Source organism: Mesocricetus auratus, unplaced genomic scaffold (assembly GCF_017639785.1).
Source record: "Mesocricetus auratus isolate SY011 unplaced genomic scaffold, BCM_Maur_2.0 Super-Scaffold_100014, whole genome shotgun sequence".
Taxonomy (NCBI): Eukaryota; Metazoa; Chordata; class Mammalia; order Rodentia; family Cricetidae; genus Mesocricetus; species Mesocricetus auratus.
In genome coordinates this window covers 49380523-49668880 of record NW_024429197.1, presented here as the reverse complement: position 1 = coordinate 49668880, position 288358 = coordinate 49380523, and the positions used below count along the sequence as shown (strand labels likewise).

General features: G+C 41.5%; 1 protein-coding gene and 2 long non-coding RNA genes across 5 annotated transcripts in view; 1 reads left to right on the top strand and 2 right to left on the bottom strand.

The window, feature by feature from the left end:
• LOC110341669 overlaps positions 1 to 7509 on the bottom strand; it is a 25532-nt gene extending 18023 nt beyond the window's left edge. Inside the window, exon 1 of the long non-coding RNA XR_005881365.1 lies at positions 7435 to 7509. This is a non-coding gene — a long non-coding RNA (uncharacterized LOC110341669). The remainder of the gene's footprint in view (positions 1 to 7434) is intronic.
• A 63543-nt stretch (positions 7510 to 71052) lies between these two features.
• LOC106021483 lies at positions 71053 to 224870 on the bottom strand. 3 transcript variants are annotated; one of them, XR_005881362.1, is made up of 7 exons: positions 224714 to 224870; positions 177991 to 178139; positions 172772 to 172931; positions 166686 to 166822; positions 88740 to 88801; positions 75482 to 75703; positions 71053 to 71560 (listed from the first exon to the last, which is right to left on the bottom strand). It is a non-coding gene; the product is annotated as an uncharacterized LOC106021483 (long non-coding RNA). The 3 variants fall into 3 exon arrangements; XR_005881363.1 differs by lacking the exon at positions 166686 to 166822; XR_005881364.1 differs by lacking the exon at positions 177991 to 178139.
• Positions 224871 to 225032: 162 nt separating this feature from the next.
• On the top strand, positions 225033 to 260418 carry LOC101837435 (methylthioadenosine phosphorylase). The gene is made up of 8 exons (XM_040757174.1): positions 225033 to 225207; positions 236791 to 236877; positions 237919 to 237977; positions 239898 to 240065; positions 250982 to 251084; positions 252085 to 252324; positions 256009 to 256131; positions 258604 to 260418. Exons 1-8 carry the CDS (start codon positions 225175 to 225177, stop codon positions 258640 to 258642), a joined length of 852 nt encoding a protein of 283 aa, XP_040613108.1. The 5' UTR covers positions 225033 to 225174; the 3' UTR covers positions 258643 to 260418.
• The last annotated feature ends 27940 nt before the right edge of the window (positions 260419 to 288358 follow it).

The following is a 288358-nucleotide window of genomic DNA, read 5'->3' as shown; positions in this document are numbered from 1 at the left end:
TTAATAAGTGAAACCTATTTCATCCAGTTTTTAAAAGGGATGTGACCAGTAAATTCTATGTAGAGCTTTGAAAAAAACACCCCAAAGAGAAGATGATGTGTTAGAAAGGCAAGACTACGAAGTTATAGATTCTTGAGTTGTCCATTTACCTTCTCAGGAGGCTTACCTTCCCTCACCTCGATAACCATTAACCCAAAAGAGAATAATGTGGGCCCCTCCAGATTTGAAAAAAATCTCTCTTTTTCTCTCTCTATCTCTCTGACTCTCTGTCTCTCTCTCTCTCTGACTCTCTGTCTCTCTCTCTCTGACTCTCTCTCTCTGTATCTCTTCTCCCTCTCTCTCCCTCTGTCTCTGTCTCTCTGTCTCTGTCTCTCTCTCCCTCTCTCTATCCCTCTCTCTCTCTCTGAGTGTGTGTGTGTGTATGCTCGAGCACACACACATGCCCATGCATGTATGGAGGCGGGTGATGCACATGTGTGTGCAGGCGCATGTGTTCAAGACCACATATGCACAGGGCAAAGGATATGTTAGGTATCTTATCTTCTTCTATTGTTCTAATATTATTATTATTTCTTAGACAGGGTCTCCCGCTGAACACGAAACCAGCCTTTAGATATCCTGGCTGACTGGATCCTACCCAGATCCTCCTGTCCCTGACACTGGAGTTCCAGTGCTCTGGGAATTCAATTCTGATAATAATATTGCTTATGTTAGTGTTTTCTTCCAGAGCTGTAAGTTTCTGAGTAGCCACTAATTTCCATAGGCAAACACAAAAAGAAACAGTGGCTTTCCATTAGCAAACCAGCCTAGAATAGTCTTTTGTGTTTGGTTTGGTTGTCCTTAGGGTGTTTTTTCCCCAAAACCCATGCTCTCAAACCCTCACCGAGGCATCACTTTCCTGAAATGGAGAGTATCAAACAGGTACTCAAATGAAAAACCTGAAAGCTCTAAGTATTTTTGCTGTCTAAATTTCACTTATAATTATGAGACTTAATCTACATTTTATTTTTTAATTTAAATTATCTAATCTTTCCTTTAACATTTTTTGTTTTGACCTCAAATTTATTTTGATCTCTAACTCCAGGCAAACATTAATATTCATATATATTAAAGCTCTCCCCTGCACTGCAATCAGTGTTTTATTTAGCCTGCAAGCTCTGTCCACTCTTTAGTCAGAGGTTTCTGTTTTACCACGTCCCTCCCACACTGAGTTTCAGACACAACAAAACATTAGCCTTGAGAGGGGTCTTTGCACTTGTACAAAAATTTTAAGCCACCACAAAATACAAACTCACTTGTACAACCACTGTTCTATGTCAGATAGATACCAGTGGGAAGAAATGGTAAGAACCTTAAGTCCAACTACTGCAGGACCTGAAGTCGTGTGTGTGTGTGTGTGTGTGTGTGTGTTGATGCACATATGCCATGATTCCATGTGACAGTCAAAGGACAACTTGTGAGAGTCAGTTCTCTCCAACACTCAGGTTCTGGGACAGCACTGAGAACACAGGCAGCAGGCACCTCTATATGTTGAGGATCTCACCAGCCCTGATACTCACTGTAACCCACACACCCATTAGAACTTTCAAAGACAAAAAAGTTATCCTTTTATTCACTTGTCAAGGTTCAGGGGGACATTTTCCCATATGTTTTTCATGGAGTAATCTCCACAGACAATTTACAATCCATTTAAAACAGTAGACTTGATTCCCTCACATACCACCTCACCTTTTTTTTTTTTTTTTTTTTGGTCATAAAAGCAAATACGTAAGCCTATTTCCTGCATCTTGATAGACGTGGACATGAGCTTGAGCCAGTTCTTATAGTCAAGAAAGAAAAGAATACGCACACTGTAATGATTCTCAAACCATTTTTTAAAAAGCTTCACAAATAATCTGCCTTAATTTCATGATATATAGAAAATCCAAAGCAGAGATGGGAGAGGAAACACCAGGGTCAAAAGAGGCGGCTGCACCATTTAGGAGATTGCTGGCATCTTTAATCTTGCCGGGCCAGTTTTCTAGTCCGTAACACAGAAACAATCATTTGAGCTAAGTCACCAGTGCTATGGAGATGGTCTCCCATGATGCAGACAATCGCAGCACACAGGAAATACTCACAGATGCAGGTAACTGCTGCAGTCAGTACTGCTTTGGCAACTAAGACAGGTGAGACACGTATTTTATTGGATGTTGACAAAAAGTTTTGGATGAAGTTGATTCATTCCCTGCCTAGTCAAGAAGGCAATTCTTAGTTAATATTTGGAGATGAGTTCTGAATTACAAATAAATAATAATGACTTAGCCCGTATTTACATTTTAATATTTTCAGCATGAATTATTTGTAGCTTAGCTAATCAGTGCTAAGCCTTGTCATCTTAACAGTGTTTTCTAAATACACAGATTTATTATTGCTTCTAATTTAGAAAAAAAAACAACTACTAACAGTTCTGCTTGGTAAAATGAATTCATCAAAACAAAGACTGGCTTTTAAACAAATTTGTTTCTTCCCTGAGACTCACTTTTCCATTTTGATTTATTGTTTTTATCAAGTGTTAAACAAAACAGGAAATTCTGGACAGTAGCTTTGAACAATTATCAAGCACATTTATTGTAAAGGAAAGTAGCTCTTTCAAATTCATTCTGTGCCATTACTTCAGAACTTGAAAACCCACAAACAGGAAAAAAATAATGAAAGACTTAATTCTTTAAAAATTAATCCAATTGATCTCTATTTTACATCTTTCTCATACTATTTTCATGTGTTTCTCTTTTTCATCAAAATATTTTCAGTTACTGCTGGTTGGAAATGATAAATCGCTGAAAGAAAACGTCTTAGGGCAAATTTGGCTTAATATCTAATAAGATCAAGAGGACTTAAGTGAAATTTTCCTTTTATATAAAACTACATATTTGTCTACAGAGTTAAAATGTTATAAAATTTTTAACTACTTAATGATTAGGAGCAATTAGAAGCCAGTCATCACACACCAATCTAGGTATAATTTTACTTTGGAATAATCCAAACTTTTTCTTTGCGTACACATGCTGCACCTAAAACATCACCCTAATCCCAGTTCCAAAGACAAAAAACAACGTAACAAAAAATAAAGCTAGTGGCTTTAATCTGTCACTACGGGCTAAGTACAAAGTGTTGCTTTGGAATTACTTGCCAGGCTCAAAACTGGGGTTTACTTCTTTTTTTCTTTTTTAAAGCTTAGTTAAGTTCCACACTCTATCCACAAAGAAAGGAAAACCATTGTGAGTTACAACACAGCACAGACTAGGATGGGAAACACCAGGCAACAGGATAACCAAACAGAATGTTAAAGTCCTGGTCTAAAGCTACAGGGATCCTAGTTTAAAAGACTCCACTTACAGTGTAGAGCGGAAGAATTGAGACTTCCACTCACCCACTGCTACTGGGTCTTATTTTTAATCTGGTTTGTTTTATTTCAGTGCTGGGGATTGGACCCAGGGCTTTGTGATGCAAAGCAAATTCACTGTTTTTATTTAAGACTCACAAAAAATGAAGTTAATGGAGTTGAGATAATCACTAAATGACCAGGCTCAAGAAAATCCTAACAAAATCCACAGGTGATTCAATAGTGACTTTATAAAAGGGGTGCACTGTAGTTTAACAATCTCAGACTTTGTTAAGTAGTAGATCTCATTAGTTTGACTTCTTGGCTATCAGTCCTGAGCCGTCACTAAAACCCTAGATTCTAAACAGTTTCCAACTTAGATGTATAACAATATAGGTCTTGACTGGATATTGCATGTCACATTTAAATCGGTTAGAACAAAATCACCCGGCCCACAAGTTCTGAAGCATGACTTTCTGGGCTGAACTCTCTAAGTTATTCAATACATATTCAATTTATTAACATGGCCAAAGTCCATCTGAAATTGACAGAGATGACTAAAGATATCTAGTGCAGGTTAGACTGGCTTTTAGACACAGTGAGGTTTTTTTCTCCCCTTTGCTGCCATCCTGGTTCAGAATCGGAATTACTTCCAAAGCACACCAACTTAAAACATAATGAAGACAAGTCATCACAGAATTACCTCAACAGAAGAAAACTTACACCGACCAACTTGAAAACTAAAATTTACAACTTTATTATAGTTTTCCAATCTTCCAAATTGTATAATATTAAATCACACACACACAGAGAGAGAGAGAGAGAGAGAGAGAGAGAGAGAGAGAGAGAGACTACAATGCAAGCTATAAACAACTCAGAATAAATGGAAAAAGTAAATTAACTAAATGTATTCTTGAACCACAGACTCCTACACACTTCCCACCCTGGAGGACTTAAAATTAAATCCCACTATGTCTTGATTTTTCTCCCCAATTAGTTTGAAAGCACTTTGAATAAGGCTACTGCCTATACACAAATGACACTAATTTTCCCATTTGGATCTAAGTCTTTTAACTCCAGTTGTTATGCCCAGGGAAAGGAAGTGGGGCTGAGATGGACAGGGCTACAGAGTCCAGGGCTTGATTTGCTGTATAGAACATGAAGTGCGCTTTGCAAATGCCAGAGCTGACTCCTGTCTCTACTGCCAGCTCTCAGAATCAGTCAAGGGCTGAGTTTAAACTCTAAGACCTCTTGTGGGCCAGAACTCATGTAGTTCGGGGCTATGAAAGAAAAAGGATCAATACGAGTTGCTTGTTTTTATTAATTTTCTCCAAAGTCTGTAGCACTGGACTGATCTGTCAAAGGCAGCACAAATACAGAAATATAAAGTGGGCCAAAAGTACTCATAGTAAGAGCACTGACAGTCAATATAAGTTGTATTTCCCCTGCTAAAAGCATATTTTTAAGGTACCAGAGCTGTTGTTTTGCTCAATAGAGTGGTGCTATTTAAATAAGAGTATTTCTCTTAAAATGGAAACCACTTAGTTAATTCTGTGGAATGTGTAAGTTGGCTCCAAGTGCTTAGTAGCTAGGAACAGCTAGAAAATACAAACCAGAGCATATTTGATAAAGTCATCATCAAAGTTTCAAGGATTTTAGATGAGATTTCCCCCACCCCCGCCAGGTCTGATATCATGCATGCAATAACTATATATTTGCTAAAATGTTGATTATACAATAATCAACACGTAAATCTAGAGCCTAAACTTCACCTTTTACCCTCCTTACTGCTAAAGCCGACACACATTTTTCCCATAGCCATGCTTAGAGTTTTCCAACTCATCTCAAACTTCCTCCCAGTTTTTTTTTTTTGATAACTCTCTAGGGTCTCCCTCATAGAAAAGCATGAAATGAAAAATAGCCGGAGACTCTGCCAGCCCAGCAAGCATCTTAGGGCGCTTACATGTACAAGTGAAGTAACTGATCTTTCTACACATGTATTGCCACTATTTAAAAAAAGCTCCCCAGTGAAGGTATAGCTCACAATTCAAAGATCCAATTTCACCATTTCTTCCTTAGGCTGCATCTACTCTAGACTCAACAGTTTTTCCCCCCTTACATTACAGAACTATGTTGTAACAAAGTTTCCTCTTTCATTAAAACTTTTGAAACTTTTAGAGGTGACTTTTAAGCACTCATCCTAGTTACATTAAGAAGATGTTAAAGATTTATTATGAGTCTTTTCTTATTTATGATTAGAGAATATCGGTCCTTAAATGTCTTCATTCTATATTATCTTTTAATATTATACTTTATCCTAAAATGTTAACAATCAGTGACTACATTTTAGCCTTTTTACAGTTTAGATTTAAGAACTTCCACAATGTTCAGAGGCTAAAAATACTTAGACACAAGGAATGAATAGAAATTGTGACAACTATGGAAAATTTAATGGTATTTAATCTCAATATCCCCAGCAAAATACATCCTACAAAACCTATCACTGAAGAAAAATATAATTAAAGTAAATCAATTAATGGTCTGTAATTACCCTAAATAGTTAACAACTGTTTTTAACTGTAGCTTCAACTCTGGGCCAAATTAAGAGAGTTGTTTCAAACTGAGAGAAAAATGATACACAGGAAAATTGTTTTTGCTTTCCATTTTTTCCACTTCTATTTTACAAACATATCCAAATATTAAACATTTCATAGCTCTGTTCTTATAATAACCTATTTAAAATCTGAAAACAAGCCAACCCCATGTCAGACAAGTATTTTGTCACTACTACTCGCTCTTCAGAACTTACAAAACTTCACCTAGATTCTACTTGATACTTTTCAAGTGCTTTCTGTCACATCTACCACAAAACCAATAAGCTACATATATAATAAAGACCTAATATGATGTAAAGAAAAAAAACTTCCATGAAGCCCCCCCAAAAAATCTATTAATCACAAACCAAAAATGCCGATTTGGGGCCCAACCTAGTTTGCAAGAGGCTCTGCACAAATTACGAAGGAAAAAGAAGAGTAACTATATTACTTCTTTGGTAGTAAGACGACTAAACATTATTATTTTGACCCCCTTTTTCATGATAAAAATCAAGATAAAGGTCTTGTCTACGGAACTGACTCTGAAGATACTGAAAAGTGACCAGAATAAGAGTGAAAAACCACTTTAAAAGTTAGCCCCCACTCCAACCAAACACAAACTCACTAAACCTAAAGTTGAGAGTCACTTTTAAATCACTTCAAACAAAACTTAAGTCAACCAAAACTTCCTCCAAACAAATTGTAAAACTGAGCCTTGTCGAAACTTCTGCCCACCAAGCATTTTAATCCACAGGTAATAATAAACTTCGCACAGAAAGCTTTCATTTCTTTTTCCTACCCTAATTCCACTTCTAAGGTGCCAAGACTTCAATGAGGAAGCTGAAAGGCCGGCGGAGTCGGATTCCACAAGGCGCCCCCAGGCAGGAGGTGTCAGGTCTGAGCCACAGACACTTGCTCCAACAGCGGGTGCAGGTTCTGAGCCCCCATTCCTAGTCCTATTGCCTTCCGGGGAGGGACAAAGCTGTCCCGGGGGGGGCATTTGTGCCTGTTTCGCTGCCTTCTGCGTTGCCACTGCCTAAGAGAGCCCTGCAACAGCTGTCTCCCTAGAGGAGCGGGGGCTTTCAGTAGGGTCACCGAGAGGAGGGTCGGGGGTATTGGGCACATCCTTTCCCCACTGTCGCCGCTCTAAAAGCAGACGATCCGTCCTAGTGAGGGTTTTCCTCGAGCGCCTGATTTGGGTTCACTCTTCCCCCACCTCCATCTCCCGGAGGATCCCTGGAAGTTTCCAAGCACCAGGAGTTTGAAGCGGTGCGTGGGGGCCGCCCCAGCGGAGAGTGCTAGTGGCCACCGCGCTCCGGCTCCCGCGTGCTCGAGGAGCGCGCACGGCGACCCGGGCTTGTGGCCGAGCGCGGGTGACTGTGCAGGACCGCGCTCCGCTCCCCACGCGCCCTGCGGGGGCCACCTCGTCCCTCGTCCCCCGGGTGCTCGCCCTCGCCCGCGCCCACGCCCGCTTACCTGTGGTCTCCCGGAGCCCCGCGTGCGCCTCTTCGTCCCGCGTTGTGCGCAGGTCGAGGACGCAGCGGGTTGTGCCACCTCCGCGCGCCCACACCTGCCGCACGGCCCGACGCCCCGCCCTGGCCCCGCCCCGAGGGGGACCCGGCCGCGCCTCCGCCCGGCCAGCCTTGGTAGCACTCGGCGCAGCTCCCCAGCGCCGCGGCTGGGCAAGGGACGCGATGTGATGCTCAACGTCCGTGCTGCAGCCTCCGCACCGCCACCTGCGTGAACCAGAGCACTCAGGACATACTGACGGCTATGCTGGCAGGGGTCCTCCGAAACCTTGTAGGGTGGCGCCCCCTGGGGGGTGTCTAAATGGCCTTCAAGCCACTCGGGGGTGGGGGTTCTCCCATCCCTAATATTCGGGAGCCTGGCAGCCTCGAGGACTTCCGGGACGGTTTTTTTTTCTCCCAGGTACCTATGCAGGCCCAGATCTTTTGCTCTTTTTAGAGCGGGCTGGGCGCTCTGAACCTCTCTAGTAGCCTTTCCTTTGGATGAACGTTCCCTTTGCACTGCCATGCCTCCAAGAACATCATTTTTACTGTCCCGGGAGATTCGTGTTTAATAGTAAAGCGTACAAGCAGAAGTGTGTGCTTCCCTAGTCCTTTCTAACTAAATTTCAATGACCTGAAGGTAGAGGCAAAATTGCCTATCCTGAAAATTTTCAAGTAAATACAGATGTATATATATATATTGTCTGTGGTCTCTGCAAGCGCAGCATGAGGCCTTTTATCCCGATGTAAGAGAGTGGAAATTGTCTTCGTGCAAGTAAATTCAATTACGTTTTAGCAAAGGCTCCATTACCCAACCCCAAAAAATTCTACAGGTGAGGTGCAGAAAGGATACAAGTGGGATTCACAGCGATATTTCACTAGTTATGTGATAACATCTCAGTGTAAAAATTATTTATTCAACCCAGGTGAAAATTAATCACCAGGGCCGGGCGGTGGTGGCGCATGCCTTTAATCCCAGCACTTGGGAGGCAGAGGCAGGCGGATCTCTGTGAGTTCGAGGCCGGGCTGGACCGAAAATTAATCACCAGATGTTCAGTAATGAAATGGTACTCATTGCTTAGCCAACTATAGAAAAGGTGAGTCAAGTAAGATTAGTTTATTACACAAACTGCACTAACGTGAGCATATATTTGGGTCCAAGACTTCTGTATGAGCTCAAGTTTAATTTTTCCTTACAAAGCAGGTGCATAAAATGTTTCTCTCTCTCCTACACTGAAGTTATATGTCAGGAGATAGGTGCTGCTTAATGGTTAATAGGAATCAGTACACAATAGTAGGAATCATTATGCTTCACTTAGAATGGCTCTGATTCAGGACCCCCACTTTAAAAACTGAAAACCCTCAAGCTATCTTGGCTACCTTGATCAAGAAATAGGAATCAACAATTAAACACATCGTCACTATTGAAATAGTCCTGGAATTTTTTGCAAGAAAATTAGTTTTCAAGTTTATAGTCATTGTGCACAAGAAAAATCAAATACTCCAAATGATGAAAAGCACACCTTAAAATGTGAACCCAGAAAGAGCTAAGTATTTGTTTGGGGAGAAACATGTAGTTAAATCTATTTATAGAAAACCCAAAAGCATTCTTAGAAGTGTAAAAGTATTTTTCTAAATTTATTTATTGAATCATGATACCACCAGATGTTGGTAGCCATTTAACATGATACTTTTGATGAAATAGAAAAAATCCTTTTATATGAATCCCACCAGTAAAGAGTGTCAGAATACCCAATAGATAAGTAAATGCAAGTACTTCATTTGTGGAACTTATTTTAAAGGTTTGAGACAGACACCTAAAATAGTAGCATAGATGAGATTCCCTAATTGCTTATGCAAAATTATGTATCATGATACTTTGAACAGAAAGTAGTCAAAGAAGAGATAATACATTTCAAATAACAAATACCAATGTAAAGGAAAGCACACATCTGCCTTTCAGACTTTGAGCCAGGCACACAAATTATTTGTCCCCAAACAAGTACAGATGATGGCACCATCGTTTTGAACACGGAAATGATGCACGAAGCATAGGAGAGACACACTCGTCTCTTCCATTAAAGTTCTGTTGAGCTTCTGACTGGAATGTGCCAAATATTTCAGTGTTGGCCATTCACCCAACTGCTGAGTAACGCTGCCAGTTTATTAGACTTTAAATGTGATTTTTAGGAAATATTTCTTTTTAGTGGATGAAACTAAAAGACAACATAAGAGATATCTATGCTTAGTGCTAACGTTTGTTAAAACTAGGTGGTGATGTAGGAATATCTGAGAGTATTTTCAAAATGTCTTAGAGAAGATAAGATTGAAGCAAATGAAAAAATATAAATGATGAATAAAACATCAAAGTCTTTCCAAAACAATTGCAGTTCCTCATTTGTCCTTATAAAACCTATAGAGCTGCAGACATTTAAAAGATTATTTTCCAGTGTTACATGTAAAAAGAGGGGTGGAAGGAATCCGTTTTGGGTTATGTGTGCAATGAGAAATGAAAAATCCTAATGGAGACCATGTCATGTTTTTCACATTAAATATCATAGGTAAACAGAAACAAGCTGAGGCTGTTATCTGGCATTGCGTCTTTTATTTCATTCCGAGTTTTAGAGTGTTTCTTCCCACAATTAGTGTTATTTTCTCTAAACAGTAACTCAAAAACACATTTTGTTTCATCCAATCTCCACACAGAACAGTAAAGGAATACATAAATTATTGAAGTAAACTGAGCGAGAAAGAAAAATAACTGCATCCAGTTTTGTTCCTTTTATGATTTTTTAATAGTAGCATGTTCAGAAAGTGTTAGTTTCATTCCATTACAAAGGAAATGGGCCATCTGGACTGTTCAGTAGGTAAGAGGACTTGCCTTAGACCCGCATGGTGGAAGGAGACACCAAGTTCTACAAATTGTCCTTTAGCCTTCACATGGCTCTCTCATTTGTGTGCACGTATGCGCACGCACACACACACAAACACACACACACGCACACACGCACACACACGCTCATACACACTTCACAGGCTAAGTAAATAAATATAGTAATAACTTTAAAAACTGAAATGACAATTTTGGATTACCTTTAGGTACACAAAATTTATTAAATGCTAAATCAGTTTCCAGACCTTTTCAGCATTGCTCAGTTGGCTCCCACTTTAGGAATTGTTACGAAACTTCTCTTTATTGGAAATGAGCAACACCAGCTGCTAACACACGCTGGCTAACATGTAGAAATCTCTGAATCTCTCTCACCAACAAATCCTTCTGATCCATGGTTTTGCTCATCTTTGAATCATCCCATACTTTGCTTCCACAAAGGATAATGAGAAGGAAGTGGTTCTCAACTCCAAACATTCAAGGAAGCTATGAGTAGGTCTACACAGGCTTGGCATCAATTATTGCCTGGGCTGTGATGGTGAAATTTTTAGTGTCTAACTCTGGTTTCATCTCTTGAAAGCAATGTTGTAATAGCTTTAGCCTGGCTCTAGGCTACAGATGCAAATCATCCATATTCATTACTTGTAATCCACTTCGCAACTTATAAACATCGAATGTTAAGCATCGCAAAAGCAAAGAAACATTAAAACCCGGCTGTAGTAAACCTAAGATCATTTCAAAGAATAAAGTTTTTCTTCTTACCCAAAATTGGTGGTGGATTGCAGTCTGTTAGTTTTAGGTTTAAGGGAGTGGGGCACGGAGTGGCTTATGGCTATATATGAGAGAAAATGGGAGGGGCCGTTGGGAAGCACTTTGAGCAATGGATGTAGAGAACTGGATCCGCAGCTAGAGACTTCTTGCTCACGAAAGAGTGTGACATAGGTGAGCAGCATTGGCATCACTGGCGAACTTGCTTGAAATGCCTGCTGAGCCAGAATCAGCCTTTCCAGACGATGGTCAGTCTGACTGCCCATTAGTGTTTGGGAAGTGCTGACTACTGAGATCACAGAACTGAGATAAATGTGGCCTGTCTGGTGTTTTGGCTGCTGGTATCTCTAACTGGAAAAGACAAAGAAATACTCCTGTTTGTTTTTAAATGAAAACCTCAAATATGGTAAAAGATTTCTCAAGGTAAGGATTTTAGAGGAGTCTTCTAAAATTCTGTCTTTAGGGTCACAAGCTAGTTACACGCGATGGCCTGGAGTATGCATGTGATCTTTGTTGCTTGTCCTGGACAATTTTCTATTTTACTTCAAGTGCATCAGAGTTATATGGAGAATCCTAGGATGAGTTTCTTCTCTTTTCAAGACTGAGAAAACCAACCGAATGCATAGTGTGACTCTGAATGCTACCTTTCCTAAAAAGGAATGACAGTGTCAGCTTTTCAAATGGACTGTTGCTAACTGTTTAGGAGCCATGCATCTCCTCCCTTTAACTCCACCATCAACTCCACCCTCAGACCACCGTTTGCTTTATTTATTTCCACTCAAAACCATGCCTGTTTAAATCGAGCTCTTGCTCAGGTTATTAGCAGCATATTTAGAACATTTAAAACCCCCCCAAAACTCAATGAACGAAGTATTAGCCATCAATAATTTTTTTCTTTTCCTTTTTTTTTTTTTTTTGGTCTTTACGAGACAGGGTTTCTCTGTATTGTTTTGGAGGCTATCGGTCCAACCTGGCCTCGAACTCACAGAGATCCGCCTGCCTCTGCCTCCCGAGTGCTGGGATTAAAGGTGTGCGCCACCACCGCCCGGCAAGAATTTTTTCTAAGAACTAGAAACACAGAATGGTCAAACTAAACTCACAAAAATGCTGGGATGCTCAGATGGATCTCTCATGCTGGATGCATGAGAACATAGTAAGCCAAGACAAATAACCAGGAACATGTGGGCTTCTTCCAATACTGTCAGGATAGCCACTGAAGACTTCTAAATATCACCCAAAATTCAACCCACTCATTTCTTATTGTAAAGAAACTGGCCAGTTGCTTAAAGAACATAGTTACTTGCAAAATAAAAAATGCAGAAGCAATGCATTGTGCTTTGAACCATTTTAAACAGGACAACTGATGGTCATTGCACAAACAGTCCTAGAAGTCATGTTTGAAGGAAATAATGTTTTTGTGATTGTAAACTAAACTAGGATATACCAATGAATTCTAGGCACCTTCTTATATTGTTGGTATAGGGTACAATGGAACATATACAAGTAGATGTCTTTTTTAGACCCACTATATCACTTATCATGGATAAATTCCCAAGATCCTTGTCCATTGGTTTGTCAAGCAGGAAAAAAATGGTGAAAATACTAAAATGCTGACATTCTGTATTCACTGCAAAAATTAAACAAAACAGTGTATGGGTTGCTTGGCAGAGCTTAAATTGCAGAGAAAGAGAGGGGGAGACTCTAAAATGTTGCTGCTGTGCAGCCCAAGTGTGCTGGACTATATGGAGCACATCAAAGCCTTCAGATGTCTTTGGGCTGTTGGTTTTAAGGCTAAAAAGCCAGCACCATTTGGAACCACATCAAGGGTTCTATTCAATTCCCACTCCCCATCCAGTGAATGACTAGTTAAAAGGCTACGCCAATATGCATGTTGGATACAAGAAAAAACAAGTTCATAGCCAAGGAAACCTGGCACATTCTTTAAATCCTTGTCCAGTCATGGGAAGAGAGCAAGAATCTAAGCAAGAATCTAATTATGACACAAATTTGTGTGTGTGTGTGTGTGTGTGTGTGTGTGTGTGTGTGTGTGTGTGTGTGTGTGTTAAATAAATGTTCAGGTTATCTTTCTTTATGGCCACTATCTATATACTCCAAGGAACTACCTCAATGAGAGCTGGCTGTCTTTATGGCTTGGAAATGCTTGGGGGGGACTGCTTTGAATACTCAGGTCCAGAGGCAGGTGAATATGTGTGCCTTAGAGGCCAACCTGGTCTACATAAAGAGTTTCAGGTCAGCCAGGGCAACATAGTGAGACCCTGCCTCAAGCAAACAAAATCATGAATGAATGAATGAATGAATTATAAATTAATAAGAACAATCTTTCCCCCTACACTGCCTGTTCAATCACTCTCTCTTTCCTGACAAGCATGGGTGTATTCTTGAAGCTGGACTTTTCCACATGTGGGCCTCACCCAATTCTGGATGTGTGCTCAGTAGGTCTGTCTCCTGTTATCTCACATTTGAGAAATGGACAACTCTTCCAGCTGCTCTGCCTGTCCTCAGCTCAGCTTTCACCAAAGACCACTCTTCCTTCCTTTGCTCTGCCTGATTAGTTTGCCCCATTTTCAAGCAGCTCTTCAATAAGTTCAGAAGTAAATAATCCTGCCCAGCCTCTAATTTTCAGACTTGGTGTTCTATGTTATGTGTTCCATGAAGATGAAGAGAATAAGACAGACATTCCAGATATCTTGTGTGTTTCTAATGTATTTAATACCGTAAGAGTTCCCAGAGTTTTTCATATCCTAACAAGCATTATAGTCCTTGCCTTTCCCTATTGGACACTCCCCCACATTTTCTGCTGTTTAGTAATGGGTACTTTGCAAAACTCAACCATAATGAAATGAATTCACACAATAGGTAGTTTTTTTTAATGAAAGATTTTTCCCTATAAATTGGAATGAGTAACTGTGAAGTATTTGGCTATAAATGGATCCTCCATGCGTGGTCCAGGAAACATTTTGGAGAGAAGGCTGAAAAATTATAAGTCACAGTTTGTGGAAGACTGTAATGAGACAGTGTCTCCAGGAGATGATGTTGCTATTGCGTTCCTGAACTCACAGCGACTGTGAGTACCTGCACAAGTTCAAACCAGTCTGCCCAAGATCAAGTCAACCCAAATTCCTGCATGGACTGGGGATGGGCTCCTACAACCCCATCACTAGCTAACACGTTTTGGCAGTAAGGGTACCGGGGGAGGGAGAGTCGGTTTTCTTCAGGGAAATGGCCTCTAGTAGGTTGCTCATGCTCCAGCAGATGGTCTACATCTATGCACATATGAACATCACTGGTGGCATTCAGGAGATGTCTGGAAGGAATTGTGTCAGGGTTGATCTGATCAAAATGCATTATATACATGCATAACTTTATCAAGAAATACATGAGATTTTTAAGAAAAGAAAATCTATTTCTATCATCTAAAATACACTTTGAAATCTCAATCTACCATCATCATGACAGCTTTGAAGAGAAAACCTGAATATTTCCAGGCAGAACTATTCACATATAATCTCAGGAAAATGCTACACATTGGTATCAAAATCCCCATTGTAGTGACGAGTTCAAAGCTAACGCAGCCTGGGCAGCCACCAAGGAAAAGACAACCAGTGAGTGGCAAAGTGGATATCGGAATCCTGATCAGAGGAAGCCAAATGAATTACTGATAAGTGGATCTTTGCTAACAAATTCACATTTCCCTAAAAATGTTTAAAAGAAATACTCAGTTCTATCTTATATCACTGGTATCTGAATAAACTACCCTGGCTTAAACTGAGGTGCCATACAATGTTAGTAATTTACTATGCAACTATTACAAGTTACCGTGTACCTGGGGTAAGTTTTAAAGTTGAAATGGCCTTCATTATATGTCGCATATACAATAGCAGAGTGAACTTTGATGGTCTCACGTGAATTGGAAGCGACTTAAGCCTTTTCAACTCAAACAATATAATACACAAATTCTCTCTCTCCCTCTACCCTGTGTGTGTGTGTGTGTGTGTGTGTGTGTGTGTGTGCTGTGTAAGAAAGAAAGATCAGAAGAGCTCCCTTGTTTGCCTGCTCTAGTTCCCCTTTTACAGGCAGCACTAAGTCTATGGAAATATGTGAATGGATATTGTTAGCTGTTGGTGGACTGTCATAGAGTAGGCTTCGGTTCATGTCACAGATGCTGTGTTTTCACATCATCTCCCTGCATTATATCACATTATATTATTTACTTAGCTGTGAAACTACACATGGGCTAAAAGAAAAATGGAAGTGAGGACTTTTTGAGGGCTAGAAAAAGATAAAACTATGTGTGAGCTGAGCGAGCACAGGGTTAGCACTTAGTATAAAAAGATAGATCTATGAAGATAATTAATGATCTCATTTGTGGTTGGCAGTTGTTACTAAAATAATAAAGAGGTTAGGCATACTCTATGATTTTCAGAATTCATGAAGGTTTGAGAAAGAATAACAACACAAAAGCCATTTATAGATAAAAATCAGGAATGATACACAAACAATCAATAGTTGGAAAGCCCTTCTGTTTTCAGAGAGTTATAGTCATTTATATTAACCATCAGTCTGGTCCCTTTAAATGCTAACATACCATAGAAACATCATTTTAATAATTGATATTTTGGTACCACAAAAATGCAATAGTGAGTTCTAGCTAAGAGAATGCTATGGTTGTGGATTCACTCTTACAAAACATCAAATAAAACAGCTTTTATCTAAGTTTTTAATAGAGATGGAGAATATTTTTCTTATACATTAGTGAACTTCTGTGTAAAAAAGAAAATACTTCAGTAGGTGCAGCCTGGAAACTGAAGCAGGTTGGATCCAGGTATTTAATGAACTTTAAGGGAACCTAAAAGTTTTAGGAGAGGGCATTTCTAGCTTTTCAAACACCAGAGGTCAAGAGTACCTACTTGTTCAACACATTTCTTTTTCTCTTGTAAGCTCTCAAAATTGCTACACACAAATATTGCTTTGCATAAATACTCACCATGTTTTCAAACTAATTAGAGAAGGAAACTGGATATAAATCCACAAAGTATATACATTTCCTCCAGGAATGATTTTTCTACCTTGGTCCATGTTAAAATTTGTGAAGAGAAAGAACTGCATGTTCTGAAATGAAAATAGCTCTAATTTCTCACCATGTTATTTAAATGTATCTGAGCAACCAAAATGCAATAGTTGGAACATTAGTATCAGTGATTTTTGGTCTTCTTTCAATATGCTGCAATTCATATGTTAAAGCTTTGCTTAAACCAGATTGAGTTACTGGTTTCATACTCTCCAACAAGTCTGCTTAATGTGTTCCTACTAAAAGGTTGCTTTCTCTGTCACTTAAGAAAAGCAGGACATGCTAAACTCATATGACATCATCCCCTTTTTCTGCTGGAATACAAACCCTGGTGTTTAAGTGCTTTCTTGGAAATGTGTTCTCCTCGCACTGCCTTGTCAGCTTATTTTCAACAAATCTTTTAAGATGCACTTACATTACAAGGTCATTGTTAAAGACTTTTAATTAGAGAATTGCAGAAAAATGGAGACAGGACAGCCCAGCCATCAGAAGACCCAACCCTTGCCAAATGGAATTACCTTGGTGTAGAATGGTGTCACTTGAGTTTATTTCCTTGTGTATTTAAGGACTTTCGAAATAACCCTAAGCACTAGCAGTTCTCACAATTACCTTTTCTGTTGTCCAGCATAATGTACAAATGTGATTAACTGGAACTTTGTTTTATACTGTGTGCATACTCCTTCTCGCTATTGTTGGGAGAAAGACATCTTTGCTGATATAAAACACAGAAAGGAAATTGGCTGTCTTTGTAATGACAAAGTGAGTAGACAGAACAGAAGTCCATTGAAACTGAGAGATGGAACTCACGAGCTAAGGGATCTGTGAATAGTGCGTCAGTATGCTCCACAGTTCTTTCAAGTACAAGAGCAATGCCCAGTAAAGGCAGACAGAGTCAATTTCCTGAAAGGGAAGATGGACTACAGCAACCGTACGCCTCTGGTGAAGGCATCTAGAGATGGACGACACCAGTGACGTCGAAGGAACCTCAGACATTTCATTCCAGGGAACTGTTTTTGAGCTTGCACAACAGGCTTGGCTGCTCTGTTCTCTTCATGGAGTGCCATTTTAAATTACCCTCAATATTGCATTTGTTGAAAATGTAGACAGCAGTTCACTGTGGCAAAGCACTTTCATAACAGAACAACCAAGAAAGGCTCAGAAATGGGTGTTGGGGGAAAAATAAGAGAAATAGTGAATTCTTACAGATATTCTGCGGAATTGGAGGCCAAATCTATAAGATAAAATTTCCCTCTGTGGGTTCTGAGCTACTTTGGTCAAGTAGTCTACCACACTGAGTTTGGTTTCCTTAAAAAGGGCCCAGAATTATTTTATGACATCTATAAGTATGCGTGCACTAAATAGAACTGTTTAAAATGTTGAGTTAATATGCAATTCAGTATAATTCCTCTAATGGTGATCACTCACATAGGTGCTGTAACAGAAACCTCTATAAAGCAAACATCAACCAAGTAAGGGGTCACCCACAAGCTAGTGTCTAGGTGGGATATGAGAGAATCTGGAAGATTGAAGCTGGGATCCATCATGTTCTGAGCTTCCCAGGTAAGGACATTACCTTATTCATTTCCATATTCCTAATGTGGGTCATAGCACATATTATAGAATAGTTTGTTTTTATGGGCTGTTGAATAGCTTGCTTCTGCTGAGACTCAGTAGGAATTCTGATAGTTAAAGGAGATTATTCGGCTTCAAAATAAGTGGATCTGCACTGGTGGATGGAGAAAAAGAAAACTAGGAAATAGTCTAGACAAGGTAGGAGAGTCATATGAGCAAGATGGCAGTGACTGAGAGCAGGAGGACCTTGGCTTGGATACAGCCATGAAGGTTCCTCCCCTACAGACATTAGTGGCAGTTGCTGTGTTAGGGAGTCCATGCTGCGTGGCTTCACAGTGTTCAAGACGCTGTGATTATTGGGTTGGGTACTTGTTTTCACTAGCCTTTAAAATAAAGTGCATTTACAATACCTTCCCACAGAACTAGTTCCATGACAACATAATAGAGAGCTTGGCAAAAAGAGTTGCATGAAGTAGATGATATCTGATTGTAATCCAACTCCTGATTCTCATGAGCCCAGAACTACAGGCCTGGTCTTTAACCTGGATCTGCTTTCTGACAGACTGTAATGATGATGGCACCGACGACATTGATAATGAAGAGGACCTGGAGACAAGAGCCACAACCTACTGATCACTTACTATGTGCCTAGTGCTATGCACAGGTTTAATAATTCTGCCACCATAACACTTTCCCAATTCTCAAATTAATAGAGAATACAGTTCACAGTGTACACTATCTATGAATAGCATTGTCCTTGCTGGACGTACTTCTGTCCACAATGAGTGAGGAAGGAAAGGGTTGCTGTGTTTGTGGTTGCGTATAATAATTGTGCGATGCTGAACTATACCCATGTGGTGTACAAATATAGATTCTCCCCTGATTCCTGCAGACTTGAAGTAAGCAGCACACCTGTTTTTAACCTTTACTGACAAAATGACTATGAGGGCATCTTCATCCAAACTGTTGTTGGAATTCAGATGATACACATCCAAATTACTCAGTTCATTGTCTGAACCACTGAGCTCCCTGTAAATATTAAATGTTCTGGGCAGTGATCAAAATCAGAAACTTGTGTGCTTTTTCACAAGCAGTCCCCATGCTGCAGTTAGAAAGAAAGTCTCTTGTTAACAAGATGAGGTTACAGAGTACACTCCGTTTTTATCTTCTGCACTCTAACAAAAGCACACGCTTCTTTGTCTCAAAGAAACATGGAAGTTGTTTTTCTTTCCACTGCTATATTAATTCCCTTGGTTAGAGAGTGAAAATGCCATTGGTCAATTTCTAAAGTGTGAATAAGCAAACACAAAGAGAGAGAGAGAGAGAGAGAGAGAGAGAGAGAGAGAGAGAGAGAGAGAGAGAAGCTGGGTTTGCTGAGCAGACGTTGTCCATTCCAGAATGATGACACAATTTTGAGTTAAGAATAGCGAAGATAGATAAGACAGTCACACAGAGTTCACCAGTCTTTTTGGTAACTCCCATATTCTGGATTCAGGGCCATGCCTTTGGAAGCTGAGGACAGTCATCTCAGAGGTGTGCCTTTAAACGAACTGGGGAAAAAATCCCTGAAGGGAAAGCTTGCCTTTAGTGTCCCCACCCCCACCTCTGTCGTCAGTGATTGTGGGCAAGGGACTATCATATCCCCATCTCTCAGCTTAGGTCTCCTCTCCCATGAAGCTGCTTTGTTTTTGGTGCCTCTGGGAAGCCTGCCAACTCTCGCCTCAAAGATCCCAAATGATGAGATAGAAAGTTCCGAGACAGTGTTACACTGGCTCTTCTTCTCCAAGGGCTTCTCGGCTGAGATCCCTGCCTTGTTACACATCATCCTTCTCGTAGGCAGGGCCTCTTCAGCCAGAGATATTGAAGTCACAGAATCGGATAGTTGGCAAGGTATCAAGAACCCTCAAACCCAATTTCCAATGTAGGAAGTCTCTCACAGCAACTTCAACTTATGGTTGCATGCACATTCATCAGAGGGGAGCATTTCATAGCTCACTGTGTGCCCGTTTCACTTTGTTTGTAGAAACTTCTTCCTCGTGATCGTATACTTCTAGCTACTGAAGGAGTGTCGCACACTTATGTGCTAAGCATACTCCTTTCCCTCCTCCATGACTCCTCTGTTTCAGGGTTAAACCCCTTTTTCTGAACATTAAGAAGAAGTCAAAGTGTGGGAGTGGACAGTGATTATGAAAATTTGCAGCTACGTAAGCTTTACTTGGTTCATTCATTCACCCAATAGCAAGATCACACTACGAGCCGAGGTTTTGCAGTGAATTTGGGGATATATGATAATACTCACAGTATTGTCCTTATAGAGTTTATAACCCAGCAAGAAATACAGATAAGAGAAAGATTACCCCCACCAAAAGTCAGGGTACAGTGGGGAGCAACTTCACGCACTGAAGAATTTAGACTTGGAGCAAGGCATGGGGAGTCTTTCAGAATGACTCAGCATCTTGCTGGGCCCTGAGCTTTATGCTGACAAAGTAAGATACCAGAGGAGAAACTTAAACTTTTGCCATCGTTGTCACACTGCTCTGGGCAGATTCTGGATCATTCTGCTTTAGGTGTGGTTGAAGCAGTAAGCACTGCTTCCAGATGGAACCCACCCTAGGCTGGGTCACCTCTGTATTTGCTCTGGACAACTGATGGTCACATCCCAATGATTCATTCGCCTGAATGGTCAGCCTGTCACTCTGAATTATGCTATGTAGACCTGTGGTCAGTGAAAAGCAATCCTTGATTTGATTTGGCATTTTGATCCTCATTGGCTACACGGAGCTTAGCTACAAAAGACACCCGGTCGAATGTAGACATTTAGAAATGATTAATTTTCTTTTCCATTTCTCCCCCATATGTAGCCTATTAGATCAGAGACTTTTGATGGCAGTGGGACTTTTCCTTTCTTCAATTCTATAATTTTTCTAAATGTGAACTTGGGAATAGTTTAAAATAAAGAAATTAAAATAATGAGATAACTGTAGCTTATATCACTTGCAAGGCTCCTCCCCCATGGTTGGGAACCACTGTCATATGCTTTTACAGCCCAAGTTGAAGCTTAGTATCGTTAGGTCATAAGAATCTATCTTCAAATGTCATCAAATGATCTTTTTATGTGCTCTTGTTTTGTGATATTAATATTCTCTGTTTTTTAACTTCATAAAGAAAATGACTGCCAGGCGTGATGGTATATGTCAATGATTTTGTCATTTAGGAAGTAAAAGCAGGGGAATGGCCAGCCTGAACTCCATGAGATGCTGTCTCAAACAACAACAAAAAAAGAAAGAAAGGAAAAAAATGAGCAAAGGCCACTACCTTTATTCTTAAATATTTGCTTGTATTTAAAAAGGTTTCCCCATATGGCCCTCTAAATATAATTAAAGCTTGATTTATTAACTTCCCTTACCAAACTGCCTGGCAAATTTAGACATTTGCCTATGCTTTGTGTGTATGCATTAAAGTGAAATAAAATCTCCCCATACTGCTTTGAGGCATTGTAAGCATATTACTATTTCAACTTTCATTTTAATTACTAAGAATGCCAAAATTTTGAAAATCTGCCTATTGAAACACTTTTATTCCTTTTATTTAAACATCCTGTTCTCCTCGCTTTCCATGCATGATGGTTTTATTAATTTGTTATTAATTCACACAATCATATCAAATACAAAGGCTTAAACTCTTAGGGTTTCATAGATCTCCGGTAGTCATTTCAATGCATCTGTAAGTTTTCATTCTGTTTACGATGCTTTAAAAAGTACACCCAGGTCTTTAAACAGTCCCAGCTGCACAGACACAGCTTGTCTGCAACTGCAGTAAAATGGGCAGAGATTCCTTCTCCTGATTTAGTTTTTCTTTCAGTCTGACATAAAAAAGCTTAAAAAGAAAAGTGAAATAAGATTCCTGAAATTTACTCTTAAAAAAAAAAGAAAAAGAAAAAACTAATTCAATCTTGCCAAGTGCGGTTATAAATAAGTCAAGAAGAGTCCTATTTCTCTGGTAAAAATATGAACTTTAAAATGTAATTCTTTGGGGGTATGAGTCGAGGCCTGCAAAGAGTGACTCTGAGACTTGCCTCAGTATTTTATAGTGTGTGTGTGTGTGTGTGTGTGTGTGTGTGATGAAGCAGAGCTCTGGAAAGGAATCTAATAAGGTTCAAATAATTTATTCCTTTCTGGGGGTGTGGTAATGTCTCAGCCACCATTAAAAATGTTAACTTGACTTTTATTACAATTTTTGCTTAAATTCTAATCTTAAATTCTCCAAACAGCTCTGAAGTTACTTGTTCATCTGTTTGTTAATGGGAGAATGCTGCAGTATTGCAATACTTTGTTCAAACTGAGTATCCTAGAGAATATTGGGTAATAACTAGCTGTAACTCACAGAGATCCTGTGATGCTGAATTCTGGTCCATTTCACCACCTCAACTCAAGCCAAAAAAGACTAATTTGTGTGGGGGAAGTATGTGTGTGTTTAAATGTTGTTATTATGGGTTCACATAAGTCCTGATAGTGTGCCAGGATATTTACATAGAAAACTATGTGATGTATGAATTTCACATATCATGCACCTTCCAGAAAATGTTTTTGGAGATCAACATGTGTCTGGTGTTGCAAAAGGTACTGCTCACACAGAATAAAACTCTCTTTGTGCATTAGTAAAATGATATGGAACTTTGGGAGTTAACCCTCTGAAAAGTATTTCATTGAATTTTCCCTCTAGGTCTAATCCTTCCTGCTGTACTGCTCAAATGCTAACTTCCCCAGAAACAGAGAACTGGACATTGGCAGCTGAAGTATGGGTGATATTTCCTCTACAAATGTGCTGTGGACAAATTGAAAGACTCAGAGAAAACAATGTACTCCTTGAGCCAACTGAGAGCAGAGGTAGGGGTTCTAACAGCATCATGGTCCATTGACAACAGGATACTCTGTGTGTTATCATGATGATGTAATTGAACAAGACAGTTCTGGTAACACAAATTGGTCATTTTTTCCTTGAAAGAATTGCTTACTTTACCTCAGACCATGCAGATCATTGACCATTTGCTTCTGTGGAAGTTAACATTCCTTGAATTAACCCTGCTTTCAATAGCAAGGTCAGCTCTCCTGGGCATGTTCCAACAATCTTATAATTCAGATATTTCTCTTACAGTTATTTTCCATCATCAAGATACATGTTCTAAAATTTTGGCAAGACCAAGAGACTTGATTTTAGGGAACCAAGATGAAAGAGGCACTAATCTCACAACTACTTGGCTTATGTTATTTACTAGAATAAGAACTTATGTTCTGTGATTAATACAATTCCAAATCACTCATCATGAGTACGACTGAACCCTCCTAAAATAATCATTTGTTTCATAATGCTTGGCGAAATCCTAATGTAAAAAGCACTTTTAGAGAAACAGTCATCATTTATCTCAACTGACGTGTTTCTAATCTTTCACCAAGATTCCCAGAATCGAAAATCAAATTTTCAATTATTTCTGCTCATTATTTCCCAAAGCAGACCTGACTCAGGCCAATCCCATAATTTCTTGGGAGACATTTTTTTCTTGAAGAACTACTGAAACATCTGGAATTTGGAGTTCCCCGGGGACGTTTCTACAATTTGATTAAGCAGTCATCTTAAGTGATATGTAGAAGATCACTTAAGCACACGCCCTGCATTCTCCATGAGGTCCCCTTTCTTCTCATTCATTTCCACACATGACTTTCTGGGAACTGTTTGCTGAGTCTGACTAGTAGATCACTGGTAAAGTCACCTTTCTAGACTCTAAGACATGTCTATTTAGGAAACCGAATAGAGCAGGAAAATTAGACAAGGAAGAAAAGCAAGAGTTGGGAAAGGAAATACAGCAGAGATGAATAACAGCAAAGAAAAGAGAAATTCTGGGTCAGCTAAAGTGTGTTTTAATTAATTCAATAATTTATGAGTCTTCTGAAAGGTATGCCGTCTTTGCACCAATATGTAGATTTAGTCTCAAGTCAAGGTATGGGAAGTTTTTAAAAGAAACCTGGGAAGTGACAGAAATCTGTCCTAGCTTCTGACCACAGCAATGTGACACATTTAATTGCTGGGTCCTTGTTAGTTTAGCAGTAGAAGCCAAAGCAAACACTCCCAGAAATGCTATCACCAGCGGCAGCATTCAATCTAAAGTAACAGCCAGACCTGAGACTGAGCCTCCAGCCAGAGCCGTTTCCACCATCATCTATCTCCTGCCTACCCCCATCACTACCTACGTAGAGCACATGTATCCAGAGGAACGCCCACCTCAAGTAACCTCCCACTGTAGGAGCAGGATTGGGTGGGACAGTCAGCCATCAACTTGGGTGTTCTGTCTGGAGTGGGGGAAGAATCCAAACCATCCAGAGAATGTAACCTGAAGTCTGAACCCGATTTAAACGTGTCCAAAGGGGCGGCGGACTTTCGACTCCTTACCTTTGCTGGGGCAGTTTGTAGACACCTTTAGTGTTGACCTTGCTTCAATGTTCCCTTAGCCTTCCTCTTATTTTGACCTACATAGAAAGGAATACCAACTACTCCCTCCTTAAGCAGACAGCTTCTCTCTCCTTCCCTGAACACGTAAAATCAAGGCACTCACAAGGCATCCAAACAGAGTGAACAGGAAGAGTTGCCAAGAGCTGGAGGAATGAAACTTCCCCAAATTAAACCAATTACAGCGTCTCCTGTGACCTCACAGAGGACGTTTCCTGCTTTCAGAACCTCTCACAGTGCTCAGAGCATTGTCTTGTGTTTCCTGCCTTTGCTTTGCCTCTGGAAGGGAACCAGAAGACGTCTTTAAGCTACTGACTATCCCCTCAGTTATTGTATCACTTTACTCTCTGTAGCTCACCCATCTCTGTAGCTCGCCGACTAACCCAGGATACGATTTATTGATTCATTTGGAGTGAGTGAGTGGAGAGCAGTGTGGAGAAAGAGGCTGGGGACATCAGAAAAGATTGTCTTTGTAGTGTTCTCATCATCCAGTAGTGAAAGCTTTGCTTGAACACAGCTGCTGCTGACTTACAAAAGCAGCTTTCTGGCAATGGAGGTTTGTAACAACTTGCCTGAGAGCGGAAGAACTGTGAGAAAATTACATCAGAACATATGCATGTGTACGTGCTTTTTATTTGCTACCGTTATTTTGGTTTTTAATATGTTTTCACCTCCATCGGTTCTCACTGTCACCATGCGTCGGACTGCATTTCCAGCTGGACACACAGGGAGACCTTCCAAACCTAACCATCCACAGCCTATCGGAAGATGATGTAAAATCAGATGTGTCCTCATAGACTTACTGCACATGGGTCTGGCTGTGCTCTTGTTTGCATTTCGAATTCCTGGATGTAATGTGTCTTCTCGGTTATGTGCGTAGGACACACACACACACACACACACACACTCACTCACAGAGCAGTTACTGCTATATTCAAAGGAGCTTAAACTACACACAAGGAATAAAAAATCCATTTTTAATTAGGAGCAAAGGTAGATCAATGACTGACTGCCCACTGTTAGTTCATTTTGAAAACTGGAATTTAGCACCCATGAACGATGGCCTTGAAAATACACAATACTATCCATAATTGTGAATAAAATTGAGTATAGTAACAGCAAGACAAACCATCAGAAGGCACTCTTCTGTGTCACTTCTAATTCAATTTGAAAGAAGCTCCATTTTATTTTAGTTTAACCACAGGCTTTATTGTTCAGCCAGACCTTTCTCCCTTCCCTATTCCTGTAACGTGCCTTGGAGCCTCAAACAGGAAAACAAGCTTTGGAAATATGAGATAAAGTGAAAATCTCATGCAAGAGCAAGTACACTAAAAAGAAACATTTGACAGGTACTCATGCATTCATACTGTACACATACACAATGGATGCACTTTGGTTACTTTATAACAATGAAAGTTGCAGAGTGATGAGCAAAGGGGTCATGACTAGGCAGGTGAAACCCACACATAGAGCTGACCTGAACAAGGGGGAGCTCATGGACCCCAGACTGATGGCTGAGAGGCCAGCATGGGACTGACCCAGACCCCCTGAACATGGGTATCAGTGAGGAGGCTCCGGCAATCTTTGGGGCCTCAGGCACTAGATCAATATCTATCCCTGGCATCCGAATGGACTTTGGGAGCCCATTCCACATGGAAGGATGCTCTCTCAGTCTGGACACATGTGGAAGGGCCTAGGAGCATCCCCAGATGATATGACAGACTTTGAAGATCCCCCATGAAGGGCCTCAACCTTCCTGGAGAATGGAGTGGGGATTGGGTGGGGGATTGGAGGGGCTTGGTGGGGTGGGTGGGAGAGGGGAGAGAGAGGGTGCTGGGATTGATGTGAAGCAAGCTTGTTTCTAATTTAAAAAAAGAAAAGCGCAATAATAGAGGGGAAAAGAAAATCATGCTGACATTCTGAAAACTCATCATACCACAGACTCAATATTTATGTTGACAAATGTTAACATTTGCACATAAGGCATTGGCTAAATTTGAAATAAAGTGCTTGGTGTTATATAGAGAATTTTCTGGTCCTATTTTGACAAATGTTATGACAGCATCAATCATGTTTCTTAAACTTTCATTGCAACTTAGTGTTGATATGTATATAAAAGCCATAGGCATATCTACTTTGTAGTTGATGGTACAAAATAGTGGTTAAGGTTTCTAACTTGGCCAGGGCTTATAGCTCAGTGGTAGGCCACTTGTGCGGCACACACAAGTCTCCGGGTTCTATTCCTGGCACTACACAGTAAAGAAGAAGGAAGGAGGAGAGGATGACAGCAATAATTCGGCTCTGAGTCGGCTGTGGTGATACATGCTTAGAATCTCAGCCTTTGAGAGGCTGAGGCAGGAAAGTTAGCATGAGAATGAAACTTGCCTTGTGCTGCATAATAAGTTTGTGGCCAGCGTAGGCAACATAATATGACCCTTCTTTTAAGGCCTCCCATCCCCATAAATTTCAGATTCTGGATCCAGATGGCTAGAGTTCAAGTATTGACTAAGCTACATGACTTTGAGAAAGGTGATCAAATTTTAGTTTTCTCATCTGAAAAACGGCCACATTAATAACTTCTATTTCACTGAGTGGCAAATGAGTGAATGCACACAAGATGCTTCAGACTTCTTGGTGCACAGAGGCATTGGACTAGCTTTAAGCATTCTTGTTGCTCAAGGCTTCCTGCAGCTCAAACTGGATATTGCATTAATGGCTAGAAATTATTGGGTTTTCTAATTGTCTAGTTCACTCATAATTGCCTGGAAGTCTCAAGTTAGCCCAGTTTAGGGACACGGTTCTTAGTATTGAAAAAAAATTTCTCAGAGTGTTGGCCTAGGAAAAATTCCACTGTGTATGTTCAGTTGGAGCTTACACATCGTTCTAGATCTAGTCGACCTCTTCTTTGCCCAGTCTGTTCTTCCATAGTTCTTGCAAATCTGTGTCTCGACCTTTAAGGTGGAGTTTTAACATCATATATTGACTAGCTGAGGCCTTCCTTCTACCTTCTCTCTTTGCCAACATCAGGATTTCCGGCAGGTTCTCGCTCCCATGTTCTGATCTCTGTAATCTCTGTAACTCCAACCTTTTTACATGCGAAGACCTTTGCTGCCTTCTCTGCCTCTCTCCATCTTTCCTCCCTCCCTCCATGTCCTCCAGCTCCTTCTTCTGTCCTGGCAGTGGAAATAGACTTAGACACAGACACAGGAAGAGGCACTCCAATCCAGAGAACTGCAGAATGTAGTGGTGAGTCTCTTCTGTTAGAGTTAGTCTAGAAAGCACTGTGCAGGGACAACTAATTACACCTAAAATTTAATTTATGGCCCAAAGAGGGATTTGTATGAAGGTAACATTTTCCTTGAGGGTAAAACCCTTTTCATTATTCTAATTTCTTACAGCAACAAGTTAGGTGGCTGGCGGTGTTTTTTTTTTCAATGTCTTACCTTCAAAGGACAGACAATTTCCCCAGACATTCCTAAATTTACTCTTCTGCATTAGTTTTTCAGATTGACTTGCAACATCATTTTACAAGTCTGTGCCATCAGAAGATTTAGGAGATACATTATTAAATTATTCTCCGACTTTATACTGTTGAGTCAGTTTTTCACTCTAGTTTTTTTTTCTTTTAGACGTCTACATGCCTGCATTTAAGCTTCATGTCACCACTAACCTCAAGCCAGAGGCTAGAGAGAATAATAGAGCTTTCTTCACTGATCAGGGCTGAGTAATGCAGTAGTTCACTTTCCCTGGGGCTCATTGTGTGCTGTATCCACACCATCTCTGGTCTGCTCTGGAACTGGTCCAGCTCCAGCCTCCTGCTACATGACCTGAATGTACTATTCTTGGCAGACCCTAAGACTGTACGGGATCTAGCATGCACTGAGAACAGTGAGTTCTTCCTTCCCGGTCTCTTGGTTTGGGGAAGTCTCCCATTCCCTAACACAGTTCTGTGTCAACTGTCTGTACTGTGCCGGAGCTTGACTTCGTGACAAAAAATGAAAGATGTGGTCTCTGCCCTACAGGAGGTGGCCAACTAACCAAGAAGTCAGAAAATAAATGGTGACAATGGAATGTGGGTCACTTCATAACCAAAGGTCAAGCGAGAACCGTCCTACACAGACCTGTGATTGACAGGGTCCTTGGCCTCTGGGGCACTCTGATAGGAAACACCCTTCTTGTGGTAGAGATCCCAGGTCAGCAGTATATCCCAGCCTAACAAGAGCGTCATTTGGATTCTTCCTTTACTATTTACTAAACATAAAAAGCCTTTCAAATTCTTCCGTTTACTATCAGTGAGAAGCAATTTTCCCTTCCTTAGCCACTCCTTAAGACTCAACAAGCCTGTGGTACTTACTAAAGTTTAACACACCCCGTAGTGTGTTCTTTCCCTTCCCGCAAAATTAGAGATTCCTAGAGAGCATGATCTCTGTTCACCTCAGTGTCTTGAGCATAACTGATGCCTAACAGACATTTTAACAATAAACCAACAAAAGAAGCACTTTCTGATGAAAGGTCCTGGGTGTGAAGTATCGGCATCTACCTGCTATGACTCATTTCCTGTTGATTTTAGATTCTGCTACCAGGATGATTTTAGCCCATACCTAAAGTTCTAATCCATGCATAATACGTAGAAGAGACTTATTATAAACTCTGATTGTTTGTCTTTATTTTTAGTAAATGCACCATTCTCAGAAAATACGTGGTCTATAATTTCATAGCTTGAGGGTAAAGACATAATAAAAACAATGGGGGTAGATCTGTTTCCAAAACTACTTTGTCAACATGTGTAACCTTGACCTTGAAGATCCAGTGAAACAAATTGTTAAAAAGTATGAATATACAATATTTATTGGATTCCTACAACAGTGATTCTTACTAACTGAAAAACAATGAGACAGAAAGCTAGTGCTTGTGTGGAACCGTGATAACCTGTTCAATTGCTTTCATGCAGACTGCTTAGCTCCTGCAGGCACTAGTGACTCTGTCATTTTTTTCTTTTCTTTTTTTTTTTTATGAGACAGGGTTTCTCTGTATTGTTTTGGAGGCTGTCAGTCCAGCCCGGCCTCGAACTCACAGAGATCCACCTGCCCCTGCCTCCGGAGTGCTGGGATTAAAGGCACCACCCGCCCGGCTAATTCTGTCATTTTTAACCTTATTTTATTGACCACAAGCTAGTGTTTAGGGTGCTGAAGTAACTTGTATAACATCCCTTGTTGAATGTGTAAGGGACCTAAGATACAAGTCCACTACTATCTAACCAAAAGTCCTGTCCTCTATGTTGTTTATGTATCAGAAATGTCTCCAAGCCCCCCAAAGTAGATGCTATGGACATCTCATGTTAATGCATTTTAATGTATTATAAGTAAAATTAATAATCTATTCACTGTAAAGAGGTAGTATTTTAGGCTGCATCACTATTTAAAGCTTTGATACATCATGATTTACAGGTTTGAAATGGAGGCTCATAACTGAGCTAAATGGCCTTGGAAACATAAGGTAAAAGATTAGACTTACAACCTGGGAAAATCCACAAAATGAATTATCATCCCATTTGAAAACATTAAAGTTGTGGCTTGGCAGGCTTCTGAAAGGAACATGCTAACCTACTGACACCCACCTTCTCCTTAGGGGTTGAGTCAATGCCATGGGAGAAGGAATTTAGATAATTTACTTAGTAACTTTTTGAGCATTCATTCACTTCTTTCTTAAAATAGTATACTTTTAATACTTCCTTGATAATTTTATACAATGTATATTGATCCTACTCACACTTCCTCCTCGTTCTTCCCAGATGTACCCCTACCCCTGCTAATTACCTGTCCCCTTTTCCTTTCTTTTTTTTTTTAAGTGACCCTCCAAGTCCAGTTTGTGCTGCCAATAAACTCCTGTGTCAGGAGCCATCCACTAGAGCATGGTTGAGCTACCACATCCTTAAAGAAAGCTGACTTCCTTTTCCTGAGCTTTCACCTGTCTATAGCTCCTCTGTTAGAGGTGGGGGCTGTGACCGCCACACCCATCCTAGAATGCTGACTGGCTTGATCATATGCAAGTCTTGTGCGAACAGTCACAGCTGCTGTGAGTTCATGAGTGTGATGGTCCATACAGAAGACACTGGGGTCCTTTGGTCCCAGACTCTCACAGCCTTTCTGCCATCTCTTCCATGATGATTCCTGAGGCCGTCCGTGGTGGTGGTGGTGGTGGTGGTGACATAAACACTACATCCGTGGTTGAATACTCTCAGACGCTTGTTCTCTGCACTTTGGCCAATTGTGTGTTTCTGCATTGATTGTTTCCACTGAGTTAATCAGTGAGTTAGAGGTACAGATTTAGAGGGGAGTTTGCTAGTGTGCCTATTGATCAGACCAACAGAAGTAGGCTTAAGGAACTGTAGATAGGGAGATGGAAGAAACATCTTAAGGGCGGGGCTGACAGTAGAACACAGGTGATATGAAGCGGGAGAGGAGATGGGAGAGTAGGGCATCTGAAGGGAAGGGGAAGAATTAACTGACACAAAAGGATGTTTTAAAAAGTTATATGGAAAAATATTTTTTGAAACAGGGTCTTACTCTGTTGCCTTGGATGGTCTTGAACTCACTCTATAGACAAGGCTAGCTATGAACTTACATGTTCAATTAAAATTATAGTTACTCTATATAAGGGAGGTTATTCCTCCCAGAAACCATAGGTTGCCAAATAAAAAGTCTAGTGCCAAGTATGTGATACCTCCTGTCAAATTGTTAGTCAGGGGTGTCCCTTAGACCCCCAAAATAATACAGTACATTGACAATGCTCTTAGTTAGCCCCAGAAACCTGATAGTAAGCTCCTACAGGTGAAGATGCCACATTTATTGGCCACAGAACATGGATAAATCAAGTCAGTACTGACTAGGGTTTTCTTCCCTGAAGTCTAGATTTCACAGTACTGGAAAGGACTATGTAGACTGCTGAGGGAAAAATCAAGAATCTTGTCCAGTTGTGAATCTTATGAACTACAGTAATGACCAGCGTGGACAGATAAGGCTGTGGATGCAATTAGTGGCATGAATGTTACAGAGGTAACCAACCACTTTCTAGCTACATAGAAATAAATGTCTGCCTGCTACAGTAAATATGACCGAGAACCCTATGATTGGGAAACTCACAGCCCCCCCACCCCGCACCCCTTCCTCGGGGGTGAGTACTGAGTTCTTTTAATTATGAAGTGAGTGAAATGATAGCATCTTCTTCGTGCAGATGTAAAATGGCATGACACATATAAAGTGCTTATCGGAGTGTCTGAGTAAATGTGATTTAATTATCCTTAAATACAAATAGTCATTAGTACAATATTGAATCAGTAAATATGTATTCACTGAAAGTGTCAGGTAATATTATAATACAATAAATACAATGAGCAACACATATAAGACTGCTGATCAATGAAAATGCAAATAACATGAGATTAATTATAACACCACTATAAAAGCATTTACTGAGTGAAAAATATGGTTAGGTGCTCGTCCTGTTAATCAAACAAGTTAGAATTTTTGACATCGATGATAAATGAAGAAACAACCTCAAAAATGACAAATTACTTGGCCAAATCCAGAGAGCTATTGACTAAGGGATCTAGGATTGATTCTTGGTTATTGATTCCAGGACCAATGCTCTTTTCACTGTAGCCCAGACTTCTCTTAAGTGATTTAACATAGAAATTTCCTCTTATTCTCTGTATTTTCTGAATGATGTTTTTAGAGCATAGGGATGATTGGTAAAAGCAGTGGATTAAGTAGCCAGATACAAATAGTGTTAAAATAAAAATATAGCATATCTGCTATCACACTCTCAATTCATTCATTGATTTCATCAATAGAAGGTTATGGAATTTTCATGTGTACACTATATTCAAGGGATGTAATAGGTATAGTTATTACAGATGTAGAAGGGTACAGTGTATAGTCTATAGTATATACAAAATGAAAAGAATTTATATGTTCAGTAGATAAGATCACTTGCTTCACAGCATAGGGGGTAAATTTGGATCCTTGGAGTCCATGTCAAAAGACTCCAGACTAGTTCCATGTTTAATGAGAGACCTTGTCACACAGAAATAAGATGAAGTGTGACAGAGCAGGACACCCAACATCCCCCGCTGACTTACACACACACACACACACACACACACACACACACACACACACACACACGTGCATAAACCTTCATTCAACCTAAACTTTAAAAACTTTTGGAAGGATCAGTTCTTGTGCTCGTCTTCCCCCTTCTTCCTTGGTGGTCATGGCTTTTGTTCTTGGTTGGATCATTAGGATCACAGTAGGAAACAGACTTCCTCTGAGATGTGCAAAGTAGTTTAAAGAATAGGTTGTTTGCAGTGTAACAAGCCTGGTTGGAGAATCTAATGCATGACATTGGTAAGCCCTTCCATGCCTCTGTCTGTAGCTTTACTAGAAATGAATACGAATGAGGGCAATGTAGGAGGGCCATTTCCCTGTATGTATAATCAGTGAGGAAGCTGGAAGCACACTACTAAAATGAGCAAACATGGAAGAAACCTCCTCTGTTTGGTATTCTGGTATCTCTCATGGGTTGAACTCACCAGTAAGGCAAAAGGCAAAAGGTACTGCATGCAAGAAGGAAAGCATACAGACATCAGTATTCTTAAGGTGAAAAAAGCTCTAAAAACAGCTGCAAAATGATTGCCCAGGAACCCCCAAAACACACCACCAAGGCAGAGAAAGAAATACCCTGGTTGTTCTTTCTCTTTCATCATTCCACTTCCAGCATCTTCTATTGGCTAAACCCAACCAAAAGCCTGATGCTTTTTATATATTAACCTTGGACACATAAGGAATCAGCACACTTGATGGAAAAGAGATTCCAAATGCCTAAGATGTAGCCATCCCATGTCTAACTGTCACAAGTTTTCCTAATCCTATTTTTGGAGATGCTCACACCCAAGTCCTCTACTGCTGCCTCTGCTGAAGAGATAATTTTATTCTCACTAACCCAGTACCCAGGGAGTAAAATGGTTGCTACTTAGCTGTTGCTGAGGTCTATTAGACACTCAGAGGAAATCTGCAATCAATTGTTCCTAGCTCTTTTTCTTTACTTAAAATACTTTCTTTTGGAAAAGATGAAGCCAGCCTGTAGCGTAGACCCATAGTAAGGAATGACTTTTCCTATTAGCTGCTCTTTGTTTAAGGTGGTGTCACACACCCTGTGTTTAATTAGATGATCTTTGACATTGAGAGTTTACTGAGCCAAATTGAACCTATCACACTGGGCAATACACAAAACTCAATGAAGAGCTATTCATGTTGAGCTATGCAAACTAATATGCCATAAAGATAAAAATGGCTTAAGAAGAGTGGAGCTACTCTTGGAACCTTTGAGCATCAATTAAGCTCAACATTTTTAGCATGGACTCTGGACCATGCTGGTATTCCTACAAGGTGAACCTTGAACTAACAAAGTAAGGACAGCCATTCAGATAATGATGGAGTACTAATGGGAAAAATGCTAAAGTAAATGCATAGGTCCCTGCTCTGCTGCTTAACTGTGGCATGTGAAGACCTTACTTTACTTATATGAGTCTCCACTTTCCTAAATTAGAAAGATACAGGAGTCCTGTAAGTCTTACCACATCGTGTTTCTCTGAGTTGGTACCATTTAAACAAAAAAGCTGGAGAATGGCATTAATAATGTGCAAACAAATGTTTAATTATTGCAAAAGTTTGCTGACAACTACCATGTAGGAGCACTTGGTATGTGTCAACTGCTCTGCCAAGGGTGTTTCACACAGTAGTTCCTGCACAGACCTATCTCTACAACGCTAGTGATTACTTCCCTTCCCTTCACAGATAAGAACAGGCTGCAGGGCCATTGTTACTGTTTATCTTTCTTTCATTGCTAAGGTTTTCCTCAGTGTAGTCTCTGCTCACTTCCTCCAAGTGCTCAGTCCTTACTTGCAACCCCAATTCTGCCCTTCACAAGAATACCATGCCCCTTGTTCCAGAAATCTCTCTTGCAGTCTTCTGGTTTGAGTATTTGACTGTTCTGATTCTATGGAGGTTGGTGCATTTTCACCTCATTTCAAATTGATTTAGTGAGTCTCACACCCACAAATAATGAAAATTTAAAAGTATCAAATCAGGCTTCCTGAAGTTCTTCTGGACAAAACACAAGTCTCTTCACCTCTCACTTCCTACGTTCGTTCTTTGACTGGACTGATCCTAGCACAGAGTGACTTACTTTGCTTCAGTTAGAAGACTTGCCCTAATTTCCTCTTAGTGACATGCTGTTCCCATGTCCTGAAAGAACACGGTGACTGCTTCTGGAAACTTCGTGGCATCCTTGCTGATTCACTCACTCCACCTTTGCCTGGCTAGCACTGCAATTCCTTCTGGCTTCGTCACATCCTTCAATCCCAGCCTCTGTTGGCTACCTTTAGCTTCTGCTGAAGCTCCACAGGATTCACTTTATTCTTTAATAACTGGTCATTTTGACCTGTCGTCTCTTGTGGAACCAACTTGTGGGAAAACAACCTCTTGACTCTTGGCTATTTCTGATGCTTTGTTAAGTACACAATAATGTATTGAGCTCTTAAACATTTCAAAGGAATCCAAGAGGGTTGAGAGATCAGTGAAAGAGCTGAGAAGAGGTTGTCTCAGTTCTTTCTCTGTTTAGACCTGCCCTGGTCACTATGTGTGGACAGGAGGTCCTTCTTCCAGATTACCTTCAACTTGAGTGCATCTTCTCTGGTGTCTACACTTTCCCCATACTGTCAATATTGAGATTAATTAAGACATTGTCAGAGAACAGCTTTTGTTGTTTGTTTTACTCAATATGTAAACGTAGCTCTGTTTCTGTAAATGTTTATTTCATTTGCTGGAAGAACAAATTTCTTCTAAGGGAAAGACACATAATTATTCATCATTTAAAGAGGTTCCAAAAGATTCTTAAATCTAGTAAGCATGGCACAGTGCATGCTATCACCTGAGTGCAGAGCTCATGTCTGCATTATTCATTGCTGCTGTCCCACAGCAGTGAAGAGTGACTGCCTCAGGTGTTGTCAGAAGCAATTCTTCAGATCAGCAAACTAGCTAACATCTCCTGTTCTTACCATTCCCCTGAATTCTAGCATGCTGTGCCCGAGGGCATCTCACTGTCCCATCACAGTCTTGAACTCAGCCTGCCCAGGCTAAAACCATTGCTCATTTTCATTGTTTTTATTTATTTTTTGGTTTTTTGAAACAGGGTTTCTCTGTATTGTTTCAGAGGCTGTCCTGGAACTCACTTTGTAGACTAGGCTGGCCTCGAACTCACAGAGATCCGCCTGCCTCTGCCTCCTGAGTGCTGGGATTAAAGGCGTGCGCCACCAAAGCCTGGCTTCATTGGTTTTATTCTAATAAAATACTTCTTAATTTTTTTCAAAATACTTTGATCATATTTATTTCTCTTCTCAATTCCTCTACCATGCTCCTCACCTCTCCATACTTTCTTTTTCTCAAAACCAAGAAACAAAAATAAAAAATAAAAACCCAGTGAGACACAAATATTAAAGCAAAATAGAAAAACACTGAGTCTGTTTGTGTTGGCCGATGACTCCAGGGCATGGAGCCTGCCCTGGAGTGTGACAGATACACCCAGTTGTAGGCGGAAACAGTGTTCTGCCATTAACCATGTGACTTATTAGAAGCGCATACAGATGAGGTAATAAAAGAAAAGAGAGCTAGACTTCCGCTGTTCAGTCTTTTATACTTTCCTCCGTAACGCCCTAGCCATGCCCAAAAGGGGGCCTGGCTAGTGACGTGGTTCACTGCCTACGTCTGTATACGTCTTTAGTCATGCCTAAAGTGGGTGTGGTTAGTGGTGCGGTAAACCACCCTTTTATTACCTCATCTGTATGTACCTCTAATAAGTCACATGGTTAATGGCAGAGTATTGTTTCCGCCTACACCCAGTGTCACTCTATTCAAGAAGACTGATTTTTCACAGTCCCAGCAGGTAGCAACTGCAAATAGCTTCTTGGGTAGGGGTGGGACTTTGTGTCTCCTTCCACTTCTCCATGCTGGGATTTTGTACAGATCTTGTGCTTGCTGTTACACAGTCTGTGGGTTCACATGGCTGTCAGTCTGATGGGGGATGTACTTCTATATATATATATATATGTTTCTCTTATTGGTTGATGGATAAAACACTGTTTGGCCAAAAGAGGCAAGAAGATAGATGGGACCAGGAGATGAGGAGAATTCTGGGAAAGGTCGGCAGAGAGGGACATCAAGGGAGGCGCCATGTAGTGGAGGAAGGAGTAACATGTCCAGACCCTTCTCCACTAAGATAAGACCATGTGGAAATACTTAGATTAATAGAAGTGGGTTAGTAAGTCAGAGAGAGCTAGCCAGTAAGAAGCCCTAGCCATCGTCCAAAAGGTTTATAATTAATGTAAGTCTTTGTGTGTTTCTTTGGGGCTGAAGCAGCTGTGGGACCAGGCTGGAAAGAAAACTACTGTGATATCAGCCCTCTTATGGTCCCTAGTTGTCACTGAGTGACTCCCAACTGTCTTTCATTCTCTCTCCTCTCAACAGCTTTTACCCTCACTCAAGCTTTTAAAGCCTGCAATTCTGTCTCCACAAAGTACTCACTTTCCTAGTCTTCCCCATCACCCGAGGAAGAAGATATTTTTGCTCAAATCAATCTTTCATTCATAGGATAGGTTTCAGGAGGCCATGTAAAAAGCACTACCCTCAAGTTCCTTGGTCAAAGCTGAATTAAACTGAATGAAGTCAAGGTGAAGGGATGTCACATTCTGCAAGGTCCCTGCTGTGAAAACATGTAGGCATAAGTTCAGATCCCCAGAATCCAGGTAAAAAGTCTGGCACACCGGCATACCAGCCTGTAACACCAGTGCTTGAGGACTGATGGGGAAAAATGCTTAGTGACTGGCCAACGTAGCTGAGTTGATGAGTTTCAGTTTTAGTGAGATAGCCTATCTGAAAAATAAATAAATAAATAAATAAATAAAGTCCCTGCAGGGCCCTCCTTGTTACCTAGCTTCTCTGGGGCTGTGGATTGTAGCATGGTTATCACAGCTAATGTAAACTTTCCCATGATTTTAAGTGCACAGACCAGGGGCACCAAACACATTCATAACGGCACAGCCTTTGGTGCAGTCCATCCTCATACCTCTCTTCATCTTGGAAAACTGAAACTCTAGAACCTTTATATAATAGTTCCTCTTATAACCTGACAACCACTATTCTAAGTACCTCATATAATCAGAGTATACAGTATTTCTCTTTTTTGTGACTACCTTATTTCACTTAACAAAATGTCCTGTGATTCATTCACACTGTATTCAATGACATAATTTCCTTTCTGTTTAAGCTTGAAAAATATTCCATTGTGTACCTTCACCATATCGGCCTACCCATTCACCAGTGAACACTTGAACTGCTTTCATCCATTGTGAATAATTCTGCTAAGAACATAGGCATATATATCTCTTTAAGATCTTTATCGCTTTACCTCTTTGGGTTTTATCTTGTAGCAAGGTGTGGAATCATTGAATCTCAAGGTAATCCTGTTCAGCTCCCTGAAGAACTACAATACTGTTTTACACAATGCTGTACCACTTTACTTACCAACAGTGTTCAAAGAGTCCCAGTGCTATTTTCTACCTTTCTTGGTGGTGGCCATCATAATTACTAAAAGGTAGTATCTCACCATAGTCCTAATTTGCGTTTCTAATAATTAGTGATGTTAGACATCTTTTCCTATACTTATCATCTACTTGTTTGTTGTTGAGTTTTAGAATTATTGTTTGTGCTGTAGTTATTGGTACCTTAGGAGATGTACAATTTGCAAATATTTTCTTCTATTTTGTGATTTCTTTTTTACCCTGTTGATTGTCTTTGGCTGTACATATTTACGATGTGTTGTTCTGGCCATTTTTCTCTCTTTTTCTTTATTTGCCTGTTCCTTTGCTGACACACACACAAGAAATCATTGCCACATTTAGTGTTGCAGGGCTTTTGTGTTGTAGTTTTAAACATGCTATATTTGGGTGTTTGATCCATCCTGAGTTCATTTCCACATTACAACTCCACTCTTGCATATGTGCTACTTGTTGAAAAGATTTTCTTTTCCCCATTGAGAGGTTTTTGGAATCCTTGTAAAACTTCATTCTTTTCCCTTGCTTTTAGTCCATTGTTCTGTTTTTTATACCACTAGTACATTGTTTGATCATTTCTTGCATATTTTCCTTTTGCAAATTGTTTCTGTTATTCAGAATTTGCTATTTTTAAAAATTTTTGTATACTTAAAAAACACTCTTCTGATTTATTTACTTGCTTTCCTTGCTTACTTGTGGGACCCTGTGTTGAAATGCTTTTGATCTTGTCTAAATTTCAGCTATGATAATAGATGCTATATTCTAATTTTAGCAGTTGAGAGATAGGCACATTATGCATGTAAACTATTGACACAACTTCTGAACTAACAGACATGAGCTTGTAAACAAAGAGTGAGTGTGAGGTTTAGGAGAGGTGAGATCAGGGAAAAGGGGGCCCTATTCATGATCTGTACAGTGCTGATGCAGCAATCAAGAATAAAAGGAGAAAACATACTGTAATATCAAGACTATACAGGTTAGATTCAGCTAAAACCCAAACCTTGTGCTTCAGAACCCTGACAACCACTGAGAACAAATTTGTTCTGATTTTTCTCCTCTTTCCCAGTTTAAGAAATTGTAGTTACTCCAAGCAGTACCCCAAGATATGAAGTCATTGCTTTTACTAATGAGTTATCGTCTACTATCTGACCAGGAATTGTTTCTGGGAAGTATGTAAGAAAAGTGTGGCACTCCTGTCAATCTCCCGTTGAAGTAGTCTAGTCAGAACTTGGTGATGTAGTCACACTTCTTAACAGTATTGAGTCCATTTGGCCTTCTAACTGATTCCAGAATTCTCTTTCTAATAAAGGAGGGGATAACAAATACCAAGGGCAACAGCCAACCGGGTCCATGGTTCTCTTACTAGTTCAACTGACCCTGCAAATTTCTGGGCTTATAGTTTCAGAGGTCCAGCCCATTATCATCATGGCAAGAAGTATGATTGCACACAGGTAGACTTGGGGCTGGAGAGGAGCTAAGAATTCTGCCTATGAATCTCTAGGCAGCAGGAAGAGGCTGTGACACTTTAGGCCTGGCTTAAGTATCTGAGATTTCAAAACCTGCCTCCAGTGACACACTTCCTTCAACAGGGCCACACCCACTCCAACAAGGCCACACTTCCCAATAGTGCCCATCCCTGTGAGCCTATGGGGCCATGTTCATTTAAACCACCATATGGTGGAGACATCTTTAATAGTTACAGCTACTTTCTCAGAACTCACTGTCAGCAATATTAGACTCCATCCTTTCTTCACTAGATGACACATTTTCTACATCACTTTCCATCCATGGTTGCTGTTTCTGACTGTAGACTTGGATACTATCAGTGAGCAGAAACCATCACACAGACATGGCATTCTCCACTCCCCCAAACACATTAGTCCATTACTTTCCAGTGTAGCTCAAGGACATGAGCAAAGTGTAGTCAACTTGGAATACAACATAAATTTCTGGGCAATTATTCTTAGCTAAAGAATAACTCTATCGATGGCTGTAGAATGTGGTGGCTCTGATGAACAGCAGCACTTGCATTCCAGAAACTACTAAGAGCATACATTTTCAGTGTTCTCACAACCAGAAAATAGGTGTGTAGGTACTGTGTATGTGAAGTAGCCTCATTTAGCCATTGTGCAACAACATACATGATAAATCCATTTTTGTTGATAAAAAAATAGAATAATAAAAGTAAATGTTAAAAAAAGAATAACTGTCATTCCACCTGTCTGGTCAAAATATTTCAATGATCTCCACTTACCTACTGAATAACATTCAAACTTAGTCTCTTAAAACTTTATGTTTTACTGTGAAATATAGTATTAATTTAATTTTTGACCATTCTTACCTATATTGTCACCTCTGAGCAGTGCTGCCTCAACATCTTTACAGTTGATATAACTGTATTAGAAACTTGCAAAAGAGTACTGAATTGTACTTATAAGCTCACACAGTACTCAACACAAAACACATGATATGTGTACTACAAAGTAGCTTCATGGCTAGTAAGGAGGGTATTCTGTAATGTAAACTTGAGTCATAAGCTTCAGGCTCGTGAAGTAACTTTCAATAAGTAAGTTCTTGGGTCCGAGAATTATTTTCAAATAATTAAATGAGTTCTCACAATTTTTTCACAAGGGTTTCTGATGTTTCTATTTAATTGGGCAAGGTATGTGAATTTGAAAGAAAAAAGTGATTAATATCTTCATAGAATAATACCCTTCTTTGTAGTGTAGGACATTTTGACAGCCCCCTTTTCATTTTGTCTGCTCCACTTTATCTTTTGAGTCACAATCTTTCTCTGAACCTGGCTGGGGCTTGCTGCTATTTCAGGTAGACTAACTGGCCAACAAATCGCTGGAATCCTCTGTCCCTGCACCCAACACTGGGACAACAGGCACATGCCTGGCTTTTAAGTGGATACTAGGGATCTGGACCCAGGTCTTTCTTCATCTCCCCAGCCCTCGGTGCTGGTCTTCGTGTTTGAAAAATGTTTGTGGAGGTGATAGGTTGGTAGTGACTATGCTGTCTTCAACACATGACTTCTGAGGTCACCTGGGCTCCTAATATGTAGTTGGTAGGAAAGAAGGCGCACCTGCTTTTTAATGACTATGGTCTAGAAATGACTACTTGCAATGCTCTATTTAAGCAGAGATGCTGGAACATGCAGAGCCTTGACATGCATCCTCTTTGCAGCAACAACCCTCCAAGGAAAGGGCACAAATCACTGGAAATCAGTCTTCTCCCCCACCCATGAGCATTTCATGAATAATGTTTAAATATCTTGATACAGCGGTAAGTCGATGGAAGGAAGAAGAAATGTCAGGGGACAAACTCGTCTTCATTGTCCTGCTTCTCTTTCCACAGAAATGATTCTGATACACTTTTTATTTTCATTGCAATGTTTTAAGGTTTTCAAAAGTAGCCCTATTTGCTACTACATGTTTATATTGGGTATTGGTTTAAGCTTTCTGAATTCAAAAGTCCTCACTGTAAAGTGGAAGCTATCATGTGGGTTCAATTGATGCAGATGTGTCTTAACCTTGGGGTAGCACACTGCTACCTACGTGTTTTGACAGAGATGGTTTAATTCCTGCCAGTCCCTCTCCCACCTCTGAACAAAGAAGAGCATTTAGCCAGCAGGAGACACGTATAAAACACTGGATTTTAGCCCATTTTGTTTTTTAAGGATTTGATCCCACCTTACTTAGTATTGATACATGCATTTTCCTGTATCTCTTTTCACATTCTTTCTCTAAATGGCCTCCTGTTTTATAATTTCATGTTCTAGCAACTCTCCCAAGCCATTTAGTTTTGTTTTAACTTTACTCTTTCTATTGATCTCCTGAGGCCAGTGCCTGGCCTAGAGTTCTCTGCTAGCAGAACCTCAGGTGGCTGTCTGAAATTCCTTTCATCTGCTTTTCTTCAAATGATGTCATGTTCTTTTCTGACCAGTTGTCCTCTTGATTTAACTCAGACCCTGTAATTCTTTTTTTTTCTTTTAGGCAGAGATGTTGGAACACAGAGTGCCTTGCCATTCATGAAAAGTCCGAGGCCTCAGCCAGCTTCCCTCCTCTCTGAATTCCTTGGTTCCTTGGTTACTTTCTATTTTTCAACTTGAGGGCTTCATGTATTCATATAAAATATGTTTTGATCAAATCTATTCTCCAGTCTCTCCCTTCAAATTCCTCCTCTACCCACCCCTGCATTCCCCACCCCAGCTCCCGGCACATTTTCGTCTGGAGAACATGAGCAATGCTGACCATATTCTGGGCTTGTTGGGCGCGTCCATCTCTTAGCAGCTTTACCTCAAACATATTTGCAATTAGATTGACAGGTTCCATCTGGAGCCACAAATAGAATGGGCAGGAAATGAGGTCAGCGCAGATAAAAAAAAATGTGTGTATCACACACTTGCTATATCTGGACAGCCCTGTTTTATTTAGCAAAACTTGGAAACATTAAAAGGACAACCACGGTGAAACAAACTGCTGGCCATGAAGTCTCAGAGGCCATTGTGCCGGAACCAGTTGCCTTAGCCAATTCTGGCTTCAGCTTGATCATGGCTATCTCTAGTGAACATGGTCAGCAGTGAGTTCTCCAACCTTCTTTTCTCTTCATGGAGTTCCCTGATAACCTTCTGATCCCTGCCTTTTCTGTCTGTGTGAGCCCAGGCATTTTCACTTCTAACAAAGATGCTAACTGACACGTTTTTTTTTCTCATTCAGCTCATGATTGCTCATGAGGCAACAAAAGGCCACTGACTTCCAGCTCTTCCATTTTAATGTGTATTTTAGGACAAGAGCTTTATTTTTTCTGGGCCTTCCTTTAAATCATATTAGCTTCTTACCAACCTTATAGTCCAATGGGTTTTCTTTAAAACCCTTTTTTCTGTGAATTCTGAATAACTAGGGCATTTTATGAGTTGTGTTCATAGACTTCATAATAAACAGTCACACCTTTCCCTCTCACAACTGAAATTTTTTTAATACAGTCTTGCTATGTAGCACAGGCTCATGTCAGATTTGAGATCCCCCTACTTCAGCCTCCTGGGTGCTAGGATTATAATCCTTTAGGCCAATATAATTGGACCTCTGTGTTCACAGATTCTACCTGTAACATGAAAAATAAAAGACCCAGGGACTGATATTAGGGTTCAAGCTTCAAGATAAAGATCAGAGAAGCAAAGCAGCCCAGCCACTAGCTCTTACCTGTACCTCAGGCTAAAAGGGTGATCCTGTCTCCATAAGCTCTCACCAATCCTCAGACTGCTGCCTCTCCTCAGCATGCCTAGAGAATCAATGCCTTCTTATCCTCAGTGTGGCTAGAGAATGAACGCCAGCTCTGAGACCCTGTTCCTGTCTTAAGTACCTCTTATGAGTCCTGGTATTAAAATTGTGAGCTCTATTACTCTTTTAGACTGATTCAATCCTTTGTAGCCCTGGGTGGCCTTGAAGTCATAGAAATCCATCTGCCTTTGTCTCCTGATTCCTGGAATAAAAGGTATGTGCCACCACTGCCTGGTTTCTATGGCTAACTAGTATAGCTGCTGCTATTTTGATCTCTAGTGGCTTTAATAAATCATAAACAATGTATCACCACACTACCTATGTGCACATTCAACCAATCATCAATCAAAAATACATGAATTATTCAATCTGCACTAAGCACATGCAGACTTCCTGAACTTGTCACTCTTCTCTAAATAACACAGCTGTTTTGACAGTTTTACAGTGTATCAATAGTCTAAGTAACCTATAGACAATTTAAAGTATTCAATAGGATGTATTGAGTTATAGGCAAATACTACACAATTTTACAGAAGAGATGAGCACTTGTAAATTTTAGTATTTTCAGAAAGGACATCTTGGAACTAGTTCCGCATGGGCATCGATGTGTTCTCTTTTTCCAAAGCTTTTCATGATCCTTGATTTACCTCCCCAATATTGTCCATGTCTGATGACCAACTATTTGCATCTTTTTGCTCTACACCTTGAGATGCTAACTATGATATATATCCTTCTAGGAAAATCACTCCCAAGTCTGGAGTTACCAGCAGAAAAAAAAAGCTCTTGGCTTTAAAGACTGTGCCACTCTCTTCTTCATGTTCTGTGGTAAGCACTCCCACACTCCACAATGTCACAGAATATAGCAAGGTTCAAATGAGATCACCCAAATGAAAAACAAGATTGATTGAGAAAATACTGCATGATAATTACTGTCCAATGATGTGTCTCAAAAAAAAACTTAACTGCTAATGTTACCCTTGCCAAGTAAAATTCACACAGGCCCCGTATAACTATACACTATTGGGTTGCTGGGAAGTAAGCCACCATGGAAACTATGACAGTATGGGATTGCCATACTGTAAAGAATCCCTGGCTAACCACATAAGTTATATGGAGAAGAGATGGGAGGAGAGGAGAGGAGAGGAGAGGAGAGGAGAGGAGAGGAGAGGAGAGGAGAGGAGAGGAGAGGAGAGGAGACTGTGGGGACAACAGACCTTGGCCAGAGACCCACTTCCCCATCAACCTGGGAGTAGGCAGCTGTAAGACAATGTTTACTAAAAACATGTTTACTAAAAACAATACAGTGCCCTGGGCAATAAGTTCCTGAAAAGGGCTAGCCCATGGGAATGCCCTGACCTCAACCTTTTCCAAAGACTAACCGCCTCTTTCTGACCCACCCACCGCCGCCTCTGGTGTCAGGCTATATAATAACCAGCCAGGGCAGGAATAAAAAAGAGCCTTCTTGAGGAGCCTTCTGGAAGCCACCAATGGGTCTCTGTGTTATCAATCCCGATACCCTCGCCACATTCTCAGATACAGGCTGCACAGCAGGCGTGGCAGGAGAGGAGAGGAAACCCATGGTTTCCTAATACCCAAACGCAAGAGCCAGAGGTGTTCATTTAGCCTCGGCAGACACATGAAAGATAAACTGAGAAACCCAACTGGAATTGTAAGCCAAGGCCCTGACTGAGTCCATCACTATCTCTAGTTGAGTAGCAACATACCATGGGGGCAGACATGAACTCTGCCTGGATATTTGATCCCCGACCCATGAACACAATAACACAGATAATGCTTTATGGAGTTACAGTTCGAGGTGACGTGTTTAGCGATCACTAACAGTAACTCGGTGTTTTCATTAGAGGAATGGATGGAACCGGAATTACTTTCTTTCCTCTTGCCGTAATAAAATAACATGACAAAAAGCAATTTCTAGAAGTTTATCTTGCTGTGGCTCCAGAGGGTGGAATATCCCAAAAGCAAACCTCACCTCTTCTCATTGGAAACAACTTGTGTGCACAGGTAATGGAGCCTTCGTAACCACTCTGCTTTGACAGTTCTATTCTCTCCTTCTTTAAAGGGCCTGAATCAAATGTGTTTGCAGGGTGAGAGTGGAAGTTTATGCCTGTAATCCCCACACATAAGACAACATTGCAAGTCCCAGGCCAGAGTAAGACCTATATCTTAGTTACTTTTCCATTGCTGTGAAAAGACACATGACAAGGCAACTTATGAAAGGAAGCATTTAGTTGGGGGCTTGCTGTTTAAAGGATGAGTCTATGACCATCATGGTGGGGAACATGGTAACACACACATGTGCAACACATATATACACACAGACAGATGCATATGTGCACATATGCACAACAACAATCAAAGTAAGAGGCTACCAGATTGACAGTGAGATCAGGGCAAGGGAATGGATTGGAGGGATGGGACACTGGAGGGACTGGAGGGAGAAAAGGAAAGGGGAAATGATAATAAAATTATATTTTATTAAGATATATTTTAAATATATATGAGACAATGTAGAATTCCAATAAGAAATGTATGGATCTTTTGCAATTAATATAATGTAACCAGAAATACTTTGCCGACCAAAAAATATCTGATGAGCCAGGTGGTGGTGGCACACACCTTTAATCTCAGCACTCAGGAGGCAGAGGCACGTGGATATCTGTGAGTTCAAAGCCAGCCTGGTCTTCAGAGTTCCAGGACAGCCTCCAAAGCTACACAGAGAAATCCTGTCTCAAAAAAACCAATATTGAATATATTGAATATATATATATTGAGAATAGAATAGTGACTAGCAGGTATGTATCTATGTATCTAGAGGGCATGGCCTTGTTCATGCCATCATAACTGCTTGTTACTAAAGTGAAATAGTGAAGGCAGGCTACTTTACTGGAAATTCAAAATCTGAGATTTTTGTGTCCCCATTGGTTCACATTCTGATTGCAGCCATGCTGGCAGAGTCATGAAGCAGTATAAATGTCAAGAGAAGTAATGTGTGTGTGGGGGATAGGACAAGGGGAGGCATGGGGTCTTTCCTCTTTATAAAGTCTGTAGGATTGAATCTTGGGAACAGTAGTCTAATAACCTTATCTAGCCCTAATGACTTCCAAAGGCAACACCTCTAAACACCATCCGATTCTGTTTCTAACTTATTAACACTGAAACCAAATCCGGTTTTAAAGATTAACCATGAGCCAACCAACTCTGGGCAAACAAATGGCTATATGCTGAAAACACAGTCTGTTTTCTACCTAATTCCTCTTCTGGGACTTAAGGTGCTATAAAGTCAAGATATTAATGAACCAAACTACATTTAACCAAAGGGAAAATAATACCCAGATTTATAGAATTTTGGAATTCCTTGAAGCATTCCAAACGTACCACTGTGAAGTTGGAATCCTACAAATGGGCTACCAAAGCAGTAGTGACTGATTTAGCCATGTTTTGAGAACCAGAAAGGCAATAAAAGGAAACTCTGTGATGTTAAGAAGGTGATAAATTCAAGAAGGAGGAGGTCACTAACCAGCAAGGTGTAGTAAATAAGAGACAGGTTGGAGTTATTAGAAGCTGGCAGCTGAGAATGACACCATCCTCTGAGAAGGAATTGCCTCCTGTGACCTGACAGCGCTGAGACCCGGGCCTCTGACATGGGAAGAGGAGCTGGCTTGCACTGGTACCCTTTGGGGGCTACTGACCAGGGTAGGAAGGAAAGAAATTTGTGTGCTGAAAGCAGTTAGTTATTCTAGGAACCAGCGGTTGATACATGTAAAATCACTGCTAGAAAAGCAGAAAGAGAACAGGCAGAAAATCCCATCTTTCTCTTGCAGGATTTCCTTCTGTCTCTTGCGTTCCCATGGACAGAGCTGAGGAAAAACACAGGACCATTTAAGCAGAATAAAAATAAAGTGGGTCTGTCTCCACAACAACCTGTTTCCGGTCACGTGGCTTTGAGTGCCCATTACAAAGACGCTATTTCCCAAAACAGTGTGCTGGCAATGTGCTCCCGACATCCCAGGACACATCATCTGACCCATATTGAAAATCATTTTGTGGGCATGCGGATGTAGTCCAGTGCTTAGAACACTCACTTAGAATGCACAAGGCCTTGGGTTCCATCCCCAGCACCATAAAATAAAATAAAAACAAGCCACATTTCTAATACTTACACCAGCCAACAGTGGAAACAAGCCCTTAAACAATACCTGGAGACTTCTAGAATTGGTCTACACTAAAAACACTGGAGTGAGTTGTTCTTACTAAGAAAAGATCAGAATTTTCCATTCTTGGCTTTTTAAAAATGCTTTTTTATTTTATTCTACTCTGAAAAACGGTAACTAATTTAGGGACTTCCACGGTTAACCTTAGTAAATTAGCCTGTAGTGGCATCTCATCAGTTTAAAGTGAAGTCCTTCAGAATCCTCTAATTTGAGCATGGCCATCAAGGATATATTTGGAGGTCGTCAAGATGGCTCAGCAGGAAAAAGTGCTTGCTTCGGCAAGCCTGATCGCCCGAGTTCAACCCATGGAACCCTGGAGATGAAGCGAACTGACTTCACAAAGCTGTTATCTAATCACACACACACACACACACACACACACACACACACACACACACACACACCTATAATAAGTAAATTTTAAGCATGTATTTTTTACATCACCCTTCAGCCTGCTTGTAGGAATCTTACGAGAAACTCTTGCCCACTTCCACTGCCACGACGTAGCTCTTTCAAAGCTGTGCGTCTGTTTTCCTCGCAGGGAATCTGAACTGTTTTACTGAGCAGGTTTCTTTCACTTGGGTGCCAAGAAACATACTACCAGACCTTACCTTCTTCTCGGCATGTTTGTGAGGTACAGTAACACACACTTCTATTTCTGCGCATTCTCTGTCCTTTTCATGTTTAACTGATGGTACTTTATCGCATTTTCCATGCCCACCACAAGTTTCCCGCGTCTGTGAGGCGAAAGGAAGTACATAGCAGAGCGTACACCGGAAGTAAACGAAAGAAGCCCAGAGACATCCCGGAGAAAGATAGCTGACAAGAGCCGCTGATGTAATTTTAATTAATAGGCTGTGTAAAATAATAAAATCATAGTTTTTAAAAATGAGGTGTTTTAAGACTGATGAAAAATTTATATTCCAATTGCTACTGCTACACAAAATGCAGTATGAAATAAAAGCTGTGAACTATGAAATTTTCATAACTTAAATACCATTGTTTATATTTTGTGGTTTCTAGAAATACCTCTGGCTTATTACTTATATACCAAGCATTATAGATTTTTTTAGGAAATTATTTCAAAGAAATTTCTTCAAAAATGAGATAAAAGCTAACATATCCTTTACTGTCCAGAATCTAATATTTTCTTCTATGAAGATATCTTCTTACACTAACTTGAAAGCCATTTTCTTGTAAAACCTCAGTTCTTGGAATAGGTGCATGATTAATAAGAGAAATAAACATTGACAAGGGCAAGATTAAGACAATGGATAATGGGGTGAAGAGATTTTCCTGCTTGTTGACGCTGCCAGCTCCCTTGGCCAAACCTCACACACCCCAGCACCTGGTAACTGAACCACAGAAGTTTCTCTGCAGACTTCAGCTCAGGAACTTGGGAATCCTAGCTTCCAGCCCCACAATATGCTAAGAAACTAGACACATCAACGTCATTTCAGATGAACCCTGAGTGGGCAAACATTTTAATGCCTTACTACTAGTTTCTTGCCATTTAGTCTTTGGGCCTCAGATTTCAAGGCAAGCAATACACTCCGTCTCAGTCAATTTCAAAAGATCTCATTATCTGAAGATGAGAGTGACTCAGATCAGAACTCCAAAGTCTATAATTGTCTTTATTAGTAACAAGCTGCTATCTGGGGGAGTAAACAAACTGTAACACATTCGTGACTCTGATTGGATGTCCAAAAACAGGCCATGACTGCTTAAAGAGTAAAGCCAGTCACTCTGTGAGCAGTTCATTGTTTTCAAGACTGTAGACTAAAGTCAACAGCTTGAGTTTGGACTAAAGAAACTAGTTGCCTTAAAAGGGATTAGCTTTCTGGCAATGCCTCAAGACGTTTGAAATCACATTAATGTAGTACTCTAACTTTGGCCTTTTAAAGAATTCACAATAACTCCAAGTTGTCGTTCCTTTGCCGTCGATGCTTGCCACCTCATCTGAGATACTGGCCTGTCTGGAATAACTCTGCTTGTCTCCGTGCTTCCTGGTGAGATAGACAGGAAGTAAGTCCAGAATAGACAAGGTAGGGACATGATAAATTCAACTTCTAGAGGGCTAGCCACCTGAGTAGCAGCATGTTTCAATGCCCAACTCCCACCAGAGAGCCCTTATCATCAAAAGGCCTGATTGATCTCTTTCAGATCAGTCGTGACAAGTTCATCCATCAGTTAGTACCACTGATAGCAAGCTGATCTAAATACTCAACAATCATCTTTTAAATTCTACTCAGATCACTAGCCAGAATCTTCTCTGATCCCAACACCACCCCTGCAGCAACTATCGCTGCATCTAATCCCAGTATTGTAAAAAATCTCAGGCCACTGTCACTTCCACCAGATGCAGAATTCTGAAGAATATGGATTCTCTTTCCATTTTCATGTGTGTATCACCTAGCATTAGTGTCAATTAACTGAAGCAAACATTCTGTCTAACATGAAGCCCAACATGTACAGGGTCAGAAATATTTTAATCACTAGTTTTCCCTTTGATTATTTTATGAGAATCTTTAAATACAGAGAAACTTAAAATGGAGATTAAAAAAAAACAAGTTGATCCAACAAACATTACAGTGGGTTGTGTTGCAAGGCAGAGAAATTAAACAAATTACCTAAATGGACAGCTCTAACCAATGGCAGATGTAGAACTGAGATCAACTTGAGTCTCCATTCAGCACTGTCAAATGATGTGTAATAAATCATCATCTTAAATGCAGAAAGCCCTTTCTATGTTGCTGTTTCTGTTGGGTGCCTATAGCAACTAAGGCTTCAGTGGGATTTCATCTCATTTGTGGGAACCCACAGGACTCACACCCTAATCTCCTCTCCATCACTCTCCCGAAAACCCTCCCTGAGATGTTCCAGAAAGAAAATATAAATTATCTCTGAGGTTCCTATTCTGGTTTTCCACTTGGACATTCATTTTCTCTTTGTAGAAGTCAATTAAAAGCAAAATGTAAACTAACATTTAAATAGTCTCTTTTGGGGGTAATTATTGCATCAAATTAAAGTCTATCCACAACTGCTTTAAAATGTTGAAACAAAACTATTAGAATACTGTTGTGCTATATATATTGGGAATGTTTGTCTGAAAATGCCTTAAAGTTCTTACAAGCTAAAGACAAATGCTATTGAAAGGGCTGTGTTGAATAATTAGGATCTGAATCTGTATACAAAAGTAACAAAATACCTCTGTTTCTATGGTATTATGTACAGAATTTCTACTTAGAAAAAAATTGTGAGGTATTAAAATTGAAAATGTGTTCTCATATATATATTATATATGTGCTATGACATTTAAGTAGAATTAGCTTATGAGAAAATAATCAGTCTGTATCTGTCATTTCAAGCATGGTTCAGGTAGCTTTGCTTGTATTAATTCACTTAATTCTTAAGCCATCTGATAAATTTAGTAGACATCAATGCTTCATTTCTTTTACACACCTCCTACCTTCTGAGTGACAGTTATGTATTATATATGAAATATAAGCACTTTATATGCCCAGTGTTATTGATCTTCAGTGTGTCCTTGAAAGATTAGAATCAACCCCACGTAAACAAGCTGAAGACCCACAGGGAGAAATTGCTCATAGTCATATAGTTGTTAAGTACCAACAGAGTTGATAGATAAAGCCACTTCCCTCAGCCCAAGTCCAGGCTCTGTCCACAGGACTCAACCCCTCTCTGATAACGGGCAGAGACCTGTCCTCCTGGCCTTCCTAGTGCCTAAGAGCTTATGAAATCACTTCATGCTGACCTTCCCACCATCTACAGCCTGAGCGTCACACATTGACTTTATTACATACGGGGATGAAGTTCACAAGTTTTGATGTCCAGAATTTCGGAGATACCAACCCATCAACCCTATCTGGGACCACAGGCTTGAAAGTCAATGTGACTCCAGCTTACCCCATTTTGCTTGACCTGGGTAGGATATGCAGTATGGATTGTATCCCACAGGTGAAAGCTGTGGACCTGAGTGATAGACATACTCATGAGTAACAGAATCATAGAAGAGTTTTAGAATTTCAAATTATGATCCAAGAGCTTGCTCTGAGTAGGTACCAAGGGAAATGGGCTCATGACAAAAACTGCAAATTGATCAAATATTGTAGAAAGAATAAAAGTTTGGTTAAAGGGAAGATTAAGGGTCAAAACAGCAAAGGTTGGAACATCAAGGGAGAGAAATAAGAGGGTTTGTAGCTGGATTTGAGATAACTAAGCCAAACAGGTAAGAGTTGGGTCTCTGGGCCAGTGACTGCAGGTTAGCCGTCCCCTCTACCAGAATCCCTTGGGAGGCATGTATAAGGATTCATTGTCCTTTCTTATATTCTTGCTTCTATTCTTGCAGCTAAGTGTAACAGATTCAACTACAAGTAAGCATGGATTCCAGTGAGAAGTTTCCAAGCGATATTAGGGAAGAACATTCCATAGGCAAAGAGTTAACTAAGAACAAATGCAGAGTCTTCATGGCCACTATGAGAATGGAGAGAGCTAAGTGTAACAAGCAGTTGGTGACTAATGGCATGCAGGGTCAGGATCTAATGTAGCACAGGCATAGACGGACAGAGGGGGGACTCAAACAAACTCCATGTGTGCGGGAAGTGTCCGAAGAGCTCATGATCCTTCATGGTCAGGCCAGGTGGCATGCGCAGAGGCTGTATGCCCTCCATCAGCTCACAGAAGCCCAGCAGTCAACCACCCCATAGCAGCCACCACAACCTTTGTTCAGTTTCTGACACTCCCCAACAAAACCCAGAGAAGCAAGCTCAATGGCGTTCTCCTCACCTGGAAACCTTGTCCTCTCTAAAACGTGTATCCCACTTTCCCTTAATTCTTGCTTTTGCCCCATTTCCTATTTTTCTGCAATTCTCTTCAATAGCGTTCACTTCTGCCTTACATACTCCCACTAAAGTCTATGTGAGACAGCAGACTCTGAGCTCCTGTGCCAAGTTCTTCTTTGGTAGCATGTCCAGCACATCAGGTGCTTAGATCACACACAACTGGGCTGTGACTGGTCCTGTTGTACTCAAAAACTGTGTTAGTAGTGATAGTAAGTAGTTAGGCAAATGCACAGTCACTGATAGATTTCACCAAAGACAGGAAATCCTGGCAAGACAAGTCAATGGCAGGAAGCCACAAGGATACAACAGAGAGGGGCTCCTTTTTGGAAATCAAGCTGCTTTTGAACATGTGACACAGACAAGTTACTTGGCTTCTGTGCCTCCCGCCACAGCACTCGACTTATAGGCTTCTAGTGCTGAGGTAATCGGAATAAATTAATAAATGAGTAAATAAGTGAGAAGTCTGCTCATACACCTTGCTATTTGGCATCATTCTTCAGCCATTTCTTCTGCACTGAAATATTCATTCTTGGAGAATGGAGGGAAGCTCATAAAAGCTAATGATAAGGTACAGACTACAAGGAAATTTACAAGACCTGCAAGGCCCTCCTTGGGATTGTAAAAGCAGTAAACATTTGACAGGAGGACTCTCTCCCACAGAGCTGACTTCAAGTTGGGCAAGGAGTTCAAGGGATGTGGCTTTCCTGAGCTGTCACTTATGCTGGAGTGGGTCTTAGATGATGTGGCTGCCTTGAGTCACCCAGCCGCCTGCAATTCCAAAAGCCTGACTGACTTACCTAGATAGGCTTGAGTAGAAAGATTGGCTGACTTACCTGGACAGGCTTGGGTAGAAAGACTGACTGGTTTACCTAGATAGGCTTGGGTAGGAGTTTCTCTAGTCTGTCACCTGTGCTCTGACTGGAGTGAATAGACATTTGTTCACATTTTCCCAGGAAAACTCACACAACAGACAGACATTATGCTATATGACAGCTAAAAGAGGCTTCTTAACGGGAGCTTGCTTAGAGACACATTTTTAACCTGAGAAACTTTTTTCTTTTTTCTTTAAATTAGAAACAAGCTTGTTTTACAGGTCAATCCCAGTTCCTTCACCTTCCCCTCCTCCCTTTCCCCCCACCGATCCCCTATCCCTTCCCTTTTCTGCTCCTCAGGGAGGGTGAAGCCTTCCATGGGGGATCTTCAAAGTCTATAACATCATTTGAAACAAGGTCTAGGCCCTGCACCGTGTCTCTCCATGTGGAAAGAGCTCCCCAATCCATTCATATACTACGGATAAATAGGGATCTATCACCAAAGGCTCCATAGACTTCCCACATTCTGACACCCACATAACTGACACCCACATTCAGGGGCATCTGGACCAGTCCTATGCTGATTTCTCAGCTATCAGTCTGGGGTCCATGATCTCCCCTCTTGTTCAGTTCAGCTGTTTCTGTGGGTTTCTCCAGCCTGGTCTTGACTCCTTGTTCATCACTCCTCCCTCTCTGCAACTGGAGTTTGGGTCAGTGTTTAGCTGTGGGTCTCTGCTTCTGCTTCCATCAGCTACTGGATGAAAGCTCTATAAGGCATATAAGGTAGTCATCAATCTCATTATCAGGGAAGGGCATTTAAGGTATCCTCTCGACTATTGCTTAGTTAGTTGGAATCATCCTTGTAGATCTCTGGACCTTTCCCTAGTGCCAGATTTCTCTTTAAACCTATAATTGCTCCCTCTATTGTGGTATCTCTTTTCTTGCTCTCCTCTGTTCTTCCCCTGACTCGATCTTCCTGCTCCATCATGTACTCCTCTCCTCCTCTCCTCTTCTCCCCATCTCTTTCTCTTAACTCCCTCTCCCCTCCTCCCATGCTCCCAATTAGCTCAGGAGATCTTGTCCCTTTCACCTTCTCCAGGGGACCTCCTTGTTTCCTAGCTTCTCTGGCAGTGTGGACTGTAGGCTGGTAATCCTTTGTTCTGTGTCTAAAATCCATATATGAGTGAGTACACACCATGTTTGTTTTTTTGTGACTGGTTTACCTCACTCAGGATGGTTTCTTCTAGTTTGGTAAGTGATTATCTATCCAGAAAATTGTCCATTTTCTTTAAATTTTCAAATTTTGTGGAGTACAGGTTTTCAAAGTATGACCTGATGATTCTCTGGATTTCGTCTGTGTCCATTGTTATGTCCACCTTTTCATTCCTGATTTTGTTAATTTGCATGTTCTTTCTCTGTCTGTTGGTTTGTTTGGATAAAGGTTTACCTATCTTGTTGATTTTCTCAAAGAACCAACTCTTTGTTACATTGATTCTTTGTATTATTTTCCTAGATTCTACTTTGTTGATTTCAGTCCTTAATTTGATTATTTCCTGGCATCTACTCCTCTGTTGTGAGTTTCCTTCATTTTGTTCTAGAGCATTCAGTTGTGCTGTTAATTCTCTAGTGTGACTATTCTCTAGTTTCTTCATGAGGGCACTTAGTGCTATGAACTTCCTCTTAGCATTGCTTTCAAAGTGTCCCATAAGTTTGGGTATGTTGTGTCTTCATTCTCATTAAATTCTAGGAAGTCTTTAATTTCTTTTTTTATTTCTTCCTTGACCCAGGAATGGTGAAATTGCACATTATTCAAATTCCATGAGTTTGTAGGATTTCTACAATTAGTGTTGTTGAATTCTAGCTTTAAAGCATGGAGGTCTGATAAGATACAGGGGGTTATTCCAATTTCTTGTACCTATTGAGGTTTGCTATATTACCTAGTATGTGGTTGATTTTAGATAAGGTTCTATGTGGGGCTGAGTAGAAGATATATTATTTTGTGTTTGGATGGATTGTTCTATAGATGTCTTTTAAACCCAATTGGGTCATAACTTCTGTTAGTTCCTTTGTTTCTTTGTTAAGTTTCTGTTTGGTGGTCCTGTCTAGCGGTGAGAGCGGGGTGTTGAAATCTCCCACTAAAAGTATGTGAGGTTTTATGTGTGATTTGAGTTTTAGTAATGTTTCTTTTATGAATGTGGATGCCTTTGAATTTGGGGTATACATGTTCAGAATTCAAACTTCATCTTGATGGATTTCTCCTGGGATGAATATGAAATGATCTTCTTCATCTCTTTTGATTGATTTTTGTTTAAAGTCTAATTTTTTAGATATTAGCATTGTTACACCTGCACGTTTCTTGGGTCCATTTGATTGGAAAATCTTTTCTCAACCCTTAAATCTGAGGTATCTTCTGTCTTTGAAGTTGAGGTATGTTTCATGTATGCAGCAGAAGGGTGGATTCTGTCTTCATATCCATTCTGTTAGCCTGTGTCATTGTATAGGTGAGTTAAGACCATTAATATTGGGAGATATTAATGACCATTGATTGTTAATTCTTGTTTGTTTTGGATCTGGTGGGGATGGTAGTATTGTGTGTGGATCCCCCCTTTTTTTTCTTTTGGCTTTTGGTAAAGTGTGATTGTGTATTGCCTATGTGTTTGTGAGTATAGTTCACTTCCTTGGGTTCGAGTTTTCCTACCAGAACTTTCTGTAGGGCTGGATGAGTGGATATGTATTGTTTAAAACTGGTGTTGTCATGGAATATCTTGTTTTCTCCATCTATAGTCTGGGCTGGCATCGTGATCTTTTAGTGTTGGTAGAATCTATCCAGGAACTTCTGGATTTCAGAGTTTCCATGGAGAAATCGGGTGTAATTCTGATAGGTTTGCCTTTATATGTTACTTGGCTTTTTCCTTTAGTACTCCTAATATTCTGTTACTTTTCTTTATTTTAAATATTTTTGAACAGTTTCTCTTTGGGTAAGAGAAAAGTTTTCATTCAATGGCTTTTCTGAAGAGCAATTTGGATTTTTGTCTTGTACAATATTTCAGTACATTTCCCCATATAGTCACAGGTTTTTTATTTTAAAAACAATTTTCCTTATTTAGTCTACAATTTTGAGCTTAGAAATTGATAACTAGAATAATTTTGTTTTTCAAAATGTCTCTTTACTTTTATCTTTTAAAATGTCAGTCACTATTTGTACTCAAAAGCTATAAAATGATGCTAATATTATATATTTGATACCCACATTATGTTTCCAGTACCCTGGTGACACATGGAAATATAATGCGATGGCTATGAAAAGGCTGAGAAAAAAAATCAGCTCGTTGAACAAGCACAACTATGTATTACACACTAAAGTCCCAGGGATGCAAAATGAATTCAAGACAGACTGATAGCTTTGGGAAACTTATAACCCAGTAAAACTAGGAGGCTAATGCAAGCTGATCAATAGTATCTACTAGAGAGAAAACAGCACATAGTTTTCCATGGTCCCTAGGAGGAGCAAGGATTTCTATGCTGGTGGGACTAATGTAAGTTTTGGCCAAGGCTAGTCTTGAACCTCTGGTAAAATCGTTAGTGCCACAATTAAGAGTGAGGTAATCAGGACAGAAGATGTACTGTGTAGTGGCATTTTGTCAGATATGGATCATAGTGACTCCATTGGATGATATCCCCAGCAGCAATCTATGATTCCCTTGCAATGCAGCAGTGTTTAAGTGCTGCATGTCTGGAGTCCAAGTCTGAGGTCAGTGTGAGCAGCAGTCATTCTGGAGGGTTCAGAGGAAGACCAGATGCTAGGAAGACACAGAACTGGAAAGATGCGCAAGAGTGAGTTCAGTCAGAAGCGGTGGTCAGTGTGTGAATGGGGGATGTCTTTCTTTATGTAGGATGTGAACAGGACCAGTCAACGGAGCCAAGAGATTGAAAGAAAGCTCCTGCAGTTTGCCTCTTCCAGAAGCATTAGCAGTCTTCCTCGCAAATAAAGTGGGGTGAATTCCTGAAGAACAGTCAGGAATTGGCCAAGGAATTGACTGTTGCAATGGCCTGGAGGTCTAGACAATTGCGGATCATGTGGCTGAAGCAGAGGCTGGCCAAGACTGTGGCAAGCAAGGCTGACAGCAAGGATCTGGAGGGAGTTCAGAGGCCATGGGGGTTCTTAGGTCAGAAGAGCACACGATTAGTTGTACATTAGATACAGGGAGACTCTCCGTAGGGAAGCTGGTAGGAAGTTATGAAAACAGTTCCCGAAAAAGGGAAACTCACAGGCAACAGGACAGGGAGGGATGGCTGGGGCACTGAGAAATGTCAGGATGCAGAGAAAAACAAAACAACAACAACAAAAAATATCAAAATCTTTCCTCTGCAGCCAGCAGGATGACCCAGCTGGAAAAGGGGCTTGCCACCAAGTCTGCCAACCTTGAGTTCAGTTCTCAAACCTTGTGCGGTAGAAGGAAGAAAATTACTCTTGCAAGGTGTCTCTGATGTCCACGTGCATGTCATGGTGTGGAAATCCTATGCACATACAAAAAATAAATCAGTGTAAAAACGACTATATTTTCCTGCTTTTCTTCAGAAGTAACTAACTGCAGAGAAAATGCCAGGATAAGGGAATAAATTGCTTCTTATTTCTCTTTGCACAATTTCTTTGTGTGCATGTGTGTGTGTGTGTGAATAATTTAACTGGATTGAAGAGTAAATTAGAAGGCAAGATGTATACAAGCACATAACACCACAAAAGAAATCTTCAAAGTTTTAATGGAGACATGGTGCCTGTCTGGATGTTTCCGATCAGATTAATTTCTAAGAAAACAGCATTGATTCCCAGTGAGTCCATAAGGAGAAATACATTCTATGAGAGAAACCCAGAATTGATTTGTATTCCCATCATCTCATACATATATTTCTACATTTATTACTCTACTGACAGATAAACAAAATGACTTTTCAATAAGAAAGAAAAGGAAGGCTGGAGAAACGACTAGAACGGTGAAGTGCTTGCAGTGGGAGCCTGAAGAAGGGAGTTCATATGGCAGCAAGGCATGTACCTGTAACACCAACACTGGCATGTAGAGACAGAAGGATCCCTGGGGCTTGCTGGCTGTTCACCTTAACCAAGTCAGTGAGCTCCAGGTTAAGTGTGAGACCCTGTCCCAAAACGTAAGGTCCAAAACATAAGGTGATAGCAACTGAGGAAGAACTCCAAGGTTAACCTCCGGTCTTCACATGCATGTGCATATATCTAAACACACACACACACACACACACACACACACACACACACACACACACACACACACAGCTCTAGTAACTTGGATTTTACTTTACTTTATTCTCTCTCTCTTTTTAGTGTATATGAGTGGTTTGCCTGTATGTCTGGAGGCCAGAAGAGGTGCACCCTGAAACTAGAGTCACAGGTGATTGTGAATCATCATGTGGGTGCTAGGACTCAAACCCAGGTCCTCTGGAAGAACAGTCAGCATTCTTAGTCACTGAGCCATCTCTCCAGCTCACGTTTTTATCCTCTTGAGACAGGGTTACATTATGTGGCCTGGGCTGGCCTGAAACTCACAATATAGAGCAAGGGTGTCCTTGAACTCTGAGATCTACCGGCCTCTGCTTCAAAGCTTAAAGTGTGTGACATGACAGCCTGGCTCATAACCTAAAGTTTAAATCCTAATCGGAAGCCACTTTTCCCCTACAAGAGAGACACGTGGTCCAATGTCTTCCGTTTGGAGCACAATTTGCAATGACTACTGAGGAATCTCTACTTCCAGAGTGTGTCCCTGGCCTTCAGAAGAAAATGACTCCCTTGGTCTCTCTGTGCCCGTTTCTAGCCCACCTCTCGCTGTTTTATTTTCCAAGATGTTCTGTTAAAACATGGAATGCCCCAGTGTGTTTCTTCTTTCCCACCAGTACTTATTTACATAATCAAAGGTGGGCTTCCCCGCCCGCCCCACCCCCTGGTGGGCGTCACTGCAGCCCTAAGGCCTCTCTGGGTGGCACTGATGAATTATCTGTAGGGTATCACCAGGGGAGCCTTGCTTGCCCCGCACTCGTTCTAAACCTATCGAGGAAGGATGTGGATGACATCAAGGGAGGATTTTACAAGACTCTGTCTAGACTGCCAAAACAATCTGTGGTGGAGAAAATTGCGTAAATATGGGCTACCAGGAAACAGGCATTTTCCTTCTCCCCTCCTTGTGGTCTTTTTTTTTTTTTTTTTTTTTTTTGGTGTGGGACACAGTGCAGCCTGGGCTGGCAATTCTGTAAATTATACTCTTTGAATCATGTAATAATAACTCAGGGACCAGAATGATTTAATGCCATATGGTAAGTCAGTGTGGAGATCATCACAGACCAAATAAATAAATAGAAGCAGCAAGTGACTTTGAGTGCATTTTAACTTCCAAATTTCTTAGATTTATCTGAGGTTTTGTGGATACTCTATAGACTCTCCAAATAAAAACAGAAGGACAAATGATGACCCATTTTTATTCTGTAGTTGAAGAACAGAGCCAGAACTAAAACATGGGCATTGCCTTAGCTGGGGTTTCTATTGCTGTGATAAAACACTGACTAAAAACTTGGGGAGGAAAGGGTTTATTTCACCTTATATTTTTACTCCAATTTGCAGGGAAGTCAGGGTGCAGGAACTCAAGATAGGACTTGGTGTAACATGATAAATAAAAGACCCAGAGACTGATATTGGGGTTCAAGCTTCAAGCTGAAGGTCAGAAAAGCAAAACAGCTGGTCACTAGCTCTTACTCTACCTGGGACTGGAAGGTGATCCTGGTTCCACCAAACCTTAGACTGTAACCTCTCCTCAGCAGGGCTGGAGAATCCTGAGACTTTATTGTCTTCCTATCCTCAATGTGGCTGGAGGGTGAATGCCTCATATTGACCACTGGAGACCCTGCTCATATCTTTTTATACCCCTCTAGTGCTGGAATTAAAGATGGTGTGATCCCAGGTGCTGAGATCATCTTTTTGTGAACTGCTTCTCTTTAGGACTGGATCAATCTTGTGTAGATCTGGGTGGCCTTGAACTCACAGGGATCCATCTACGTCTTAATCTTGAGTCCTACCTTCTGACTGCTGGGATGAAAGGTGTGTATCCCCACTGCCTAATCTCTATAGCTTGATGTTGACTTTGTTTCCTGAATCTTCAGGCAAGCTTTACTAAATTATAAATAATATATTACCACAATTTGGGGTCAGAAATTTCTGCAGAGAACATAGAGAAGTGTTGCATACTGCCTTGCTCCTCCTCAATAGACCAATTGGTTTTCTTTTTTTGCATCATGTTTTATTTTATTTATTTAATTTAAATTAGAAACAAGTTTACTTCCATGTCAATCCCAGCTCCCTCTCCTTCCCCTCCTCTCCTGCTCCCTCTCAACCCTTCCCCAGCCCGTCTCCCAATCCCCACTCCACTCTCCAAGGAGGGTGAGGCCCTTCATGGGGAATCTTGAAAGTCTGTCATCTGATCCGGGGCCCTTCCCCATGTGTCCAGTTTGTTTTCTTATATAACCCCAAGAACACTTACCCAGGGTTGGCACCACCCATCAAGAAGGGGCTGGCCCTCCTCACATTAATTATTAATCAAGGCTTGTCTTCAGGCCAATCTGATAAAGAATTATTTCAATTAATATTCCCTCTTTTGAGGTATGTCTAGGTTTGTGTCACATTGACAGAAACCAGCTATCACAGACATAAGTGAGATCCTCTCTCCCTGCACTTTAAAGTACTTTGACAGAGCGTCCTATGGTTAAAGTAGTGGAAAGGGCATAAATGGTTCCCTTGTGCCAAACAATGCACTCTAGCTAGGACAACAAAGACCCACTCACTTAAGAGATCACCTGTTTATTCCAATGCCCCCAAACCACAACTGAGAAAAGTTAGTAAGTTTTCATCATTGAGCTCTCATTCTCCATTCTCTCTCCTTCTTCTCTCCTCCCCATGTGCCTAAAATGATTTTCTTTCGTTTTGTATTTCAAGACAGTGTTTTGTGGTGATATATTATTTATGATTTAGTAAAGAATGCCTGAAAAGAACCAAAACCAGCCACGCTAGCTAGGCAGTGGTAGCATATACCTTTAATCCCATGACTCAGGAAACAGATGTAGATGGATCTCTGTTAGTTCAAGACCACACTGAGCTCCACAAAATTGATCTAGTCTAAAAGAGAAACAGCTCGAACAAAAGAGATCTCAGCACTTGGGATCCTGCACCTTTAACCCCAGGAATTGAGAGGTAATCCCAATATCTGTCTCTGGGTCATTTAACTATTCATGTTACAGGGTTTCTCGGTGTAACTTTGAAGCCTGTCCTAACACTCAGCATAAATCTGCCTGCCTTTGGCTCCCAAGTGCTGGGATTAAAGGCTTGCACACCACTGCCCTGCTTGGAATGACTTTTAGAAACAGGAAATGGGTGTTGAGAAACCAAGTCTATGTAAACCTGCATGGTATTTTCCTCTCTTTAAACAAGGCATGGAATTCAAACACGCAGTCACACAGAGTTTCAATTCCTACTTGATGTCGCTTTTTTCTGGGTTGTCACTCTGCTTCTGTCATTTCCCCTCCCACTGACAGTCATCATGCTGCTTCAACTCACCCAGATATGCTTGGTTTCATCCCACTGGGAGCCCAGACCACACAGGATCTTGCTGAAGATTACTAAACATTCACACACACATAGCAGGGTGAGCTAGTCATGCTGTGTAGTACGTCTAAAAAATTTAGTGAACTAGAACAGCAATGGGTTTATTTTACCTCACCATCTCCTGGCACGTCTTACAATATTACAGTCAGGTGGTCGTTCAGTTCCAGGTGGCCTGTGATGCTTCTCCACAGGCTTCTCTCCTGCTTTGTCATCTTCCAGGGTCTGTGTGGCCTTTCTACGAGTTGCCTGGAATCCTTCCATGATAACTCATGGTTTCAGTAGGAAGGAAGCCAAAGTTTTCAGGACCAACCTAGATTTTCTTAAAAAAGGAAGATTTGCTCTGATTTTGGATTGGAGCAATATTTAGAGAGTAACTACTGGGATAAAAGAGGGGAACGAGGGCACGAGGAAGGGGAGAGAAAACACAAAGATTTTCAGAAGGTATGCCTTCAAATTATAGATCTGTGCTATTAGGTATTTAAGGTAGCATGCCTACCTTGTGTGATGATCTGAAATGTCCCATTGCATTAGCTCAAACTGCAGCAGATGAGAACATACTTCATTGACTGAAGTCAACTCATTGCAGTTACTGCAATATTTCTCCTGAGAGACACATACCTTTTCTCTCTCTCTATTTTAACCCACCTGCATTCTGCCATGCCTTGCAGGGAATTGAAGTAGACCAGCTCTCCCCATCATACAGCACAGTCCCTTCCACAGCATATAGGCAGCTGGAGAATTTGTGAGTTCAATAGGAAATACAAACTAGGCAAGGATGAACCATACTAATGCATATAAAGGCTTAGACATAGAAAAGAGTGAGACATGAATTCATATGTATAGTAGTTTGAATAAGACTGGCTCCTGTAAATTCCCATATTTGAATTCTTGGTTAGCAGGGAGTGATAGTATTTGAAAGGATCAAGAGATGTGGCTTTGTTTGAAGATGCAAATTTGGCCTTGATAGTAGAAGTTTGTCCCTGGAGGTGGACTTTGTAGTTTCTAAAGCTCAAACCAGCTCCATCTAGCATTTCTCTCCTTCCTGCTGCCTGACAATCAGGATGTAGAACTCCCAGCTCCTCCAGCTCCCTGTCTGCCTGCATTTTGTCATGCTGCTCACCATGATGATAATGGACTAAACTTCTGGAATGTAAACCAGTCCCAGTTAAATGCTTTCCTTCATAAGATTTGCTGTGGTCATGGTTATCTCTTCACAGCCATAAAATGTTGACTAACACAGTATGAATGTACATTGGGATTAAAAAGAAGTTTTGCATCAGAAACCCAAGATTCCAGTCAAAATTCTGTACTTTGACAACTCACTGACACAATCTTCCACTCTTCTCAACTGGAAAATAGGGATTTCCTAACCTACAGGCCATTTGTGAAAAAATGAGAGGAGAAAGGAGATATATATGCATATGTCCACTGAATGTAAACTCAAGAGTTCTGTATGTTAAAGATCATAGGTAATGCCTGGCAAGAGATAAACTAGAGCAGCAGTTTGGAATAGGATATAAGATGAAGAGAATAGGAGAAAACACTGGAGCAAAACTGGAAGATGTTCAAAGACACAAAGACTACACATATGACCCAGTTATGAAACTACTCAGTCTGGAGACACATATCACACTGCATCACAGTTCAAGGTACAGCCTGATTTAGTATGGAAGCCAGCATACATACATAGAGCAGAAATAAAAAGGGGTGCACATAGGAAATAAAGAAATCAAGGTCCCTTGGTTATAGAAGATGAGATTCTGTTCATAAAATACTGTCCTGATTCTACTAGAAAACTAGTAGAAGGTTTTATTAGCCAGTTGTATATGCATTGCCTCTAGCATTGTATGTAAAGCAGAGATGCTCTATGAAGAGCAGAAATTATTCTATTAAAGCCCCATAGAGGCTTGCCATTGATAATTTAGAATGATCATCAAACTTGAACCAATTTAAAACTTATACTAATGATACAGTTGACATGCATAAGACCTCATCAAAAACAAATGAGTCATGTAGAAAATTGTTTCCCATAGAGCAGTTAACTCATTGTTTCTGACTCACATCAGTTCACTGTAGTTTTAAACAAACATAATGAGGATGTGCAGTAGGGGAACAAAAGGGAAAAGGTTTCTCCACTGCCATTAGTGTGAAGGGTGTGATGGGTGTGTCTGTACAGAACTCAAAGGAGAGATGACATGAATTTTCACATTTATGTAGATGGAATAAGATGGAATAAGAAGTTGCTGGAAGGTATGCCTACTTCCTCAAGTGGGATTTTTCTTGCTTCCTTGGTGAAACATGAAATGTTTCATTCAATAATAGAGAATGACTCTATTATTGAGGCTGGTCCTTTATCTATTATCTTCCATGTTTGTAAACCTAGAATATGTCTTCAACAGAAGAGAGGCAATAAGGACCTAAATAACCACAAAGATCAGGATTCATGAGGTACATGATAGATAGCTTCTTGGAGAAAGAGAGATGCCTAGGAAAATCTGATTCAGGAGTACTGCATTTAAATTTGATGCAAACCTAATTTTGTCTATTAACAGAGCCCTCAAATGTGTTGTTTTGGATTTAAAGAACAGATAAAAGAACTTGCAAAATAATACTTTAAAAGCCCACTCAACTTTATTTACATAATTAAGGTCCCGGAGTGGAAATGTATTCAACTGTGCTCTTTATACAAGGGTTTATTTACTGTTACCTCCTACATCGTTTTTTGGTTATTAACTAAAAATCAAAGAGGAGCTCTTGAAAGAAAAAGGGATGTAGCTATTTGGAGACATGGCTTTTTTTCACCTCTAAGCATAGATTATAATAAAGTTAAATTAAATTGGTGGATAATAAGGAAAAATTGATACAATAGATGGTAGAAGAAGAGGGGAATGGTTCCTACATCAGTGATTTATCCTGACCTCCACTAAATAGACAGCATTCTTGTTTCCATAGAAGCAGAACTGCCCAGTTTTCCATGAGTCCATGGTTCTCTATGATATCTTCCTATAAGTGTATGCTCAACATTGAGCATATCTCCTCACTTCCTCCAGTCTTTCTTTCTCCTCCATTGTCCTGTCACCAATCCCCTTTGTTTTCTGAGACAATTATGTATACCTGCTGGTTATGTTAAATAAATGATTTTGTGTATCTATATTAAATCTAGGAACCACAAATAAGAAAACACCTGCATTAGTCTTTCTGAGACTGACCTGTCACTTTGTTGAAAATATTTATTAGATTTGAGTTTTCTAGTAGAATCAGGACAGTATTTTATGAACAGAATCTCATCTTCTATAACCAAGGGACCTTGATTTCTTTATTTCCTATGTGCACCCCTTTTTATTTCTGCTCTATATAATGATACCAAGAATTACATTGAATAAAAGTTAAAAGGGTAGACAACCTTGTCTTCTTCCTGATTTTAGTGGAACCACATTGAGTTTTTGTTCATTTAGTATGATGTTGGCTATAGGCTTGCCACATATAGTCTTTATTACATTATGTCCTACCTATTTCTAATTTCTTCAGGATTTACACCCTAAAAAGATGTTGAATTTTGTCAAAAGGTTTTTCTGCATCTACTAATAAGATCACATGATTTCTACCTTTGTCTGTTTATGTAATGTATTATATTTATTGACTTTTGTATGTTGAACCATTTTTGTATATCTAGAATGAAGTACACTTGATCATGGGGAATGATATATTTTATGTATTGTTGAATTCAGAGGATTACAAGGAATATGAAATTAGGTGTGGTTAAAAAAATACCGTAATGAGTCCCACTTTGTTTCCCAATAGATGCCAAGGCATTTTATGATAACATGCCAACTTCAGTACAAACTCATGCTGAGAATCCTAAAGCAAAGATAGAGTTCTTAATGTACATAATGCACTTTATACCCTTCCCATGCTTATTTTCCAAAGAAAGGATTTAAGTAACATATGCTTTCCCTAAAAAAATTAACAGCAAGACAAAGTAATGGCTATCATTGTTTTCTACAATCTTTTCTAACTCAAGACTGTCCTATAGTTACATATAATTATCCTTATGCAGAGAAGCCCTATAGTCCATGTACAAGACTCACTTTTATTGTTGAAGAACACCAGGAAAGTCTCCAGCTATTTAAATTCAATTCCATCTTCCTAAACACATCTACTTTGCCTCCAGGATTTCCTATTTTGGTTGACAGCTTTATCACTGGTCAATCACAATCAAACCTCACACGCTAAGTTCAATTGTCCAAAGAAGTGGAAAATTTCGGATGACTTCATTTCCATACAATCTTCTTTCCCTTCTTTCCTTCCCTCTTTCCTTCTTTTCTTCATTCCTTCTTTCCTCCCTTCCTTTCCTTTTTCCTTCATTTCTTCCTTCCCTCTTTCCTTCTTTCTCTCATTCCTTCATTTCTTCCTTCCTTCTTTTCCTCCATCCTTCCTTCCTTTTCCTTTGGCACTAATCTATTCTCTTATGTTGTTTACAATGACTTAGAAATTCCAAAGTACCATAAGGTTGATCCATTAAAGGATCCCATGTGGAATTTTATTTTCTATCAAATGTAATGCTTCCACTGTAATTGAATATTACCTTACATGGGAGTCTTCTGCATCAATATGTAAACTTCTAATTATTCAAGTGATCCTAAACTTAAAGTAAATATGACTCATTTGTGGCTGGATCAAAGTACATATTGGTGACCAAAATGTGCAAACTGAAATACTGACAGCATTTTCGAAGCGACTGCTTCAAAATCAGAGGACCTCATCTTATACTTATTCTCTTAGACAAAGGTTGAAATACTTTTTCTATTCTCTGCACTGGACTAACTCAACTAGTTCTTATACAGAGGAAACCCATGAAACCCTAATCAATATGAAATACTCACAAATAAATGTTATTATTTCAATATTGCCTTTATAGTCATATTTGTAGTCATCTATTTTCAACAAACTGCTTGGAAGAAAATTTCATTTAGTCTGTGTGTTTTCACTATAATGTGAAGTGTGTGTGTGTGTGTGTGTGTGTGTGTGTGTGTGTGTAGGTGTTTAATGGACATTTCTCAAATGAAACTGAATCAAGTTATTCTCTAGTCATTTCAACTGAGATGTTTCTCAGGTGTTGCAATCTCTAATTCTTTACCAGGCATGAGACGCTCATGTGAGAGGTGCCTGAATCAATGCTGATGAGGGTGACATGTTCACTTTTATTTTTGTGATGCCTATAAGGCTGCCGGTGTAGGGCAAGAATCTTGTCTTGGGTCAGATTTAATAAGCCGTGCTGTTTGTACATGCTAATGTAATAGATGCCACCACTTGCTCTTGAAACAGTTGCAGCATGATTAATAATTATAAAGACCCCTGGAGTATGTGCTTTTTGTAAGCTGCAAGCTCTTACTCACCTGAGCTTGTCTTTATTTTAAAGAACAAACTTTTTTTAAACAACAACATTTGTTTTAAAGGATTAGCAGCAACTGCAAACCAAGCAATAATTTTAAAATTTTAATTATTGTATGCAATCTGCTTTAAAGTGACTAAAGCCTAATAATTGGCTCAAACGTTTGCTTAATAGGCATAAAATAGGCCAGCTGACGCAAACACATTTTGAACTATTGAAGCAGCAACTTACTCAGATACACTTGCAAAATTCTCACTTAGCTTGCTTTCAGGAGTTATGGAACACAGCATACTTCCTCAGTTCCCTGGTAGCATATTAGCACCTCCTGCCCTGGTTATAAAAACCCAGCGGGACTTTTTTCTGGATACTACCTTGCATTCCTTTTTAATGGCTTTTCAAAGAATGTCTTTAACCTTAGCTACTCTTAAAGGACTAAGCAGAGAGAATGAAATGGTACAGGAGACAGCTTCCTGAAAGTAACATCAGTAGCATAGACATTGAGATTGACAATTAATAAATGGGACCTCCTGAAACTGAGAAGCTTCTGTAAGGCAAAGGACACAGTCAGCAAGAAAAAAAGGCAGCCCACAGAATGGGAAAAGATATTCACCAACCCCACATCTGACAGAGGGCTGATCTCCAAAACTTACAAAGAACTCAAGAAGTTAATCTCCAAAACACCCTATAATTCAATTAAAAAGTGAGGTACAGAGATAAATAGAGAATTCTCAATAGAGGAGTCTAAAATGGCTGAAAGACACTTAAGAAAGTGCTCAACGTCCTTAGTCATCATGGAAATGCAAATCAAAAAAACTCTAAGATACCATCTCACTCCTGTCAGAATGACTAAAATCAAAAATACCAATAACAGTTTATGCTGGAAAGGATGTGGAAAAGGGGAACACTCCTCCACTGCTGGTGGGAGTGCCAGCTCTTATAGCCATTTTGGAAATCAGTATGGATATTCCTCAGGAAGATGGGACTCAGTCTACCACAAGACCCAGCAATTCCACTGTTAGGCATATACCTGAAAGATGCCTATTCATACAACAAGGACATCTGTTCCACTGTGTTCATAGCAGCATTATTTGTAATAGCCAGAACATGAAAGCAACCTAGATGCCCCTCAACTGAAGAGTGGATAAAGAATGTAGTACATTTACACAATGGAGTACTACTCAGCAGAAAAAAACTCAGCGGGAGATAAAACAATGATATCTTGAAATTTGCAGGCAAATGGATGGCAGTAGATGAAACCATCCTGGGTGAGGTAACCCAGTCACAAAAAAAAACCAATCATGATATGTACTCACTAATATGTGGATTTTAGACATGGAGCAGGGGACTGCCAGCCTACAATCCCACAGCCAGAGAGTCTGGGAAACAGGGAGAACCCTAAGAGAGATATGCATGATACCCCGGAAAAGGAGAATGAGCTGCTTGGAGGGGAGACGGAGCAGGGAGACAAAGAGGAGAAGAGGAGGGGAGAGGAGGACATGGGGGAACAGGAAGGTTGAGTCGGGGGAAGAATAGAGGAGAGCAAGATGAGAGATGCCATAATAGAGGGAGTCATTATAGATTTGAGGAGAGATCTGGCACTAACTAATGAGATTTTCAGGGATCTACAAGGATGACACCAACTGGCAATCTAACCAATAGTGGAGAGGCTACCTTAAATGCCCTCCCCTATAAGGAAATTGATGACTACCTTATATGCCATCCTAGTGCCTTCATCCAGTAGCTGATGGAAGCAGAAGCAGATACCCATGACTAAACACTGAACTGAACTCCTGGAACCCAGTTGTAGAGAGGGAGGAGTGATGAGCAAATGAGTTAAGATCAGGCTGGTGAAACCCACAGAGACAGCTTACCTGAATAAGCAGGAGCTCATGGACCCCAGACTGATGGCTGAGAGGCCAGCATGGGATTGATCCAGACCTCCTGAACGTGGGTGTCATGAGGATGCCTCGGCAATCTATGGGGCCTCAGGTAGTAGATCAGTATTTATCCCTGGCGTAAGAATGGACTTGGGGAGCTCTTTCCACATTGAGAGATGCTATCTCAACCTGGACACATGGGGGTGGGCCTAGGCTCTGCCCCAGATGATATGACAGATTTGGAGATCCCCAATGAAAGGACTCACCCTCCCTAGGGAGTGGAGGGGGGATGGGGTAAGGGTTGGAGGGGCTGGGGGGCTTGGGGGGTGGAGGAGGATGGGAGGGAGAAGGAGCTGGGATTGACATGTGAAGCAAGCTTGTTTCTAATTTAAATAAAAAATAAAATAAATAAAGGACTAAACGGGCTGCTTGGCTTCAGTGCAAATGTAAGGGCTGAGATGGCTCAGCAAATTCATATTCTATATAGGAAAGTCCACAGAGGAAGAGAGAAGCAGAGAGAGATTTAATATCTGCCTAAGAGGTTACACTACCAGTGGTGCTGTAATAGAGATCAAATACCACCCCAGAGGTAAAGAAGATGAGTTTTATCGGTTATCTACCTCAAGAGGTCTGACCTAAATGATCAAACCTGAGACTCTCATTGAGTTTCTCCAACTATCTTGGTTGTTGAAGAGGTCAATTCTTATTTGAGCCCTTTAAAACAGCCCCATCTGTCTAATTCAACTGGATTGCTGAACCATCATCATTTTTCAGCATAACAAGAAAATTGAGAATCAGTTGCTTTTTCTGCTTCCAAACAATGCTGTTCACTTCAGAAAGCTCAACCCAGCTAACTTTCCTGTTCTGGCCTCTTTTCACAAGTTTCTCTGGCTGGCTCTATTCTTTCATTTGACTTTTCCTCTCATTATCTTTTCAAATTTCAAAGAGGCATGTGTCGGGGCGCAGTCAGGTTTGGGCAATCTGCTTAGGGCCAGAAGGTGTGGTTAGGGTGGAGGTGGTGGGACGGCATTCTGGCTGTTTTATTTTCTCATCTCAGGTCCTGGTTTTAAAAAAAAAACGCAAGCTGTGTATTGTGTGGGTGTTTTTTCTATGATGTGCAAGTACGCACAACTCTATTTCTCAAGTGAGTAACTATGAGTGTACATATCTTGGAATAATCCATGAATTTATGTAAACTACAAAGGAAACTGTACACTCACAGGAAATTTTACGTGGTATTCAGCTTTTCAAACAATGCAACCAATCAGTACCAACCAAACTAGTTGGCAAAAAAGAAGTGGAAAAGACCGTGCTTCTGTTTCTCTTATTTTTAGTGGCAGTAAGTAAGCTGTTTATTTGAAAAACATCACTTTAGTGAATAAATGCCTTCATAAACCCAGGAGAACTATAATCCAGGATTGTTTGAGTTATAGCAACATAATGCTCCATGGTTAGTTTTCCAGTGGAAAGGAGATAGTTTAGTGATTCACACAGAATTTCTGAGACACAGAAGAAATCTTTATAGAAAAATGTTTTATGTATTGCTTATGATATGAGAGAAGGGGCAGAAAGAGGAATTTAGAACTGGCCAAAGAATGTTGGAGCAGAGTGAGACCTTAGGAACTCTCTGGAACATTCCCTCATTTCATAAACAGGCATTCTCTGCCAGTCAAATGAATACTTCTAAGTCATCACCCTGTTAGGAAGAGGAGGGACCTAGCTTTTCTGCATTTTCATTAAATTATGTAGCATTTTAACAATTTGAAACATGTAAATTGTACTCACATATTTTAATACATGAATCTACTACATAGCAATCCAAACAGGGTACACATGTCTCCTCAGCCATCTATCTTTTCTTGTGGGCATGTATGTCTGTGTACATACACACACATGTGGAGACCAGAGTTCAATCTTAGACGTCATTCACATTGCTGTTTTTTTGTTTTAAATTTTTATTAACCCAGTGGTGATGGCACACACCTTTAATCCCAGAACTTGGGAGGCAGAGACAGGGGTATCTCTCTGAATCTGAGGCCAGCGTGGTCTACAGAACTAGTTCTATTACAGGCAGGGTTACATATATATCCAAAAACAACAAAAAAAGGTTTTTTTGAGAGTTCCATGCAATGTGTTCTAATCATATTTACTTCCCCTCCCCTAAATCTTCTTCAATTCACCACCCTCTTTCCAACTCATCGAACTTTGTGTCATTTTTTTCTTCAGTCCTTCAAGACCAATTTGTGTTTTATAAGGTAGGGTCTCCCAGGCCTAGAGCTCATCAAGTAGGCCATCAAGTCGTAAGAATCTGCCCATTTTTACTTCCCCAGTACTGGAATCATGAAAACACGTCACTACACCAGCTGTTTTACATGAGCTCTGGTATCAAACAGGTCCTTGGGTCTACAAGACAAACACTTTCTCAACAGAGCCATCACATTTATTACTTCTTGGTGGTGAAACATTCAAACTCTTTCCTGTGAAACAAACAAAAAAAAGTGACAGAGTATATAATCATTACCTATAGTCATGGCCTGTGCAGCAGACCACCAGAACTTTCTTCTACCTAACTGTAAGTTAACACCTGTTAATTAGCCTTTCACCACTCATTCTCCTCCCCTACTCTCACCAGCCTCTGGTAACTGCCATCTCCCTCTCAATAGCTAAGAGTTTGACTTCTTTTATACTCTGCTATTGGTGTGGTCATGCAGCATAATGACCTCTGGTTCCACTAATGCTTTTGCAAATGATAATATTTCATTCTTTGTTGGATGGTGATGGCACAGGCCTTTAATCCCAGCAGTTGGAAGAAGAGGCTAGTCTCAGGATATCCAGGACTGGTACACAGAGAAAACTTGTCTTGAAAAATGAAACCAAAGAAAAGGAAAATATTTCAGTCTTTTATAAGTTACGCATCATAATGATTTATGTATATGAGCCATGTTTTCTTTGTTCATGCCTCAGTCAATGGGCACTTAAGCTGGGATTATTTTCTTTCTAGCCCTAGATGGCTCAACCCAGCCCCCTCAACTCAACCAGCTGTATACACCTCCCAGCTATGCCTCGTGGCTGTCCAGACAGGGGAGGAGTGTTCATCTCAAGTTCCAGGATAAAGCCCCCATCCAGGTGACTGGCTCAGTGCGCAGCATGGGTGAGGTGGCAGCTCACACTGTGTGAGAAACAGTGTGGGTTCTTAGCCTCACCAAGCTGCTAGTCTGGAACACGATCATTTTTGAGTTTGGGTGTAAGTTTTGATCAGGAACCAGGGTTCAAAATTCACACAATCCACCTTTTCTGACATCATGTAGGATCTCCAAATTTCAATTTCCTCATCCACAAAACACTGATTATATTATCTACTCTTTATCAGACCCTAAAGTTATTATATAAAATAATACATATCAAAAGTATCTCTTTACCATCATATAAAACAAGATGGCGGATCCCTTCAAAACATAAGGAGTTCTTATTTACACTCAGAACGGTTAGATGTCCAGTGTTTGGCAAAAATTAGTTTCTAAACAATTGACTGTTTAAGCCAATTTAAGTTTGAAATCTATATCAACTTTTACATGCATGACTCTGTCTCTTTCCTTATCTAGCCTGTGAGATGGAAGGAATCAATATATCCAGTCTCCAAACAAGATTCTGGGAAAAACTTTGGTGCTCCTGCTCCAGGCTGTGGAACAAGTCTGATGATTCCATTTGGAATGATGTCCCAGATGTCATCAGAGTTCACACATTCTGCCCTTTCAAGAGCCCACCCAAATTTTGCCTTCATATTAAGGCTTCCAAAACCCATCTAGGCAAAACGTTAAATCTGATTCCTGCCCACAGCCTACTCTCCTATAGTCTCTCTGATTTTTCTCTTTATAAATTACTACATATTAATTCCCTAGATAATCTGGTTTTTGTTTAAGGAAAACACAACTTTCACCTTAAAGAAAATAAGAGATAGCTTATTCTTGAGCCAAATAAGAGTGGTCATGTCCTGGGAACATGGATTCAAGTTTCCTGAAATAGCCTGTTCTAGTATTGAAATGGTTTCATGAAATTTTAGGTTACAGAGCAAAATAAACTCATACGTAAACTAAGGTGGTTTTAAAATACATTGGTGGAAACATTAGGTTGTCAGGTTAGAGTAAAGTGGAGAAATGCTTGCTATGGGTTTCAGAGGCTGTCTGGGGGTATTCTCGACTTTTGAACTGGTAGAAGCTAATGGTCTGTTAAGTAAACACATTACAGAAGGTTTTATCTGGTCAAATAGCAGAATACAGACATGGGTAATGAATAATAACTAAAGAAAGTAAAGACAGAACAAGATAATTTGTCTCTGAGTGTGCAATATGTTGCCTCTTCATAGTTAAATTTAGAAGCTTTAGCATAGGTGTGGCTTTTCCTTGGGACTTCAATTCATGGTTTATATTTCACGACATTTCATCCTAATTCCCCTCCCAACATTACAAAGTATAATATAAACATCATGATGTCATGGAAAGTCTAGTGCTTTGTTTGCAGAATACCAAGTGAATTGAACAAAGAAATGAATGCATGAGGTTTAGTCCCAGATTTTAACAGCAGGATAACATCAGGTAGGATTTCCGGCTCTGCTCCTGTCAGCTCTGTTCTCCTTAGGGGCAGGCCACTGAATCCTGGTGCCTATGTTCTACCATTCACACTTATATTCTCTACAGTCAATGGGACATTTTTAAATGAAAATTTTTTGTAACTTGGTGAGTCTTCATTGCCATGGTTGGTGTTGTTTGGTTGCCACTTAAATGCTACCATTAGCAGTAGGAATACCACCTAGAGTTCAAGAAACTCTTAGATCCCATGAATTGAAGTGCAGCTGCTTAAACTAAGCCATGGAAAAGAATCAAGATAAACTTCCCTTCATTTCTCTACTGCATCGTTAGACTCTCAGTTTTCCTAAGAAGTACACACACACACACACACACACACACACACACACACACACAGAGAGAGAGAGAGAGAGAGAGAGAGAGAGAGAGAGAGAGAGAGAGAGAATGAATCTAGATTATGTTAATTGAGATGTTCTACCCATTGTGGGCAGAACCATTCTGTAAGATGGAGATCTTGGAATGTTTAAAATGGAGAAAGCAAGCCAAACATTATGATGCATGCACTCATGCTCTCTCCTTCTGACTACAGACGTAACGTGGTCAGTTGCTTCCAGCTCCTGATGCCTTAGCTTCCCTGCCATGATAGATTGTGACCCGAAACTGTGAGCTAAAATGAAACCTTTCTGCATTGAAAAAATAATGAGGAGGCAGAAAAGGAGTGGGAGGAGGGGGAAGACAAAAAGGATAAAATAATTTTAAACTTCAAAAGATTAATGCTGGGGGATGGAATCTAAGGTATGAGCACCAGCTAGAGCAGGAATTAGATTCTCTAAGATACCTTTTCTTTTCTTTTTGTCTCACAGTAATTTAGAATGTGTTACTTTATATAAAAACAATTAGGATTTTCTGTTTTATGATAGCTACTAATCTTCTTCCATGTCCTTAAAATTCTGACTCCATTCATGTACATCTTCCTGTAAGTGTGGACTGAGAAGTACTTTAGAAAACACTTGACTTCTGGGTCTTTCTGCAGCTCCATTAAACTGAAAGTTCCAGGAGAGAAGGATGCCCAAGTTGCTCAACACCTAAGATAGTGGGCACCCAGCAGGCACTGAATAAGTACTGTTGAGTGAGTGACTGATCGAGTGAGTAAGTAGGATGGAGGACTCATGAGAATTCGTATCTTCAAAAGTTCCCTTGATGGAACCAGTGAGAGATTGTCCAATGTAACCACAGTGGAGAAACCAAACTTATACTTTCCGATTATTCATCACTGTGTAGTACTGACGTCATCACCATCCTAGCATTTGTGACAACTGTAAAGCTTGTGAACTTTTCAAACATGCTCACTGTTACATACTTAGATATATCAGCTTGATGAGCTACTATAAATTAGATGATTGTGTAGTATTACTTATGTCAAGAAATGGGAAATTTCTGTCTCACCGATGTCTATGGCCCTGTACCTTTTCATACTCCTGACTTCCTCTTACTCTGCTGAAGGAAATTCCACCATGATTTTCTGGTATCCTTGGCTATGTTTTTCTTTACTCTTTTCTCATCTAAATATAGTCCCCTAAACAAAATAATTTTGTTTTATTTATGAAAAGGCAAAACCATACAGCTTAGATTGTTTTGTGTCAACTTCTTTCACTCAGCCTACATCCGTTTTCTTGTGATTGTCTGCAGTTTGCCTTTCTTACAGTTTATATTCCCTTGTACAAAGAGGTTAATGTGACTTTGGTCTATAAACCCAAGTGTAGTCTACAAAGTTGTGCTATGAGAAAGTATATTCAGCAAACAGGTTGTACTTACCAATGGACAATTTGATCAGTTTCACAACTCTCCCAGTGGACTCTTCCAGTCTTTCTAATTAGGTAAGATAGGATGCCCAAAGAGCTTTAGAACTTTATTAAAGGTGAGAAGTGGATATTGGTGCTGGAGCCAGGATAGATTTTTCTGTCTCATCTCCTTGTTCTTCAGCGACTCACTTGCACCGGAATGTGGGGAGCTCAGAAGGCATTCAGGCCACTGGGTCTGTGTTTCAAAAACCATATATGTAAATTCAGAGGAAGATATTAGTAATGAAATGAATCTGAAATAAAAGATAAAACAACAAACTACCATTATCATATCATAATCAATAATTATCATAACATAATAATTGAAATAAGAACTCTTAACATTACTAGTTGGTCACCTTTGTACAGTAACACAAGGCACAAAAGTTAAGTTTGTGTTCTGTGAGATAATGATCTTTGCTGTCTATCTAAATTAAAAAGTCAAAGCAAATGGAGAAAAGTGGTCCAAGAGAAATGAGGAGATGGTCTCAGCAGCAGACAGTGTGATCACACATCTCCTATCCCTCATTCCCAATTTTCTATTGTCTTAAGGGTCTGGATCTTCCCCCCATATTATAGCAGACATGAGCCACATGTGTTACTGAACTCTTGAAATGTGCTCTTCATGTAAAAGATACACCAGGCTCCAATGATTTACAGTAAAACAATTAATATAATATTCCTTAATATCTTACATTGATTATATGCCCAAATGATATCATTTATATACATTGAGTTAAACAAAATGTATTATTAAAATGAAACTCATGTTTATTACAAGTTTCTGAAATGTGCCTCCTAGAACTGTTAAAAATTGAGCATGTAACTCACATTATGATTTGATTAACAGAACTGGCCTAGGACATGGGACACCAAGAGCAGAAGGCAATCTGCCAAACACTGAGGTGACTTTTACCATAGTCAGGTGAGGTGGTGCAGATTCCAACAAATAAAACTGAGACACCAAAGTAAATATGTGTTCTTACATGGCTGATATTATTTTAACTGATCTTGGTAAAAGGATACAGCATTCATCTTTTGTGTGTGTGTGTGTATGTGTGGCCTCATTAAGCAATCTAAAATATCTGCCATTCTTTTTTATGTTTTTGTTTAAATTAGAAACATGCATGCTTCACATGTCAATCCCAGCTCCCTCTCCCACCCCTCCTCCCTTGTTCCTCCACCAGTACCCACTCCAGCCCCCCATCCAATCCCCACATCATTCCCCAGGGAGGGTAAGGCCCTCCTTGGAGGGATCTCCAGAGTCTGTCATTTCATTCAGGGCAGGACCTAGGCCATTCCCCATGTGTCCAGGCTGAGAAAGCATCCCTCTATGTAGAATGGGCTCCCAAAGTTCATTCATGCATTGTGGTAAACACTGATCTACTATCAAAGGCCCCAGAGATTTCTGAGGCCTCTTCACTGACACTACATTCATGGAGTCTGGATCAGACCCCTATTGGCCTCTCAGCCATCAGTCTGGGGTTCAAGAGCTCCCCCTTGTCCAGTCAGCTGTCTTTGTGGGTTTCACCAGCACGGTCTTGAACCCTTTGCTCATCACTCCTCCATCTCTGTCACTGGGTTCCAGGAGTTCAGTTCAGTGTTTAGCTGTGGGTATCTGCCTCTGCTTCCATCAGTCATTGGATGAAGGTTCTAGGATGGCATATAAGGCAGTCAATGATCTTATCATCAGGGAGGGGCTATTAATGTAGTCTCTCCGCTATTGCTTAGTTTGCCAGTTGGTGTTATCCTTGTAGATCTCTTGAAATCTCACTAGTGTCAGCTCTCTCCTCAAACCTATAATGACTCCACTTATTATGGTATTCATCTTTTAAAGGTATTTTAAAGCTGAAAATTACAAAAGTTAGATGACAAAAACAAACCACACAGCCAAGGACATGAGTGAACTAAGTCTGCTTCCAACTTCATCTTTTCAACCCCAAGTACTGGACCAGGGAAGCAGCTGTTCTGGCAGCAGGATCAGGTACAACAGGCCCTGCTTCTGGGCCTGTGTTCCAGTGTCTGGGGATCGCCTGGGAACTGCACAGAGCTTCCAATCCTGGTGGGAGCCAAACACCCCAGACTCAAGGACTTCTCTTCCACCAATGAGACCAGGAAACCAGAGGAGCCAGGGAGACCAGGGGAGCAGCTGTTTTGGCAGGATCAGTTACAACAGGATCCAGCAAAGGGTTCAGGGGACCAGGTGGGAGGCTAAGCGCCCCAGATTCCTGTTCTTCTCCACCCATGGGACCAGAATGAGGACAAGGAGTAGAAACTACCAGATTATTGGACTTCCTAGCACCCACCAAAAGGGAACTCTGGTCCCCTAACCACCAGACCAATAAGGGGCTCTTTCTGCACCCACTAGAAGAAGAGATGGGAAAGAGACAATACAAAAACACACTCAGCAACAGAAAAACAAACATGACACCACTAGATTCTAGAGACTCCACACCAACAAGACTCTAACATTCCAATGCAAACAAAGCAGAAGAGAATGACTTTAAAACCACTTTCATGAAAATGATAGAGGCCCTAAAAGAGGATATAGGAAAAATCCCTCAAATAAATGGGAGAAAAAACAAACCAAAAATGCAAGAAATGGAAGAAAAAACAAACCAGAAAAGGCAGGAAATGGAAGAAGAAATGAAACAAAAAATGCAAGAAATGGAAGAAAACACAAAGCAAAAAATGAAAGAAATGGAAGAAGAAACATACCAAAAAAAGGCAGGAAATAGAAGAAGAAACAAAGCAAAAAAAATGCAAGAAATGGAAGAAAAAACAAAGCAAAAACATGAAAGAAATGGAAGAAGAAACAAACCAAAAAGGCAGGAAATGGAAGAAGAAACAAAGCAAAAAAATGCAAGAAATGGAAGAAAAAGCAAACCAAAAAATGCAAGAAATGGAAGAAAGAACAAACCAAAAAATTCATAAAAGGCAACAAATGGATGAAAAGATAAACCGAAAATTGCAAGAAACAATGCAAACACTGCAAGAGCTGAAAACTGAAATAGAGACAATAAAAAAACACAATCTGAAGAAAGGCAGGAAATAGAAAAGCTGGGCAAACGGTCAGGTACTGCCAATATAAGCATTACCAACAGAATAGAAGAGATGGAAGAGAGAATCTTAAGTGTTGAAGATACACTAGGAGAAATAGATTCATCAACCAAAGAAAACCTTAAGTCCAACAAATCCTTAACACAAAACATCCAGGAAATATGGGACACCATGAAAAGACCAAACCTAAGAATAATAGGTATAGAAGAAGGAGAAGAAAACCACCTCAAAGGGGCAGAAAACATATTCAACAAAATCATGGAAGAAAACTTTCCCAACCTTAAGAAAGACATGCCAATGAAGGTACAAGAAGCTTACAGAACACCAAATAGAGTGGACCACAAAAAAAGTCCCCTAGCCACATAATAATCAAGACCCCAAATATACAGAATAAAGAAAGAATATTAAGAGCAGCTAAGGAAAAAGGCCAAGTAACATATAAAGGCAAACCTATCAGAATTACAACTGACTTCTCCATGGAAATTCTAAAAGCCAGAAGGTCCTGGATAGATATTCTACCAACACTAAGAGACCATGGATGCCAGCCCAGACTACTATACCTGGCAAAGCTCTCAATCACTATAGACGGAGAAAACAAGATATTCCATGACAAAACTAGATTCAAGCAATACGTATCCACTAACCTAGCCCTACAGAAAGTTTTGGAAGGAAAACTCCAACCCAAGGAAGCTAACTACAACCAGAAAAACATAGGCATTGGAGAATCCCTCTCTACCAACAGCCAAAAGAACAAAGGGGTGAAATTCCACACATAATTCCACCACCAACAACCATTGCAAATCGAAGAAGAATGAGCAATCAATGGTTTTTAATATCCCTCAACAAATATGGCCTTAACTCACCCATAAAAAGACAGACACAGGCTAGCAGAATGGATTCGAAGACAGAACCCTTCCTTCTGCTGCATACAAGAAACACACCTCACCCTCAAAGACAGACATTACCTGAGAGTTAAAGGTTGGGAAAAAATTTTCCAATCAAATGGACTCAAGAAACAAGCAGAGGTAGCAATCCTAATATCTAACAAACTAGACTTTAAAATAAAATCAATCAAAAGAGATGAAGGAGGTCATTACATACTCATCACAGGTGAAATCCACCAAGATGAAGTGTCTATCCTGAACATCTATGCCCCAAATACAAAGGCATCTACATTCGTAAAAGAAACATTACTAAAACTTAAATCACATATAAAGCCCCACACAGTTATAGTGTGAGATTTCAACACACCACCCTCACCACTAGACAGGAATACCAGACAGAAACTCATCCCCAAGTACTACAGTTTCCCTGACTATACTGTCTTCAATAAAATGACTATGAGATCAATGCTTTTGACTATTTGATATGTTTTTCTTTAAGCAACAAGCAAAATCCAAACTGCCAACCATGATGCCTTTTCCAATATGATTTGATGACTCTCCCTAACTCTGAAAGAAAGCATGTGAAGACTCAAATCTGTGTTCAAAGACATGTCTAACTGCTCTCAGGCTCAATTTTAGAGAATACAAAAATAACTATGTGCAGTAAGATAACATTATTCTTTTCCTTTTTTGTAGAAATAATACAAAGCATTTATTTGAAATACTGGACAATAACAGAGTTAGGTAATCCAATTCCCTTGCAACAATTAAACATACAAGCCAGCCCTCAGTACAATGTTACAGGAGAAATATGACCCAGTAAGAGTGCCACTGCCCTGCCAAGTGCTTCCCATCTTACCCAAGCCATATAGAGATGCTAGCATTCCTAATACCATCACTGGGATAAATAATTCTTTAAAACAAACAATTAAAGACAGATTAAAGTCCCCAGCAATGCATGTCCAATTCAAGCTCAATCAACTTCTGTGAGTTCACGTGCTTCCCACTAAGAAGTAAGTCATCCACACTCATCTTCCCTGCACAGTAACTCAAGAAAAACCCTTAAATGGTTCGTAAATTAAAATGTAGGGGGCAGGCGTTGGTGGCACACGCCTCTAATCACAGCACTCAAGAGACAGAGACAGGTAGATTTCTGTGAGTTCAAGACCAACCTGGTCTACAGAGTGAGTTCTGGGACAGTCTCCAAAGCAATACAGAGAAACCCTGTCTCAAAAAAGTAGGGATTAACACTCTTTAAATTTGTTTTAGGTATTTTAAGGTGAAAAGATGTTTAAAGTTTGTAACTCATAGTTCATTCATAGTAGGAAATATGATCTAAATAAACACCCTACTAACAAACCATTGTAAAAGACCAGCTGCATTTGGTGCAGAAGGCAGGGATTGTCTTCAAATCATGCCAATTTTCCCAACAATCATGTCAGATGTGCCCTGGTTTGGATTGTTGCAATATCCATTCTGTGATTTGAGTTGTGTTTCATTCAACAAGGGCCTTGTCCAATAAGCATTATTATTGACCTCCAAATTTGGTTGACAACTAACTCATGAGATTTATAACCTTTGGATTGCTCCGATATTCTGACATATTTGCTGGGTTCAGGACTACAAGCTAGAAGGCCCTTAGTTACTTCCAGATCCTTCACAATTTCAAGAACTTCTGGTTGACTGAGAGCTCCACAGAGTCCAGGCATCCCTGAGATCCCAGGCACATCCCCATTATACCATCTCAAGCATTCACACAGGAAAGATAACTAGGAAAAAGCCACATTGCACTCCTGACTAGAGTCAGGCTTTTTCCTTTCTTTGGGCTCTTTCATGCTCAAACTTTCTTAAACCCTCTCTAGTTCTTTCTGTTGTCACTCACACTTTCCCAGTGTTCAGCAGTTTTCTGAGCCCTTTATTGAAGCCTCTCTGCCTTGCATTAGCATCCTCCCATAATCCGGTTTACAGGCACAGGCAAGATCACTGCATCTCAGTGGCCCAGAGGCTGCACTTTCCCTCATCCTCACTGCTAAGGCGGAGATGAATTGCATTTCGGTGTTTTTGTCACAGTCTTGAATGGCAGCATTTGGTTTCTGTAATTTCACAAAGATACTGGCTCAGATGGCCTTCAGAACAGCCAGACAGGGATTTGGTGTGATGAGCAAGTGTCTATGAGCAAATCGATGGCTTTCTGCAGTTCATGTCATTCAGGGCTTCAATGAGTGGCAGCCCCATTTTTTTCACTTGCTTCCTCTGTTACCTCCTGGGTTACTTGTGTGTTTTGTTTCTTCTCTCTTAAGAGTCACTGGTGTCTTCTTCAATTACTCCTTCATTGTCAATTTCTAGACCACTTTCCTTACTTGGTGGTTCCTCTGTGTGTTTTTCCATCTTTTGTCTGTTTTTCCTCCTTGATATTTTCTTCCATTTCTGCTTTCTGAATAGCGGGTTCTACTTCATTCCCCCGGCTCTCCTCCTGCTCCCCCAGGAAGTGCATTACTTCTGGGTGCAGGGTAGTCAGACCCCATTCGTATCTTCACCAAGCCTGGAAGTTCACTCACTTTGCTATGGTTATGAGGAGGTGGTGGCAATGGCAGGGACAACTGTGACACAGTACCATGCCCTGGTGCTGGCTCTTACGTTACTTCATGGAAGGGGGTCAATACATCCTTCTTATATTCGTGTAGATCCTTGGTTTATAGTACACTTTCACAGAGGCGCTTTAACAAAACCTGGAGACAGGGCAAGGTTGAGTGACTTTCACAGGCTCTAACTCAAGTCTCATGAGCTTTAAAGAAACTCCCACCCATTGTAACACTTATATTAGAAAATGATAAAATAAAGGCAAAGATGTGGTTTAGGGAGAGAGACAGAGACACACAGAGAACGACAGAGACACACAGAGGGAGAGATAGAAGCAGAGGAGAGACAGAGACACATACAGAGAAAGACGGGAGAGAAACAGAAAGACAGAGATAGACAGAGAGACAGAGAGATTGTCATATTGCACAGAGAAGAGCCAATGGGATAGAGATATTTGGAGACAGAGTGCACAGCTCTTGTTGAATGACAAATGTGCCAACTTGCCTGGGACATGGAGTCCCTCATATTTGGCTAAGCAATATTTCTGACGAGTTCATCTGTAGAATACTTTGAATGAGATTAGCATTTGAATGGACTGATTGAATAATGCAGGTTGTCATCTCAAATGTGAGTGTGCCTCATCCAATCTATTGAAGAAATAAATAACAAAAGGAGGAAGAAAAGAAAATTCTGGCTGTCTAACTGCTTCAAGTTGGAGCAGTCTCCTATACTCACACTGGAGCTTACCTCAGTCAGTTCACCTGGTTCTCACACCTTTGGACTGAGGGTAAAAGTATACCATATCTCCTGGGTAACAACTAGCTTGCTGATTGCAGAGAGGGATTTTTCTGTCTCTGTTTGTGTATATGTATGTACATGTTCCCTATGTGAAATCACATATCATCTGTCTTATTGGCTCTGCTTCTCTGGAGATGGCAGGCTAAGGTGAGTGTGGAGGCAATGACGCAACACCAAGTTTTTGCTTCGGCATCTAACATGCTATGTTGGGTGGGCTCATTACTGACCACTGTCAATACCATGAAACAGAAAACATGCCTTCCCATTTTCCAGAGGGTGGTGGTTTTCCATTTGTCCCCTCTTCTTAACAAGCACATATTCATCAAAACTAGAGTTTTCCAGACTCACTGACACATATATTTTATTTTCTTTCTCCCAGAGCACCTGTCCTTGCTGCATAACTTTCCTCGCTGTGCTGTGTGAATAACTGAGTGGACTTAAATTTCTATATAAACAGCACACTAGCTATCCAAAGCATCTGAAAAAGAAAAAAGAAAATGATAAAATCCTATAATGTAAAATTATATATTAAAAATATTTTTAAAAGGTCCTGGAGAGATGGTTCAGTGGCTAAGAGCACTTGCGGCTCTTCCAGGGAAAGCAGGTTTGGTCCCCAGCATCCACATTAGGCAGCTTACAACTGTATGTAGCTCCAGGTCCAAGAATCCAACAGAATGCACGTGGCACAGAGACAAATACACATAAATTAAAAAAAACAAGTCTTATTAAAAAAGAGTTTAACAGAAAGGTAATCATTTGTAAAAGTAACCATGTAGCAAGTTGGGGAAAAAGACAATCTTGAAATACTTTGTTTATTCTCAAATATACTGAGACTATAGGAGGCTTATAAGTATATTGTGAGAGACAAGGAGACCAAGAGTTTAGTTTAACTCCCTATCACCAAATCCCACTTTTGAAATGTGCACTTGACTCCACTGGAAATAGATCAGGTGATGAACTGTTGAAATACACACATACACACACACACACACACACACACACACACACACACACACAGCATCTGAGAAAAACGTGGGTTTCTATGCCACAGGGGAGCTCCTTCAGCCCGTTGCTTTCTAGAAAGCCCTATGTGTAATTACCCTTTCTCTTCAGAAATGGTGTCCTTTGATGCTATCTTCCCTTTGATGAGTTCTATGTTTAATCGGGACTACAATAAAAGGTAAGGGGAAATTAGATACTCAAATTGCTTCTCAGCTGAAAATTGTAGGGCAGAAAATTGCAGTGGAAATCATAGAAAATGTTCAAGCATGCCAAGGGCTCAGTAGTATTTTTACCATAAGCACCATACAATAGTCCTCAGCTCACCCTGCCTTAATGATGTATGGTAGAATGTAGTCAGAGCAAGTGTAAATACATAGACTGAATAAACACAGACCTAGTTGATGCACTGTTTTATTGCAATATTCTCCAATATCCACCAGGAGCTGCATTTCTCAGACTCAAACAATGCTGTAAATGAAAAGAAGGGTCTGTAACAACTGCAATATGGACTTCCAGCAAAATCTTATACTAAAGGCCAGGAATACCAATCCAGTGCAACTTGGAAGATAGGGAAGTCCCCTATTCAACCTCTCTCTCTTACAGTAAATGTAAAAGACCCTGACATCTTCTAGTTATAATTAGCTCATTATATGGGGTCTGCATATATATACTAACACACACATACACACTCTCTCACACACACACACACACACACGTACACGTACACATACACACACAAATAAATGGGACAGAATGAAAGACATTAAGAATCACCTGAACAAAAGAACCTAAGAATCACCTAAGAACAAAAGAAAGTAAATAAGTCCATGAAGCAAAGTGAGCACTAATCAAAAGATTCCAAATAGGCAGTGGGGCTAATGCAGAATCACATAGTCCTAGTGTCTTACCCACTTATGCCAAGCTAGGAATTCTTATCAAAATTAATCTGAAACTTTTGTGGATTTTTAAAGCTGATTGTCCTCACATCATTTTATATTAAATAAACTATTAGAAATTTCTGTTCCATAGCAATCCGCATAGAATACAGATCTAAGCCTCTTTCTAAATATACATGCATACACTGCTGACTGCTACAATAATAATAATAGACATGACTACCACTGATGCCTACAGAACATTATAGTCAACAGCTGCAGAAAACAGTCTTGACACATGTGCAATGGAACACTGACTAAAACCAATCATATTCCAAGTCAAGATTTCTCAATACATTCGGGTGACTAAAATCATTTACAGTATTTTCTCTCACCACCATGGAAATCATCTAGGAAAATATATATATATTTATAAGATATGTATAAATATATATATGATAAATCTCCGAGTACGTGTGTGATATAAAAAGGAATATATGTGGTCTCTTTCCTTGATTCCTGGTTCCTGGTGCAGAGGTTCAAAAACCCATATCACCCACCAAACGGGTCACACACATAGAGATACACTCATCACATTAAAAAAAAAAACCTAATACTAAAGAAACAGGAATGAGGTTGGGGGAGGGGGAGAATGGATCCAGAAGTCAGGGTGAATATGATCAAAATGCACTATATGTGTGTGTGTGTATGAAATTATAACAAGATTGTATGTGAAAAACGTTTGCCATCTCCCCATACACTGTTCATATTGTAGCGCTTTTAATAACTGTGCCATCTCTTCCCAATATGTGGGTTGCCTTTTTGTCTTGCAGACTGTGTCCTTTGCCTTAAAGAAGCTTCTCAGTTTCAGGAGGTACCATTTATTCATTGTCGACCTCAGTGTTTGTACTACTGGTATTATGTTCAGGAAGCTGTCTCCTGTACCAATCATTCAAGGGTACCTCCCACTTTCTCTTCTAACAGGTTCAGTGTGGCTGGATTTATGTTGAGGTCTTTGATCCATTTGGACTTCAGTTTTGTGCATGGCGATAGACATGGATCTATCTGCAGTCTTCTACATGCCAGCATCCAGTTATGCCAGCACCATTTGTTGAAGATGCTTTCCTTTTTCCATTGCATAATTATAGCTTCTTTGTCAAAGATCAGGTGTTCATAGGTTTGTGGATTAACCTCAGGATGTTCAATTCGATTCCATTGGTCTACCTGTCTATTTTTGTGCCAATACCAAGCTGTTTCCAGGACTATAGCTCTATAATAGGGCTTGAAGTCAGGGATGGTGATGCTTCCAGACCTTGCTTTTTTGAGCAGGATTGTCTTCACTATCCCAAGTTTTTTGTTTTTCCATATAAAGTTCAGAATTTGTTCTTTCAAGGTCTGTGAAGAATTGTGCTGTGATTTTGATGGGGATTATATTGAGTATGTCGATTGCTTTTGGCAGGATTACCATTGATACTACATTGATCCTACAGAGGGATGATCTCCAAAATTTACAAAGAACTCAAGAAGCAAGTCTCCAAAGGACTAAAGGATCCAATTAAAAAGTGGGGGAATGAACTAAATAGAGAATTCTCAATAGAGGAGGCTAAAATGGCTTAGAGACACTTACAAAAGTGCTCAACGTCCTTAGCCATTAGGGAAATGCAAATTAAAACATCTCTGAGATATCATCTTACTCCTGTCAGAATGGCTACAATCAAAAACACCAATGACAGTTTATCCTGGAGAGGATGTGGAGAAAGGGAAGACTACTCCATTGCTGATGGGAGTGCAAACTTGCACAGCCACTTTGGAAATCAGTATGGAGATTCCTCAGGAAAATGGGACTCAGTCTACCATAAGACCCAGCAATTTCTCTCTTCAGCATATACCCAAAAGATGCCTATTTATACATCAAGGATGTCTGTTCCACTATATTCATAGCAGCATTATTTGTAATAGCTAGATCCTGGAAGCAACCTGGATGCCCCACAACTGAAGAGTGGATAGAGAAAATGTGCACAATGGAGTACTACTCAGCAGGAAAAAAAACAATGGAATCTTTAAATTTGCAGGCAAATGGATGGCACTAGAAGAAACCATCCTGAGAGAGATAATCCAGTCACAAAAGGACAAACATGGTATGTACTCACTCATATATGGATTTTAGACATGGATCAGGGGAATGGCAGCCTACAATCCCAGTGCCAGTGAGTTTGGGAAACAGAGAGGTTCCCAAGAGATATGCACAATATCCCAGAGAAGTGGAATGAGGCAAGATCTCCTGAGCAGATTGGGAACATCAGGGTAGGGGAAAGGGAACCAGGAAAAAGAGAGGGGGAGAAGAAGGCAAGGGGAACAGGAAGGTTGAGTTGAGGTAAGAAGAGAGGAGAGCAGGATGAGAGATACCATAATAGATGGAGTCATTGTAAGTTTGAGGAGAGAGCTGACGCTAGTGAGATCTCCAGAGATCTACAAGGATAACACCAACTGGCAAACTAAGCAATAGCTGAGAGACTACATTAATAGCCCCTCCCTGATGATAAGGTTGATGACTACCCTATATGCCATCCTAGAACCTTCATCCAGGGACTGATGGAAGCAGAGGCAGATACCCATAGCTAAACACTGAACTGAACTCCTGGAATCCAGTGACAGAGATGGAGGAGTGATGAGCAAAGGGTTCAAGACCGTGCTGGTGAAACCCACAAAGACAGCTGACTGGACAAGGGGGAGCTCTTGAACCCCAGACTGATGGCTGAGAGGCCAATAGAGGACTGATCCAGACTCCATGAATGTAGTGTCAGTGAAGAGGCCTCAGAAATCTCTGGAGCCTTTGGTAGTAGATCGGTGTTTACCACGATGCATGAATGAACTTTGGGAGCCCATTCCACATAGAGGAATGCTCTTTCAGCCTGGATACATGGGGAAGAGCCTAGGTCCTGCCCTGGATGAAATGACAGACTCTGGAGATCCCCCCAAGGAGGGCCTTTCCCTCCCTGGGAAATGATGTGGGGATTGGGTGGGAGGCTGGAGTGGGTACTGGTGGAGGGACAAGGGAGGAGGGGTGGGAGAGGGAGCTGGAATTGACATGTGAAGCATGCATGTTTCTAATTTAAATAAAACATATATTGAGAAAAAAATAACTGTGCCAACAGCATACCTAGGTTTATGGTAGTGAGATGACTCGTGTGGAACCCTTGAATGGTATAAAGAAAGGGGGCTTCTTGTTTTAGGAAACCCACACTCCAGATGACAGACTCAGAGCTATCAGCCCATGGCTCAATCTCCAGGAAAAACACTATCCAACTATGTAGCTGATATTTATTAAACTCTGTCTACATAATGAAGCTTTAGCAAAAACTGCCCACAGAAGTCAAGAGAGTGTCCTGGTTGGGGAATACATAGATTTTCTGTGAGAGTAGTCATCCTGACTCAGTAGAATAGAGACTACCATGTTAACTACTCCTACAGAATCCCCCTGTGTTTACAAACACACTGAATGACAGCAGGCCCCATGCCCAGCAGTAGAGGGCCAACACAAAATAAACTCAGTGATATGTTTGGAGGTGCTTTTGTCTCATGGTGATTTGTCTAGACATTTTTTTAACCTTACAGGTCTTTTGCTTATATGTATTATGTTTCCTAGTTGTATGTTTTTGTGGCATTGTGCCTGTAAACATGTGTGCATCTCTAAATCTGTATGTGTGTCATGTTCTTCTTTGGCTTTTCTTTTCTATTTATTTGTTTGTCTTATTCTGGTTTGGTTTTGTTGCATTTTAGCTCATTATTTTAGGTACCTGTTTGTTTTCTAATGAGGGAGAGTAAGAAGAAGTGTGTATTTCAGTGGGTGGGAATGTGGGAGGGATTGCAGTAGGGGAACCATATCAAGTTGTATTGTATAAAAATCTATTTTCAATTACAAAAATAAAAGTCAGTACCCAAAAAAGAATAGCATTGAAAATGTCATAAATTTTGATGAAATCAAATATAATCAACAAAGGCATTCAAATTAAGAAAGAATAAACATACTTACCAGGAGACTTAAGAAACTAAGACATGAGTCAGCCATGGTGATGCACACTTTCAGTTCCAGAGCTTGAGAGACAGAGACAGGAGAATCACAAGTTTGACCCAGTAATGAGACCCTTCCTTAAAAAAATAGTTAAGAAGAAAAATCAAAATAAAGGATTCCTTGGAGTAATTATATGCCCATAAACTTGAAAATCCATAAAATTTCAAGTATATGATCATCAATTTTAAAAGAGCCATCTGAGGGAGGAAATGTATATTCAAAATTAAATTGAATTCATATTTTAAAATCTTATCATGAAGAAAACTCCAGTTCTGGGTGGCTTTAGAGTTAATTTTTATAAACATTCAAAAATCATGTAGATTGGGTTGGGGGACTGAGGGGCCTGGTGGGGAGGGAAGGGGAGGAGGGGAGGGAGAGGGACCTGGGATTGACATGTGAAACAAGCTTGTTTCTAACTTAAATTAAAAAAGAAGAAGAGGAAGAAGAAAAGTAATGACAAAATAATAAAAAAAATCAGATAATTGTGATTATTTTTCAAAGAATCACAAAATGAGAATGATCTCCCAACTCACAGTAGAATTTCATTACTAAACCGAAGAGTCCAATGTGAGACTCTGAATACAGATTCATTTTAAATGTGGAACAAAATCCAGTATATGGAATGGTAGATTATTTCATGGCTTATACTATAAATGAAAAGTTATTTTAGTGCTGGACCATGAGATGGTGGGAAAGGATTAGGTAAGCTGCCCATTCAACTCATTCGTTTATACTCAAGGTGGAAGTCTAAAATGGATCGCACATACACCGAATCAGGGGCTGAGTGACAATTCCTGTATGGCATCACTGAATACCCTGGAGGGACTGGGACTCACTGAGTACCCTGGAGGGACTTGTAGCTATTATAACATCTTTATCTTTACCTGGCTTGAGGGATCAGAGTGTCATCTCCTTTCACATCTCATAATTACAAGCATTTTCCTCACCCAAATCCCAGTGTGTATCAACCATTATTACAGGCAATCTTGATTTTAAGGGACCATTTCCAGGATCCTCCTATTATAACTATTAATCTGTAGGCACACAGTTTGCATTTCTCATGATTGTCAGCCAAAACCTGGACTGAGAAGGTGGGACCTTAAATGCTCCAGTGGAAGCAGAAAGGCAAGAGGAATCCTGTACCGTTCATCACCATGGTACTGGCGTCTCCATCAGTTCACATCTTTGGTTAAACTGATGTGCCCTCATGACTGAATTAAGTCCTCTTTCTGTGCCTCGTCAGTTCCTGGGCTGGCATTACAGCCTCCTTAAAGACTTCAGTATTAGGTTTTCCAGAGTAGCAGACACAGTAAAGTGTGTGTGTGTGTGTGTGTGTGTGTGTGTGTGTGTGTGTGTGTGTGAGAGAGAGAGAGAGACAGAGACAGAGACAGAGAGACAGAGAGAGACAGGGGGGGGAGACATCAAAGGTCACACTTCAGAATCCATGTTTTTTTGTTCAGGGTCTCTCACTGACCTGGGCCTCAATAAATCTATTAGACTGTCTGGCCAGTGAACCCAGAGATTCTTCTAACTTCCCCATCACTGAGATTACAAATATTTGAACATGGTTCCACATTTTTACATTGGTTCTGGGGATGAAACTCTGGTCCTTGTGTTTCAGTGGTAAGCACACTGTTTATATTCTAGCTCCCCAGCCAGTGATCTTCCAGATACAGCTTCTCAAACACACCCAGAAGCAATGTTTTATCAGTTATCTGGCCACTTGTGATCTCCGTAAATCGTAACATTACACACACACACACACACACACACACACACACACACACAAATCTATCTTGGACAACCGTATTTAACACTATGGCGATGTCAAACCTGCCTCAAGAATTTAAACTGATACAGAATTTTTTTAGCTTATTGGAAAATAAACTACGTTTTTTGAAAAATGATAACAATGTTCACCTAACATTATCAAGGCCAGTTCTAAAGTGTAGTTAGTGTGCATGAGACTTTAAAAACACCCTCCTTATCCTGTGCCTGCTCCGGGTCTCTGGACATACTCACATTTTCCCTAGGATTCTGCACCAAGTTTGCAATACTGAGTAACATGCTAAGCTGTTGCCAAGTCTTTTCTTAACTGTTTCTTCAGCTGAACATGAGGGGTTTTTTTTGGTTTGGTTTGGTTTGGTTTGGTTTTTACGAGACAGGGTCAGCCCAGCCTCGAACTCACAGAGATCCGCCTGTCTCTGCCTCCCGAGTGCTGGGATTAAAGGCGTGCGCCACCACCGCCCGGCTGAACATGAGGTTATTAATGTCGATTATAGCATCATTATAAGCACATAATATCTAGAGTCTGAAACCAGTTCTGGCTCATTGCTTATGCTTCACTGACATCTATTACTTATGGAATGGGCATGAGGTAGGTCATACATATGCCGGAAACAATATTCCATCATTGACAAATAACTTGAGAATCAAAAGATGAGAAAATCATATCCTTTGCCATTCAGAATCTTTAGTTCTTGTTGCCATTTCCATATTATAAAAGAATAAGGGTCTCTCAAAGTGACAACTGTTTAATAAATCCTAGAGACCTATAGTTGAACTATCATTCAGGAATTTATGTGAAGTCTTTTGACACCCATGCCTTCTGTCTACTCCTTAAGCTAACACAGTCAGACATTAACATAACTGTGACAGCCTTTAAACCCATGGTTCTGAGTTTTAAAGGCCCCCACTAGATTCAATATGAGGACTTTATAGTATGTGAAATAGCACAATGAGTAGCTTATTCTTTTTATTGGTTAAGCCGAAATCATCACTTCTTTGCTTACCTCATCCTATGGAACTCTAACTTTTTTAATCTTTTTTTTAACCTGAGAGGAGAATTTTCAGCAGCTTTCTTCCCATAATCTACAATGAAGCCACATCCAAGTTTTTTGCAAGTAATGGCCTCAAGGTACAATCATTACGATTTACACTTATGAGACCTTGCATAGCTATAAAAAGCCAGCTGAGAAAACACAGAGCTTTAGCAAATGCTCAGAGAGACCCACGTAGTGACTCAGGGTATGCAGCCACCTCAGAACTCTTTTCTCTTAGTTAAAAGAAAGTTGATAAGACTTTTCAGCTATTTCAAGAATTTGAACTTTCAAAGATCATATTTAAAAGTCTAGAGGTTTTCTCTTATCATTCTTGGCCTTTTTTACAGAGTCCCTTCTATGTCATCAACAAGGAATTGTTGTAGGGATTTCCTAAAAGAACATTATTTTTCTTCTCATAGCATTGAATTTTGTTATAATGGTCCCATGGTATATCATGAAAAAAAGTAAAAATTTACTAGGATTTATCCTTCCTGTGGTGTGACTAATTTTTTGTCGCATCTATTTACATTCTCTGATAGTCCCCTTTACAACTATAGCAAATGACAGCTGATACTATTTCAACACAGATGGTTATAGGTTGTACTCATTCATAAGTGAGCTACTGAAAAAGGTTTGTTTGTTTGTTTGTTTGTTTGTTTGTTTGTTCCAAAGACCAGTGGTTCTGAGGCTTGGTTGTACATTAACATTGCCTGGGAAATTTTTCTTTTTACTTGGGACTATCTGCATTTAATATCCTGAAATTGTGATTTAGTTGACCTGGGGCATGGAGTCAGCAACAGTGTTACTCTGTGACTTCTGCTCCTCCCTACTCTGACTCCAGATATAGGAAGAGGCATAATGTGGTAGAAACTAAAAATTTAAGAGTCAACAAAACTGTCAGGTTGTCCTTACCTGGGAAGTCCATATTCTTCCTCAGTGAATGTAACCACAATATGAGGTAAATGCTTGTTTGCTTAAGGGATTTTTGAGGATTTCGGTGGTCACGGTAGTTGACACCTCAGCAGCATTCCACCCTAGATGATTAATCTAGGACTGACTTTCAAACTTGGTCAGATGTAAGAACTGCCTCAGAAACTTTTAGAACTTTGAATGCCCTAGCCACACCACAGGCCAATTAAATCACAAACTCTGGATTTTTTTGGGTAGGGGGTTTGTTTTGTTTTGTTTTTTATTACTTAAATTTTAAATAGCTTGCTTCACATGTCAATCCCAGTTCCCGCTCCCTCCCCTCCTCCCGCAACCCCCCACCATCCCCCCCTAGCCTCCCACCCTATCCCCACTTCCTTCCACATAGGGGATATCTAGAGTCTGTCATTACACTCAGGGCAGGGTCCAGGCACTCCCCTAAGAGTCCAGGCTGAGAGAGCATCCCTCTTTGTGTTATGGACACACGAAGTCCGTTTGTGCGCCAGGGATAAACACTGATCTACTGCCCAGGGCCCCATAGGTTGCCCAGGCCTCCTCACTGACTCTCACACTCAGGGGGGTCTGGATCAGTCCCATGCTGGCCTCCCAGCTGTCAGTCTGGGGTCCAAGATCTCTCCCTTGTTCTCCTGGTTTTGCCAGCCCTTTCTTTGCCAACTTGCCTATTGCTCCTCTCTCTGTGTCACTGTATTCCAGGAGTTCAGTTCAGTGTTTAACTGTGGGTGTTTGCCTCTGCTTCCATCAGTCACTGGATGAAGGCTCCAGGATGGTTATAGACACCAAGTTCATTATCAGGAATGGGCATTTAAGGTGGTCTCTCCACTATTGCTTAGCTTGCCAGTTGGTGTCATCCCTTTAGGTCACTTCTCACTGGTGCCAGATCTGTCTTCTAACCTATGATTCCCTCTTCCCCCTATCTACCCCCCCACTCAACCTTCCTGTTCCCCCATGACCTACTCTCTCTTCCTCTTCTCCCCCTCTCTTCTTCCCAGCTCCCACTCCCCCCCCCACCCCTTGCCATGTTCCCAATCTGTTCAGAAGATCTTGCCTCATTTCTCTTCTCTGAGGTACCGTCACAGTTAAAAGGAAAATTTTCCCAGGTAATGCTAATGTACAACCAAGCCTCAGAACCACTGACTTTGGTAATAAACAAACAAACAAACAAACCCTTTCAGTAACTCGCTTATGAATGAGCACATGATCCAATTCTTGCCAAAAGTGATGTGGGGGTGGGATGGGGCAGGAGACACGCCATATGGGGGCTGTAGGAAAGCTTAAGAATGACCTCGCTTCACCAAAGGCACACAGAGACAAGGGACTTCTAAAAGATCGAGACTGAAAAGACCCGAAAGAGACAGAGCTGCTGCATAAGGGGAAAATGGAACCAAGGTGTCAGCAAGCGCTCCACATCGCCATGCTCTTGTTGTAGCAAACAAACCTTCAGATTCCCTGTTACAAACTGAAGCAAACGAAAGTGCTTTTCTGTGAATGAGCAATGCTGATTTTACTTCTGGGTGTTGCTACTTTAGCGCAATGGTTTCCAAGCCTGGCTGTCTGCTAGAGTGAGAAGTATTTGGGGAACCTTAAAAATACTGGTTCTTGAACCTCTCCTTAGACACACCAAATCAGTATTTCTAGAAACAAAGCCTAAGGGTGCATGTTTTTTACAAAGGTCACCAGAGGACTTTTAGCCATTAGTCTGTACATGTTTTAAGTAACTACTTTTCAATAAAGAGAAAAGGAATGGGAGTTGCAAAATGGAGAGAACGTCGCACAATATTTAGTATGTCTCTACTATCTCACTCACATAGAAATTGAAGCCTAAGGAAGTAAAATGGCATGTTTCTGTAATACCAATAAAAAATGTATGCATGCATGCACATTTGGACTCCTGGGAACTAGATATCACCTTTCATTTTGTGTCACCAGTTTAAGAAACTGGTTGATGATTTGTGGATCCTATGTTTTAGGTGAACCATATGGAATTTTTCTGGGATAGATCCTAAGATATATTCATCTATTGTTTGCTTAATATGAAGCTAATTGTTTTGCATGTTACTTATCTTCAAAGACCTTATGAATTGCTTCTACTGGAATTTCCTGCCCTTTTCTCTGCTGGGGCTGGATGCCATTGGAAATCAGTGGTCTGGAGATGAGAAGTGTATTTGGAAATAGTTCAAACAATATCTTCTGTCTGCTTTGTTTGATTTGCCTCTCCTAACATGCTCTTAAATTTTCCATTGGCTTTTTCCCCTTCCTTATGATTCTTTAGCATTTTACTGAAACAATTTTAGGTGATTTAGATATATGAACTTGTGTTTAGATAGACAGTTCTTATCTCACATGGTGTGTGTAGTATGTCCATTTATGTTATATGTTATGTGTTATATGTTATATGATAACCCTCTATCCAGCCCAAGCACTAAAGAAAAGTACATTTTCATTTTCCCTTTCATTTTGAAAGGAAATGGATCAAATAAATGTTCTAAATAGATGTTCTCGTCAATTAAGTTCTCACCTATAGTTGAACCATGCATGGCTATTGTGTGGAAAAATTCAGCATGCTGTCTCTGAAAAGTACTAGCATCGTCTCCACATTCGATATCAAATTTGACATTGATTGTCTCTGACTGTGGCTCTTCAATCCAGCCTTATTTTTTATGGATTTCTTACCAGCTGAGAATCTGAAGAGTGAGTGTATTACCTTGGAGTTAGTTATCTTGAGGCTGTACACTGGGAAGATTCATTCTCTATTATGTCTGTGAGATAAAAAAAATGTTTGCAAATAATCTCAAACTGTCAGTGTTTTCAGTTATTCTATTGGGTTTTGACCCCATGTACGTCTAATCAACAGCATTTGAGTTAGTAAATCTCAATACATAGGTAGACTCTAAAACTGCAAGGAAAACAAGCCAGGAAAGGAAACTCATTCAACAAATGGAAGTCTTATGTAAGGAAAGGTGAGATGGAAAAGTGAGAACATGGAAAGATAATGGAGTGCCTAAAAATTCAAGAAATCTGAGAGACCGTCACATTGATGTAGTATCTTAGTACAGCGAATGTTTATAACAGCCAGAGAGTGAAGTCTAAATTGGTGTCTCCTAAAGTATGTTCTTCAGAACAAAAATTATACAAGGTTTCAAATAAACTTACATAAAAATAAGGTGATAATGGAAAAGATAGTGAGTATCTTCACTTGTTTTCTGTGGGTGAAATAAATACCATCACCAAAAGCAACTCAAAGAGGAGACACTTCAGTTTGCAGGTTACAGTCTACCACCCAGCTAAGGAAGGAGCAGAAACCATGGAGGACAGCTAATTACTGGCTTCCTTGGCTACCTTCCTTATACAGTCCAGGCCCGCCCAGGGATGACACTGACTACAGTGGGCTGGGCCCTCATATATTGATTAACAACCAAGGAAATGCCCCCCGTAGACATGCCAGTCTGATGGGATGGACTCCTTACCTGGATTTCCTCTTTTCAGATATGTCTAGATTTAAGTCAAGTTGACAAGAGCTAAACCAACCCAATGGTCAAGTAATAGTGTGGAGAAAAAAGAAGGAAAGTAGATTAAATGGGGTCATAAAAGTTAATCTTGATTGTCACTGGATTGTATTAAAAGACCAGAAAATTAGCAAGTATATTGTGGGTATATCTGTCAGATTATTTCTAGAAAAAGAATGGCACATGGGTCAGGGAACTCAGTGCCAGACATGGACCCACTTGAGTATGTGTGGCACTGCCCAAGGGTGAGATCAATGAGGAAACAGCATAGCAATGAGCAAACCTGCCTACACACAGACTCCTTCCTTTTTAGCATGTGTGTGCTTCTGCTTTTCTTGCTGATCACCTACAGATAGGTGACGCCAGCTTTTCAGAATCTCAGTGTGAACTGACTGTGGCAACTCTCTAGGAGCCCAACACGACCCACTACAAGCAGGGCTGAACAGCATCTTTGGCCCCTCTTACTCCGAGATTTCCAAATGCTTAGTCTGAGAAGATACTCACTTTTGAACTCTCCAGAGCTCCGGCAACCTTTTCCCTGTGTAAGCCAGTTTCCAGTCTCCTCCAGTCAGGCAAGTGCTCTATTGGTTCTGTTTCTCTGGGGAACCCAGATGAACATAAGGTCTAATTCGAGTGTGCAGCACTCTGCTGTACACCATGACTAGTACAGAGTGAAGCTTTTCCAGACATGTTACTGTGTGATTATTCTTTATTGAGGCTTTTCACTACAGTGAACTTGACTTAAAGGTGACAAAGTTCCACGGTGTGAGGTGAAATGAAGTAGATGTCTTAAAGTAGGAGAGAAGTCCAGAGCCTAATGTCCAGAACTTCCCAGGACAACCAGCCTTCTAGATAAGCAATATCATAAGGGTCTGTCCATCAACTATGGCACCCAGGTACACCAGAACCATACACTTGAGTCACTGAGGACCCTCAACATTCATTATTGAAAATGCATTCCTCAGTAACAGAAATGGCCACTATGAATTCTTTTTATAATCTATATAACTTATTTGATTTCATTCTTATTTAAATGTCTACTTCTGTTTCAACTCATATGCACACACTCACACTTCTTTACACCTCCACACAAGGACTCATCTTTCCACTCTGTATCCAACAACTGAGCTCACTTGTTACTGTTGTTGATGTCATGAGTTCGTGAGCCAACTCTCCTACAAAGAGCTGGCCCTTGACCATATGAACAAGGTACTGTATAACAGAATCAAAATGAGGCTCCTGTCTCTCATTCCAACTTTCTCTTCAAGCATTAAGACCGTAAGTGGCATTCATTGTGTCTTGTACTATGTAAAGCACTTCTGCACAATCTCTTCCCTTTAGAACAGCTGTCGGAAGCAGCATTATTATCTCCATTTCACAGGCAAGGAAATTGAGTGGGAGACTTAAAATGACTTCTCAGCATCATGTAGTTGACTCCCAATAGTAAGTACTACAGCTTAATGGAAGTCAAGGGAAGAGCATCAATGAGCTCAAGAGAACAATAGAAAAGAACAGTAACAGTTACACCTGACAATGGATTCATTGTAAGTATCTAAAAAGCCCAAGGTAGCATCTACTTCTCTCCCCACCTTCTCTCTCTCTCTCTTAAAAAATATTCTTCTAAATCCCCTATTTTCGTCAATGGCTAATTACACGAATCTCCTATAAAAATAATCACATCCAATATAGGCATGCATTAGGATGGGTAGGTGAGAAAGGTCCTAATGACTATGCAATCAAACCCTTGGAGTTATAAGTTGTTAACCCAACCATGGCTAAAACCCCCAAATACAAAATTAATGCATTAATGGTGTTTACGTTTTTTATTACCTTGTAATTATGTCATTCCTGTGATTGTTTTTCTTTTCATGCTGGCCTATAAAATGTTGCTGCCTCAACCTGTTCAAATCTACATTTGCAGGATTAGGACTATTGATGTGTTGCCAATTTCCATGAAAGGGAAGCTGAAAGCACTGAACTCATTTATTTGATAGCTAAAATCCTTCATTAATTTGATGTCTGGCATTCCTGGCTGTGCTCTTCTCGGTGGGGTTGTTCTGCATTTTGAATAACAGTATGCCCTTTTGTGATTTTTTTTTAAAAAGTGTTTTGAAGCTAGCTGTGGAAAAGATTTTACACTTCATTAGCATAACTTACATAAGTGTGCATTTGACCAGAGAATGGATTTATTGCCCTGTGCACAATGCCTCTGTATCTCCTCTTTCTTTTGAAACAACCTTTTTAGTTACTTATTCAAATGAACATTTTCCATGTTATTTATTCCCTTGCTATAAGAGTTTTCATCCAAGGGATTTTTTAAAAATCTTTTCTTATTTTTTTTTGAGTGTTCCCAGTGCTATCAGGGTATGGATACACGTATGGAAGCATAGCTAAGTCCACATTCCAAGACGTAAAAGTTCGTGGGTTGTTGTGCCCCCCCCCACAGGACTGATTATAGGCTCCCTGAGAAAGGTAAGACTTTTAATAGGATCAGTTTGTAAAAAGTCCATTTTCTAGCCATTTTCTTAGAAACTAGTCTCAGACCTAAAATGACCTACATATGCATGGATATTTTTTAAATGCCCTATCTTGATGTGAGGGCCTTGGGCTGCTCAGTGCTCATAGACCACGGGAGTGGCAGCCCACACACATGAACTCTGCCTTTGGTTTCAGAATCACTTCATTCTTTTGTAACAAAGAAAAAGTAAATAAATACATATGTTTCTTGCAGTGTCAATAAACTATTTAGTATTGAAAAAAATATCCTGATAGCAGAGAAAGTAGGAATAGCCTGGAACGCATTGGCACAGGAGACTACTTCCTAAATAGAGCACCAGTAGCACGGACACTGAGAGCAACAATAAATAAATGGGACCTCCTGAACCTGAGAAGCTTCTGTAAGGCAAAGGACATGGTCAATAAGACAAAACAGTAGCCTACAGAACAGGAAAAGACATTCACCAACCCTACATCTGACAGAGGACTGGTCTCCAAAATTTATAAAGAACTCAAGAAATTAGACATCAAAATACAAAATAACCCAATTGAAAAAAAAGACTACATGCAATATAATCCCAGTACATGAGCTAGCTTATTGGAGCCCATTCCCTATGGTAGGATGCCATGTTCAGTCTTAATGTGTGGGAGAGGGGCTGTGCCCTGCCCAAACCTATCATACCAGGCTGTGCTGACTCCTCATGGGAGCCCTTACCTGTGAGGAGGAGCGGACTGGGGATGTGATAGGGAGGAGGTGAGGGAGCTGGGAGGAGTTATGAAAGGGAAAAGTGTGGTTGGAATGTAAAATGAAATAAAATTTAAAAATTCTATATAAAAGAACATTTGTTTGCATATGGAAGCAGGAAGTGGATACTAAAATATATTAACTTGGGCTTCTTTTGTAAAATAATGGGCTCATCATTTTAAAATATTTATTTCATTTAAAATTATGCACTGTGTATTTATCTGCGGGAGGCATATATGTATGTGAGAGGCCAGAAGATGGTGTTGGGTCCCCTGCAGTAGAGCTACAGGTGGTGACCTGATATGGATGCTGGGAAGGAACTTGGGTAGTCTGAAAGAACAATGTGCACTCTCATCTCATCCCCCATCCTCCAATGTGCACTCTCATCCCCCATCCTCCAATGTGCACTCTCATCCCCCATCCTCCAATGTGCACTCTCATCTCATCCCCCATCCTCCAATGTGCACTCTCATCCCCCATCCTCCAATGTGCACTCTCATCTCATCCCCCATCCTCCAATGTGCACTCTCATCCCCCATCCTCCAATGTGCATTCTCATCTCATCCCCCATCCTCCAATGCGCACTCTCATCCCCCATCCTCCAATGTGCACTCTCATCTCATCTCCCCATCCTCCAATGTGCACTCTCATCCCCCATCCTCCAATGTGCACTCTCATCTCATCTCCCCATCCTCCAATGTACACTGTCATCTCATCTCCCCATCCTCCAATGTGCACTCTCATCTCATCTCCCCATCCTCCAATGTGCACTGTCATCTCATCTCCCCATCCTCCAATGTGCACTGTCATCTCATCTCCCCATCCTCCAATGTGCACTGTCATCTCATCTCCCCATCCTCCAATGTGCACTCTCATCCCCCATCCTCCAATGTGCACTGTCATCTCATCTCCCCATCCTCCAATGTGCACTCTCATCTCATCTCCCCATCCTCCAATGTGCACTCTCATCTCATTTCCCCATCCTCCAATGTGCACTCTCATCCCCCATCCTCCAATGTGCACTCTCATCTCATCTCCCCATCCTCCAATGTGCACTCTCATCCCCCATCCTCCAATGTGCACTCTCATCTCATCTCCCCATCCTCCAATGTGCACTCTCATCTCATCCCCCATCCTCCAATGTACACTCTCATCTCATCTCCCCATCCTCCAATGTGCACTCTCATCTCATCTCCCCATCCTCCAATGTACACTCTCATCTCATCTCCCCATCCTCCAATATGCACTCTCATCTCATCTCCCTATCCTCCAATCTACACTCTCATCTCATCTCCCTATCCTCCAATGTGCACTCTCATCCCCATCCTCCAATGTGCACTCTCATCCCCCATCCTCCAATGTGCACTCTCATCTCATCCCCCATCCTCCAATGTGCACTCTCATCATCTCCCCATCCTCCAATGTGCACTGTCATCTCCCCATCCTCCAAAATGCTACACTTCCATTATGATATTTTAGAGTATGTAAATCTCTATAGCTTATATGTAATACAAATTTTGTGCATGTGTTCGTGTGTGTGTGTGTGTGTGTGTGTGTGTGTGTGCATGTGTTTCTTTGCCTTTGAACATGAACCCAATAGTCCTCATTATTCAACATAAGAAAATTCCTTAAGGAACCATCGGACAAGTGATTAACCTTGTTCAGAATTATTTTTGAGAATAACACAAACAGCTAAATTGTTAATAGGCATTTCTTGTTGAGCTTGGCCCCTATGTTTATCTATTCTGCTACAAACAAGTTCTAGACCATTCTTGCTTTGACCTTGTAATCTACTACTTTCCCATCAAAGCAGCATTGTATTAGAACATCCCAGGTCTTTCCTTGACAAAAACATCTCAATCAGCTTTCCTGTGTTCTACTCTCCTTTCCCTCCTTTGTGCAGAGAACTTGGTCTTGGGGTGTCTTGTGCCAACACCAGTCCTTCCATTGTTTATAAAGCCAAAGTTCAAAATGCTGGGGGGGATGGGGAGAGCATGAGTGAAGCTTGATGATCTGCATGTGCTTAACTTCAAAACTATCGACTCAGTTTTCACCTGAGAAATGGGAATATCTACTTCATGGAAGGTCATGGGCATTAAGCAAAGACAAATGGAAAGGCTGGTACAGTGCCAGTGCATAGACAGAGTTAAAACAAGCCAGGCCCACTCACTCTTCCCACCAAGGCTTCCTTCAGTGCCTGCCCTCCCCAGCCAAGCAATGCAAGCCAGTGCTGGCTGACAGCAGGGTCTGGATCTCATCTGTCTTTTTGTCCGAACTACCAGTTTCCAAAGATCTCCCTCTCTTCCCTCCCCCTCCCCCATTTCATTGACTCTCCAGACACTAATGGCTACAGTTTAAATCTGAAGTGTCTGTCCAAAGTCCCTCGTGTTAAAATTGGGATTGCAAGTCCTAAGGCACTGGTCTGTAGAAAAATCCCAGCCACTGCCTTGTTGATCATAGACATTGCACAGGAGTTTTTAAAGGATGCCCTCTCTCTTGTAATTGTGTATTCATTCAACCAACACATTGCACCACACACTGGGATAGATAAGAAGAGGAAAATTCACAGACTGGGTTAAAGAAAATGTCTCAAATTAAGCATACATGTTAAAAGCTGGATGCTGCTTCTTTGGTCTAAAATAGTTGTTTTGTACTAGCTCTTGGAAGATGCAAGATCGAGTTGTAGAAAATATATATGGTTTGCCTATGAAGAAATGATAATGTGGGGATGGAGAGATAGCTTGGTGGGAAAGAGCACTTGTTGCTTTTTCAGAAGACTTGGTTGGGTTCTCATCACCCATATGGTAGTTTGCAATCATCTATATGTAACTTCAGTCCTAGAGAATCTAATGCCCTCTTCTGATCTCTGCAAGCACTGCATTCATGCAGTGTACTTAAATGCTAGCAAAACATTCATGCATATAATATAAAACTAAATAATTATTTTTAAACAAGTGAAAATAAGCCCAGTTGACTTCCTCAGATCTTAAAAATTATCATTTTTGAGTGCTTACTATATACCATGCTAAGTTCTTTAAATTTTTACTTCAAATAAACTTCACAGCAGTTATACTTTGCATAAAATAAACTGAATCTCCACATAACAAATGAAGAAGCTGAGTGTAGTAGAGTTATTTGTTATAAGTCACATCATGCATGGCAAAAAGGGACTCAACTTCTTCAAAATTGTATTAATTCCTTGATAATTTAATGCAACGTATTTTTTTTGCTTTTTACGAGACAGGGTTTCTCTGTATTGTTTTGGAGACTGTCGGTCCAGCCCGACCTCGAACTCACAGAGATCTGCCTGCCTCTGCCTCCCGAGTGCTGGGCTTAAAGGCGTGCGCCACCACCACCGCCCGGCCTCATGCAACGCATTTTGATCATGTTCACTGCCAATTCTTCCCGTTAACTCCTACCAGATCAGTTCCCACCTCCCCGTTTTGTATCATTTTCTTTTTATTAATAACTCACCAACACCAATTTGTGCTGTACATACACTTCTGGTGTGGGGCCATCGACTGGGGCATGGCAAACCTACGGGGAGCCACATCCATAAATAAAATCCCATAAGCCATCGATTCTCCTCAGCACCTCAGTTAAGAGTAGAAGCTCACAAACCGTTTTCTACCTCTTACTAAAATGTTGACTGGCCTGATGTTGCGCAGGCAACCATAGCTGCTGTGAATTAATGAACGCAGAAGACACCGCTTCATTCTGGTCCTTCCTGACCTCTGTGTCTTACAGCCTTCCCACGCCCTCTTCTGCGATGGCTCCCGAGCCTCTGAGATGTGATGTCAATGTCCTGTTTGTGACTGAGCGCTCCTCTGCCATTTCTTCTCTGCACTTGGACTAGTTATGGATTTCTGCATTACCTGCCACCCACTGCACGAAGTTACTTCTCTGACAAGGTCTGAGAGACAGTTACACTAAACTACAGGGTGAGGCACGTGTTTATAGGCAGTTTGAAATAAATAGTAATAGGTTCACCCTTGGGACCTGTAAGCTCCCCAACCATGTGACCTTAACCAGACTTACAGTACCAAGCATGTGTTTCCCTCCTGTAGAGCAGGCCTTAAATCCAATCAGAAAGTGGTTGGTTACCTCCATAACATCTGTGCCACTAGTACACCTATGGGCATATATATCTAGCCGTGCTAGTCATGTAACATCTGTCTAGCCTTTAGGAACACATAGCAAGTGTTTCTGGCTCCTGACCTCCCTCGTTTCACCTCCCTGGTGATTCCAGGAGACAAATGTGCCTCTTGTCATGTACAACAACTGACACTGGCTTATGTACACAGTCTTCTCAAGAAACACTTTTGTTCCTCGGTAAGATCCTAAGTGGCATGGGGGCTAGTGATTATAGAATGAGGTGAATTCAGAGTTATGTTGTCACCTGAGCTGATGCTGAGAACAAAGAGAGGGTAGTTATTTAGTGGTCTCTGGACACAATGTAGAAAGCATGTATTTATAATTTTACCCACCCTCCTTTTAGTCTACTGCCATTTGTAAGGCGTGATACTCCTTATCTTTCCATTAATAAATCTCATGTGGTATTTTGAAAGAAAATGGCCCCCAAATAGAGTGGCAAATTAGGAGGTGTGGCCTTGTTGGAGGAAGTATGTTATTGTGGAGGCAGGCTTTGAAGTCTCAAGTCATGCCCCGTGAGACAAACCACTTCCTGTTGCCTGCCTACCAAAATTTACAACTCTCAACTCCAGCACCATGTCTGCCTGAACACTGCTGTGTCTCACCATGATGATAATGACTAAACCTTTGAAAATGCAAGTCAGCCCAATTCAATGTATTTCCTTTATAGGAATTGCCACAGTCATGGTGAATCTTCACAGCAATGAAAACCCTAACTAAGACACCTCCCATAGTTTGAGACAAGAATTATTGTTCAGGATCTGAGTTGGGGGTGAACCATGGAATAGAAAAATCAGATAGGCTAGTCTTGTCCATAGTGATCCCCTGGGCAAAATACAAATGACAACTTCTCTTCCATGACCTGAGCCATTCTTCTCCCATGTGCTCTCAATCCTATACCATGGGGATCCTTGAAATTCATATGTGCACACTCCAGCTCATATGTCCACTGTCTGCCCATGTCTGGTGTAAATGGACCTTTACTTTATTTTTTGGTTCGGAATGTACCCAATGGAAGCATGGTGCATCTTTGGGAGGAGGAGCAGAGAATATGCTTCCTGCATCCATGTGGGACAATGTCTCAGAGCATGGTCTAGAGAAAAAATGCATGGGGTCAGGCCGAATCTGCCTTCCCTCAGTCTCCCAGCCCTGTGAGAAGGACACCATGGGAAAACACTTTCACAGTCCTATGAAATGTGGAGCCAAAAAGTGGCCCTAAATCTTGCTATGAACTGTTTTCCAGAATGAGGAAATGAAAACTTGGATGTGGATGCTATGTGGGCCATTCAGAAAAGGAAATGAGTACGAAGAAGATGTGGAGTTTGAAGCAGTGTCAGATCCAGAACTTCAGCACTGTATAGGTTATCCTATTGGGTCTCTGTAGGAAATAATAGCAGGTTATCCAAAATAACTGTCTTGGAGCTCTGGAAAAACTTCATTAGAGTTTAAAAGAAAGCCTTCAGGCAGGCAAGCTGCAAATCTCAGTAGCTTTCTGGAGGGGCAGAACAGAGATCAGGGAGTAAGACAACCATGTTGTTTTGAGTTAAACTGGAAATTTTTTAATACAAATATTTTTTGAAAGTACGTCCTCAGAGGCCTTTTCCTGTAGTTAGGGCCAGTTCTTCCTTCAACCACTACCAAAAGAGTCACATAAACTTTCTAACCCCCAGAACCCTGACCTCTAAAGCCAAGAATGAGGCTGATCAAATGATAGCAAAGTTGTGAGGGCGTCTGTCTGTTGTGCAGGGCTGTCAAAAGTGACGCTTGTTGAATTGAAAGAAAATTGAGGTTTTTGTGAGAAAGGTAACCAGAGACCTCCTCTTATCATAATAGGTCCTCATCCAAGTAGCTTTCCAGTCTGGACTGCTTTGTGGAAAATGAGTATTCTCTTTCCTAGCAGTTCAAAGACCAAAATGAACACCAAGGAATCATTTACTATTGATACCTCTGTGTTATAATTATTCCATTTGAAGATTAGCTTCATTTATTTAGGCCCTTACGTTTAAACGTGGAGAACTGCGTGTCAAAATATGAGGAATGCTGAGTTAGAGTTTTTCAGATTTCATTTTTATGCCTTTTGTGTCTGAAGTCTCTAAATTGAAGAAGTTAGGGATTCTTATCAGTTCTGTACCTCAGGCTTTAGGTTAAAAAAATAATAATTTCACCAAAACAGGTGAAATTTGAATCCTGATATATGTATAAAATAATGGCAGAGATGAAATTGTAATTTATTTTTAATCGTAGTAGGGTGCATAATAAAATTTACAGGCTTAGCTCTGTAATTTGGGGGGAATAGAACAGTCATGTTAAGGGTAGTCATATAGTGAAACAAATCTCTAAAACTTTTTATCATGCAGACTGAACCTCTGTACCCATCGAAAAACTGTTTCCCACCTGCTCCCTGTTCCCTGGCAATCGTCACCTTACTTAGTGTTGCTTTTAGTTTGACTACATACCTCAAATGGATGGGATCTCACAGTGGGACATTTCTTCTTGGCTAGCTCATTTCCTTTGGTGTGATGTCCTCCTGATTCATCCATGCTGCACAGCATGTAACACGATTTCCATCCCTCTTCATGCAAGTACACTATTCTTTCTTCATCCTCTCACCCACCAGTGGTTATTTTGGTTGTTTCCATCTTTGGGCAATTATGAATAGCACAGCTGTTAAATGCGGATGTACAAATACCAGCTGTCATGTCCAATTGCCTTTTATAATGAGAAGGTCTGTGTGCATGCAGAACCATAATGAAAGCATTCAAACCTGATAAAGATTTTATAAACAAATTTATGTACAACTTGAACTTTTTTAAGTGGAAGCTCAATATTTTGCTTTTGGCACACCAATAACAAATTGTTTTAGGTGAGCATACTCATCAATAACTACTTTGATTTTGTTTGTAATCTATTTCGTAGTGATTTTTCTCTGATAATGGGAAATGATGTCTATTAGAAATTAAATGGGATTTTTCTCTTATCGGAGGGAAGGTACCTTTGACATATTCTCAGGATGTATTCCAAAACACAAAATGTAATCACAAACAGATAATATACATGCCTACATGTATATTTTTCTGTATTCTAAACCCATATTTCTTATTATGTATTTAGTGCTAGTTTTATATTATTAACTCCATGTTCTAATATATTTCCTGTTAAAGCTTAGTTTTATTTCATTGGGTTCTTTTGCTCTCAGTGCTTCTGCATGTGAGCAGTCACCAGAAGACAGGACTACATCATTACTTTGCACATATTTTTCCTTTAATTCTCACACAGCTAGGAAGGATTGTTTCTCACAACTGGATAAAATGAGACTCCAAGTCTAAGTCAAGTTCTCCAAGGATACAAGGGTAAAAACCGGGATCCAATGATACCACCAACTGATCTTGGTTGCTTGCTATTTATTTTTAAAATCTGCCTATTAGAAGCCATATCGTAGTTCTGTTTACCTCACCAGTATATTCGAGGTCCTGACTGATTGTTTTACCGCATATGAACAAGAGTTACATTAAGTTTGAACCCTATGAAGGGGCTGTCCTTTCTCATCTAGCTGTCTGCCTCCAGGTTGTGTATGCTGTGTTGGGAAGCACTGGTCTTCTCTAACTTCTATCTTAAGTGTTTAGAGTAGAATGAAACTGTTACGAGAATAAGGACAAAGTGTCAGGCTAATGTTTGGGAAATAAAGGTCTGAACTTGTGAATGCAACCTATATTCTGCCGATAACCCTGAAGTGACCTGTGCAGCAGGTCTCCAGGCCTATGGGTGAGCTAGTATGGAACCTGAGCAGTGTTCTAGGAATCCTCCAAATATTCCTCCCATGCCCCAAATCCAAGCAGGGCAACAAACTTTCTCTGCCATCTTTCCGCCCATCTTCGGCACAACCTGAAGGCTGGTTGGAAGCTCTCACAGAGTGCTAATCTTGCAGGCTTTCCTGCCCTCACAGTCCCTCTGCCCTTCTGAAAACACAAAACTCGCAGTTGAAGCAAGTAACTTTTTTCCCTTGGGGAAGTGAAGCCAAACACTAGCTCATCTCTGCGTGCCTGTAATTAAATCTGGTGTGCAGGTCACCAGTGCCACTGGGTCAGGAGACAGACAAAAAGAGATGTGAAAGAAATGGCATTTGTTTATTGGATGGCCCTGGTGTTTCTCTGAGAGGAAGGTCCTGGCAGCCACACAGTGGAGTCCCTGTGACCGGAATGCTCGTGCTTCTCACGATCTGCCAGTTGGCTCCAAAATTCTTCCAGATCAAGGGCTATCTGGCTCACTCAGCCCTTGAAACTGAAGCCTTTTGCTGGTGATCTGTGGCCGCCCCAAGAGATATTTTCCTACCTCACCACCTCAGATTCTAAACAGCAAAGCAGCTCATCCTTGACTGTGCACCACACTCAACTGGAGGGCCGAGGAAAACCTATGAATTCTACCCCAAGGATTTTGATTTAGTCAGGCCTCTAGTTATTCATTTTCCTAATTATCCTCTACTCTTAGTAACTTTTAATAATATAATATTATAATCTTATTACTCAGGATACCTAGTCAGGAGGATCAAGAGTTCAAGGCCACCTTGGGTGATTTAGCAAGGTTTTGTCTCAAAACATAACATAATACAATGTGTTATTATTAACTGTGGTCATTGTCTTACAATGGTACTCTCGAACTTACCACCCAGGCATACTTTGGCCAAGGTCTTCTAAAGTCACACCTCTCTCTCTGACCCCTGATAACTATTTTTACTCTGTTTTTGTGAATTCAAAAATGTTAGGTTACATATGTACATTAGATAAATCAATATCTGTCTTTTTGTGTTTGGTTATTTGGTTTAGCATAATGAACTCCAGCTTTATCTATGTTGTCACAAATGACAGCATTTTCTTCCGGTTTAAGGCTGAATAGTATTACATTGTGCATGTAGACCACATTTCTAAATAATTTGAATATGTTATACATGCATGTAATGTATTTTGGTCATATTTACCCTACATTCCTCTCTCTAACTGCCCTTCATCTGTCCCTACTCCATCCCAAATTTGTTTCTTTTTTTTCTAATTTTGTGTGTTCTTTAATACCTCATGGAGTTCAATTTGTGCTGCCATATACTCATGCGTGTGGGGTCATTCACTAAAGCATGATCTACCTACTGGTGGCTGTACCCTCGAAGAAAGCTGACTCTCTCTCGCCAGAAGCCATCAACTGTCAACAGCTCCTCAGATGAGGTGGGTTTTCATAACTCTCCTGTACAAATTTCATGTTCACTTGATTGACATTTTTGCTGCTCTTGTGCAGGCAACCACAGCTGCTATGAGTTCATGAGTAAAACCTGGAAAACACTGCTTCTCTTTGGTTCTCTCCCACTCTTGTCCTTACAATGCTCCCAGCCCCTCTTTTGCAGGAGGAATGATACAGATGTCCCATTTGTGGCAGAGCACTCCACTAACACTTACAGCCTGTGCCTTTATCAGTTGTGAGTTTCTAAATTAACAACTACCCACTGCAGAAAGAAATGTCTCTGATGAGAGCTGAGAGCTCCACTAATCTATACATAGGTATAGTACTATCAATTTAGAGGGAAGTTTGATACTATGTCCATGAGTAAAATAGTATTTATAGGTTCACTGCTGGGGCTTGTAAGCTCCAACCATGGGTTCTTGTTCAGATTTACAGTATCAAGCCTATGTGTCCTCATATAGAGTGGTCCTTAAAGCCAATCAGTCAGAAAGTGGTTTGTTGTTCCCATAACCTCCATGCCATTATTAGACCCAAGGGCATATCTTGCCAACCCAGTTATTATGGCAGCTCACAAGATTCACAGCTGTGTCAGATGACCACCCCCCTCTGACACACACACACACACACACACACACACACACACACACACACACAGCAGCAGCCCATACAGTACTATGAAATCTAGGCAGTAGGAAGGAAGGACGCTTCCTGGTCAGTACCAACTCAATTTCTCTATGTCATCTAGCCATCTGTGGATGGACACTTTAGGTTGTCTCCATTTCTTGTTTGTTGTGAATGATGCTGTAATGAACATGGGAATTCATATGTCCCTTTAGTATATTGATCTAATTTTCTTTGGCTATATACACAGAAATAGGACTTCCGGATCATATGGCAGCTCTATTTGAATTTTTTTTAATTTTGTTTGTTTGTTTGTTTGTTTGTTTTGAGACAGGTTTTCTCTGTGTAGTCCTTGCTATCCTGGAACTCACTCTATAGACCAGGCTAACTTCAAACCTGGTCTACCTCCCAAGTGCTAGGATTAAAGGCATGCACCACCACACCCAGCTATCTGTTTTAAAGAAAATTCTGCACTCTTTTGTACAGGGGCTGCACTAAAAATTTATATATTTAGCAGATTTCCGTGTTTTCAGGGACCCCTCAGCTAACCCAAGTTTCACAACTGTCTCCCACATAAAGAGGTCTCATGGAAGATCCACAGCTGTCCATCTAGACTTCATGAGTTTCCACAAGCTTGGTTCAGCTGTCTCTGTAGATTTCTCCATCAAGATCTTGACCTCTCTTGCTCATATATTCCCTTCTCCCTCTCTTCAATTGGATTCCAGGAGCTCAGCCTGGTGTTTGGTTGTGAATCACTGCATTTGGTTCCATCAATTACTGCCTGAAGGTTCTATGATGATAGCTGGGATATTCACCTATCTGATCACAGGGGAAGGCCAGTTCAGGCACACACTCCACTATTGCTAGGAGTCTTAGCTGGGGTCATCCTTGTGGAATCTTCATTATTCTTATCCCTACTTCTTAATTCTCATTTCTATTTTCTTCTTCTTTTGTACAACTTTCATGGGAAAGGGAGTGTATCAACTGCAATAATTAAGAATAGGTGGATTTTCCTTCTTGTTCTACTAAATCATTAGACTTCAAACTAGCTATTTCAAATTTTATTTTATTGTAAGATATGAAGTACAAGAAAGAACCCACCAGAACAGACCATTGAATAATATCTTCCCAATAAAATAACAATTGGAACTGAGGCCACAGTTTACTGGCTCCTGAAATCACATGACTGTCAAAGGAAGTTCTTGTGTTTGACAAGAACTATTCATAGTTGCCTCCCACTTGCTCTCAGTTTTGACCACATGCCTGAAGTGTGTTCTCACTGTACTTCTAGTTGGGCTTCAGTCAGGAAGAAAAACAGAGAAAGTTAAAAGGAAGTGGTTTGTGTCAGCATTCCTTATCTCATAGTTCAGACTCTTGTGTTAGGGTATGGTGCAAGAAACAATAAGAATGTGAGTCACATACACAAGAATATATTTACTACTGGTAAAAGAATGATGTTTCAATCCACCTTGTTCTGACGAACCCTAACCCACCATCAAATGGCCATTGTACAGAACTCTGTGTGCAAATATTTATTTATAACTATTTTTAGTATATCAGTAAAGTTTTCTACTACTTATACATGGTTAAGGAAGGAGGTTTTAGAGCTAAATAATAATGCTAAAGGCATTATTTCTTGACCAGTCCATCTGTCTCTTTCCCAAAGAATACTTAATAAACATGTAAGTAGAAGCATTGTTATTAGATAACATAAAAACCTCTATTATTTATAACACATTAAAATTACTGTCTTTTTAAACAGTTGCTTTTTAGTAATAATGAGTTTCTTCTCATGCACCGCATAGTTTCATATACACACAAAATTATCTAGACTCTTTTTAAGTTAGCACTTTGACTCCTTGTTAATCATTGTTATCTTGGTAGATACTTTCTGTTATATGCTGACTTTACATTGAACTCTTTAAGCCTCGAACTAGACCCACTGAAAATTAGGAAGCAAGTTTGGAGGATAAAGGAGAATCTATTCTTAGAGAAGTGTTCCTTATTATCACTCCAAAGGGGCCCTGAATAAGATCCATCTTCTGTCATGCAGCACTGATGACCTCTGTTTTCCTAAGCAATTCGCTCTAAACATGAGACTGAGAAAACCCATTTGATTGAGGGTGCCAGATAAGATATCCTGATATCATTTACCTATCTATTAATATCTCTCTGTGAACTCTCCTTCTGGGTGGGTAAGAGAAAGGGAAGAAAGAAAGGTGGACAGAAGGGAGGAATATGGTAAAAATTTAAAGGCAGTTGCTATTTTAGAAAAGATAGAATGAAAGACAAAATATTTCAAGAATTTTGCTGTTAACAACAAAGTTCCTTGTTTTTATTTTCAAAGTCTAAAATGCTAGTCTGAATTGAATTAATTATTATTATGTCCAAATTATTTCATTGAATAAACTGAAGTTTTGGGGGCTAAAGATTTACTGGCTTAAAATGAAGTTTAGAATTCCGTTTTGGGAGAGTGTGATACATATTTATTGGAAAAGTGTCTATTGTTCTCTCTGTTGTGATCAACTTACCTGAAGAAAATCAAGGAAAAGTAAGAACACAGCTCTATCTTCAACATTCCAACCCGGAAAAGGCATGGGCTTGAGTTTAGAGACCTAAATAATCATGACATTATGCAAAATGGGGCAAGAATTGGCAAGAGGTAGTCAGTGGGGTCAAATAGACTCAGCTATTGTTACTCAAGTCATAACAGGGGAGGGCTTTGGGGGAGGAGGAACAGAGTGGTCGAAGTAGTGAGGATGGGTTGAAAGGAAAACCCCAAGGACATAATAGACCTTTGTAGTTGGCAAGCATGAGCCCAGCAGAGCTAATTCATCGACTGCTTAGTCTGAGTGTTGTGGACTGCTTAGAGTGAGCGGATGGGGAAATTCAGGGCAGTCTCCCAAACATTAGAGACCCAATCACAGTTGTTTAAGATATAGATTAGAAGGAAAGTACCCTAGGCCACAAAAGAACTATGAACGTTTGTAGGCAAAAGGAGGAAGCAGAAGAAGGGGAGAACAAAGATGCAAATACTAGAGAAAAACAACTGGATTTGTGAACTTAAAGAAATGCAAGGCACAGGAGGACTCCTCATTGTCAGGTATTGGAGGGGCAAAGGAGGAAGTGAGTAGAAAAAAAGGAAAACATGATTCCAAAGAAATTGGGGGTAGAAAAAAATTGATACCAGATAGAAATTGGCTTTGGGGATGAGATGCCGATAAAGGTACCACGAGAGTAGTGAGTTAACTGACCTTTGAAATATTAAAGAGAAAGTAACAATGAAAATAAACTTGGTTAATATGAAGTAACGTTCTATTGAAAGGCAAGTCTTTCAATAAATGGTTCTTGGTGATCCAATCAGGTCTATCCTTAATTCAGGGTTATTATCTCAGCTTGAGTCCCTGCTGCTCAGATGAAGGGCAGGGCCCACTTTCCTGAGTGTTGGAGCTGGTAAAGGGGAAGGGTCAGCTCCCTCGCCAGCTGGAGGCAGTGGGGGCAAGGTGGGAGGGCATGTTTCCCTCACCCCCCACCCCACTGCAGACGAAGGAGGCAATTCCAGCTATGCCCCTCTCACGGCCTCGCGACTGGCTCAGCTGTGTCCCTGTCTACAGGGTCAACTCTACTGTGCTGCCCAGGTGAAGCTCTGGAACACTCTTCTGAGTGCTGCAGCTGCTGAGGGGTTGGATCAGGTCTCCTACCTGCTGCAGGTGGCGAGGGGCGAGGGAAAGAGGGTATCTTTCCCTCATCCATGCGTCCACATGGCAGACAAGAGGGGCGTGGCCTGCTCTCCCAGTCCCACACCCTCTGGGCCAGCTCTCCCATGCCCCTGCGAACTGCTTCAGCCCTATTGTGCTTCCCGGTGAGATGTAGGACCCTCTCTCCTGAGTGCTTCATATGGTGAGGGGCAGGACCAGTTGTCCTTAATGTTGTAGCCAATGAGGGGAGGGGACAATTTTATACAGCCCTAATAGCTTCTCTGCCTCTGGTGGTATCAGGAGCCAGGGACATCAACAAGGACCATGACTACTTCAGGACCATGAACCTAGACATAGGCCCTGTCAGTAGCCCAGGCCCAGTCATCACCACGACCCTGGGTGGCAATCAAGTCGCCCACCTCAGCCTGCTCCTCACCGCTTCCAACTCATCAGTTACACCTTGTTCGCACAAAATGAACGCTTCTCTGTCTCCTCCTTCTATAACACACCACACGTTTATTCACCATGGTGCCGTGTCTGCGGGTCTCCATGAGGCGCCAGGCAGACTCTGTTTTCTCCTAGAAGTTTAGGGCAGCCCTGTGTGTGGGTCTCTTGGCCCCGCCCGTTCAGTCTGTCATCAACACCATCTTCTAAGCATGTAAGAACAGATGTCTAAGATGAATGTTATAGGAAGATATTCCCTCAGAGTATATAAAATATGTGAATTACACAAAGTTTAGTATAAACGCCCGGCATTCGTTCCATCCACGCTTTGAAAACAGAAGTCAATTAAAGTGAAAATATGATTAGGCAATGCAATTAAAAAACATATCAGTTACTGATACCTTTGTGTAAAACACCAACCACCTTTCAGTTTGGCATGTTTCTTTCCACTAATTGACAGAATCTGACCATCGAGAAGTGTTTCTCCATATTTACTCTGTTACTTTTGGTACAATGCTTTGTACTTTTTGATGAGAACATGGAAGTTTAGTTGGAATATTCACAAGTGATCTCTAGTTGTGAAGACAAAACAGGAGCAGAAGGAATAAACCAGTTAGATCACTCACTTCCAGTGATGGGTGACCAAGAACACTGATAGCCAAGGAAAATTCCATACTAAAGATTCCTTCTAAATGCAATGTCAGACATAAAACTAGCCAGACTTGGGAGGCAAAATATCCTAAAGGAAATTCCTATATGGACACTCTATTCAACATCATAATAATACTTATTTTCATTCATATTTCTAATATATGGGAAACCAATATTATCATTATAATGTCTTGTTCGCATATATGATCAAAGAAAAGGAGAGAGGAGTGTAGACTTTATAGTTAAAGTATATATGTGAAGAAAAGAAGTTGAGGGGACTTCTGCCAACCTCCAAATTCACTTTTCAGGGGATTGTTTATCTTATGTTTAAATTACAAAGTGAGTGTTATCTTTTTAAGTTCTTACTTGTTTAGTAAAACTGTCATAATGAATTACTGTTGATATTTTATTGTTTTGCAAATGATGTCATTTATGTTTCCATTATTTGTGAGTCTGTATATATTAATAGCTTGTACAATCAATAGATCTACCAGAAAACTCATAATGCTATTCCCCCAACTATGACATGAAAGAATTCTCAAACAGTGCCCTCAGAAAATAATTTGGGGTCATCTCAGTTATTAAATTTGAACTAGAACAAGAAACTACACCATGTAGTTGGTAATATTTAACTAAAATTTTGTTTGATATCTTTTCTTCTTTTTCTTGTTATCAGTAGGGTAAGTATTATGACCTGTCATTGATATTTAAAGTGTTTAGGTAAATTATTTACATCTTTAAAACCTCCGAATGATTCAGCTCACTCTCAATCGTCCTCGAAGACAGCATTCCACTGTGAAGTCTAAGAGCGTGATTTGTTCAGTTTTCCTAACCCCCACAGCCTGCCAAGCCATGGACTGAAGACCAGACTTGCCTAAACCTGCTGAAGGGAAGATGATCCCACATGTTGCACAAGGAGCTGGGAGCTTTTGTTCAAGTTGTCTATGGGGGGCTGGGGGAAGTCATGTGTCCAGGTCTCTGAACTCTTCTTACCTACCTGGAACTAGAGTTTTTAATCTCAGAATATTAGTGCAAGGCTAAGGTCTGACTTGGTTCTGGCAAGTATGTGCATGAAGAGAAGTCAACATCCCGTGACATGCTGTTTGCCCATGTGAAAACTCAGCATTTAATAACATCCTCTGCATTTTCTATTTCTTTATTTTATCCCAAGTTAATTTATCTTTTCATAGAAAAAAATCAGGTCAAATTAGTCATAAAGTGTGCGAGCAAATCTAAATCCTTGCATATGGGAAGGATATTCATAAGTGAGTAATCGTTATGACTTATTCTTTCTTTCATGCCTACTTGCTTAGTCACTTGCAACCTTAATCAACCTGGAACAAAGTTACTATGATATTTACACCAAATTAAACACTGAATGAAGCATCAATTGCTACGTGATTTTATCACAAAGGCAAGGTATAACTCATCTCTTCCTTTCTTCTAAGCAAATGACCTGAATACCATGAGGTATCCACCCACACCTAAAATTTACCATCCTAGTCATCCATGTTTTCCATCAAGTTTTATTCTTTGATAAAAATCCCATGGGCTTTCCCTTCAAAATGGGTATGAACAAATGTTGGAATATTTTGTCTTTATGACACCATAGAAAATGTTGAATTCAGTTTTAGTGCTTTTGTTCATTTAGGTAAGTAATATAAACAAAACAATGGTGTTCTTGGCTTTTATGGTATCACTCGTGTGTGTGTGTGTGTGTGCTGACGCACAGAGAGAGGTCAGAGGACAAATTATGGGAACTATTTTTTTCTTTGCACCATAGGTTCCCAGGTCATTGGATTGTGCAGCAAATGATCTACAAGCTGAGTCATCTCACTGGTCTGTCTTTCTGTCCTTATTGTTGTCATTTCTAATTGACTGTATTTGAAAATGTGCTTCAGTTTCCAAAAACAATTTACATTTGTGTATATTTTTCTAGTTACTTGGAAGTGTTTTTGGATATATAACTTTCCAAGCAATATAATACTTATAATACACTCTTGCAGGTCCAGCACAGAAGTGGGTTTTCTAAATAGAAGTGATTTCCCTATTATTTTTCATCTGATGATCATGGTTTCTGTGGCTTCTCTGAAACATTCCAGGAGTGGAACGTAAGCTTCAGATGGCAGGGCTGTGATTATGGGGGATAAGATTTTATGAAGAAGTACATTAATACTGAATTCATTTCCGGGTTTTCAGCACTGTAGAAGAGTGCTAAGTGTAAATAACTACATGTTATAGATTTAATTTTTTTGTTTCGGTTGTCCAAAAGTGAAAAGAAAATGTTGAAGGGAAAGAAAAAGAAGACTAACCACTTTTGAATATAACCAAAACTTAATAGAACAGAATAAATTTTATTTTAAAATGTATTTATTTATGTGTTTATCTAAAATTTATTCTAAAGCACAAGTCAAAAATGATCTCTGCAATAAGGCTGATATGGTTTAGTTGTGTTAAATAAAATATCATTGTAAGCCGTTTTACACATTTGTAATTTTTTAGAGTTCAATTGTTTTTTAATACATGGGGAATGCTGCCTTTCTGCTTTTAAGTTTTTCTGGCAGCAATTATAAAAAATAGAAGAGAAAATTAAACTCTGTGTCTTTTATCACAAATTTTTGATATTATAAAACAATATAGCTGGAATAAATCATAAATAACTCACATTACTCGGAATAGCACTGTCCTACACATTACAAGGGTGAAGTGTTAGGTTTTGGATTATCTCTCTTCAAGGGCAACTTCAGCCTGAACTTGAATACAAAGCTAAACTTCAAACTTTTAATAAAAATATGGTTATACATGACTTTACAAACTGTAGTTATGGGGCTGAGAAAGATGGCTCAGCAGTTAAGAGCACTGGCTCTTCCAGAGGACCCAGGTTCAATTCCCAGCACCCACAAGGCAGTTTGCAACTCCAGTTCCAGGGGATCTTGCATCCTCACACAGACATCATGCAGGCAAAAACCCCAATGTACATAATAAGTAAATAAATTGAATTTTTAAAACTGCAGTTATTTTACATATTCATTTACCTTTTAAGTTTGTGATGTTTTCATTCTAATTGTTTCTAGTCTGTTTGCCTCAAGCTTTTCTAACTTTTATAACAAATAACTACTTCACTTTATCTGGTAGATACAGAAGTTCCACTCTGTTGTGTAGCCTTCCCTAAACTAATCTGGACTCAGTGTAACAAGCAAAGACAATAGACATTCAGGCTCATGACTTGACTACCAGACAGTCTGTTGCAGGGATGCTGGCAACCCTGCAGACTACAGTACAGTGTGATCAGCAGACAATTCCAGGATTTATTCCTGGGAAAGTGGCACCAGGTCAAAGTTTCTCCATGGAGAATTCTCCACCTAGGAAATCAGCCCTGAAAGCAATAGCCTTGAAACTTTCTGTACCCCTTGAATAAATCTAATATTTTAATTAAGACATAAATACTATAAATTATGTTCTTCCAATTTATTTCATTAATGTTGTAAGTATTTTACATTTTCTGATAACATTGTATTTTTTATGTACAGTATGGTGGCTTGAAGCACATAAGCCACTGTGGAATGGCTAAAATATAACAAGTTCACTTCCTGTGTAATTGTTTTCATAGTGATAGCATAGCTTACTTTAATATTTTTGTTTGTTTGTTGTTTGCTTTTGCTTTTTGAGGCAGGGTTTCTCTGTGTAACCCTAGTTGCTCTGGAACTCACTTTGTAGACCAGGCTGTCCTTGAACTCACAGAGAGCCATCTGCTTCTGCCTTTGCCTCCTGGGTGCTGGGATTAAAGGCCATGTGCCACCACTGTCAGACTTTTTATATTAATCTTTTTAATGGAATTATTTCAAAATTTTAAATGCCTGCTATGATATTTACATAGCAAAGTGATTTGATTCCCCATAAGTAACACTAAAAACAGAAATCAAGAAATAAGATCTTAGGAAGGGAGAGGAGGACATAAGGGAGCAGGAAGATTGAGTCGGGGGAAGAATAGAGGAGAGCAAGAAAAGAGATACCATAATAGAGGGAGTTATTATAGGTTTGAAGAGAAATCTGGCACTAGGGAAATGTCCAGAGATCTACAAGGATGACCCCAACTAACAATCTAAGCAATAATGGAGGGACTACCTTAAACACCCTTCCCTGATAATGAGATTGATGACTTCCTTATATGCCATCCTAGAGCCTTCATCCAGTAGCTGATGGAAGCAGAAGCAGACACCCACAGCTAAGCATTGAGCTGAACAACACCTGGAATCCATTTGCAGAGAGGGAGGACTGATGAGGAAAGGGTCAAGACCAGGCTGGAGAAACACACAGAAACAGCTGACCTGAACAAGGGGAAGCTCCTGGTCCCCAGACTGACAGCATAGGACTGATGCAGATCCCCATGAATGTGAGTGTCAGATAGGAGGCCTGAGGCCTGGGCAATCTATGGGGCCTCTGGTAGTAGATCAGTATTTATCCCTAGAATACAAATGGACTTTGGGAGCCCATTCTACCTACAGAGATACTCTCTCATCTCTGTAGGTAGACATGGGAGAGGGTCTAGGCCCTGCTCCAAATGATATGACAGTCTTTGAAGATCCCCCATGGAAGGCCTCACACTCTCTGGAGAGCAGAAAGGGGATGGGACAGGGAACCCGTGGGGGGCAGGGGAGGATGGGAGGGAGAGGGAACTGGGATTGACATGTATAAAAAATCTTGTTTTTTAATTTAAATTTTAAAAAGGGAAAAAAAGAAATAAGGTCTTCATAGAAATTGGAATTTTATATCTTCCTCATATTTTTTAGGTAATTTTCCTTTCTTACTAGATTTATGCTAGTTTGGAATAAATGTATTCACATAATATTGGTTTACTTTCAAATGACATCAGTTGTTGACCCTATATATATTTTTCTATAGCAAAATATAAACATATAAATAAATTAAATTCAGTTTTAAAATTTTCCAATAGATGTCCAATGTTAAAATATTTATTATGGTGGGCAGTGGTGGTACACGCCTTTAATCTCAGCACTTGGGAGGCAGAGGCAGGAGAATCTCTGTGAGTTCAAGACCAGCCTGGTCCACAGAGTGAGTTCCAGGACAGCCTCCAAAGCCACAAAGAAACCCTGTCTCAAAACTCGAAAACATATATATATATATATATATATATATATATATATATAGAGAGAGAGAGAGAGAGAGAGAGAGAGAGAGAGAGAGAGATTGGTCAATGGGGGAACTTCTATGTTTCTCTTATTGGTTGATGAATGAAACACTGTCTAGCCAATGAGGCAAGAAGATAGATGGAACTAGGTCAAGAAGAATTCTGGGAAGGTAGGCAGAGGGGGTCTGCAAAAACAAACACCATGTAGGCTGCCAAAGGAGTAACAAAACCTTCTTGGGTAAGATAAGACCACTTAGAATACTTAGATTAATAGAAATGGGTTAATAATTAAGACAGAGCTAGCGAATAAGAAGTCCTAGTCAAGCCGGGAGTTGGTGGAGCATGCCTTTAATCCCAGCACTCGGGAGGCAGAGGCAGGTGGATCTCTGTGAGTTCAAGGCCAGCCTGGTCTACAGAGCGAGTTCCAGGAGAGCCTCCAAAACAATACAGAGAAACCCTGTCTCAAAAAACCAAAAAAGAAAAAAAGAAGTCCTAGTCATCAGCCAATAATTTTATAATTAATATAGCATCTGTGTGTTCATTTGGGGTTGTAGGGCAGCAGGACCAGCCATGACAATGAACCTCACATAACATGAAGTACATTATAATTTTTATTAGTAAATTGTTTAGTAAATGCATTGTACTACTGGATTGTGTTCAATATTATTACAGAAATATGAAAATTGATAACTTAATAAATGAAAACCAATGTTGACTATATTTCAAGGAGATGGATATGTCTGGGTGTTTTCTCCCTATAAATCTGTGTATGCATGTTATGTATTGATAGAATAAGTTAAAGATTAGCATTAATTCTATTCTTTCTTCTTTTTTTAATTTTTTAAACATTTTTCCTTTTATTGAAAATAGATCCTTTTCTCACATAATATATCCCGATTACAGTTTCCCCTCCCTCTACTCCTCCCAGTCCCCCCCACCTCCTCTCCTATCCAGATCCATTCCCTTATGTCTCACATTGTTGGGGGAAGTCCTGTGCATTTGTCAATAAAGTACTGTTGAGCCTATAGGAAATCTAGATAGGAGGGACTAGGAGTCCAGGAGAACTCTGGGAAGGAGAAAGACAAGAGAGTCAACATGTGACGCCATGGGAGTAGGACACCGGGAACTATTCTCCGGTAAGAAACATACTTAGATTAACAATTATGGGGTAATTACTTAAGGCAGAGCTAGCCAGTAAGAGACGAACAAAGCCAACAGCTTCATAATTAATATAGCCTTCTGTCTGTTTATTTGGGACTCATGCGGATCTAGAACCAGGCTGGCGCGGCAGAGCCCAGGTGACTGGCGGGGGATAAACCAAAGCGGCTAGCAAAGAAAAAAGCTTCACTTAACATAATGGTGATCAGGAGTGGGATCATAAATTTCCACGAAAAATAACAGAAGATTTAAAGGAATTTTAGAAACAGAAGAACGGAGAGAAGCACAGATTTTTGGTAGCAGCATTTTTCTCAGGTGTGCTCTGTTTTGCTAACGACAAGCCGAGATTCATGTGGCTTGCTTACGGGAGTCTTCCTGACTCGGCATTAAAAAAAAAAAAAAACAGCAAGATTGTTTTAAGAGACTCTGCTAACGATTGAAAAGTGTGTACGTACAGCTGGAAGTGGCAGCTTTTGCTGGATGTCAGCATGGACTGAGGCGGTAAGCTGGAATCAAGCTTACGCCCGCCATCTTGAAAAAAAAAACGGCAGTTTAAAACAGCCACGGTTTTACAGATAAGACACGTGGCCAGAAAAACGTAAAGATTTACAGTAAAGTCAGACTTGGATGAACAAAACCTCTAAAGGTTTACAGTGTGTTTAAAAATATACGTGAGATTGAGAGAGAAAATGAAACGGCAAAGTGGTAAATAAATACAAAAGCCGGGTGTGGTGGCACACGCCGGTAGGATTGCTCCAGAGGCAGAGGCAGGCAGGTTTCCACAGAGAAACCCTGTCTCAGAGAAAAATAAATAAAAGTGAAAGAAATAAAGTAATATTAGATAAATAAATAAGCCACGTAAAGATGGAAAATACACAGAGAGTCTGGATACTGTACGCTATTGTGTTTTTCAGTTTTTTGATTGCTAAGGAAGGAACAAATGCTAAAGTACACTTGATTATAAATGCTGCTGAATTAATCCAACTTCTATCTTTTGAAAATGCCTTGACTTCAAAATTTAAGTACAAGGATATGTTACTCGGAAAAGGAATTTTAATTTATGTTTCCACAGAACATAAAAAGCTGAGGATTTCTTCCAGGCTTCTGTGGTTTGACCAACCAAGACCCCCGGAAGCAGTGGACCAGGTGTTCCAACAATTGAAACAGCTAAGATGATGCAGTTTTACAGACCCCGAAAATACGGACTTATACAGGTTTCTGAGTTTTGTCATGATCCCCATGGTATGAACAGCGCCCCCTTCCAGCAGGAAGCAGTTTGGAATGAACGACGTCCCAATTCCCATCTTGTTTATAAATCTTTGTTTTCATTTAAATGGGATTGTTTATAATTGGCTAGTGATCACAGCCAATCTTTTTTAATGGTAAAAAGGGGAATTATGGTATGGGTATTGTTTTCCATTTATTGAGACAAAATCAAGGTCAATTTTATGATGCTTATATTTCTCCTCTTGATTAAGTATTGTGCTTATACTGATCTTTTACAACGTAATGCATAATTGAATACAGACTATAGATAGTTACTTATAATAGAATTTCTAGTTACATAAGTTAGGTTTCTAGATATACAGAAATATATTTGAGATGGACAGTCTTCAAACCTCTCAAAGACCTTCAGAACATGGCATTTAAAATGGTTTAGGGTTTTTCTTGACAATGAGAAATGTCTGCTTCTGGCAGCACCAATTACGTCTGAGAGGAAGATGGGCATCGAAGAAACTTGTTATGGAGTTTGCTTTCAACATGGCAAGATTAGCCATTTGGGCAAGAACTGCCCTTGCCTGTACTTCTTGACTGTTGTTGTATCATCTGGACATGCAGGACCCACAGGAAAGTGACTACTGAACTCAGTCTTACAGGGTTCCTGCTTGATGAAGAGTCTACGAGACTTTCTGCAGGACAAAGAAAAATGACTGACAGACTGCCAATGCAGATGGACAGTTTGAAATTTCCTGCTTTGCTGAGAAGTGTTCCAGACACATTGTGGCCTATGGGCTGAAGATGGATGCCCCAACGTTACAGAGGAACTTCGGGTGACTGTCCAGGCAGTAAGATGTCTCTGTTAATCCTAGTGATTATATATTATCCTTCTGTGGTCTTTGATGGAGTTGAAGACAGATAGTTATAATTATAGTTTTACTTAGTTATGATAAAAGAAAAGCTACATATAGGACTTTGTACTCACAAGGATGGGATGGATGATATTTTCTTTAAATCTTGCTAAATGTTTATAGACAAAATATTACAACTGTATTCTTACTTGATAACTGTTCTGTTATATATGATTTGACTATGTCAAAGTTAAGACCTTTCTTTTTGTTTAAACAGAAAAGAGGAGATGTTGGGGGAAGTCCTGTGCATTTGTCAATAAAGTACTGTTGAGCCTATAGGAAACCTAGATAGGAGGGACTAGGAGTCCAGGAGAACTCTGGGAAGGAGAAAGACAAGAGAGTCAACATGTGACGCCATGGGAGTAGGACACCGGGAACTATTCTCCGGTAAGAAACATACTTAGATTAACAATTATGGGGTAATTACTTAAGGCAGAGCTAGCCAGTAAGAGACGAACAAGGCCAACAGCTTCATAATTAATATAGCCTCCTGTGTGTTTATTTGGGACTCATGCGGATCTAGAACCAGGCTGGCGCGGCAGAGCCCAGGTGACTGGCGGGGGATAAACCAAAGCGGCTAGCAAAGGAAAAAGCTTCTCTTAACAACATTAGAAAAGAACAGGATCCTATGAGATAATATTGAAATAAAACAAAATAAAATGTAAGAATATATAACAATCACATCAAAGTTGGACAGGACAAGCCAGCAGAAAGAAAAAAGCCCAAGCGAAGACATTTGGACCTTTGCACAATTTTTGTGTCCTATTTAGAGCCGAGTGTTCCAAGGTCTCTCACTCTCTGCACATTGTCTAGCTGTGTCTGTTCCCATCTGCTACAGGAGGGAGCTTCTCTGACAACGGCTGAATAAAGCACTGATCTATGGAGTATAGCAGCTAATTCCATCCTTATTTGACAGTTTAATTGAGATAAGTGCTAAAACATCCCTTTGGAGATGCAAACACGGGTGTTTCATTATGGTTGTGAAACAATTTTTGTGTCCCAAATTACATGTCTATCTACCATGCAAGAAAATTATTTTTGGAGGCCTGTCGGCAGAACCTTGCTCAATGGACGTTTGCGTGTGTGGAAAAGAGAAGAACTGACACCAGATGTGGAATTCACTTTCCACACCTGCAGCAACAGTTGTCGCATATTTTCACTCATCCATATATTTATTATCACTGCTGCTGTGCTCGCTCACTCAGGGGAACGCCTAACGAAATCCCAAGGGTATGAAAAAACGGCTTTATTCTTATGACAGCAAAGTAGCATTCTCAATAGGAATGCCTCCCCCAGAAATGCCTCTCAGGGAATTTGTGGAAAATGCATGTCTCTTCAGGATTCTTAACACTCTACATGGGCCTGGGTAGTCTTTGTGAACTCCTGTGGTGCACTAGACACTTAAGAGTAAGTAAAGGCCAACTGATGGTCTTCCTACAATATTTTGCTAAGCGAATATTTCTTATAAACTTACCAAGTGGGTGTCAGGCCCAAACCAGTGTGGTTAGTTGGGGGAGGCTTGGATTTAAGAGTCTAAAAGCATGGTTTCAATCATTAATCTATTACTAGCTGCCCATCTTCCTGTAGAAGACTTGGCACACTTTGCTGCACCTCAATTGTCTCATTTGAAGACTAGACAAGAATAGTATTTCCTGAAGATAAATTACATAATTTGAGTACACACTTGGTTTATTATTAGGAAAAAATAATTAGCACACTAAATTCATAACCTCAAATACACTTTTAGCTAAAGTGAGTAATTTGGAGTTTATTTCAAAGAGAATTTATTTAAAAAATCAAATAACTAGATATGATTATAAACATTAATAAAGGTGACAAATGCTAGAATTATAACTATCAGTAGTATCCAGTATTATGTGATTTTATGAAAATCACTTAGAAGAAATTTTAAAAATGAGGAGGGAGAGGAAAGGGACCTTAAGAGGAACATATATTGCTACAGAGTCTCATAAAATGCTATAGTCATGGATGGCAACTATTAGCCAGCATAAGAAACTCCAGAAGGCAAGTTCAGGCATATTATCCAACTAAGCACTCATGGATAGATGTTTTCAAGACAGGAGACCAATTATGCAAGTCAGACTTCCATAACCTTCTTCATGAGCTAAAAACCTTCTCTCTGTGTCCACAGAGCCAGGGGTGTGGAAATCTGATGTAATTACCCTGGCAGGGCTGGCAAATAAAACTGACCACAAAATGTGCAAGACTGAGCTGTACACCTACGTCAGCTATCTTCTCTGGTCAGATAGTCCAGGTAACCTGCTAACCCTTTTCATTACTTGCCCATGTTGACACAGTCAATCCCAGTGCTGGATTTTACTTAAGACAGCATACACCTAAATAAATTGGAGTTTTCCATATCAGTAAAAAAATTATCCTTTAAAAAGTGATCCATTATTCAAATTTTTAAGAAATAGTTTCATTTTTTGTTATATCCAATTTCCCTGAAATTTTTAGTAAAATATTGGGAATAAGATGAAATTTTAAATCTTTTTCCCTTCTGTATGTTAATCCATCCTTAAAGGACATTGACATAAAAGCCATAATGAGGACAAAGATGGAGAGAGAGAGAGAGAGAGAGAGAGAGAGAGAGAGAATGAACTCTAGATACGAAGAAACCTATCAAAAAAGTAAAAAGTGAAATGTAGTATAAGTCCTTGCTATAAAATAAGCTAATTTGCCAAAGGTTTCCTCTTTTATTCTAATTTTTAAAAATCACTGTATTTGGTATAATCTTAAATATTTCTTGGATTCCAAATACCTTTTCTCTAAATAACCACAGAAACATGTTGCTGTCTTACCATTTCTTCTCATTCAACCTTGTGGCATAAGGACACGGGGGGGGTGTCACGACACTATTCTGACTTTTCTGAATATTTTTCTCTTGTTAGAAAAGGTCAAAAGTTCAAAACGTTAAGAAAACAAACTAACTTGTAGCTGTCATTATGCTACTGCTGAGGAGATTGTATATGCTGTACTGTGATCAATGGTGTTTTATTTTAAAAATTTGTCTCGGGTTCTCTGGGGTTCTTGGGATCCTGTGATGATGAACTTGGTGTTGAAGCTGTTTTGATCGTTTGCTGAAGGATTTTCCTCTATTTCACATCATCTTCCCACTAATGGTTGCCAGTTAATATTTTCTGGAAGAACCAGTATTCAAGCATGCTCTTTCCAAATGGGCTTCGATAGCAGGTGGCAGGTCAAATCCCTCAGGAAGGGAAGATCAAGAAGAAATGGTTGGAAATTTTCCCGTTAACGCTGAGTAATCATGAGGTAATCTGGATAACACATAAACCCATTCACACCACCTCTTCTCCAAGTTCCCCAGAAGCATTATTAATCAGCACGGCAAGCTGATTAAAAAGAAAGAAAGGAAAAGGTTGCCAGACTGTCTGGAAGGAAAGACTGAGCAAGAGGCACGCTGCAGTAACGTGACCAGACCATTCTATTGTCAATGCAGTCCTAGAGGGCTCTGGTTTTAGCATTTAACAGCTTCCAGAAAGTTTACTGAGCCACCAGTGATAGCTCTGTATTCTTCTAAATATCCAAGCGAAGTGAACATTTGAATGCAACGTACCCAAGGAGTATGCTGCCAAGCACAAGCAGATTGCCATGCTGAACGTTACAAGGAGTGGCTGTGTGCCCGAAGCACTTTCACTGCTGGTCTGTAAAGCCCTGCATGCAAATAGCCAAGGGCTGTACCAGAAGATAAGAGTAGCAAGGCTGCGTTCAAAGGCAGGGGAAAGGAAGGTGCTTGTGGCCAAGAGGAAGTCAGATAATGCTAACACAGCACACTCGGAAAAAGCCTTTTCGTATTACTGCATCTGTTCTTCAGCACCGCTGGGTAGCAGAGGGTGGCATGTTTTAGTCTCTCTTCCAAAATAGGGAATAATCTGTATTTGTGAATCATTTCTATTGTCTTGCTTAGAACTCATGTGACACTTAAGACATGTTCACTATTAACCCAATTTTAATGATGAGCAGAAGATTGCAGTAGTCAAGCTTGAACAGTCACATTGCTGGTAAGAGATATCACAACAGTGATCTGACTCCAAGTTCCATTAGCACCAAGCTACATTTATTTCATTAAAACTTGAGTTGCTCCGGGTTTCTAATCTCAGTCCTATCTCTACCAAGTCCAAAGCTTTAATTTCCCACGTCTACACTTCACCTACTATTGAATCTGGTGATATATTTATTAAAATCAATATAGGTTCTTCCTTTCTAAGAAACACTAAAGTGAGATTATTTCTCTCTAGTGGTTTCTATCTAGGAAAAAAAAAGCATATTCCTCAGGCATAATTACTTTCTGGGCACCCACCACCTGCCTCATACTGTGTTAGCACTTGCTGAACTCACTAAAATATGATAGCTTGTGGAATTCCCAACAGCAATATATCCCTCCAAAACCAACAAAAGCAGACACTCATAACCTATCTGTGTTTACTTTTAAGAGGTGTACAGACACAAGATTATTCCGTTTCCTTCTGTGCTACTCAAGGAGAGATGGTATGAGCCCAGCTTCCGGATGTTGAATCATATGACTTGGACCAGAGGTCAGGTAAAGCGGTGGTCACCTTCAGGTTTGAACCTGCGAAACAGCCCACCCCAGGAAGCCTCGTCATTCGGGAGGTGAGCGTGCCAGACACCACAAACCCAGACTTGCTGGTGGAGGCCCCTCAAGCCAAACAGCAGCACAGCCAGCAAAGGGTGTGTAGGAGATAGAAGGCAAGCTCAAGGCTGCAAGGGGGCAGAGTGAGTCACTTCTCTGATGTGGAGTGGTTATTACCAACACAGCAAAGGTGAGCAAGCATTTCCTTCCTCTGACTACTGTGACTACTGGTGTAGGAAACTGAGTCACGGGCTAGGATAGCTTTAGAGTTGCAGGAGAAGAAAATGCTTGTTTATAGTCTAACATCAATTTTACTAAGATGCATTTTGTCAATCTGGTAAACTTGCAGTCGGCCTTGTGTGTATAATCCAGTTTTCCACTCATTTCATAAAAACATTTTCTAAACTGTGCTCTTCTTAGTAAAGATGCTCACTGAGAGGTGCACACATTCAACCAGGCCTTTTATCGGAAATGATCAATTAAAGAAACGCATTCACTTTGTAATTCCAACACTAGGAAGGTAGAGATAGGGAGATCAGAAGTTCAAGGTCATCCTCAGATAAATAGCAAGTTCAGGGCCAGCCTCAGCTATAAAATAGCCTGTCAAAGAAAAAGGAAGTGGGAGGAAGAAAGGGAAGAAGAAAGAAAAGAACATAAATTCTTAACAATACATCCAAAATGCTGACTCACATCAGTCAGAATAATGATGTAGTAAGACTTTCAGAGAAAGTATCTGTGTGGATTAATTTATTTACTTCCCTAAGATCAGGCTTAATATTACTTCCTTTGATCTCTTTTATAAATAAATGTTTTAATTTCCTAACCAGGAAAAAAATGCCTAAGTTTAAACACTATTTACCTGAAGCAGAACAGAGCAAGAGGGTGGGTCTATTCTGAGTAAACTTGATTGCCTTGTCATCGTTGGTTAAGCATTTCATCAAATTGCATGCCCTAAAATATCCCAGTATTTGTAAGTCGGTCATAGTTTGGTGTGCTTAGTTTTGCCTGGCTAGGGCACTATACTCACAGAAACGCTCTGTGACTTTATGAATGATGATATTTGTTACTCTTTGCATCACTGTCACAAACTTCCTAGCAGAAGGGACTAGAGGGAGGGTTTATTTTGGCTGGTTATGGCCTGGTGTGGGGCAGGGGAGGCGCAGGGCCTGGTGGTTCGGCCTGTGATAGTTGGAGCTTGCAGCTAAGTTTGCTTACATCTTAGAGAAACAGGAAACAGCATGTTAGAGCCAAAAACAGAGGGGAGTGCAGTTTCCAAAGGCAGAGAGTGTACACTGCTGCTCACTGGGCCACAGTCCCACAGGTTCCATGACCTTCTAAATATGTGGATCTTACCATAACAGAGACATCATTTGTTTACTTGACTTCATTAGAAAAAGATTGGCTCTTCACTGCTGAAACCACATCATCATTCCTTCCTTCCACGGCACCACAAAATTTTCAGTGAAAATAGAAAGCTCAAGTAGCAGGAAAAAAAAGATGGCTTACAGACTCATATATTTTCTTATTAATTGTTAAGCATAATAATAGTGATAATGCCAGAGTCTATATAGTCATCAGGAATACAGCAAAAACAAATAGGAACTGGCAGGGGAAAAAAGTAGTATTTGTTTTTGTTAATGGTGGTAAGTGCTTTTTAGCAAAACTAATTAACAGAAGGGTAAGGAGCAGGAAGAGGGGGTGTAATTTCAAATGGGGTGGTCTGGGAAGTATCACTAAGAAGGATGCATCACAATTACGGTAAACTTGACCCTCAGTAACTACTGAAATCCAGAAATAGTTCTGAACTAATGGTGAAATCCACAAGGTTTGAAAATGATCGAGTGACCTACATGAGAACAATTTTCTCTTCATTAGGAATAATATCTTACCCACACCTTATGACTCAGAAGGTACTAATTTTTATCTTCCTAACTCTGGTAGCCAAATGTTAGGATTGAGTCAGGCAAATATTTCCCAAATGAGTTGCAGAACGTACCCTTACTCATGATAGCACCACTAACACCAGCAGACATGTTCTTGGGCCAGTAGAAATCTGTGTCTGAGACATTTGCATATTCAAAGGAGTTTTTATTCCTCTAAAAGAACATGACTGTGAATCACTTTTATAGCTAACGTGAGCTGCAGTAAGTCATGTTAAAGAATAGGACTTAATTGATACTTTAGAAGTTGAAAACTTCAAAGTAAAAGCTAGCCCCAAAGCATTTCATGATTAAAAAAATGTTTCGTAATTTCCTTAAAAATATTCAGGATTTAACTGATTGAACTTTAAAATATTGGCTTTGGTATATTTTTTTTCCTCCCACGAAGAAAATGCTTGTAAGAGCAAAAAGTCCATTCTAAGTGGCTCTGAGGAAGTCCATGTTTTGTTTAAGAATTGTGGTTTCTCTTGGCTAGCAAACACACAGAAATAGTTTCCCTGGTGTAAAACATTAGAATGGCAGGCTCTTGTTGGGAATGGATAGAAATAGACATAATTACAACTGTAACTACAGGAAAAAGAAGGCAAGTGATCAAACATTTATTGAACTTAAGCACAGTAAACTGTCAACTCGAAAAATCATAATTTGTTTAAAAAAGTCAATACCTCTGCATTCATGTCCAAATCTAGAGAAAAGAGACTTGAAGCCAAATTGGTACACTAGGGACTTGTTGGCACTGCTGCTCAGAGGGACGGGCCCGAGAAAATGAAAGTAGAACTTGGCGAAGAGAAAGGGATCCTGCAATTCAGTAGCTCAAAGCCAACAGCCAGCCCCTTGCAGAAGTTTGAAGGTGGGGTGACACTTGAACATTCTGCTTAGCTGAGGCAAGCCATTCCCTTTGACCAAAGGCATGTCTGAGGCTGGGAATTTATCTGTGACTCGTTCCCAGCCAAAGTGGCAGCCGGAACATGAATTCCAGGGCTGTGAAAGGGAACTTGATAGACCTCAGCGTCTGCAGCAGATAGTCCGGCTTCATCTCTGACACAAGAACGGTGAAAAACATGCGGACTTCACTGAGTCACTGCACAGGATGGAGTGTGGGATGGCATGCCTTTTCAAAACTGAAAATCTGGCACCACATTGAAGTTTGTGTGTTCATTAAAGGCGGGTCCAGATAGCAACCCAACTTCTGAGGTCTGGTTAAAAAAAAGGAAATGCAGATTCTTTGTTCAAAAAGAAGAAAGATGCTGCTGATTCCCCAAGGCATACAACTATTCCTTCCTGACCGGTGCTCTTCATTTTAGGATGGTTTCATTTGCTATTTAATGCTGTTCTAAATAAGGAAATTTTTACTTTAAAATCACATTTAGCATTTGTGCTAAGTGAGGTATACTCTGATCTTACCAGAAAACAGAACAAAGAAGGTGTGGTGAGTGGGGTGGGAGACAAACAAACAGACTAGGTGTGTAAAAGTAGGGGTGGGAACAGACAGGTATGTTAACTTTATTCATACAGTGATTTTTTTTACTTCCTACAAATAGTCTGCAATATTGTCTTCATGCCTTAAATACACACAGAAATTATTTTTTAAATTTCCTGTTTAAAATGCAGACACAAGAGCATTTTAGCTTGTATAGGCTTGTGCATTTTATTCTTGCTAGAACAGAGAAAGTGATTGTTAAGTCTGTGTCCTCATAGAATCATATTTTACTAGCACTCTCTCCTTTCAACTTAGTAGTAAGTGTGGACTTAAAAGCAACTCTGGATTGCTATAGCTCTTCCTTTCCTTTCTAGCCATAACCTTTAGTGTAACTGTCTGGCTTGTATGCAGACAACACAGGCACAGACGGATATGATAGTATTTCTAGGGTAGTGTGTGTGTGTGTGTGTGTGTGTGTGTGTGTGTGTTTCCTGCGTGTGAACGCACTGTGACCTTCAGACCTTTACTACCACGACTGTGCCCTCAAGTTATGAACCAAAATAAATGCTTCCTGCCTTAAGTTGTATTTGTGAAGTATTTTATCAAAGGAAAGAGAAAAATAATATAGAAATAGGTTCCAAGAGTGCTGTTATTGCTGTGATAGCAATCCTGACCACGTGGTTCTGAGCATTTTTAGGAAGTGGTTTGCAAGAGAAGTGTGAAAGACTTTGAAACTTTGGGATAGATAAGCCATAAACTTCCTTAAGCATGGCTTAACAGAAGTTTGAGTGGCAGGAGTTTGAAAGACTAGAATGTCTTTAGAAAAGTCAAGAAAGGCAGATAGCAGATGGTCTGGTTCATGAAGCTTCATATAGAAACAAGGATTCTATTGAGAACTGGGCCAGTATCATTTATGTTGTATTCAGGCAAAGAATTGACTACACTTTGCTCATGTCCTTGAGCTAAACGGAAAATTAATGAACTAATGTGGTTTTTTTTCGGGGGGGGGGTGGAGAATGTCATGACCAGATATCACTCAGTCTGTGTTATGGTTTCTGCTCACCACTAGTATCCAAGTCTACAGTGAGAGACTGCAACCGTGGAAGCAAATGACGTAGAAAATGTGTCATCTGGTGAAGAAAGTAAGGAATCTAATATTGCTGACAAAGTGAGTTCTGAGAAAGTAGCTGTAACTATTAAAGATGTCACCACCATATGGTGGTTTAAATGAACGTGGCCCCATAGGCTCACAGGGACGGGCACTATTGGGAAGTGTGACCTTGTTGGAGGAAGTGTGTCACTGGAGGCAGGTTTTGAAATCTCAGATACTTAAGCCAGGCCTATCTTGTCTCAGTCTCTTCCTGCTGCCTAGAGATCCATAGGCAGAATTCTCAGCTCCTCTCCAGCCCCAAGTCTGCCTGAATGCAATCATACTTCTTGCCATGATGATAATGGACTGAACCTCTAAAACTATAAGCCAGTCCCAATTAAATGTTTTCCTTTATAAGAGTTACTGTGGTCATGATTCTCTTTGAAGCAATAAGACCCTAACTAATACACACCATTAAAAACAAACCTGTGAACATGGACAATAGGAAAGGTGTCCAGAGGGCAAGATCTATCCACTGAAATCTCCATCTTGTTAAAATTTAAATACAAGTCTGTGGCTCCAGGGGTCGCTCTTCCTTCCTTCTGTGAAGATGTGGCCTGACATCATCTTGAGTGAGGTAACCCAGACCCAGAAAGACAAACAGGGTATGTACTCATTCATAAGTGAATATTAGATGAAAAGCAAAGGATAACCAAGCTACAATCCACAGCCCCAGAGAAGATAGGTAACAAGGAGGACCCTAAGAGGGACAGACATGGAGGACCTCAAGAACAGGAAACAGTTAAGATCTCCTGGGTAAACTGGGAGGGAGCAGAAGGGAAGGGATGAGAACATCAGGCAATTGAGATGGCCAAGTTGGGGAGGGACAGAGAAGGAGAGCAATGAAAGAGATATCCTGATAGAGGGAGCCATTATGGAGTCAAGGAGAAACTTGGTGCTAGGACAATTTTCAGGAATCCACAAGGATGACCCCAACTAAGACTCCTAGAAATACCTAAAGAAAGTACCTGACTCTGTAGACAAGGCTTGTCTCAGACTCACAGAGATCCTACCTGTCTCTGTCTCCCAATTGCTGGAATTAAAGGTATGCAACACTAGGCCCAGAGGCCAGCTATAGTTTTAACTTGACTATAATATAAAATATTCTGGACAGTGTACTAAATTATATCCTATTTGATTGTTAAATTCCTATGATGGTTCATTTTAACAAATTCTTTCTAATACAAAAATCCCCAAAGCCTAGCGCTAGACTTTCCCCTTAACTGATTTCATGTTGAGCCACCAAATAGTAGATGATACAATAAACATACATCCTATTAGAAACTGCCTTCCAGGTATACATAACAATGCAGATAGAAGTATTATCAAACAAATCTCATTCTGTCACAAGATTAAATAATGAGAATATTTTACTCCATTTTATTCCTGATATTATAACTGAAATTCCAGAAGGCATGGCAATTTCAGGTAGTTTCTGTTCTTTTTTAAACCTGTTAATATAATGGACTGTTAAGTTAAATGAGACCATCAGTTTCAAATAATGGAGTCAAATTAAATTTAATAGACATTAATATTTGTGTCTGTGCTCATGACAGAACACACTGTAACTTTGACATATAGCAGCCTACCCTCAGGTCCTCTTCCTCAGTTTCTTAAGTCACCTCAAGTGACACATCTATGCCAATGCTCATTTCAGAATTTCTCACTAATTTTGTCACTGGTGTTCTATTTATCTGGCAATTATTTCATTATTCACACTCATTTTGTATCTTTGCTCTTACAAAACTATCAACTTGTCATTCTCACACTAGGTTGACCTTATACTCATCCTCTGAGCCATTACCAGAATTACCTTCTTCAAACAAAACAAAATGTGATCAGGTCAGCCCTTCCAATGACTTTCAAAGTCTTCCTCATGTCCCCAAGGGCCAATAACACCTTAGCCAGGCAACCAAGCCCTACTCAAATTAACACTGTAACCTCCCTGGCACTATCCTCCACCCCCCCACACACATTTCTCACTTTCCCTTCTGTGTTTTCACACAAATCGATACAGCTTTCCAATATCTACTTCCTCCTTCCTGCCTTCTGGTGAGCTTACCTCACTCCAGGTGCAGCACAAGCATTGCCTCACTGCTGAAGAATTCCACACTTCTTTCTCACAAGGTGTCATTAACAAGAAGACAATGTGTGGAAATATGAAGCAGACTGGCTTCACTACAAGACAGTGAAGGCACTAAATCAATCGAGTCAGAAGGCAATATTTAAAAATGTTTGGAGGGAGCCGTGCCATACTTTCGTGCACTGCTTCCTCACTTCTCTGACAGGATTAACATGAACACTGCCCAGTAGTCTATGAACGTTTCTTCACCTTCCAGTTCAACAATGCTTCCATTTAAGAAGCATCAGAACGCAGAAATCGCCACAGGAGACCTGACTCAACTTGTTCCTCCATTGGAGGGAAAGATTAAAATGTTTTTTTCACCTTCTTCCCCCTGCCCACCCCCATCACCTCTTAATCCTCTATCCAGCTGATTCACAGCAGCTGTTGAATAACTAGACATTTAGGTAAAGGCAGACTGAACCTATAAATCAGTGTGTATGATATAATGACCAGCCTGCTCATGCTGTCTTGGTTTGCTCTTTTTATGCTGACTTCAGCTGCAGCATCTACATGAAGGGGTTTAGAGCAATTGTAAATACTAATCTCTGGGATGCCAAGGTCAACATGGAAATATACACAAGTCAGTGGAAGTCCCATTAAGTTCATAGAGACGAGTATAGGACTTTCTGAGAACATACTGAATGAAAAATAGAAATAAAAAGGGAAGAATGGTTAGAGAATGAGGAGGGGAGTAGTAACTGAGAAGGTGAACACTAGCATTTGAGATCAAATTCCCTTGGAAGGGAACTCACTCATTTGATGCCACTATGGTGCTTTGGCAACAGATGAATAAAAAAAAGAAGAAGAAATGAAAAGGAATGACATAACTGCTCGTAGGTATGGGAGAGGAAAGGGTTTATTGTAGATATGAGGGAGAGCATAGCCAGAGACAAGAACATCTGGGAGAGTCCAGAGTGAACGTGGCCCTGAGCTGTGTCATGTGAGGAGAATAAAGGGAGTTGGGTAACCAAAATGGCTGGATTATATAGAGAAGGACACCTGGGGGAAGGGAAGCCCAACCCCTGTGCTGGTGAAGTTTAGGGTGATATGTTAAACAAGCTCTTCAGTTAGTCATTTGTCCCAAGTTTGAGATTTAACACATATGTATCCTCCCAACATGTGAAAAATCTCCCTAGTACCTGGGTGAATATTTGTTAGGACTACCTAGATGTGAATGGCAGAAACCAACATCAGCTGATTTCAGAATCGGAAGACACAAGATTTCACAGGGAACCCATTTGCAGAGATGTTGTACATGGGACGGAGCTGGCAGCAGAGCCAAGAATCTAGAATTTCTGCACCTCACCTCTCGCATCTCAGCTCTCTGTTAATTTGTTCCCTTTGTGTAGCAGATATTTCTGGTTTAGCAAATCCATTTTCCTTTTCATCTAAGTACATATCGGGATCTATTAATGTAAGCATGTAGCTCCATTCTGGCTTCTACTTCAAGGGCTGGTTCATAAACATTAGCTCCTCACCTCCCCTGCTCCACACACTTCTACCTACACTTTCCATCTGCTGACAGGATGATGAAGACTGAGACCTTGGAAGAAGTTGGCTGGGAATCCAAAGCTCAAAGAATCTTGTTCTCTACACAGTGCAAACTCTACCAGGAAGCTCCTCCCCCTTCGTAATCTACCAGGAAGCTCCTCCCCCTTAATAATCTACCAGGAAGCTCCTCCCCCTTCAACTTGCACTTGATGTGGATGAGAAGTCAAATGCTATCCTAATTCCTATCCCCTTAAGCTATTAAAAATTAAGATTTCAGAGCTGGGCGGTGGTGGCACATGCCTTTAATCCCAGCACTTGGAATGCGGAGGCAGTTGGATCTCTGTTAGTTCAAGACCAGCCTTGTCTACAGAGTGAATTCCAGGACAGGCTCCAAAACTAAACAGAGAAACTCTGTCTTTGGGAAAAAAAAACACAAAATTTCTCTTTAAAGTGACTAGTTATCACTCTAAAGTGCCTTCTTTTGTGTCAATTGATCCCTTTTTCCTAATTTGTGAAACCAGACAGATTACTGACCCAACAGGTCAGTCCTATCCTTGAAAGGAGCAATTTTGATGAGGAAGGTGGGTTGTGATAATCAAAAAGACCAGTAGAGGGTTTACCGTGTAAACATGCAGCTGTTAGAATACAGTAAGTTTGAGGTTTGTTTCAATTCCACTACTAACTCAGTGAGCCATCTTCACCCATGTATGGTCTCTTTGAGCACCAGCCCCCTTCTCTTGGAGTGAGATCTTTAGATGAGATTAATGTTCTCCTTAATGCTCCCTACTACACATACAAAGCAACTCTTACACAGTGAAAGAGAATTTCCCTGAATCATTTTTGCAATTTAATATCCTATGCCAAAAATGTCAATGACTATTTTGGGATTCTGAGATAGCTTTCTTAGTACTCTAACATCATGGGAACACAAAAAGGATAGCGCTTAAAAGTTAATCCTTTGTTTTATTTTGTCAAGGAGGGCATGCCAGTGGCATTCTCTACCAAACATTTCTAAAGGTTTTACGATTTCTGGGATTATTGTAATCCAAGATTATACTGTGTATAATCATACATTAGATATTTAAGTGAACAGGTGTCATAGTCAGATTATATGAATTCATATCTTAATTCTACAATTATTTTAACTGGAAGCCAATATTTACCTTAGAAAGTTTGTACAAAAGGCTTTTCAAATACCACATACACGGGACTCAAGCACCTAAAAATTCAATAAACATTCAAGTAAAAATAAACTTTTCTGTTTCTATTGTGGTATTTTTAAAAGTACATGTTTATACTTCTGTCTTTAATCCCTTAAAATCTGAACACCAAATCTTATTAAAATTACTGCCATTCAGACCCTAGTCTAAGAATTGGAACATAATACTTGTTTAATAAGTCTTGTTAAATGAGAATATAGTGAAGACTTAGTCCTACATGGAACACTGGTGTTCCTTACAAAGATCCAAATAGTACTTTTCTCATATGAAACTCTTACTAGACTACTATGTATTAAGGTTGTCTCTTTTAGACCAGAGGAACAGTCCTATATGTACAGCCCCAAAGGATGACCATTGTTTTACCCAATAATTATGAGCATATGGCTGTAGCCAGCATTGTCTGGGAGATGATGGACTCTTTAAACACTTTTGTAAATATCTGGGTGCCCTTCAAACTTGCTAAGTTAGAGTCTAGGGCCTATGTATCAGGGTAGTTTTAATACCTCACAAGGTATCAACCAGGGTTTGGGTACCCACTGTGACATATCTGTTCATGTTTCAGGGATGTCTCCAACATGTGTTCATTTGTAACTTCCTCACTGTTTCCCTTGATCAGTATAGCCAATTTCGTAGAGTCCTGGTGATGGTTCTCCAGAGAAACAGAACCAACAAGATTTGCTATTTTAAAGACTTGGCTCACACAACTGGGGAGGCTTGAAGAGTTCAAAACCTGCAACAGGCCAGAGACCTGGGAAGAGTTGTAAAAATCCTTAGGATATCTGCTGGCAAAATCTTTTCATCTTCCAGGGAGATCATTCTTTTCTACTAAGGTTTCCAACTGACTGATGTCTACTCACAACAGAAAGGGTAAATTTATTCAAAGTCTAACAATGTAGATATTAGACTCATATTTTTAAAAAATGAGTCTAATATCTACCCAAAAAATTGACAGTAATATTTGAGTAAATATTTGGGTAACTGCGGCCTAGCCAAATTGACACATAAGATTATCTATCATATCTATTAACTATCATAGACACATGGGGCCCCAGTTTTTGTCACTATGATCCATTCATGCTCCAGCAAGCATTGCTTTACAATAATCTCTTTTCCCATGTTGAGGATGGTGACTGCTCTCCCAGAAGTACACAATGCAAACCTGAGGTGGGAGAGTTAAAAGCCTGACTCACAGCCCAATTCTCACAATAGCCCAGGGAGGATTCTGCATGGCTGCCTTTATCTGCACGAGTTCTCTTATTTCACATTCAATTCCCTGTGAACGCCTCTTAGAAAACTGAGCTACTCTGTCTGTCACATGAATGTACACATTCATCCATTCTTATGGGAATTACATCCCGGAAATCTAGATAAATCCTAGATCAAAACTGTCAATGTAACCAAGAGATTCTCCCCTGAAAGTAGACACAATAACTAGGTCAACAACTGCACTTTTCAAAAACCTGCATCTAAAATTTGAAGCTTGCCAGAGTTGTTTGGAAGAAATTTGTAGTGCATTTTCATGGTCTTCATTTAAAATACTTGTAGAGGGCTGATTATGTCTACTTGTACTCCCACCATTCAGAAGGCTGAACTAGGAGTTCAAGACTCTTCTCTGCAGTATCTTACTGTTCTAACCTCTCTCCACCCCTACACACACACACACACACACACACACACACACACACACAAACACACACACACACAAAGCCTGTACACTCTTACCTATGATTCCAAAATCAAAATTATTCATATGAGATATTACTGCTCAGAATTAGCTTTTAGTTTGTCTGGGCTGCCTGATTTGAAAACTAGATGTACAAAGTGTCAGAGTTATTGGAAATGTTCTAAAGTCACTGAACTCCACACATTGTTAAACAGGTTTTGTTTAAAACATCTGTAAAACGAGTTCAGTGTTACTCTTACACTAAAAATTCCATCATACATAATCTTTAGAATGAAGTGGAGCTTAAAATGATTATTTATAATTAATCTCAAATGTTACTCTACAGCTTTCTATTTTTAATACAGTCTCTCTCTCTCTCCCTCTCCCTCTCTGAATAAATTTAGTTTGACTTAATCTTATAAAATTTTAAGTGTGTCTTTGTATAATAGTTTCTAGCTTACTCATTCACGTGCTGAATCACACAGCATCATTGTAATTGGGCTAAATTACCAATAGCATATTATTAATAATCCCACTTATTAAAAGGATAATTACTGACTCCTGAATTAATAATACTGTGCAAAAGTCCCAACTGCTGCTCATGCTGAAGTTGCATGGGGCACCTGCTCAAGATTGCAGGCATACTCTTTCTGTTGGTTCAGTGAAAATAAAAGCTATGCTTTAAAAGTCTAATCGGGAAAATTGTTGGGCTGTATCTTTAGATTGAGCTGAATTCAATTTAGGTATAGCTCAAAGTTGTCATTAACCTTTTTTGTTGCATGAGGAACATTTTTGATAGATTAGAAAACTTGACTCCACAAAGAGCACTGGAAACCATCTGACTATAAATATAAAACTCTCCCACCTTTATACTGTCTGAGAACCAAAGGCAATTCACACCACAGACACACATAACTGGAGCATTCAAGCAATGTGTCAAGATCACTTACAAGGTACACGATGAGATATTTGTCTCCTGCCAAGAATAAAAGCATTTTTTAAATGGATGTCTTCTTGCCCCCTGAATCAGTTTTAGAATCACATGCTCCGCTGCATAGACTTCAGCCAAAGAGGACTCAGTACTCAACAGAAGAATCTGCCAGACAAATTAAAGAGCTAAGCCAGGAAGCAGAGGACGGAGGAATAAAAGCCAACCAAGGAGAATGCATTTGTGAGAGTCCTGGAAGGCTGCAGGACGAACAGATCTCCAGAATGTTTTTGAAAAGGAGAGGCTGAAATAGTTAATATTTTCTTTGCATTTTTCAGTGAACTGGAGGATTAAATTGCTTCTTGATTGTTTTGAATGTTTCTCTCATTCTAGATGTGAGTCCCTGCAGAGAGAAGCCATGGGGAGGCTCAGATGTACTTAGACGATACTACTTAACCAAAGTAATGCACATATTTTTAGTGAATTGAAGTGACATTACTTCCTTTTGGTGGCACTCTGGTGTCCTTAAGTAGAGAGAAGACATCAAATTAAAGCTCTCTTGTGAGAAATGACTAAACCCTTGATGACCTAAATGCAGAACAGTGGCTATTGGAGAGCAAGAAGAGGTGATAGAAATAACGAGGGTTTGGAGTTGGTACGCATGCACTATAAACACTCAGCAAAATAGTAAATGATATTCATCGGTTTTCAGTTACTATGGCAAAGCGCCTGAGACAATTAGCTTAGAAAAAGGAAAGGTTTGTTTGGCTAAGTCTTCCAGAGTTTATACTGTGTGGTTCCCGTTCTTGTTGTTCTCGGCCCGTGGTGAAAGTACATCTTTATAGGAGCACACAGTAAAGAGGCCTTTTAATTTCAGGGGGCCAGGAGGCACAGACCAGGGTCAGATATTCTTTCCAAAGTCACTCGCCAAGTAACCTAACTTGTTCTAACTGGGCCCCACATACAGGCACTTCACCACTTCTTAATGGTGCTGTAGACAAGTAGACTTTAACTTAATAAGTATTCACATTTCAAGAGGCATCCTCTGCTGATACCCATTAATATACAATCCACCCATACTCCAAATTTTAAGGAGGATTTCAGAATTCCAGACTCTTGCCCAGTTGCCCTGAAAGCACGTTCATGTGAAAATCCATTGAATGTGAGGGACTTAACCTCCAGTCATCATCGATCCCGTGACTCGCCTTGCTTTCACTGGGCTTGTTATGTGGTCCTTACTACCCCGTCTTTCCCAGCCTAAGCTATGCACAAATATATTCATTGCAATTAAAAAATTTTCTGGTCAGCCCCACTGGGGTTTTGTGTCTTTCTACACTGTTACGCCATTCTAGGAGAAAAAGAGTTGAGCACTGACAACAAACAAAAAACAACAGTGCTCACAGAATCCTTGACATCTGAGGATAAAAGTCTTTTTGAAAGGAGCCTCCCAGGGAAAAAACTGTATCTGGTGCCTTGAGTGCATTTGTGACTTGTAAGGTATATTTTAGTTCCAATGCTGAACATCCCAGCAAACAAAGGAAAAGGGCCGATGCTACAGAAGCTGCAAAGCCTTCTTTGGGGTTCCTTCCCACCTACCTGTCAGCTATTGGCCTCAGGCAGCTTGCATAACCTTCCTGGGTCTTCTTGCCTCATCTGGAAATGAGGATAATGATGCTGCCTGGAGGCTGGGCATGGCTCCAGATTGTCCCTTAAGATCCCTTCCAACTCTGAGATGGGCGATTTCATAATTCTGTCAAGTTGACATACACTGCGGTAGTCACCACTTTGCATTATTCATCTCAAGCTTTTCTCCTTTCCTCTCCATCCGCTGTCTACATGAAATCATACAGGCACATACATCTCCACGTATGCTGCTTCTAGCAGAATTTAGTTTAGAACATTTATCTGCGAAATTTGCTTTCAGCATGTCTTAGATATACTTGTTTTTAACATAATTAACCTGTCACTGTCAAAACACCATGTATGTATTAATTATCTAGTTAAGTGGGTGCAGTTGAAATGAATGGGCATAGTTAGAGAGCCATACTTAAGAAATGTAATAGTAGCCACTTAATTTAACTACCCACTGACCTCATCTAGAATGTCTGAGAATGAAATGGAGTGGTAGATCTGGCAGGTTTCACATGCAGCTCAGCAAATATCATTAATAATATCATCTGCAAATTCAGTAGTTAGTATGACATTCAAAAATGGATGGATAACTCCTTGTCTGGGCATGGGATTTCATGCCTGTAATCCTAACACTTGGGAGGCAGAAATAGGAGGTGCAGGAGTTCTAGGCCAGCCTTAACCACATAGTGAGTTAAGGCCAATGTTGGCTATAAACAATCAAACAAAAGATATTCATATCAAAATCAACCTGTTTTCACTCATATTGGCTAGTGATTAGAACTAAAATGCTATACTCTCTTCTGATAGCTTCTAGCATTTTCCAAAGTAGGACCAGATTTTTTTAGGCTTGAAAGTCACTTTTTTAATTTTGAATTTATTTAAAAAGTTTTTTTTCCATTTTACATCAGCCACAGTTTCTCCTCCCTCCCCTCTTCCTCCTCCCCTGCACCTCCTCAGTAAGGGTAAGGCCTCCCGCCCATGGGGAGTCAACAAAGTCTGTCATATCAAGTTGAGACAGAATCAAGCCTCATTCCCTCCCACCCCCTTATTGAGGCTGAACAAGGTACCCCTCCATAAGGAATAGGCTCCAAAAAAAGTCAGTTAATGCCTAAGGATAAATACTGGTCCCACTGCCAGTGTCCCCACAGAGTGCCCAAGCCACAGAACTGTCATCCACATTCAGAGGATCCTATGCAGGTTCCCCAGCTGTCAGGCCAGAGTCAGTGAGCTCCCACTAGCTCAGGTCAGCTGTCTGTGGGTTTCCTCATTATGGTCTTGACCAGGACCAGACATTTTTTAGAGCAGATTGAGACTAGTTTAAGTAGCCTCTCATACTCTGAAGAATTCTGTTAATCTCTGCATGCTATCTGCAAGCAGCTCCCTGGTACGAGGCTCCTAAAAAACTCGGTAGTGTTTGTATCTTGTCATATAGCTACTTGCCTAAATACATACTAAGATGAGAAGTATGAAAAGCAAACATCTTCATGTGACTCCTGCCTCACCAGATATCAAACATTAAGCAAATAACTTAAGTTTCCTCACTGGCATTGGCGCTAGAAATATCCTACATGGAAGAATGCTGAGCATCAAAGGAAATGGGATGTATAAATCATGTTCTGTGAATTCTTTCAATAAACAATATGCTGCTGAGTGGCTCATATGTGTCTGGCATGTTACAAGCACATAAAATATCAGGGGACCACCTAGCCAAGCCCCTGCCTTCATTGAGATGACATTCCAGTGGCCAATCAAAACCTTTGTCTCACAGAAATTTGCTCATCAGTTGATAATTGCCCATTGTCATTACTGTCATTTTTGCTATTAAATCCATCTTGCCTTATACTTTGGTTTTCTATTTCTTTGCTGAATTAGGGAATGAACCAAGGGTCTTGTGCACGTTAGCCAAGTGCTGTACCACTAAGACTCTCTCCTAGCCCTTAAATATATATTACCTGGATCCAACATTAAGCATTAACTTGTAAATACCACTAACAATTTTAATAGCACAGTAATAGGAATTCTTCCTATGGTGACATGTCTCACATCTACATACAGCTTTTCTTAACTCAGTTCTTAGACCAAGGCTAAAATCCTAAAGGGCAGACAACAAACCTCATGTTTCATCAGAAGGAAGAGTTTAACATGTAAGTGCAATTGAAACTGTCCAGAAGAGCAGAGCAGGGAGATGCTTAAGAACACGGATTCTCCGACCACTCCTCAAATTTGAATCCAAGCTCTACACTTGTCAGTTTGATAACATTGGAACTATCTATCTTTGCCTCAATTTTCTTTTTTGTCTAAAGATTTAAAAGAAAATTATACGCATATGTGAGCACCTGAGTGTATGTGTGTGTGCACCGTGTATACAGAGGAACATACAGGGGCTAGAAGAGGGCTGAGGAGCCCTTGGGACTGGAGTTGTAGGTGGTTATGAATTGCCTGGCACGGGTCCTCTGTAAGGGCAGTAAAAGCTCTTAACCACTGAGTCACCTCTCCATCTCTCCAGGCCCCTCGGTTTTCTTATACATAGGGTAAATTTGATTATATTAAAAAGATGCCTTGGAGTATGCATTATATAATTGTGGAAATTTCAGAGAACAAAAAAAATTCTCTAATTTTTTAAAATTGTTAAACTTATCATATCCACAGTTGAACTTATATTCTAATTAAAATTCAATTGCTCTTTCAAAGTTAAAGAGAAAAAGAGGAATGTCTTGGGCACTGATAGGGAACACCTTGAATGTGTCTGTGAGGGCATTTCTAAAAAGGATTGACTGGGGGAGAAAGCCTCTTCTCTCTCCACTCCCTCCCTCCACTTTAAGAGGCACCATCCCACCATCCATATACACTGGGTTCTATATGGAATAAAAAGAACAAAAGGAGAAATCTGACCAAGTGCCAGCATTCAGCTCTCTGCTTCCTTCCGTCCAGATGAGAAAAGAGCTTCACACTCTTGCGCCCACAGCCACAAGCCTTCCTTCAGTCATGCTTTCTCTTTCATCTTGAACTTACCCTCAAAGTGAGAGCTAAAATGAATCCTCACTTCCTTCTCTAAGTTTATCTTATTGGGTAACTAACATAAATATTTCCTACTACATAGATTGCTGTGCATGGTTAAATGAATTCGTTCAGGCCTGGAGAGATGACTCAGCAGTTAAGAGCACTGGCTGCTCTTCTAGAGAACCTGGTTTCAATTCCCAGAACCCACATGGCGGCTCACAACTATCTGCAATTACAGTTCCAGGGCATATCTCACCCACACACAGACATACATGCAGACAAAACACCAATACACATAAAATAAAAATAAATAAATAAAAGTTAAAAATTAAATGAACTAATTCATATAATCTCGTACAACACTTTGTGATACAAAGTAAGTAGAAAGTGTTAAAAATGCTGTTATTATTGTTGTTGCTAAAGAGGTCACACGACTCTCGTCACTAACATGGGCAGGAATGTAACACAAAAGGCCATTATGAACCACTCATCCCCCAGAGAACACAGAATGATTCAGTCCCTGTATATGTTACATTTGGTGCTAGTTGCATTCTCCAAATTGTGTTCACTAGGATGCAAAAACATTTCATGCAAAAGAGAGTTCTGCAATCTATAAATATGGGAAGAATTATTCTCCAAATATTTAATATTTGAAGTCAGTTTCAAAGACATGTAATTCTCAAAATTATCTTACCAATCTTGAAAATTAGTGTTAATGGAAATGAAATTCAGGAAACAGTACTTCTGGGATGGTCATGAAGTAGCATCTTCAGTTTCCTCTACTAGAAAAAGAGGTTTGGTATGTGTCACTCCACATCTCTTCCTTTTCCCGTTCAAAGACCTTAACTTGGTAACATGAAATCAGCCATGGTGAGAGCATGCTGATCACTGAAACTGACATGCTGCAGATCAGGACAAGATTTATTGTTTTGTAGGTTCTGTCACTGGACTGTAGTGAGGAAAAAACGCTAATGCAGAATAAGTTCTTAAATTGTGTTATCGCTGTAGCAGTTGCTGGGCAAGAAAGGAAGCATTCTTTCACTATTCAAAAGCTGTGATATGAATCAGCAGAGAGGTGACATAAATTATTGACTGATGAGGTGAGGCTCCGATTTACGTCTTTGTTGCTTCACTTTTATCTTGATAGTTAATCAAAAATATCAACCCCTTGCAAGTCAGAACTAGTTGTAGGACTTCCAGATTAGGCAAACACAGAGATGGTGGGTAATAGGAATATCGGTGATGCTAGTTATTTGGAGCAGTAGTTACAATTATCTAATCCAGAAAGCATTTGATAAAAACATCGTGTCACTCTTTGGGAAGTCAAGAACAACAAATATGGACAAAGATAGGGCTATCTTTAAGTAATTTATTTTGGGAACTCATTAGGCAATATGTTCTTCAGCATAACCTGTTTATGGGTCAAGACAAAGTTGCTTTACCAACAGTTTTGGTCTGATATTTTCTTCCAATTAAAGACATCATAATTTAGATTCAATAAAACATGCCCTCAATAATGGAATATAAACTTTACAATAAACTTGTAATGTCCATCTGGAAGGGATATTGGAGGCATCTGATTCACCATAAATACTAGTTGGTATCACATACTTTCATTGTATGCCTTCATCTTCAGGGACACATCAGAGGATTGTTACACTGTTTAGTTGTGTTTAAAATTTTATGAAAGATATTAAAAGAAAAGGAAACCAATATTTCTTCACAGACAAGGCATATTAAATTGTTGTAACCATTGTTTGGGGACAAAGAGTGATTCCACCTTTTGTAGTTGAAGTTTATTGACTCCTAGCACTACATAAAAGACTGTGTATGTACATAGCCTCAAATCTTTTTGACGTTACTGCAAATCTTTTTTCCTGACTGTTTCCCAACAGAACTTGTTTGCTCAGTTCTTTCTCTCCCAATTGTCTCACTGAGTTATTCTAAAGATTATATTCTGTACACAGCACGGGACCTGTAGTTTGAACAAACAAATGTGATGCTAACTCTCAACATTACCAGTGACTAGTTCAAAGAAATGTATTACCCGTCTTTCTTCTCTCTCGGCACATACCTCACATCTAACAGTAATAACACATCCTGCCATTTCAGTGACCTCTCCTCACATCAGCACTGATAGATACTCTTTCTACAAAATCTTGAACAATATTTTTCCTAGCATGAACCTTCAACTTTTATTGGTATATTAATATGAGATTAAAATAGTTATAGTCTCTCAACATATTCTACACACAAGTCTCATATCCAAAGAAAATTAAATTCATGGTATATATTACCTGGTCAGGTGTTTTCAAAAGCACATTATATAGAGTTTCATAGGTATTTTAACAGTGGTGGGGTATCGCAGATTTTGATGATTTTTTTTTTGCAGTCACCATCCTGATGTGTGTGTGTAGGGAAAGTTTTCTCTAAAGTACCCTTTGAGAACAGTGTTCCAGGAAGCTAGCACCATTGGCAACACAAAGGGGAAAATGCTACAAAGCAGCACCAACTTTCCAAGAACCTCTCACATGAAAGGACATGGGCAAGCAGGACAAATATGGAAGATGAGAACCCTGGAGTTCTTTTACTCACACTAGTGAAGTACCATCATGTGGACTGCCCTCATCCCATGAGTCAGTAAGAGTAAAAGGTGCTGTAGTATGTAAATTTGTCACTGGGTTTTTACGCCATGATTATTGAACTTTTATTAAAATGGGAGGTAACAGTGCAACAACAATACATCCCAGAATGATCAGAAGGTCATAGGGTTCAAGAGTTTTTTTTTTAACCATGATAATGCTTTTATCTTTTGGATCAGATTTATCTATTTTTATTTAGAATCGATCCAGTATAGATAGAAGACACAAGAAATTTTGCAATTAAGAAAAGGCATTCGATAAAAAGTTCATTGAGGACATAAAATGTGCTTGACATGTGTTAATCTCTAAGTGTGGTGTCAACTAGTTAATAAGCATCAAGTGACACAAAAATACAAGTGGCAGGAAACTCAGCCTTGAAAGGGAGGAGATTGGGACGATTTCATAGTGTTGGGAGGGGTGACATTCCAAACAAATGTAACAGAGGAGCTGGGGCGGGCAACAGTGGGACCAGCAAAGCAATCTGAATGTTTTCAGAGGTCATGAGATTCCTAACATGCCTGAGGAACTGGGAGACAGACGGCTAAAGGGACCAAGCTGCTAGAGAGTCGCTAAGGATCCCGAGTGTTTCGAGGATAGGGGAGATGCTGGGGTGCTGAGACGCTCGGTGAGGAACTCCACTTCAACACCCACTGAGGTGCTGAGTGCAGAGGAGATGAGAACAGAGAAAACATCCCTTGGAGAGAAGGCTGCTGCAGACACGCTGGGGAGACAGCTGTGACAGAGGCTAAGGGAGTCCAGTGTGGGCAGAAATATGTAGCATTGATGAGGTGAACTAACAGGACATCGTGTTGACGTGCAGAGGTAACCATTCACCAAACAGAGATACCAGTGAAGAAAGCATTTGAAGGGAAAGGATGTGTTAATGTAAGCGTTCAGATGCGATCACTGTGACTGAATTTCTTGAGTTGGTATTCTGTGTAAACCAAAAGCAGCATGTATGTTTTACGTGTCTGTATGCCTCCTGCCATATTGTAATGTTATTGCTAAACACCACTGAGAAATGTAATAATAGAGATTATTAGTAAAACTGAAGACAATCTTCATTGCTGCAAACATATTGGAAATTTCTAATCTTTAATTCATATATGTTGTATGCCTTTCCTGGATATATGTATACTTTTGTACATAAAAGAAAAACTAAATGTTTAAAGTTGGGAGAAACAAATACAAATTATACCCAGAGACAGATTAAAATTTCTGTCTTTTTCAAAGCATTCTTTTTTTGTTCTCATGCTTCTAGATTTCTTTGTGCTCTCTTTTAAAATCTTTTTCTCAACAGTTGGTTACAAACAAACAAAACCCTATCTCAAAAAAACAAAAATTCTCTGTGTCTTAATACCTACAATTATAGCAGCTGGTGCTTGTAGCAACCGACAGGGCTGAAATAAGCAATGAGTGTCTCCATTGCACTATGGTTCATGGAAACAACAAAACCCTTCAGGAAAGCACTGAGTCTAGTAGCCCCCAGCAGAACGGGGGAACTTACCTTCCGCAGTGGAAGTACTTGCCTTGGGATCAAAACTACCAGCCTGGGAAAGTGACAGCAGCAAAGCATTGCAGGAAATAAACCACAAGCTTCATGGACTGGCTAAGCTGGCAAGGTCACAGAGATTCACATGGCAGAACGCTGATAAACTTTAGAATAAAAAAATCACTATAAACTCTTACCTCCTATATCCAAGAAAGGATGTCAAAGTCACATTAATCTAGTTTTAAACATCATTTCACATTGAATAAATGCATTTTTATTTCATCAAATTGTGTTTTATGTCTATTTTGTTTTGTATGGAATAAGATGTATTGTTTTACTTCTATGAAAGTGGTAATTTTTTTTTTACTTACTTCTCTCTATTTTTATGGAAACCACTTCTACATGTGGTCTCAAAACTCAAGTTCAGTCACAAGATGCCTAGAACCTGTGGCTAAATAAGAAGGAAGCAAATACTATTATTCTGCTAAAAGGACGTTTTTATTAATCCAGCTTCTAATGACGTCTTTCTACACCCGTAGACTAACGCATCCCTCAAACCTCACAAAATGAGCATCTTTTAGCACTAGATGGAGATTCACACAGACTCGTAACTGGTCAGAGACCATTGCAGAAGAGGTCCGTGGGAAGACTGCAAGAACCACATCAGGAAAGTGTTTTCTGAACACAATAGGGCAAATGTACATGTGAATTCACCGTGGTCAGGACAGCATGAACAAGGCCTATGCAAGCTCAAGCCAGAGGAAATCCCTGCAGGAGTGAGGCAGGAAGGTCCTGCCCTTAGCAGAGGAGCTACTGAAAACTGATACCTGCTGGCAACGGGAGACTTGGCTTCCTTATAGGGAATGATCCCTTATAGATAAACCACTCTAGTCAATAGCCTCACTCCCTTATTCGTATAGCACACTCAAGTCGTCACACCGAAGATGTTTTTAGCAGAATAAACTGGACTCAGTGAGTTTTGTAAAACGAAGACACCAGGTGGGTGGGTATAAGATGGGGGTTGGATCTCGAGGGGGGGAGTGGGGACAGAGGAAAAATATGATCAAAATTTAATATACAAAAGTCCCAAACAATTAATAATATATGTGAACCACCAAAAATGAGTAATATTTTTCAAGAAAACATTTATAAAACTTAAAATCATAATAGCCTTATTAAAATTCAAGAAGTAGGCTAAATCCCATAAACATCAGAATACTGGTGTTATTACCGTGATTAGATTTCAATAGAAAGTATTCAGATTGGTGCCCAGTAAAACACAAGGAGAAAAAGGGTACAGGAAACAAACAAAAGAGGCATCTGGGATTCAGAGAAAAGATCTACTACCTGTGACTGAGGATCCTATAGACTTGAACACTGACCCAAATATTTCCAGACCGATGAAAGACACTGATGAAAGTTCTTTACATAAATGTAAAGAAGTCTTTGTACTCCAAGGAGGATAACTACAGAGCAAACCAGTCATGCTTATACACGTTACAATAAAACTCCTAAAAGCCAGAAACAAAGACAGCATCCCAGGAGCACTTAGAAGAAAAAGACACATTATCTTCAAAAGAAAAAAATATCATCAGCTGACTCCTCCAAGTTTTCAGCGGAAGTGTTAGGCACCAGAAGAAAATGAACTGACATCTTAGAACGCTGAACAAAAATCGCTGCCAACTTACAATCCTTCGTCTGGAAAAGAAAAGCCTTCTAAAACAAGGATAAAATTACTTTGTTCAAAGGAATAAAAAAAATTGCCATCGTGAGTGAAATAGCTCATGGAATTACTGGAACAGGAGGGAAATTGTCCCAGATGTCCAGTTAGTTATCCCGGGAGATATGATTGGCACAAGAAAGAATTAAATAAGTAGACAAACATATATGAACATAACCAGAAAAACGAAAAATAAAATTATATCAAAGCAGAAGTTGCACATTCACAATCTCTACCCAGCTGGACTTAAGAATTGTATGTCAAGTGTTTTGTTACGATGGACATTTGTTACGATGGACATGAACTCAAGATGCCTGGAAAGGAGGAAGCACAGGGCATCTAGATGCCTTAGAAATCAGGAAATACTTGCCCGAGAAGTCTGTAGGTCCGCCACCTTAAAAGGTTCTTGCCTTTGACAATCACACTGAGCAGTTTCCTTCTGCACTTCCTTCTTCACACAGGATGTTTGTTTACACTGTTGTCTCCAGACTTTAAATGCACATGCCCTCTCTCTCTCTCTCTCTTCTCCTGAGCCCCATGCAGCCAATGATTTGGGGGTTCAAACTTCAATGATCTGGGGGTTCAAACTTCAGTGCCCTAACCGTTTGAAGCTTTTCCTGCCTGTGGGCTACCACCACCATATCTGACCATTTCCGGGTCAAACGTCCTTCGGGACTCCTTCTTTCCTTAGAGAATGATTGTTATTCCTACCTGTGAAGAATTGGGGTCCTCAAGGAAATTCTCTTTTTTTAACACTGCTTACCTTCCAACAGCCCTCTGAAGTGATGAATCAGTAAATGGAGGTGAGCCATGAAAAGACAGGTGGATGAAGAGGAAGTTTTACCGCCACTGAGAAAAATGGATTTTGCTGATTTTCATCTAATTCCTAATTCTAGCCCTCCACACATTTTTCTCTCATCTCTACTTTTCCTGGTTTTGATCACAAATGCCGCATCATCCAATAACTCAGTAGCAACATATTCAACCAAGTAAAATCTCTCAGTGGTATATTTAAGCCGGTTAGGAAGGTACAATTAAGGGGGATGGAAAGACTTGCTGGAAATATGGTTTTATGAGAAGAGGTAGAAAATACAGTATTTTTAAAAATTTTTAATTGGCTTATAATTTGCAGAGAAAATTATCAGGAAGTGTGTGCCCTTGAGACCAGTATGGCCCTGTGTAGGTGTTTATGCAGGTCAAGGGAATGATCACAAAGAATATAGTAAAACGAAGGCATGTAAAAGTTGACCTTTGATGAGTTTTTATTTGCTTATTTGTAGTCTTTAGAAAGCTTCTCATGATGTATGTACATTAGGTGAACTTTTCTTAGTTCTCTGAAGAAAAAATAGAGTCCAAAATATATACCATTAAATTCATTGAACAGACACACCTGCATACCTAGTACCCTTTTCTTACTATTTTTTAAAAATTATCTACTTTTTCTAATATTCATGATGTTATTAGGCATATCAATAACTCAACTGAAAATAAAACAAAGCACAAATAACACTCCAATCTTGTTCTCTGTTTCGGGGTGAGATTTTGACTGCGTGGTTTTAGACTCTCCAAAGCTCTTAGAAGCTTGAACCGCCCCCTATTCCCCTCTTCCAGGAGGCACACTTTTAATTTGCAGAGAAGCTCTGAATGCAGGGCCTGCGGGACGCCAGGCAAGCTGGCTTTAGGGTAGATTCGTGCTTTTCCTTGAGTTGCTGTCATTTTCAGACATCCCTTAAAGAAAACAAATTCTAGTAAGGTTAGGAGACTGGAGCTTTTCCTGATGGCCATGCCTGTGCCAGAGATGACACAGCTGTGAGTAATGTCATTGTTATATATTTCTTCAAAGAAACACACCAGGGCAGTGTGTTCACCAGGAGCCAATTCCTCCTATGCACAGATATGCACATTTCTTGGAATGCTTGCTGTGGTCTTAAACATCACAAAGCAAATGTCCAAATAAACCTTTTTCTTTTTTCTTTTCTTTTTTCTTTTTTTTAAGAAGGGGTCCCACTGTGAAGCCCTGGTTGCCCCCAGAACTCCCTATGTAAATCAGGCTGACCTCATACTCAAAGAGATTTTCCTGCCTCTGCTTCCTGAGTGTTGAGATTAAAGGCGTGTGCCACCAAGCCCTACTAATGTATTTTAAAATCTTTATTGTCTTTGTGACTTACTGGATGAAGGTATTTCTTGGTCTTTTCACTTTTGGCCTATAACAAGGATAAATGTAAAGATAGAGAGTATATTATAAAATAGGGCTGCTCACTTCCTAGTGGCCAAGAAGCAACCAGAAAGATAAGAAAGTCCCAGGAACAAGATAAGTCTTTGTGACACACTTCCTCCAACTAGAACTGACCTCGGAACAGACCATTCAATAATGAAGACATCCATTGAGGAAGTCAGTGTCCTCCTGATTCAGTCATCATTCACTCGCTCCATGGCTAGAAGCCAAGTCTATTGTGAAGACACTTCATCCAAACCTTCAGAGATATTGCGTGACTTGTTCCTGATCTGTCTCTTCTACCAGTTCTAAACTATTCCTTTCCCTCCAATGCATAACAACCAGATTTAATACTTTAGCCCCCTGGAGTGACTGCTGCAGAACTCTCCAGTGTTAACACCCATGGCCAAACACAGTGGGTATCCAGCAGCCAATTATTTAAATTTCTAGGACAAGCTTACATGGACTTTTAGTCTCTCAGTTTCCTTAATATTGCTTCCACTTTACTTGGCTCAACGAGATGAGGCATGACATAATGGATGTCAGGAGAAGTCTGGAGAAATATTGGGGAAATGTGTAAGGGGAATGAAACACAAAGCCTCCTGCCAGATATTTCATTGCAGATTGGCTGGAAATTCCAACCTAGCATCACAGGCTTTGGTAGTCAAAGCAAACTTTGAATGGTGCTAAGAAACTTTGACATGTGCAAATTGGCAGCCTGTGTTGCTTCTGATTCAGCACAATTTCTTAAGCTGCCTGGCATGTTGATGAGGGGTTAGGAAGCACAGCATCTCATCTCGTTTTAAAAAAGCAAAGATCCTCTATTGTGATTGTGTCAATTTACAATGGGATCAATAAAGCTGACATTAGCACTTACCACAGCTGGGATCACAAGGCCTTGTAGGAGATGGGGCAAGAATAGAAATGTCACAGCCCAGGTGTTCTCACGAGTCGGACATACAGACTTCCGCTGAGGGAAACTACTGTCTTGCTTTATATCCCATGGCATTGCCTTGTCAAGGGCGGCTCCTTGCTGACATCTGTAAATCTGAATTAGGCACTTGGTGTTTACTGTGACCTCTGTGACATCAGTGACCAGTTGTTTGCTTAGTGAAACATGATTTTTCCAAGGAGGAGTTTTACTCAAGTCACTCATGTTTAAAACTTGCAATCTTTCATGGTCCTGACTGAAGCCATGACTTCATCTCCCAGGGCTGCTGCAGGGAGAGCAGAAAGGTTCTGGGAGAGGAGCACAGGTCTTAAAGCAGTTGTTTTCTACCTGTGGGTGGAGACCCCTTTGCCAAACATCTGTCTCCAAAAATATTTACATTATGGTTCATAGTAAAAGTGAAATTACAGATATGAGCCAACAACAAAAATCATTTTGTGGCTGGGGGTCACTACAACACAAGGAACTGTATTAAAAGATCACAGCCTTAGGAAGGTCGGGAATCACTGCTCTACAGTGTGTTCTAAGCATTCACTCTCCTGTGCTCTATGATGAACCTTTCCATACACTATGTTTGGCCAAGCATCCTGGCTAGCCCAGGGGAGGAAGACAGTAGTTCTAATCTCCGATTTTGGTCCAAATGAATAATTTATTTACTTGAAGTGTCTTAAGTGCAATCATAAGTAACTCATGTCTGGAAGGCATTCAATTTCACATTTGATAAGAGATACTTAACAAAAAAAGAGAACTATTCTAGACTCTGTAGCTACTACAATGAACATAAACAACAAAAGTCACTGTGTCTTGAAATCAGGAGAAATCCATAAACTATATGAATTATGTAAACAGTAAGAACAATGGAGTAGGAAGATAGATATCAGTGAGGCGGTCAGGGGTCAGTTTTAAATCTTTTGTTGTTTTGTTTTTGTGACAGAGTTTCCCTGTGTAACAGCCCTGAATGTCCTGGAGCTCTGTAGACCAGACTGGACTTGAACTCACAGAGATCCACCTGCCTCAACCTGTGAAATGCTGGGACTAAAGGCATGCACCACCACACCAGGCTTAAATAGTTTTTAATACTTTAAAAATAGTTTTAGATAAACAAATAAAGTTTTAAATTAAAATTCTATTTAAAAAAGAAGTGAACACTTTAGCAAGAACCTGAAGAAGGCAAAGTCAAGGCTTCTGTAGAGATCACTGATAACCAGTGTGGAGAACACAAGGTGAGGTGGGGGGGGGGGACTGCCAGAGGCCATAGTGAGCCATTATTAGCTTCAGTAATGATGAAAACCCATTGGAGGATGATGGGCGGAACTAGGACTAGTTTTTAAATAAGTGCTTTATGGCAGACATGCTGCTGGAGTCCCTGTAGCTGTGTTTTGTTTTTGTTTTTGTTTCTGACTGAAGAACAGCGACTCAGAAGCAGAAAATCTAGGCAAGAGGTCATTGCAATGATCTAGATGAGACACAAAGTGGCTTGGCGCCTTGAGAGACATCCAGAAAACAGTCAGTTTCCAAGTAGATTCTTCACTGATACTGCCAACGTTTGCTGCTGGGAAAACAACAAGAGGACCAAGCCAAGTCCCAGGATTTGGGGACAGAGGAGCTAGAAGGCTGGAATATAATATGTAAGAGGAACTTCCCAGCCAAGAGCCCAAGGCTGGCACCAGGTGAATTTATGGTTATGTGTCATGCAAAAGAAAGCTGATATGTGACCATTTTCTTGTATCTTTCATAAATCAGCATAGCTTAGCTATTGGGTGTGTGTCATTACAAGAACATGGTCGGTACACATTCAAGTTTCATAACAGTTCATAACTATCCTTGACTCCCTAACTGGGAGTTGACATCATCCTCAGTCTGTGGTTCAGTCTTGCAGGGAAAATGCTACTGAGTCCTCTGCACCTTAGAAAAATGTAGTTTACCCAATCTAAAACCAGCAGCCAAGGAAAAGGAAATGCAAACTTAAGTGTGTGAGCACAAATGAAAGAACATAGCAGAGTGCTTTGAAAGTTGAGGACAAATGTTAAAATAAGTTAGATCTGCTGTGAAATTTTAGCCATAATATCTTTTCTTTGGGAATCAATTATAGTTCTTCCTTCCTTATGGATCTTAACATGTTTTACTCTCAAAATACAGGAAAGGAAGTAGAAGTTTTAAAAATTTGGCAAGAGCAATAAAACATATAAATTATGTTACCCATCCCCCCAATAATGAGACTATACTAACTACTAAAATCTACCCCAAGGCTTAATTCTAATTTTAAGAAATTACAAATCTGTGGCAAAGCAAGACACCACTGTTTTCTTTTGCTTTTTGCAGACTCTGAATTAATCCCATGCCTGAAATCCAGCACAGCAATTTTAAAATTGTATGAAAGGTTAAAATTTGCTGAAAACCCAGCCCCCAGAGCAAGTCATACTCACAAGTGTATTTGTGACAAAATAATGAAAATACTATATGCAGTAATTTCTGTAAAGGATAATTAAGAATAACATTATTCTGTGGTAATGGACAATAAGCCCTGTAAGCTTGTTATAAAGCTCAGACTCACGGAAATGCATAAAGCACTTATGTAAAAACTAAGGAGTTCATGGGAATAATTATTCCATCAGTATGTTCAGTCAACATAAAAACAAAAACGAACAAACAAAAAATAGTTGAAGACCTGGTGGAGGTGGCCTTTAATCCAGCACTAGGGAGGCAGAGACAGGTGGATCTCTGTGAGTTTGAGACCAGACTGATCTGCAGAGCAAGTTCTAGGACGTGCTCCAAAACTACAGAGAACCCCTGTCTTGACAAACCAAAAGTAAACAAAAAGCAAAAAACAACAAAAAAATTGAGAATGGCACCATTTTTGGTTGATTTTATTTTCCATGTTTATTTCTTCTTGAGATAGAGTCTCAGGCTGGCCTAAAACTCATCCTTCTGCTCCAGCCATCCTAGAGATACTATTACTGCCATGCACCACGTGCCCCACCCAACACTGCCAGCCACATTTTTCAGGAAACAGGACTTTGAAACTGGCCCATGTTGATGTTAAAAACAAAAGTATGTTTTATTCTATAATGAAATAAATCCTGCCTTATAAAGACAAAAAAAGTGAATGTTCTGCCATTCCTCCTGTATTTCCCTCTATTCTTACAGCCCGTGCAGGGGATATCTCACAAACATGATCTGTCTGCAATTAGTTTGTTAGCTCTAATTCCTATCAGGAAAGTGTAATGACTACCTTGGTTCCAGTCCTTGCATTTTACAGCATCAAGAAACAACATCTTAAAGCCAATGAAGCAGCAATACTCCGAGCAAGAGAAACAACTCATATAAAAGCACCATTCTCTCTTAACCAAAGAAAAAGTTTAGTGTAGACAGAAGCCTTCTGTGTCCCTCCCTGTCCCAATGGGCTGGTTCCTCTCCTACCTGCAGTGGCTTATAAAACAATCATTCAGAGGCTTAATATCAATAATAATTGCTTGGCCGATGGCTCAGGCTAGTATTGGCTAGCTCCTACATTTAAATCAACCCATTTTTATTAACCTGTGTATCACCACGTGCCCCATGGCTTACCAGTGATGTTTGAACATCGTTCTCCTTTTGCAGCTGGATGGTGTCTCCCCCTCGACTCTGCCTTCCTTCTCCCCGTATCTCTGCTCAGATTTCCTGCCAAGCTATATTCTGCCCTGCCATAGGCCAAAGCAGCTCTATTCATCAACCAATGAAAGCAGCGCATTTTCACAGCGAACAAAAGGACACCCCACATCAGTGTAGTGGGCGTTGTATTAACTAGCATACCTGCCTCTACCTTCCACAGACTGTCCCACTTGCCTCACTGACGATGTGGTGGACCTCTTTCTTTCCAACTGATCAGAATTCTCACCAGTGTCTTCCTAGAAGAGGACAATTTAGATATAGACCATGTTTATACGGGAGGAGGTATGAGAAAATTGACAAAAGGTGGCCCTCTACAAGGCCAGGATAGGGACCTAGATAGAGCTCTCCCTCATAACCCTCAGAAGGAACCAACTCTGCAGCACCTTTATCCCAGAATCCCAGACTCCAGAACTACAAAAACAAACAAACAAACAAATAAATAAATAAATACAAACAAACTTTGGTTGTTTAACCTTCACAGTTTGTGGTACTTGGTAATAGAAGCCTTAGCAAATTATTGCCCTACACAGTTTACCTTCTTACTGTGTCCAGTTCAGTGGGTATAATATTTGCAAATATGCAGCAACTAACATATTTCATTACTTTAGACAGACTGTATCCTTTAACTCTTAGCATCTGATCATGACATTATCCAGGGCACTCATATGCTGTCTTATCTCCATAGATTGTCCCTTCATTGACATTTCATACTAACAGAATTATATACTGTGTAGTAGTGTGTGACTGTCTTATGCACTTAGCTTGTTTCAAGATCCATCATTGGTGTGACAGTCATGAGGAAAGCACTCCTTATTGTGTCAATTAGGTTGTCCATTGATCAGCTGATAGTTTTTTATTTCCATCTTTAGATTGCTGTGAATGATGTCACTACATACATTCATGCAGATAGTTTCCTAAGTGAAAACCATAATTTATTGATCATAGTAATGAAAACAGTTTCTGTGAGCTGATTTCTGGTGAATTTCTAGCTCTCTTACATTCCAAAAGGCCCTTCCATCATCCTAATCTTAAAGAAGTTACAGTCTATTTTTTACAGGCTGACTCATGGTCTGTGTGTTCAGTAACTTCATATCACCAAGATGATTGAAGGACACATGAAGACCGTTGGTGGAGAAGAAATAACACTAAGATCCACTATGATGTGGGACAAAATAGGAAAGATATCTGAGTGAGTGGGTAACTGTGGGTGTGACAGTTGTGTTTGTACTCAGAAAAATAAAATAACCCCCTAGGTATGTGGAAAGGTTTGCCAGATCACATTAAATTTAAAGGCAATGATTAAAGTGCAGCCAGACAAAGAGAGGTGTGTGAGTTGGGTGCAGCACACCTGGCCCATTAGCTCATCGATGTTATTTATAAGAATTCCATTTAACCATTAGTTGTAATGTGAACCCGTAAAGCATGAAGGTAGGGAAGTCATGGGAAGCTTGATTTCTGCCAAATTAAATCATGGGGAGTCTGAAAGAAGAAGTGCACAAGCCCCCGACAGAACAGCTGCTGAGCAGAGCAGGTCACCACTTCCTGATTTTGACTGAGATGCTCTTTCTAATTTTTTGGCATGGCACTAAATTATTTTTTAAAATAACAACACTCTCACAATAATGTTACACAGGTAGGAGAGTACATTGTGTCTCTGTGTCAGCTTTGTGAGAAAAATGAGCCAAAAATGTTGGTTCAGCAACTTACTATGTGCTAGGCATGTGTCAGATGCTAGAGAGATACTGTTGAGAAACAAGATAGACAGTGTCCCAGACAAAATTACTCACTGATTTGTGGATTACAGAATTGTTCCTGACACCTCAACTGGAAATTCCAGCTCTGATACAATCTGTTCAGACACCTGTGTGTGCCAAAAATTATGTTAGGCAAAGATCAAACTATATGGTGCTTGGCTCCAAAAAACTGTGGTGTGCAAATTCCATGTATAAGAGACTATGCACACACACAATATAAACAATGAAGATTTTAGAATAGTGCTATTTGGTTTAAGAGCACACAAATCACTCATGTTTCAAATGTGGGTGATGTTTGCACAAAGGAAAGGGTTGGGGATTTCACAGAAAACTGGGGTTTGCACAGACCTTGTAGGGTTTTAAGGATTTGGATAGATAGTAAAGGAAAGGAATTCCAACTGGAGAGAACATCTTGCAGCATGGAGGCAGTGTTTGGTAGAAAAGTGAAGAAGTAGGGCCTGGGTTGACTCTTTTTCCTCTCTCTTCCCGAAGAGGCAAGTGTCAGACCTGTTCCATTTTAGTAGAAAGTCAAGACCTGTCAGCCATGTCTTGTTTGAACACCTGGAACGTCTCAAAGCATATCAAAGCAGAAACGGGTTTCTAAGGCTTACCACATATTGAGCTATAAAAATAGAAGATACGTTTACTAGGAAAGTAACATTGATTGACAGAATCCAACCACAGGCACTGAGGCTTAACAAGTACAATATGAGGCCTGCAAGATGGATTAGTGTATAAAGTTTCTTGCTATCATGCCTGATGTTCAGGACAAGCCTGACATCCTTAGCTGGATCCCCTGAACACACATGATGAAAAAAATCAAACACACACAAACAGCATCATCAGCAACATGCACACTATGACACTCACATGCTTATATAGACATACAAATGCACTAAATAAATAATGTATGTTAAATAAAATTTCAAAGTAGTATGTCTGTTGGTTATTTTTACTCTTTGACTCCTTGCTCTTTTTAGGGGCACTCCAAATACATACACACATGGAGTGTTATTATTATTATTATTATTATTATTATTATTATTATCACTTATAAATATCTGGCCTTAACTTGGCTTTTTCTAGTCAGCTTTCTTAAAGTATCCTGTCTCTCTTTTGCCTCTGGGCTTTTACCTTTCTCTATTTATGTGTACCTTTCATTACTTTTTGCTCCGTGGCTTACTGTGTAGTTGGGGCTGGCCCCTGATGTCCTCCTTCTTTTCTCATTCCTTTTCTTGCTCCTTCATTTTACTTCTCTTTTTTCTCCTTCTATTTATTCTGCCTGTCAGGCCCATCTACCCTTTTTCCTGTTTGCTATTGGCCTCTCAGCTCTTTGTTAGACCAATAGGTATCTTAGACAGGCAAAGTAACACAGCTTCGCAGAGTTAAAAAATACAACATAAAATGATGCAACACATCTCTGCATCATTAAACAAATGTTTCACAGCATAAACAAATGGAACACATCTTAAAATAATATCCTACGACGTACGTCTTATAGCAAAATGCATGTTTTCTCTTACTTCTGGGTCCCAGATTTTATATAGTTACATTAAATCATTTGTGTACATAAAAGCAGAAGTAAAATTGTCCAGGGAAGAGAAGAGGACGCGTGGGACAGAAAGTGCTAGTAAAGGACAAGGCAGTACAAGAGGAGTAAACTCTGAGTGCACCACGTACCCCCATGAAAATGGCCTTATAATGAGATAGTTTTAAAACTGACAAAAAGTCACCCTCCAATATTTATGGGTGATTTTAACATGGGTATAGATTCCATACTCTTATTGGGAATCTGTGTAGATTCACCTGATACGTGTCACAACACAGTGGTAAGCCCTGAAGTGAGCTTGCTTTAGTTCAAAACACCAAATCTTATGTTTGTTAGGTTTAACCTTTCTGGGTAACACAAATTCGCTTGGCATCACATATTTTTTCCTGTACACAAAGCTAACAGCTGTGCTTTGGGAGGCTGCTGTGAGAACTAAATAGAATAATGCATGCATTCGGTTGTGGTGTGGACAACATTGCTCCAAGGGAAATGACGCAGATTGATGGAGTGATGCATTCTCACTCCTCCCCAATGTCTTCCTTAGACCCTTAGCACTGCTCTTGTTTCTGAGCCTTGATTTCCTCATCAGTACATAAGCAAGAAGAGCAAAGGGTTATTGTGGAAGTCAGTAAAGTTTTCTGTGATTACCAAAGTACATGGCACACACTGTAGGCACAAGCAAAGTGGCAGGATACAATATCAACTCAAGAAAATCAGTAGTCCTACTACAAACAGATGACAAAAGGGCTGAGAAAGAAATCAGAGAAACATCACCCTTTACAATTGCCACAAACAACATAAAATACCTTGGGTTATGCTAATCAAACAAGTGAAAGACCTGTATCACAAGAACTTTGAGTCTTTAAAGAAAGAAATTAAAGAAGACTCCAGAAAATGGAAAGATCTCCCATGCTCTTGGATAGGTAGAATCAACATAGTAAAAATGGCAATCTTACCAAAAGCAATCTAGATTCAATGCAATCCCCATTAAAATTCCAGCAAGATTCTTCACAATCCTTGAAAGAACAATCCTCAACTTTATATGAAAAACAAAAGACCCAGGATAGCCAAAACAACCCTGTACAACAAGGCAATATCTGGAGACATCACAATCCCTGACTTCAAGCTCTATTACAGAGCTACAGTCCTGAAAATATCTTGGTATTGGCACAAAAATAGACGGATAGACAAATGGAATCGACTTGAACACCCAGGCATTAACCTATACACCTATGAACACCTGATCTTTGACAAGAAGCTAAAAGTATACAATGGAAAAAAGAAAGCATCTTCAATAAACGGTGCTGGTATAACTGGAGGCTGACATGTAGAAGACTGCAGATAGATCCATGTCTATCACTATGCGCAAAACTTAAGCCCAAATGGATCAAAGACCTCAACATAAATCCAGCCACACTGAACCTGTTCGAAGAGAAAGTGGGAGGTACCCTTGAACGAATTGGTACAGGAGACTGCTTCCTGAACATAACTCCAATAGCACAGACAGTGAGATCAACAATTAATAAATGGGACCTCCTGAAACTGAGAAGCTTCTGTAAGGCAAAGGACACAGTCAGCAAGATAAAAAGGCAGCCCACCGAATGGGAAAAGATATTCACTAACCCCACATCTGACAGAAGGCTGATCTCCAAAATTTACAAAGAACTCAAGAAGCAAGTCTCCAAAACATCAAAGGATCCAATTAAAAAGTGGGGTACAGAACTAGATAATTTTCGGTAGAGGAGTCTAAAATGGCCGAGAGACACGTGAGAAAGTGCTCAACATCCCTAACTGAGGCTCCAAAGAACGCTGTAACGATAAGCGACACACTTACTGAAAGTAAAACTAAGTATTTATTGTAGAAATTACTCACAAGATACCAAACAAGTAACCCAGATGAGACAAGTAGTTCCCCCCCCCCCCGAACCGGAAGCCGAACTCCGGGAAAAGAGACCGAGACTTCCTGTGTGCTGTCTTTTATGCCTTCCCCCGTAACGCCCCCTAGCCATGCCCAAAAGTGGGCCTGGCTAGTGACGTAGTTCACCGCCTACGTGCGTATACGTCTTTACGTCCGGCCGTATAAGTCTTTAGTCATGCCTAAAGTGGGTGTGGTTAGCAGTGCTGTAAACTGCTCTTTTATTACCTCATCTGTATGCACCTCTAGTAAGTCACATGGTTAATGGCGGCATACAGACTTCCTCCTACACCTAACCATCCGGGAAATGTAAATCAAAACAACTCAGAGATACCATCTTACTCCTGTCAGAATGGCTACAATCACAAACAGCAATGGCAGTTTATGCTGGAGAGGTTATGGTGAAAGGGGAACACACCTTCACTGCTGGTAGGAGTGCTGACTTGTGCAGCCACTTTGGAAATCAGTGTGGAGATTCCTCAGGAAAGTGGGAATCAGTCTACCACAAGACCCAGCAACTCTACTCTTAGGCATATATCCAAATGAGGCAAATTCATACAACAAGGACATCTGTTCCACTATGTTCATAGCAGCATTATTTGTAATAGCCAGAACCTGGAAGCAGCCTAGATACCCCTCAACTGAAGAGTGGATAGAGAAAATGTGGTACATTTACACAATGGAGTACTATTCAGCAGAAAAAAACAATGAAATCTTGAAATTTGCAGGCAAATAGATGGCACTAGAAGAAACCATCCTGAGTGAGGTAACCCAGTCACAAAAAGAGAAACATGCTATGTACTCACTCATATATGGATTTTAGACATGAATCAGGGGAGTGCCAGCATGCAATCCCACTGCCAGAGAGTCTGGGAAACAAAACCTTCATCCAGCGACTGATGGAAGCAGAGGCAGACACCCACAGCTAAACACTGAACTGAACTCCTGGAATCCAGTGACAGAGAACTGGTGAGCAAAGGGGTCAAGACTGGGCTGGTTTAACCCACAGAAACAGTTGACCTGAACAAGAGGGAGCTCTTGGACCCCAGACTGATGGCTGTGTGTAAAGCATGGGACTGACCAAGACTCCCTGAATGTGGGTGTCAGTGAGGAGGCCTAGGTAATCTGTGGGGCTTTGGGAAGTGTTTAGCCTTGGCATACAAATGGATGTTGGCTGCCCATCCCACAATGAGGGACTCTTGAGGGAAGGCCTAGGCCCTGCCCTGGATGAAATGACAGACTCTGGAGATCCACCATGGAGGGCCTCACCCTCCCTGGGGATTAGAGTGGAGATTGGGAGGGAGACTGGGGGGCTTGGTTGGGGGGGTGGGGAAGCAGGGGAGGGAGAGGGAGCTGGGATTGACATGTGAAGCAAGCTTGTTTCTAACTTAAAAAAGGAAGAGAAAACAGAGCTAGAGCTAGGGTTTGCAGATCGACTAGCAAGCACAAACCCTGGGTTCATTCCTGGGAGGACAGGGACGGGGAGAAAAAGGGAAAAGTTACAAAAAGACGGGTGTTGCTAGTATATAATTTATACTTGCAGGCAAATAAAAATTTTAGTGGTCATAGTTTCTAAACGTTTTAAAATCAACTTGGGGAAGGATTGGTTGAGCCTGGAGCTCATGGCTAGTTAGTAATGCAAGTCTCTGTCTCATAAAGAAAACAATAAAGAAAAACACAAGTAATAAACTCATGATGTTAAAAATGTTAAATGTTCAATCACTTTAACCATTAAGCAAATGGACTTTTCAAACTCCATGAAGACTTCATCTCAGGACAGTCAGGATGACTGTCACACGGAAGAGAAGAGTGAGACAGAGGATGTGAGGAAAGGAGCCCTTGAACACTGCTGCTGGCATGAAACCTGACTTAGCTCAGTAGGCTCTGAGGAAAAATTTAAATGAAAAGGTGCCGCAGGATCCAGTCATGCTACCTGTGCTCATATACAGAGTAAAGTCAACTTATTGTAGAAGCACTTGACCCCAGTATTTATTACTACAGCATCACAAGAGCCTAGCTGCCTCTCAACAGATGAATGGGTGGAGAACATGTTGCATGTACGCATAGAGTTTTACCAAACAAGAAAAAAAGAGTGAAATTGTGGCATTTTCAGTAAAATGTACTCAGGTAACCAAAGTAAGCCAGTCTCAAAACAACCGTAGAGTGTGTACCATAGCAGAATATTAAGCTTGTGGAAATGGAAAGGGGTGACTAAGAGAGAGTAATAGAGGTGACTATGATGAAAGCCACATATTCAGGTAGTAAAAGAATATGATGAAACCCATTGTTTTGTGTAATTTGTACTAATTAAAAGTCAAACAGTGAAGTGAATGAACAAACAAAATGATTTGTCACATTTGCTTTCCCTCCATCCCTGCCCATTTTCCTTTTATTTCTGCTGCTCTGGACTTGCATGTATAAATGATAGTTTTAGGTTTTAGAACATCTTCTCTGTCTTGAGCTCATATCCCTAGAACCTGGGCTAAAAGAACACTTAACAGTTACTCCTGACTATGTGCCCAAAGTCTGGGTCCTCTAAGTGCCATCTCTTGCCAGATGCTCAGAATAACCTAACAACACAGGTGCCACTATTTTTTCATACATGAAGAACTGAGGCAATACTAGGCATGTTTCCCAAGTCCCACCAATAGAAATGTGTAAGTCTAGAATTTTAGCATAAAAAGCCTAACTCCAGAGTGTGTCTGTCTTGCTTTGTTCCTGCAGTTAAGTCTGAGGATCAAATCTGTCTCCAAGTTTAAAGCATGTATATATGGTGTAATTCCACTGGCAGTGACATACTGATGAGGCATAGTATGATAAATATGTAATTAGAAATTTTGAAACAAGTAAAGGAAGGTCAGCCAGAGGTGATAATTTTGGAGGAAGAATTGGAAAACAGATTCTATCAGGCTCCTAAATTCAGTTAGCTATTTAAATTTGGAAGACAAGTATGACAATCACTATAGTATCACCTAAGCTAGTCATTTAAATTTGGATTGATGATGCAACCACTCCATGCTCTGGTTTTCCCAGCTAGAAATGAATGTGCAACTTTTGGAAGAACTGAACAAACCATATTTAGAAAAATACTTTACTCCAGATAATCCTAATGGATGTACACATAGGAATTGTATCTATTAATGGGTTACAGTGTGACACTCACACAAATGTATATGTAATGATGGAATCAAGATAACTGCATATCTATCATCTAAGATATTTATCATTTCTTGTAGAGGACTCTCAAAATCCTCTCTACTAGCTATGGTTTTCTCGTTCTGCTATAGAACATTAGAAATTATTCTTCTTTCTTTGCCATATCTTGGTACCCAATAGGCCTCTTTTCTCCATCCCTACTTCCCCAGAACGTTTCACAGATTCTGCTTAATACAATCCTATGCTTCAAAACATATAATTGATATATATATATATATATATATATATATATATATATGGTGTTTCTGTGTCTGGTTTTTCACTTAACACATGCTTTAAGAAAGCAATTCTGTCCCAGGGTCATGAGAGTGATGAGGCCAGCTCTGCCCCTCACCAGCTGCAGTACACAAGAGAGCAGGCCCTGCACTCTGCCTGCACAGCAAATTAGAGCTGAACTTGCTGTGGGGGCGGCAGGTGAGCCAACCTGGGGACATGAGAGCAGGATAGACGATAGACTAAAGGAAAGAAGTGAGTCAGAAGGCAGAAGCAAGGGACACGGAGGTAAGTGGAATCCGGATGCATGATGTAGAATCCACAGAGAATCAATAATAGGAAGAGAGAGAGAGAGAGAGAGAGAGAGAGAGAGAGAGAGAGAGAGAGAAGAAAGAATTTCTAAATATTGCATGGCCATCACTTTCTATGTAAGATGATATTATTAACAGTTTACTTGTTTATCTATTAAATTTTATGTCAGTTTTTACATTACCAATAAATTATGGAGTCTTTGCAGGTACTGAAATATAATATAATGCCAACTTAAAACAATCAGCAAAAATAAAGCAAATGGGGAAAACTGCATAGTAAACAGAGCTAAGGCCAAAATAAGTACACAGCGTAAGCCTACGCATGCTCATTATAAATCACATTTTGTTTTGTGGTTTGTGGCCACCTACAAGATGGAGGAAGCCCCCGCCCACCGCTGGATTTCCAGGGTCCACAAGCTGAAAAGGAGCTAATTGTCTAGATGGCACTGAAACTAAGCAGAGATAAATTTCTGCACTGGTCTGCCCAACGATGCAAATGACATCCTCAGCAAAATTCCAATAATTCATATATATTCTTCTTACCACATATTAGATCATAATTATATAAAATAATCCTTGGGACTACTTATTATGAAGCAGTCTATAGCTTTCTGACTCAGACCTAGCTCAGCTTTTAGAAGTTCTAATTAAATCAATAAAGCACACCCTAACGCTAATAATAACAATAATGAAATGTTAATTACTAATCTTTTCTTTGTTCAACAGTCATCGAACAGATATTCCATGAAATAGCTGCCGAAGACAGCAGTGAAGAAATCTCATAAAAGGTTCTGATCTGGTGGACTTCTGTTCTATGCTGAGAAGACGCATAACAACAAACAGGTTAAAGGTTGAAGATGCCTGCTAGTGAAAACTACTCCAGAAGAAATAATGAAGCAGGAAGGTAAGATGAGAAAGTAATAGCAGGATTAAAAGTCACTAGTGTAGCAGTGTGCAACCTCACACAATGAGCGTCCCACAGCATAGACATGAACCTTCTCAAGGCCAACACGAAGCAGCATTTAGATACTTGTTCTGTAACTGGCTGTCAACGAAAAGTTTTATGGAAATTGTATGACGTTTGGTGAACATGTTAGAATAAACTTAGTGCTATAGGAAGCACAAAACCATCAAGGAAAATGTCATTTGAAGCTACTACTGCATGGGAAACAGGCCAGAACTCAACCCAACTCAAAATGTATTGAAACAAATGACGGGTTATTCTTCGGGAGCTGGGCATAGCAATTGGAAGAGGTCTAGAGGGTGTTTCTGGAGGGGTGGCCCTGAGGAGGCTAGAGCACACTGAGTTTGAAAATATTTTTCTCTGTGATTAGGTCACCTGTGTTTTCAATTGCTGCACAATGAAGTTCGTCTCCTGCTTTCCAGAGAGGAGGGAGTGAGGAGTGCTATCCTCCTGCATGATTTCATTTCAAAAGGTGCCCAGGTTCTTATGAAAGGTCATCCTGAGCTGTAAAACTAGAAAGAGGATTTTTTTAAAGATTTACATATCAAAGATGCAAAGAAGGAATGTACAGTTGCAGATGTTCTAAAGTAAATGTTCTAAGAAAAGGGAGGTTAGGGGCCTGAATCAGAAAGAACTTGTCAAATTTAGTAAAGCTATGGACCTAAAAACCCTGCCAGGCAATGCATACACACACACACACACACACACAGTTAATCACAATGTATTTTCAAAGTATCAGCCATTCTAGAGATGTTCACAGGCTTCTTTATTATGTCATATTTACCTGCTAGAATATGAACAGTAAGTATTTTAGAGTATGTTTTTAACTCTATGAAAATCATCCTATATCATAGATGACAGCAAGTAACAAATTACTAATAGGGGATAATCAGGTCAACAGGTACACTATAGAAATCCAATAAACATTTTAAACATTATTTGGTTATGTAAGTTATTTCTCCTTGAAATACTATAGTATGGTTATTAAGCTATTCTTCATATTTTAAAAGCACTTGGAGAGTATTTCAGTATGTATTGTAAAATAATTTGTGGCTTGGTGAGATACCACAATAATCATATCCCCAGAGGCTCCACAACAGCCAAGGAGGAAGTTTGTTTGTGTTTGCACAGGCAATGACTTGGCATTCATGTTTCTACCAGTTGGTTCAACTCAAACTCATCATCCATTGAGAGATGAATTTAGCAATATCCACTGGTTCTACAATGTAAAGACATAACAGTCATGAGGTGCCTAAGAGTGACCAAGACAAATCATTCCAGAAGGTACCAGGAACCAATAGAGTAAAGGATTGTCACCTTCTTTCAGTGAACTTAATAAAGGCCATAATAAAATCCTTCACTGACCAAAGAAGTTTTTCTCATTACTAACACCAACATACAAAGAATTGACCATCTTAGTGAAGGTCAGTTAGTAAGGGTCATACAGATAAAAATCTGCAGGACATGGATTTTTCAAAGACTAGAAAATAAAATAGTACCAGGTCAAATACTATTAAGTAACATGTATTAATCTAACTACTGAAAAGGAGGGATAAAATTTTTGGAGAAATTCTACAAATTTTTACTTGAAAATTGTAAATCTTTGTGCTTAAGGTAGTGGGAATTCAGTTTTCATTTCATTGTGCACCTTCAATTTCAATCAGTCCTTGATTTTGTTCATGAGTCCAGAGATAAGAAATCTCTCTGGATATTTAAGTTGGGAAACCAGGTTTGAGGGACTCCCAGCTGACCATAATAGGTAAGATTTCAGTTCCAAGTAGGGCAGAGAAGATAAACAGAGCCGGCCATTCTGGGGTTGCTCCCATAATGTAACCTAGATTACCAGTCTCCTATTTCCCCTGTACTTCAAGGCACAAAGTGCTATGGTGTTGTCTCCTAGGGAAAACATGAACAATGTTTAAGGACCCTTGGCCATGCTCCTAGGAAACTCAACCCTCCAAGCTAGACATTGAAAAAAGTGGTATACTTTTTCAATACAGGTCAAGATTCAGCTACTCTTGACTATAAGGTGACTCCCTTAAAACTGGAGCTCACCTCCCCCTGTCTCAACTTCACTGAGAGCCATCTGAATCCCTAGAGCGTGAGAGTGCCTGGCCTGCATATGCTGTCACATCATGGCCCTCTAGCCTTTTGTGACAATGGACGAATAGGAAACACTAAATCTCTCCCCTTCCTCGTTTTCATTCCCCTCACTTCCAACTGTCACTGTGGCATGACTGAGATAACTATGTGCAGAAAGGAAAACAAGTGGTAGTGTGGGCTTCTGTATCTTGTACACTAGCTTGGCTGGTCATGTCAGCAGGGACAGTTCACATATGGAAAACGCACCAGGCAGGATAAATAACCTCTATTCTCTCGGCGTTTTAGACGTTACTAAATAGGAGGTATCACATATCTCTTTGGACTGCAATTTCTTTCCTTACAGGAAAACAGTCAGCTGAACAGGGCATGGGATTGTTTAGGTGAAGGTCCACTTGTGTCTCATTTCCAGATGTTTTGTTCGAGGAGGGTGGGATTTCTGTTTGTTCGTTTTGTTTTAGCTCTCTCAATGTTTTCTGCTCCTGACAACCCCATAAATCACTGGCACCTTGTTAATTACAGTGCACAACCATTCTTACTAAAAAAAACTGCAGGAAACTGGCAGGTGTGTGATGCCATCAAGCCTGGAAAAATATAGCAAGGTTTCCAGGAAGTGGACAAAATATCTCTCAAATGGCCGAAGGGAGTATCCTATGCAGATTCGCTTATTAGATTTGATTATAGTTCCTCATTTGTTCCCTTTGCAAAATATAGATCACATATACACTGTATGATGCATCAGCATTTTAATCTCAACAAGAAACCATGGTACTTGAAAGATTGCCAAGTAGAGAGTATTGCTCCTGAATTCCAAGAGGAGGAGAAAATCATTAAACCATACAGTTAGTAAGCTGGCCCTGACCCTGAAGGACTCTGGGCTTGTAAATAAAACATACTGTTTCCTTTATTTTGAACTTCTCCTTTCATGAGAAAAACTCTAAGATACACAGAGAGAGGTCTTCATGGCTTGGGGCTCTTATACTGCTAATGGCTTTTGACAGTGTGTTACAGCTTGTTTAATCCAATTGAATTTGATTATTCATGTCACTAACAAGATAAACAGGTTGACAGAGGGAATTTTGTCAGCCACTGGTTCATATTAATGTCTGAAAATGCAGTTGTCCAGAAAAGGAGATGAGGTAGGAGCGAAGCCAGAGAGATGGCATTGTAAGCAGACTATTGTTGAGATTGGAATCTGACCATGGAGAAAGGGTTGGCTGTGAGACTATTAACATTGTTCATCTAAAAAGCAGGATAAACATTTTTGGTAAAGTGCATACTTCCCATCAAAATTTAGTCCCAAGATGTATTATCAAACAGATCTGATCCACTGATCTGCTATACATATGTACACATGTCCACACACAAAGAGACACACAGACACACACACACACAGACACACACACTCCAGCTATAGAACACCTTGTTGTTTCCTAGATATAATCATGTCCTCTTTCTATTTCCATACCTTTGCGTGTTATAATTTTTTTGTGTTGTTTGCTTAGAATGCCCCTGAACTGATGAACTTTTAATCTGGCAAAATAGTGTCTGTTCAAATATGGTATATATTCACTCTTAAGTGGATATTAGACATAAAGCAAAAGATAGCCAGCCTATAGTCAAATTGAGGATTACTGTAATTGTCAGCATAGAACTTTTATCCGTTAACTGATGGAAGCAGATACAGAGATCACAACTAACCACTGGGCCAAACTCCTGGAGTCCAGAGGAAGGAGTGATAATATGAGCAAAGGAATCATGACCATAGATGGAGAAACCCAACAGCTGACACAAACTATTAGGAGCTCACTGACTCCAGACTGACAGCTGGGGAACCTACATAAGACCAAACTAGACCCCCTGAATGCCGGTGACAGTGAATGGCTTGGGCAGTTTGTGGGGCCACTGGCAGTGGGACCAGGATCGATCCCTAGTGCATGAAGTGGCTTTTTGGAGCCCAATTCCTATGGAGAGGGGCTCAGTATAGACACTGGAGTTAGGGTGGGGAGTTGGGTGGGAGAGAGTTGGGGTCCTGCCTTCCCTTAATAATGCTACCAATTTGGGATGAAGTATTCAAATAATTGAGCCTGTGAGAGACCTTGTCATCCAAGTTACCACTCTCAGCTTTGAGGAGTTCAACACTGAGCGATAGGGAGCTCATCTTCGAAAAGCACATTTGATCATTCAGGTGGCCTGTTCCTTACCTTTACCCCATAGCCTTGTGCCCTGAGTTTAACAAGCCAACAGGATTCAGTTGTTCGGTCTCCAACTCTGAAAATAACTTGTTTACACCCTAGGGTGGGAAGGCTAGATGCCAGTATTTCCATCAATGTGAAACACACAAATACCTATCGATTTGAATACTAATAACTGACAGACAACTGAACAGCTTATCAACTTCAGGCTTCAGAAATATCTAGATGTGCCAGTAGCGTGACGGCAACATTAGCTACTTTTCTTTATTGCTGGCACAAAATTCCCTACAAAAACAACCTGAGGAAGGGTTTGTTCCAGCTTCCAGTTTGAGAAGCATCTGTCTTGGCAGGAAGGGTGTGATGGGCGAGAGTTGCTCAAGACACCACATCACAACCACAAAGTGGCTGCTCAAATCGTGTCTGAAGCAGGAACCCGGAAGAGGGGAATGCTGGCACTAAACTCACTTTCTTCTTGTCCCTCTTAATCCGCTTCCCCAGCCCATAGGTTGGTGCCACCCACATTCGAGTGGGGTCTCCCCTCCTTAGATAATCCTCCCCTCCTCAGATAATCCTCACAGACACACCTGGAGGTGTGTCTTCCAGGTGACTCCAAATCTACTCTAGTTTGGTAAAGATTGGTAATCATAATAACTGATTAGACTCTGATTTCTTCCAGACAACCAGAAAGCTTTGGGTCAGTCCTTTGAATTGTTTTAAGATTTTTTTCTAATCACACAAATATTTGACAAAACTAACTTAGAAAATGGAATTACAGTATTACCTGATGTAAGCTACAAATCCTCCCCTAGTGTATAGGCAATATTCTTAGGCAGTTGTGCCCAGCGCAGTGGTTAGTCAGTACTAGTAAACTTCTTATATTTGTCCTAAATTTGTATTTTGAAATATTGTTCACTTTTTCTATACCCACCACTGTTTCATGCTGGGCTAGAACATGCCTGGGAAAAGAGTATATGGTAACAGATAGTGAATCGGGGGACTTGCTGCACATTATGACAGCTACGCTAACGAAAGCAGGCTTTCCAGCTCATCCATGCAAACACTGAGGGCTTTGCTATTGCTGTTACAGTTTCTACTTAGGTTCTTAAATACCTATTGAATGAAATGATGCTGTTATCCCACTCTTCTATGAGTAAGCACAAGCCCTCTTGCCTTCTTGTCTGAATCACCATGAGTAGGCTGGGAACCATTATGACTGGATCTTTTACTAGCTCATAGTCCTCAGGGGAAGTGCTTGAAAGGGCTGACTCATAGGCCAGTGAGTACAATGGTCTCCGTGTAGGGAAAAGAGACCAGTCAAAGAAACACACCCTGAGCAGAGCCAAAGAAACACACTTTGGCCCTGCAACCAGAACCAAAGAAATGTACCCTGACCCTGAAACCAGTGCCAAAGGAACACACTTTGTCCCTGGAATCAGAGTCAGTGAAAGAAATGCACTCTGGCCCTAAAATTGGAGTCAAAAGGCTAAAAAGGACCAGAGAAAGAAACACACTTTGACCCTGAAACCAGAGCCAAATCTGGCCCTAATCCTGTGCAGAAAACTAGCCAATCCTTGAGCAGGAGCTCTAGCCAATGTGAGCTCAGCATTAAAATCTGACCAATCCCACCCTGAAAGCCCTATGTGTCTGTTCAGCTTCAGGCTGTTCATGCTACCCAGCTGTCCTCTGCCAGTCTTGCAGAGGGCAGCCACTCTCCTGGATTCTTCCCTCCCAATAAACCCCTTCGATAAGCTTTGAGTGAAGATCCTCTTTTGCAACAGTGGAGCAAAGGAGACTCTGGACAGAGCAGAGTGAGTGGGGCTGTAAGACTTTTGCCAGGGAAACCTTCCCCTGGCAGAGCAGAGTTGTTACACTCCGGTCTCCATTCCTGGAAGCAGAGCAGAACTGTTGCAACTTCGCCTGAGAAACCTCCTGCCAAGCAAAACTGCTACACTGGGCAAATTCCTGGGTTCTGGTTCCCTCACCCCATGTGACTCTATTTCGTGTCAAGTCGACAAAACTAGCCAGTGCACGCGCACACACACACACACACACACACACACACACACACACACACACACTACCACCAGCACCACCATCATTATCATCTCATCATCACACATGCACATTATTAATAAATACAATCATAAAGATAAAAATAAAAGTTACCTGAGGGTTGAGGGACAAGGTGGCTAATCTTGGTTGCTGACTTGAATCTGGAATCAATTAAACCAGAATAAATGGGCATGCCCATGAAGGATTTTCTTAATTGGATCATTTGAGATCAGAAGACCCAGTCTAAACCTGGGACATACCTCCAGGTAGCAACCTATATAAAAAGAACACAAAAGAAGGAAGTTTTTGAATTTTGCCTGCTTGCCCTCATTCCCCATGGCAAGTTCATCTATCCTGCTGCTGAGACATTCATTCACTAGCATTAAAGTCTACTTCTTCAGGGTTCCAATGTACACTGAAGACCAGCTGAGACAGCCACCTTCAGAGACTAAACAACCATGGTATTCTTAGCTTTGCTATTGGGAGACAGCCGTTGTTAGATGAACTGGACCACAGCCTGTAAGCTACTGTAATAAATCCCATATATTCATGCTATCAGTTCTATTCCTCTAAAAAAGTCCAGACTAATACAAAAGAGTAGGAATTTGCCAATACAAGAAGGGGAGGAGAAAGGAAGAGGTTTAAAGCATTCCAAAAACATTCACTTGTTCTTGCAAAGAGAACACTGTGAAAACAAGGAGCCTACAGAAACTCAGAACTTCTCAAGGTTGTGGTGGAATGTGTGCTTTGAAAGTTTAAGTGGTGGAAAGTTAATCCCTGGATTCATATGTTGACGATAGGAGGAAATGGAGTCTTGGGGTGAATAATTACACAAGATTATGATGGTAGGAACTCTATAAAGGCATTAATGGGTTTATGAGGAGAAAGAGAGACCAATCTAGGATTCTTGCTCTGGCTCACCATTCCTTGTCTTCTGCTTTATTATAATGCAGTAAGACTGCCCTTGACAAGCAAAGATACATTTGAACTACCTAGCCTCCAGAACTGTGAGCTAGATAAAATTATATTACTCATAATTTATCCACTTCTGGTCATTCTCGTTTAGTAACAGAAAATAGACTAAGATGTCCAGCTTCAAAGAGGAATGGAAAGTGTCTTTGTTGAAGAGGGAACCAAGAAGGAATGTGTAAGAGCAGATGAAGTCTTGAGTGAATGTGTGTTGTTGACATGGGCATGGCCATGTCAGGGACCCCAATGCCTCAGACCAATGGGAGTAACAAAAATCTTCCCTGGGTGAGACTCAGAGGCATGGCAAAGTCTTCCTTTAGTCCAAGTATGAGTGTTTAAGAACAATTGACCAGGGTGTGTAAAACCTAGCAGCCACAGCTTTCTCTTCTTGGATGACAGCAACCTGAACCAGCTGACCTCCAAAGACCCACCCCAACAAGGTTAGCTAAATCTACTTCCTTGTTTAACTGTATACCATGAAGCTGCCTCCTTATTTGGCTGAGTGCAATACACTTGCCTCCTCAATTCAGATGCAGAAGACAAACTGAGTTTCTAGTCGCTGCTGCTGTAGTTCATGCCCTCTGTGAGAGCAAGCACAAACCACATCCCAGCTTTCCTGTATGAGTGTCTGCATATCTAGCCTTCCTTCTGTCACGTCTGCTGCGCGGCCTGTGTCCGAGAACGTGCGGAGGGTGTCAGGGATTGACAACACAGAGACTCGTTCAATGATATAAAGAAAACTTTAAACAGGCTCCAAAGAGGTTCAAGAAAACCTCCTAAGAAAAGCTCCCACCAGAGAAGCTTCTGCTCTCTCCTCTACCCTGGCCGGTTCTGCTCTGACTCCAGAGGTGGATGTGTGTGGGTTTTGAAGGTGCGCTTAGTTTTTGGACAAGGTCGAGGTCAGGGCGGTTTCCGTGGGAAGGCCTTTTCCAGGAACTTATTGTATCGTTTTTAGTAAACATGTTTTTACTAAACATTGTCTTACAGCTGCCTACTCCCAGGCAGAAGGGGAAGTGGGTGTCTGCTCAAGGTCTGGTGTTCCCACATCCTTCATTCCCATCTCCCCCGTTGGGTCAATCCCTGAAGCCAAGCAGAGAACAACGAAGGTAGAGGGGAGATGAATCTGAAACCCAACAGTCAGGCTGTAGATGAAATGGTTAGCCATGTTAAAGTTGTTGGTAAACTCTGCTCTAATGAAAATAAAGTCAATTAAACAGCATCTTTCCTCTCCCCTCCCCCTCTCCTGCTACCTCTCCTCTTCTAGAAAATATGGCACTAGAAGCAATATGACCATGGAATCATGGGCAAGTTAGGATGTAAGACAGGAAATAGGTACTAATGTAAGTGATTACTTACTCTAGAAAGAGAGAGAAAAAGATGGAGCTGGGAATTATTAGAAATTCGGATGCCTTCAAGGAAAGGGGAACCAAAGGAGAAAGTAATGGAGGTGCTAGAGAGATAGCTCACTTGGTGCTTGCTGCACATACATGAGGACCTGGGTTTAGATCCCGGGGATGCTCACAAAAGCAAGCCATGGAGGTGCATGTCTATAGCTCCAACACTAGTGGAGCAGACACAAGTAGATCCATGGAGCTGACTGGTCAGCCTAGCATATCAATAGACTCCAGGATAAGTGAGAGACCCTGTCTTAGACAATAAGGTGTAGATCAAGGAGGAAAACAGCTCACATTGCCCTCTGGCCTTCATGTACACACATGCACACACCCACCTGAACACATCCATCCTACCTAAAACGCAAGAAAGAGAAAACAAAGGGAAAGAGAGAACTGGACACATAGGAATCAGGATGACTACCTGAGAGCATGGCTGTTTGCTGAGCTCAAACCCAGGATTCCAAAAAACAAACACTAAAAACTAGTTGTCACATAGAGTCGCTCTGATCACTATTTCTGTTTGTTTCTTGCAAATCATTTGCGGGAGACCTTTAGCCTTCAGTGAAACCTAAGAGCTGTTTGTGAAGCACCAGATAGAAGTTATAAATCAGTCCTCAAAATGGGGAAACATCCTGGTTTTTAAGGCAGAGCCAATGCAATCTCAGAGTTATTGAGTGCTAAGGAGGAAGGTGGGAGAGTTGGTGTCAAAGCAATGCAGCCAGTAGCTGCTGCTCAGTAAAATCCTGGGCAGCCTTGAGAGCTGGGAAATGAAAGGAGACCTTCTTTCCCAGACTCCAAGAGCCATCACAGCCCACCAGCACCTTGATTTTAGGTCTACATCAGGCTTCCGAGCTTCAGAACCCAAGGGTAAGTCTGTGGTTTCTGGGAAGCTTGTGATTATTTCTTGTATACAAGGACGTAGTATTATAGCCCTTAATTGTATGCACAACATTTTGAGTTCCAATTTAGGGGAGTTAATTGTTTCAGGATGCAAATACTTGATCGTGGTGAGGTTTCATAACTTGAATAGAAGGCAGGAACAAGATATGTTTCTGGTTTCTTTCATTTCTAAAGACAAAATTTACTTATTACTACAATGGAATCTTGAAATTCACAGGCAAATGGATGGCACTAGAAGAAACCATCCTGAGTGAGGTAACCCAGTCACAAAAAGACAAATGTGGAATGTACTCACTCATATATGGATTTTAGACATGGAGCAGGGGATTGCCAACCTACAATCCCACAGTCAGAGAGTCTGGGAAACAGGGAGAACCCTAAGAGAGATATGCATGGTACCCTAGAGAAGAGGAATGGGACTGAGATGGGATCTCCTGAGGGGATTGGGAGCATGGGAGGAGGGGAGGAGAGAGGAAGCTGGGAGAAAGGGAGGGGGAAAAGAAGGGGAGGACATGGGAGGCAGGAAGGTTGAGTCGGGGGAAGAATATAGGAGAGCAGGATGAGAGATACCATAATGTAGGGAGCCATTATAGTTTGAGAAGAGATCTGGCACTAGTGAGATTTTCAGAGATCTACAAGGATGACACCAACTGACAATCTAAGCAATAGTGGAGAGGCTACCTTAAATGCCCTCCCCCGATAATGAGATTGATGCCATCCTAGAGCCTTCATCCAGTGGCTATTAGAAGTAGAGGCAGACACCCACAGCTAAACACTGAACTAAACTCTTGGAACCCAGTGTCAGAGAGGGAGGAGTGATGAGCAAAGAAGTCAAGACCAGGCTGGTGAAACCCACAGAGGCAGCTGACCTGAACAAGGGGGAGCTCACGGACCCCTGACTGATGACTGAGAGGCCAGCATGGGACTGATCCAGACCCCTGAACGTGGGTGTCAGTGAGGAGGCTTTGGCAATCCATGGGGCCTCTGAGAGTAAATCAGTATTTATCCCTGCCATACAAATGGACTTTGGGAGCCCATTCCACATGGAGGGATGTGCTCTCGGCCTAGACACTTGGGGGAGGACCTAGGCCCTGCCCAGGATGATATGACAGATTTTGAAGATTCCCTCATGGAAGGCCTCACCCTCCCTGGGGAGCGGAGAGGGTATGGGGTGGGGGGTTGGGGGAGTTGGTAGGGGACAGGGGAGGAGGGGAGGGAGAGGGAGCTGGGATTTACATGTGAAGCAAGCCTGTTTCTAATTTAAATAAAAATTATTTAAGCAAAATATACCAGTATTTCTACTAAAGCCTAAGCCCTATGTAGTTGAACGTGGCATTCTATGGGGACATGAAGTGAAATGAGGTCAATTAGTAATATGACAGCTACGTTTAGCAATTCGATAATTTCACTTGTAAGGCTTCAGGGTGGAGAGCCAAGAGAACCATTGCTTTATCCCTTTGTTCCTTAGCCCATTTCCAGTGACAATCAGCTTTTGCTTTACTTCTAGGATGGAGCTTACAAGTCTGGCTGAAGAAGCACACTTTCCCTGGCAGGGATTTCCTCCACCTTTCACCCTGGATCTCACCCTGGTCCAGCAAGTAAACACAGCAATCATTCTGTCCCTCATGCTCAAGCCATGAATCCAGGCCCCTTCATCCTGGAAACTTCATCCCTGAACTTCTCTACTGATTAACTCAGAAAGAAAAACAATAGTTTTCTTCTTCTGTACATCCAGCAAATTTTAGTGCATATCATGTCTGCATTAATGGCCCTGGAAGTGCAATATTGTGTGTGTGTGTGTGTGTGTGTGTGTGTGTGTGTGTGTGTGTGTATACACTAAAAGTCAGTGTCATTTATTCTTACACTACGGGTCTGTAGGTACCTATTTTGGCTAATATGTACTCTATTTCAGGCTCTAGGTTAGCTTATCTTGGCTCCCTACTATAAGTTCTTTCCAAATCAGTCCCAGGTATGTCTATTCTAAGAAACTGCTATTCAGGCCATGTTCTTATTCTGAAATTCTAGAGCACAAGAGGACAAGATAAGTGTTAAGCACATTTCTAGTCTTACCCGTTTAAGCCCAAAGTAGAGGAGTAGGAAAATGTAGCTCACTAGCATGAGAGCTGAGCAAGAAAGGACATGGTACAACTGTATCACAAGCCAAGGAATCACTGAGGACAACTCTCCAGTCTTGGCATCCAGGGCATGTGCTGTGTTTTCTTGTGAGCCAAGTTCAGGGAAGAGCAGAAAGGAGAAAGAGGAAAGAGAAACAAAATACGTTTGGAATAGATTTGGGTCAGCTGAGTTCCCAACAATTAATCCCAAGGCAGTTCCAAATCCAGATAACACAAGCAGGCTTTATTTGGTAGTGAATTTCATTCTCGTTCTACTAGTATAAGACATCCACATCATCTTCTACAGCTGCTTTCTCCATGCCCCACACACCTAGATATTCTCTTACTAGTAATAGATACACAAAAACCGTGCTACATCTGGAGTTTGAAAGACTCACGTTTCAACTGTAGACCTTTGAGGTAGTTGTTAAGTAACTTTGAACGAGCTCTTCATTATTTTGGGCCTAAGTTCTTACCCATCTTTAAATTATGGTGATATATGCTGTGAAGTTCTTACAAAGATTAGCTGTGACACATCAGTGATTATGGCACGTATAAGGGATACAGTACATAAAAACTAATTTTCTTGTAATTAGTACTTAGCCTCTGCCTTTCTGTCCTGTCTTTCACTCAGGACTCCACTGCATAAATATCAGAAGAGCCAACTGTCAACATTGATCATCTGAGCTGTGGCACTGGAGGTTGAGAGCACACCTGCAGTATGAATTACATTGGTAAGTTGTCATGTGTTCTTTGTACCTGAAGGGAGATTAAATATGAGAACAAGAGACAGGCACCTTTGCCTCAGAGGTAGCATGTTTGCCTGCACTGACCTCTGAGATCCCTTGTCCTGGGTCAGTCTAACTCCCTGACTCTATAACAGGAAGGAAAAAAAACAGCAAATGGCTCAGGATATTAAATACTTTGTGCCTTCGGGACAACTAAGTGGCCCAGTGGCTAAGAGTGCTTGCCACCAAGGCTGATGACCTGAGCTCAGTCCCTGGAACCCACATGATAGAAGACCATTATGGACTCCTGAAAGCTGTCCTGACATCCACTAGTACACTGTGGCACATGAGAACACACACAAAACAAACAAATAAATAGAATGTGGCCCGGCAGTGGTGGCACACGACTTTAGTCCCAGCACTCGGGAGGCCAGCCTGGTCTACAAAGCGAGTTCCAGGACAGTCTCCAAAGCAATACAGAGAAACTCTGTCTCAAAGAAAAAAAATAGAATGTAATGAACATTTTAAAAATTAGGAACAGCTATATGGTAAACCATTCCCAGCTGAGGTTGTTATGGTTCATCCCACAGAATGAAAAAAAAAACTGTAATGGTTATGAGACACAGAAAGCCCGACTACAGAGAGAACACTCGGCTCTGCCTGTGACTTACTCAGGAGCCCAGCATGACTGTTCCAGCAGGAAACCCCAGTCATTTCTGCTGGATTCTATAAGTGTCCGGTTTGATGATGGCCTACTATCTATCTACTATCCTCAATTTATTCTCTTACTTTTGCTTGCTACCCATAGCTACTAAGCTCACTCATTTGAAGCTGAAAATACGGCTCTCTTAACTCATCCTCTGGACAGAGCAACACTGTCTGGGGACCTTTGCAGGTCAGCAAGCCCTTGACTCTACTCTAATTCTTCTTCCATGAGCCTATAGTATGTGGTATTTACTAGAGGAAACACAGATACGAACTTTCAAGAACATATGTGTGGTGTCATGTGGTCAGCTCCCATTAACTACTAAGAAATTCCACCTTCTGTCAGGGTGCTTTGGATCAGTGGGATTTAGAAGCTGTCAGTATTCCTTTTTAAGACAGAAGAAAGGTCCTCACCGATATCTTACTTTATGTTGATTTCCCCTGCAGTTTTCTTTTTTTTCTCAATATATGTTTTATTTAAATTAGAAACATGTATGCTTCACATGTCAATCTCAGCTCCGTCTCCCACCCCTCCTCCCTTGCCCCTCCACCAGCCCCCCCATCCCCCAGCCCAATCCCCACATCATTCCTCAGGGAGGGTGAGGCCCTCCTTGGGGGGATCTATGGAGTCTGTCATTTCATCCAGGGCAGGACCTAGGCCCTTCCCCATGTGTCCAGGCTGAGAGAGCATCCCTCCATATGGAATGGGCTCCCAAAGTTCATTCATACGCCATAGTGAACACTGATCTGTTACCCAAGGTCCCAGACATTTCTGAGGCCTCCTCACTGAGACTACATTCATGGAGTCTGGATCAGTCACCTGTTGGCCTCTCAGCCATCAGTCTGGAGTTCAAGATCTCCCCCCTTGTCCGGTCAGCTGTCTTTGTGGGTTTCACCAGCATGGTCTTGAACCCTTTGCTCATCACTCCTCCATCTCTGTCACTGGGCTCCAAGGGTGCAGCTCAATGTTTAGCTATGGGTATCTGTCTCTGCTTCCATCAGTCACTGGATGAAGGTTCTAGGATGGCATATAAGGTAGTCATCAACCTTATCATCAGGGAGGAGCCATTAATGTAGCCTCTCTGATATTGCTTAGTTTGCCAGTTGGTGTTATCTTTGTAGATCTCTGGAAATCTCACTAGTGTTAGCTCTCTCCTCAAACCTACAATGACTTCATCTATTATGGTATCTCTCATCCTGCTCTCCTTTATTCTTACCCCGACTCAACCTTCCTGCTCCCCATGTCTTCTTCTCCCCTCCTCTTATCCCCCTCTCTTTTTCCTGGTTCCCTCTCCTTCCCCCCCCCATGCTCCCAATCTGCTCAGGAGATCTTGCCTCCACTTCTCTGAGGTATCATGCATTTCTCTTGGGAACCTCCCTGTTTCCCAAACTCACTGACAATAGAATTGTAGGTTGACACTCCCCTGATCCATGTCTAAAGTCCATATATGAGTGAGTACATACCATGTTTGTCCTTTTGTGACTGGGTTACCTCACTCAGGATGGCTTCTTCTAGTGCCATCCATTTGCCTGCAAATTTCAAGATTCCATTGTTGTTGTTGTTGTTGTTGTTTTTGCTGAGTAGTACTCCATTGTATAAATGTACCACATTTTCTCTATCCACTCTTCAGTTGTAGGGCATCTAGGTTGCTTCCAGGATCTAGCTATTACAAATAATGCTGCTATGAACATAGTGGAGCAGATGTCCTTGTTGTATAAATGGGCATCTTTTGTTGTCTTTGGATCAAGATGTAGAACTCTCTCTCAGCTCCTTCTCCAGCACCATCTCTTCCTACATGATGCCATGGACTACCATGACAATAATGCACTAACCCTCTGAACTGTAAGTCACCCAACTAAATGTTTTCCTTTACAAGAGTTGCCATGGTGTCTCTTCACAGTAACAGAACCCCAACATACATGACATAACAAATTACAATAAGACTAGGCACAAACTCTCATATCAAAACTGGATGAAGCCATCCAGTAGAAGGAAAAGGGTCCCTAGTGTATTATCCTGCTGTCTTATAGAACCCAGGACCACCATCCAAAGCATAGCATCACCCACAATGTGTTGGGTCCTCCCACATCAATCAATAATTACCATACAGGCTTGCCTACAGCCTGATCTTATAGAGGCATTTTCTTAACTGAGGTTCCCTCTTCTCAAATGACTATAACTTGTGTCAGGTTGACATTAAACTAGTCATCACATATGGCATAGCTTTAATTTGATAATAGATCATGCAATTATTTTTAGAGGGTCCAGTTCATTTCTTGTTAGCACTTGGCACAGCAGGTATTCTAAAAATATTAGGCAAGTTAATTAATTTTTTAATTATGGATAAATTTGAGTTCTAAACAACCTGAGGACTTCTTAATTAAATACACACTAAGTTCAGTGATTTTACTTATTGACTCAAAATGCATCCATTACTGTCTTATATCTCATTTTTAGTCTATTATTGCAAATGATTGTTAGCCTAAGGCGTTAATATTTGAATTATAATAAACCAGTCTCTAAGTGATTTATTAGGCAATAGTTGAATTTCTTACTTGGTATGCATAATACAGAATTTCAGTTAAAGAGGAGAACACTACAATCTAAACAGAGACAAATTTGAATTTGCAAAATGAAAGGAAATGTTTACATAGAGCTACTATTATTCCATAATATGATTTTTAAACAACAGGAGTGAGTTTTTCTTTGGGGGGGTTGAAACAGGGTTTCTCTGTGGCTTTGGAGGCTGTCCTGGAACTTGCTCTTTTAGACTATGCTGGTCTCAAACTCACAGAGATTCGCCTGCCTCTGTCTCCTGAGTGCTGGGATTAAAGGCACCACCGCTGCTCGCCTTGGAGTAAAATTCTGACAAAATGATGTAACTCCTATCTACATCTTGCTATACCCATCAATGCATTGGGTAAGGCCCATAAGAGAAATTTCTTTTAACGATATGTGGCAAGTAACTCTGAAATGGCAAATGAATTATGAGCAGAGTAAGAGATCTTAGAATATTCCAGTTTCTCTGCTGCAGTTTCTTTAGAATACAAATAAGATACTTGTCAAATTTTTAAATGATTATCATAAAATCAGAATTCAGAATTTGAACTGAATTTGTAGTTGGAGGGTTGATGAAGAATTAGATACACACAGACTGATACATGTGGGCTTAGAGAGAACACATATTCTGATTTGTTGACTGATATAAATGTATACTGTACATGAACTCTATACATAGTTTCATATGCCATGCATGCAATGCAAAACATAATTTTAAATAATTCATAAAATTACAGAGTGCCTTTTTTGTGAAAAAGTTTCTAAATAACATAACTTTAATGAAAATCATATGTGTTATATGTGAATATATTATATACATGTGTGTATCCACAGAGGAAATTAGCAAAATTGAAGTGATGTTGCATAATATAATGATATATTGTTTTTCTTCTGTCATTCAACAGTACATGTTAAAGAATGATTCTTTATTCCAATCTTTATTTGCATTGTTTCAATTACTATATAGCATCTCACAGTGTGTATTTACTGTATCCTCTATTGTCAGATACTCACGATGTTTTAAAGGCCTTATTGTTATGCAAAAGACAGTAAAGGTTACAGGAGCTGACAGCTCCTCCATTCTCCCAGAAACAGACTTTGAACTAAATAAATAGCAATGGCTGAATTCTCAAACCAAGCCAGCTAGTCAAAAATCAAACTACAGGTTGTCTGTTCCTTGACCAGGTATGAATGCCTGATTGAAACAGTAATAATCAACAAAGATCATTTTATTCAGGGATGCTTTGTGACTTCTGCTAGAGAGAGATGAAGATGGTTATTCATCCCAGATAATGTGGACCTATGAAATGATGGACCTAAGCAATGATTCTAGCTTAGTCTAGCTCAGTCAACTGTAACTTCATTTGGAGACACTTACAGAAGCACGGTAAGGGTCAGCTCACAAAAGCTACATCTCTGATGGTCCCTATACAACTTGGAGTCAGTGCCAGAGGACACTCTCCTCTTCTCCCAGCAATTATTTGTAGATTTTGTAACTTTTGTGAGCTTTCCAAGTCTTGGAACTATCTTCCTTGAGCCTCTACCCACCCCCACAAACCCTCACCCCACCAGGGAATATTTCAATTTGCTGGAAACAGCTGCAAAATAGGATAGGAAAGTATCACTCAAGGTCCAGCACCTACAGAAACATTCAGAGAATCTCAAGACAACAACAGATAGAACATGAATAACAATGCCTTTCCATGAACAATAAATTGCTATCAGGCCTGGGCAGATGGCTCAGTAGGTAAAAGTTCTTGCTGTGAAATTCTGAGGATCCAAGTTCTAACCCCCAGAGCCAATAAAAAAGCCAGGCATGGCTGCTTTTGTCTGTAACTCCTGAAAGTGGGTCTCTAGAGCTCACTGGCCAGACAGTATATCCTAAATGGCAAAGTTGGGTTAAGTGAAAGACCTTGTCTCAAGGCAATAAGGTGGAGAGCCCTAGAGACAGATAACCCCCTATCCTGCTCAGTCTTGCCCATGTGTACCACACCGCACCTGTACACTCATTCACCACATGCACACACACACACACACACACACACACACACACACACACTACAACACAGGGGAGGGACTTTTCTAATGATGTTTTAAAATTCATTTGTTGAATAAATATTGAGATTATGTATGTATCAGGGATGCTACTGCAAATAGAATAGACAAACCTTCTACCCTTGGGAGGCTTATATTTAGGCATGAGAAACAAATAATTGAGTAAACAAATATTGGAGTTTAAGTAGTAAAGAGAAACATGGAGGAAATATCAAAAGGTAAAGGAATGAGAAATGGCTAGGCTGGTTGACTTTAGTTTACATAGGAAGGTCTGGGAATGTCTTTGCTTTGAAGGCATCCTTTCTCTGGGATAAGGAAATGAGCCTTGTGAAGAATTAGGGGAGCATGATTATAGGCAGAATAAATGACAAGCTCAAAGACCTAAATGGAGGCAAAGAGGGATCAAGTTCAGGCAGCTTGACTTAGTGGATTGAACAGGGTGGTTGACAGTTGAGAAGAGTCCATTGCCGTGATAAAGCATGGTGACCAAGACAGTGCTGTGATAAAACATGGTGACCAAGACAGCTTATAGAAGAAGGCATTTACTTTGGGGCTCACAGTTGCAAGGAGTTAGAGTTCATGACCATTATGATAGGGGAGCATGGCAGCAGGCAGGCATGTTGGAGCAGGTGACCGAGCTCACATCTCAACCCACAAGCACAAAGCAAAAAGAGTTCATTTGGATTTGCACAGGCTTTTGAAACCACAAAGCTGACTCCTAGTGACACACCTCTTCCAACAAGGCCACACCTCATAATCTTTCCCAAACAGTTATACCAGCAGGGGACCACCATTCAAATATTTGAGTCTGTCTCCTTCAAACCCCCACAGTAAGATTGGGTAAAGGCTTCCCTTGCTCTTGGTTTCACAGCAAGCTGTGGGAGAGTATTAAGTCAAGTTGACCAAACACATTTATGTTTTAAAAAATAATTCACTCATATGTGGAGATTTTATTAGGAAGACATAGGAACAGAAATAGGAAGGTCAACTAAAAAATGTATTTCACTCTACAGCCAGATATAGTAATGACGAATTAGCTTTTGTCTTAGGGTTTTACTGTTGTGAAGAGACACCATGACAACTTTTATAAAGGAAATCATTTAATTGGGGCTGGCTTATAGTTTCAGAGTCCATTATCTTTATGGTGGTAAGCATGGTAGCATGCAGACAGACATGGAGCTGAGAGTTTGACATCTGAGTCAACAGGAAGCAGGAAGTGAATATTACATTAGACCTAGCTTGAGCATTTAAGACCTCAAAGCTGTAACCTAGTGGCGCACTTCCTCCAACATAGCTGTACCCACTCCAACAAGGCCACACCTCCTAACAGTGCCTCTCCCTATAAGCCTATGTGGGGCATTCTTTTTTTCAGATCACCACAGCCTTGCACAGTGGTACACATCATCTTCAATCCTAGCACTTGGGATGCAAAGGCAGGAGGATCTCTGTGAGTCTGAGGCCAGTCTGTTTGTTCTACACAGCATGCTCTAGGCCAGTCAGTGCTAGACAGTGAGACTTTGTCTAAAGATGATAATGACAGAAGTGGAGGTGGTAAGATAGTCACAATCACAGTGTGTTCTGATGACTGACCTGTCAAGACTCATTGATGGTAATGATGACAATTTTAAGGCAACAAACAAAAATAAAGGCTGGAGCTGGGACTCAATAGCAGCATATTGTCTACATAGGACTGAGTTCAATCCCCAAGGGTAGAAGAAGGGTGAAGGATGCATGGAATGGACAGGAGGAAAAGAGAGAGGGAGAAAGGCGGGCATACCTAGATGTTTGAATGTTTGGTTGTGTAATTTAGAGCATAGTGATGCCATGTGCTTGGCAGGAAATCTCCTAAAAGAGCAAACTTGAGAAAAACAAACAACCTCTGATTTAACATGCAATGTGCTTTATACAAACCAGCAGGTCATCATATATTCAAACCTGGGGGTCCATCAGAGAGGCTAGAGGAAAACTTATCACCATGAAGATGTTGTTTGTAACTGTGTTCTTGGCCAAAGAATGAGGCCGGAAGGGAATGCAGTACCAAGAGCCTCCAGCTTGGACACCCAACACTGAGAGCTTAGAGATAGAATGGTGTTTGCAAAGAAAACTTGGAAGCAAGAATGTCTTTGTGATATGGAGGCAACCAGGGCAGTGTGTTGTCTACGCCCAAAGGATGGTTCAGGAGGAAAGTGCAACAGGACAGTGGCTGTGCCAAATTTGATGAAAGATTGCCTAAGTCTCGAACGAGACCAGGAAACCAGAGGAGCCAGGGAGTCCAGGGAAGCAGCTGTTCCGGCAGCAGCATCAGGCACAACAGGCCAGCTTCTGGGCCTGTGTTCCAGTGCCTGGGGATCGCCTGGGAACTGCACAGAGCTTCCAATCCCGATGGGAGCCAAGGACCCCAGACTCCAGGATTTCTCTCCCACCAATGAGACCAGGAAACCAGAGGATCCAGAAAGACAAGGGAAGCAGCTATTCCAGCCACAGGATCAGGTACAACAGGATCCAGCAAAGGATCCAGGGGACCAGGTGGGAGGCTAAGCACCCCAGATTCCTGTTCTTCTTCTCTACCCACGGGACCAGAACGAGGACAAGGAATAGAAAAACCACCAGATTATTGGACTTGCTAGCACCCACCAAAAGGGAACTCTGGTCCCCAGACCAGTAAGGGGCTCTTTCTGCACCCACTAGAAGAAGAGATGGGAAAGAGACAATACAAAAACACACTCAGCAACAGAAAAACAAATATGACACCACCAGATTCTAGAGACTCCACACCAGCAAGACTCCAACATTCCAATGCGAACGAAGCAGAAGACAACAACCTTAAAACTACTTTCATGAAAATGATAGAGGCCCTAAAAGAGGATATAGGAAAATCCCTCAAAGAAATGGAAGAAAAAACAAACCAAAAAATGCAAGAAGTGGAAGAAAAAACAAAGCAAAAAATGAAAGAAATGGAAAAAGAAACATACCAGAAAAGGCAGGACATGGAAGAAGAAACAAAGCAAAAAACTCAAGAAATGGAAGAAAAAAACAAAGCAAAAAATGAAAGAAATGGAAGAAGAAAGAAACCAAAAAACGCAGGAAATGGAAGAAAGAACAAACCAAAAAATTCATAAAAGGCAACAAATGGAAGAAAAGATAAACCTAAAATTGCAAGAAGCAATGCAAACACAGCAAGAGCTGAAAACTGAAATAGAGACAATAAAAAAAAACACAATCTGAAGAAAGTCAGGAAATAGAAAACCTGAGCAAACAGTCAGGTACTACCGATACAAGCATTACCAACAGAATAGAAGAGATGGAAGAGAGAATCTCAAGTGGTAAAGATACACTAGGAGAAATGGATTCATCAACCAAAGAAAACCTTAAGTCCAACAAATCCTTAACACAAAACATCCAGGAAACATGGGACACCATGAAAAGACCAAACCTAAGAATAAATAGGTATAGAAGAAGAAGAAAACCACCTCAAAGGGGCAGAAAACATATTCAACAAAATCATAGAAGAAAAGTTTCCCAACCTTAAGAAAGACATGCCAATGAAGGTACAAGAAGCTTACAGAACACCAAATAGAGTGGACCACAAAAAAAAGTCCCCTCGCCACATAATAATCAAGACCCCAAATATACAGAATAAAGAAAGAATATTAAGAGCAGCTAAGGAAAAAGGCTAAGTAACATATAAAGGCAGACCTATCAGAATTACACCAGACGTCTCCATGGAAACTCTGAAAGCCAGAAGGTCCTGGATAGATATTCTACCAACACTAAGAGACCATGGATGCCAGCCCAGACTACTATACCCGGCAAAGCTCTCAATCACTATAGACGGAGAAAACAAGATATTCCATGACAAAACTAGATTCAAGCAATATGTATCCACTAACCCAGCCCTACAGAAAATTTTGGAAGGAAAACTCCAACCCAATGAAGCAAACTACAACCAGAAAAACATAGGAAATAGAGAATCCCTCTCTACCAACAGCCAAAAGAACAAAGGGGTGAAATTCCACACATAATTCCAACAACAACAACCACTGCAAACCGAAAAAGGATGAGCAATCAATGGTCATTAATATCCCTCAACATTAATGGCCTTAACTCACCCATAAAAAGACACAGGCTAGCAGAATGGATTCGAAGACAGAACCCTTCCTTCTGCTGCATACAAGAAACACAACTCACCCTCAAAGACAGACATTACCTGAGAGTTAAAGGTTGGGAAAAAAATTTTCAATCAAATGGACCCAAGAAACAAGCAGGGGTAGCAATCCTAATATCTAACAAACTAGATTTTAAAATAAAATCAATCAAAAGAGATGAAGGAGGTCATTACATACTCATCACAGGTGAAATCCACCAAGATGAAGGTTCTATCCTGTACATCTATGCCCCAAATACAAAGGCACCCGCATTCGTAAAAGAAACATTATTAGAACTTAAATCACACCTAAAGCCCCACACAGTTATAGTGGAAGATTTCAACACACCACTCTCACCACTAGACAGGAATTCCAGACAGAAACTCAACAAAGAAGCAAAGGGTCTAATAGAAGTAATGACCCACCTGGGATTAACAGATATCTATAGAACAACATTTCATCCACATAAAAAAGAATATACCTTCTTCTTACCACCACATGGAACCTTCTCAAAAATCGACCACATACTTGGCAACATATCAAACCTCAACAGCTACAAAAAAATTGGAATAACTCCATGCATCTTATCAGACCACCATGCTTTAAAATTAGAATTCAACAACAACACAAATTGCAGAAAACCTACAAACTCATGGAAATTGAATAATGCTCAACTGCACCATTCCTGGGTCAAAGAAGAAATAAAAAAAGAAATTAAAGACTTCCTCGAATTCAATGAGAATGAGGACACAACATACCCAAACCTATGGGACACTTTGAAAGCAGTGCTACGGGGGAAGTTCATAGCACTAAGTGCCCACATGAAGAAACTGGAGAACAGTTATACTAGAGAATTAACAGCACAGCTGAAAGCTCTAGAACACAAAGAAGCAAACTCCCCCAGGAGGAGTAGATGCCAGGAAATAATCAAATTGAGGGCTGAAATCAATAAAGTAGAAACTAGGAAAACAATACAAAGAATCAATGCAACGAAGAGTTGGTTCTTTGAGAAAATCAAAAAGATATACAAACCTTTGTCCAAACTTACCAAACAGCAGAGAGTGAACATGCAAATTAACAAAATCAGAAATGAAAAGGGGGACATAACAACAGACTCTGAGGAAATCCAGAGAATCATCAGGTCATACTTTGAAAACCTATACTCCACAAAATTCGAAAATTTAAAGGAAATGGATGACTTCCTGGATAGCTATAACTTGCCAAAACTAAATCAAGAACAGATAGGCAATTTAAATAGACCTATAACCCCTATGGAAATAGAAGCAGTCATCAAAAGTCTCCCAACCAAAAAAAGTCAAGGTCCAGATGGTTTCAGTGCAGAATTCTACCAGAAATTCAAAGAACAACTTATACCAATTCTTCTCAAAGTATTCCACACAATAGAAGCAGAAGGGTCTTTGCCAAACTCTTTCTATGAGGCTTCAATAACCTTGATCCCCAAGCCACACAAAGACACAACTAAGAAAGAGAACTTCAGACCAATATCCCTCATGAACATTGATGCAAAAATACTCAATAAAATACTTGCAAATCGGATCCAAGAACACATCAAAACAATTATTCACCACGATCAAGTAGGTTTCATTCCAGGGATGCTGGGATGGTTCAACATATGAAAATCCATCAATGTAATCCACCATATAAACAAGCTGAAAAACAAAAATCACATGATCATCTCACTAGATGCTGAAAAAGCCTTTGACAAAATCCAACACCCCTTCATGATAAAGGTCTTGAAGAGATCTGAGATAACAGGGACATACTTAAACGTAATAAAAACTATATACATTAAACCAACAGCCAACATCAAACTAAATGGACAGAAACTCAACGCAATTCCTCTAAAATCAGGAACAAAACAAGGCTGTCCACTCTCTCCATACCTTTTCAACGTGGTACTTGAAGTTCTAGCCATTGCCATACGACAACAAAAGGGGATCAAGGGGATACAAATTGGGAAGGAAGAGGTCAAACTTTCACTGTTTGCAGATGATATGATAGTTTACATCAATGACCCAAAGAACTCTACCAGGGAATTCTTACAGCTGATTAACACCTTCAGCAAAGTGGCAGGCTACATGATCAACTCAAGAAAATCAGTAGCCCTACTATATACAGATGATAAAAGGGCTGAAAAAGAAATCAGAGAAACATCACCCTTTACAATTGCCACAAACAACATAAAATACCTTGGGGTAACGCTAACCAAACAAGTGAAAGACCTGTATCGCAAGAACTTTGAATCTTTGAAGAAAGAAATTAAAGAAGCCCTCAGAAAATGGAAAGATCTTCCATGCTCTTGGATAGGTAGGATCAATGTAGTAAAAATGGCAATCCTGCCAAAAGCAATCTACAGATTCAATGCAATCCCCATTAAAATCCCAGCACAATTCTTCACAGACCTTGAAAGAATAATAATCATGTTTGTATGGAAAAACAAAAGACCCAGGATAGCCAAAACAACCCTGTTCAACAAGGCAACGTCCGGAGGCATCACCATCCCTGACCTCAAGCTCTATTATAGAGCTATAGTCCTGAAAACATCTTGGTATTGGCACAAAAATAGACAGGTAGACCAATGAAATCGAATTGAAAACCCTGATACTAACCCACACACGTATGAACATCTGATCTTTGACAAAGAAGCTAAAAATATACAATGGAATAAAGAAAGCATCTTCAACAAATGGTGCTGGCATAAACTGAAGGCTGGCATGTAGAAGAATGCGGATCGATCCATGTTTATCGCCATGCGCAAAACTTAAGTCCAAATGGATCAAAGACCTTAACATAAATCCAGCCACACTGAACCTCTTAGAAGAGAAAGTGGGTGGTACCCTTGAACGAATTGGTACAGGAGACAGCTTCCTGAACATAACAGCACTAGCACAGACAGTGAGATCAACAATTAATAAATGGGACCTCCTGAAACTGAGAAGCTTCTGTAAGGCAAAGGACACAGTCAGCAAGACAAAAAGGCAACCCACAGAATGGGAAAAAATATTCACTAATCCCACATCTGACAGAGGGTTTATCTCCAAAATTTTTACAAAGAACTCAAGAAGCAAGTCTCCAAACCACCAAAGGATCCAATTAAAAAGTGGGCTGCAGAACTAAATAGAGAATTTTCAATAGAGGAGTCTAAAATGGCTGAGAGGCACTTGAGAAAGTGCTCAACCTCCTTAGCCATCCGGGAAATGCAAATCAAAACAACTCTGAGATACCATCTCACTCCTGTCAGAATGGCTAAAATCAAAACACCAATGACAATTTATGCTGGAGAGAATGTGGTGAAAGGGGGACACTCCTCCATTGCTGGTGGGAGTGCCAACTGGTTCAGCCACTTTGGAAATCAATATGGAGATTCCTCAGAAAAATGGGAATAAACCTACCACAAGACCCAGCAACTCCACTCTTAGGCATATATCCAAAAGATGCCCATTCATACAACAAAGATGTCTGTTCCACTATGTTCATAGCAGCATTATTTGTAATAGCCAGAACTTGGAAGCAACCTAGATGTCCCTCAACCGAAGAATGGATAGAGAAAATGTGGTACATTTACACAATGGAGTACTATTCAGGAGAAAAAAAATGGAATCCTGAGATTTGCAGGCAAATGGATGACACTAAAAGAAACCATCCTGAGTGAGGTAACCCAGTCACAAAAAGAGAAACATGGCATGTACTCTCTCATATATGGATTTTAGACATATATCTGGGGAGTGCCAGCCTACAATCCCATGGCCAGAATCTGGGAAACAGAAACTTCATTCAGTGGCTGATGGAAGAAGAGGCAGACTCCCTCGGTTAAGTACTGAGCTGAACTCAAGAAAGCCAATAACAGAGAGGGAGGACTGATGACCAAAGGGATTAAGACTGGGCTGGTTTAACCCCCAGAAACAGCTGACCTGACAAAGGTTAACTCTTGAATCCCAGGCATCAGCCTGGGAATCCAGCATGGGACTGATCAAGACCCCCTGAATGTGGGTGTCAGTGAGGAGGCCTAGGTAATCTATTGAGCCTTGGGCAGCAGATCAGTACTCATCCCGAGTATACACACGGACTTTGGACTCCCATCCAACAATGTGAGGTGCACTCTCACCCTGAACTCTTGGGGGGGGGTCTAGGCCCTGCCCTGCATGAAATGACAGACTATGGACACCCCCATGGAGGGCCTCACCCTCCCTGGGGAAATGAGGGTGATAATGGGGGGTTGGGGGAAGGGCACGGGAGGAGGGGAGGGAAAGGGACTTGTGAAGCAACCTTGTTTCTTATCTAAATTTAAACTGAAAAATAAATTTAAAAAAAAGATTGCCTAAGTCTCTGTGACTTCTTCAGTTGGAGAAGGGTAATCAAAGGGCAAAGGGGTACAGTCCTGTCAGTTGTGAACTGCAAGCAACTCTGGAGATCTCTGACTCAGCTGTCAAATGGTCTAAATCACAGGACTTAGGAAATCATGTTGCAGTCACCTGTTTAGGTGTGTGCCTACAACTGCCCCAGCAGAATTCTCTTTCTTTTTACTCATGGAGTCCAACAAGTTCAGTGAAGTGCCTGGTATGGATCTGGTGACTGGTGTCTGATACACCAAAGTTAACTGCAGGAGAAGGGAAGGACAATGTTTAGTTGTGTTGTAGTGACGTAAAGACAGGTAATTTTTTCTATTAGCATTTCTGAATTGTAGTTTCACCTGGCTGCAACTATTGCAAGTATGCTAACATTTGCAACCATAAACTGTGCTTTTCCTTCTTTTAACTCCTGGAAAGAATGAAATTAAAATAGCTTCAGCCAAGATCTAATGTATATATGTGTTTAATGTATAGGAGGAAATCAATAAATCTAGTCTACAGCACACATACTAAACATCATTTGATTTAAGAACATGAACAGACGATATATGAGCATTCAAGAAGAAACATAAATTGCAAATAAGCAAAATAGTAAAAATTCAAAAATTAGATTTTACTTATCCAATGGTTATATAAATACTACTGAAAAGATGCTTGAAATACATTGTCTGAAATATTGTGAGCCAGAACAACTGTTTTAGAAAGTTATGTTGAAATGCAATTTTATACAAAGTTTGTGTTTTATCTTTAGCAATTCTTCTAAGCAAAAAAAAATCAATATAATTAATTCAAAATGTTTCAAGATGTTCATTGTAGAATAAAAGGAGCATTGCAGTACAACCCTGTAAAAGGTGAATGACATTTTTAATAGGTGTAATTCAACAACTCTATGTAATTCTTAGAGATCAGGCTTATGAAGTTTGTATAGTCATACATGAAAAAAAACCTTAAAATTGTATATAGGCTGAGATTACATCCAATAGAAACAGAGACTTCTATGAAATGAACCATGCTTCTAACATAATAGTTTAAGTCTGATAATCAGGTAGCTAATATTTGCTGAGCACTTACTATGTAACAGACCTTACTGTGAGAGCTTTGGATGTTTAATCCAGCATAATCCTCAAGTAAGTCTATTAAATAGTATTGCGTAAATGAGGAAAATGGATTGAAAATAGGCTTATAAAATTTTCAAGGTCACTTGACTTCAGGAAAGCACAGAGAGAAATCAAACTCAGCTAACCAACCTCATTAGAGTAGAACCACAGGTTACTTGCCTTTTGCAGACTGTCCTATACATGCTTGTGCTGCTGATGGACTTGCTGGGGGGTGGGGATTGATGTTTCGTTTTTAAATTTTTTCAGGGCAAAGAAAAAACAAACAAACAACAAAAAAAAAAGCTCTTATGCTGCTCTGCTCCAAGAAGGACCTAAATTCAGTTACTACCACCCTTTGGAGCTGCTCACAACTGCCAGTGGTGGAAAGCAAATTTTTTAATTTTAAAATTACATTTATTTTTATTAATTTATTTATTTTACATCACGACCATATATATGTTCCCCTCCCTCCTCTCCTTCCATTCTTTCCCCCACCTTCCCCTTTGCCCCGGAGTCCACATCCTCCATTTTTGTTCAGAAAGGGGCAGGCCTTCCATGGAAATCAGTAAAACTTGTCATATCAAGTAAGACTAAGCACCTCTCTTTGTATTAAGGCTGGGCAAGGCATCCCAGTATGGCGAATAGGGTTCCAAAAGCCAGCCAAAGCATTAGGGACAGACCCTGCTCCACTGTTAGAACTTCTGAAAGTAGACCAAGCTATACAACTGTCACATATATGTAGAAAGCCTAGGTTGGCCCCTGAAGGATTCCTGGTTGTCAGTTCATATTCTGTGAGCTCCTATGAGCCTAGGTTGGTTGATTTTGTGGATTCTCTTGTGTTGTCCCTGACTCATACAGTCCTTCCTCCCTTACGTCAGCAGGATTCCCCAAGCTCCACCTAAAGTTTGGGTCTCTGCACCTGTTTCCATCAGTTACTAGATGGAGACTCTCTGATGACAATTGGGGAAGACAACCAGTCTATGAGCATAGCAGAATGTCATTAGGCATTATTGCACTGGGTGCTTTTTTCTCCAATTATTTTTGGTTCTATCCTAGGTCTCTGGGTCATCCATCTTCTGGGTACTGGCACTCTAGGCAGTATCAGGGATGAGACCACTCTTGTGACTTGAGTCTCAGACTGGATTGGCCACTCCCACAATCTCTCTGGACCAGCCTTACCCAGCACATCTTATAGGCAGGACAGACTAAGGTCAGTGGTTATGTGGTTGTCTTGTCTCCCAATCCCTACACTGGAAGTCTTGCCTAGTCACAGGAGATGGCCATTTCATCCTATGTATCCACTATTGCTAGAAGTTCTTAGCTGGGGGCATCCTTGTAGATTCCTTGGAGTTTCCCTCGCACTGGGTTTCTATCTGACCCTGAAATGTCCTCCTGGCCAGTCATCTATTTCAGTACTGTTCCCCTCCATCCACCCCCCAATCTGATCCTTCATGTTCCCATCCCCACATGCCCCCAGTACACCCATGAGATCAATCTCTTATATTTTCTCTTCCCAGGGAGATCCATGCATTCTCCCTTGAGCCCTCTTTGTTACCTAACCTCTCTGGGTCTTTGGATCATAGCATGGTTATCCTTTATTTTACAGCTAATATCCACTTGTAAGTGAGTACATACCATGTTTCTCTTACTGAGTCTGGGTCACCTCACTCAGGATGATTTTTTTCTAGTTCCATCCATTCACCTTCAGGTTTCATGATGTCATTGTTTTTAACATTGTAATACTCCATTGAGTAAATGTACCACATTTTCTTCATCTATTCATTGGTTGAGGGACATCTAGGTTGTTTCCAGATTCTGGCTCTTACAAATAAAGCTGATATGAACATACTTGAGCAAGTGTCCTTGTGGTATGATTGAGCATCCTTTGGGTATATGCCCAAGAGTGGTATCACTGGGTCTTGAGGTAGATTGATTCCCTGTTTTCTGAGAAACCACAATATTGATTTCTAAAGTGGCTATATAAGTTTGCACTCCTAACAACAGTGGAGGAGTGCTCACTTGCTAATGGAAAACATCTTAATAGTGCTTTGTAAAGCCCCATGATTTCTCTTCGAGAACGATTAAGTTAGAAAAGCACCTGGGAAAAATATGCACTACTACTCCACTATGAGCAAAACTCTCGTACTGAACGGGTTAGTGCAGCTGGCTGGGGAGGACCATCAGTTCCATAGTGCCAGTCATGAAAAGACTATGACTATGTGCTTTCATTTACCTGGTGAGCACTCTCTGTGCACACTGCTGTGAGAACTCCCATTCTAGAGTAAAAACTACAGTGAAACTACAGTCAACCATGACTTTCCTGAGACAGAGGCATAGATTATGAAAAGGTTACAATAGCTGGGGTTTTCCCTTTCATAAATAAAAGCCATCTGGGAATTTCTAACAAGTTTTTCCTAGATGACATAATGATCAGTTTTGCTTGCACTAAGAGTGCTGCCTGTACAAACACCCACTGCAAATGTATTTAGGGTACACTCATCGGATTCCCTCTCACTGTGTTGGAAAATGGGATTGAAATGACACTTTTGGAGATCTCAGGTATCTACTCACCATTTCAAATGACTGCTCTCTTACCCACACCTAACAACAAATCCTTTGTGTTTTTATTTTTTAAGATGTTAAGGTTTAAAATTTTCAAAGGTCTTTCCTACAAATTTTCAGCCATAATGAGAGATCTAAGAAGGAAGCAGCAAATGCCCAAAGATCAGTTTGCTTTTGAGATTATTAACATTGACATCCACACATCTTAAGATGAGACACCGATCTTCCGGTTGAGTATCTGCAACCGCTTGGACTTGGCTGGTTTGTTCTTAGACTTCATATCAGTGACTAGAGTGTGTGTAATACCTTCAGCAAGAGGGTAAAGGAAATCATCAGTTCAACCCATTTCCTAACTACCAAGCAAATTCCCTTGCCATGAAATTCCAGAAATGCCTCCTCACAGCACCGGAAGTTAGCTGGCAAGGCTAACAGACAGAATGAAAGTGTCCCTGGCCAGTTAGGCCAGCTTTGCTTGGCCTTGTCTGCTTGGATTGCCACTTCAACTACTGATGTTGTTTAGTGGGCAGAAGAGGAGAAGGGCAAACAAAACCTAACAGTTCCTAACACATAGAAACAATAATGTTTGAAGAGATGAGAATGCTATTTGCCCTGATTACTTTTGTTTTGTTGTTTATTATTCACGGAAATTTTCATATATCCATATACTGTGTTTTAAGCATTTTCACATACAGCCCTTGCCTTCTTTCATCCATCCATCCATCCATCTATCCATCCCCTTCCCTGGATCCTTTCATCATCTCACAATACCCCTCCTACTTTGATGTTTGTTTTTTGACCCCTAACTTTAATTAAGGCTCTTTGCATAAGCACAAGGGGTCACTATTTACTGGAACAATTTATCAGTGGCTAGTCACTGAGGAAAATGGCACCCCTTTTATGGTACCCATTAGCTTCTCATAGACCCTCAGTGAGGGCTGAGGCCTCATGAATCCCTCCTGTATGCATGATTAAATGGTGGTGGGCCCAAGATTTTGCAACAAGTGGCAAGTTCATTGAGTGTGATGGCTGTGTCGTGTCCACAAGACACTGTTTTAAAGTATTCTTCTACAATCTTGGTCTCTTAATTCTTTCTGCCACTTCTTCTATGATGCTCCCAAGGTCTTGGTGGAGGATTGATTTAGATATTCCACATAGGGCCAAGCACTCCTCTCCAGTTACTTATTCTCGACAGTTTGACCAGCAGTGAGACTCTGTGTTAACCACTACATGATGTAAAGAGGCTCCTCTGAGGAAGGCTGATTGCTGACTTGGTTTTCTTGAGACAAGGTCTCTATGCAACCAAGATTGGTTTTGAACACCAGGTTATATTGCCTCAGTGCTAAGATTACAGATGCCCCACTCATACCATCAGCCTAAATGTCCTGATTTAATCATATAAATATTGTATACATCTATGTATACTATAATCCATGTCATATACAAATAGCATATGACAGCTAAGATGTGTGAGAAAGGAAAGCCTACTCTTGGCCTACTTTTATAAAGACATTTGAATGTTCCTAATGGGATTTCTCCTACAAAGTACAAAACAATAAATTATGTCAACCATCTTGAAAGCTACGCTGAGGGAAAATTGCATATAATTTATGACAAGTTAAATTTAATACATATAAAGTGATACTGCTGTGCTGAACAGAAAATTTACATATAAAACACATGACATCATATATTACTTGAAGATATATATATGCTAGATACCTGGTAGCTAACACTTTCTTCTAGAAAGCATAGTGTCTTACATTTACAGTTTTTAAAGTTCTACTTGGGAAGGCCATAAAGAAAACTTTCCCTAAGACAAAGAACATTTTTGTAAGATATTATTCAGCCTAAAATCTGTAACAGCTAATCTGAACAAAGATTTATGAACAATATCCCAGACTTCAATTTTTAAGTCTTCAAGTGCATTATTTTGGGTCAGTGTGTTTGATTTTCCTTGGTGTGTCAGTGGGAAATATGGCTGTGAGCATCTGCTGCATTGCAGGGGAATGGAGACATGCTTCTCAAAGTCTGTGGAGGAGGGAATGTGGTTTAAGCTCAATGTCAGATAGAGGGTTAGAAAACATTCCCACCTAGTTGGCTCTATCCAAATGCTAGAAGCTAGAATTTGGGGGCACTGTGGACATTCTCAAAGGAAATTTTTGGCAAAATAATATTCATTCCAAAAACTCGCTCAAATTCATTCACTAATCAGAATTAGTTGGTTTCTGGGGGTGAACTCTGATTCTATCCCTCTTCTGATCTTCTGCTTTGGTTACAATAATCTGTTTGTAGTCTGACTTCCTTCACTAGATGGTAGGATCCTTGAGGGGAAAATATGTCAGTCATTGATAGAAGTCTGCAGCTTGGGGGCCATATAACTTAATATCCAATCTTGGACAGTTGTGAAAGCAGGAATATTTAAGATTCATTCATTCATTCATATAAACATGTGTGTGATTTCATGAGTTTATGTACACTTGATACATACAGTAGCTGTAGAGACCAGAATAGGATGGTGGATTCCCTGGAACTAGAGTTAGCATCGGTGTGGGTCCTTTGAAATCAACCAATGCAATAGTAATAAGTGTTCTTAGCATCTAAGCCATCTCCCCGGACCCCAAAGGAGGATTTAACAAATACTCAGGAACAATAGGTAGGAACATGAACTGGCTCCAGTGGCTCAGTCATGTTGTTTTCATCTTGCCTACAGCCCTGAGTAGAAGACAAAGTGTTGCATAGGACTGTATCCTCTGGGTCTAGACATAGTTGGTTCAAATATGGCTCTTACACCAGCCACCTACTTGGCCTTTAGCTGCTGGTTTTCTTTTTTATTATTATTCTTTTTATTTATTTATTTTTCAGTTTAAATTTAGATTAGAAACAAGGTTGCTTCACAAGTCAGTTCCAGGTCCCTATCGCTTTCCCTCCTCTCCTCCCGTGCCCTCCCCCCAACCCCCCCATTATCCCCTCATTTCCCCAGGGAGGGTGAGGCCCTCCATGGGGGTGTTCATAGTCTGTCATTTCATACAGGGCAGGGCCTAGACCCTCCCCCAAGAGTTCAGGGTGAGAGTGCATCTCACATTGTTGGATGGGAATCCAAAGTCCGTGTGTATACTCCGGATGAGTACTGATCTACTATCCAAGGCTCAATAAATTACCTAAGCTGCTGGTTTTCTACATGCTGCAGTTTCCTCATCTGTACATTAGGTACAATTTTGATATTAGTTCTTTGAGAACCTGTCTAAGACATTAGTCGGCTTAAATTTAGGGGGCTAGGGTCCTGGAAACTCAATGGCCACCAGAGCTACCCTGAGACAGTGATTCCAAGTTTGTTGACTTGTACTCAAAATAAGGAAACATGGACAAGGAAACACAGTCGAGGAGTAAGTAGAGCAGGCATGGATTTACTAATGAAAAGTGAGAAAAAACTCCAAAGAGTAGAAGTGGCTTCAAGTTAGGTAAACCCTTCCCAGTGGTCTTTGATGAGTTTTAGTGGCAGGAATCAGATGGAAAACTGAGTTCATCTCTATTGTGATTGGTGGGTTTTCAGCCTATCATGGTCTGAGATAGTAAGGAGATAGCTCACCCCATGTATGCCCCTCAATCTAATCAATTCCTCTGTTTTGGGGAGGAGATCACATGATCTACCTGATTAGTTCACGACATACCACAGGCCTGGCCCTTACTGCCTAAGTTAACTCTTGTGCCAATATTCCTGCTAATAAAATACTTTGATGAGATGACTTAGAAGAAATGCTACATTGTCATGGTGTTCTATAGTCCATTCAATACCTTTCTCAGGACTGTAACCAAAACTACCTGATATGAAGCAACCTAAGGTAAGGAGATTTCCTTTGGATCATTGTTTTAGGAGTACAACCCACGGTGGCTGGGAAGGCAAGTTGATGGTAGCATTGTGTGTGCAGTCAAGAAATAAAAATGACAAAGGCTGATGCCTCTGGCTTCCTCCGTCTGTGTTTTCCATTCAATCTAGGGCCCCAGCTGAAGAGTGGGATGGGACTGTTGGCATTCAGAGTGGGTCTTCCCTCCTCAGTAAAGCCTCTCATAAACACATGCAAAGGTATGTGTCCTAGATGATTGAAAATCCAGTCATGTTGACAAGAAATTATGAACCTTACAGCAAGTGCTGAGGACTAAGGGGCTGAATCTTTCAATTAAATCAAATCTATTGTCTTTCTTCCAAATAGCTGGTTTTCTTTCAATGCTTACTTCCTGTTCTTCATGATCTTCATGTGGCTTTATTGCTTTTATCTGAAACTGCTTTGGGGATTTGTGGGTTTTGTCTTTCTGTTTTGCTTTGCTATAGGCAAGGACAATTTTTAATTTTTAATTCATTTACTCCATGAACACCTGCAGAGGACTGCTGGTACGCTCAAGCGGTAACAAACGTGGATGCCAAGAAACCTTTCACACTCTGGGCCTTCTTTTACGTCTAGCTTTGTGATCTTTCCCACATCTCCTCTGAGTAATTCCTTTTCAGGTCTTCATTTCCCAGGTATGCTAGCCTGGCATTTACCACACTCTGACTTCCTTGAGTATGAGTCCTCATGGCTGTGCTGGCACAGTTCCCATGAAATTGGTTTGTTGGCTTAATAGGCCACCAACTGATCTATGTAATCTGCACCCACAGATATGAGCAGCTGAACTAACCATGTGCATATGATGTGGTAACATCATCATTATTCTCCAGTAACCGCCTGCTCTTCTCCAGTCTCATCATCTTGCTTTTTCTCTGAGGATGAGTGAAGAGTTTGTTGGCATGAATTGGTTTGATCCACTTCCCCAAGCTCCATATAGAAAGGGAGTTCCCAGTATCAGCTCTCCTGCAGTTACGTTACCTACTACCAATAAATTTTAGTTATAGTACATGCAGGCACTAAGGCACTATTGAGTCTTCAATTTATGATCATCAAAAAAAATGATGATGAAGGGGCCCACTTGCCACCTCAGGACTCAGGTGAGCACGTACGTGGAGGTGAAAAGGGGGAGATGGAGAAGTGCAGCAGAGCATGCGCTGAGGAGAAAGGTGGAACTGACTAAGTGGTGGTGGTGAGTACCAGGCTGATGTAAGAGGCCTGTGCTGCCATCTGAGCCCATGGTGATATCCAGACCCATGCTGCTGCAAAGGGCCATGTCTGGGCCTTGGGTCTGTGTTGATGCCAGTTGCCTGCTGAAGGCCATCCAGATGTCCATGGTCTGGGCTGCTGCCTGAAGTCATGGTGATGTCCAAATCTATACTGCCACTGAGAGCCATGTCCAGGTCCATGATCCTACACATCTGAGTCTGTGTAGACATTGGTGGTCCATGTAACTATCAAAGGCTTTATGGATGTCTGTGGTCTGAACTGCCGCCTGAAGCTATGTAAATATATAATAACCTTACTGCCCTGGGGACCATAGTAATATGAGTGGATTGCATGACCTCCTGAGGCCATGATGATGTATGGACCCATGCTGTTGCCTAGAGGCATGTCTAGGATCAAGGGCCTATGGTAGCTGTGGTGCTGTGTGATCTATACTGTCACCAGAAAACATGTGGAAGCCCATGATCATCTCCTGCTGATTGTGAAGAGCAGGGAAGCTACTTTTGCAGTGATGTTGATGACTGCCGATGCACAGCTGAGAGAGAGAGGGACATGCAAGGTTTCTGTGACAACCCCTTCTCCCAGCCCCCACTAAAGGAAAAGTAATGGCCTACATGGGAAGCCATCAAGAAGATGGCTCAAAAGGTGTGATAAGGATGCTAAAGTGTGACTCTCCACAGCTGATGACTTCCAGTGGGGGTACAGGAGGGAAACAACTCAGTTCTTTGTGAGGAGAAAGCCACTGAGAGCTTGACCATGCTCCAGTATGTATATGGATAACACAGATTAGACTTTGTTATTTTCACTTGTTTTTTGGGGGGGGCAAAGGTGGGGCCAGATATGGAAGGACTTGGAAATGAGTGTGATCAGGATGCAAGATGTGAAATTCCCCAAGAATCAATAACAACAAGGAAGGGCTGGAGAGATGGCTCAGTTGTTAAGGTCACTTGTTGCTCAGTTGTTAAGGACTGGGGTTCAATTACCAGAATCCACATGATGCCCCATAATCATCCATTGCTCTGGTTCCAGGGTTTCCAGTGCCCTCTTCTGGCCTCCAAGGATACCAGGCACACATGTAGTGCACAGATATAAATGAGAACAATATACTCATTTACATATAATAAGATAAATGAATGTCTAGATGACCCACCTCTGCCAATACATTGGGTAGAGGGATCAATTTCACTGAAAGTGGGCTGATCCTCTGTTTTTCTCATGCCCCCAACAATCCACAGCAATGCTAAGCTATCACCAAGCCATAGAATTGTATTTCTTTTTAAAAGGTTTTTGTGACCTAAGATAGATATTCTATAGAATACATATATAGCCAGAGAATGCAGTGAGAGCAAAGTCAATGTCAGCCCAGTGCGCAAATTAATATGAAAACCTATTTCCAAATTATAACTTACCACTTTCAGCAAGTGGGCTAAGAGAAATCTGAGTATATTTTAGTTTTCTGGGGTTTTACAGATATTTTATTTGATAGTCATATACTCACACAAAATGTTTTGGTCAAACACACCCTATTCCCCCCTCCAACTCCTTCCCCACTACTTTTCCCTCCCGGCTACCTCTGTTCTTTTTTTAATTACTTAATACCCACTGAATCCATTTAGTGTTGCCTTGAAATAGAGTTCAAAGAACTTATACAAAGAACACGTGTAAATTCATGCGCTTGAACTTGCCTGATATAACAGCCTGGTGATTATATAAGATTATGTGTAAGATTATATATAACATCTTAGACCCATTAGGATTCTATCACTGAATGTTAGACTCAGAAAACAATGTTTAAAAGTCAAAATTCAAAACAATGAATGGAGACAACAGGAAAGGATGAAAAGCACTCTAAAATTTTACGGTCTTTCTATTGTGAGTCTAAACTTCAGATCAATGTCAGGCCTCACCTGCTCCCAACTACTCCATGGTTTGTGGGCCAGGCTGCAGGATGCTCATGTGGTTCTCACATATGGGACTACAGCTCTCACTCTGCCTCTTGTATCATGGCTTCTCAGCCCCCAATTTACATTGTAGTATGAGAGTGGGGATAACAGTGCTTCCCAGAGAAGAGCACACCAATTGGTTATCCAATACAAATATTGGTTATCCAATACCCATACCATTATCCAATACCAGAAAACATGCATACAAGTATCATTATACAGACTGATCAGGTTGCATTTATGTGTTTAGGAATATATATTCATGTGGCAACAATTAGTGGAAAAAGAGGCCATGGATTTTCAATAGAGCAAGTAGGGGTGTATGGAAAAATTTAGAGGTGGGAAAGGAAAGGGGGAAATGATATAATTATATTCTGATCTCAAAAAATAAGAGAAGTGATAAGGTTTTCTAACTCAGTCCAGTAAGTTTATAAGAAAACCTTATCACTTTCCATTAAATCTTGGGGACAGTTATTAATTATGCCCATTTTTCGGATAACTCTAATAAGGCTTTAGAATATGGTGGCTTTGGTAAAACTTATTCAACTGTGTGGTGAGAACTTGTCCCAATTCACACATCTAAGACAAGGATGTTCCTCTCCACACCAAACCTGACTGACCACTGGCATATCTGTCTGGATCTACACTCCTGCTCCAAGTAAACTAACACTAACAATAGACCTTTTAAAGCTGGGAAGAAATGACAAAGATCTTGCATGTGTTTTTTAATGTTACATATAACTATGCAATTGAAATTTTGTTTCTCAGGGAAGGTCAGAGGACCTTCATGTAAGTGCTGTGGCATGATGTATACACACACACACACACACACACACACACACACACACACACATAATAATAATTTCAACATAAATTAATTAGATACAAATGAATAAAATTCTGGCCTGCTCTGCAAATTTTAGACAACTCCCACACAACCGAAACTAGATATATGTACATATATTTATATACACAAATATCATGTGAATGCATGTACCCTATAGGCTCTATTGATTCTGACACATTCTCTCTGTTCTCTCTCTCTCTCACTCACTCTGTGTGTGTGCATCCTATTGATTCTCTTTTTCTTGAAACTCCTAATATATCTAGCATAAGTCTCCTACTAAAAACCAACCAGGGTTGTTGCAGAAAGCCATATCCCTGTGGGAACCAACCAGCGTTCCAACAGAAGGCCATGGGCTAAATGCAGAATTAATTCATCCCCTTCTCACCATTAACGTCCTGTCTCCCATTCCCTGGACTAAAGGGAATGGATGTGCCATGCTGTACCCTGGGCTGCATTGTTCCACAACCTGATCCAAGCACAGTTGCTTCTGTTCTGCCTCTGGGAATTCCCAGGGCCCCTAACCACAACCCAGGATGGGAGCCAGGATGTATATGTCTATACATCAGTCCAGTTTAAAATAACACCCCTCCTCTACAAAGTCTTAAGTTACCCTAAATGAGAAATTACCTTTACTATTAGGAGCAAATTTTAGATACAAATCTCACTCTACATGAAACATTTTACTACCTTTTAATAAATTTGTGTTATACCAGCCTCTCCCTTATTAAATATATGAATTCCCTTTAATCCTTTTCCAGATATATCAATATCTGAATTTATTCTTCATTATTAATCCGTATGGAGCTATCTGCTGATGTTTAAAGGGTTTGACAAACTAGAATGAGGCTTCTTCTTCAAGGGCTCACAGCCATCAAAAGAAATGAAAAACGGATCACCCCTCCACAGCAGTAACAGAGATTACAATTTCCAAAGACTAGAATGTAATGTCTAAAAAAATTAATTGTCCTTACGTATAAACAGTCATAATTTATCATGAAACCTTTGTTAAAAGACTAAAACAAGTTATTATCTCTTCCTTCAATGTACCCACCAGACAAAAGTATTATTCAGAAGACTAAAGAGTATCCACTTCCTGCATGCCCTGTACAATAAAAGCAGAGCTCCTTAGGGGAACATAGAAAGATCACAGATGCCAGCGTGGGGGTACTCAAGGTGACACAGACGGGATGGGGGCATTCTGGAACCAGACGGACATTGAGTGTGCTAGATTGCATAATGAAAGCATTAGACTGTCCGGCTTCCCTCAAAATCCTAAAAAGTGAGGTTTTCCTACCAGATTGCAGATGTTGGCATTTCTTTTGTAAACGGGGTGGTGCGTGCACATGTGTGTGCGTATTTGCATGTGTGTGAGCATGTTTGGATGCTGGTGTGTATTCATTCACCTTCGCATAGGCATACAGAAGCCGGAAGTCGATGCCTCACGTCTCCACCTCATATACTAAAGCAGGGTCTCTCGGTTGAACTCGGAGATCACCATCATCTAGTCTGCCTCTGGCTCAGAATGAGATGGAATGAGAGGTAGCTCCCACATCTGCTCAGATTTTACGTGGGCTCTGGTAATCCAAACTCCTGTCCTCAAATTTGTCTGCTAACCGCTTTATCCACCGAGTCATCTCCCCAGGCCAACATTATTTTAAAAACAAAGAAAAAAAAAACTGGATGAGCCAAAGTAAACTTGTCTGTTTCAAAAATTCTGCCCAGGCCCCTCCCACAGTGCGGCACTCTGACCTCTGGCCACTCGCGGAACTTTTCTCAACGCCCTCTGAGAACATAGCTCATGCTCAAATCACAGTAATGGTGGTTGGGCTTCGCACTTGGCTGTCTTCAGTTTGGGTCCTCTGGCCTGGCTTCAGTCACATGTCTAAAAGCCCCTCTTTGCCGCTTTCTTGGCTGTGAACATATAGGAAGTCTGCCCCACCCCTAGCTATGCAAAACTTCCCAACCTTTGTGCTCCTCAGCTGCAATCTCTAGGGTGCTCAAATTTACCTATATGAATAGTTTGCTCTTAAAAGCCACTAAACTCCCCCAAAGTAGGCGAAGTGTTCTGCTATCCATATTCACAACTCTCTCTCTCTGTCTCTCTCTGTCTCTGTCTCTCTGTCTCTCTGTCTCTCTGTCTCTCTCTCTCTCTCTCTCTCCTTCAACCTTCTCGTTCTCCCTCTTCTTGGGGTTTCTCTGTGTAGGCCTGGCTGTCCTGGAACTCACTCTGTAGACCAGGCTGGCCTCAAACTCAGAGACCCACCTGCCTCTTCCTCCCAAGTACTAGGATTAAAAGTGTGTGCCACCACTGCCAGGTGGCATTCACAGCGCTCTATGCAACTCCTGCTGCTACGGCACTGTCACCACCACCACCACCATGACATGTACTTACCGGGATGCAAGTGTCTGACACTAGCTCTGTACACTCACCCTAGTTTTACAGTTGAAGAAACAAAAGTTCAAAACCAAACAGACAGCACCAGAGACCATGGTTCTAGGCCAGGCTTCTGCATGGTACTTCGTCCTATGTGGAACAGTGAATCAAATCAAATACAAATTTCTCTCTAGTGAGTGCCCAACCATTCTTCAACACTGCCTGTCCCTTTCTTGGGTGTCTTTCCGTTGGTATTCAAATAGAAGCCTCAGCAGTGGTCTTCCCAGGAGTGATTTTATGAAGACAGAATTCAAAGACTAACCCCCGCTAGCCTTCTTGAATCCACACTCGCCTCATTCAGACTCGGTGACCCTCTGATAACCCCACTGGGGAGTTTCTTTTGGTGCAAACAGCCATTTGACCAATTATGCCCTCCTGTTTTCTTCTGGTGCTCTTTGTCATTGCCATGAAGTCCAAGTTGGGCTTCTCATGAGAAATCAAACAGCAAAGACTGGGAGGGTTTTTTTTTGCTTGTGTTTTGCTTTTGTCATACATAAAAATACAACTGAATGCCTTTTATTCCCATATCAAGCAGGTATTACTTATCTACATGGCTAAGGAATGGTGGCTCTAAAGGAAATCGGGGCAGGTCTGGCCTTTGCTCCTGCGCCCAGATGGACGTTTCACAGGCATGTTTGAAGTTTCGGGTCAAGGGCGGTCACTCACAGAAACCAGCGTGTCTGCCTTTTCCTTTGTGCTGCAAGGACTTCAGACATCATTCCTTGCTTTATCTGAGTACAAATATCCAGCTAAAGTAGTTAAATGTTTAGAAAAGGCGAAGACCTCTGTTGACGTTCAAATAATTTATTTAGGGACAACAGGGAAGTCAGTCCATACTATTAATCACCAATCCAAGGGCATTGTGTCTGTGCATTGTCTCTCTCGGGCTCACATCTGTGAACTACCTGGTCACAATCTGATAAAGGAATGCTCTAGACGTTTGTGATAAAACACAAATGACTTCCATCCATTGCAGTCCGCCTTTCCTAAGGATTAAGCTTGACTTTTGACATTTTAGTCGTCATTTGCTTCAAAATGAATTGTGCTCTTGTGGTTGTAATACTATATCCCTTTGTTTTGTACTTGCAACATAAAAGACTTCCACTTCTGTTTCATGTCAAGTCTACCTCTCTACTTTTAAATACAGCTTAAGTCACTAGACATGGCTTTGTTTCTCCCTAAAATCTGTTTTTATAGTCCTGACTCAGGGGAAGTGCTGCCGCCTGCTGACCATTGGTATATAGCGCCTTATGAACTTCGGTCAGACTCGGTTAAAAAAAAAAACACGGGACTGGAGCATTACTCTATAACTAACTGAAGTACATTACAACAAAATACATTTACCCTTTAGAACAAGCCTTTAGGTTAAGCACTTGTCACACTTTCTGTCTTTCTTTCTCTTTCACACGGGAAGCCAGTATCACTGAAGTGCTAGACTATGTTGAAAGCGCATTAAGGAGGGGAGGAAGAAAGAAGCACACATTACTGCCCCCTGCTGCTCAGGCTCCCTAGCATTTCACACTTTGTTTTTGACTGACTTGAAGTAATTGAATGTTTGTTGTTACCGTGTGATGGGTCAATGCACCAGTACAGGGATGATGACCATATCATTTTGCTTGGCATGTCTACATTCTGACATTTGTCATTTCTGTTAAGGACATTTAAAATCCCTTCTAGAAGCTATTCTGAATTATTTTATTTGTTATCCTATTGTGTTGTAGAATGTGGGGGGGGACAAATTTCAAAACAACATTACATGGAGATAAGTTCAAAGTGTTCCTGGAGTGACCCATTCAGTAGCTGAAGAAACTTCTGGAGACAGAGAAAGAAGGCTGGGAGTAATAAGATGGGGAGAACATAGGAAGGACAGGACAGGAAAGAGGAGGGAAAGGGAAGGATGTAACACGAAAAATAAAAGACCCAGAGACTGGTATTGGGGTTCAAGCTTCAGGCTGAGGAGCAGAAAAACAAAGCAGCCAGACACTAGCTCTTACCTCTGCCTCAGGCTGAAAGGGTCGTCCTGTCTCCATGAACTCTCACCTCAGGCTGCTGCCTCTCCTCAGCATGGCTGGAGTAATCCTGAGCCTGACTACTGAAGACCCTGCTCCTATCTTTTATACCTCTCTAGTGCTGGGATTAAAGGCGTGTGATCTGTTACTCTTTTAGACTGATTCAGTCTCTTGTAGCCTTGGGTGGCCTTGAACTCAGAGAGATCCATCTGTCTTTGTCTTCTGAGTCCCCGGATTAAAGGTGTGTGCCTGGTTTCTATGGATAACTACTTTGGTTTTGATGCTATTTTGATCTCCAGTGGCTTTAATAAATCATAAACAATACAGCACCACAGAGGGAAGCCTAGGATAGATGAAATGAGAGAGGGAGGATGGGTGGGGAGTGTAAGATACGATGTAGCCAGTCATGGAGAGGACTGCCTGATGCTTCCTTTTAAGTCAAGCAGTTAAATGTGTGAAACTCTTAAGGGCTAGACAGGGCTAATAAGAGGAAGATCTGTCTAATACTTCAGCTGGATTATGGCCATTGCTGTCTGATGGTCTAGACTAAACTCTTGCATCTGGCCAAGACCTCCAGTAAGGCTTGTGAAACTCTCCACAGCATCCCTTCTCTCTGTTTTTAATGTGTTGCCTAGAAACCCAGTTTTTACTCAGCTTGAGGTTTGGTGAGAAGCAGATACTTTGTTACCTTTTCAGTTAAAGACACTTGATTCTTTTTCATAACCACTGGTCCCATGTTAGGAAAATTGTACACACTACAAGCATATAAAAAGTAATTTAAGCTTTAAAATTAAATGTGACAAAGCCCAGAAAACATCCATCATGTTTGCAAACTACTTCAATGAAATGTGGGTTATATATATTACAAAAAAGAAAAAACAAAATTACTAGAGTAAATTCAACCAAGAACAGGTAACTTATACTGGTATATTATATGTAATATACATATATAGTAAAATATATTGAGAACCATCAGACATTGGTGAAAGAAACTGAAGATGGCATACATAAACAAAAGGGTTTTGTGTGTTTTTGTTTTTGTGTTAATTCTTGAAAGAATTAACATCACAGATATATCCATGCTACTAAAGGTACTATATCCGTATCAAAATCCCAATGGCATTCTCCATAGAAAAAGAAAAGCTGAAACTTTGTATGGAAACACAAGACCCCAAGTATCCAAAACCAAGCTTAAATGAAAAGGAATAAATCTGGGACATCACAGTACAAAGTATAATTTGTATGAATGTTATCACAACACACACACACACACACACACACACACACTGATTGAAATCCACAGCTACGTTAACAAAAAATTACTCTCTTCCATTTCTCCCAGTGTTTTATAAGGACTATTTTAGTGTATGTGTGTGTGGTATATATACATGTGTGTATGGGTGCTCACATGTGTGCACGTATATGTTGGGAGTCTATGTGTGTGCTCATGCCAGCATGCACATATGGAAGTCAGAGGCTGGGTATTTTCTTTGGTCTCTCTTCAACTGACATTTGGAGGCAGGGTCTCTCACTTGAGCACACAGCGCACTGACTCAGCTGCTGGGACTTACTTTGGGGAGTTCATCTCTTTTTCTGAGTGTAGGCAGCCACTATACCTGCTCAGGTTGCATGTGGGCTCTAGAAATCGGAACTGTGGTCCTCAGGCTTACATAGCGAGGAATTAGGCAACTGTAGGTTGTACAGCATTGCTTGTCTGTTTCTGTATCAGTATCGTTGCTGTCTTTGTCTATGGCTTTGTCGTCTATTCCAAACTCAGGTATGATAACGCCTTCAGCATTTTTCTTTCGACTGAGGATGACTTTGGCTCTGCTGGGTCTTATGCTTTGTATTAATCTATGATGTTTTTCAACTTCTCCAAAGAAAAGTCAGTGGTATTTTGATAGGACGTTACTGAATTGGTAATATTTTACAGGATAATCTATCAGTCAATGGGCAAAGGTCTATGTTCCTCAGTTTCTTGTTTGGGTGTTTTAAAGTTTTCATGACAGGGATCTTTTGCCTTCTTGGTTAGGTTTATTCCTAGGTATTTTGTTTTTGAGCTATTATGCTCAGAATTTTTTCCTGAATTTGTTTTCCTCATAAAGTTCATATAGACAAGCTGCTGACTTCTGTGTGTCAATTCGTATCTCACACCTTGGCCTGAAAATATTTATCAACTCTGAGAACTTTCTAGTACAGTCTTTAATATCTATGAAGTATTCATCTTGTATGCAAACAGGCACACATTGCTTTCTTCCTTCCCTTCTCTTTCTCATCTTATTTCTAGAGGTAAGACTTTGAGCATTACATTGAGTAAGAGTGGGGAGTATAATGTAACTTGTATGCAGACTCTACTGAGTGGAGATATGTTTCTTCTGTTCCAAGTTTCCTCAGGGCGTTTGTTGGGAAGGTATTTTGAGCTTTGTCAAAGGCCTTTAGTGCTTCTATTGAAATAATCAGTTGACTTCCTTCCCAAAAGCCTGTTTATACCATGCATTACAGGTACTGAACAGATCCGCTCCTGGCAGCAGAGGGCTATTTTCCATGTGCATTGCTAGTGGAGCTTAAGCCTCCTGCCAGGTGCATTTCGGCTTGTCAGTTAGGCTCCTGATCTCCACTGCTGCCTCCAAGGCTCTCTCTCTCTCTTGCCTCAAGGCTATTACAGCAGATTAAATTCAGGTTCCTTGTCTCACAGTTCTTCGAACCCATGCATCCAGGGGTGCTTAGATTTACACAATACATTCTTTCCCAAGGTACAATCCAGCTCCCTGCCGTCCGATTCCTGAAGACTAAAAATGGGATTTGGATTCACTGTTAACCATCTGCTAGAGGAATCATTGTCTTAGCAAGCACACAAATGGCTTTGAAGATGGTGAGGGCTGTGGGCTTGTCTTTTTTTTTTTTTTTTTTTTTTTTTTTTTTGGTTTTTCGAGACAGGGTTTCTCTGCATTGTTTTGGAGGCTGTCCTGGAACTCTCTCTGTAGAACAGGCTGGCCTCGAACTCACAGAGATCCACCTGCCTCTGCCTCACAAGTGCTGGGATTAAAGGCATGTGCCACCAACGCCCAGCTTGTGGGCTTGTCTTGAGGGTTGGCTCTGCAGTCTCTTTTTGCTAGGGCTGCCTGGCTAACTTTTTGGAAAATGCTTCTGCTCCCCCTCCCAGAGGGTGGGGAACAGCATGGCTGGAATTGTGTTCCATTCGGCTTCTTTTCCATGAATCAATGGTCTTTTTCTTTGTACTTTCAATTTCTAAAGCTCTTTCTCTCACTGTCACTGAGAGCCTGTTTTTAGTGTTTTTTTAATTCGGGTTTTCTTCTTTATAAGGGTATATAAAAATGAAGACATGACCACTCTTTTCTATGACTAAGGGAAGGTTTTTATTGTGAGAGAGAGAGAGAGAGAGACACACACACACACACAGAGAGAGAGAGAGAGAGAGAGAGAGAGAGAGAGAGAGAGAGAGAGAGAGAGAGAGAGAGAGAGAGAGAGAGAATAGCCAAGAGGCTTCTGGAAGAGTCCAGAGCAGAGAGAAAAGGTAGATTGAACATGACCTGCAGATTGTACCTGGCAAGGGATATCTATAAGAGAGGAGAGAATAGCAGGGCTTGGAGAACAGAGAAAACATAGTGAAAGCTGGAGCAAGGTGGAGGTGGAGAACAGCAGGACCATTGGGAGAATGAGAAGCTCCTGGGAGGGAAGTCTATAAGCTGGAGGGCGTTTAGGGGTGGGGAGGGGGCAAGAAGGGCTAGTAAGCTAGCATGGACTTTGAAATGTGTAATAGGTGCTTGCGATACTGAAGGATCCTGGAGGCCAGCATGTGCTCCCATATGCAGAGTCACAGCGGTAAGCCATATGTCCCCTCTGCCAGAGGTAAGGGAAAGGACTCTTTTTGGTAGATGGGAAACGGCTTCACAAGTTCCTGAGGAATGATGGTTTTTATCTAAGGTTGAGCTCAGTTCTGGACCTTTGGTCTGTCTTGTGGAGTTTGGGGAATTAGGGCTTCTTCAGGACCTGACAAAGACTCCATTTTACCCAAAATTCTAGTGTGGGGGGGGGCAGGGGTTGTTTGTTTGGTTGTGGTTTTGTTGTTGTTGTTGTTTGGTTGGCTGGTTTGTTGGTTGCACTCTACAGCCTGGGATGACCTGGAATTTACTATGTAGCCTAGGCTGACTTTGATCTCCCAGCAGTCCTTCTCCTAAAGACTGTGATTTCATGTGGACATTTTCTACTACACTCTGCAACACTTAAGCATTTGCAAATTCCACTATAGTCTCAACCTTATCCCAGGCATCCTTTCCACTTCCTTGCCTTTACTGAAGCTGCATCTATCTTCTCTCCAGCTCTCTTGAAGGGGATATTCTTCCTCTCCTGACTTACCAAGGGACAATGGTAAGGACAGAATTCACCTGGTTCCCCTCTGCTCATTCTAGACCAACCTTTATAACCAGTAATATAAAGGAAAGCTCAGCCCGGAGCATGGTATACCTCTTGTCCCAAATCAGATCAATCACAGTAACCTAGAGATGCTATGGCTGTGGATAACACACACACAGACACTCCTTCCCTATCTGATTATCTAACTCAGAGGCCCACTTCCTGTATCCTGCTGTGACTTTTCAGTACAGAACTGACTACCCATCTGAAACCTTGATCTCCTGGCTTCCCTCTGGGACCTCTTCTCTTTCCACCTTTCACATCAATCCTAACCTTACTGTTCTCAGAGTTCTTTGAGTCCTCCATTCCTAGACCCTCCCTCCACTTTACCTATCGCCCAACTTCCTCCTGGCCTCATTGTTCTCCTGCAAGTATAGAGTCCTGACTGTTAACATGAATTTGTACTTCCTCCAAAGCCTCAATTCCTTGAGGCCCTATCTGTTTCTGTTATAGGACACTAGCCAAGAAGAGTATACACCTTTGCAAACTAGTGTCACATTAGACTCATAGTCCCCAATCTGACATGTCACACAACCATACCATGCATCTATCATTTTTCCCCTTAACTGATTACATATCCCCTACCTCCTATTTTGTTTAGAAAATGGGGTCACAAGAACTGGTCTCTGTGAGGTTCTCCATGACTTACTAGTTATGTATTCCCCAATCTCCTATTTTGTTTAGAAAATGGGATCACCAGTATTGCTCTCCATGAGGTTCTCCACAACTGTTCTTGGGTATTGTAGAGTTTCTGTTTATTCTTACCTCATTTCTTGTGGATTCAAGTCTCTGACTGCATATAAGTCCTTCTGATCCCATGTTTCTGTGGCTCTTTGGAATCTCACTTCATTAGCCATAATTTCCTGTTGGTGTCAACCAACATTTTCTCCATTGGATTTATTCCTTATCTGATCATCGAAAGGGGAAATTTTCACCCAACTGACTCCCTGTCTTCTAGTCATATCTTCAGCCTTCTCATTAAAACTATTTAGAAGGGAGTCTGGCTGTACAAAGAGGTGTTTAAAAATATTTGAGCTAACTGGCAATAGGACCAGGATTTATCCCTGGTGCATGAACTGACTGTTTGGAGCCCAATTCCTATGGAGGGATACTTCGCTCAGCCTAGATACAGGAGGAGGGGCTTGGTCCTGCCTCAACTTGATATACCAGAATTTGTTGACTCCCCATGGGAGGCCTTACCCTTATTGAGGAGTGGATGGGGGTTTTGGGCAGAGGAAGATGGGGGAGGGAACAGGAGGAGGAGAAGAAGAGGGAACTGTAGTTGGTATATAAAATGAAAAGAAACTTTTAAATAAATAAAAAATGTTAAAAATATTTGGACTGGAGTGGAGATATGGTTCAGTGGTTAATGGTACTTACTGTTCTTCTAAAGGACCCAAGTTCAGTTCCCTGAACTCACTGGTGGCTAAAAACTCCCCATAACTCCAGCCCCATGCATGCAAAACACACACATAAAAGTAAAAAGAATAAAAGAATAAAAATTTTTTGTGTTTAGTAGCCTTTCTGTATACCAAAGACAAAAAGACTGAAAAACAAATCAGGAAAACAATACCTTTCACAATAGCCTCAAATACCTTGGAATAAGCCTAACTAAGGAAGAAAAAGAACTCTAAGATATAAAATTTAAAACACCAAAGAAAGATATTGAAGAAGGCACCAGAAGATAGAGAGACCTCCCATGTCTGTGGACTGGCAGGGTTAATATTATTAAAATGGTCACCCTGCCAAATGCCATCTCCAGATTCAATAAAATCTTCATCAAATACTAACACAATTCTTCACAAAAAAATTTTTAAAGCCCATAAAATTTTTATGGAAGCACAAAAGAGCCCAGAGAGGCAAACAAGCCTGAACAATTAAAACTCTACTAAAAGTATCATCACACCTGATTTCAAATGATACTACAGAGGCATAGCAGTAAAAAAAAGCACTATAGTGCCACAAAACCAGACATGTTGATCAGTGAAACAGAACTGAGGACCCAGATATAAGTCCACACAACTGCAGCCACCTAATATATACATAAAAATCATACATAAAAGATAGCTTCTTTAACAAGTAGTATTAAGAAAACTGTATATCTGCATATAGAAACATGAAATGATCCTTCTTCCCCAGCCTTACATAGATCAGTTCCATATGGATTGAAGATCTCAAGGTCAGACCTTGAATTTCTAGAAGGAAATTCTAGTAGGGGGTACAGGTCACAATACAAACTCAGGGAAGGACTCTCTGAGTAGATTCCACTTTACCCAGATTTAAGATCCACAGTCAACAAGTAGACTTTCCTGGAATTAGAAAGCTTCTGCACTGCAAAGAAAACTGTTAAGGCAGCCCACATAATGGGAAAAGAAAACAATCTTTACCAACTATACATCTGACAGATGGCCAGTGTCTAGAATATACTAGGGACTCAAAAGCCAAACACCATGAAAACAAACAACCCAATTAAACTCTATGAAACTGAACATAGGGTTTTCAAAAGGAAAAATATAAATGACTAAAAAATATTTTAAGATGTTCTCACCCAAACTACTCTGAGATTTCTTTTTCTTACCCCAGTCAGAATGGCTAATTTTTTTAATGCTAACAAAAAAAAAAAGGAAATAGGAAAGCTTCATGCACTTTAGCGGGAGTGAAAATTGGTGCAGACAGGATGGGAAATGGTGTGGTAATTCCTCAGAAAGCCAGAAAAAGACCTACCCTATGACCCAAATATACCACTCCTGGACATACAGCCAAAAGACTATGTCCTGCTACAGAGAGACATGTTCACCCGAGTTTGTAGCTGCTCTATTCATTCCTCTATTCTATTGCAAATCCACATCCCTCTCTCCACATAAACATCCCTCCCCAGTATCCCTGTTTCCCAGTTATATCATACATACTCTACTTTCTCCACTCCCTTAAGACCTTCCTTTCCCCTTCCCACCAACTAGGATGTGGAAACAACCTAGATGTCTATCAGCTGAAGAATGAATGATGAGGATGTGGTGCACTTATACACATTTATATACAAAACGGATTTATTTATAAAAATCGTATGCTCAATGGATCTCTATTCAGCTGTAAAGAACAAATGAAATTTTCAGGTAAATGGATGGAGGTGGAAAACATTATTTTAAGTGATATAACACAGATCCAGAAAGTCAAACATCACATATTCTCATTCATACATGAATTTTATCATGAATCTTTAGATTTGTATCTTCACTTTGGAGTACTTGTAAAATCCAGGAAACTATAATGAGGTCATTGGTGGGGAGGAGAAAGAAAGATCCAAGAGAGTGGGGGAAGTAGAGTAAGCGATATAACTGGGAAGGGGAATACTGGGGAGGGATTTTTAAGTGGAGAGAGGGGTGATAGGGTAGGGCAGAGGAGGGGTGGAGGAGAGATAATGAATACTCAGGATGTTTGAAAAAGCCATGTGTATGCCTAACTTAACATATATGTGCGCAAATAAAGAATTTAATTACAGTTACCCTACATAAGGGATTATGGTCATCCAAGAACCATCAGTTGCCAAACAAATATCTCCATGCCAAGAGTGGCATACCTCCCCCTGAATTGTTTCTCAGGGGTGTCCCCTAGACCCCTCAAAATAATATAAACTATGGTCACTGCTTTTGATTGCCCACAAAGAGCTTGATGGTAGAACCCTATTGCTGAAGACACCACACACATTGGTCACAGGACATGGAGAAATCAAGCTGATGTTGATAGGAAGCTTCCTCCCTACTATCTAGCTTTTATAGCACCAGGTTCCATGTAAGCTGCTGCAGGGCAGGAGGTTGTCATCAACAGCCTTACCCAGCTGTGAACTCTGTGGAATTCAATAATGACTAATAACAAGATGTTCAATGTTATGGTGATAACCAACTACTTTCTGGTAAAATTCAAATCCCACTCCACAGGAGGAAACACATTCATGAATCTGTAAATCTCGCCAAGAACCCATGTTTGGGAAGCTCATAGGCCCCAGGGCAGAACCCATTACTTTCTGTTAAATGGACATAATATCAAACTGTCCTCCTAATTGCATCTCTCTACCCATAGGTTAGTGCAGCTCTAAGACCTCATGAGGAGTTGCTCTGTGCAGTGGATGTCGGTTAACATGGAAACTCACAACTGCTCAAAGTGCAGAGGGCGAGTGTCAACAGTGCTCGGCCACTAATAGGACATCTGTATCAAGTCTTCCCCGAAAAGGCCTAGGGACTATCACAGAAGAGAGAAAGCAAAGATCACAACAGCCAGAGGTCAGGAAGGACCAGAGCAAAGCAACGTCTTCTGGACATGACAGGAGCACTGCAATCATGAACTCACAGCAGCTGCGGTTGTCTGCACAAAATCAAGCCTGTCGACATTCTAGCATGAGGCAGGGAGGGTTTTAGGAGCCCCCACGGCCACCTGAGGATCTATGGGTGGCTAACAGCTTCTTGGGGGACACAGAGTCAGTTTTTTAAGGGTGTGGTACGTGGTAGGTTGACTACACTCCAGCGGATGGCCTCACACCCAGGATTATATAGGCAGCATAAACTGGAGTTGACAGCTAACTAGTGAAAGAGGGGGCGTGAAGTTGTGGGGTAGGGAGTTGAACTGGGAGGAGTTAGGGGGAGAAATGAATATGATCAAAACACATTGTATGAATTATCAAAGAATTAATAAAGTATCTTACAGATATTTGGATTTTTAAGTATGTTCATTTATTACTGTTGGAAGTACACCAGGGCTGTCCTAAACTAGACTGATGGTCATCACTCCATGATTATCTCAGCATAGGGACTCATCTGTAATTTGAACAGAATGTCAACTGTTCTTGATCACTGTCTGGTTGGATGGAGATTTGAGGCCAGGACACAGCATCTGAGGTCTACATGAGTGATTCCATCCATGGCATGCATGGATATATAGTGTCTTTCTAGAGTTTTACCAGCTAGAGGGCTCTATTTCACATGCTTTGCAGTGACTGTCATTTACCCCAACTTCGAGACAAATATTCTCTCCCTCCCTCCCTTGGCCTGATTTGAATACGTGTAATTTACCACCTTCACCAACTTGGATTCTTCTTAATGTTTCCATCTGGCCATACCTCTAAAGTCATTGTAATGTTATCTTATTGACTTTGGCATTTTGGTTATCCTGTATTTGTTGATTTTCTGACTCCAAACATGTTTTTATCCTAAGAACAAAAGTTCCTGTCTGCAGAGAACAAAGCTGGACAAAGATGCAAGAGTTTACTGTATTCTTAAGTATATTGTTGATAATGTTTGGCTTTGTCTAGAATGGTGCTTTTATCACTAAATGTTCGGTAAGACCCATATACTGTAAAAAAAAGGTCTGATAAAAATGCTGAGCTGAGCTGGGTGGTGGTGGTGGCGCACACCTTTCATCCCAGCACTTGAGAGGCAGAGGCAGGTGGACCTCTGTGAGTTCAAGGCCAGCCTGGTCTGCAAAGCAAGTTCCAGGACAGCCTCCAAAACTACACAGAGAAGCCCTGTCTCAAAAAACAAAAAAACATAAAGGTGAATTGAAATCCTGCAGTGAGAGACAGGAAGATCAGGAGTTCCAGACCATCTTCATCCATATAATAACAAAGGCCAGCCTGTACTACATTAGAGTCTGTCTCAAAATGCCAAAAGTTCATTTTTAAAATAGTGAAATGCTGTAGAACAAAGAATTATATGGAATTAGCAATCTGCAAGGACACACCCATGTCATTAGAATCATTGTTTTGGCTCAGATAACACCTCCAGAGGCGGAGGTTACATGTCAGGGGACCCATCCCACACCTACACACTGGGCAGAGGCTACGGTTTATAATTCATGGCAAAGCTGACGTAGTTTCCTGAGAAGACATATTTCAATTATTTTATGAATACAGCCTCCCAAGTATTTGATAGTCCTGGAATGGTTTGAGACTGCCAAAAATGGCACATAATGTAGTCGTGTTCAAAGAAGTATGTACTGTGACTCCTCCCCTACAAGGGACTGTGGGACACTGAAAGACTATTGCTTCAGACCTGCATTGACAGCTACTCATAACACCACCCCAGTACCTTGGTGACTAGCAGCTAGAAGCTGTGGAGGCATTTATAAAATATTAAAACAAAAATTATGTTAAGTCAGGGCTGGGGAAACGGCCCAGTGGGCAGGAGCAATTGATATGCAAGCAGGAGAACTCAGGTTTGAAGTCCCAACATACACTGTATATGGTTCTGTGTGTTTGTAACCCTAGCACTACCAGGTGGAGACAGGTAGATCCTGGGAGCCCTTTGGCCAGCTAGTCCAACCAAGCCGAAACGGTAAGCTTCAGTGAAAGACAAACAGGCAAAAAGGCAGAAAGTGATAGCAGATAACTCCCAAAACCCTCCTCTGTTCTTTTGCATGTGCGTTCACAGGCACATTGGCATACTCAGATTCATGTTACACACACACACACAACACATGGAAAGGATGAGTCACTGGATGTCCAAGTAGTTTATAAATAAGCACTGTTGGCTGGGTGTGGTGGCTCACACCTCTAATCCCAGCCCTTGGGAGGCGGAGGCAGGCGGATCTCTGTGCGCTCCAGGCCAGACTGCTCTACATAATGTCTTCCAAGACAGCAGAGTACATAATAGAGAGACTGTCTCAAAATAAAAATGAACGGCATTGTTATTGGGTGGTTTGGGTCCTTTTTCAGAATCATCTCCCTAAAAATAAGTTTATAGGCTAATGGAGGGGAAATGCAACAGGAACCAAAAGAAGCTAGGACAGATATTAATTACTTTCCTCACGATTTGTTCTTGGGATTTCCTGTCTCATAGTATTGCCTATGATAACCCAAAAGGGAAACAACTTACTGTTTAAATTTCTGTCTTTCTTTTATTACCAACTTGCTGAGAAAAAAAATAGGGCAAAGCTGCTAGCCCTCGCCTTCTTGCATGAGGGCAACAAGTCTCCCAAGGGCGCCCTCATCCACACACTCTGAGTGGCAGAAAGCAACTGAGCATTCCGTCTGCTCCCTATAGACCTTCGAGGTGAACAACAGATTACATCATCTTGAGGGACTGGAAGAAACCGGAAGTACTTTGTCATGTGTGAAACATACGTGCACCCATGGGAACACACTTCTTGCCTGCACCTTTGGGTTTCCCACGCCACTCAGTCTTTGCATCTTAACAGGCAAGGTTTGCCAACCCCTTCCTCAAGAGATAGAAACTTGCCTGATTGTCTCTTATTGGTAAGGGATCGGCAATTATGGCATTAGGTATCACTTTGCAGGTTGTTGATGTCACAGAGTTGTGAGATAGCTCAGTGGGCAAGGGAACTTGTCATGAAAGCCTAGTGACCTGAGTTCAATCCACAGTAGGAGAGAAATGGCTTCTTAAAATTTTCTCTGACCTCCACTAGGGAGGGGTTCGTGCACACACACACAAACACATAATAAATAAACATTGGTGTCCCGCTTTTCCTCAGTGATAGATGTGAATGGTATCTGTTGGAAGGAAAGGATTCCATAAGGTATAGATTTTTTGCCTTGTAGAAAATATGAACCCAGTTTTGTATTTCACTCTTTATTTTAGCATTTTCTTTCTGCTCATTGTTTCAGCTGATTGTATTTCCTTCATTCTGTTGATTCTTTTATTTATTCAATTAAATATATTTCCAACAAGGTTGAACTAGATTTGTTAGAATATTGTGGTTTGGTTTTCATTTGTTGTTTTGTTTTTTTCTGAGATAGAGTCTTACCGTGTACCCCTGGCTGGCCTGGAACTCACTACATAAACCAAGCTGGCCTTGAACTCAGAGACCTTCCTGCCACTGTCTACCCATTGCTGGGATTAAAGGCATGCGACACCATGCCTGGCTCAGAATATTCTGCTTCTAACTCTCTAGAAGTTCAGTTTGACATGGTCCTCTAGAATGAATTATTTGACCTAACAAGATAGCTTAGTGGTTAGAGGCCCTTGCATGCAGAGTTGATGAGCTGCGTTGGATCCCAGTTCCCACAGGTGGTAGGATAACAATGACTCCTGCGAGTTGTCCTCTGACCTCCACATGCACAGCTAGAACTTCCAAGCTCCCTAATCACAACACAAATGCATGTACACACACACACACACACGCACATGCGCGTGTCTTTTTTAAAATAAAATAGTTTTATTTGAAATATCCTATGGTTGCCAATATAATGTCAAATCACACTGTTGTCCCTTTTCTGTAACGTACAATGAGGGAAGCTGCGAGTCCTCTTGGGTAGACTGACTGTTCTTGAACCACACATCCCCATGCACAATGAACAAATAGTACTTGACAACTTGTAAGGGGGTGCCGCACTTCTTAGAAGAGTACAGAAAATGGTTTCAGTTTTGTCTAGAAGCACAAACATCTTCCCTGAAATGTAACACAGGCTGAGCAGGCTGGGAATGCGTCCATCTTCACAGACTTGTTGTGAAGTGTGTGAGATGCTCGTGTGTGGCCTGAATGTGAAGTGTGTGAGATGCTCGTGTGTGACCTGAGTGTGAAGTGTGAGATGCTTCTGTGTGGTCTGAGTGTGAAGTGTGTGAGATGCTTGGGTGTGGCCTGAGTGTGAAGTGTGTGAGATGCTTGGGTGTGGCCTGAGTGTGAAGTGTGTGAGATGCTTGTGTGTGGCCTGAGTGTGAAGTGTGAGATGCTTCTGTGTGGTCTGAGTGTGAAGTGTGTGAGATGCTCGGGTGTGGCCTGAGTGTGAAGTGTGTGAGATGCTTGGGTGTGGTCTGAATGTGAAGTGTGTGAGATGCTTGGGTGTGGTCTGAGTGTGAAGTGTGTGAGATGCTTGGGTGTGACCTGAGTGTGAAGTGTGAGATGCTTGGGTGTGGTCTGAGTGTGAAGTGTGTGAGATGCTTGGGTGTGGCCTGAGTGTGAAGTGTGTGAGATGCTTGGGTGTGGCCTGAGTGTGAAGTGTGTGAGATGCTTGGGTGTGGCCTGAGTGTGAAGTGTGTGAGATGCTGGTGTGTGGCCTGAGTGTGAAGTGTGTGAGATGCTCGGGTGTGGCCTGAGTGTGAAGTGTGAGAGATGCTTGGGTGTGGCCTGAGTGTGAAGTGTGTGAGATGCTGGTGTGTGGCCTGAGTGTGAAGTGTGTGAGATGCTTGGGTGTGGCCTGAGTGTGAAGTGTGTGAGATGCTTGGGTGTGGCCTGAGTGTGAAGTGTGTGAGATGCTTGGGTGTGGCCTGAGTGTGAAGTGTGTGAGATGCTTGGGTGTGGCCTGCTCACGACAGGGGAAAGCCTGAAAGGCAGTCAGTGTGGTCCACCTCAGCCTTCTCCTCTGTCTAGGGATCTTTTATGTTGATAGGGCCCAACTTGTCTACGAAGAACCCAGACATGCTGGCACAGTTTGTTAAGATCCATGCTTGTCTACCGGTCATAAAGCCGCATCCCACAGGCTGCAATGAGTGCACACTGAGGGTGAGGGGCAGGCTTCCAATGAGTGCACACTGAGGGTGAGGGGCAGGCTTCCAATGAGTGCACACTGAGGGTGAGGGGCAGGCTTCCAATGAGTGCACACTGAGGGTGAGGGGCAGGCTTCCAATGGCCCAACAGGTCCACCAGCAGTTACTTCCACCCATCAGGTATTCCCAGGCTCCTGACTTTGCTCTGTTTCTGAAGTTTATGCAGTGTGTGGTGTGCGTGTGTGTGTGTGTGTGTGTGTGTGTGTGTGTGTGTGTGTGTGTGTACATGCCTTCAAGCATGCATGAGGAGGTCAGAGAACAATGTGTAGAGTTGGTTTTGGTTCTCTTCTACCACCATGTGGGTTCTGATATCCAACTCAGGCCATCAGGCTTGGCAGCAAGCTCCTTTACCTACTGAGCCCTCCACCACCCCATCCTGACCTAATCTTTCATATTCCTTTTGCCATTATGTTTTAGTTTTAGTTTCTGAGGCAGTGTCCCACTATGTTGCTGGCCTCAAACTGGCAGTCCTCGGCCTCTGTCTTCTGAATGCTAGAATCACAAAGCGACACCACCACACCCAGCTTCCCATTGTATCTTATAACCTAAAGTAGGATGATTGTAACACGGAAAAACAGCTTTATAGTTTGAGAAAACTTATACCCAGAGCAAACAATGATAAAACGTGAGTCTACATAACTTCAGGCAGCATCTACACTCCCAGAAGATGGACATGCTGTGAATGGAGTTTAGGATTTACTTTGGATCCAAGATGAGTGGCCATGGCAGGGAACACAGATTTAGTTTAACTCAAATATTATGTTCCAGGACAGAACAGGGCAGAGCAAAGATTCTTAAAGGAAGTCACTTTGGATGTACATAAGTGAGTTGCAAAGCAGGGAAGTCTGCATACGCTAGCTGATGACTATTGGCTTTGGGGATTGGTGGGACTAGCTCAGCACATTCCAAAGCTATTTACCCAACAGGCAAGGGTGCTAAGGCACCAGAAAGGTAGGCAATAAATACTGCTTAGTGGGTCAAGACAGCCCAGAATAATTTGGTTCTGGGCCTGCAACTTTCTTAACTCTCCAGTCACCAAAGTTCTGGTTAGTCAATCAGCCTTGTTATGGAGGTGGTACTTTTATCTCTGGGAACTTCAGTTAACACTGATGAAAGGAAGAAGACAGTATCTCCTTCCTCGACTCCCATCCCAGCCACAGAGTAATTTGTATATCTCAAGGACCACCCTTAATATAGACATCATACAGGGTCGGAGAGATGGTTCAGGGGTTAGGAACACCTACTGCTCTTGTAGAGGTAAATTCGATTTCCAGCACCTAAATCAGGTTGTGTGCAGTTGCCTATAACTCCAGCGGCAAGCTAGATTCTGCGCGCGCGCACACACACACACACACACACACACACACACACACACACCAAGTAAATAATGAAATAAAGCTTTAAAAAAAATGATAGCTGCCTCCCAGCACTTTGCTTGGTACATTTTAGTCCCTCAATGGCTGTGATGAATCATTCCAGCAGAAAAGAGATGGGCTTCTGAGAATCAGTGAGCATCCAGGGAAAGGTCGCTGAGATCAGAAAGTGTCCTGCTAGTATTGCATCATGGGAGACACCAGTCCTGATTCTGAATCCCGTTGTATTGTATGCTGCCTTAGCATAGGAAGTTTTATTCTGATTTTTGTTTTGTTTTATTGGACGGATGATATAAGCTAGGACCTCCTTGGATGCTAGATAAGCACTATTGTGCTGGGCTAAATACCAAGCCCTCTTTTTACTTTTTGAGACAGGCTCTCAATGTAGCATAGGGTGGCCTTGAACACACTCTGTAGCCAAGCCAGACTCTGAATTTGCCATACTGCTGGTCCGACCTCAGGAGTGGCTGGGACTACAATCTGCACCGCTAGCTAGGCGTTGTAGGAAGTATTTAAAATGCCCCTTGCAGGCTGGGTGTTGGGCCGAGTTCTGTCTCCTTAAAAGCCACCCACCAAAACTGAAGATGAATTAATCAGTTTGTAAATCAGAGCGCAAGGGGCGGGAATCTCGGCTAGCACCCTTCAGCCTCCCTTCACTCGGCTGGAAGGCCGGTTTTACAGCCCAAGGCCTGGTTTTACAGCCCAAGCCACCGAGGCAGACAATTCGGTGCAGAGATGGAAGTGCTGCGCCACATCGCGAAGTTCTTAGAAAGAGTTAAAAGGCACAGTGCCCAGCACGTCCTAAGTGGCTCTATTTCTACCTTGATCGTGGACCTGCCATCACGCGGGAAGAGAGTAGAACCCGAATCCGCAGAAGGGTCGGGAGGCGGGAACCCGATTTAAGAAGGAGGAGGAAGAGAGGAGAAGAAGGGGAAGGGGAGGAGAAGAAGGGGAGGGGGAGGAGAAGAAGGGGAAGGGGAGGAGAAGAAGGGGAGGGGAGGAGGAGGAGGAGGAGGAGGAGGAGGAGGAGGAGGAGGAGGAGGAGGAGGAGGAGGAGGAGGAGGAGGAGGAGGAGGAGGAGGAGGAGGAGGAGGAGGAGGAGGAGGAGGAGGAGGAGGAGGAGGAGGGTGCCAGGAGAGCAGCCAATCCCGCGCTCCCCGGGAGGAAGAGGAGGAGCCAGGGCCCGCGGGCCCCCGCACTGCTCACTCCCGCGCTGCGCCAGCCCTGCAGTCTCCTCCCGGTTCAGCGCTCCGGCTCGCCGACAATTTCCCTGGTTGCAGACATGGCCTCGGGTGCCGCCTGCGCGCCGGTGAAGGTGAGATCACCCTACAGGCTGCAGATGGGCCGGCCGGGGTCCTTCTCGCCCCTCCGCAGCGGCCGCGCCTCCCGGCTGTGTCCCCAACCCGAGCACCCCCCACCCGCGCCCGGCGGAGTGGTGCAGCGGCGGCTCGGCACTGGCCTCCAGCACACTCCAGTGTTCTCAGCCTTTGGACTCATCTGCGTCCCGGGCCTCACTTGGTGGTAGCCGGTGCTCTGGTGGGGGGCGATGGGTGAGTTGTGCTCCCCGCTGCCACCCTTCCTCGGTACCACTCCCCTCTGGAGGTGCTCCAGGCGGGAGCTGACACGTGGCCCTGCTGCTGCGCTGGTCCCTCCTGCCTTACGGGACTCGGCGCTTCCGCCCTCTTGACTTGGCCCACGTGGGAGAGCTGTGCTCTTGCTCTTTTGCACGCTTCTGCCGCCTCCCTCCCCCCGCGCGCGCCTCCAAACTTAGGTTTCCCTTTGCTTTGTTTTACCCCAGTATCGCAGAGGTGTGGGTGCACCAAGACTTTTCTAAATACTGAAAAGGAGTGCAGACCTCGGGTTAGGGCCGCTCCCTGCCCCGGAGGCCTCTGTCTTTAAACTGCTTTGCAGCCGTGAAAGTTAGAGCTTTTTTCTCGGGCCTCGGGTCCCTAGAGAGCTCTGCACAAGGGATTCTTGCACGCAGGGAACCGCTGGCCCGAAGAGAGCGTGAGTTCTGAGAGTTGCTGTGAGTCTCCGTTGGGTCTTTTAAATACATCCTGATTGAAGGGTACAGGGTGGAATTTTGAAGAGAACAGGAAAACTGGTGGAAAGGGCTAAGTCCTTTCTAGGCTGTTCATTATTAGCCAAGAACTCAGGTAACTTAGGTAGGGATTTCTGGCCGGTGGCACAGGAAGTGCACTGGTTTCTCCAGGCGTCTCTTTGGATTCCCCCGCAGCGCTGTTTGATTCCCTTGGAAGAGGCAAATCTCTGCAGTTACTGTGCAACCAACCTGGGCTGTGTATACTGGAGCCTTGCAGGGCTTCGTGAACCACTCAGGAAAAGAGGACGGGATGAGGATACAGACTTACTGCCAACTTTTTTTGGGGTGGAGGGCATTTTGAAAAGGATTGTTTACATTTATAGAAAGCCTCCTGACAGCAGGGACTAGGCAGAAAGGGTCTCAGTGAGCAGGGTATGGCACGCATTTATGAAGCGGGAATTTTACTACAGTGTAGGCTGGGAAGGCTAGAATTATGTCTGTATTGGGGCATACTTGAATTCTTAGGAGCGGAGATAATTATTTCCAAGCGTATCATAAGGCCTTACACCTTTCCGTTAACATCATATTGGGTGGGGGCCAGATGTAAACATTTTACCTTGGCTGAAGAAGGTGTACCTTGGAATGTAGAACCCAAGAAACTTCGACGGCTGTAGATCTTTTTTTTAAATCTCTGACCCACAATGTGAGTAAAACCAGAATGGCTGGTAGGTCTCACTCACTCAGCCCAATCAGGATCGGTGCAGGGACCAGCACATCTCAACAGAAGGATTTTGCTCTAATCTGGTTAGCATTCAGGCCAACACACAGTTTCCCTGAATGTGGTACACTTAAGAGCAGAAAGAGCTGTGTAAATATTGAATGATGTGTATTTTTTATCTTGGCAAGCTTTTGAAATAGAACTTAGCGATATAAATGGTACTAGGAACGCCTGCTGACTGCTCTCCCTAAAACTGCAACAGGTGAGAGCATCACTAATGAGAACTGATGGTACCCACACCAGAGTCCGCACTCGCCTCAGGCAGCACCTTATCTAGAAAATACGAAGTGCCTGCATCTAGAGCAAATCTTAAGGCTGGAGAGTGAGGTGCTACAGAGTGCTTACTACCAAGTGTGAGAGGGTGAATTTGGACACTCAGCACCCGTGGGGGGCGGGCGGGGGGGGGGCTGGTTGCTAGAGAGGCAGACTTAGGCAGACTGTTGGAACTTGAGGGCTGGCTGGCCTAGCCAAATTGATGAGCTCCCAATTCAGAGCCAATGCCTGCCTCACTGAAAAGACAGGTTACGGTTAACTGAGGGAAGCACTTAATGTCAGCCTCTGGCCTCTGCTCACACATACATGTATGTACGCCTTCGTATATACACACATGAACCTGGGCACAGCACCCCACACAAACTATTTTCTCTGCATGTTATCTGGCAATGGTGTTCTTACAGATGTAAGGCTGAGGCCTTGAAAGGTCAACTCAGGCGTCTGCCGACACAGTGACTGCGCCTGAATCTGCTGCAGCCAGGATCTGGGGACTCTGGTCATTGGCCCACCCCAGCAGGACTTTCGTGACCCTCTGCACCCCCTCCTGCTGCCGCCACCAAATGTAGTTGTTAACTAAATGTCCATCGTTCTGTTTACCAGTAGAACTCAGGAGTCCGAGGCGGGGATGGAAACCTGGCTAGATCAGAGAGGTTGAAGAGCCAGCCTTCCCTCTTAGCGGGTGTCTCTGAAACAGATCGTCCTTCTGCTGTACCTCAAAGTCCCTCCCTACTACTTCCCGTGAGTCTCTGTGTCCCTCTTCCAGGCTCCCTCTGACTCTCCATGGTTACTTTCTGTCAACTAGTTGCTGGCTCTGCCTCCTGACCCAAGGTCGATTTTACCTCACAGTGTGATCGGATATCCCACAACAAAACTGGGCCTAAATAACGACTAAGCCTAAAACCTGGCCTTCTCGTCAAGCAGATATGAGACAGTGCTCAGACCTGAAACACGGCCTCTGTTTTACTGTGTGAGTGAAGAGGGCGTCCTACCTTAGGAAGTACAGAGCATGGGCTGTGTGTGTGTACACAGGCCACCTCTGCAAGAACCACTGGGCATTCTCAAGTATGGGTGTAGGAGACACATTTGTGTCTGGCCCGTGGCATGCTGCCTGACTCGCCGCACCATTTCATCTGTTATTGAGAAGCAACAGTTTGATTAGGCACAGCAGTAGGAATATTCCCACATTGGCATTGGGACTGGAACGGATGAGGGCCAAAAAACTGGAGCTGAGGAGACCTGGCCTAGTCCAATGCTACCTACCTCTTTCTATGAGAGGTGTACTCTTAGGGCTAATCACACCTACTTTGAGAATTGTTAGAGTTAAACACAGTAACATATTGCACACACAGCTTAGTTCTTACTCCATTAATGCCAGCCCATTGTAAGATGGAAATGTTACTGGGGGCTCGAACCCTGGATTTAAGAGATACAAATAGAACATACAGATGAAAAGCCTTCGGTTTTAAATGGACAGTAGAGTATTTGGCATCTGAATGAAACCTAGCTGTCTACTGGCAGAATCCCACCCGAAAATACTTCATGGGAAACCTGCCAGGCTCTGTAAATACATGTTTGAGTGAGACGGCGTCTCTAAGTTTGTCTTGTATTGGGGATGGAGGACGATTATGCGTGAACTAGAAAGAGTCATGGAGTGGGGGGGAAGGCCTTCAGGCAGTGGTTTCTAAGCTCTGCCACCAGTGTGGTTGTTTGAGGAGATGGGGTGGTTGGAGGTGATTAAGTCATGATCATACAGCTTCCATGGTGGCAGCAGCATCACTGTAAAAGGCATCAGGCCTTGACAGCCACATGATTCGGCCATCTAAGAGACCATCTGTGAACTAAAGAGCAGGCTCTCCCGGGCACTGAATTATCCTTAGACCTGCCAATTGTGAGAAGTAAGTTTGCTAAGTCTTAGTGGTGGTCGTGTAGCAGCTTGAGCATGTTGAGGACAAGCTAATGTTTAAAATGCTGTTGAAGAACATAGGGGGAGGTCTGGGGAAGAAGAATTAGCAGGATGTGTGAGGGCCTTCGGGATATAAACCACGATAAGGATTGTGGATTTGCACACACCTTTAAACCCAGCACCCTGGAGGCATAGGCAGGTGCAGGCAGATCTATGAGTTTGAATCCAGCCTGGTCTGCATAGTGAGTTCCCGGTCAACCATAGCTGCGTATTAAGACCCAATTCCCCCCCCCAAAAAAAAGGGAAAGAATTTGGATTTGATTCTAAATGCTTTGGAAGCCATTTTAAGGATTCTGACGAGAGAGGTAGCTCTGGTTTATGCTTGAAGTGATTGCCTGGCTGCTCTGTACAGAATGGCCTGTTCTGGGTGAAGGACCGCATCTGGCCGGAAGCCATGGCACTTGTGCTCCAGGGCAGGCTGGCGGCCATGGAGGTGGCGAGGCTCTGCAGGCAGGCAGGGTAGAGGTAACTTGGGGAGTGTAGCGAGAGGGAGAGCTTGGTTTCTGTGTCTGACATCCAACCGGAAAGGTGCTGAGGAATCCTTTCCAAACAAAAGCAAGGAGGGTAAATATAATTCCTTCCACTGATGTGTTTCTGATTAGGGCTAAAGCGTGGGGTATGAGGGGCTTCTTTACTGTGGTAACAGGGTGGTCGATGAGTCCCTCTGGGTTTGACGACGGTTGTCTCCATTATCTTAATGGTTCCTGCATGTGTGCATACCCCGAGAAGCAGCCGTGGGTGGAGGCAGGCCATAGATTAATATCTGGCATTGTCTGGGAAGACTTCAGGGAAATGTGTCCAGCCTCAGCCGTGGGCTTCTGGGTGCTTGACTGTACAAACGGCAAAGCAAACCTTTGGCATCCAGAGAGGCGGGTATTTGGAGAGCTGCTTCAGGGATCTGTAATGCCCCCTGGCTAGTTTCTGCTCTGGGAGATTAGGGAGTAATGTTAACCATGTTAGAGTAATAGAGAGGGAATAGTAGACTTCAGATAGTGGTGGTAAGGCAAGTCACAGAGTGTCCTGGTTTGAAAGATGGCCTTTAAACCTCCCCTTTGGGCTGTCTCCAGCATGGTTGGCGCAGTTCTTCTGGAGGCTTGTCCTAAGCTTTGCAGCACACGGAATGCACCCTCATCCCCTCCCCACAAAGGGCCTACAGTACCTCCTCCCCTGACCCCGTGGCAGCTGCACGTGTTGTATAATTATAATCTCAGCCACCCCCAGGAAAGCTATCTCATATTTGGTTAAAGACTCCCTGGGCCTGAGAGACTGCCTGATGAGGAGAACTAAGACTCCCCTCTTGAGGAAGGGGGCATTATAGCTGCCTCCAAAGAGAAGCAAGGAAATAGGGGACCCAGGTTGCCTTGAGGAAGTTACTTTTGGTTCTGGGCGTGTTTTGCTAGGAGCAGTAGAGTATGAAACAGGAATTGATATAATGCAATAGTACATTTGTTTTCCATACTGGTTCTACAGGCTAATTAAAAACCTGACCCACATAGAAAAGTTGAGAAAACAGATAATATAAATACTTGTATGTGATGGCCCCCAGACCCATAGCTGTGGTTATCACTGTATTCTAAACTGTGCCTCAGCGGTTTTCAAAGCATGCAGCGCACCGCCTCCTGACACCTTGTTAGAAATGCAGAGTCCCAGACCTCAGCCCAGTCCTGCTGAACCATAAGTCTATGGGGTATGGCCCAGCGAGCTGGGTGCTAACCAGCCAAGGATATTAGCTGTCTCCTGGCTTTTGCAGCACTGATGTCAGGGAGCTTGAAAGTGCGGACATGGTTCTTCCTCTGTGGCCACAACAAGAATTAGTTCAAACTGAGTGCCTTCAAGCTCCAGTGTATTCTCATAGTTCTAGGGGCCACGAGTCCAAAACGAGTCTTAGATCAAGAAGTCAGTATGGCCGGCTCCTTTTGCAGGATCTCAGTAGGAAAGAAGGAAGGATTCATTGACTTGACTCTAGCTTCTAGAGACACTGTCACTGTCTACTGGCCCTAAAGTCACCACACCCTCCATCATCACATGACCTTCTCCCTCTTGATTTCCTGCTATCAAAACCCCGAGTCCATTTACAACCCATCCAGATAGTCCAGGACAGTCTCCCACCTCATTTTAATTTATTTACACTGAATCACATTTATAGGTTCTGAGGGGAAGGTGTATATATGGGGGGGGGGCTCTTGTAGTTTGGATCCTAAATTCCACATGCTAAAGGTTACAGCCTGTTGTGCTTTTGGGAGATGGTACCCACAGGAGGCCAGCCTGGTTCTGGAAGTTAAGACATGTAAGGCACGATGCTCATGGGGGCCTTGGAGCCGCACGCACACCTTCCCATTTTGCTTCCTTGCTGCTGTGATTTGAGCAGCTTGACTCTCTCCTCTGTACCTAGATGCTCTGCCTCACCCAGGCGTAGCCACGGGGCCAGCTGACCACAGACAAAAACTGGGAGCCAAAGTAAACGTCTCCTCAGGGCCAGAAAGCCGGCTGACTAGCGAAAGGGGTCATTATACAGCCTGCCATACTCAGTTAACTCACATTTTAGACATTTAACCATCAACTGACTAGAGGAGCTACATCCTGCCTTGTTCCACAAGCAGAGGAGAATACGGTGTGAATATGTTGAGTTTTGAGGAAAACGCACCTCAGAAAGTAATAGTTTCAGGTGTGAAATGTATGTCATCAGGGAATCTAGAGGCTGTGACATTAAAGCCATGGCTATTCTGGTCTTCCAGACCATCATGCTTCTCTGACTGTAATACCTGCATCAAGTTACTAGGATGGCCTCAACACAGCTCAGCAGGCTGGGAAGCCTGAGCGACAGACTCTACCTCACAGTACTGAAGGCTAGTTGTCGCATGTAACATGCCAAGAGGGTTGGTGCCCCCGTCCCCGTCCCTCATGGTAACCCTCCTTGGATGGCCACGTTTTCCACATATTTGGACAAAAAAAAAACCCTCAAAGAGAATATAAGATATCTGAGCCAAGATGAGTTGTGTCCTAGGAACATGGATTTAAGTTGCCCCAAAGAAAATGTAGAAATGGTTTCGTTAAGTTTATTTTGTTATGGGATAGAATGAAGACATAAATCGAGGCGTTTGTGAATGCTTTGGTGGGAGCTCAGATGGGATAGGCAGCTTACAGCAGGGCAGGAAGTCTCTCAGTTTCTGTCCGACGTCCTTAGCTTCGAGCTGATAGAACTTAGTGGTCTGCTGAATCCACAGGTTCCAGAAGGTTTTCCCTGCCGGTAGCTGGGGCGTTAGGTAAGACTTGGGTGGGCAGCAGAGCCCAAGGCATGGCCCCAGCTTGGGCTCTGGATCTGCAGCATTCCAGCTCTTTACTGTTGTGACCATTTGATCACACTCTGACAATAAAGTTTGTTTTGTTTTGAATCAGAGAGCGGAACTAGCCACTAGCTAATCATAGAGTTTTGGAGGACCAAGGAAGTAGTAAGGCGGGACTTAGAGAGGAACTCGGCGCTTTTTGAGGAAGGAATGGAAGAGATGGGAAGTCACTGGTGGCTTAGCCGCAGCTTCTCTGACCATTCAGTTTCTTGACCCAGTATCTGACTCTCGATTTTATACTGATAAAGAAAAATTAGATAAATACTTCACTTTACAATCCAGAACTTCTGGTCATTCTATCCGCATTTTAGGGCTTGTGAAGTGGGAGTGGCCTCTTTTGGGGGACTTTTCATGGTCTTCATTCTGGGTGTGTGTGTGTTACAATTCCTCTTCTAAGTGTCCAGTGTGTGTTGTTTGCTTGCTTGCTGTGTTGTTTCTTTGTCTTTGTTGTTGTTTGGTTTTTGTTTTCTAAGTTTGACCCTGCCTCCAAATACAGTCACTAAGAGTACTGAGCATCACAACATCCGCATATAAATTTGGACTGGGGCCAGTGAGGCCCATAGGCATCCCTGTGAAGGAAGCTTACTTAGTGTATAAGTTGTGGGAGGCAGAGCCACCCGTGACATGGTCCCCTTGGTTCATATTACCGGTTTTCTGCAGACCTCCCAGGCTGAGGCGTTAGGCCTCTTTGTCCCCATGACTCTGGGCCTCCTGGGTTCTGTGGGATCCTACAAGACCATACGCACGCACGCAGCCAGGTTGGCTCAGTGGTGAAGGCTTCGGTCAGCAAAACCTGCTATGTTTGTTGGTGATAACCGGAGCTGCAGGACTGAGATCCCAGATGACAGACTGTGCCAGATCCCTCCTGGCTAGCTTTCCTCATCTTGAGTTTGGCGTGTTCAAAAGCCACCCATCTTCCTGTCATGAGCATCTCTCTGACTTTGGCATTTGAGAATATGTCTGGGGACGTCTGTGAGACAGGATGTCCAGGGCTCAGAAGGATGGCTTCTGAGACCAAGTAGGGTAGGTGGAGTCCCTGGCTTTCAGGCGCCAGAAAAAGTGCATAGGGAGGAAATGCAGGCACCGTCCCAACCTGAGACAGATTGGGTAGCTAACATTTCCTGTTTCGGGTGCCGGGAAGGTAAGGCACCGCAGGGGACACCTTCAGTGCTGGAAGCAGGCGTTCTTTCTGAGGAGGCTGTGGTGGGAGATTGGGGAGAATGATGAGCAGTTAGGTGTATCCCTGTTTGAGAATCTTGTTTTGTGTAGTGAAGACTTCCAGGGTGTGCCAAGTTGTCCCATTCTAACTCAGCCCTTGAACCCATCTTTTAGGCATTCTGGAGTTGCCGGGACTTGAGACCTGGTGGCGTGTCCTGAGTGTGGGAGGAGCTGTCAACAGGCTCCTTAGATCAGTGGTTCTCAACCTGTGGGTCACGACCCTGTGGGTTACATACCAGACATCTACATTATGATTCATAACAGTAGCAAAACTGCAGTTATGAAGTAGCAATGGAAACAGCTTTATGATTGGGGGTCACCACAGCATGAGGAACTGTATTAAAGGGCCACGGCATTAGGAAGTTTGAGAAACACCACCTTAGATGCTCGCCCGGCTATCCAGAGGCTGTGCATAATGTGCTCTGTCACCTTGGACAAAAGCTTGACCTGATGGAAGAAACCAGTTTCTTTATATCCTAGAGGTAGTGACTTTCTAGTAGTAGACTGAGCTTCTGGAAGACTCTAGAGGTTACTGGGAGTTGGCACATAGTGCTTCTCTTTCATCGTTTGTACAGTGGGGCTAACACCATAGGTAGGAACCTCGCTAAGAGAGTGGCTGTGGAAAATCAGGTAAGAGGAGGCCGCTGAAACCACTCTGCACTGACCTGTCTGTGCTTGGGAACTTCATCAAGATGTACTTTGCCTGTGCAGCCAGAAGGTGGCGACATTGGCCACATACTGGCACTGCAGGCCTCTATCCTCAAGGTTCCATTCCCTGGTGTGGCAGTGGTGTTCAGTTGCTGCTTTGGTTCCCTGTCAGGTGTAGGTGTCCCTTGTCAGCTAGATGAGTGACAGAAGGGGCTTGTCTGCAGACTGCTGTAGCTTTCTGGTCAGCTTGCTGTCATTCAAGTACTGTCGCTCCTTGCTGAGGCTTGAGTTGCCAACTTCCTAGGGCATGGCCATCCTGTAGCCTGGAGGGTTTGGACTGAAGTCCAAGCTGGGATCGAAGGGAGGGTGAGTTTCAGGAACGACCCTGTCCCAATGGCTGCTCTCTTGCTCCGCTGGCCTGTCTGCATTCTGGGGGTGATTGGAAAACTAAATGAGATCTGCTTTGCACTCAAGCCTGAAGGTTCAGGGTTGACTCAGATCTGAGATGCTCTGGCCCAGTGGGCATAAGTAAAAGGTCTGAAGTTTTATATACCCCCCATCCACATACCCACACACATTTGTTTCCTGTTGTGTGGCTCGGGCTGGCCACAAGCTCCCTCTAGAGCTGAAGATGGCCTTGGTTTGATCAGCCTGCCTTCTAGTCTCCTTTGTGCATCAAGTAGCTAAATTCTCGAACAGTCGGGTGATGGTCCTTTCATACGCTGGTCTTCCTATCAGTCTGTTAGCCCAGACATAGAAACTTGCACCAGCAGAAGTGCTAGGGTTTTGCAAAACAGAATGGTTTGTGTGTGTGTGTATATATGTTGAGCTGAAGAATTTAAGTAACTAAGTGTTTGGAACAAATAAATGTTGTTGATTTGAAATGCCAATGTGTTGGTTACTTTTATATATCAACACCGATATAAAAATACAAAGCCTGTTGTAATTTCAGCAATGTGCCACAAGGTGGCACCAACCTCAACTGTCTTAGCCACCAGGAAGTGTTGCTCAGCCTTTTTTTTTTTTTTTTTTTTTTTTTTTTTTGGTTTTTCGAGACAGGGTTTCTCTGTATTGTTTTGGAGGCTGTCCTGGAACTCACTCTGTAGACCAGGCTGGCCTTGAACTCACAGAGATCCACCTGCCTCTGCCTCCCGAGTGCTGGGATTAAAGGCGTGCGCCACCAACGCCCAGCGACTCAGCCATTCTTAACAACAAAATCCCACAAATTCTTTGTTTTGGAACTTTATTCTCCGGAGTCAGGAAATTTGATTTGGTAACAATATGTTTGCATCTTTTCATTTTAAAAAGTGCTGAGGTTGTTTTCTATGAGGTTTCTCCTTGAAGCCCCATGTCATAGCATCTGTTGACACTATGTATTTTCCACAGGAAGAACTTCCTAATGATAATGTTGCTTAGTTTTAAGAAAATACTTAATTGTTTGTTGTGTATGCGGTGTTGTGCCCACGTGCCAGAAGAGGGCGCCAGATCTCACTACGGATGGCTGTGAGCTACCATGTGGTTGCTGGGAATTGAACTCAGGACCTTGGAAGAGCAGCGAGTGCTCTTAACCTCTGAGCCGTCTCTCCAGCCCCATGTTGCAGAATTTTTAATGTTAAGGCTTTAATATTTGTCTTTGTATTTGTTCTTGTTTATTTCCTAGATCAACACAGTTTTTTAAGATTTATTTTTTGCTGGTGTTCTGCCTACACGTGTGTCTGTATATCACATCTGTACATGGTCCTCAGAAGCCGGGAGAGGGTGTCGGGTCTCCTGGAACTGGAGTTACAGACAGTTGTGAGCCACCGTGTGATTGATTGCTGGGAGTCCTCTTAACTGCTGAGCCATCTCTGCAACCCTAGATCAGCTCTTCAAGAATTAGGTTTCATTCTCTACTTTTCCCAAGGCCATGGATTTCTAGATAATTTCAGGAAACTGAAATAAAATGCTTGAACTCACGAATTGAAACTTTTGAATCGCTTACTTTTATAAACATTTGGATTTATGTCGTGTCTACTCTGTGTGTGCATTGCTCATTTTTATGGCTATTTGAATCATTTAGTATGTGAAATACTGTCTACTGTGTGTGTGTGTACACACACATGGCAGCTTGATTTAGTAAGAATGTGCATCAGCGAGGGCTTGCCATGTCCCTCATCTTTTACCTGCATTCCCTTCTTGTTTTGTGACATATCGTAGTGAGAAGAAACCCTTTCCAAATAAACAGACCTAAGTTTTTGTGTCAGGCTTTTCTTACTCCACAATAAACGTGGTAGAGAAACAACCTTGGTCAGAAAGATCTTTCTGCAACCACATTTGAGCTCAGTTTCTAACCTAAAAGTAACTCTATTAGTAATTCAGTTGGAGTAAACGTGATGCAGTCCAGAACAGTGGTCTGTGTTTGGCTGTTTCTAGAATCTAGAAGACCATAGGGTTTTGGTGTTGTTTTGCTTGAGGGTTTTTTGTTTTGATTATTTCTTCTTAATAGAAAGCTTTTAAATGTTTACTGTTCGTCAGTCATTTTCTTTTGGGGTTTGGTAGCAATGGGAAAGGGCCTGTGAGTGTGGATAAATATATTTGCTTAAATGAAGCATGACCAGAACTGACAACCTTCTTTCTTCTCTTTTCTCCCTTAGATTGGAATAATCGGTGGAACGGGCTTGGATGATCCAGAAATTTTAGAAGGAAGAACTGAGAAATATGTGGATACTCCATTTGGCAAGGTTAATGTCCCGCTGACACTTTGGTTGCTTATTACTGGCTTGAATTTTCAACGTCAAGAAAAGCAACCGCGGTTGCTTTTGTATGGACAGCCTAAAACCTGGTCCAGGTAGAGGGCCCGCAGTGCTGCTGCTGGGTTTCATGGGCTAAGTTGTCCTTGAAGGTGCGTGAGGCTGCCGTTTGGATGACACGGCTTTCAAACACACAAGTGGCATCTCGGTTTGCATTCCTAGAAGTCAAGATGCTCATCTTAAATTCAACTGTTTCTGATTTAGAGCCCAGTTCACGCCATGCTAACTTAGCAGACAGACTGGTGGCTATAGATAGAGAGAGTCATTATGAATTGGCTCTTCTGGCCAAGATGAGTCCTGGGGTTAGGAATAAGGGGATTCTTGGGAAGGCTGCTTATTTTCCAGCCCGGGCTGGGTGAGCTGTCTACATTCCTAATTTCACATTGCCTCTCCCGAACACTGGCATTCCTTCCTCTGAGGAAGACTTGCATCCCCGCCCGGCCCTCCTTTTAGGCTAAGCTCTTAGCTTGACCTGGGGTTTTCCAAGTCCTTTCCCGTCTCACCCTTAGCCTCAGGCTTTCCAATGTCAGCTCTTGGGTTTTTCCCTTCGTCACGTTAGCTCATTCTGTGGCCATCTTAACCCTGGTTGCCACAAGCAGGTGGGTCCATCGCTTAGTTCTTGGTGCCCCGCAGTGATCTCCTAACCTTTCAGCTTTTGACTCACAACATTTCTTGAACCCTTTCAAATGCCCTAGACACACGTAAATTTGATTAGTCTACCCTGGGAGTTTCCCAGGACAGTTGGTACAAAGCCCCTGCAATGCTGCTTCATAGCCTGTGGGGTCCTTGCTAGCGGAGAGCACTTACGGGTGATAATGTTGATCAGTAACACCTAAAGTCCTTTTCCTAAGGAATATCTACAAACTAGATTTCTACCAGTTTTCTGTGGTTTAATGATTCAGATGTTTAAGAACTGTTTATACATGTTTTAAAATTACTAAGCTGCGACTGTCTGCTTTTAATTGCCTGCAGCCATCTGATGCCTTAATTTTGGGGAAGATAAAAAACGTCGATTGTGTGCTTCTTGCAAGGTAAAGTATTTTGAGTTTTTTGTTGTTGTTGAATATTATTACTTCAGGAGAATTTAAATTTAACTTAGAGTCCAGGAATAGATAATAATGTAGATATGGGATAGGTGTCTGTAGAGTCAGAATACATCAGTTCCTTTATTTACTACACATGGCTCTGGGACAAGCTCAGATTATAGGTATTTAGGAAATAAAGATCTCCTTCCTCACTTTGGTTTGGAAAATAGATCTGTTGAATGCCACTGATGTTCCAGTTTCTGTCCTAAGGACAAAACAAAACTATTGGCTTTGTTACTTGCTTTCTTCCAATTATCAGACAGATGAGATGCTTTGCTTGTGATGAGTCCTTGTCTGAAAGCAGTTACAGTTGTCGGGGAAGAGGTCTCTGTCCCGGAGCTAGCCTGGATCACTTCTTGTGCCTGTTTGTACCCTGGTTCCCTAAACAGGCCTCGTGGTGTAAGCTGCTGCCCAGAAAGCAGCATAGTTAGAAATTCCCCTGACCACAAGTGGCCTCCCCTTCAGTTAAGGCAATAGCAAGCAGGTCCTCAGGCCAGCAAGGTGGCACCTAGTCACAGGAGTTGGGGAACAAGTCTCAGCCGGCGCACACTAGATGTGTGGATTATACGGGGCATGAAAGGGAGACCTAACAAACCTTTGTCCACCACAGTGACGTGGAAAGTAGGTTCTTGGGAGCCGGCAAAGCTAAAATGTAGTTTTAAGCAGTCCCCTGCTATAGATTTCTTACAACTCTGGTTCCTTCCGCTATAGTCATTGCTGGAGAAATGCCTGGTTTTTTTTTTTTGTTTTTTTTTTCCAAGCTCAGGGAAGAAACAGTTGTTTACATTACACAGGTATTTCATTTCTTCTGGGGAAACCTGCTGAGAGCCTTGGAGGCCAGCCCCAGGAAGATATACGTATCTCTGGGTAGTGAGGGCTCCTGCTTTTTTAGAGGCTGTCTATGAAGTCAGGGTGGAAACCTTAGTGCCAGTCCAGAGTCAGTTACCATTAAATTACAAACCGGATGATAGTGAGTTTTTATTTAACAGCTCTGTAGAACAGGTACATATTTTGTTATGTTTCACTGTGGAACAAACTCCTGGCTCCGAGTTGGTTGGGTGCCTTTGGGGGAAGGCCACAGAGGAAGTGATTGAGTTATTCTTAAAGGCTTTTTTGTCCGCTGTTACTACCATACTCCATTTGGTGTTCCCACGTCTTGTTCCCCATTTGTCATCTCTGTTACCAGCTAAGAAATGCCCATGCCATTTTCAGTATAAAAGTTGTGGCCTTCTGAACCTGTGGTTTAAGTTGCCATACAAAGCTATGCTTTCCCTCTCTGGCTGTTTACTTCTTACTGGGGAAAGTGGTAGCTCTCCGTAGCATTACCAAATGTCAGTGGAACCAAATTTTTTTACATTAAAAGCTGACATCATATTGAACAATACATTGAGAAATTAATCAAAGTAAATTTTTCTTTCAAAACCAAGCAAACAAAGGAAGAGCCCTGTCTTCAAGTACAGCCACAGCCTGTGATCCAAGATGGGGTTAGGTCTACAGTTCAAGAATTTTGATTCAGGGCTCAGCCATGGTGGTGCATGCCTTTAATTCCAGCACTCAGGAGAGGTGGGCAGATCTGTTGAGTTTGAGGCCAGCCTGGTCTACAGAAGGAGTTCCAGGACAGGAGGGCTACATAGAGAAACCTTGTCTCAAAAAACAAACAAACAAAAGAACTTTGATTCAGTTAAGTCCATAACAGTAGTCAGGAAAGAGCTGGTCTGTCATCCAAAGCCAGCAGGAGCTCATAGACTGAGCAGTTTCATAGTTTACCCAGTTGGGCTGAAGGGGTGGGCAGGGTCTCTGTTTCCTTATAACTGTTAAAAGGCCCTGCCCTGGTGACTGATGTCCTATGGTGATCTCCTTCCTTAGACATGGGAGACAGCATACTATCATGCCTTCAAAAGTCAACTACCAGGCAAACATCTGGGCTCTGAAGGAAGAAGGTTGTACACATGTCCTAGTGACCACAGCTTGCGGGTCCTTGAGAGAGGAGATCCAGCCTGGTGACATGGTCATCATCGATCAGTTCATTGACAGGTAAGGGGTAAGTGGCCTTATAGCTCACCTTTTCAGCTCTGAAGGAACATGGGGAAGGGGCAGAGCAGGGCACAGAATCACTGTAAGCTCTCCATTGTAGGGGTTTTATTTTTTAAGTGAACTGACAAATGGTAATTATACATTGATGAACATAATTGATACATGTGGGCATTGCATGGTCATTTTTATTCTCACTTGCATTCTCACTTCACATGCACACTGCACAAATCACTGCAAGCATTAATTTTCAGTATATAATAGACATACCACAACACCATGCCATATAGGAGATCTGGAACTTCCTCTTTCTGCTTAACTGAAATTGTCTCCCAAGGCTCTGGTGAACACTGATTTGTCCTCTGCTTCTGAGTCTGTTTTAGATGGCTCGTTGCTCATTGTCTTTCAGGGTCTTGCTTATTTCGCCTCACAAAAATCCCTCCGGGTTCACTCATTTTGCTGCAAAGGACCATTGTCTTTTTTATGGCTGACTAATGTCAGTTGCCCGTATACCACATTTTCTAATCTGTAGACAGGCATCAGGGTTGATTCTATGACTTGGCTATCACCGGTGAGAAAGCTGGGTATGCAAGGGTCTCCAATGTGCTGACTTAGACACTCAAGGTGTACTCCCAAAGGTGGGTAGGTCTTGCTGTGTTCACTTTTCTTTGAGGAATCCCAGGTTGATTTTCATATTGGCTGAGCTATATTTACGTTCCCACCAGCAAACAGCTATTGAGGGCTTGTTGTCGTCTGCATCTCTACCAAACCTTATTGCCTGTTTCTTGAGGAGAGCCATTCTGGCTAAAGTGAGATGGAATCTGGAATCTCACTGTGCTTTTGATTGACGTTCCCCTAGTGGCTAAATATGCTGAACGTGGGTTTGTTAGTTGTTTCTACTTCGGAGAGGTGTCCAAGCTGTTCGATTCCTCATTTATTGATTGGATTGTTTATCTTTTTTTATTATTTTTTAGTTCTTTACATATTTTCAATTTTAATCCCTTGCCAGATGAATAATGGCTGGCAAAGATGGTCTTCCAGTTTGTGAGTACTTTCTGGTATTTGGTCATTGTATGTGTGCTTTTTAGCTTCATGCAGTCCTACTTGCCCATTGTTATTACTTTCTGGGCTACTGGAGTCCTGCTTAAGGAAACTCTTGCCTTGCCCTGGCCACGCCCACATCATCAACTTGTCAGAACTACCTGGTGGCTTCTGAACTGTAGAGTATAGGCAGGAGCTTGCTCAGGGCAAGGGAAGAATCAGGAAACTTGGCCCTGATTTCATTTCAAACATGGGAAATAAGGAGATAGTAGGTTTCTTTGGTATTAAAGTTCTTGACAAATATTTTGCATTCCATGGTTCTGTGGTCACCTTAGTGACAACTGCAGGATGATTGTGTTCCCTTTAAAGGCCTCCTCCTGTCCAGGAAGAAACCTGGACCAATCACACAACCCAAGCACACTCAGGTCTCCCCTTTCTCCTCCCAGATTTTTGGAAAAGAATGGCCTTATTTTCTGACAAGGGCTCCTAACCTGTGAGCCTCTTTTAAGTATGTATGTTTTCTTATTAGAGCAGAAATCTCACATCTTCCTGTCCGTGCCCTCATGGCACAGCTCTTGTGAAATATTTGACATAAACCCAAGACTGAAAACAGGGGATTCATACTGATCATATTAAGATCCCGTACAGTCTTGTCCCCCAGGAGATCTCCATGGTGACAGCTTCCTGCTGTCTTCGGTTTGATGAATCCATTTCTTCTGCCTTGTAGAAGGTCCCCATTGTCAGAACCACATGTGATTAGACCATTGAAAACAGAGGCTTGTTCTATCCTTCCTTCCTTCCTCCCTCCCTTCCTTCCTATCTACAGAACTTTTAATTATATCCAGTTCCCTTCAAACCACCAAACACATTTGATTATGTTATCCAATACCACAGGTTGGAGTTAGGCTTTTCCACTAATGGCTCCCATGATTTCTAGTGTAAGTTTTTCTTGCCAGACCCCTTCTTACTTAGTTATCCTGGCACTGGTGGTCTTGGTTTTTAACATCTGGCTCTGCTCCTAGCATGCCCAGCTTCTCTGTCCTATATGATGAGTTTTTCGGGAGTTGATCAAGAACACGAGAGGCTTTGTGTGCAATATTGATAGCCTGTCTCGTGGAGCGTTGCATACAGCCAGCCCCAGCAGACCGTGATCTTAGGCATGCCCACTGTGCTGTTTTCTTTTTCTTGGCAGTCATTAAATAGCCCACTTGAAAGCGTAAAGAATTGAACCTTTTGTCTTGGTCTAGGAGAATCTTGTTAGGTGTTTCTATTTTTAAAGGACTTTATAGGACATCCGATGTTTATAATATGAAGTTTCTCTCCTATAGTGCATACCCTCATTATGTGGGTATGGCTTTGATCCTCCGGGGGGGGGGGGGAGACAGAGCATGCATGTTGTGTGAGTAGGGTAGGTAGCTGTCACACAAGTCAACATGGCTTCCCTCAGCTGCTCTCAAGGCCCCACTTTTAGATGGTGGTGCTTCCTTGAATTTCCTGTGTGCTTTCAACCCAGTGTCTTCTGATCTACAGTGTTGCCGCTTATGGTTCAAACAGCAGTTGTATGAACCCCACCTACTTGCCGATGGGGTCTGTAGTTACTTCTTCACTACATGGTCACCATTCTTTTTGTTATTATTTGACTGTATGTGCATTGGTGTTGGCCCACCATTCTTTTTTACTATTATTTTACGGTATGTATGTGCGTTTGGTGTTTTGTCTACATGTATGTCTGTGTGGGGGTGTCAGATCTTGGAATTACAGACAGTCGCTAGCCGCCATGTGGGTGCTGGAAATTGAACCCGGATCCTCTGGGAGAGCAGTCTTAACCCCTGAGCCATCTCTCCAGTCCCTGGTAATGGATCTTTTTACAAATGTCTTTGGAGATGTAGTGTCCTAAGCCCAGCAGTGTTTGTGGTGAGACCCTTCATGATGTCTGACACTTGCTATGGATACTTCCTCCCTACCTGTAGCTTGGCAAGGGTCCTGTGTAAACAAAGCAGGTATCTCAGAAGAGACTTGAACAAATTTAGAGGCACAGGTGTGCGGTTGCGTAGCCTTTGTTCTGTTGCTGCTTATCAGCTCTGTAGCTGATGCTTGGGTTGACTTGAAAATGTTGCACAGGGATGGCTTCACCTGAGGGACTGTGCTGGCCTCTCCCGGTGCTTCTGTCATCAAAGCCAGAAGTTTCTATTGTCTCTTCCTATGCTACTTAGGACTCTTGTTCTGCCCCCGCCCCGCCCCCTCAGTTTTCCCAAGCTAATCACTGGTAGATGCTGTTACAGACCTCCTGTCTGGGTGGAAGAAATGTGATTCAGTCGTGTCATTTACGAGTTCCAGAGGCCCAGGGATGGGGACTTGCAGCCCTATACCCTTTTCTTCCATCAACTTCTGTGACTCGAAATACCACAAGAATGAATGCCAGTGAGAAGGAAAATGAGGTGTTGTTTTTTGTTTTTTTAATACTTGCCTTTATCGGGAATGTGTTGCAGCTTAGGGTTTTGTTTTGTTTTACAGTGGGGGAAACAAAGAATACAGCCCCAAACCCCAAAGATCAAAGAAAATAAAGCATGATTTGTAGTGCCACATGGTTTCTTTGCAGCGTGGTTAGCATGTTGGCCAGTGGGACTTCTGGACCCCGGTGAGGTACTGCTTAAAGAATGCAAAGAGCTACCCCGTGCCCAACTCTGCCGACCCTTCCCTCGGGTGCCATTGTCCTTCAGTATCCTTGTCTGCTTACGAATTCTAAGGGTGTTGAGTTCTGCTTTTTTCTTTCTTTTCTTTTCTTTTTCCCAGTTTATCCTCTTGCAGGAAGAATAGGAGAGGCCTGGGTTTGCCATTGCATTCTGACTCATCAGGAAAGTCCCTGCAGTAGACACATAGGCTGATAGATTAAGTCTGTTTATTTCCCCCTCCCAGAGATGCAGCCCTGCCTTGGGCTTCCCCCATGAAGTCATAGGTTAAGGCTGTGGTCCTGTGCCTATTCCTTGTTAGGTGTAGGTAGAGTCTATGATTAGAATCAGAAACTCCCCGAGCTGAGCATTTCGGCTTCCCTGTGTGGCCTCAACCCTCCAGAAGCCACGGCTGGACGATTAGGATTTTGGGGTCAGTCTGGATACCTGGATCACATAGTGAGACAGACCCTGTCTAAACAAAAAAAGGAAGGAATGACGGTGCCTGGTGGCAGATGGGACCGTCCTGCCCCCGCAGCTTCCTGTGTGTCCTCACTGTGCTGACAGTGTCGCCTTCGGGATGAGGAAGCCATACTTCTGGGCACACACTCGCTACCTGCCTTTACACCCCCTTTCATCTGCAATGTGTGTCTTGAGGTCTCCTTTATCTGGATGTGCTTAAAGTGGGGTCAGCACCCCCCTAGAAGTAGCTTGTCTTTGTATTCTGCTCTGGAACCTAGCTTAGGTCTAGATCGGCACAGTGTTGCATGCAGTGGTCCTTGGCTGAGTTATGCTTGAGGGGACCTGGGTAAAAGAGATGCTGTTTAACATGCTAGCAAGCGAACCCTGCCTGGGGGATTTGAACTCAGGTGACTCTCAAGCCTGTCACCTCGGCTGCCCCTCATCTGCGTGCTTCCCGGCTCTGCCCACCCCCTGAGATGCCTCAGATGTTGTCATTGCCTCCTGGCCCTTTGCTCATCCTAACACTACTGGTGTTATCCTTGGTGATCCTTGCTGGGGCCCTCTGTCACTCTTGCGTATTGCGCCTCTACGTCACAGCATCTTGTCTCTGCGTGCTTGACCCTCCCTCCCTCCTGTACCCTTTCTGGACAGTTCGCCGCTTCTCCAGCTGACAGCCCTTTAGCTGCTTTTCATACGTCTTTTTGTGTAAGTGTGACATAAACCAAGAAGCAGCCACAAGAGTCCCTGGGGATCTCCTCGGGGCACTGAGCAGCAGTAGCTTAACCAGGGGAAATGATGCTCTGGTTAGCTGTCTTCGTACACCTCTGCCCTTCTTGTCATTTGATGTGACCTGTCCCAGCTGGTGGGTCTGTGCTTCATGATCTGTTGCACTCTTGAAGGAATGGTTTCTTCGGTAAGTTTAGGTGTAGAGAACCCAGAACCTCTGCTTGTTTCCCTCGTTCCAGAGGAATATCCATGATTATGATATGACCACATCTGATCTTCTGAACAGTCAAGTTACAAGTTTCCATAGGAAAGAAAGTGTCACTCGCATCCTGCTCAGAGGGCTTGAGTTACTTAAATAAAATCATTGCTGTTAGAAATGGACCTTTTTAGCCGGGCGTTGGTGGTGCACGCCTTTAATCCCAGGGAGAGGCAGGGGGATCTCTGTGAGTTCGAGGCCAGCCTGGCCTACAGAGCAAGTTCCAGGACAGCCTCCAAAACAATACAGAGAGAGAGAGAGAGAGAGAGGGAGAGGGAGAGGAGAGAGAGAGAGAGAGAGAGAGAGAGAGAGAGAGAGAGAGAGAGAGAGAGAGAGATCTGACCAATTAGTGGAGTTTAAAATGCCAAAGATTTTCCCCACTTTTATAGTTTGCAGTTTGGTGCTTTTTTTTCTGCATAGTCTACCTATGTGTAGCTATTGTTTCTGGGTAAACAGCCTGGGGCAGTGATGATACAACCTGATAAAATACCTACATTGACCTGGACCAAGTCTGGGGTGTTTAGGAAACAATAATAGTCTCAGCAAATGCATTATTGTCCCCCACCGGGATGTGCAGAAGTGGCTGTCCCTGTTAGAGCCTTGGGCAAAATCTTCCTTGCCGTGGTGTCTTCTTCTATGACCCTCAGACTTTGTGTTGAAATCCTAACCCTTAAGGATGGCAGATTTCTTTTGCCACACCCAGCAGAATTAAGATTTTGGATTTGTTTGTATTGTGTGTGTGTGTGTGTGTGTGTGTGTGTGTGTGTGTGTGTGTGTGTGTGTGTGTGTGTGTGTGTGTGTGTACACCACATGCCTGTGGTCGGAAGAAGGAGTTGGATCTCCTGGAACTAGAGTTGTAGGTGGTTGCAAGCCTCCATGTGTTCTTAACTGCTGAGTCATCTCCAGCTCTTACACTGTTGCTTAGTCTACTGTGAGCAAGATCTCATAAGATATAGAGAGAATGAAAAGGAATGATGAAGCCCCTTTATTAAAGAGTGTCATCTCACTGAGGTATTAGCATGCATTGGATGATTCTTTTCTCTCTCTCTCTCTCTCTCTCTCTCTCTCTCTCTCTCTCTCTCGGTTCTTGTTTTTGCTGTTGTTATTACTATAATCAATTAGGACTACTCCTGAAATTGGAGCGTTTTATAATCCTAATGAGCCGGGAGAATCCCTTCCCCAGAATTCATCCTTGTGAGCAAAGCATCAGGTTAACTGACTCATTCATGTGCACTCGTGCTGGGGCTTGCAAAGCGCAGAGGCTACTTTCGGAAACCACCTCAGAGGCGTCTGTTTCCAAGAGGACAGTGCTTTTCTTCAGTGCTTTTTTTTTTCCCTCGAGACAGGGTGTCTCTGTGTAACAGCCTTGGCTATACTGGAACTCACGCTGTAGACCAGACTGGTCTCAAACTCACAGAGACCCACCCACCTCTACCTCCCGAGTGCTGGGACTGAAGTCGCTCCGCCATCGCCCGGCTTTTCGGTGCATTTTTAACTCCACAGTTCTTTGGGGGGGGTGTTATCTAACAAATGTGCCTCTCTAATTCAAGGGTCTCTACCTAAGAAACAGCCTAGTGGCTAGTTTTTTTCTGGGTTTTCCTCCTGTCTGATACTGTACCTTGGACGCATGTCTCATGGCAGTGCAAGCTTGTTTGTCTCCTCCACTCTTTCAAAGACGTGTTTTATTTGGCCATTTTCTTGGGGTTGTTTTGGTTTTTTTGTTTGGTTTGGGGCCTTTTTTGTTTTGGGTTTGTTGGTTTGTTTTGGTGGGTGTTTTTTGCACCTGTGCTAGTTTAGTTTTAACTGTCAACAGCCATCTGGAAAGAGAGTCTTAATGATGTCTTATCAAAGTTAGGTTGGCCTGGGGTAGTTGTGTTGATTGTTAGTGTATGTGAGGAAAGCTAGTCCACTGTGGGCAGCACCATTCCCTAGGCAGGGGTCCTGAATGATGTGAAAGGGGAAAGCTGCCCGAGAGCAAGCTAGTGGGCATGCCTTCTCTCAGCATTGTTTTGTGGCTATAAAACATCAGCTTTCTCAAGCCTCTGTCACTGTGCTTTTTATCACCAACAGAAACAGCTAAAATAGTGTCTACCCCTGCTTGACAGCCTCAGGCGGTTTCAGAGGTTCTCTTGAAGTCCATCAAAATGCCAGACTCCCGTGTTCACAAAAGAGGGTACGGAAGCAGATGTCCTATGTGCAGCAGTGGCCGATGCCGACCCCTGTGTTATATTATCTCATTCCACCCTCACATAGCCCATTTAGGACAAGTGACTTTGTCCCCCCCCTTTTAAATAGAGGAAGATCTAAGGTGCAGAGACCAGAGTAGCTTTCCCAGAAGCAAACAGTCAATGAGTAGTAAAGCCAGCCTGGTAATCACTCCCTGAACTCCATGTTTAATCAGGAGGCAAAACTTATCTCTTTGGTACAGGGAGCAGACCTTCTACAGTAGTGTTTTACTGCTGTAGAGGCCATAACTGGGTTGATCGTATATCAAACTACAGAAGCAAGTGTATCAGTTTCCTATTGCTGCTATAACAAATTAATTACAAACTTAGGCAGTTACCACAGATTTATCATCTTGTTATTACTTGGTTAGTAGTTTAACATGGGTCTCACTGGCCCTTTATAAAGATATAAAAGCTGTTGGCAAGGCCATATTAGTCTACTTAAGGTGGAGTCCATTTCCTGACCCTTTGTCCCCTATACTCTGGCTTATGTTAAGCCCATATCCTTCCAGTGCCGGCAATAATGAAGTTCTTATCTCTCTGTCATCTACACATCTGCTGCCCTCTTGCATGTGTGAGGACTCCTAATGATAACATTGTTCCCACATAATTGATGCAGAAGTATCTTTCTGTTTCGAAGTCAACTTCATACTAGCCATCTGCTACCTTTGCTGCCCTTTGCCCTGTAAGATAAAATAGTCATAGCCTCCTAAGGACTTGTGTGTGGAGCTCTGGTGAGGTAGGCGTTACCCAAACGTAGCGTTGAGATGTGATTGCTTCTGAGTGTATTAAGGGGTAGCGACTGAAGTTTCTGGTGCTGTTCCCATCTTTAAGCAAGGGTGCAAGTATTTTAGACTATTCCAGCTGCTATAACAAAATGCTGTAGATTAATTAGCTTCTGAACAACAGAAATTTCTCGGTTGGAAGGCTGAGAAGGTCAGGAAAGGTGTAAATTGATCTGGTGTCTGAGAAGAGCTTACTTTCTTGGCATCTTCTTGCTGTGTCCTTGTGTAGTAAAAAAGAAAAGAACTACTTAGTTCCCTGGATCCTCTTTTGTAAGGGCATGTTGTGTGCCTGCTGGTCTTAGCCTCCAGCGAGTGTGACCTTAAGGGATAGGATTTCAACATAGAAATCTAAAGGTTGTACGAGCCTTATGTAGCTGTGAGGATTTTGCTTTAGTTGTTAAAGAGTTTGTACACTGCATATTTAAGTTTAAAAAAAATTCAAACCATGGGATAAAATACATCTCCTGCCCTATCACTCAGCCAATGACTGAACTCCACAGTTCAGCTATAATTGTGAATCTAGGCAAGCTGGTTTGGTTGGAAATGGGGAGTGGCCTTGCAGCTTTGTTAGCGGTCTCTCCTCTTAGGTGTGTCTTGAAGAATTTTCCAGGCTTTGACTGAGTTCTAGAGTATCCAGTTTCTCTGACAGGGTCTCGGAGGACATCAAGTGTTCCATAGATGACACACATTTTCCTTTGGGGTGCCCTGCACAATTCTCAGCAGTGGTTGTGAACCCCTTGTTCTGTCAGAATTCAGTTAGTGTAAACAACTGTATTTATAGTGATCATTAACCATCTCACTGAACGTGGTGACACTGAAGTTAGTGGTGCAGATACCACAGACAGGTGTATGCATCCTCGTGGGTGAGTAAAGCATCGATGTTAATACTAACTTTTCCTCTCTTCTGGGGGGTCCCCTGCAGGGTCTAGTTCTCTGACCTCAGCCTACAGCTGACCCTCAGATGTCTCTACTATGAGTTATCAGGCCATCTTGGCTCACTTATTTCTCCTAATCCCTTTATAAATGGAAGAATGAGCACTCTGGGTTTGTTGTTGTTGTTGTTTGTATGTTTGTTGGGTTTGGTTTGGTTTTATTTTGTCTGTTGAGACAGAGTCTCACTCTATAGCCCTGGCTTTCCTAGAACTCACGGAGATCCACCTGCCTCTGCCTCCTGAGTGCAAGAATCAAAGACATATGGCCCCAGACCTAGCTATGTTTTATTAGAAAATGGGAGAATCAAAAGTATGCAGAATTAGCTGGAACTATGTAACTTATAATTGGATGCCTTCACATTTAGGAAGAAAAATGTAAAGTGTTCCATTTGAAATCGGTACTTAAGACCAGTCGACCAGTGTCTAGTAACATAGCATGATGTGGGGCATGTTCTTCCGTGTGTTTGCCACAAGGCAGAGATGTGGGGAGACGGAGAAGCAGTGGACATGTTGAAGAGATAGTTGTTCCTACATGGACATCTGTTGCCATAACTACTGTTGCCATAGCTACTGGAGGTTTTCATGTGTCTGCTTTATAATCTCAGTTGCAAGTGAGGGCATTGATACAACTTGACTCATTAGAGACAGATCTGGAGGTGATAACATGGCATTGTTTTGTTGGTCAGTCTTCGAGGGGAAACCCTATTGATGGAAGCTAGAGCTGTCCTTTGACCCATTCTTTAACCTCCGCTGGATTTGCTGTGGGGTTAACCCTGACTTCTCCTTCAGGAATTGTAGACGTGAGGTGTACACCCTTCCGTGGCAATAGGGCTTCTTTATCTCCAAGAGAGGTGACTTTGATACCAGCTAGGGTCACTGACTGTGATGTAGCCCAAGGAATGGTTAATTTGGGGCAGTAAACAAAAAGCTGTGTAAATAAAACCAGTAAAGAAGAGTTTCCATTCTACCCCTCCCCCGTCTTCCCTTCTGTAGGGAAGGGGGGTGGTGTTTTCCCTGAGTTACTCAGTTGCTAAGTTTAGAAAAATCGATGCACATAAAAAAGTATTTCGTATTTGTTTTCTGAAAGCTTCCAGGAAGAAGTTGAGTGAGCTGGCAGTAAACTTATTCTCACCTGTCTTTTGTGAATTCCAAAAAAAAAAAAAAGATTTTAGCAGAACACTTGAAAACACTTAAGACCTAGTTAAAGTGGGCAGAGAAGCCAGCAAGGAGACAGACTCCCTGTAGAGCAGGACCGTTTAGCCGCTTTCTTCGGTGGATCCACGGCCTGGAAAAAAATGTGACTGGGGTGAAGCAAGAATTATTTCTACTTTAGACATATGAAAGTTAAATGTGGTTAAGGATGTTGTATGGACTGAAACAAAGCAATTGTTTAAAAAGTTGTTTTTTTTTTAAGATTTTTTTTTAGGGAGATGGGGGTGTGGTTTGAGTCAACGCTTGCAGTTTACATTTATGCAGAAGCTAACAAATAAAATGAATCAGATACAGTTTTGGGAACAAGTGAGTCTAGGCAGCAGCACTCTGCAGTCTGCTGAGACGTGATGAAATGTTTTCAGATTGACTTGGGGCTTTCCCCGCCCTCTCTGAGGTCCCAGTGAGGTGTACTTGACCATCTCAAATGGGTACACTTTTGTGTCTGGTTAGGAGCCCGTTGCAACCGGCCCAGAGCTAAGAGCCCAGTTCAAACCTGAAAATGCTCTATGACAGTTACCTTCCCTTATCTACAGCTGTTGGATGTGGGGGAACCCACAGAGGACAGATGGTGCTGTAACGGAAGTCAAAACCTTGCCACTTTGTCTTTCTAGGACATCCCTGAGGCCTCAGACCTTCTATGACGGAAGTCACTGCAGCGCCAGAGGAGTGTGCCATATCCCAATGGCTGAACCTTTTTGCCCCAAGACAAGAGAGGTTTGTAGTCTGTCTGACATGTCAGAACAGAGTATAAGGTCTCGGGATCACATCTGCAGGTGGATCAGTTGGCTGAGTAGGCATCGCTCTTCCTGCCTCAGCTTTACGTTTGAAATGCATTCGTTTCAGCTGGGAGTCGATTCCCATTGTTGATAAACCCCCCATTCTCAGTTATTTTAAACAGAAGCATTTTGCCTGCTGAGCCGTCTCTTCAGCCTCAGAACTGTTTCTGATGAAACTTGGATCTTGACTTTTGTTTTGTTTTGTTTTTTCAAGACAGGTTTTGGCTTCTCTGTGTAGCTTTGGAGTCTGTCCTGGCATTTGCTATGTAGACCAGGCTGGCCTCAAACTCACAGAGATCCAGCTGCCTCTGCCTTCCCAGTGCTGGGATTAAAGGTGTGACCACCACTACCCGGCCCAATGTTTCTTAAAAGAAAAACCTATGCGTGAGTGGCCCTGAAGTAACAAGTAGCCAATGCCTAGATAAGTTGGTCTCGGGACAGAAGAAAAAATCAGGACAACCATTCTCCTTTCTCTGTATGTCCTTAGAGAGATGGCAAGCTAAAGAATGGTGGCTTTCTACAAGGCTTTCCAAAAGGCCACAGCATCTGTGACTGATCAGCCCTGTACCTTGGGAAATGGCACTTGACTAGCAGTTTGGTCTGTGCGTGAAAAATGATGCCTCAGCTGAGCAAGTGTGATGGGTCAGAACCTACGACACAAGTCCAGACAGAAGCCCCGGCTTAGCCTTCCTAAATTCCTAAAAAGTAAATGAAATCCAATGCACTACTCTCTAAGATCCACGAGCTGTGTGTGCAGTACACCTGGACAGCAGGAATGTGTTAGTATGGAGCTGGACACTACCTTTCAGTGATCCAGGTGTCCTCTAAGGACATTGTAGTCAAACTGTGCTGTAGGTAGCTTGCTAAACATCATAGAGAAACGAAATCTTGTGCTGGTGTAGGTCTGTGTGGTTTGAGACCACTTCCTCCTTTTGCAGGTCCTCATAGAAACAGCCAAGAAGCTTGGTCTTCGATGCCATTCCAAGGGAACAATAGTCACAATTGAAGGGCCTCGTTTCAGCTCTCGGGCAGAAAGTTTTGTATTCCGTACTTGGGGTGCAGATGTTATCAATATGACTACGGTTCCAGAGGTGGTGCTTGCTAAGGAGGCTGGAATTTGCTATGCGAGCATTGCCATGGCAACCGATTATGATTGTTGGAAGGAGCATGAAGAAGCGGTAAGTGGGTCTCTCCTGATTGTGTGTGGTGTGAGCTTCTGAGTGTCATGATCTGCTAAGAAAATGTCTTACTGATTTTCCTTGGATTCATCTTGGGAAGGATCAGCATTATTTAAGTTTTCATTAGGCTTTATAAGCTATTTCCTGTTTTTCTTTTGGAAGATGAGATCTTCCATGGATGGTGGCGAGGTGCTTATCTGAGAGTCAATAATGATTGACATTATATAGGCTTATAGATGAGTTGAGAATTATTGAGATTTGAGCCTTAAAGATAAAGATGTTCTTTGAGTATGGTTCCTTGTGCTGTTTATTATATTTACTTTCATGGAGAAAGAAAACCCTGAGTCCCTATCCTGTTTAATGTACTGTGGCCAGATACTGTACTCAGCCTAAGAATGGAAATACATGTTCTTTAAGGAGCCAACATTTCTGTTTGAGGAAGATAGAGGTTATCTTAGTCAGTGTTCTCTATCACTGAGTCATGTTCTTAATCTGCTTTTTTATTTTGAGCCCGGGTTTCACTGAGTCTCCCATCCAGTCTTGAATTTGGTAGTCTCCCCTCTCTGCCTCCCAAGTACCTGGGATTACAAGCTCAGGTCACCAGGCCCTGCCAGCCTCTTTTATTCTAAGCTCCCCCCTTTTCTTAAAATTGTTTTGTTTCACCCAAGAAATGAAAGATCATTTGCCTGTCATTTGTTTCATTTAAAAAAGAGAAGGTAAGGAAAACTATGAGAGACTTTTTGAAGACATGTAGAGGCGAGTGCACACCCTCTTCTAGTGGGCTGCTGTGTCAGAGCTCCTGTTTCTCCATCTAGTTATATGCAAAACGGCTTCACGTGGCCATGTCATCTTGTGCCCATGTGTACTTGTTGGGCAACAGCATAAATGAATCCCAATTCTTTGGTGTTGTCACTGTGCATTTATAGGAGAGTTTTGAGGCTGGCTCTATCTGGCTTGGCAGCTTTGTGAGCTACTCCCAGCTCCAGGATGGGAAGGAGCTCCTTTCAATTAATGGGAAACGTTTGTCACCGGTAACCAGAGTATCTGACAGAACAGCTTATGGGGAGAAAGGTTTCGGCTACTTCATGCAGCTGGGAAGGCTGCCATAGCAGCTCCTATGTCACACTCAGGAAGCAAAGAGAGCTACACTGAATAAGGAGGGGGCGGTGCCTTTCTGGGGCCGTTGTCCTGGTTCCCTGCAACAACCTCCTAAAGCAGTGGTTCTCAACCGGTGGGTCGTGAGCCCTTTGGGGGTCGGACTGCCCTTCACCAGAGCTGTCTAAGACCGTCAAATGACACAGATACTTATGTTGTGATACATAACAGTAGCAAGATCACAGCTATGAAGTAACAAGGAAAATGTTTTTATGGTTGGGGGCCACCACAACATGCCGAACTGCACCAAAGGGCCACAGCGTTAGGAAGGAGAGGTAACAACTGTTCACGTTGAGGAGGAGCAGGAACCAGAATGGTCAGAATTGGGACCTGAGTATAACCTTCAGAAACCCTATCCACTACAGTGTGCCTCTTAAAGAACCCACGGTCTCCCAAAGCACGAGCCCGTGCGTGGGAGGCATGCCAGTCAGACCGTAAGTGGTTTAGGAGTGCTGACTCATACGAGTGTTATCACCAGCAACTCCATGGAGTGGGCGAGCAAAGAGAGTAACCTTGGAGGTTTGGGCGCTGCCTTTAAGTGAGGGTTAGCTGGTTGCTGTGAGTCACCGGGTCAATGGGAAGGGCATTTTGAATGGAACCCACCAGCAGGAACAAAGGAAGGAGAGGTATAAATAGTGGTAAGTCTCTCTGACTGCCATAGCCCCTGTGTTTATTGACTCAGCTTCAATTGCACCTTTGTGTGTGTGCCGGACACTCTATAGCAGAGTGGCCACTGCGGTGGCACTCACGTCTTCTGGTGTTTGTAGAAGCCATCTGGATGAGGAGACACAAAGATGCGGTCATGTGTCCCTGGTTCTTCTTGGCTTTCTCATAAGTGGGATAAAGCAAGGCAAGGGTTCTAGGCCTGGTGGTCAGCTTCTCCTGATGAACCAGGCATTCATCTGCTAAGGTAGATGATAACGTGAGCACTTAGGAGCCCAGCCACTCGTCAGTCATCATGCCAGTTGACATGTTTGTACATATGTGAGCACGCGTGCGCACACACGGCTTCTGAGATCCTGTTGTTTAGGGCCTACTTTATTCTGGGTTAGCATTCTACCCCTGAACTTCATCCCTAGTCCCCAAGGTGATTTTCTTTTTCTTGCATAGTTGGTTTGTGTCTGAGTTGCAGCACCTGGCATGGCAGAAGCAGGAAAATCATGAGTTTGAAGCCAGCTTGAGCTACACGGTGAGGGCCTGCCTAAAAAATAAAGTAAAATTGTAAAATTAAAACAAAACCAAAAACCCAACAGAATGGGGAATGGGGACAGGGAAGGCAGAAACCAAGGCCTTCCTTGTCCTGTCCCATCTCCCACACTCCAGATGGTACACGCTCCATCCTAACAGCGTGTGTCTCTCTGGGTTTAGATATAGAAGGAAAATTGAGCATCGTGATGGTATTTAGTGACAGGAAACACAGAATCTGAGGTGGTTTGTTTCTTTCTTGGGACTCTTGGGTTTTGTTGGTATTAACCAGGTGTTAACGGCCCATTAACCAGGAGTCATAGAAATGATGGCACTTTGACTTCCCCCCCCCTCAAAAAAAAAAGTGCTTTTAGAATGCTTAGCTCCTGTGTAGTTATACAGGATGGCAAGTTTTAGGCTGGAACTTACTTTTCTATGGACCAGGAAGTGGGGGGGGGGGGGGGCAGGAGCTGTTGCCGCTGTTTGACATCTGTGAAATTTTCTCAGGCTTCTCAGAAATAGCGTTGAGCTGCTCTAAGGTCTTTGCCCTAAAATGAAGAGTGGCATTTGGGCTCGGGATTGAATTTGGAGTGAGCAGACTTTATAGCACAGATCTGTTTTAGTCTGTTCAGGCAGGTATATGAAAATCCCATTACATGTAGCTCCTAGACAGAAGAAAAGAAAGAAAGAAAAAGGCCTTGTTTTTATAGGTCTACCGGTTAATTCAAGATTGACTGGCTCTGTCTGGTGAGGGCCCATTTTGTAGTCATAGTCTCACTGGACCTCACAGGACATATAATGTATCTTAGTTGCTTGTAAATTGCTGTGATATAAGAACCATAACCAAGACATAGAAGAACGAGTTTACTTGGGTGCGCAGTTCAAAGGGTGAATGAATCCCTGCCATCGTGACTGGGAGTGTGGGAGCAGGCAGGCAGGCATGGCACTGGAACAGTAACTGAGAACATACATCTTGGTCCACAAGAGTGAGGGCAGAGAGAGCTATAGTGCCCCCAGTGACACACCTCCTAATCTTTCCTAAGCAGTTCCAGCAACTGGGAACCAAATATTCCAATTTATGGGTTTATGGGGCATTCTCGTTCAAGTCACCACAGTAGGGGTGGGGCTCACTGTGGTATCAAACTCCATTCCAAAAAACACTGCCAGCCTGACCTAATCAACTCCCAAGTCCCACTTCCCCTTCCTGACACCCTCACAAAGAGGACTAGCTTCCTAAAGACGAATTTGGAAGGGACACAATGACACCGTAGCAAAACAGAGACTCAAGTTATTTCTGTGAGAAGTAGTTCATGCTAGTAAAATCCTGTGTCCTTCTTGCTCTAGGTGTCAGTGGATGGGGTTTTAAAAACTATGAAAGAAAATGCCAACAAAGCCAAAAGCTTGCTCCTTACCACCATACCGCAAATAGGGTCGATGGAATGGTCAGAAACCCTCCGAAACCTGAAGGTAAGTGGCCTTACACCTGTAAGCAGACACGACTGCTTTAACCATATTTTCTCTTGCTTTCACTTTAAATTTGGCCCATCTCCCCGTGTAATTCATGCAAGTCAGCATTTTTTTGTTTTGTTTTCAACAAGCACTTGTGCCCTGATTAACTGTTCCTGATGTTTGCAACCAAGTGCCTGACCCTGGGGTGGGAGTTTTGTTATGTAGTATTAGCTAGCTTACACTGTCCCGGAGTTGTCTTGGTTCAGAAGGCTGGTGATGTGCTCCCTGTATATGACCTCTAGTGTTCAGCTATTCTCTCTTGGGTAGATTTGTACAGAGTGTAGACAGGCCTTTGCAGCCAATACTTCTGCTATATCAATAACAAAATGATAGCAGAAAATACCCGCCTCGGGTCAATGTTACATGAAACCAAGACAGCTAATAATGATAGGTGGATGACAAGTTGCAGGTTGGTGGATTCTCGACTCCGGTATTCAGCCTAAGGATATAACTTAAACTGACTGGGAAGCCTAGAAAGTGTTGTTTTTATGTGGAAGTTTTATGGCTCTTGATTAACTAGAGTAGCAAGGAGCCTGCATCCTTCCACTTCCGCTCCCTCTTGTCTCTAAAGAGGAAGTACCCCCGGGTGTCTTCAGAGACCCGGGGGTACTCCTAGACACCTTGGCTGTCCCTGCTTGAGTTACCACCTAGGAGCTCAGGAGTGAGCCGTGCTTTTAGTGTGGTGGAGGCATCAGGCGGTTGGAAGTGATTAACAGTGTTTTCTGTCCTGCATGGAATGCTTCAGGCCAGCCAACTTGAAGCCATCCCGAAGTTACAAAGTGGCCCCCCCTGAACTGATGCCATCAGGCTGCAGTACACCACTGTGACCATAGGGTCTCGGGCTTTAGGACTGGGAAAGCCGAGAATGTTGTAATTCATGTCTTCCCTGAGAGGAGCCACCCCTGGTTCCAACACTGGATACCTAGGAGATAAATACTTATTCAATGAGTACATAAATTTTCCTCCCATGAAGTGTTCTGTCATGGCTGAGGTGCAAGAAGACCTTGTGAGTGTTCCAACTGGGAGGAGGAGGGAACAAGATTTTTTTCTAAAACTCTACCAATCTCGAACTGGTGGTTTGAACTAAACGATTTCTAGCAAACCAACATCTGAGCGGCCCCTGCTGAGTTCCTCTGAGGCCAATTCTGAGTCAGTGTTGGACTCACAGGATATGATCTGGTTGCAAACTTTGCTGTCTTCCTGCTGACCTGACACTCAGTATGGTTTCACACTCAAAGTCTGTTCCTTAAAAAGAAATCTGAGACATGCTCAGACAGTATAAATCAGTGATCTTTTTGAAGCTGATGTTACGTGGTTTTGTAAATATGCACTTTAACATGGGTTAATAAGCGTAGCATTCATCGGGCGTCAAACGAGAGTTGAAGAAATGAAGAATTGCCTATTAGACAAAATTGTGTGCTGTGGTCACTATTCTGGAATAGTAAGGAACCCGGTATTAATAATTCTCACCCTGAATCACATTTGGGATGTTTATCATTCATTAACTCACTAGTTCATTTCAGAAGCACCAGTTTGCCCATTTTGTGCCAAACTCCAGATTAGAACAAAACCAAGCTAAAGGGTGTGGCAGTGCACACCTTTAATGTCAGCACTCGGGAGGCAGAGGCAGGCAAATATCTATGAGTTCAGGGCCAGCCTGGTCTACATAGTGAGTTTCAGGCCAGCCAGGAAGACATAGTGAAATCCTATCTCCAAAACAAACAAACAAAATTTAGAACAATACCCAAAGATTCCCAGTGATGATGAAGATCCCATTGTGTTGCCAATTGAGACACACTAAAACTTCAGTGACATAAGGATTAGGGGTTGCATGGATGATAACTGAAGCTGGGAGAGGGTGAATGCAGTGTGCCCTGATGCCTGTAGACGTGGAGGGACATGATGAGTCTAAGAGCGGTCCCCTGAGATGAGTGGCACTGACCTCACTTGTCAGGAAGAAAAGGAAAAAACAAGAGTTGCTCCTGAAGTACCATATCTGGTTAGTGTTGTTGCTGGTTTGTTTTTTGTTTGTTTGTTTTTACTACCATTTTTTAAAATGTATGTGTGTATGTAGACAGACATACTCATGCCTCGGTGAACATGTTGAGGTTCGAGGACAGCTTAGCTTGTAGGAGTTGATTGGTTCTCTTTCTACCATGTGTATCCCAGTGATTGAACTCGAGCTATCAGGCTTGGTGGCAAGTACCTTTACCCCCTGAGCAATTTTGCTTGCCCTAACTAGTGGTTTTTAAATGTTGGTGAACACAGGGATTATCTGGAGATTTAATAAGTATGTGTCCCCATGAGTCCTTGTTATACTCCTGAATCTCAAGGTTTTTGTTGTTGTTTTCGCTTGTTAGGAAGTGTTGGGGTGGTTAGCATGCTCTCTGCTGCCTTAGTCATCATCTCTACTTGCTGTCTTCCTTTCAGAACATGGCCCAGTGTTCTGTTTTACCACCAAGACATTAACACAGCATGGCTGCCACAAGGAGACTTATGAATTCTAGTCTTTGGGGGACTTTGCTTAAACAAAAGCGGGAAAGATGTGTGGCCTTCGTGTCTTCGCCTGGAAAGAAGAGCGTGTGGTGAGAGAGACAGTGCACTTCGTCAAGATACCAACTCCTCCAGAAGCCAGAAGGAAAGCAGTGGCCTGCAGGAATGTAAGGGAACAAAGCCCAAAACCTTGTCAATCATGTCTCCTACTTAACTGACAGCAAAGGCTGGTGAGAACATCTATTTCCCTACTCTGCTAACAAATGACTGAGCTTGAAATGGGACTGTATGCTTGTATCTTGGCACCATCTTCCCACAAGGCAATTTGGTACAATGCATCTGAGGCTGAAAAATACTGGATGCACTAGGAATTTCTCCTTAAGAAGTTATGGGAAGTTTCGTGTAATCTCGAAAAACTAAATAGATGTACCAATCAAGTGGAAATCATGATCACTTCGTGCTATGAAATGAGGGGGAAATGGTATAAGCATTTATGATACTGGGTTTTTGTTTTAAATGGTGTGAAAATGTACAAAAAAAAGACAAGAAGGCAATATACATAATCCTGCTGCTGTGTTTGTGAAAAGATGCTAGATAGTTCTTTTTTTTTTTTAATCTTTTTCTCTACCTTTTTTTTAAGTAAGTAATCAAATAATAAAGTTGTAAAATTTGAAATGGACTTAGAGAAGTCAAGTTCTTTGAAACGCTGTGTGTGATTCAGGATATACAAGCCAAATTGTGCACACACCCCTGTGTGCATGCACTCAACAAAAAAAAAAAAAAACAAAAAAGAAAAAGTGTTGTGTGACTGAGAAACTTGTATGTTTGCTTCAGAAAGATCCTGGATCAAACTACCATTTGTTTCCACTCCTGTTTAAGAGCTGATACATTATCGGTTGGCTGTGTTTTGTTTTGAAACGGGAAGGAAGGAAGAAGCATGGCATTTAGTTACAGAATGCTTTCTATTGTCTTCCATGAGCAATCATAGTCTTTTCCTCAAGTTACTGCTGTTAGAGGTGCCCTGGGGCTCTTGCAAAGAGTGTGTAAGCTGAGTGTGCCTGTGTCTGAAATTACTTAAAGTGAGCTGCTGACTGTAAGCACTGCTTGAACCAGTTGCACCAGCCTTCCTGCTGCGCCCCTGGGGAACTGTGGTTGTAACATCTGGCCCGTAGAGCAGCGCTTCCAGCCCTGGTTATTAGCAATCCATGGGGACTCCGCGGGTCCTGCTGACCAGGGCTCTTGGTTGTTTTTGCTTTGCTGCAGTGTGGACAGAACTTCATTCACTCTTAGGAGCCCTCTGAGAGTGTCAAGTTGGGGAGTGGGCGTTTGTCTCGTTGCCTTTAGAAAATGTGGTTCTCTCCAACATGGAGAAGTGGTTTTCTTCAGTGGCCTTTCCTAGTTAGCATCGTCATATGCAGGCTTCTTTTCTTAATCCTTCATTGTGACGAAAATTGAATATAATCACTTATAAGATACACCTTCTTAGCTATTGTAAGTGGCATTTAAAATACATTTGTACTGCATTGTTTCTTAGTGTGTAATCACTGCAAAACTGTGTATTATTTGTCATTATCTCATACATATCACCTACATTGTCATTTATCCCACATTATTTTCTCTTGTGCTCCCCTACCTCCTTCCTCCTCCCAAATAATGCCCCTCCTACTTGAAAGTCATACACACCAAATCTCCTTATTTTGGCTGTTCTGAATAGTGTTTCAATAAACATATGTTTCGAGACTTCTCAATCGACCAAAGTGTACTCCTGGTCTTGGGTTGGGTCTTGGCTATTGCTGCTAATATGGAAACTCCACCTTAAGAACCTCTATCTGAACCGTTTCTGTCAGGTTGCCCATTAGACAGATTCCAGACCTCGGACCTAGTCCAATGTGCTTTTATTTCAGCTGTTCCTCGTTCTTTATTAGGTCATTTCGGCACACACTTGCATCTACAGCGAAGAAGTGGAGATTGATGGCTGCTTGTGCTCAGCTGCTCACTTTATCATTTTTATGCAGTCCAGGAACCTAGCACGGGGGTGGTGCCACCACAGTGGGTGGTTCTTCCCACTTCAGTAAACCTAATCAATGCAGTCTTTAACAGGCATGCCCAGAGTTCATCTCCTAGGTGACTCTAGAGTTCTAATCAGTTGACAGCTGACATTAAACGTAACCTGTTCTCCATTCTTTAGGCCAATTCATTTAGATTTTTAACAACATCACACCTCTGGTACCACCTTCTTTCCCTTTATCTACTCTTCTCACTGATAGCCCATCCGTTGCACTTCCCAAACACTTAGTTCTCTTGTCACACTTATTTCCTGTTCCATTGTCCACTGGTGTGGTTGTATTAACTTTTGTGTCTATAGATTCTTGACACAGTGACTAATGCGTTACTTATTTAAAAAAATTGTGTGAGGGGCCTGGAGAGATGACTTAGAGGTTAAGAAACTGGCTCCCCTTCCAGAGGTCCTGAGTTCAGTTCCCAGCAACCACATGGTGTCTCACAACCATCTATAATGAGATCTGGTGTCCTCTTTGTCATGCAGGAAAAACACTGTATGCATAATGAATAAATAAATAAATCTTTTTGAAAAATTGTGAGTATAAAATTTCTGTACATAATAAATAAATCTTAAAAATTGTGAGTATGAAATTTCAATCTATTCATCTATTTCAGCCATCTTTTCATTTCCAGCTGGAATCATTGGTCCCATAGAATCTTATTAGGTATGCCCAAAATAAGAAGTTCATCCTGTGTATTCTCAGACCCCCTAGAGTCTGTGTATATATACATGCACATTCATATAGACTTTAGTGTGTGCGCAAGTGTGTTCGTCCTGTGTATCATCAGACCACCTAGAGTCTGTGTATATATACATGCATTACATATAGATTTTAGTGTGTGCCACAGCAAGTGTATAGAGGTCAGAGAACAGCTATGAGTTAGTTCTATCATGTGGATTCTGGGGATCCGACTCAGGTGGTCAGACAGAAAATCTCTATCTTCAGACTATCACCAAATGTTATTCATGAGCTTCATTCCTGTCATTTTTTTAACCTATGAGCCAATTTTTGGTAACTAAGAAAAACTTGGTTTACGGAATATTTTGTTTGATATCCTCTGGTCATTAAGCTAAAGAAGAAAGCAGCAAACTGAAATATTCAGGTGCTATCAAAAGCTGTCCTGTGCAGTATGCATTGAGCATTAACCCCCCTCTTTTTTTACTGCTCTTACACATTTGAAGGCAATGAATGAGTGGGAACCGTTAGTGTTGGTAAGGCCTTCTCGATAGACCACACGTCTGATGGCCATAGTCCCAACAATAGCCTTGGAGGCGGTCCAGGATGTGCCTGTTTTCAATAACAATTCAATTCATGGCAAAATATGGTGAATACGTCATTGGAGAGGCATAGAGCCCCATAGGCCTCTCACCAATCCATGGTTGACTGTTGATGGGTCCAGTCTTGTGTAGGTCCATTGCAGGCAGCCACGCCTGCTGTGCCATGACTGCCTTGGCTGTGCCATGCCCAGAAGACAGCGTTTCACAGATATTCTACGTCTTCCAGCCTTACATTTTCTACCCGCTCTTCCACAATGATCCCTGAGTCTTAGAGATAGTGATGTGTGATATAAGTGTTCTCTTTGGGACTAAACATTCAACTGTTGCTTATTCTCAGCACCTTGAGCCTAGCTCAATGACTAGTTCAAAGCTCATCATCATACAGATGATTCTGGTTAAACTCAGTGGCTCTCAAAGCAAAATGGAGACCACAGTGTTTGAAAGGGAATTAGAGGGGTGGAGCTAAAGGTTGTGAGGGGCAGATTGGAGAGGTTGGGGGGGCTCAATAATCAGAATGTACCTTATGTATATGAAATTGCCAACAAATTCAATAAAGACCATAATGGTGCCCTGGTATGGCAGAAACCAAAAATCCACCTTTTCCAGTATGTTTCACTAACCAAGTGATTGTGTTGGTAGCTTAATGTTGCTGAGTCCTGTTATTATTTTTTTCCCTATCTGTGACTTGTCATCTTAGCAGAATTAAAGAGTAAAAAGGATATACTTATGTTCATAAAGTACCCAGAATAGGACAAACTGGGACTTCCAGTTAATAGATTGTAAGTTGTCCAACATATGCTTTAGTCTTAAGAACAACTGTTACATTTTGAAAATTGGTCATCCCAGCTGGGCGTTGGTAGCGCATGCCTTTAATCCCAGCACTCGGGAGGCAGAGGCAGGAGGATCTCTGAGTTTGAGGCTAGCCTGATCGACAGAGTGAGTTCCAGGACAGCCTCCAAAACAATACAGAGAAACCCTGTCTCGAAAAACCAAAAAGAAAAGAAAGAAAAGAAAATAGGTCATCCCAACGTTCACATATAGAAAACAGATTAGGATCAGAGTGGAGTTATTAGGTCATTAAGGTCCTTAGATGCTCCAAAGGGCCCTAAACGCCCCTTCTACCATGTGAGAACACAGCTATAAGTCTTCATTTTCTGAAGCAGCAGGAGCCTTAATATGATTAACCTCTCCAGAGGCAATAAATTTTTATTTATGTTTTCCCATGTAAGATACTTTATAACAACTCAAGAAGATGAATTCAGCAGCCAACAAAAAAGTTGCTTGTCAGTTTAAACTAGAAAGAAATAAAACCACAGTTATATTTTCCTATTTCACAGAATTCAACAGGGAACTAGAAAAGATACTTAACTAGTTTCTAAAGTATTTTGGTGCAGAGTTCTTTTTTTCTTTCCCAAATAACAACAAAATGATTAATTTCACCTGGAGAAATTTAAAAGAAAAATGTGTCAGTGTTTTCTACCTGTGCCCTCAGGTTTATGAATGGTTCGGTCTGTATGTATGTCTTCACAACAGAATATGGCGGCGTATTTTTACTAGCTTATTGCTTTCTAACTTTAGTTTACACACTCATTCCCCGTGGAAGTCAGGGTTCCAAAGCTAAGGCAGTAATAACAACAGCAACTTCAGATATTTATAAATATTTAAAGACTACTGTGGCACATCCTAACTCTGCTGGTCAGCTTAGCACAAACCTAGACATCTGGGGAGAGGAACTTCCTCGGTGATGGAGTGTGGCCTACAAGCATGAAGTAAACCCTTTTCTCCCCAAATTACTTTTGCTGTTGGTGTTTACCACAGTAACACAAGAGTAACTAAAACCTCAACCCGTTGTGCAGTTTGATTCATTTATTTGTATGTTTGTTTGGGAGGAAGGGAGGCATAGGAAACTTGGAACAACTTTCAGGAGTGGATTTTCTCTTTCTTCCATGTGGATCCCAGGGATCTCAGGTTGTCAGGCTGAGGCATCTTGCCATCCCTCATCACCCTATTTCAGAAATTATCACTTCATAATCTGTAACCCACCTACTACCCACTTCTTTGTTAACTTGAAGTATTTACTTTCATACATTGCACCTTTTAGGATTTCAGTGCTACTTCTAAAGGACACATTTTTAAGCTAGTCAAACACTAGCATAGAAATGTGAATAGTAATTCCTTACTCTTAGCAAATGTGGCGAGACCCTTTCTCAAAACATCGAACAACAGAAAGACCCAAATAAGGACTGGCTGGGCCTGTAGCCCAGTGGCAATATTGCTTATGTAGCATGCTCAGAACCCTGAATTCACTACCAGCACCCCCTAAATCTGATTAAATTCCACAAATTTCAGTTGGCTGACATGTGTTTCCTTATGAAAGAACACCTGACCCTGAAGCCGGAGCCAAGGAAAAACCATGCACTGACCAAGCTCAGGACTTAAAATACCACCAGTCCCTGAGCCTGCCCCAAGACCAGGCCACAAAATCTCACCAATCCCTAAGTATGAAATCCAACTAATCCCTGAGCACGAAATCCCACCAATCTCTAAACTTGCCCCGAGATCGTACCAATCCCCATCCTGAAAATCTTCACCCTGCAAAGCTCTGCCAGAAAGAAACCAAAACTAAGCCCTGTATCCTGTTGAGCTTGCTGCTGCTGCTTATCACCTAGCAGAGGCAGCCACTCCCCGTAAATCTCTTGTGTGAGTTTGTTAGGCAGTGTCGTTTTGTGGTATTCCTTGGCTTCTGAATGCCAAGATACCTTTCCATCTGAGCTGTAGTGCTTAAAAGCCCCCCTAGTGCTGGGATTAAAAGCCCGCTCCACCACAGCCATCTTAAATTCCTTATATGCATATAGTTTAGGAATTGTCTGTGTTAGTATGTTTCCATGTAACTTTTCCAAATATCTGTAGTGTTAATTATCCCTCCTCATTTGCCTGGAGTTGTTGGCCAGGAAGGTAACCATATACCACCACACACGCCCCCCCACCAACATCATAGACTATTGCCTATGCTCTTGGTTACCCTCCAGAACTTATTGGTTATATTCTATTGCTACAGATACTACTACATCCTTGAGTCATAAACGGAGAAATGAATCTGGTACTCACTCTCCTAATAGCTACCTTTCAAAGTGCTAGATGGGCCGTGCACACGGCCAGAGGAGAAAAGTAATCATTAGTCTTATTCCACCATGAACACTGCCAGCTGTGAAAATGTCTGGCCCTGCAAGACAGGTCCACTGATGTAATAGTGACACAACCATCATAGGAGTAATTAACAACCCCACATTGCGACCGGACTTAATGCCTACTCCACAAGATAAAACCATACCTGGTATGTTACCTGGGCCACAAACTTGTGGATTTCTAGGCCCTAGAGGCAAAGCTGATATTACTTTGTTTAACAAACATATTATTAATTGTCTCTCAGCCCCCATCAGAGAAGCTTCTTGCAGTAAGTAGGTGGCAGCTAACAGAGACAGCAGGTCAAGGAGTGCTCGGCTCATCATAAATGGGACATCTATGTTACACACACACCCCTCCTAATCCTCAAATGGTATTTTCAGCAACCTGCATCCATGTTCCTGGACCGTGTTTATTTGTATTTGGCTGCAGAGTGAAATATCTCATACTCCTTTTGTTATAATAGAGTTCAAACACACTGAGATAATCTGTTCAGTGCTCAAAGAGATTGTTAGCTGAGATTCCTACGTACAGCTAATCTGCCTTGTGAAAATTAAAGATATTTTCGGATAAAAACAAATTGTATTGCTTACCGAGCCTTTTTATAAGGCATTCTAAAACAACATCCTTCAGGTTGAAAGTCAGTAACCCAGAAAGTAATTCACCCCTATCTTCCACTAAAGAACTCTGGTGAAGATAATCATGTATTTATAAAATACAGCTAATTAAAAATGAACATCAGGAAAAGTACGGTATATTATATTCTTGTAGAAATGTCATGTATTTGCTGGTAACATAAAGGAACTGGGCAGGAGTAAAGTTCTCTGCACTAAGGAAAGTAATTGCTCCTGATACCCATATCCATAAGAACAAATGAAGACCTCGGAAATGAGAGAAACACAAGGATAATACAACAAAAAGTTTAAATGTAAACATCCTCTCCTCCCAACCAGCTTAAAAGATGTGCCATAAATGATTCTAAAATGTACTGTTTAATTTGAACATTTATATCCTTATGAAAGACACATCTGTGTTGAAGATTTGTGAACCAGTTGACCGGTGAGAACTTCATAACTGGAGAACTGAAGTGTTACAGATAATTATCAGATAGCTCCTGAGACCTGTGGCAGGGTTTTCCCTGCTTCCTGTGATCTGCCCACTGATATGCCCACCATTGTTTGATAAATGCATTGATGACATACGTTCTGACACTATAAAAGTTCCTGTATCCTCTTTCCCACTTGAACCATGACATTCAAGGTAACCAGAATCCATGTACCTAGACCATATAGCACGGTCACTCATATTTGCCTTAAACCACTGGTTATCAATTTTCCTAAGGCTTCAACTGTTTAATACAGTTCCTCGTGTTGTGTTGACACAACCACAAAATTTATTTTGTTGCTGCTTCATATCTATAATTTGTCTACTGTTAATGAATCACAATGTAAACATCTGATATGCAGTTTATCTGATACGTGACCCCCTGAAAAGTTTATTTTACACCCCCACACACACACCAAGGCCTCATGACCCCACAGGTTGAAAACTGCTGCTATAAACTTTTACTTTTGAGGAAAAGCTGTGTTTTGCAGTCAATGTGTTTAACATATATAATGATAATGAAACAAAACAAAAAAATAGAGTGATATGAGTGATGTTTGAGCTATTTTATCGATTGGTTGGCTTTTTAAACAGCCCAGGACCACCTGCCTAGAGGGCTGGGCTCTCCAACATCAGTCATTAACCACAGACTGGCGGCCTTCAGGAATCCGATAGAGGCATTTTCTCAATTGAGATTTCCTCTTCCCAAATGACCTTATCTTGTGTCAAGTTGACAAAATAGTAGCCAGCACAAGAGCAACACAGTTAAGGAGTGATGGGGGACAGCGATATGGGGAGGAATGGAAAAATGAATGAAACAACAGAAGCCCAAGTATAGCAACAATATCTAATTATCATGTCAAACCACTAATCAAAAGGTCTATGTCATCGAGCTGAACTGGGCGGGGGGAGTAAGATTGAACTAAGTACAGCATTATTCTTACTGGAGAACTGGAAACTCTCCCCAGACTTGAATAAGGCAGCCTGAGGTTGGGGAGCAGGGACTCTCCAAAAGTATCTTTTCCAGATAAGTAAATTTTTAATAAAGCAGCATTAGAAAGATACACATTGGAGAATCAAAAGTAGGAACACCAGGAAAGCACCAAGAACCGATGTCTTGTCCATTCAGGCCTTCATTGAGGTGTGCAGGACAACTGCATTTGGTCCAGGGTTATGTGAGCTTCAGGCCAAAATTACTTTCTTGGGACAACTGAGGAAGAAATAATTAACTCATTCTAGTACTGTAAACTTCAGCTTTGTGGTCACAGTGTGGTTCTCAACTCAGGATGGATGCTTGAGATAAAAGAGTTAGCCAGGACCTGGGGAGATGATTCAGCCATTAAAGTGCACAAGATGAGGATGAGAAGTGGTATTCCCACAAACCTATATAATGCGCAGTGGGCATGGTAGCCTGTAACTCCAGCCTGGGAAGGCAGAAAAAGAGGGTCCCTGGAGCAAGCTGCCTAGTAAAACTAGTCACGTCAATGAGCTCTGGGTGGATGAGCCATGGGGATGATTCTGTACTTCAGGCACTCTCTATGCACATGCCTTCAGACACATGTAAACACACACACACACAGAGAGAGAGAGAGAGAGAGAGAGAGAGAGAGAGAGAGAGAGAGAGAGAGAGAGAGAGAGAGAGAGAGAGAGAGAGGATAGCTAACTACCTACATACATACCAGCACTTTACCTTTTAGATACTGAAGTTTTGGACCTGAAAGAATAGGTAATTATATTTTCAGTCATTTGCTTACCTTTTGACTTTAAAGCCAGGTTAAAGTCCCTGCTCTTGGTCCATTTTTATCATAATCACAAACTGTTGCCATCTGGTTATCTGTTTTCTAATTGACAACCAAATGCTAAGTTACAGGCTTAGCATTTGGAAGTTTTAGGTTGATCCTTTGGAAATCTGCCTCACATTCCAATTCTCTAACTTCTTACCTAGCTCAGCCTTATGGTTTATACATGAAAAGTCCCTTATGGGCTAGTGTTTTGAGTTCTTGCTCTGGTGTGTGGGTTGATTGAAGACTGTGGGACCTGACTTAAGGAGGTAGGGCCTGGCTGGTGGAAGAAACCCTTGGAATACCTACCTTTGCTTCTAGACTGCTCTATATCTCATAGAACGTTATGAACACACTTCCACAGATGGAGAGAGTCCTCTGCCCTGCCTTCGCCACCTAGACCCATAAACAAAAATGAACCTTTCTTCTCTTAGTTGTTTCTGTAAATATATTTGTACCCAATAAGAAAGCATAAAAATACATGGGAAAACTGACAGAAATGAAAGGACAAATATTCAATAACAGACAAAATGAAATAAAAATTAAAAATTATAAATCAACAATATCTAATTGGTTTTACAGAGCATTATACAGAATAAGGACAGAATGTACACTCTCGAGTACACAAAGATCTCAGACAATAAAATAAAGCTTAATAAATTTAAATTACGAAGCAAAGAAATGCCTAAAACATTAAAGGAATAGAAGTAGTATAAGAACACACAGAAGAATTAGGAATCATTAGCAGCAGAAGGAAAAGGTTTTAACTTATTTAACACACTCCTAAACAGCCATTAGGTCAGAGAAGAAATCTAATGGGAACTGTGGTAGGGTGAATGAGAAATGTCCCTTGATTCCTGGTTGGTAGCCCTGTTTGGTGGGGGAAGGGGCAGATGGTGGAACACTGGATGCTTTCTCCCTAAGATCAAGCAAACGATAAAGGTGTTTGATCACATCATTTCCATTCAGTGCAACACTGAATACTAATTGCAAGAGCAATTCTGTAAGAAAAAGAAATAAAAAGCATCTACGTTGCAAATTAAGTAAAACAATTTTCATTCCTATACAACATGATTTCATATGGGGAAAATCCTACAGAGAGCCCCAAACAGCAGTTAGAACAAATAAATCCACTGAGGTGGTAAGAGTTAGCATCTATTTACAAACACCAATGCTACCATATCTCCAATGAATAATCCAAAATGAAATTATGAAAGTAATTCCATTTCAAATAAATTGCAGCATTCTTTTTAAAAGAACAAAAAAAAATCCACGCAGCATCTCAGAAAACCTGGAATGGGAAAAATAACCTTGAAATGGCAGGGAACATGATAGAAATGATAGAAAAAATTAATTTGTCACATGTCAACATATATGTATTTCAGATATTCATATACTTCAAAATGTTCTAAAGCTGCAGAAATAAAAAAAATCATGGCAATATCATGAATGACCTTCAACAGGGATGTCAAGACCACTCCAAAATCTCCTCAATAAATGGTGTTGAAAAAAATGAATTCAAAGTTGTTTTTTTAAAGATTTATTTATTATGTATACAGCATTCTCCTTGCATATATGCCTGCAGGTCAGACAGGGTACCAGATCTCATTATAGATGGTTGTGAGCCACCATGTGGTTGCTGGGAATTGAACTCAGGACCTCTAGAAGAGCAGTCAGTGCTCTTAACCTCTGAGCCATCTCTCCAGCCCTCAAAGTTTTTTTTTAAGTAAACAGTAATATCACTCTGTAACAGGGCACAACACCTCTTCCGGAAACTGTAGGCTATCAAACAGGAAGCCTGGTACCAGGTATGGGCAACATCTTTCCATACACCTTCTCCCCACCAAACATGTGGGCATGTATGTGGAGATTTTTCTTTATTTCTGTCTAATGTGGGGGGGGCACATCCTACCGTGGGTACTGCTACTCCTGGGCAGCTGGGCCTGGCCTGTATAAAAAATGTAGTTGAGCCAGCTCTCCCACACCCATGGTGAAGGGTAGGGCCATCTCTCATGAGAGTAGGGAGTGGGGCTTGCGTTCCTGCTGCAGTATCTAGTGAGGGCTACAGCCAGAGCCAATAAAAGGCAAGGACAGCCCAACATGGCCCTCAGACTTCAACATTCATGGTTCCTGTGACCCACTGTGGTAACACAGGCCATGGACATCAACACAGACCCCAGCTGCAGGAGGATGACACACCCAGACATGGCCCTTGGCAACAACTCAGACCCTGATGTCAGCATGGTCCCGGTGTCAGTACAGGTCACCCAGATCAGTATGGCCCCAGCAGCAGCATGGCCTTTGAACACCAACATGATCTCAGGTGGCTCACCAGACCCCTGGCATCGGCATGGCCTTTGATGGTATCAGGAGTCACAGACATCAACACAGACCCTGGCTGTGGAAAGGTCACAGACCCACAACACCATGACCCTATGTGGCAGTGCAGACCACTCAGATTGGCATGGCTCTGGAGGTGGCCAATCCTTAGATACCAACACGGCTACAGGTTATAGCCTAGACCCTGGGCATCCATGTGGCCCTTGGTGGCAACATGGGCCATGGACATCAACACGGACCCTGGCTGTTGTAGGTCCATGGACCCAGGCATGGCTCTCAGCTGCAGCCCAGGTCTGGATGTCACCACGGCACCTGTAGCAGTGCAGACCACTCACATCTGTATGGCTCCAGCTGCAGCATGACCCTCAGATATCATTGGCCCGAGGCAATTGCCCAGACACCAGGTATTTGCACAGCCTTTGGTGGTAACAGGAGCCAGATGCATCAACCCAGACAGACCCTGGCTACAATAGGGCCATGGACGGAGACGCAGCCCTTGGCAGCAGCTCAGGTTCTGATGTCATCAAAGCCCTTGGTGGCAACACAGGACACTCATATCAGCTTGGTCCTTGGACACCAACATCCTTGTGACCTTTGGTGGGCCATGGATGTCAACACAGACCCTGGATGCAGTAGGACCAGGGACCTAGACATGGCCCTTGGATGGAGCCCACGACCAGGCAGCATCCTGACTCTGGGTGGCAAGGAGGCCACTCACATCAGTCTGTTCCTTACCATCCTCACTTCAGTTCCTCCTCTCTCCACAGCACATGAACCTCTCTGTTTCTTCCTTTCCCATTTCTCCACCATGAGTTTGCTCATCATAATGGCAGCTACCACTCAGTGTCACAAGGTGCTGGTCAGGACCTATAAATGCCCTTAGCCAGCCCGGACTGTGAGGACCCAGGCTGGCCCATCGGAATCATTCCCCTGCCTGAGCAGGGTGGCACCAGGAGGGCCCCTACAATCAGATCTTACAGAGGCATTTTCCCAATTGAGATTCTCATCTCTCAGATGACTATAGATTGTGTCAACTTGACATTGAACTAGCCAGTACAGGTGGAAAGGTTGTGAGAGCCAAAATGCCAGAAAATCTGCTGTGAAGCAATCTCTCTTAAATAAAACCAAGACAGAACAATGGCAGCATCAACAGACATGTTCATGTGGGAGGAAGAAAATCTGTGGAGGGGTCCCAGTCCCAGCCCTACACAAAGAACTATAGGCAACTAATGACTGCTGAGGGAGGAAGATCTAGCCTCTCGTGGGGGTGAGCCTCCTTATTGGTTGTCCAGTACAGAGTGGTGAGCCCTGAAAGCATATATCCACAAACAACAAAAATGGACTCAACAGGCTGTATTTATGTATATGTGTGCACACACGTATTTATACGCATATAAATTGTTACGGTTATGTAACTGTAACAATAAGAGGAAAGGAGGCTATGGACTTGAGAATGGGGGAAATGTGGAGAGATTGGAGGGAGGGCACCTAGGAGGGGCTGGAGAGAGAAAAAGGAGGAGAGAAAGAAATGCAATCCTATTCCTTTTCCTTTTTTCTATTTCAATTAAAAACACTTTAAAAGGGGGGATGGTATAATAGGCTGGAGAAATGCCTCTGTAGTTAAGAGCTTTATTCCCAGCATGCATGTCAGGTGGCTCACAGCCTCCTGTAACTCTACTTCCAGGGATGCAACACCCCCTTATGACCTCTACAGACACCTGCCCAATACGGTATACACTCACACAGACACATAAATAAGATACATACTTTTTGAATTTGAAAAGATGGCATGATGGTTAATCTTGGTTTGATTTTTAAGAAATTCTAGGATGTTAGTGGTCTTAGGATTTCTATCGATGTGAAGAAATGCCATGACCATAGAGCAAGTTAAGGGGGAAAGGGCTTATTCAGGTTACACTTCCACGTTAGTGTTTACTTCTGAAGGAAGTCAGGACAGGAACTCAAACAGGGCAGCAACTTGCAGGCAGAAGCTGATGCAAAGGCCATGGAGGTGTGCTGCTTACTGGCTTGCTTCCCCTGGCTAGTTTAGCATTCTTTCTTATAGATCCCAGGACCACCAGCCCAGAGATGGCACCACCCACAAGGGGCTAGGTTCTCTCCTATTTGATCACCAATTAAGAAAATGCCCTGTAGGCTTGCCTTACAGATATCATGGAGGCATTTCTACAAATGAAGCTCATTCCTCTCTGATGACACTAACTTGTGCTGAGTTGACACACATAGTCAGCCAGTACATTAGTAAATCACAGTTCTGGGTGTAACTGTGAAGGTCTTTATAGATACAACTATATCAAGAGGGCTTTGGACTAATCAATAGATTGATTCATCGATGGATTCATAATACTGTGGCATTATTTGGAAGAAGAAGAAAAAATCTACATTATTTCACTTCAATGAAGTAACTGAAGTATTATAGCCAGATTTGCAGAGAATACTCTGGAGAAAGTGTGTTAGTTACATTTCTCATTGATGTGACCAAATACCTGACAAGAAACTGCTTAAGGGAAGATTCATTTTTCCTCATGGCTTGAGAATACAGCCCATGGAGGTGGGGAAGGTCTGTCAGCGGGAGGATGAGGCTGCTTCCACCTGGGCGGAGCTGGGACAGAAGGAGCTGGATTTTGATGCTCAGATAACCGTTCCTCTTCTTATACAAACGAGAAACCCAGCCCAGGGGACAATGCAGGCCACATTCAGGGATGTCTCCTCCTCTCCGTTAATCTTTCTGGAAATATCATCACATACACACCAAAAATTTTGTCTAGTCATCCTTTAACCCAGTTAAGATGATAACCTAAATTAACCATCACAAGTTTAAAGAATAACACACAGCAATGTACAGTCAGTTTACAATAGTTAGCTCTGCTAAATTGAATATGGTTAAGATGGTATTCTTGGGGGCTGGAGACACTGTTCAGAGACAGAGCCCTTGCCTAACCTGTATAAGACATAAGACTCAAGCCCCAGCACTGTAAAGAGAAGAAATTTGTGCTGTGTGGGTTCTGTCATAACCTAAGTCATATTTTCTACAAAATAATTAGGAAATGCCCTTCTTTTCAAAAGCATATGGTGTGTGTTAAGCTCCACAGATTTAAAAGTAATTATATTTGAGACTTTAACCTCTAAACACAATACAAACTAAAATTTAAAAATGAAAAAGGAAATTGTGGGTGAACCTTCTGGTTTGAAATTTTACTAACCCCACCAGGAGAAATGCACACATACAGACTCAAAGTTAAGCCAGTAGGGAAATTCACCGAAGCCTATTTCAGAGCTGATCTTGAGCTAAAATTAGTCCCTCCAGTGCTAACAGAAGCTGCCATTCCCACTTCTATAACTGATGCTCTTTCAAATTCTTTTTCATGTTGCAGGACAGTCAGATCCTACCTGGCAGTTTCTGACAGGTAAAGACTAGACCCCATGCTGGCATCTGTATTAGCTGTGATAAATTACTCTGACAAAAGCAACTTGGGCCACATGGGTGTTTGGGGCTCACATGTCCTAGGGGATAGAGTTCATCTCGGAAGCCACTGTTGAAGGCAGGCATAGTGGTAAGAGCAGGAAGAGGCATAGTGGTAAGAGCAGGAAGCTGACTGGTCACATTTTATCCCCACTCAGGAAATGTCCCGCGCTACCGTCTCGCCAGCAAGAACGACGCGGCACACTTAGGATCCTTCTGCAGAACAGCTTTAATGTGTCTTGAGAGGGAGAGCATAAGCTTACAGAGCAGAGACCCAGGGAGCGAAAAGCCCAACCCTTATATAGCTCAGCAGTCCCCGCCTCGGACGTGTCATCTCCTGACTGGCTCCTGCTTGTCAGCCCATATGACGTCACGGGAGAGGCAGAGAGTAAGGGATGGAAAAGTAGCAGGCACATGCGCACCAAGGTTGTTTACTCCAACCGACAACGGATGTCAGCGCCATCTTGTAACAGAGAATGTGGGGGCGGCTCCCCACAAGGAAACAAAGTGAACAGGACACAGGGACAGACTGTAAAGACTCATGACCCACACCCAGTGACTCACTTCTTCTTGTTAGGCTCCACGCCTAAAGATTCGACAATCTTCCCAAACAACACCATCAACCAAGTGTTCAACACCGAAGCCTACGCAGGACAGCTGTTATATCAGACAACCCACCCCTACTGTAGGTACCAATATCTGTAAGAAGTTTAACAAATTCGTCTAAGGTCTCAATGCACCTGACCTCATCTGATCTCAAACGCTAATCAGGGTCAGACCTAGATCGTGCCCGCTCTGAAAATATTTTCCAGATATGTAACATAGTTATTATAAAGTGGTCAAAATGCCTGACAAATGTCCTGATAATTGCCATGTATACATAATTCACTTCTAGGTTTGCTATATAATCAATGAAGTAAGTTAAGATTGCAAATTATTACTTGTACAAATATGGACTTTTGAACCTAACGATATTTCATCCAATCACATATTAACAACCTCGAATTTATCTACTAGTTTTAGTAAGAGCACTTGAAACAGATTTCTGGGATCAATTTAACTTCATCAGTAATAAAACTCCAAATGCTTGCATGAGTGGATAGAGTAAAAATCCTTTCCAAATTCACCATCTAGAACAGCAAATGATGAGGCCTAAGACAACAGACACGACACACCCTACTTACTTTAAAATAAACTATCCATTACATGAGTAAAAATTGAAATTCCCACCAAAATATTTCTTAATCTTTACTTTATGTATATGGGTATTGTTGTATTTTCAAAATGGCCCCCATACGTCCATCTGGAGTGACACTATTAGGAGGTATGGCCTTGTTGGAGCAGGTGTGGCTTAGTTGGAAGAAGTGTGTCACTTTGGGGGTAGGCTTTGAGGTCTCAGAAGCTCAAGCTTGAGACAGGCCTAGAAGCTGTCTCTCCCTACTGCCCACAGACCCAGATGAAGAACTCTCAGCTCCTTCTCCAGAACCATATCTGCCTGCACACCACCATGTTTCCCACCATGACAGTAATGGAATTAACCTCCAACTGTAAGCCAGACCCAATTAAATGTTTTCCTTTATAAGAGTTTCTTTGGTCATGGTTGTCTCTTCACAGCAATAAAGCTCTAAGATAGGTGTTTTGCCTGCATGTATGACTGTGCACCTCATAATATGCCTGGTGCCCTCAATGGCCAGAAGAGGGCATTGGGAACCCTGGAACTGAAGTTAGAGACTGTTGTCAGTCACCATATGGTTGCCAGGAATCTAACCAGGATGCCTGGAAGAGCAGTGATGCTCTTAACTGCTGAGTCATCTCTCAGGCCCCAAAATATAAACATTTAAGTGACGGAAGTGCATATGGAAAAATAATTAAAATGGTAAACTGCAAACATGATAGTAAGCTATGATGAAGATCAATTCAGTGAAACACACTAATGTCCTCAGGCAGGATTCTGCTACTTTCTTTGCAAGTACAGTGACTGAAAGTAAGAAAAGTGGATTTAACCAGTGCCTATTTCTCAGGTGTTGGGTGGTGCCTGCTTTCTTAGATTTCTATCATACACCATTTTAGAAGGTGTTATGACAGGGAAGCAGGCCTGTCCCTGAACCCTAGACTTGGGTATCCTTGGCCCTGTGACTCAGCATTAATGACTCCTAAAAGCCTATGTAAAAGCCCGACCCTCTGCTCAGCCCATTGTCTCTCTTCTGCCTCAGAGGCAGCTGTCATTCTGTGTGTCTCTTCAGTAAATTTCTTGTGTCAAATTTGTTGTGTGGGGTCATTTTCTGGTATCCCTTGGCTCCAAACTGCCAAGATGCTGGAAAATCCCTTTCAATTACATTTCTAGTACTGTTGCCAGATATCATGGGTTAGGAAGGCATGTGTAGGCTTGCTTCACAACGATGATCCTTGGACGTTATGGTTGTTAGTCTGAAACATGTGAGTCAGAGAGAGAATGACATAGCTCAGCTCCAATTTTGCACCAGTATCTAGAATATTTTTGATGATACTGTGAGACATGGAACTTAAAAGCCGATCGAGGATGAGTAACTGGACAGGAAGAGATGAAAAACACTGAGGGGAAACACCAGGAAAGGCAAGACCTTACAGCTGTGCTCACTGCTGCCACCTTCCCAGGACACTCTGGACTCCTCTCTGTACCTTCCTCAAAAACACCTCTCCAGGGAACATTCCTCCACTGCTGGTGGGAGTGTAAACTTGCACGGACATTTTGGAAATCAATATGGTGGTTTCTAAGGAAAATGGGAATCAGTCTTCTTCAAGACCCAGTGATACCATTCTTGGGCATTTATCCAAAGGATGTTCAATCATACCACAAGGACATTTGCTCAACAATGTTCATGCAGCATTATTTGTGATACCCAGTACCTGGCAACAACCTAGATGTCCCTCAACTGAAGAATGGATAAGTAAAATGTGGTACATTTACACAATGGAGTACTACTCATCTGTAAAAAAAAAAAAAAAAAAAAAAAAAAGATGACATCATGAAATTTTCAGGCAAATGGATGGAACTAGAAAAACTATCCTGAATGAGGTAACCCAGACTCAGAAAGACAAACAAGGTGTGTATTTACTTATAAGTGGTATTAGATGTAAAGCAAAGGATAGCAGACTAAAATCCACAGATCCAGAGAAGCTAGGTAACAAGGAGGACCCTAAGACGGACACATGGATTACCCTAGGAAGGACAATTAGATGAGATCTACAGGGCAAACTGGAGGCAGGGGGTGGCCAAGGGGAGGGGAGGGGATGAGATGGCTGAGGTGGGGAGGGATGCAGTGGAAGAGCAAGGAAAGAGATATCTTCATAGAGAGAGCCACTGTGGGCTTAGGAGAAACCTGGTGCTAGGGTAACTCCCAAGAATCCACAAGGAAGACCTCAGCTAAGACTCCTAGCAATAGTAGAGAGGATGCTTCAACTGGCCTACCCCTGTAACAAGACTGATGAATACCCCAACTATCATCATAGAGCCCTCATCCAGTGATTGATGGAACCAGACGCACAGATCCACAACCAAGACGAAGGCCAAGCTCCAGGAATCCAGTCTAAGGGAGGAGGAGGGAATACATGAGCAAGGGAGGTCAAGATCATGATGGAGAAATCTACAGAGACAGCTGAACTAAGCTCCTGAAAACTCATAAACTCTAGACCTGCAACTGTGGAGACTCCAGAGGACTGAACAAGGCCCTCCATATGTGAAAGACAGTGGTGAAGCTTGGACTAGCTGAGGGGCCCCTGACAGTAGCACCATGATACAAACCTGATACATGAGCTAGCCTGTTGGAGACCACTCCCCATGGTGGGATTCCATGCTCAGTTTTAATGCATGGGAGTGGGGCCTGGCCCTGTCCCAACCTATTGTGCCAGACTATGTTGACTCCTCATAGGAGCCCTTACCCATGAGGAGGAGTAGACTGGGAGTGGGCAAGGGAGGAGGTGAGGAGGTTGGGAGGAGGTGGAGGGTGGGTAGGGGGAGAACTGTGGTCGTAATGTAAAATGAAATCAAAATTTAAAAAATATGAAAAAAATACCTCTCCACTGCTCTTGCCCCAGGAGCCCCAGGCATTGCATGTGAGTCACTGTCTATCATTAATACAGACATCCTTTCGTAACTGTTCAACAGTGTGAAGAAACAATCATAGCTTAGAGTTATCAGAATCATGAGATTGCTTAGTCACTAACTGTGGCATATTCCTCCAAAATATAGCATTCCCTCCAACTTGAAACATTTCCTCCAGGAGGGAAAGAGGGGTTCATGAGCCTCTGGTGATAAACAGAAGGTAAACAAAAGGTCACATGTCCAAAACAACAAGAACCTGAAAGATTCTTGAGAACATTACTGCAATTGTTACTTCTTTGGTCTGTCATAGACTCCCTTTCTGGGTGAATACTGTGTGTGTGTGTGTGTGTGTGTGTGTGTGTGTGTGTGTCCCTCTGTGTGTGTGTGTCCCTCTGTGTGTGTGTGTCCCTGTGTGTGTGTTGCAACACCCTGGGAAAAGTCTGTCACACAACACTAATGCTCAGTAATAATTTTTTAAAACTAGTGTTTTTATTAGTTCTTTGAGAATTTCATGCAATTTTTGAGATTATAATATAATTACGATATTTCCCTCTTCCCTCTCCTCCCTTCAAATCCTATCTGTAGGGAAAAGGGGCCAGTCAAAGAAACACACCCTGAGCAGAGCCAAAGAAACACACTTTGGCCCTGCAACCAGAACCAAAGTAATGTACCCTGACCCTGAAACCAGTGCCAAAGGAACACACTTTTCCCTGGAATCTGAGTCAGTGAAAGAAATGCACCCTGGCCCTAAAATTAGAGGCAAAAGGCTAAAAAGGACCAGAGAAAGAAACACACTTTGACCCTGAAACCAGAGCCAAATCTGACCCTAATCCTGTGCAGAAAACTAACCAATCCTCGAGCAGAGCTCTAGCCAATCTGAGCTCAGCACTAAAATCTGACCAATCCCCACCCTGGAAGCCCTATATAAACCCTGTGTCTGTTCAGCTTGTGTCTGTTCGGTACCAGGCTGTCCTCTGCCACTCTGGTAGAGGGCAGCCACTCTCCTGGATCCTTCCCTTCCAATAAATCCCTTCAACGAGCTTTGGGTGAAGATCTTCTTTTGCAGCGGTGACGGAGCAGAGGTAACCCTGGACAGAACAGAGTAGAGCCAGCAGGGCTGTAACATTTGCCCGGGAAATCTTCCTTTGGCAGAGCGGAGTTGTTATACTCAGCTCCTCGCTCTCAGCTCTCAGCTGAACTGTAGCAACTTTGCCCAAGAAACCTCCTGCTGAGCAAAACTGCTATACCAGGCGAACATGCCCAGCGGGAGCAGAGCTGATACACCGGAGAAGCCTTTCCCTGAGGCTGGGCTGTAAGCAGCTAAGTTTACTGCAACCTGTGATAGTCGTTGGCTCCTGAGCTCCAGGATACCTTTCCACCTGAGCTGTGTAAACTCAATATTCTGTGACTCCAGAGTGCCAGAATACCTGACCCACTCCTGTTACATCCCCATCCAGCCCGAAATGCTTACACTACCATACATTCTTCTGTGCTTTCCTTCAAACCCATGGCATCTTTTTTCATTAATTGTTATGACATAAATATATGTATATATATATATGTATTGCTAAATATAACCTTCTCAGTCCATAGAATGTTATTTGTATGTATGTTTTCACGACTGACTGTTTGACACTGGATAGCCAGTTTTCTGTTGAGAATTCTGTTTCAACCTGTACCACATTTTTAAATGGGATTATTTGGTATTTTGTTGTCTAGTTTCTTGAGTTATTTATACATTGTGGATATCAATCCTCTGTCCAATGTGGGGTTGGTGAAGATCTTTTCCCATCCTGTAGTCTGCTGTTTTGTCCTATTGAACATGTCCTTTGCCTTACAGAAGCTTTTCTGTTTCAGGAGGTCCCATTTATTAATTGTCTATCTCAGTGTCTGTGGTATTGGTGTACTATTTAGGAAGTAGTCTCCTGTGCCAATGTGTTCAAGGCTATTTCTCGCTTTCTCTTCTATCAGTTAGATTTATGTTGAGGTCTTTGATCCACTTCGATTTGAGTTTTGTGCAGGGTGATAGATATGGATCTATTTGCATTCTCCTACATGCTGCCATCCAGTTATGCCAGCACCATTTGTTGAAGATGCTTTCTTTATTTCATTGTACAATTTTGGCTTCTTTGTTAAAAATCAGGTGTTCATATATGTGTGGGTTTATGTCAGGGTCTTGGATTTAATTCCATTGATCCACATGTCTGTTTTTATGCCAATACCAAACTGTTTATATTACAATGGTAGATTGATTTTAGTAAGATTGCAATTTTTATTGTGTTAATCTTACTGATCCATGAACATGGGAGGGAGATCTTTCCATTTTCTGTTCTCTCCCCATATTTCCTTCTTCAAAGGCTTAAAATTCTTTTCATATAGGTCCTTCACTTGTTTGGTTAGAGTTACCCCAGGATATTTTATATTATTTGTGACTATTGTAAAGGGTGTTGTTTCTCTGATTTCTTTCTTAGCCCATTTATCATTTGTGTATAGGAAGGCTACTGATTTTTTTGAGTTAATCTTTTTTCAGTCACATTACTGGATGTGTTTATCAGCTGTAGGATTTCCCTGGTTGAATTTTTTGGGGTCACTTATGTATACTGTTGTATCATCTGCAAATAGTGAAAGTTTGACCTCTTCCTTTCCAGTTTGTATCCCCTTGATCTCCTCTTGTTACCTTAATGCTCTAGCTAGAACTTCAAGTACTGTATTTAACATATATGGAGAAAGTGGATAGCTTTGTCTTGTTCCTTATTTTCGTGAAATCGCTTTCAGTTTCTCCCCATTTAAGTTGATATAGGCTATTGGCTTACTGTATATTGCCTTTATTATGTTTAGGCATGTTCCTTGTCTCCCTGTTCTCCCCAGAACATTTATCATGAAGAGGTGTTGAACTTTGTCAAAGGTTTTTTAGCATCTAATGATGGATATGTAGCACATACCAAAATTAGATCAAGACCAGATAAACAATTTAAACAGACCTATAACCCCTAAGGAAATAGAAACAGTCATTAAAACTCTCACAACCAAAATAGCCCAGGGCTAGATAGTTTCAACACAGAATTCTATTAGAATTTCAAAGCTCAGTTAATACCAATACTCCTCAAATTGCTCCACACAATAGAAACAGAAGGAATATTGCCAAATTCTTTTCATGAGGCCACAGTTACCCTGATACTCAAACCAAACAAAGATGTAACAAAGAAAGTGAATTACAAACTAATCTCCTTCATGAACTTTGATGTAAAAATACTCAACAAAACACTGGCAAACTGAATCCAAGAATACATCACAAAAATCATCCACCATGATAAAGTAGGCTTCATCCCACAGATGCAGGAATGGTTCAACAAATGAAAAATTGTCAGTGAAATCCACCATATAAACAAACTGAAAGAAAAAAAAACACATGATCATCTCATTAGATGCTGAAAAAGCCTTTGAATTCCATTTTTAAATCATGGGTTTTTATTTGTCATATCCATCAGCCTTGTACTTACATTTCCTTGGGTATTACTCAAGTATATAATCTCTTTAACTTCATGAAACTATTTCTTTAAACTCCATGAATTCTTTGATGGAGTTTATGATTATCCCTTTAAAATCTGACTATAGGATTTTATCTAGGTAATTCTCATTGGCAACCTTTCCTATTTCTTCAGGGGCAAAAATACTGCCTTTATCTTTCATGTTGGTTGTATTCTGCAATGATCTGTGTGTGTAGACTTTTTTGTTTTTCTGTGTCTGATATGAACAAAGCAGGTTGCATCAGAATATAGGATATACAGTCAAGGTTGAGTCTAATATTGGATATAGCTTAGGTAGAAAGAAGTTAGATGGACACAGGGGCCTGGGCTGGCATGCATTCTGATCCAAGTCTGGAGTTTGGGGAGTATATCTGAGAGTTGAGGGGAGTGCATGAATAGGGTGATCCAGTGGACTCGATCAGCTAGATTCTGGCACAAAAATATTCAGGATGTGTTACATGAGATGCCTGTAGATTGGAGATGGCTAGGGTAGATCCTGGTCCAAGTCTGGAGTCTGTGGGCCACATTAGCAAGGCTATCTGGGCTAGGCTGGGTCACTGGATGTAGAAGCTAGGCTCTATCTGTGGGTTGGTGAGAGTGGGAGGAGAATGGATTATTCAGAGTCATCCAGCTAGAACCTGGCAAGAGATGTGCAGGGTCCATCTGGACAAAGAGGTTGGATATGATATGTGAAGGGCTTGACGGTCAGGATGCAAAATTCTTATAACTGCATAGATGAAGCTTCAACAAAGTGGAGAATTTCTACAGGTTCCAGAAATAAGGAAGAACTGAGTCATAAGACAGAAGTGAGATGTTTCTGTTACAAAGAATCAAAATGAGCTTTTTACTAGCTCACTGATGTATAAAATACTTTGATAAAGTTAAGTCAAGAGGTCAGAATTGAATTCTCCACACAGAAGTAGATTTTTCTAAGAGATATAATTATGACTAGCAAGATCTAGAAAAGTTTGCAAAGGGAGAGGAGAATATTTGTGTTGCCATAAATGATGTTGATGGGGAATATTAATCAATCAAAAAGTGTGTCCTTCAGCAAATCCTACCAGCGTGTGCCACCACAACTGGCATCAACAATGGTGGCCTCTTAAAAAGCAGTACTACAGTCCTGGCATTGGTGGTGCATGCCTTTAATCCCAGTACTCAGGAGGCAGAGGCAGACGGATCTCTGTGAGTTTGAGGCCAGCCTGGTCTACAGAGCAAGTTCCAGGACAGCCTCCAAAACAATACTAAGAAACCCTATCTCAAAAAAAAAAGCAGTACTACAACACGATAGTGAGCATATTAGTGTTGGCACAATCAAGAGACCACAGACAATTTATTCCACTTATTAGAAGAATCCCCTGTGTTATTCTTTCATGGTCATTCCCACTGTCCCTCTGTTTTTTGAATCCCCAACAACCACTTCTAACATAGCTTACATTTCTATAATTTCATCATTTCAATATTATTTAAATGTAATAATACAATATATAATCTTTCTGGATTGACTTTTCATTCAAAACAATGCTCTAGAGATTCACCCAGCATTGAGTGAGTCAATACTTCTGTTCCTTTTCATTGCTGAGTAAAAAAACATCATGAAGTATGATTTCATTAGGTCATCTGACTGGCCTCCAGCTACTGATTATTTCTGATAAAGCTCTGTCAAGACTCATGTACAACTTTGTGTGGGATATGCCTTCTTTTCTATGGGCCTCAGTTGTTGGGCAATATAATAGTTTCATTTTTAGCTTCTTCAGTGACTACCAAAATATTTTCTGAGTATCTGTATCATTTTACACTCCCACAAATAATATAGTGATATTTCCCACATCTTAACTTGCTTTGTGTGTATGTCACCATGGTCTTTACTTTTTAGGCATTATGATAGATGTGTAGTGGCATCTCATTATTTAAGTCATGGGTTTTGTTGAGTCCCCCAAAGGCTAGTGATATTGATAGAGATGGCTGGTAAACTGCACATATTCCTCAGTGAAATATCTCTTTATGTTTTATCCATGTTGTGGCTAGATTTTGTGTGTTGTTGCTGTTGTGCTTTGAGAGTTCTTTGTCTATTCTAGAGTCTAGTACTTTGTCAAACATGGGGTTTGGAAGTTATTTTCGCCCATTCTACAGCTTGTCTCATCATCTTACTTGATGAAAAGTCTATCACATGGCAACTATTTTGAATTTTGATGAAGTTATAAAGATCTTGTTTTGGTGTCAAATATAAGAACTCTTTGCTTGGTCCTAGATCTTAAGCATTTTTCAAGTTATTTTAAAACTTAAAATTTTGTTCCATAAAATAATCTATGATTATCATACTTTCAGTCTTGAAGGAGTGAGTTTATCATATACATAACTAGCCAAAGTAAAAAAACAAAAACAAATAACAAGAGAGATGGAGAGAACAGGAATACAAAATATCAAATCAGGCACTCAAAATGTGCCTCAGAAATAGACTGGGGAAATCCCTTTAAGGAATCAGCTGTATTTTACTGATAGTGAGAGTTCCAGACAGTATCCCCTGGTGTGGCTTCCATGTAAAAGAATAAATTACAGTAAGATGGTAGACATCAATTACAGGGCTTGCAGACACTTACCAGAAGCCAAATGGGGTATTCCAGTGGAAAAGCCCACACCATGCACATATGGGTAGAACTGGTTGGACTTAATGGGTTATTTTTAAAGAAGATATGAAGTTGAGAGGAGGCATGTTAGGGGTATGTGGGGGAACTGGAAGGGAGGAACTAGGGATATACATGTTCATATTTCATTATGTAAATGCATGGAATCCTCAAGAATAAAACAAATTTTAAAAGAGTAAGATTAAATACAGCAAAGAAAAAAGAAAGAAAGAGAGTGCATGAGAAAGTTCCTTTAATTTAAAGGAAGCCATCTGGAGTTCCCAACAGAGGGAGACCCTGGGCAGAGCAACATTCTGTTGGGTGAGGCTTCCAAGGAAAAGAATAAATGGCAACAGATAGAGATGATGTCATCAGATTAGGTGCTCACCACATCCTGTGGAAACTGACTGGGGAAGTAAAGGGAGTCACCTAGTCTGGATGAGCCTTCCATGGCTGACCTCTTCCCCACCATAGGTACTTCTTCATGCCGTGGGACAAGCTGCGTGAACTGCTGTCGGAAACGGTTTGCCTTCTAGCTGTTCTCAGGGGCACAGTGTTATACTCTTGGGCTGTTTTGTTATGGTCCCCCTCTCCTCATCACAGAACCAGAGAGGGATCCCATTTCCAGGTAAGCAGTCTTGGACAACACTCTGAGACAAACATGCTTAGGTCCAAAATGAGGGCAAGAGGTGGCAACCCTGCCTCTGTTGCCAGGTTCTCAAGCAACATATAACAATTTATCAGTATAGCATTCATTATCCATTTTACAGCTGGTGGTGATTTGAAAGAAAATGGCTACCAAAGGGAGCGGCACTATTAGGAGGTGTGGCCTTGTTGGAGTAGGGGTGGTCTCACTGGAGGAAGTGTGTCACTGTGGAGGCAGGCTTTGAGGTCTCATAAATGCTCAAGTGATGCCCAGGGAGATAGACCACTTCCTGTTGCTTGTGCAAGATGCAGAACTCTCAACAACATATCCAGCACCATGTCTGCCTGCATGCTGCCATGCTCCCTGCCGTGATGATAATGGACCAAGCCTCTGAAATTGTAAGCTGCCACCTCAGTTTCATGTTTTCCTTTGTAAGAATTGCTATAGTCATGGTGTCTCTTCACACAGAAGCCCTAAGATATTGTTTTTCATTTTATCATTAAAAACATGATCCATTGTAACTGAGTTGGTGTGTAAAGTATAAGACTTGAGTTCATGCTCATTTTTCTGTCTATGGATAGCTAATTTTGCTAACACCACTTGCTGAAAAACTATCTTGCCTTCTTCAAATTTTGCACTTCTGTTTTAGATAAATTGAGAATATTTACATGAAGGTCTATTTCTGGGCATGCTGTTCTGTTCCATTCACCTATGTGTCAGTCTTTCTTACACCATCTGTCCTTTAGTATCAAAGTGATATAATATATCTTAAAATTAGGTAGACCGACCCATGCCATTTAACTGTTCTACTTTTTAATTCCTTAAGATTTAATTATTTTATTTTATGTGTATTAGTGTTAGCCTGCATTGTGTATGTGTGCCATGTGTGTGTCTTGTGCCCACAGAGGTCAGAGGAAGGCATTAGGTTTCCTACTACTGGAGTTACAGGTGGTTTGTGAGCCACCATGTGGGTGCCAGGAACCAAACCTAGGTCTTCAGCAAGAGAGGCAAGTGCTGTTAACCACTGAGCAATCTCTTCAATTCTTTTAAGATTGTTTTTTTTGGTGGGGAGGGGGCAGTTTGAGACATGTGTGTAACATGTCTATTCTGGAACTCCCTTTGTAGACCAACTGGCCTCAAACTCATAGAGATCTGCCTGCCTCTGCCTCTCAAGTCCTGAGATTTAAAGTGTTTGCCATCATCGCCCAGCTCAAGATTGTTTTTTGTGGTTTGACATTTCCTTCAATGTCCATATAACCTTTGGATCAATCTTATCTACTCCTATCTTGGTATCTTAACAAGTCTTTCCATCTATGAACATGGTCCCTCTCTCCAGTTCTTTTAATCTTCTTTACTTGGTATTGTTTAATATTTATCATAAAAATTCACATGCAGGTTTTTATTGGATTTATAATTAGACTTTATTACTTCTAAGTAACTATAAATATTAATGTATTTCTTATTTTACTGTCAATCAGTGGTCATTGCTCATATATAGAAAACAAAATTGACTTTTATATGTTTATCTTATATCTTTTCAGCTACTTCTCTAGCACAATGTCAGCCTGTGTGCCCATGATGACAATAGACGAATCCTCTAAATTGTAAGCCAGGCCCAGTTAAATGTTTTCCTTCCTAAGAGTTGCCATGGTCAAGCTGTCTCTTCACAGCAATAGAACAGTAACTAAGACAGAGGCTCTATTAATATCTACGTGGAAGTGTCAAGTAAGCAGTCACATATGCAAGTATGGGCTAAAGACAGAAATTAGTGTGCAGTTCACATAAGGAAGGCATTTTCTGCCGTAATGCGGCATCAAACTGCAGGGTATCCTCAAGGAGCGACGAGTAGAGAGGAGAGCAAGACTGGGGGATACTCAGGCAAGGAGAACTGTTGAGCAAAGGAAAGAATGACATGTGAGAAAGAAGGATGAGACTGTAATGTATGCCTTAGAGTCCTCTTGGAGAAAAGGAAAACATGATGGGAGGCATCAAAGTGCAACACTGGAATTTTAACACTGGAGATAAGAGATGTGGACAATGAATTGATCCCTGAATTTGGTGTTAAGAAATCATCATGGCTATGATGAATACTTTCAACAGTGTTGAAAATGTAAGTCTCATCATAGAGGGCTTAGAACTGAAAAGGAAAGTGGATACAGTAATTATAGACGTTTAAAATAAGAATTGCATTTCCAGTATATAATAATTTAGAGATCAATTGAATAGAAATGCATTTACCCATCACTCAGATTCAAGCAAGTTTAACCTGTGACTAATCTTGTTCATTTATATTCTCACCCGCTTTTTGCCTGCTAGAGGCATCGTTTAATTTTCTCATAAAAATGTATCTTTGGGGTTAAAGGGATGACTCAGAGGTTAAGAGAACTGGTTGTTCTACCAGAGGACCCAGATTCAATTTCTAGCACCTGCATCGTGATTCACAACTATTTGTAACTCCAGTCTCAGGGGATTTGATGTCCTCTTCTGGCCTCCACAAGTTTCAGGCATGCACATGGTGCATAGATATACACAAAGATAAAACACTCATACATAAAATTAGCTTTAAAAATTAATGTATCCATTTTGAGAGTGCCAAGGGTTTTTGTTGTTGTTGATTTCCCGTAAAAGGGGTAAAAAAGCAGATGGCAGTTTGCAGGTAAAGGAAGGGTTAAGGTAGGGTCATGTAAGTTCACTCACTTGTGTTAACTAGAGAAAGGATTGCATTTAATTGGGATGTGGATTTTGACAAGTATAAACATTTTAGTAAGTGTAGTGGTTCACACCTTTAATTCCAGCACTTGAAGCAGAGGTAGGCAGATTTTTGTGAGTTTGAGGCCAACCTGGTCTACACATTGGATATTAGAACAGAGCTACATAGTGAGACCCTGTCTTGAAAGAACAAATGTAGATAGATAGATAGATATAGATATAGATATACACATATAAATGCATTTCAACTGTGTAAGATGAGGAATGGTGAGATTGATTAGGTGGAAGATAGTGAAAATGTGATATAGTCACAGATTACACATTGTGGTCAAAAGGAAATTAGCCAGCATAAGAGGTCAGAAGGCAAGATGAATGAAATAGAGATTATGATACTTGTAGTTGTGTGTCATGGTGATCTAGGGTGTAAGAATACAAGTGACATAGAGTAGGGGACAAGGTACTGAGTGGATAGACCTTTGAGGCAGAAAAAAGCAAGGAGTGTCATCTACTGACACACTGACGATGAGACAGGAAGAGATTCACAGAGAGACTGAGTTCAAGAGCTAAAGTGAGTCACATGACTTACAGAATAGAGTGACTGTGTTTGTAACCCTAGGTGTCATTGTGGGTTGAGATGTGTGTCTCTGGTATTTGCTGAGCACCAGTCTAGAACCACGTTCAATGAGAGATCCTGTCTCTAGAGAATAAAGTGATGAATAATAAAGTAGTTTTCTGTTGTCTGAACATAGATGCATGCACTTGTGCATACTTCTGCATGTACCACACATATATATCACATATACACATGCACACAAAATTTCAAAAATTTATTTCAATTCTGTAGGTGAATCTTCCTTCGATCTGCTTTTCTGTGTA

Coding starts and splice junctions, on each gene's coding strand:
- LOC101837435 (XM_040757174.1), top strand. CDS start 225,175: ATGGCCTCGGGTGCCGCCTGCGCGCCGGTGAAG. Junction 240,066..250,981: donor ATCGATCAGTTCATTGACAG/GTAAGGGGTAAG, acceptor TTGTCTTTCTAG/GACATCCCTGAGGCCTCAGA. Junction 252,325..256,008: donor GGAAGGAGCATGAAGAAGCG/GTAAGTGGGTCT, acceptor TTCTTGCTCTAG/GTGTCAGTGGATGGGGTTTT.